The following is a 260,871-nucleotide window of genomic DNA, read 5'->3' on the forward strand; positions in this document are numbered from 1 at the left end:
ACCTCGCACGGTCATCGTGTTTCTGGGAATTGTCTTGGATTCTGAGGCCATGGAGTGCCGGTTGCCTGAAGACAAGTTGGTGGACTTGCGGCGGGCGATAACAGAGTTGTTGGGGGTTCGGAAGGTTCAGCTGAGGAGATTGCAATCGGTCCTGGGAAAACTCAATTTTGCCTGTCGGATTTTACCGATGGGGCGGGTTTTCAACCGCAGGTTGGCAGCCAGCACGGCTGGTGTCAGGTCCCCTACGCATTTTGTGCGATTAGTGAAATCGCATAAGGCAGATTTGAAGGTCTGGCAGACTTTTTTGGAGTCGTTCAATGGGCGGGCGATGTGGATGTCAGGGCCGGTCAGCAACTTTGACCTGGAATTGTTCACCGATACGGCTGGGGCTTTTGGATTTGGGGCGTTTTTTCAGGGTCAATGGAGCGCGTGTCCTTGGCCGCAATCGTGGGTGGCGGCAGGGTACACATCGAATCTGGTGCTGCTGGAGTTGTTTCCAGTGGTTCTGGCGGTGGAACTGTGGGGCGCCTCATTCAGGGACCTGAAGGTGCGTTTCCATGGGGATAACATGGGGGTTGTGCAGGGCATTAATCGTCATACGGCCTCTTCCCCCCCTGTCATTCGGTTGCTGCATCACCTGGTGTTGCGGTGCCTGCAGTTGAATGTGTTCATTCATGCGGTGCATCTTCTGGGCGTGGAGAACGTGGTGGCGGATGCGCTGTCCAGGTTCAAGTGGGAGAGGTTCTGGGAGTTGGTACCGGGGGCGGAAAGGTTTGGGACTCCCTGTCCTATGTGGTTGTGGGATTTGGCTTTTGATACGCCTGTGAAACAGGATGCTGTTTGAAGGGGAGGGGCTGTGTGGTACCCTGGCGGGACTCGTAGTGCTGTGGTCGGCTGGTTTGTATGGGTTCGGATGGATCTACTGGGGCTTGTATTCCACCTGGGGAGGAACAGGCAGATGGTTTGGGGCAAGTGGGGCGGTGGGCCACCTCATGGTGATCGGTGCTCAGTTTTGATTAGCTTTGGTCTATCAAAAAAAAAAAAAAAAAAAGTGAGAAGGGACGGTTATCCTGGGCTGGATAGCTGGATTAGGGGTTTGCGGTAGGTTGACAGGGGAAGGGGTTGGTTGGAATGTGTTGGTTTCATGTTATGCTGTTACTGTACGGTGGTGATCATGGCTGTTTTTCCTGTTTTCTTCTGTTTCAGGTACAGCAAAAGGATTGGTCTGGATAATGGGCCATTCCTATGTGTGCTGGGGGGCACGACGGGGTGATGCTAGGAGGGGAGGCAGACGTTTAGGTTTTGCTAAAAGTGAGGTCTGTATCAAGTGGTTTGGTTTCCCAGGAATGTTATGGGGCAGATTGGTGGGGGAGGTTCATCGTTTTGCGCAGAGAGACAGGCCCCCAGACGTCCTAGTGATCCATGCGGGAGGTAATGACTTGGGCAGTAGGACTATGATTGACCTTACGCGTGATATTCAGTTTGACGTGTGGCGTCTCAGCATGGATTTTCCAAACATGGTCATAGTTTGGTCGGACATGGTGGCCCGCACCACGTGGCGGATGGCCAGGTCAGTTGAGGGGGTGAATAGAGCCAGGAGGAAGGTGAATAGGGCGGTTAGTAACTTCACGGTCCGGAATGGGGGGTTGGCCATTAGACACTTAGAACTCGAGTTTGAGACTTGGAGATACCTGAGAAAGGATGGAGTTCACTTGAATGATGTGGGCATTGACCTTTGGACTCTTGGGATCCAGGATGGTATTGAGCGAGCGCTTCGGGTGTGGAGGGGCATGCGGCAGTAAGTGGGTTTACTTCCTCATGCGGTGGCGGGTTTTTGGTCTGTGCAGGCGAAGGAGATATGGCAAAATGGTTCAGGAACTATCGCTGGATGGGATCCTGATGGTGGTTTCCGGATAACTGAGGTTAGAAGGAAAGTGTTATGGGGGCACTGCGGACAGCGTTTGTCTTTGAGCCTGCTTGTCGGCTTGAGGCCCATTATTACGCTTGGAGAGGGACCGCAGTGTCAAGTTGGTTATGGGTTCAGATGTTTTTGGTGATAATTGCCTGCACAGACCAATGCCATGCAGTGGTTGCTATTCAGAAGTTATATTGGGATATTGTTTGTTATTGTTATAATTTTATATTCTTGAGAGTACATATTTTCATACAGAGTTGTTCCTATTGGAATTTATTTGTTTATTTTGTTTAAAATAATAAAGTAGGCTGCTACGGCCTTTTCTTACTCCAACCAGTGTGGTCTCAAGTTAATGGGGTATAAGGTAAGGTTGGGGTTCTGGAAGCATCCTATCTGGTATACCACAGTCAAGCTTTTGATCCATATGTGGCCACTGTGGTTGGTATTTTATTTTGCTTAATCAGAGCCAAAGGCAGTAGGCAATCTTTGTATTCTGCTGTCAGAATACAATGACAAAGCGGGGAGGATCCCCACATCCACCTTGAGCCTAGGTTCCATATTATCGCAATGTGGGATCCAGCGCAATTCCAGTGACGGTTCCCGTATCGCATCTCCCCCACAGACAGTTCACACTGCCCTCTGCAAACTGCTGTGGGTGTCAATACAAAGTTAATGGCACCCCCAGAACGGTTTGCATATCACAGTGCGAACTGTGAATTCAGACAGGCTTCAGATCGCATTGGGTGTTCACACCCATGCGATCCGATTCCAGTGCGGGGGGGGGGGGGGGGGAGTTCTTGCACCTTTTTCATACGAATCCAATGTGAGTCCAGCCATACAACTGTATGGCTCAATTCGCATTGCACAGACATTGCATGTAATCGGCACAGCAATGCGGTGCGGATCACATGCGACGTCTGTGTTCGCAATAGTGTGAACCCAGGCTGAATGTATGTTGGAACCTGGTCAGCTTTTTTTTGTTCAATCTGCTGGTTGCACAGACCCATGGATGGCCAGCTTTAGGGCCAGTTCATGCTAGAATTGCACAGAAACACGGTCCGCATTTCTGTGCGATTCCTGTGCATTTCTCTGCAGTGCGATTTGGCAGCACATTCATTTTAATGAGCCGCAAATGGCACTGGAACGCACAAAAAGTAGTGCGTGCAGTACATGCATGCGCCTAAGAACGCGTCTGCACCAAATTGCATGTTACTGCAGTACCATGTGATCTGGTGCCCGCAAACGCACTTTGAATACAGGTGTAATATGGTGCAAAAGATGGAGTTAGCCTTTTAATAATGTGAAGTGTTGTTGCTACATCCATTTGAATTAGCTGCAAATCGCACCGGAATGCACAAAAAGTAGTGCATGCAGCACTTTTAAAAAACGCGCCTTCACCAAATTGCATGGTACTGCAATCATTTTAATGAGCTGCAAATGGCACTGGAGCATACAAAAAGTAGTGCATGCAGTACATGCAAACACCTAAGAACGCGCCTGCACCAAATTGCATGTTACTGCAGTACCATGTGATCTGGTGCTCGAAAACGCACTGCGTTTACCATCTGCATTTGGGGTGCTGTTAAAATTACATTTGCACCCTCAACAGATCGCAAAGCCAGCGCGTTTGAACACAGTGTGGGAAAGCGTGCACAGAATACGCCTTGCATGCGTTCTGGTGTGAACCAACCTTTACACTTTAAATACAGGTGTAATGTGGTGCAAAAGGCGGAGTTAGCCTTTAAATAATGTGAAGTGTTGGTTACAGGCTGCTTTGCCATTAAAATAATCTGAAAATTGTTTGAATTATTGGCAGCATTTTTTTGATTTTGAGAGATATTTATTCTACCTTATGAGATGCAGGTGGGAAGTGTGGGGGGGATTGTGGGTACAAAGATGGGGCTCTCCCTCCCTAAAGAGGACAGCTGAGGGTTGCTTTCTACAACGTCACTGAAAGAATCTCTTCAAGTTGAATATTAGAGTGGGCATGGAGGTGTGCTGAGAGTGACCACTCTACCTCAGAGACGTCAATATGTGTGTCACAGCTCTGAGCTCTCCACACAGCACAGGAGGAGACAGGCTGTGATGTCAGAGTTGTGTGTGTGTGGAGGGACTTTCCAGTTTCAACAAACTGGGACTCCTCCCTGCACCGCTCTGACTCTATGTCACTACAAGAAGAAGGCTGAGCACTTGGACTTTCCTCTCCCTCTGTGGAGAAGTCACAGCGATAGCTCAGACAAGGACTCCTGTACCTCTAGGACTATTCCTGGTCGGTTCTGGATAGACCTTCCTTCTATATAGCGTGGACACATCCCTCTAAGGACTACAGTAGTCAGGATTCCCATTACAGGACCCCCTCAAATTCTTACCTGTTCACCGACTTACCTATCCCGTCATAGGGAGACCGTCTCATCACGCTGTACAAAAAGCATGGCAGGTAAGTGCCCAGTGTACTCCTATTCATGTAGACTTCAAGGATATCTATGGGCTCATTCAGCCCTGTCAAGAGCTCGTTCTTTCGTTTTTGTACTAGCGCTTGCGAGCAGCCTATACAAAGCTCACCGTACAAAATACAATCTGATCAATGTGCCATTCGATCAAAAACATCAACTATTATATAGCCATAACTTCCCTTGCCGAATCAATTTTAAATTGGAGTTGATCAGCCAGGGTGGAAAATGATCAATCATATTGTATCAATTGGCAGCACTGCTCTGATCACAAATCTGATCGTATTTTTTGAAAGGTCAGACTTAATGGTGAAAACAGAAACGCGATTGATCATTTATGATCGTATCTTCCAACAATCAATCCGCCTCCCTGTGTATGGCATATCGATAGATTGGGTTATCGACTATAGATTGATTCTTTCTATAGATCAATTACTCCTATCAGGAGAGTTTGATCAGAAAAGTTAATCAATCCGTTATCAAAGCATGTATGGCTACCATAACTGGATACAAATTGATTAGTTAGATTATGGCTGCTCAACCTGTGGCCCTTCAGCTGTTGCAGAACTACAAGTCCCATCATGCCTCTGCCTTTGGAAGCCATGCTTGTAACTGTCAGCCTTGCCTCACTTGTAGTTTTGCAACAGCCGGAGGGCCGCAGGTTAAGCACCCATGGATTAGATAGATATAAAGGATGGACCCATGGATTAGATAGATCCTCATTTTGGTAAATAATGGTCAGTTTGTAATGTGTATGGTGACCCTTAATGCGGAACTAAAGTTCTGCCATTGTTCAGCGAGCAGGCAGGTTTTTTTTTATTGCAGAAGTGGCATGCAATGTCTCTTCTGCAATAAAGTACACTTACCTGCCTGTTTGCAGAATCCCTGAGTGGCGCATGTGCAGCTCCGCTTACAGCGGCCAGCCTACAGGTGTGCTGGAATGACGGCCTCTTCCTACGCAGGCACAGGAGTGATGTCATCTCACGTGGGCCAATAAAGCTGGCAAAAAATCAGCACACAGAAGAAGGCGGCGCTGGCAAGGGACTGGCCCGTTGGGGAAAAGGCAAGTATAAATTGCTTTAAGGCTCCATTCACACTTGTATGACTCCAAAGTTGCACGGACTTTGGAGTGCAGCTTTGATGCAACTTTGAGTGGATACAACTTTGGCTTTGACCAGTGATAATAGACAGCTGTTGCATTGTATAACATTCAGGTACAACTTTCATGCAACTTTTGAAAGTTAACATTGAAGTCTATGGTCCTCAAGTTGAATGAAAGTTGGACCAAAGTAGTGCCCGAACTACTTGCAAGTTGCTGCAAATTTAAGTCGCGCATATATGAATGGTTATCATTGGAAAACATGGGGAACGACTTGTCATGTGACTTTGATGTCCAAAGTTGCATGACAAGTCAAAAAAGTGTGAATGGATGCAAAATGACGCATAGTTTGATGGGTGTGCGGACCCCGATGCACAACCTGTATATCTTGGTCTGTGCTTTCACTCCTGCGTACCGGTCAAACCTGCCTGTGCGGTTCTATACAGCTGGCGTATATCAGTTCACTTTGTATAGACCACCTGCATGCAGCTCAGCGCTAGTACAAAAAGAAAACAAAAGGCCGAGTGCCCAAGTGAATGAGCCCTAAAGTCAAACCCTAAAATGTATTTTCATTTTAGATAGGGTAGGGGCAGGTTCAAACAACTACAGTTTTTTTTTTTTTGCCATCTGTGTCTCATTAGGGAAATTTCTCTTCACTTCCCGTCCTGTAGACACAACATGAAGTGAGAGGATATCTTTCTAATGTGAGTGAAATCCCCATTTACACTTTCTTCGGCTTCAATACACATTTAGGGCTAGTTTACACTTGCTTCAAAACATGGCTTCCGACATGTTGTTAAAGCTCTCTGAACGCCAGTCAAAGCTCCTGTCACAAAAAAAAAATGGTTAGCTTACAGTCCTGCTTACACCTGCTTTTGCCTGGTGCTTCGATGAGGCTTTGGTGGAGCTTCGATGGGGCTTCGATGAGGCTTTGGTGATGCTTCGATGGGGCTTCGATGAGGCTTTGGTGAAGCTTCGATGGGGCTTCGATGAGGCTTTGGTGGAGCTTCGATGAGGCTTTGGTGGAGCTTCGGTGGGGCTTCGATGAGGCTTTGGTGGAGCTTCAATGGGGCTTCGGTGAGGCTTCATGGGGCTTCAGTGGGGCTTTAAGCGAGCTTTGCCATAGACTTCTATGGAGGCTTTGAAGACGCTTTGAAGCACCATTAAAACTACATGGGATATAATTTTCAAAGTGAAGCCGAAGCAAAGCTTAGACTGTAAGCTAACCATTGCATTTAGTGACAGGAGCTTTTTACTGGCATTCAGAGAGCTTTAACAAAGCATGTCCGAAGCCTTCTTTTGAAGCAAGTATAACCCTAAGCCCCTGTACACACGGTCGGAGAATCCGTCGGAATGTGTCCTATCGGACCGTGTCGTCAGATAATCCGACTGTGTGTGGTATGCATCGGACTGATTCCGTCGGACCCAATTTTCCAACATGTTGGAAATATTTCCCGACCAACTGGGCCGATCGGACGTAATCCGATCATGTGTAGAGAATTTTGATTGGACCAAGTGCCACGCATGCTCAGATCAAATTCCTACATCAAAGCTATTGGCTACTAGTCTGAATGTAGTCCCATCGTAACGAAATTACGTCATCACGTTCTGAAAGATCGGATTTTTCGCCAACTTTGTCCGACCGTGTGTATGCAACAGTTTCGGACAAGATCTGACGGACAAAATCCGACGGGCAAAATCCAACGGATTTGGTTGTGGAAATCTCCGACTGTATGTACAGGGGCTTAGAGAGGGTGAATCTTTCTAATCGGGACAGAGACAGCAATAAAAGCTAAACAGTGGGCTCTAACCTCTTGCTACTCTATCCAAACCTAAAATGGAGAAAAATTGCTTTTAGCTTTAGTTAAATCACCTACCTTTTTTTGCCCATTGGGGACATTTCCCTTCATTTCCTGTCCCAGGGACAAAACAGGAAGTGCAGAGTGATAGTTTGCATGAGGAAAGTCAGTGTGAATGCAATGTGACAGTCTGTGTGATGACAGTGTGAATGCAGTGGAAATTCAGTGTGAGAGTGGTATGAGAGTCTGTATGAATGCATTGTGACAGTATGAGTACATTGTAGCAGCCAATTTTGCAGTGTGTAATTATTTATTCATGAATTTTTGTATTTATTTTTGTGCATTTTATGTGCTTGTTGGCTCAAAGAAAAATATTTTACTATAACAGTCAAAGAAAGTCACATCATAGACTTTATTATGAATTACCTTTATACTGTATATACTGTATATGTCTTAATTAATTATTAACAGTAAAAATTATTTTAAAATAAAACAACGTTTTATACAAGCAGATTGCGGTGAGCACTAGTTTCACTGGGCCAGCATAGAAACAACCCACCGCCTTCTTTTTCATATTTCAAATCATTTCAAAAATATACTTTTGCAATGTAATTTTTTTTTTTGACGCACGGTATTTTCTACCAATTGGCCGAAACCAAAAAATAAAAAAATAAATAAGTAATGAAAACTAAAAAGGAGAAGTTGTCTTGGTGCACTGTTTGTCACGAGAAATGAGCGGATCACTTCCCCAACAGATACATAAAAAAAACCTTGTGAGTCACATAGCAGTCACATATAGTCTTGTAGTAATGTTGTTCTAAGATAGCAAAGTTTAAGAAGTCGCCTTACGTGAGTGATAGCTGCATATTACAGAGCTGGGCAGATTGAATTCTGGTCTCAGAGTCCGCTTACTAACTTGGAAATGCTTATATTCATTGCCCCCCCATTCACACCATTATCCTCAATGGGCCCATTCACCCTTGAGCATTGTGTGGTTTCTAGTGTGAAGCTCGAAAAAGTACATGGGCTTCTTTGGGGCAGAATGTTGTTATCCTATAGACTTTAATAGGAGCCATGGGACAAAAAGCAGGATTTTACTCTTGTTCTAGATCAGTGATCTCCAAACTGCCGCCCTGGGGCCAGATGCAGCCCTTTGTTTGTCTTTATTCGGCCCTTGAGGCATTTTACTTGCCACTGACACCAACAATGGGGTATAACTCCTGCCACTGACACCAACAATGGGGTATAACTCCTGCCACTGACACCAACAATGGGGCATAACTCCTGCCACTATGCAAACAATGAGGCACTATTCTTTCTACTGACACCAATGATGGGGCATAATTCCTTCCAACAACACCAACACCAACAACACAAACACCACCCAGGGCATTTTTAATACCACCTGAAGTATACAATAAAATTACTTTCAGTAATAATCATGAAATGTAATGAATAGTATTAACAGAAAAGCAATGCAGACAGTAAAAATTATTATTATTATTATACATGATTTATATAGTACCAACAGCGCTTTACAATGTATGGGGGGGGACAACACAATTACAGTACAGTTCAATACAAAAGGTACAGGAGGGCCCTGCTCGTAGAGCTTACATTCTAAAGGGAGGGGGTGGTGGTACAAAAGGTAATAGCCGCAGAGAATGATTTGATGTGGGGGTGGCTCGAGGAAAGTTGTTAGGTGGGTGTGGGATAGGCTTCCATGAATAAATTTAGTTTTCTGGGATCTCCTAAAGGTGGACAGGGTAGGGGCTGATCAGACAGACTGGGGCAAGGAGTTCCAGAGGATGGGAGAGGCTCTGGAGAAGTCTTGAAGGCGAGCATGGGAGGAGGTAACAAGGGAGCTAGAAAGCAGGAGGTCCTGGGAGGAGCGGAGGGGACGATTTGGGTGATATCTGCAGATGAGGTTGGTGATGTAGATGGGGGCGATGTTGTGGATTGCTTTGTATGTTATGGTTAGCATTTTGAATTTTACACGGTGGGGTAGGGGAAGCCAGTGAAGGGATTGGCAGAGAGGGGCGGCAGTCACGGATTGATTAGTGAGGTGTATTAGTCTAGCAGCAGAATTCATAATAGACTGAAGGGGGGATAACCTTCTTAAGGGTAGGCCATTAACGAGAGAGTTGCAGTCATCAAGGCGGGAAATAATCAAGGAGTGAACAAGTTGCTTTGTGGTGTCATTAGTTAGGAACGGTCGAATTCTGGAGATATTAGTGGTCAGTGTAGAAGTGACCCTTTACATCAGTGGAAAATTTACCCCATTACCCCTACATTGGTGGCTGGTGGAAAATTGCCTCCACTACCCCTTACATTGGTCGTCAGTGGTAAATTACTCCTTATATTAGCGGGCAGGTGAAAATTGCCCCTAATCCCCATTACAATAGTGGTCAGTGGAAAACTGCCTCTGGAGGTAGTGAGCAGTGCATACTCATCCCAGCTAACGCTTGAACATTCTGGTTTGGTGATTTTGGGATACGCCATTTTACAAATAGTATGACCGTGCGTCTCATAACTTCATTCTTATTTCTGCTGCCCCATTCAGTATGTAATGTTATTAATCTAAGCTTTGGACTCATGTTATTTATAAAGGGGAATTTTTCTAAGGAAGTTTGGTTATTTCCTGGTTGGTGTATGCATTTAGTTCAACTGCCATCACAGTGGAAGGAGGAAGTATGAAGCCTTGTTGCTGAATGAGAAGGTGAAACAAAGTCTAACCCACATATCATGTTATTCTGAGAGTATGACGTGAAATTGTTACAAAATTTTTTTCTTGATGCCTATTCCATCATCCCGATATTCTATCCAAGAGTAAGAGGTGCCAAATGAAAAAATCTGTAGGTGTCCAAAATCTTTACTGTTCACCTGCTTACAACATGCAGTTCAAAAGACAGCCAACCTATTTCGGGGGCCACACAGTCACCCTTCCTTCATCATGGCTGGCAACTACCAAATTAGATGTTTGAGAGTATCAGTGGGACTGTATAAACTTCAGCTGGCCACTTTTATTATTTATTGTTACTAATGTTTCCCCGTCTCTTGTGGAACTTCACTCTCTCAATCAACATTGACTATTTTTAATCCCTTTGCTGCTGGCATTCGTAAATTGATAGGAAGGTATATTATATTTACTTGTTTTAAACTTTTATCTATTTTTTTTTATTTCTTCATCTACTTCCTGGTTTCCAGGCCTAGGCAAATGAGGTCATACATACCAGGAGTCTTCAGGAGAGGAGGAGGGGTCTTCTCAGCTAAGTACACCCTCCTACCTGCATGCCTGAGCTAAAGGCAGATGGATTCCAAGAAGTAAATGCTACATGAATCCTCTGCGTTTACTCAAAAGCCACAACCAGAGGTGTTTTTCAGAGTGACATGAATAGATTTGCTTTGAATTGTAATAAATAGTGTTTTTAATTTGTGGTGCTCAGATGCCGTGTAGTTCCACATTAAATTTTAAGCTTATATGGACAAGGCCCCTTTCTGCTCCTATGTCTTGTATTTAGGGTTAAGAAGATTCAGAAGTGATTTTAACCAAGTTCACCGCGTAACCTCACTTTCATTTTTTCATCAATATTCAATACACAAACAGATTTTTGACGTAGGGCTTGGAATCATTCTTATTTCACCATAAAAAGTGTATTTAAAAAATTTGTATTCAGATTTTGCAACTTTTATAACATATAGAGGGAATTCTGTGTGTTTAATCTATCATATTAGCCAAGGTAACACTTTCTTGACCAGTATATATGAATAGAGGGTTTCCAGGCACTGGGGCAATGCATCGTTGGCAGGTAATATTTCTAACCAGGAGTAGACTACAGTACTGAAAAGTGAACCATCACCCCTCCCAGCCTCCATGTATGAAAACATCTGAAACAAAAAAAATGTTTAGTTGCTGAGTCACTGTGGACACATTCCATGATGTCAACACAGAACACTCAGCTATGGACTAATTTCAATGCTTGAAGGTTGTATGGTGTAACCAGTCTCAGATTCCAGTGCAGTGGTAATCACCTGGTAGTTTGAGGACCACATGCAACCTTTTTGTATTTTTTTTATGATCCTCCTCTCCATGATGTACACTACACCAGGGCTGGACTGGGACAAAAATTTGGCCCAGACCAGCCCACTTTAATTTTGCAAACAAGCACAAAAACAGTATATAAAACTATACGCAATTGTGCAAAAAAAAAAAATAGAAGTTGAGGGCGAGCCGCGCAGCCATTACTTTGTCACTGAAACTGGCCCACTGAGCCATCGGCCCACCGGGAAACTCCCTGTAGTCCCAATGGCCAGTACATGCCTGCACTACACTAGTAATTCAAAACATCTAATACAAGTGAAGACCCTTAATATTGCTAGTTTTATGGTTATTGTATTTGTTAAAAGACATCTCAGTTCGGCTTTAGTGGTGAGGTCTCCAGTGTAATTTCCACATCTGCCAACCTGTCATTGTAAAGGGGATTCTGATCTCCATATATTTTACTCTGATGAGAATGCAGCATCAAGATTGAGACTCCTTATTACCCAATACTGCTGTGCAGTCTGAACCAGGTGGGTCAATCTGGCCACAATCACTGAGAGATACATTATGTTAGTGGATGAGTCAGCTCACCAGAATCCAACCAGAGATAAAACACCCTTCATGGGTGGACAAACCATTTAAAGGGCCATTATAACAAACAATATATTTTATTCTGCTGTTAACTGTAGCTTCTGAATGCATGTCATAAATGTATTTCTCAGTCCGTTTTGAAATCGAAGCATATCCTCTATACCAGTGGTCACCAAACAGTGGTCCATGAGAATATTTTGGTGGTCCCCAGGGGTTCTGCCATAAATCAACATTGTGGTGGATGTATTCTGGCCAATATTGTTTCCAGTGCTGTTCTCAGTGCCCGCTGACAGTCAATACTGTCAGTGCGTATTGATACCCGATTCCTCTTCTGTAGTTCCGGCTCCTGTGAACTCAGACGGAGTAGTGCAGAGAGCGGGAGGTGAAGAAGGAAGGGACTTCCAATGGCAGCGCTGATCGCAGACTATGGGAGGGAGCACAGAGCTTGCGCACATGGCTGGATAAGGAGGTGAGATCCAATGATGAGTCTGTGTAAGGCAGCAGTGTGATGTAGAGTTGGGGGGGGGGGGGGGTGGGGGCAGAGAGCATTGTACGTACAAGGCAGCAGTGATGTGATCCAGGAGGAGGGGGCAGAGAGCCAGAGCATTGTGTGTATAAGGCATGTAAAGTTCAAGAAAATGGGGCAAGGATGATCAGGAGAAAAGTGAGGGAACAGCCCAGAACTACACGGGAGTAGTTGTGAATAATCTCAAGGCAGTTGGGACCACAGTCATCAAACAAACCATTAGTAACACAATATGCTGCCATGGATTGAAATGCCACAGCACCCACAAGATCGCCCTCCTCAAGAAGGCACATGTACAGGCCTGTCTGAAATTTGCCAATGAACATCTGAATGATTTAGAGAAGGAATGGGAAAAATTGCTGTAGTCAGGTAAGACCGAATTTAAGCTCTTTGGCATTAGCTTTACTCGCCGTGTTTGGAGGAAAAACAATTCTGACTATAACCCAAAGAACACCATCCCTACAGTCAAGCACGGGTGTGGAAACATTATGCTTTGGGGCTGTTTCGCTGCTAAAGGTACAGGCCAACTTTGTCACATTGAGGGGCTAATGGACGGGGCCATATATTGTATAATCTTGAATGAGAACCTTCTTCTCTCAACTAGAACACTGAAGATGGGTTTTGGTTGAGAGTCTTCCAGCATGACAATGACCAAAAACATACTGCCAAGGCAACAAAGGAGGGGCTCAAGAAGAGGCGCATTAAGATCATGGAGTGGCCTAGCCAGTGTCCAGACCTTAATCCTATAGAAAATTTATGAGGGAGCCGAAACTTCGAGTTGCCAAGTGACAGCCAAGAAACCTCAATGATTTAGAGAAGATTTGTAAAGAAGAGTGGACCAAAATCCCTCCTGAGATGTGTACAAACCTGCTAGCCATCTACAAGAAACGTCTTACCTCTATTGTCTCTATTATTTAAAATAATCCTACGATAAAAAATTATAGAGCCTTCATTTTTGTAAGGGGGCAAACTTACAAAATCTGCAGAGAATCAAATAATTATTTTCCCCACTGTATATACGCACGTATATAAGCCAAGGGTAGAGCAAAAAGGAAAGTGACAGGGGTTTGGACAACCCTGCCAGGGGCGCTTGAACAGTTGCAGGAGCATTTACATAAAGCATTAAGGGTATGACAGTTTCTAGATTTTCCTAAAATTCTGGACAGCTGGACAGTATGCCCCTTACACTAGTGGAAGGAATAGGACTTGTTACAGTGGTGATCAGACAGTAAAAAAGATCCCTGTTGTCATTAAATTGGCTCTGCCAAATAGTGTTGGCCCTGGAACTAGACAGGTGCCAATGGATGGGAGATCAATCAGCCACAGCTCAGAGAACCCCTAGCAACTGCTGGAGAATCCCACAAAACACCGGTTGAAAATCGCTGGTCTAAAGTGCCTTATTGGATCTTTTGCCACAACCAACAAATGAATGATCCATAAGACCGGCTAGTTTTAGAGATCAGAACATTTGTTTAGCCCTCTGGTCACTTGTCAGAATGGATACATTTAAACATTATCATAAAGCATTCATTCTGTAGTTCCCCAACTTGCATATCAGCTAATTCTGATGCTGTCATCATGATCAATAATTAGCTAGCACATTAAAAATATCTTCATACTAATGACTCAGAAAAAATCTAAGGTAATTTTATGTTAATGCCTTCAATTCCAACAGGGTTAATCCCAGGCAAGATGTAAGCAACCTTGTTTTTAAACTGCTGGTGTTACCTTTGTCTTATTACTGTAATCTTATGCCAGTGCTTATGTTTACATGATAAAAAATTTTATGACTTCACTTTTCAGAGGCAAATGGCAAGTAAATGTCAACGTTGTTTAATTAGTAACAGCGTTCAGACAACAGTATTCCATACTATATTTGACTTTTACTCATTGTGGTTCACAGTTCCCATTGACTGATGTTTGATCATAGAAGGGATGGTGTTTTTTTTTTTTTTTTTGTATGACCCTTTCATGTATATATTCTTTATATTTAAACGTATATTTCTTTATATTTGAAAAGGTAACAAATAAATCATAAATCAAGGCTGCATAAAAAGAAAAGACAGTCAGTGACATGTGAAAGCTTTACAATACAACAGCAGTACTGAAGTCCCAAAGTATGGTCAGGTGACCTTGGGCTGGACATTCTGGTGATCTAGGACATCTCTAATAAATTTGTGGTCATACCCTGTTTCCCCCAAAATAAGACCTAGCGTGATTGCTGGTGATGGCTGCAATATAAGCCCTACCCCCCAAATAAGCCCTATCCTGTTTTCCTGAAAAAAAAGCTCTAGCCTGAAAATAAGACCTACAAGGACTTTAACTAGGGCTTATTTGGGGGGGGTAGGGCTTTTATTGCAGCCATCCCCGACAATCACGCTAGGTCTTATTTTTGGGGAAACAGGGTAGGAGGTTGAGTGGGTCTGGGAGCCCTGTGGGGGAGAGCTCTGAGTAGTTGGGGTTAAAGAAAAGTTACCTTGTCAATAATCCAGATGTAAATTTAAAAAAATCCAAACTCTGATTCAAAATGTGTATATAAAATGCATGAAGTGTTATTGAGGTGCTACAGCTGATGCTTTCAATTAACTCTCCACACATTGCTGTATTATTAATAGGCACTATTAATTTTCCAGCAAACTTTTGTATTACGGGAATCTTGCTTTGGACACATTATGGTGCATTTACAACAGGCTAAATGAGGGGTAGGCAACCTCGGCCCTCCAGATTTTTTGAAACTACAAGTCCCATCAAACATTGCAAGACCCTGACAATCACAAGCATGACTCCTAGAGGCAGAGGCATGATGGGATTTGTAGTTTCACCGCAGCTGGTGTGCCAAGGTTGCCTACCCCTGATAAATGTATTTATTTATTTATCTTTAGTCTTGTTGTCTTTTTGTTATAATTGAGGTTTAAAGGTGTGGGTAGGTGCAGTGTGGTGCGACAATACAAATTACTCCAGTTTAAGAAAATGAAACTGTACTGAAAATTGAAGTTCAGCAATACAAAACAAGCCCGGCGGGAAGGCACCTGACCAGCAACACTCACAGAATGTAACAGCGGCGAGTAGAAGCAGAAGGTCTCAAGTGTGCTGACAGCATCCATCTCAAGGGGTGAACTGTGGCCTGGCTGATCCGTATTCAAGTGGGGAGGCTTCCAGGTAGGGTGGGATGTCCCTGCACTTTTCCTACTCGTCTGGAACCTCTCCCTGATGCCATGCACTGTCCCTGACAGACAGGCGACCTGTTCCTACTCTCACCACAAACTAAATGCGTGCCAATCCCGGGAGCCAGGGTCTTAAATAGACTCTGCCTGCCCCAAGATGGCCTCCAAAGTCACATGGGGTGCCAGCATCCAATCGGATACTATCTCTCTGTGACCAGGGAAAACAGAGTTCCTCTCGACTTCCTCCTCCACCTTCATTACCGTTACAGGTGAGCGCCATCTGCAGTGAAGAAAATAGACTGCACCTGCCTTCAAAGGGAAGGGGGTGGGTAATTATTCAGCGTACTCTTACTGATACTAATTTTGGTAGACTCTCTATTTTTATCACTTGGGGGTGACTAAGTGTTCTACTGAGCACTGACTGATGTGGTATAGCTTGTTAAAATCAAAACCTGAAACATATAGAACACAGAAACAAATGTATATTTATTAATAAATTATCATATTTCTTAATAATTAAAAAAACAGTCATATAACCATAAATATGAAAACAGCCATAGCTAATACAGGGATAACTAGGAGCTTCCAGGATCTGTGAGCTTTGATCTTCGAGAGCCACATACAGGCGTGAAAGGATAGATCTTGTGAGCTCCCGGTTGTCCTGTACTGACTGTGGGTGTTTTTCTTTTTACATTTACAGGTATGTGAGTGCAATATTCTACTGTTTTATTTAATAATAAAATTAAGTATACTAGACTATGCTGGGGCGCTTGATTCTCTGTTATATACCCTTTTAAAAATGATATTGGTAAATACATAGGTTACTAAGTCAAGTATGTAGGATTCCACTATGGTTATTTAAATTTAAACTTATGTAAGCCTCTGATATGTGTAGCATAATGGGAACACAGTACTTATAATTTTTTTTTCTTAGCATAAAGTCCATATTGAATTAAGCTTAGTAAAACATGAGTTGCATTTGGTGCACAGGTAAAGTGTATGCAGGCTTATCTCCAGCTGAATTACCTCCATTGTCAGGGCTGGTGCAAGGATTTTTGACACCCTAGGCCAGTGATGGCGAACCTTGGCACCCCAGATGTTTTGGAACTACATTTCCCATGATGCTCATGCACTCTGCAGTGTAGTTGAGCATCATGGGAAATGTAGTTCCAAAACATCTGGGGTGCCAAGGTTCGCCATCACTGCCCTAGGCGAAACCTAATTTTGCCACCCCCTGGCTCCACCCCTGACTCCACCCCCTCCATACATGGACAGATCAGTCTTCATACAACAAATACATTTACATGTGAATCTGCGATAATGCAATCTCAGACAGTGACAATATTTAACTCACCAGGTCTGGGGTTCTGCATACATCCGATGACGTGACCCTACCAGTGCGTGTGCGAGGAACAATTTTAAACTCTGCCTGCCTCGGTGCCTCCTCCAGGCAGGCTTCACCTGTCACCATACTTGGAGAGCCGCCTCCGGACACTATAGCACTTGAGTGACGCTGCCATCAGGAAAGGCCAGGAGGGAGAGCGGCCTCTACGACGGACGGACGGGGGGGGGGGGGGGACAGGGGACAAAGTATTAGGAATCATGTATGGGCAGGCTGAGCTCACGTCACGGTCAGCAGTCACAGGTCACTGATGACTGATCAGAGGCACACAGCGGCGCAGCAGGGGATGTTTGCTTGCTTCCATTCATTCGGGAGTAGGAACACAGACACAGTCCTGAGTTCTCCCCCCCACCGCTGTGCCTCTGACACTATGTGCGTATGGAGTGGCAGCTGCCTGCTAATGCTGAGACTCAGTTGCTTGCTGCAGAGAGAGGAGAGTAGAAACACAAGTGGATGGACGCCCTATCGGCTGCCTAGTTTCCCTAGTGGTAGCACCAGCCCTGTCCGTTGTACCTTGACTTGTTATTATGGTGAGGATGGTGTGAATGAGGACAGTGTTTGAAAGCAGCCATTCTCAATCAGAGTTCAGTGAAACCCTAGGGTTCCTCCAGAGGTTGCTAGGGGTTCCTTGAGATGTGGCTGAATGACCTACCTTTTCATGGTGCCTGCATAATTCCAGATCCAGTACTACTTGGCAGAGCCAACTGTGTGTCACCAGTTATCTTGGTAGCTGTCTGTAAGAGTTGCATTCTGACCACCACTGTAAGCAGGGCATCCTTCCCACTACCCAACAATGTGAAGGGCACCATCTCACTGACCCTAATTAATGAACTTTAGCAGGGGTTACCCAAGATCAGAAAATCATTTTAAGGGTTCCTCTGTGGTAAAAAGGCTGGTTTAAAGGATCTTTATAGCCTTAAACATTTTTCCTTCATTTTAAAAAGAGTGCCACTTGTGATCCATTGGGGAGATCTCCTTTCCTGTCAAGGAGATGCAACTTGTAAATAAGTTTAAATACTGTGTCTCCAAACTAAAGAGAAATACCCTCTTAGACACTAGGACAGGTGTCCCTAGAAGATTTCCCTTCCCTTTTTGTGTCTGTGACAACTCAAAAACTTTTTACCATCACTTTCCATACCAGAGACAGTGGTCACCAGGACAAATTGAGAGGGCAAATTTCCCCAGCGGGGACACAGATAGCAATAAAAACCTAGCAACAGTTCGAAACCTTCAACTTTCTAGCCATCTAACAACGTGGATGGAGGAATTCCCTCTGTCGGCTATTGTATTCAGACAGCCACAGAAGAGTAATTGCATGCAAAGGATGCAATCGCTGTGCCAATGTTCATTTTCTATCTGGCTCATTCAATTTAATGCTTACAGTGCCACCCATGGCTTGAATTTCTTTTGATTCGAGCTGTCAAACTTTGAATGACAATTGTGCGGTCATGCAAACATTGTACCCAAAGGACATTTTTATCATTTTTTTTTCACACAAATAGAACTTTTTTTTAGGGGTATTTAATCACTGTTGGGTTTTTTATTTTTTGTAAAAAAAATGAAAAAAGACCGAAAATTTAATTAAATTAAATTTAAAAAGAAAAACTGTTTCATAGTTTGTTATAAAATGTTGAAAACAGGTAATTTTTCTCCTTCATTGATATGCGCTGATGAGGCTGCACTAATAGGCACTGATAGGACTGATGAGGCGGCACTGATGGGACACCTTAAGGCCTGCGCTGTAGTCGTCTTTCAGCTATAGCACAGGCGGCAAGTAGGTAATTTAAATATGTCTGATAAATGAATAATACAACATGCTGCAAGTGTATGACAAATCATCACCCTGTTTACTATTCAAGCTGACTTGTAAGGGACCTCATCAGGGCAGCTGCTGAAAGAGTCATCTCCTAATGAGTGGAAAACCCCTTTAAGTTGGTACATACCAATGTTATTGACACAAAGAGCCTTTGTGTGATTTTTTTTTTATTACTGTGTGGTATACTTTTGTTTCAGAAACATATTTGAACAGACGTTGGGTATAGCTTTAGGTGTCATCTGAAATAACTGTTAGCTCTTTTTTATTCATGGGATTCCCCAGCCTCCCTCTTTGAAGTTACAGGTACTAATCCATAGAAGTTGTATAAGTCAACACAGCTGTTTTGGCATTACTGGTTGTTTCCTTATATGAGAAGACTGTAAGTCTTGACTGCCATGAGAATGGTTTTCTGATGTAGGATTCATATACACTGTATTACCAAAAATATTGGAACCCCCGCCTTTACACGTACATGAACTTTAATGGCGTGAGTCGGCCCACCCTCTGCAGCTATAACAGCTTCAATTCTTCTGGGAGGGCTGCCCACAAGTTGTGAGGTCAGGCGCTGATGTTGGACTAGAAGGCCTGGCTTGCAGTCTCCGTTGTAATTCATCTCAAAGGTGTTATGTCGGGTTGAGGTCATGACTCTGTGCAGGCCGGTCAAGTTCCTCCACCCCAAACTTGCTCATCCGTGTTTTTTTGGACCTTGCTTTGTGCACTGGTCCAAATCATTTGGTGGAGGGGGGATTATGGTGTGGGGTTGTTTTTCTGGGGTTAGGCTTTCAGTTCCAGTGAAGGGTATTCTTAAGGCGTCAACATACCAAGAGATTTTGGACAATTTCATGCTCTCAACTTTGTGGGAAGTTTGGGGATGGCCCCTTCCTGTTCCAACATGACGGCGCTACAGTGCACAAAACAAGGTCCATAAAGACATGGATGAGCAAGTTTAGAGTGGAGGAACTTGACTGGCCTGCACAGAGTCCTGACCTCAACTCAATAGAACACCTTTGGGATAAATTAGAGCAGAGACTGGGAGCCAGGCCTTTTTGTCCACATTAGTGCCTGACCTCACAAATGAGCTTCTGGAAGAATGGTCAATCATTCCCATAGACACACTCCTTAACAGCCTTCCGACAAGAGTTATATCTGCAAACGGTAGGTCAACTGAATATTGAACCCTACAGACTAAGACTGGGATGCCATTAACATTCAGGCATCTCAATACTTTTGGTAATATAGTGTATTTTCTATCTGTGATGTTGCAGTTGATTTCTATATGCCTTCAAGAAAGCATGCTATCGCAAAGACACCTGCTTGTAATTGTAACCCCAGGACAACAAAATGAATAACTTTCTCCATCACTTTTATACAGTGCTAAACCACGATAATCTGAAGCAGCTGACTGGTAAAAAACGAATGTTTCAGCTTTTAGTAGCTGTCGGTAAGCTGATTCATTATCTGGCTTTGTAGACCTGTGAAGTCTCCAGTAGTTGTACTTTTCTACTACAAACAAAACTAAGGTGTGTTTTTTTTCATTCCATTTTGGATATTTACCCTGTACGATGTTATGTTATGGTGATTATGGTGTTATGGCATTATGGTGATTGCAGCAAGTAATGTAAGCCCTTGTACACATGGTCAGACATTCCGACGGAAAATGTCCGATCGGACCGCATTGTCGGATAATCCGACTGTGTGTGGGCTCCATCGGACTGTTTCCGTCAGAATATCCGACGGGCAAAGTTTTAGAGCTGGGCTATAAAACTTTCCGACAACATGATCCGATCAGACATACTTCGATCATGAGTAGAGAATTCCGATCGGACAAAGTGCCACGCATGCTCAGATCAAATTCCTAGACCAAAGCTATTGGCTACTAGCCTGAACGTAGTCCCGTTGTAATGAAATAACATCGTCACATTACGTACGATCGGATTTTCCGACAACTTTGTCCAACCATTTGTATGCAACACCAGTTTAGAAGAAAATCCGTCCGACAAAATCCGACGGATTTTGTTGTCGGAATGTCCGACCGTGTGTACAAGGGCTAAGAGTAATCTTGCTAAAGCGTACATAGTGAGACTTCAAGGCAAGAGGAATAGTCTACCAGAGTTATCCTGCAACTAGAATTGCCAAGACATGAATTAATACACGAACAATGGAATCGGACCAAGGTTGTCCACCAGGAACAAAATAAAAGTTTTTGCCCGAAACATTCAAAATCCAAAACAAAATGGGGTTGATTTACTAAAACCGGAGAGTTCAAATTCTGGTGGAGCTTTGCATAGAAAGCTTCTACTTTTTTCCTCAAAGCTTAATTGAACAAGCTGAAGTTAGAAGCTGATTGGCTACCATGCACAGCTGCGCCAGATTTTGCACTTGCCAGCTGTAGAAATCAACCCCAATATCTACTTTTTTTTTTTTTTTTTTTTTTTTAGATCGAAACATCTGCCTTTAGAAAAAAAAAATGTATTTTTGTTTTCATCGGAATTCTTCTTTAGGCCGGGTTCACACCGCTGCGATGCGGGAAAGCCGCGAATCCACGGCGTTTTCCCGCATCGCATTACTCCCGCCGGCAGTTCACACTGCCCTATGCGGACGACTGGGAGTGTCAATGATATGTTAATGACACCCCCAGATCCGTCCGCATATCGCAGTGCGATCTGCAGACTCGCACAGGAATCGGATCGCATGGTGTGAACCCCCATGCGATCCGATTCTGTTGCGGACCAAAAAAAGGGTCCCGTGCGAGTTTGCTGCGGGAGCGATGCGAATTCAGCCATACTATCTGTATGGCTGAACTCGCATCGCTACGGAGATCGGATGTGATTTGCGGTGCGAATCACATCCGGATCTCCCCCCGCAGCAGTGTGAACCCAGCCTTAAAAATATTTAATTTATTTAATTTTTAATGGCACCTCAGTGAACCTTGCTAATGCACCTGTATCAAAGCACACCACAATGTGCACTTACACACTACTGTACATTGTGTGATGCATTAGGTAGATCAATTTAAATGAATAGGCTACCTCGACACAACACGTTAATGCATGGCATGCAGAAATGGTACCGCAAGAGTGTGAATCCAGCCTTAATCGTTTCCACTATGTTGGGGTTTTTAAGACAGCTTTAAAGGCTATTATTTGTAATAATGTATAAAAATATGATTTCAGTAGGACGAGGAGATCATTGGGGAAGAAATATTTTGCAACATAGACCTCTTTTTCTTTTAATGGTATCGACAACCACGCCTGCAAACCCCAAACCCTAGTGTTCCTACCACCCCAACTTTGCTTTCCCTGGGACGGCCACATTTTTGCTAGCAATTATAATGAATATAAACCTGGACAAAAATTTAAGTGCAGTCTTTAACGGATACATATCCTGTCTACTAAAAAATGTATGTTTCATGTTAAAAGAATAATATAATTAGAAAAAAACTTGTAGTCAGTCCAAGTCAACTGTATGTTCTCTGTATCTATACTGGTACATTACTACAATATTTTCTTTGTGTAAGTGCAAATTGCTTTGGCATGTAATTAATTTTTTGAAAAAAGAAATTATGCTATCAATGCTAATCTGGATTTTGTGACTTTCACTTTCCCCCTACACTCACATTTCCTCTTTTTGCCTTTGCTGCAAGTAGTAGTGTGTGGACTGCATGGTACATGTGTTATATGGCCGTTTCATGTTCTTAGAGTAGTTATAGGGTAAACTTAAAGGAACTAAAATTGTATTTCTTTATATTATTTTGCACCTACAATCTGCTCCGCACCTTCAGACGTCTCCTCTTTTTCTGAGAGTGCTGAGGGTTCAACTAAAATAATTTCTTCTGAGGTTGTTTTCATAGTTGTGTGCTCTTCTACAACCCATGCACTCTGTACTGTATGCTAAGCCTCCCCCTTCACAATCATAGAATAGCGGAAATTGACAGTGGAGGGGCCCAGGAAGGTCGGTTGGATTCTTATCTCATGTTGTCTATGATATGATTCTTATCTTGACTAGTTTTAGGTATGGCTCAGAATGGTCATCAATGATCATCTCTGGGAAGCTGAGAGCTACGTGAGCATTAAGAAATACACATTTCATGCAGTGAAACAGGTTATACATTGCCTGCTTGCCTGTGACATTGTGAAATGTGCCAGTGCTAGTTTGACTACATTCTTTGTACTTCGATTCCCGTAAGAATACAATGGAGTAGACTGGAACTGATCCAAGTTTGCTTAAAAACAAAACATTTTAACACATACTTACTGTACTTATCTATACATGTATATTACGGATGAAAAAATATGCTTCAAATAGGACTTGTCTTAACAGCTTTGTTGCAGGTAGGTAAACATTAACATCATATTGGGGTCATTAGGGGTATCTACTCCATATGATACGGCATTGCCTCATGTCAACAAAAGCACCAAATAATCATCAATGATCATTTCATGTCTATTGGAAACAAGAAGGCAAAGTCCTATGACCGCTGGCACCGTATTAGGTTTTATGTAAACCACATCATTTACAGCAGCCTTTTCAACACAGAGGAACCCTTGAAATAGTTCTCCGGTCTCTGGGGAACCCCTGCTAAAAAATAAACACCTGCAACTCGTGACACAATAGTGTGATGGTCAGTGGGAAGAATGGTCCATACACTTGTGGTCGTTGGGAAGAATTACCTCCTTACAGATAGCTAAAAAGATCAATGGTGTCAGTGGAACTTATTTGAGAACCAGAAATTGCCCAATGCTGAAGGAACCCCTAGCAGCCTTTGGAGGAACCCTGGTTGAGAATCACTGATTTACAGTTTTCAAGTTACGGGGGTAAGATGGGGGCCTGTGTGAGTTCAGGAATGATCAATAATTCCACCCAAATCCACCATTGTGGATGTATCCTCCAACTTGTGGTTCTTTCTGAAAGCAATTGTTTCTTTTACAAATACTGGTGCCATTTGGTGTGCTTGCCAATGCTGCTATGTATGCCCCCCAGTGCTTACCTGCCTTTTCCCATGAACAGCCTTTCACAACCCATTTACTGTATATACGTAAGAAGGGATTGCTGGAGCAAACTGTGGACATTTTTGGAGTGGACTGGTGCTTACTGCATGGAATCACATGAGAATGAGTAGAGTGAACGTGCAAAGTGGAGTGCTAGTGTGGTTTTAAAAGGAGTTATAAACCTAAGGCAAGTTTGTTCCTTGTCCTATGTTTGCTATGACAATGCTGTACATTACTCTAGCATCAGACGTGGCTTTGTTAACCTTTTTTTTACTTTGCTGTTACTGTTGAATGACAAATTCTAATAAGGTGTTTTTCTTAAAAGGTTTTCCAGTGATGTGAGCTGGCTATTCCATCCAAATTTTGTGTCCATTAAAGAGGAAGTAAACTCTCCCACTCTGATGTTTCTTTTCATTTAGTCCATTATAATAAGTAATTATAAAACTATAGCCACTGTAATCCAGCCCAAATCGCATATTACTTACTCTTTAAAGAAACTTTAAAAAACTTGTTTCCATGGGTTAGGCAGCGCCATCTTAAGTATTGTTTTCTGAGTCCACAGTGGAGTGTATTTCCGCCCTTACATTGAGTACTTCCTGTACTGTTAACCAAGTCTCCTTCTCAATCCAACGTTTCTATGGCAACCCTGCTTCCCTGTTTATAGCTGACTTGTTTTATTTCATAGTATTTACTTGTGCCCATTGTCTAATGTTTTCCTTTGTCAGTCTTATCAGCTTCAGCTGATAAGACTGCAGTAATGGCCAGGTTTACACTACATGTGATGTCACATGGTGTGTAGGAGGAAGCTCTGAATGATTCTGCAGCCTTCTGGGATATCAGTGGTGTGCCGTAGGAAGTCCTGATAACAGATAGATAAGCACATATAGAGTGTGTCGTAAATCAGGGGAGATCTAGGCATGCTCAGTGACGTCATTCTAAAGAACAAAAAGGATTACAACAATACTAAGCAAGTAAGGAGATATCTACAAGCAGTGTTCATTAGGGTTTTTTATGCTGATTTACATAGGACAAAGTTGTGGGGGAGAGTTTACAACCATTTACCATGTAACATGAGGTCAAGCCTAAACACTTTCAATTTGTATGCAATCAGGCAGGCCCTTGCACTAAATAGTGTATAATGTATGGCCAGCTTAACTTTATTATCTCAACCCATCAGCCAAACCATTCCCCACCTACATTGTTAATTTAAAAACTATTATGCCGCATACACACGATCAGATTTTCTGACAGAGAATATTGTGTGTTGGTGGTAAGTCTGACCGTGTGTATGCTCCATTGGACATTTGTTATCGGACTTTCCGCCAACAAATGTTGGCTACCATGCTCTCAAATTTCCCACCAACAAATGTTGGATTTTCCAATCGTGTGTACACAAGTCTGTCAGACAAAAGTCCAAAGTACAAACACGCATGCTCGGAAGCAGAAGCAGTCGGTCTTGTAAACTAGCGTTTTCTAATGGAGCATTAACATTCGTAACGTGGCAAATTATGAAATCTCCAAATGCAGCGCACAATTCTCTTCTTCTTTAATGGGATAATAATGAAGCTGCTTTGCTGGTGATACTGATAGAGTTATTGCAAATTAATTTTCAAAGGCTTTTTTTTTTCTAGTGCTATCAAGAATAATATTATTATGTTTTTTTTATTTTAATTTGTGCAAGTTATCACAACACCATTATCCCGTAGTTTTTAAGAACAAAGATACAACTATGTTGGTGTCCCTTGCCAATTTTATATTGTATTTTTAAAAATGTAACTGCCTACTCCAAAACCGTCATTTGAAGTAAAACACATAGCCAAGTATTATCTCCACAATTTTTTTATTGTGCATTAAAAAAAATAAAACAAGTTAAATTAGACATGCTATCTTCCAATATAACGTAACCAAAAGGTGCATTCTATGCATCCAAATATATACCAAATCAAATCATTATTCAACCAAAAAAATAACGTCAAAGCATTAACTACAAGGCCAATAATAAATAACACTTTATCTCCTCCGATTCCTCTGGTGTCTGGTTGACGAACGGCCATTCAGAAACAAACTGAAAAGCACGAATCAACACTCACCAAACTTCTACTAACACAAAATTAGCAGAAGGAGCCCAAAGTGTGACACTAAAGAGCTGAAAAACCATTTAGTACTTCTAGTACGTCACTAAGTTCGTAATTGTTGGTCAACATTTGTGTGACCCTGTGTATGCAAGACAAGTTTGAGCCAACACCCTTTGAACCAAATTCCACGGTTTTGTTGTCAAAGTCTGATCTTGTGTACGAGGCATAAGTAAAACTTCTGTTAGTGTGTGTGTACATTTTTCAAGTGTTTGAATGCAGTGACAAAAAACTGATTTCCTACAAGTGTTAGCCATACCAGCAATGACCTTAGGACAGCCATAGATGCAGCGCAAATCTCTCTATTCCCCAATCAACGCAGTCAGTGTTGATGGGGGAATCCCTCCTGCTGAGCCATTGTGTTCTCTGGGAGAACACAGTGATTACTGCTAGCGGCTATAATAGCTGCTAGATAAAATCGCATGTAAAATCTGACAGGCTGGTTGTACCCAAGTTGATCGATCAGTTGGGTACATTGAGCCTCCCCATACATGGTTTGAATCTTGGCAGGTCCCTGCTGAACCATCTGAGATTCGAGACAGCTTTGGTGCCATAATAAATTGGGTATAAAAATTCTTGGCAGGTCCCTGCTGAACCATCTGAGATTCGAGCCATCTTTGGCCAGCTTTGGTGCCATATTAAATTGGTATTTAATATGTACATGATGATTGGAGGCGGTGTGTCAAAAGCCAATCTTCAAGGGCCACGTACAGGCTGGATCTTGGTATAAACTTTAATTTAATTTATTTACTGCTGTTAGAGAGATACTAAAATGTGTGCAGACTCTGGCTCTCGAGGTTTGGACTTGGACACCCCAGGGTTAGAGGCATAGGGGACCAATAAACAGTATACGGTGTACACTAAAAGAGATTTCCCTTTAGTACGTTGCCCGTTCAGGCGCAAATAGTACTTCTTTTGATTCCTTTACATCTTTCTCAACCGTGCTTGTGCACTTCAGTTAAAAAAAGTTGTAATCTTAAAATTTAACAAAATCAGTGGGGTAGGTTTCTGTTGTGTTCTTGATTATGCTTTACCCCCCACCCCCACCTACCATGTTAATCCATGCTTGTTATGTCACAGGGCTAAAAATAGCTGGCAGGCACTTTTATCTGTATTTCATTGCACCTGTTTTTATACGGTCTTTCTCATATCCTCCTACAGTAGAACTTAGTCATGAAGTAAAAACTTGCTTAAGGAAGTTTTATGAATGAGCTGCTACAACTTAACCTTGAGTTCCCCTACTTCTCCTACTGACAGAAGAAGACATCTCTGTTACATTCTGCTAAAATTCTCGAAATAGTTCAAAAATGGAAATGTTCTTTACTGTTCTGTATTGGGATAGTCCACCCAAAAACACAGCTTCTTAAAGCTCCGTTCCATCCAGAATGAAATAGCCCCCTGTGAACTTGAGTTTGTAATTTATCCAACAAAATGTAGACTTCGTCAGGTTGAGTTAAAGTTCTTGAGAAAGAAGTAGAACTAGAAAGCTTAGTCGGGGCATCCTGTTGTTGGAAAAGCCAAAGATAAGAAGTTGTTGACTGGTTCAAGCCATTAAAATCCACCCATTGCGTGTTTTGCCTGTTCTGAGGACTTTGACTAAAAGGTAGGACTTTAATCAAGTATGATGAGGTCCCACAGCAAAACCAATAAGGGACCCACTGCCTCTCTAACTTCTTCTATTATTCGAGAACCTCTAATACTAACATCTTTAAAGCTATAAATACAGTACCTTCTTTATGTGCAAAACTATATTTACACCTGCATAGATCTCTGTGTAGCCGGACACGGCGTGCTGGGCACCCTGCATTGGGGCCCAAAGCAGTTCCATGGTTAGCTATGGATGTATTTATACCCTCGTATACCAGTGGTCACCATTCCCTACCTAATCAAATCTTTTTTCTTTCTCATAGGTCATCATATAATGATTCAGAATTCAGTTTTAGGTAAGTAGAATATGTTTTCCTTTTCCTTTTAAAGAAAAGCATTTCATTCTCCAATCAGGCAAATATAATATTACCTTCCTACAGTGCTGGCCTTCAGCTTTTCCACATAGCTCATTCTTTTTTGGGTAAAGCAACAATATCTATTTGTTATGTTGAAACCTTGACTTTCTAACAGAAAATGTGACTGTTTACTTCAGGGTCAGATCTGGGGGGGGGGCTGGGGTTGGTATTTTACCCCTCACAGATTTTAGTTTTGTCCCCAAGACATTGGAAGTAGAGGGGCTGGGGGGGGCAGCGCACAACCTCAGCGGTGCTTAGTTGGCATGGCTGCTCAGTACCCTGCCCCTGTTCATCGCACTGCATCATCTGTTTCCATTGTGTGCAGGGGCAGCTCCAGGAGGATGTGCAGTATTATTCATTGCTATTTGTGAAGGGGACTACTCTGTTGTGATACGGAAATGTAATGTGTGGGACTCTGTTGTGATGGGGAGACTCCAACAGGAAGGGGGAATCTGATGCAATGGGTGAGACTCTGATTTGAAGGCGGTAATGTAATAGGGGGAGAGTGATGTAAAGGGGCTAACTCTGAAGTTCTGGGTAGAATCTGATGTGAAGGGGGAATGCTGATGTAAATGGGGAATTTCCCCATGTGGTGCCAACAAGTGAGTGACATCATCATCCAATGCAGATATCCGTTCCATTCAGCCCAATAAATAAAATGCAGGAGTATATTGGGATTTGCATGCTTTTAAAGGGTGCCATGACTTTTTTACTGCACCCCTAGATCAGACAGGCTTAATCTGGGCCAGCGGCAGATACAGAATCTAGTCTTGGGAGGGGCACTGCCAGAAAATAAGGTGTTGACTACAGAACTGTATTTAACGTATCATACAGCACTAACCTTGTTTAGATTTCAAAATAATGAAAATATGCTAAATAAAGAATATGCTAATAATGCTTATATGTTTTAATTCATCCGCGATCCGCCTCACCCTCACCTCAGGCAGGTGCAGTGTTCAGGTCAACAGGCAGCTCTTCAGACATGATCTGCTCTAATCCTGGCTGCCATGCTGGAGAAGATTGAGGAAGGAGGTGGGTGGAGCCAACATTCACTAGACGTGGAGGAGGAAGAAGTTAAATCTTCCTTCGCTCTGAATGCTGGGGCCTCGCTCTCCTCCTCAGATGTGACGTCACTGGTTGCTAGATGGAGGTGATAGCAACCAGTGCGGCGAGCAGTAGAGGTCAGGTCAGTGGCGGTGCAACAATAGGAGGGTCTTGTGCCTCTGCTGCTGATTCTGAATGTGAGAATCGGAGTCAGTTATATATTCTTGGAGGGTTATCTGCCCCTGGATCCGGCCCCTGTTTGCTCACTGACCACGCCACTATCTGCTGACATAGCAGGTCTTTGCCTAGCAGTAAGAAGGGTCGCTGGTTCTGAATCCCAACCACTACACTACCTGCCTGGAGTTTGCATGCTCTCCCTGTGTCTGAGCGGGCTTCCTCCGGGTACTCCAGTTTCCTCCCACACTCCAAAGACATGCAGGTTGGCTAATTGGCTTCTGTCGAAATTGGCCCTAGTATATGAATGGGGACCTTGGATTATGGGGTCCTTGAGGGTAGGGAGCGATGTGAGTGTGCAATGTACAGGGATAGGGGCAATTGTAGACACTCACTCAGGTTGAACTGGATGGACTGGTGTCTTTATTCAACCTTACTAAATATGTAACTATTTCATATTTCTTATATGTGCCTGCTGTACTTGTATGAAAAAGTATCCTGCTCTCTTTGTTTTGCTTCCTTCGTGTGAAATCCCTGGTATTCCTGCCAGTCCCTCTGCTTTCTTATTAAAAACTGACCACATTAAGCAGGAGTGTACAGCGTGCTCAGTCCTCTAGCTATGCTGGGAGCTCAGCCTGCTCTCCTCCAATGATCAGACTTGTCCTGACACACACCCCCTGAACAGCCATTCACTGGGAAGCTTAGTGTTCCTCAGCTTCTCCTCCCCCAGCTCTAGTGCATCTGAGAACAGAGGGAATGTGATCACTTATAAAACAGGGAAAAAAGGTAATTTTGTTTATATCTATACACAGATGTTTTGCTTTTAATTTCTATTTTAAACTGAATCTGTTGTTTTACAAGGTGAGGGTTTACATATACTTTAAGCAGTCCAGACCAAGATCTTTGCAACCGTGCTAAAATCAGAACATTAACAGATACTGTATGTTGAGGGGTTAGTTACTGCTGCAGAGTTATACAGATCTCATCATGAGATAAGAAGGAGGTTAGAAAGAATGTACACTAATGATACAATGATCAACAAATGTATAGTGTCTGAAGTATTAGAATATAATCACCTACTTGTATGAGTTGCTTTCATATCTGTTTATATTGTGATGCATTTACTATTGCTTTTTTTTTTTTTTTCAGGGGGACATGAACCCTCCATAGAAATATTTGAACAACCCCGACAAAGGGGGATGAGATTCCGATATAAATGTGAAGGACGATCAGCTGGTAGCATCCTTGGTGAACGCAGCACAGAAAATAACCGCTCCTACCCATCCATCCAGGTAATAATATCAGTAATGCATTTTCTTAGGCAAACAGAATAGTTGGACGTGGATTGTATATCATTATGAAAAAAAAAAAAAAAAAAAAAAGTTCTTGTGATTGCCCTGGAAATGTTTGGTAATCCACAATGTGATCAGAGCGATTGTGGATCAGTCATCAAGGGCACACCAGATCTTTCAGTGGCCATGTCATTTTTGTTTTCATTATATACTGTAGTTAGGTTTTCAGGGAGAGTTCAGAAGTTAAGGGCTCATTTTATTGTCAGGTTGTTTAACCCTCAAGCATCTACCACAAACTAAACTATCTGTCAGGGCCTGGATCTGAACCTGAGACCTCTGCTGTATCTAGCAATGACTGCTTGCTGACCCACGCACAATGCTGGACAGTTCCCTGGACAATTCCTTGAATGATCTTGCCTTGAACCTTGTTTGTCTTGAACCTTGAACTCTTTGCTCCTCCCATGAACTTCCTGGTGTAAGACATGTCTCTGCACTTTCTGTTTGCTAGATTTTTGTGCTCTCTCCAGCCAATATCTCGCTTTTGTCTCTCCTGCTACCGTACGTATCTTCGCTACCATTTGTTAACGAACTTTGGCTTGTTCCTCGACTACGCTTCTGCTTGATCCCAACCTTCAAATATTAGGTACCGATCTTTGGCTTGTCCCTCGACTTTGCTTCTGCTTAATCATCGCCTGCTATATCTGCTACTGGATCCTGGCTTGCTCACCTCCTGGTGGGGGTGGTCCTGAGGACCATGACCTGGTACTATCCTTGTACGCAGCAAAGCCCCTCTCCACCATCAGGAGCTCTGATGAATACTGGTTAGTATTTAGACCCCGCACCTCAGGTGAACCCATGTCATTAGCCAGGGTGACCTGTGTGTATATTTGTCCCGCTTGTCGGTGGGTGCTGCTCCATTTCTATAGCTACTGGCCTCCGAACCTGACTCCAGGCCCTGACACTATCATTTCTCCGAGGAGACTGCTTGCCTTTATGTATCTTGGTTGTTTTATGGAGAAAGATTCATGATTTAGAAACATTTTTCTATTTTCCTGCAATATTGATTGAAATAGAATAAAAGGAGAAAGTTAAGGTTTTCTTGCACGGAAAAACCCTCACCTACTGAAACTCATCTTTGCTGTGCTCCCCTCCTACAACAGGAGGAGGAAGACAGTAATCCACCTTTCTTTATGTTTAACTTATAATGTAACGTAGGGTGTCTGTTATACTCCCAGGTGGGACAAGCAGCCCGCTAATTTTCTGTTTTCACAGATGAAGGAGGTGTTAGGGTTGAGATCCAACCACAGTGCACACACTTATAGTATTAACTGTAGGTTGGAAATAAATGCAGTCTAATACAGCCTATTAAGGTGAATAGCTCAAATGTCCCCCCCCCCCACTCTATTTCTCACAGGAAGCCATCTGTAGGAAGCCAACCATGTAGAGTGGGCTGTTCAGCTTCATTCTAGTTCCCCTTTATAGTCTATATGTCAACTTTTACTTTTTTTGTTTCAAATATTCAGCAGCCTGTATACCACACATCCCATATACTTTTGTAGTTTGAAGTCATTTTCTTATTTATTAAGGTCAAAAGGCCTCTTGCAAAGTACAGAGACTCAGCGACCAATCAGAAATCACTGATCTGACTTCTGTATGGTGCTATGGGCTACTGCACATCATTACTTTTGCCTCAAATAATATTATTATTGAAAGTCTATAAAAGGGTTAAAAAATAATAGACGAAACAATCTGGTAGGAGGCCGATATGGGTTTGATGTTAAATCGATATTAAACCTAAAAGCAAAAATGTATTAAATTGCAGCCTACCAATTCTTTAAAGGAGAAGTACATCCAAAGCTAGTTTGGCTGTACTTTTCCTATGGATCATCGGAGCACAGATCATTTTGCACTCCTGTGATCCGTTTTCAGCAGATAGCAAGCTGATGTCCGCCGTCGGTTGACATCTCAGAGACGTCCAGGCTGGGGACAGATTGCAACCATATGATTGAAATCTGCCCACATGCCTGGATTGGCACCCAGTTCAGGCTCTCAGCAAACCACTGAGAGCCTGAGCCGCACGCTCCCGCCACCTCCACAGCCCAGTGCTTCAGTGAGCGTGCAGGAGGGGGAGGCAGAGTAGAGAATCGGTGACTAACAGTCAGGAGCTCTCTGCTCGGGGAGCACTGAGAACTGAGTGATACAGCAGTGTTTGATTGCTCGGTTCTCAGCCTTATTGCTGGCAGGGGACAGATGCAGCATCGGATCAATCCTGCATTCACTTAGGTAAGTATAATATTAAAAAAATCCCCACACTTCTAAGGATTTGCTGAGCTGAAGCTAGGCATATTTATAAAGTGAATAAGGCATTTACCAAACAATTACTGCAGGTGACTCTTCCATGCATGTGTTTTAAATGGTAATGAGTGATTGGTCACCCTTGAATATTGACGAATGTCACATTCACTGCTTTATAAATATATCCCTGTTTTCTGCCTATATAAAAAAAATGATCAATCCATAGCCAGTCATTTCAGGTACCCACAAAAATGCTCTCCAAATGAAAGATCCAGTGCTGCTCTTCCCTAGAGAAAACAGCATGGGTTAGCAATATATCAGGCCAATATTATAGCTCATGTTCAGTTTTATAGAACAAACCGCAGGGAATGGCATTCAGCTCAACACACTTGGCTATTACTTTTTTGCATTTGCTTGTTTAAGACATGCTGCATTTTCTAATCATGTTTATTTATGCTTTTCTCTTTTTTATGTTTCTTTTTTCGCCTTGTCTCATACCAACTTTTAAATATTTCTGGTTTCAAAGATCCAAAGATGACATTGCCTATACACATAAAATGGATGTAGGAGTTTACAGCAGCCTCATGATAGAATCAGTATAGGCAGGAAGTCAGAGAAGGGAAGTATTGGGCTGGCACTGGAGCCTTTTAAAAAAAAAAAATAAGACCTCTAAAATTAACCTTTTATGCACCCTGACTTTGCTTTAGGTTAAAAATCTGAATCTATAAACTGTGCTCAAATAATAAAGGAATCTTTGGCACATTTTTTAAAGGAAGTTACTAAATAAAATATATTAACTCATTTTGAGCTAGGGATTTGCTTTAACATGGTTGTTACTATGTTCTTACTTGAGTATGCCGTTCAGTCTCACACCAATCAACAGAATGGATGTACTAAAACTAGAAATAGTCCAGCGAAAAGCAACAAAATTAATACGGTTGCCGGAGGACCTCAGATCTGAGGAATGATTAAATTAATTAAACGTATTTACATTAAAGCGGAATTATGCTCACCTTGTATCTGGTGATACAGCATCCCAGAGCTACCCACCGGCTGTTGACATCTTCAGCCGACCGATCGCCAGCCGCTTTCATTGGCTGGGTGGGGGTGACGTCAGTCAGCTTTGACATTGTTGAATTGTACAATGAGCTGAGCATGCACAGCTCACTGTACAGGGGTGGACAGGCAGGTAAGTAATCAGCATATCTCTTCTGCATTACAAATCTTGTCTGTTTGCCCCCTAAAGTTCCACTTTGAAGAGGTGGTGCTTAAGAGGGGACATGGTCTTTATCTACAAATGAATCAATGCTGACTGTTAAGCCAGTGTCACATACCTGGTTTGAGGCTGACTTGAAGAGAGGGCTTCCCTTGCACCTGAAGCTGAGAACAGGGAGTGCAAGGCCCAAAGAAGCACGGGTGACTTTTAGGTAACTGGTAGTTGCTGGCAGTAGGGTTCTCCAGATAGTTGCCAGCTGGTCTGTTAGGACTGATGGAAGGTTCTGTGTAGCTCGACGATGCAACAGGACAGAGTCAGCGTCCACAAGCAATATGGCATCTGAGGTGGTGGCGTAGTCAGACTGGCAGGACCGGATGGAGGAATTATGGTCAGGATGGAAGGTGAGGTTATACTGGTCAAGCCAAGCCAAGCTGAGACTGGGCAGGAGCATGGTCAGGAACAATATCCAAGGTCATACACAGGAATTCAAGGGAGCAGGCAGAAGAGTAGTCAGATGACAGGCCATTACCATTTGGCCAGGGTCAAACCAGGAATTGGGCAGCAGGAGGGTCCAGAAATAAGCCGGGTCAGTAAATAAGCCCGGTCCATAACAGGAGGTCTAAGGAATACACATGAACAAGGAGTACTGGTAACTGAAGATCAACCAGCAAACTCTAAGTGCAGCTGCTGCCCTTATATAGGGCATTTGGCACCAGTCCTGGCAGCAGGTGTGCATGAATGTGTCCAGTGCGCACACACGCATTTCTGTACAAATGAGCATAGCCATGTTTAGTATTGGCAACTATGCCAGGTCTTTTCCTCAGCATATGTTCATTTTTATTCTTCTCTCTTCTTCTCAGCACATGCTCACGTCTATTACAAATGGTGCCCTGACAGCCAGTAACAACTTTTTTAGTCCTAGTTCCATGATGAGAGCAAGCTGTCACAAACTGCAAGCAGGCAGCCTTTTTATTGCAAAAGTGACATGCAATGTCTTGTTGGCAATAAAATACACTTACCTGCCTGCTCACTGTCTTCTCCACAATGCTCAAACATTGCTAGCATGCTCCCTGTGTACTGTGATGACTGACTCCTGTGCATGTGCATGTGCAAGTGATGTCATCCTGCGCCGGTCAATGAAGACAGCCAAAGACCGGTACCCAGCAGAAAATAACCATTGAAGTAAGGTAAGTTTAGCTCCGCTTCAAGATTGGACAGGAGGTCTAAAGTAAAATTGTGGAGAGGATTCCTTACAGTCAGAGCAGCAAAATGTGGTATTACCTTCACCAAAATAGTGGCATCAGCTGGGAGCATTGACAGATTTAAAATATTTCTTGATGCCTTCCATGATGAGCACAACATACAGGGATATTAGAAAACAAACTCACACACACACACACTGACACTGGATGGTCTGGTGTCTCTTTCCAACTTTACCTTCTAAGTAACTATGTACAATGTAATAGGACTGGTGTTCTCAATTCCTAAACAGTATGGTAATGTTTTCCTCTGTCATCTTTTCAGTTGCAGAATTTAGGTTTTAATGTTAAAGGAAAAGTAAGAGTCACTTTGGTAACAAAAAACGAGCCGTACAGACCACATCCACATGATTTGGTGGGCAAGGACTGCAGGGATGGGTATTATGAAACAGAGTTTGGATCTGATCGGAGAGTGCTGTGGTGAGTGTGTCTGCTGCATTGCAATGACGTTTCCTGCCAGTAACACTGCCTGTCTTGCAAAAGATTGCACAATCCAATTTCATTTTACTTACAGCGTGTTGAAATCATCTCATCTGTTGGATACAAAGAGTAAAATATTCTTTTCACATTGAGTACTTTTATGCTCTTGACCAGGGGTCTCCAAACTATGGCCCTCCAGTTGTTCAGGAACTACAATTCCCATCATGCTTAATCATGTCTGCGAATGTCAGTTTTACAATGCCTCATGGGACGTGTAGTTCCACAACAGCTGGAGGGCCATAGTTTGGAGATCCCTGCTCTTGACAGATCATTCATTTGAAGGTTACATCTGCCTAAAGGTGGCCACACCGATTAATATTGTCATTTGATGCAACTAAATTGATTGAATTGAATAAAAATTGTAAACCACAGACCCTTCATTCGATTGATTCAGTGAGCTCCCAATCACATTTAACTCTTCTGATCAATCAAATTAATATATTCATGTATGTCAGGGAACGAATTGTTATACAGAGAAAAAGTTAAATGATCATTTGTAATAGATTGTTTTAGATAGATCAGTGATTCTCAACCAGGGTTCCGTGGATCGCTAGGGTTCCTCCAAAGGTTGCCAAGGGTTCCTTCAGCATTGGGCAATTTCTGCCTCTCAGATAAGTTCCCACTGACACCATTGATCTTTTTAAGTATCTGTAAGGGAATTCTTCCCAATGACCACAAGTGTAAGGACCATTCTTCCCACTGACCATCACAATATTGTATCATGAGTTGTAGATTTCTAATTTTTAGCAGGGGTTCCCCAAGACCGGAGAACTATTTCAAGGGTTCCTCTGTGTTCAAAAGGTTGAGAAAGGCTGAGATAGATCATACTTTCAGTTGATACCATATGGGTTGTATTGTTTGATAAATAATGATGAGTTTGCCGTTGCTCATACACAGATCGATCACAAAACAATATGTGTATGGCATTGGCCACCATAGCGGGGAGCTTCTCGGCATTGTTTGGCTTAAAGTGAGGGCATAGCCAAAACTTTTATATCTAGCTCCTAGGTTAGGAAATCTAAGGCCGCGTACACACGGGCGGACTGTATGGCCTACTTAGTCCGTCGAAACACATTTCAGCGGACAGTCCACTCGTGTGTGGGCTTCAGCAGACTTTTTCAGCGTGCAGTCTGGCGTACTAAGTATTTCGGATTTTTCGAAATACTGTCCGTCATACTTTGGTTTCAGCGGACAATCCGCTCGTCAGTAGGGTAGTTCGACGGACTAAGTATGGCGCATGCTCAGAAAGGATTTACACGGCGGAAGGTTGCATTGCTGTGTATTCGACTTCCTATTTCTAGTCCCGTCGTACGTCCTGTACACGTCATCGCGCAAGCTTTCGACGGACTGTTTGTGCATCCGTGTGTGGTCAAGTCCGTTAATTCGAAAGTAGGACGGACTGTCCGTCGGATTGTATGACGGACTAAGTAGGCCATACAATCCGCCCGTGTGTACGCGGCTTAAGTATTTACTAGGGTTGCAATAAATACCGGTATCAATGCCAATACTAAGCTCTGATACCTAAAATGGTACCTTTTTCGTACGGTACGATTTGAGCCCATACAAAATGAATAATAGGATTCTTAGAATTTCATAGGTTAGAAATCTAAGTATTTACTAGGGTTGCACTGATACCGGTATCCATGCCAATACTAAGCATTTGTACAAATACTTGTACTTGTGCAAGTGCTCAGATACCTAAAATGATACCTTTTTTGTGCGGAGCGATTGGAGCCCATAGAAAATGAATGGGCCCAAATTGCACTGAAAAGAATTGCATGGGATTTGAACAGGAATGCGGTGCAATTCCTGTCCAAATTACAAGTGGTTTCCCACACCGCACCTGTGTGAACCCAGGCTTGTCATAATGACTTCAGCTTGGGTTCACACAGAAGTGGTGCGGGAAACCAAATGTGATTTGTACAAGAATCACACCACATTCCTGGTTAAATTACATGCGATTATTTGCAGTGAGATTTGAGCCTGTTCATTTTGTATGGACTCAAATCGCATTGGCACCACATGAAAAAATAGGTATCGATAATTAGTATCATTGAGTACCTGATAAAAAGTATTGGTACTTGTACTTGTTGTTAAAAAAATTGTATCGGTGCATCCCTAATATTTACTGGTGCCTGTGTTAATGACTAGACTTTCACTGGCCATAGATGGATCAAAATTTAGCTGGTTCAGCAGGGACTGGACACATTTTTCATCTGTCTACGGCCCTTCCAGTTCCAGAGAAGTTGCTCTAATGATCAAATTTTCATGAAATGGCTTGTTGGAAAATTTTCCTTCGGTTAGCGCTGCAGCTAATTAACTTTAGCGCTGATAAGTATATTCTGACAGCAAAGAAGTCCTCACTGTCAGAATACAATAACACAGAGGGGTGGATTCCTACATCCACCATGCTTGTGTGAATGGGGAATCTGTTACGTTTTTTCGACAGTCCACCTGGCTGATGGGAAAAACCAAATGATCCATGTATGCCTTACCCTCTCTAGTTGCTCTAGTGACCATGTCAGAGGGTCAAAAAGTGATGAAAAGTCCAAGTTGTCACTGTAGCGGGAGGTGAGGGGCACCTATTTAGAAGACAATTTCTCAGGCACAGGAAGTGAAGGAAAAAAACTCCCTGCCATTAAAATAGTATATAGAAAAAATGTAGGTTTTGTATTGATTTGATTCTTTCTTTTTGTAGCCTGCAATAAAATGTATCAAATAAAACCTGAATGTTTGCTGTATCTGCACTGACACATTTATACATTACCAAATGAATAACGCCGGTCATAGACAGAGCTAAATTTTTTCCTGCAACCACATACAGTATTGACAGGGGAATGCCTCTTGCTGAGCCATTGTGTTCTCCTGGCGGGAAAGCAGTCCCTGCTAGGAAAACACAGTGATTATTGCTAGAGGCTATAACAACCGCTTGCAATAATAGCATGTAAAATCTGACAGGCTGGTTGTACCCAAGTATATGGGTTTGATCAGCCTGCCCATACATGGCTTGTCTTGGACGGTTCCTGCTGAACCAGCCGAGAATAGAACCATCTATGACCAGCTTTAGCACACCAAAAATCATTTCAGTATTGGTTGATGTTGGATGAGCTAGCTCACCCATTGGCTTTTATTACTCTTTGAGATTCCGATGACGGACCCAATTTTCACCCAGGGGATATGGCACTAGATATTCTCTTTAACATTGACTGCCCCAGTCCTCTTGCTGATGACTCCATCCTGTAAAACAAAAAAAAATTTGAATGAGTTCTACTGGAACCTCTTTATCACATTGATACAATAGCGAGTGATTCAGCCTACAAGTGTATATTCCAATTTTGAGTAGACTTTCCATTAAACAGAATCCAGTTCTTTCCAGTTAGTAATACGGTTTGTACCACTTGACTCTTGAACTTAATGTGCACTTTCAGAGATTAAGATAAGTATCCATCTCTGGAGAGGAGGTTGGGATCGATTAGGTCACCTTAAAGGGGCAAACAGGATAAGGTTACTAATTTTTGAATATGAACATATCCTTTAAATGCAAGGAGTTTAAAAAGCATTTCAATCTGACCTGCTCTATCTTTATCAGCTTTCAGAATTTGGGCATTCAGTGTGTGCGGAGAAGAGAAGTGAGAGAGGCCATCCATGCCCGAAAAAATCGTAATATAAACCCCTTTGGAGGTAGGTTTCATTATTAAGTTTATTTGTATGTAATAATAATAATAATAATAATAATAGGTTTGTATTTATTGATTTATTTTAAAACTATAGTTGATAGCTCCCCATGCCAATGTTAAGAAACTCTTATTCCCTGCACAGTAGCTGAAATTTCACATCAGCGGGAGGGCCTGTTTAGGGACCAGGAAATTCTTGTGCAGCCAAAGCTCTGACCGAAAAATTGAGAACCTGCTCTCAATCTTTTGCTGGCCGAAATTCCTCTAGCAAACATCAGATGGAGCATACACACGATCACATTTTCTGACCAAAAGCTCTCATCGCACTTTTGCTGGTGGAATTTCCGATCGTGTGTACGGGGCATTAGCCTAGATCCTGACTGCTGACTGCTTTTACTATGACCACTTGATCTGGCTCAGTGTTGTAATAAGAAAAGCTTCAGCCACAACTTTACTTCATGCTTGCAAGTCTTTGAAACTCACAAAGATATTCTTGTAATTGGACATCATGCTCTGTGCAGACTTCAGGAAAAGGCAGTGAGCCATATACAGTACATGAAAAGGAGAGTGCAATTCTGGCTAGCTCTGTCCACAGGCAACTGCCATCAGTTTAAAATAGGGAAGTCATTTTTAATAATACTAAATTATGGAATGGCTTGTGCGTCCATTATGCATGACAAAACATTTTCCACACGTTGAATTTTCCTTTAAAGCAGTCTAGATCAGAAGGCAAATTTTGATTATTTATGCCCAGTTTTTTGCTCACTAGGTGACTTAGAATTTCCTATTAGTTTGTGGCCCAAGCCAGTTGTAGTCCTGACCTGACCCAAAGCTAAGTGTATGGTTAGGCACCGCAGTTTTATTACACCATTGCAGAGGACCAATATTGTAGTCCCTTTCAGTTAGAGACAGTAGTATTTGTTATTATTGCGGTAGGGCCAGTAGTATTTGTTATTATTGTGGTAGAACCAGTAGTATTTTTTATTATTATGGTAGAACCAATAGTATCTGTTATTATTGTGGTAGGGCCAGTAGTATTTGTTATTATTATGGTAGAACCAGTAGTATCTGTTATTATTGTGGTAGGGCCAGTAGTATTTGTTATTATTATGGTAGGGCCAGTAGTATTTGTTATTATTGTGGTAGAGATAGTAGTATTTGTTATTATTATGGTAGGACCAGTAGTACTTGCTACTATTGTGATAGGGCCAGTAGTATTTGTTATTATTGTGGTAGGGCCAGTAGTAGGTGTTAATATTGTGGTAGGGCCAGTAGTATTTGTTATTATTGTGATAGGGCCAGTAGTAATTGTTATTATTGAGGTAGGGCAGTATTTGTTATTATTGTGGTAGGGCCAGTAGTATTTGTTATTATTGTGGTAGGGCCAGTAGTATTTGTTATTATTGTGATAGGGCCAGTAGTAATTGTTATTATTGTGGTAGGGCCAGTAGTATTTGTTATTATTGTGGTAGGGCCAGTAGTATTTGTTATTATGGTATACATGCTGTGGCTGCAGGAAAAATCAAACTGCATGTCACATTTGGTGGGCTTAATGCAACCCATTTAAGTGTATGGAACCACCCAGCAACCGCGTTCAATGGTTCAGCCTTAAAAAAAGCGGCGAGGAGGTGACATATTGCATGGAAAAGGGGCACAGAGGTGGTTGCATGGTGGGAATGGATTGATTCACTGACAGTGAGATTTTGCACAAGAGAAGTGTAAGCCCTTGTACACACGGTCGGAGAATCCGTCGGAATGTGTCTTATCGGACCGTGTCGTCAGATAATCCGACTGTGTGTGGTATGCATCGGACTGATTCCGTCCGAATATCCATCGGACCCAATTTTCCAACATGTTGGAAATATTTCCCGACCAACTGGTTTGATTGGACATACTCCGATCATGTGTAGCGAATTTTGATCGGACCAAGTGCCATGCATGCTCAGATCAAATTCCTACATCAAAGCTATTGGCTACTAGCCTGAATGTAGTCCCATGGTAACGAAAATTACGTCATCACGTTCTGAAAGATCGGATTTTTCGACAACTTAGTCCGACCGTGTGTATGCAACAGTTTCAGGACACAATCCGTCGGACTAAATCCGACGGACAAAATCCGACGGATTTGGTTGGCAGAATCTCCGACCGTGTGTACAGGGGCTAAAGCACAACAGATTATTTATTGAATATATTTGGGCACATTTCTCTTTAATTGTGTGTTCTGGCATAGTTGTTCAATTTGCGCTAGCACTTTGGTTTTTCAAGTATAATATACTGTATATTCTAAATATACTGGAGAGCTGAAGGATTTTAAAGGGATTGTACACTTTATTAATTGTATGGTTTATAGCACATTGCACTTTTGGAGTTGATTGCACTTTTTATCTATTTGAATTGTATGTAAAGGTGGGTGAGATCTTAATAAGTGTGGTTAGATATTTTAGGAGTGCTACACTATTTTTTGTTTGTATTTATTTATTTGTGTTTGTGGTGATATCACCGAAGTGTTTTGAGCTGCTCCTTAGAGAAACACTAATTTTATTTAAATGATTGATTTTGGTATAGCAATTGGTAAGGTAGTGTGGGAATATTCTTTCATTAGGGTGCAGCGCATGCTAACGCACTGCAACGCATTGCTAAAGCATGATCGATCGCTTACAATAATGTATTAAGCTCTCTCTGTTGGGTAAGGACAGGAAGCTTAAAACACTTAAAATGACAGTGTTATTGTGGCAACCAGACATAACAGTGTAGTTGGGGAGGAACAGATGTGACTGGGTGTGCCTGTGGATTGCAAATTTTGTAAACATTGTGCAATGCCAGCAGTGCTACTTTATACTTAACAAATCATGTGCAAAAGAAACTTTATAGCAATATGTGGCCAATCATATTAATGACTTACTTGGTACATAAAACCAAGAGAAAACAAACGACAAGACATCATTTTTCATGTATCTGCCCTCTCTATTGATAGTATAACAGCAGTGTGTGCAGCAACAAAGCCTTTACACCTTCAACTCCTCTTTAGCCCACGTTCACATTAGCGTCATTTGACAGGTGAAATCGGAGCCTATTGCCAACAATAGGAGTGTCCCAATCGGTGCAACGTTGACTTTGCGGCGCTGCACTGATTTCCGAAAGTAACGTATTTATCGGCGTATAACACGCGCTGGTGTATAACATGCACCCCAATTTAAGAGGGAAGTTTCAGGAAAAAATAAACCACTAAACCACAATAAAACAATAATGGTCAGTGACCATCAGTGCAGCCTGATCTGTGCCCATCTGCTGCCTAATCAGTGCCCATCTGCAGCCTAATCAGTGCCCACCTACAGCCTAATCAGTGCCCACCTTCAGTCTAATCAGTGCCCACCTTCAGTCTAATCAGTGCCCACCTTCAGTCTAATCAGTGCCCATCTGCAGCCTAATCGGTGCCCATCTGCAGCCTAATCAGTGCCCACCTTCAGTCTGATCAGTGGCTAAACCCTGGGCACAGAAACATTCATAAAAATATATTTCTCAACAGCAAGAAAGCTTGTAAATCAACTTGGTGTGCACCAAATTGCTTTGCAAGCCCAGATCTTACCATATAAAAGTAGCAATGACATCACTGTGCTGTGGGAGGGGCCCATCAGTCTCCACTAACTGCAGCTGTTTGCAGAAAGGGGGGCGGATACAAGGCAAGTCAATTTATACCAGAAGAGAGAGCAGCAATGACTGGTCTTTATTACAGGAAGCTCCTGCACAGAGGTAAAATCTCACACTGGTTTACTGCACAGATCTGGAAGAAATACAAAAAGCACACCAAGATCCAAATGTTTCTTGTACACTTCTTAGATATTTGCTTTTCTAAGATTTCAGCTAGATGGATTTTTGTCTTTTTTTTTCAACCAGACTAACTATGTAACTTTTAAGTCACAGACCTGTAACAGGCACATTGTAAATGATTGTTACAAAAGTGTCAGAACTCCTTATCTTTATATTTGTTTAAGGTCAGAAACTTGGAAATAAATGAAGCTTTAGGGCTCTTTCACACTGGGCGGATCTGTGATGATCTGCCTCGTGGATATCCGCTTGCTCAGCGGGGATCGCTCCATCGATCCCCGCTGAGCAGGAAGATGACAGGTCTGTCTCTGCACACTTTGCAGGGATGGACCTGTCAGAGGGCCGCTCTCCCCTATGGGAGATCAGATGACGACAGACCGCAGTGTCCATCGTCATCCGATCCAATGACAGATGGAAAAGTAGCTTTTTCCTCCATCACACTTTTTCGGATCGGAGCGGGTCGGATTTCAGCGGACATGTCACCTCTGACATCCGACGCTCCATAGAGGCAGTGGCGTAACTAGAACCTTCAGGGCCCCGATGCAAGAAACCATGAAGGGCCCCCCTGAACCCCAGCCAGGGCCCTTCCCTCCAAGTTCGGCGGTGGAACTCCAGGGTGTGGTCACAGCTATGACTACTGGCATCAGTAGTTTTTTTTTTATTTTTTTAACTTTTAGGTGCCCCATTGGGGGACTGTCCCTAGGCAGGATGGGGTCCCTGTCCCCAGAAGAGATGAGGTCCTTTTCTCCAGGGCAGATGAAGTTACTACCCCCAGGTGAGAAGGGGTCCCTGTCCCCAGGGGAGATGGAGGTCCCTGTCCCCAGGGGAGATGGAGGTCCCTGTCCCCAGGGGGAGATGGAGGGAGTATGTAATGGTGTGTGGGGGATGGGGTCCTCTCACTCACCATGACCAAGCTGCAGGCCGTGCACTCATCCATGTTGGCCTGGGCTGGATGGGTGATCAGCATATCTCCCAGAAAGACCTTTCATCATCTGTGTATGACGGGGGAGGAGGGGGGCTGGCAGACAAGCCTGCAGTGTGCTCTGGGGGGCTCTCATAGGGCTGCACTGCATCTGTGTGTTTAAAGTTTGTTTACTCGGGAGAAGTATGCAGTGCAGTGTGGGCCGGACTCGAAGGGGGGGGCGGACTCTGGCTGGGGAGAACAGACATCGGACTGAGCGGCAATGCATGGAGCAGGAGAGGGGTACTCTCAGGAGCCAGCCGAGGACACAGGTCATGCGGGTAATGCACAACTAAAGAGCAGCCAGTGCGATAGTCGAGCATGGAGCTCTGCTAGTCACCCTCCACTTCCAGCCACCCGTGTGCATGGTGCACTGGTACCCCTAGCTGCCTATGCTGCTGCCGGCCATATGTAGAGGGGGCTGCATGGGCCCCCTGCAGCACAGGGCCCAGTTGCGGTCGCGACTGCTGCACCCCCTATAGTTACGCCCCTGCATAGAGGTCTATGGAGCATCCGTTCAGGTCCACCTGAAAAACTGACAGACCTGAACGGATCGGCCGTGTGAAAGAGGCCTTAGTTGATGGCCAGAGTACTAACATTCACAAAGGAGAGGTCAGCAATGGAAATCACCATATATTTCTCATGACAGTGTCGCTTGAAGCTTGCAGAATCTGCTGATAAAATCCCCAATATTATTAAAGTGGTTGTTTAATACCCCCCTCCCAACACACAGAAGGTGACTGACAGCCTCAGCTGTGCATATTTCCCTATGAGACTGTGTAGAGGGGGGTGTGTCCATTCCTTTCACTCAGGTCTCAGATTACACAGCTCTGCGCTGTGTAGTGTGTGATGTCAGATCTCCACCCCCACCACCTGTAGCTGAGAAAAAGCCTTTGATCTCTGTGTTTTAGAAGGCTGTAGAGGAGAGACAATTGCAGCTAAGCAGGTACAACTTATGTAGGGTGTTTTTTTTCATCTCTGTGTATCATCTGAGGCTAGTCACTTCAGTCAGTATATGTAATGGTTTACAACCACTTAATGCTCAGTAGTGTCTCGTGTAGGGTACTGTTGCTACAAAATACAAATACATTTTAGATAACTGAGTGCTTCCAACCTTGTGACTACAATTTGGGGAAGTCCTTTTCTGTTCTCTGTATGACTGTGCTCCTGTGCACAAAGTCAGGTCCATAAAGCCATGGTTTGGTGACTGTGGAGGAACTTGAGTGGCTGGCACAGAGCCATGACCTCAGCCCATTTGAAAAAGCATCTTTAAGATGAATTGGATTGCCGATTGTGAACCAGATCTTTTCATTGAACATCACTACCTGAAATTACAAATTTTCACAGACACACTAAAATTCTTGTGGATAACTTTCACAGAAAAGTTGAATTATAGCTGCTAAGGGGGCCATCCCCATGGTAATGTCCATGGTTTCCGAACAAGATGTCCAGCAAGCTCTTATAGGTGTGATGGTGAGGTGTACATAAACTTTTGATCATATTTATAAAGCATTCAATGTGTCATTCAACAAACATACACTCCAGGTGAATCAATCACTGTTATTTTCAGACATATACATGAGGAAGATTCACCAGTGGTAAATGTTTGGTTATGTCACATTTGTTGCTTTAAAAATATACCCTAGTGTATATAGACATCACACTGGCTTACTGGTCAGTTCAGAACACAGCTACTTGTAATAATCGTCTTAGCCCTTGTACACACAGTCGGACATTGCGACAACAAAATCTGATGGATTTTGTCCAAAACTTGTGTTGCATACACACGGTCGGACAAAGTTGTCAGAAAATCCGATCGTCCGTAACGTGATGACGCTATTTTGCTATGACGGGACTACGTTGAGGCTAGTAGCCAATAGCTTTGGTCTAGGAATTTGATCTGAGCATGCGTGGCACTTTGTCCGATCGGAATTCTCTACAAACGATCGGACAAAGTCCGATCGGATCATGTTTTCGGAAAATTTTATAGCCCAGCTCTAAAACTTTTTCGGTCGGATATTCCGACTGTGTGTACAAGGGCTTAAACAGCATCCCTCTCATTGAATTTCAGAGTAGCTCTGGTAACACAGGCAGAGAGATCCAAGGTGCAAGGACACAGGGGAGCCACACCACTGGATCTGGAGTACTCTGGTAACAATCAAGCAGAGGGTTCCCACAATAGTTGGGTCTCCCAAAGAAGATGTGTACAATTAGGCTCTGATTCTGCTGCCTGCAAGCCAGTTCTGACAGTGGAGGGCCTCACAACTGGCTGCAGATCACTTGCCCAGCTACCTCTTCCTCATCAGGTATGGCCTCCTTGAGCTTCTAGGGGATGGAAGATGATGAATTTATACTCCCTAGGCATGTCCAGGAACCCAGGGAGTTGTAGAACATGGAGTTTATGGGGCCCGATGCTTGCATTGTAGCATGGTAAGCTAATGGGCACTCCGCTACACTTTTACTCTGTACTCTGTACAAGTCACGATGATATGTTGTATACAAATTCTAAAAATAAACCAGTTGTCTTACTTAGAAAATCTAAAGGGCCAATCACGAGTTACTGTCATCGTGGTGGAAGTGTTTCTGTCTGCGTAGGAACATCCTGCCTGTAACCCATATACAAGAATACTATTTTGAAAACGGAGCACAGAGACAGCTATCTAGCAAAATGTGTTTTAAATATGTCAGAACCTTATGTTGGTGGTGTAGGAGTACTAATAACCATTAACACGGTCATTGCCTTCCTCGTTACAATGGTAATCTTTTGAAAGCATTGTGTAGGCAAAGGTGTAAAAACACTATGCTGACATTAATAAAGGTTAAAGCTCTTTAGTCAATAATACATCCTTAAAGGGCTTGTTATTAACCTGCATCAATGTGCAGTTTAATGTGCATTGCCATGCTTTTGAGACCCCTTCAAATTATGTGTTGTTTTAACACACTTGATTTAACCCCATATATTCCATGCACTAAGGGGCGTTAAAGCAGCCCAATCATTCTGAATGGTTTGGCACGGCACTTTGCTGCACACAAAATCCTACCTAAACCTGTTTTTTATCGAATACGACGTTTCCCATGGTACATACACTATATTACCAAAAGTATTGGGATGCCTGCCTTTACACATGAACTTTAATGGCATCCCAGTCTTAGTCCGTAGGGTTCAATATTGAGTTGGCCCACCCTTTGCAGCTCTAGCAGCTTCAACTCTTCTGGGAAGGCCGTCCACAAGGTTTAGGAGTGTGTCTATGTGGATGTCTGACCATTCTTCCAGAAGCGCATTTGTGAGGTCACTGATGTTTGGCGTGAAGACCTGGCTCCCAGTCTTCACTCTAATTCATCTGAAAGTTATTCTGTTGGGTTGAGGTCAGGACTGCAGGCCAGTCAAGTTCCTCCACCCCAAACTCGTTAATCCATGTCCTTATGGGCCTTGTTTGTGCACTGTAGCGCAGTCATGTTGGAACAGGAAGGAGCCATTTCAAAACTGTTTTTACAAAGTTGGGAGCATGACATTGTCCAAAATGTCTTGGTATGCTGGCACCTTAAGAGTTCCCTTCAATGGAACTAAGGAGCCAAGCCCAACCCCTGAAAAACAACCCCAAACCATAATCCCCCACCACTAAATTATTTGGACCAGTGCGCAAAGCAAGGTTCTGACCTTAACATGATAGAACACCTTTGGGATGACTTAGAGCGGAGACTGTGAGCCAGGCCTTCTCATCCAACATCAGTACCTGACCTCACAAATGCGGTTCTGGAAGAATGGTCAAACATTCCCACAGACACACTCCTAAACCTTGAGGACAGCCTTCTCAGAAGAGTTAAAGCTGTTAAAGCTACAAAGGGTGGGCCAACTCAATATTGAACCCTACAGACTATTAGGGAGTATTAAACTGAATCTACCTCTAGAAGTTACTGTCACCCTTATATACTTGTACAACAAACAGGAAACTGAATGGGGCTTTAGATGTACATTCTAGGGTATATTAATCACCAACTCACAAAATATATAAAAAATTCTTAAGGTTTTATTCAATATCACAAAAGTTAAAATACTTATGTTAAAAACATATTCACGCATGCAACAGCCATATCACTCTCTCTTTAGGCCTTTGAATCCAGTGTATTGGTCAACACGTTTTGTGGGTTACCCCGCCTCATCAGGGCCTTAGATACTTTAACAGATACCGTGTGATAAATGTATGGGGTGCTAGTAACAACTAGTCTACCAGGTCCTCCAATGCCCACTGTTATTCTCGAAATATTGTCAAATGCATACATCAAAATAATGGCTGTTTATCATATCATTCAGGAGTGATATACAGAGATCAGATAGATACTTCTATATTCAATCCCTATGAACCCTTACCCCTAGGAAGATGTGCTTTCGACTGGGTGAAAATGGGATAAGTTGTTCGATAGAGACCTGTTGTATATTACAGCAGAGAATGCTTTGCTAACAAGCATAAGCTTTGTTTTCAATTTGAGTATGGTGCTTATGTGCGGATGCTCTTACCATTTAGGTGATAAAGTATTCATACCCCTAAAACTTTCCACATTTTATCATGTTACAACCAAAAACTTAATGTATTGTATTAGGATTTTATATGCTAGGCCAACACAAAGTGGCACATAATTGTGAAGTGGAAGGAAAATGATAAATGGTTTTCAAACTTTTTTACAAATACATTTCTGAAAAGTGTGTTGAGCATTTGTATTCAGCCCCTCTGAGTAAATATTTTGTAGAACCACCTTTCGCTGCAATTACAGCTGCAAGTCTGTTTGGGTATGTCTGTACCAGCTTTTCACATCTAGAGAGTGAAATTTTTGCCCATTCTTCTTTGCAAAAAAGCTTAAGCTCTGTCAGATTGGATGAAGAACATCTGTGAACAGCAATTTTCAAGTCTTGTCACAGATTCTCAATTAGATTTAGGTCTGGACTTTGACTGGGCCATTCTAACCCATGAATATACTTTGATATAAACCATTTCATTGTAGCTCTGAATGTATATTTAGGGTCGTTGTCCTGCTGAAAGGTGAACCTCTGCCCCAGTATCAAGTCTTTTGCAGACTCTTAACAGGTTTTCTTCTATGACTGCCCTGTATTTGGCTCCATCCATCTCCCCATCAACTCTGACGAGCTTCCCTGTCCTTGCTGAGGAAAAGCATCCCCACAACATGATGCAACCACCACCATGTTTCACGGTGGGGATGGTGTGTTTAGGGTGATGTGCACTGTTATTTTTTCACCACATATAGCGTTTTGCTTTTAGCCAAAAAAGCTCACTTTTGGTCTTATTTGACCAGAACACCCTTTTCCGCATGTTTGCTTTGTCCCCCACATGGCTTCTTACAAACTGCAAATGGAACTTCTTATGGCTTTCTTTCAACAATGGCTTTCTTCTTGCCACTCTTCCATAAAGGCCAGATTTGTGGAGTGCACTAAATAGTTGTTCTGTGGAAGATTCTCCCACCTGAGCTGTGGATCTCTGCAGCTCCTCCAGATTAACCATGTGCCTCTTGGCTGCTTCTCTAATTAATGCTCTCCTTGCCCGGCCTGTCAGTTTAGGTGGACAGCCATGTCTTGGTAGGTTTGCAGTTGTGCCATACTCTTTCCATTTTCAGATGATGTATTGAACAGTGCTCCATGAGATGTTCAATGCTTGGGATCTTTTTTTTATAACCTAACCCTGCTGTAAACCTCTCCATAACTTTATCCCTGACCTGTCTGGTGTGTTCCTTGGCCTTAATGACGCTGTTTGTTCACTAAGGTTCTATAACAAACCTCTGAGGGCTTCACAGAACAGCTGTATTTATATTGATATTAAATTACACACAGGTGGACTCTATTTACTAATTAAGTGACTTCTTAAGGCAATTGGCACCACTAGTTTTAGTTAGGGGTATCAGAGTAACGGGGGCTGAATACAAATGCACGCCACACTTTTCAGATATTTATTTGTAAAAAAAATTGAAAACCGTTTATCATTTTCCTTCCACTTCACAATTATGTGCCACTTTGTGTTGGTCTAGCACATAAAATACCAATAAAATACATTTATGTTTTTGGTTGTAACATGACAAAATGTGGAAAAGAAGTTATCATCTCTCTCTTCATTGGAGTGATTAGGAGCTCTGGATTTACCATCATTAAAGCTTTTTGTGACGGCTCTATAATTTGAGGGTCCACACTATCTGGTAAGATGCTTGGCTTGATCATGGTGGTGCAGAGAGCTTCTTTCTACAATGAATCTGGTATTGGGATCTCCGGTCATATATATCATCCAGGTAGACTTCACTGTTTAAAGCACCATTATACATGTATTGTGGAATATAATACAGACATTTTAGACTGAGCCCTGCTTGTACACTTTTATACTATTCTGCAATTCAAGATCAAATGATTTTTATCAAGTTATTTTATTAAAAAAATAAGTACAGAGGTAAAGGAATGAGCGAAGCAAATATTCTTATTCATCTGGCATATGTGTAAGAGGATGAGATAGTGAGTAACAGTATAGAGAGACATAATAGCAAGTTAGCTGTGAACCAGTGTTGACATGTTAACAGTAAACTTTGTGCTTGCGGAGCTTATGGTGCAACATGGATCACATGTGCAGTGTACTCAATAGGCTTTAACCAGTAAATTAAATGGTGAGAGAAAGTAGAGAGAGAAAAAATAAAAATAAAGAAGTAAAGGAAAATAGGGGGACAAAAAAAACCTACCAGGAAGGTTAGTGGCTGGTCGAGGTTCTCAGGCAATGTAGAGACTGTTGTTAAAATTCCAAAAGTCGCTGATTAAAACTGCATGGGAGATAAGCTGAGACTCATGGTTCCCATACTCTACGAAGTTTATACATGTTACCTTGAAGTCTTGCAGAGTTTCTCATTAACCAGAGTCCAGTGAATTTGAATTTTGACTTCCACGGCCAATACAAAATGTATTTTTTTATTTAGAGGAACCTTTTTAATAATTTCTGGGTATCAGGGAGACCCTGCCAATAAACACTATATCTATAGTTCACAGCTCAAGCAGTTGAGATATAGAAAAAGAAAGGAGATATAAAAATAAAACACAAGAATCTGGAATCTGGGGTATTTAACAAATATTTTTCTTACAATGCCAACCAATGGGAGAGACAGTCAGACAAGTGTCTCATTACTCTAGAGGTCATTGGGAGAGAAGGGCCTCCCATTACACTGGTGGCCATTGGGAGAGTCAGCGAGAGAAGGACCACATTAAACTGGTGGTCATTGGGAGAGTCAGCGAGAGAAGGACCACATTACACTGGTGGCCATTGGGAGAGTCAGCGAGAGAAGGACCACATTACACTGGTGGCCATTGGGAGAGTCAGCGAGAGAAGGACCACATTACGCTGGTGGCCATTGGGAGAGTCAGCGAGAGAAGGACCACATTACACTGGTGGCCATTGGGAGAGTCAGCGAGAGAAGGACCACATTACACTGGTGGCCATTGGGAGAGTCAGCGAGAGAAGGACCACATTACACTGGTGGCCATTGGGAGAGTCAGCGAGAGAAGGACCACATTACACTGGTGGCCATTGGGAGAGTCAGCGAGAGTAGGACCACATTACACTGGTGGCCATTGGGAGAGTCAGCGAGAGGACCACATTACACTGGTGGCCATTGGGAGAGTCAGCGAGAGAAGGACCACATTACACTGGTGGCCAATGGGATAGTCAGTGAGAGAAGGACCCAATTACACTGGTGGTCATTGGGATAGTCAGTGAGAGAAGGACCCCATTACACTGATAGTCTATCCTTCCTTACAGATAACTAAAAAGATAACAGGCGTGTAAATGGCTACTTATCTTGAAATCACAAATCTTTAATTGCTCAAGGAACCCCTAGCAGCTTCTGGAGGAACCCTTTAGGAACCCTGGTTGAGAAAGGATTATTTAGCATCAGCTAAAGCATTTGACACCTTTGCATCTAGACAGACTTCACCAGTAGTGTGCACATCCCCGTGGATAACACATCTTATCAACTTGCTTGTAGGATAGGAAGTGATGACATTGGCTTTTAGTGCAAATATACAATTTAGATTCTCAGTAAAATAAGTGTTTTTTTTGCAAGGAAACATATTTCCACTAAAAAAGACATTGTAATGGGTGTTTGTTAACCACTGTTTATGTCTAAAAGGAAGTGAAAGTGCAGATTTGTAAGTGTACTAAGAATGACTGATATATGATTAACCACTACACCAAGACATTAAGCAGAAACAAGTGAACACTTTCCATGATGTACTGGGCTTGTTTTAGCCTTTCTTTTTTGGGGTTGTGCATCCCAACACTGTTGATTTTCAGTGAGTATGATATAACTGTGTAGTGCTACTCCCGTGAGAGCTGCTGTAAATAAACTGGTCCCTAGATTAGTGGCGGGGGCAGCCAGACACACAGCAACCATCTACTCACTCTGCCTCAGTAATCAGTCTAGGGCAGTGATGGCGAACCTTGGCACCCCAGATGTTTTGGAACTACATTTCCCATGATGCTCATGCACTCTGGAGTGTAGTTAAGCATCATGGGAAATGTAGTTCCAAAAATCTGGGGTGCCAAGGTTCGCCATCACTGGTCTAGGGGATGTCTTTTTAATATTCTTTTGTGAAACAACTTGGATGGGGTGTAGGGTGATATGAGATACTCCAGATATAGTAAATATTTGCAGGAGGACCCCCCCACACTTTTCTAAACCTCCCTGCACAGTCTCTGTGCAAGAGCAAGTGCAGATGACAGACTTGGCAGAACTTTTTTAGAAGTTTCTTCAGCCCAAATGAAACAGGACACAGTCGCTAGTACTCTGAGCTCAGGTCAGTACTCACACTGTCACAGGATCACCGCATTCCTTTTTCTAGTATCCACTCATTCTTCATTCTTTATCGAGGGAGAGGTTAATGCTCACAATGTGACAGGACAGTCAGACCCCTTTCACACCAAGGGCGTTTTGCAGGCGTTATAGCGTTAGAAATAGTGCCTGCAATCTGCCCTCAAACTGCTGCACAATTGTCTCCAGTGTGAAAGCCCGAGGGCTTTCACACTGGAGCGATGCGCTGGCAGGAACTCAGGAATAAAATGAAGCGAACTCCAGCAGACTGCCCAGGGGTGTAAAGCCCTTCCAGCTGGCGACTTCACCGGCAGGAAAGAACGCTATTTATGTGATCTCCAGCCACCTACTGGGCCCACCTTCCCAGGAATTGGCTGAAGCACAATAAATATTCAGGTTGCCCATTTGCCTTGCCCAACCTCCTTTGTTCCAGAAGCCTCTAGAAAGCAGGGGTAAGCAATCAAACCTGCAGCCTCTGATATCCAGAACTGCCAAAAGCAATCTACAGCTGCTCCTTTAAAAGCAGAGGAGACAAAAACTAGATTTGCTTAACATCTTAACAACGTAACTAGAAGGGCGCTACAGCTGTTATATGCAGGATAACATGAGAAGTGTGACTGGGTTATTAACATGGCTGGGAGTTTTCTATACTAGTTGACCATGAGATTTTTAAAGCCCATCTTCTTTTCAACTTGGTGGCACAGCCCTATTAAAATGTCTTGGTCATCGCTTTGAGAATCTTCCTGCTGCCACAAAAGATATAAAGCTGGTCAGACACCAGCAGAAATTAGTTTGCATTGATTCCTCACAGCCTGTTATAACCCCCTAAATGTCAGACTACCACACTGCAAGCGTATGCGTGGTTGCAGGGCAGTTGCAGCATGGGCCTATTAACTTGAATGGGTCATGTTCGGCAGGAAGTAGTTCCAGCCAAGCACGACAGGTATAATTCCTATTGCACCTGCGAAGCAAGCACCAACGCTGCAGCATGTGTACGCCCCTGGCTGCTGCCTTTACAGCTAAGGAGGCACTAGTTGAGGGGCAGTAAAAATGCTGATTAATCACAGGGTATTACTGCCCTCCATCCGCTTGTGGAAACGTGCCCTTAATGTGAATGTGGTTTTCATTCTGGAAAAAACACTCATTGTAGTGCATCTTAAATTCAAAATCTTTGACAAATCCACAGTGCTATTAAATGCTCTGATAAACGATTTTTCTAATTATTGTAGTTGATTTACTAAAGGAAATAGTATACATTTAGAAAAATATTGGCTGTCTAATGTGCCATTTCACTTATAAACCATTTCCAGTATGGTTCTTCCACCACGTGATCTGGGCACGTGTTCTCCCATACAGTTTTAGGCTGAAGTTCTACCACCTGCACAGTTTATATTTGCTAGTATTAATGGAATGTTAATTTCTGTAGAAATGCAAAGTAATTTCAATTGATTGCAGGCTTGAAATACTCCCGTACCTTTCTATTTAAACTTGAAACTTCCTGTTTCACTACAAAATCTATTTTCAGATGTTCATGATCTTATTTATTTGATTTTCCTTTCAGTGGTTGACAGTGAGTTTTGTACAAAACACTTTTTTTTACGGGATATAAATGTACTTTCCTCTCCCATTCAGAAGTAAAGGGACTAGAAGGATAGATTTGCACATAGGTGGAGCCAGCCCCTGATTTCTTATATGTCTTGGATACTTCAACAAAGAGATCTGTCCACCATAGTTTTCTACCTCTGTTTATGTCCACTTGGGAGCGTTTGGGTTTACCCTCCTTATATGTTGTTTTGCTTTATTTCCATTGTTTTTTTTTTCTATAAGGTTGCTTCCCTGTGGTCTATCCAATTTTTTGTTTTGCCCAATGGTAGCAGAGTGGCGTCCCCTTACTTTGAGGGTCAGTGGAAGAAGCGCTCCACAAACAAAGGTGATCAGATGTGCTGTTACACTGGTGGTCTGTTGGAGGAAAAATATCTATTAGCCCTTGTACACACGGTCGGATATTCCGATGGACAATGTCCGTTAGGACCGTGTTGTCGGATAATCCGACCGTGTGTGGGCTCCATCGGACTGTTTCCGTCGGAGTATCCGACGGACCAAGTTTTCCAGCTGGGCTATAAAATTTTCCGACAACATGATCCGATCGGACTTGATTGTGTGTAGAGAATTTCCGATCGGACAAAGTGCCACGCATGCTCAGATCAAATTCCTAGACCAAAGCTATTGGCTACTAGCCTGAACGTAGTCCCATCGTAACGAAATTACGTCATCACATTCTGAACGATCGGATTTTCCGACAACTTTGTCCGACCATGTGTATGCAACAATTTCGGACAAAATCCGTTGGTCAAAATCCGTCGGTCAAAATCCGTCAGACAAAATCCAACAGATTTGGTTGTCAGAATGTCCGACCGTGTGTACAAGGGCTTACACTGATGTCCTGTAGAAGAAGGGCCCCATAAATTGATAGTAGAAAAGTGCCCCCTTACGTTAGTGGTCAGTTGGATAAAGAATGCCCCTTACCCTGGTAGTTACTAAAAAGAATGTCCCGTTCCATTGGTAGTCCATGCGAAAATATCCTTTCCATTAGTGATCAGTGCGACAGACCCCTGAAAGGATAATTGGTGTCAGTATTTACTGATGAGAGACAATAGGAGAATCTCCACTAGTCCTGCACTGTTAGTCCTTCCAAGTGACATTGGTGTTCAAACTATACAGGCACTGGCAGTAGGGAGATCAATCTGAACTGGTCTACTAAATATCATCATCTCTTGCACAACTCCTAGTGACCTCTCAAGGAACCCAAAGGTTTCAACAGACCCCTGGTTTAGAAGGGCTGCACTATATGAACCAGTCCTTACTGATTTCTGCAAGAGATCTTGAAACTGGGGATTCTACTTGCAAAGACTAGACTGTGTATGGACATCCAGTGTGGAGTGGCATGTGGTGTATCTTTTTGTGAAATCAGAGGCATAACTAGAACCTTTAGGGACACTTTCAGTTGGCCCTGGGGCCCTTTCCTCTGGTCCTGGCACCCTTTACGCAGGGCTCTTTATTACATTCCCGCAGCAGGACCCTTTCACATGTTGTTCAGTGGGCCACCTTCCTGCCATCTTGGGCGGAGCACGAGGGGCTGGTCACAAGTGAGACCTTTACGACCCTAGTTGTTCCACCACTGTGTGCCATATACAGTATATTCTGATTAGCTGCTTGAGGTTACTGCAGTTTGCACACTGTTCTAATATTATGTAATATTATTATTAACCACTATCTGACCAGCGCATGACAATGTACGTAGGCACAATGGCATGGCTGGGCAAATGGGCATACAGGTACGTCCCCTTTAAATCGCAGAATTGTGGGTGCATGTGTCCACCGCGTGCTCTTTGACCATGCCCGCGGTTCCCACAGACTCAATGTCTGCCGGGGACCCACAATCGTGTCACGGAATCTAGTGACATGACAGGGATCTACTGCTCCTTGTCATCGGACGCAATGATCACTGTCATGTGAGTGGAATCTCACCCCCCCCCCCCCCACAGTTAGAACACCTTTGTAGCACACCCCTTGATCGCCCCCTAATGTTTAACCCCTTCCCTGCCATTGTCATTTACACAGTAATCAGTGCATTTTTATAGCGCCGATCGCTGTACAAAATTACAATGGTCCCAAAATGGTGTCAAAAGTGTCCAATGCATCCACCATAATGTCGCATGATAAAAATCGCTGATTGCCGCCATTGCTAATAAAAAAAAAGAATATTAAAAATGCTATAAATCTATCCCATATTTTGTAGACGCTATAAATTTTGCACAAACCAATCAATATGCGCTTATTGCAATTTTTTTTACCAAAAATATGTAGAAGAATACATATCAGCCTAAACTGAGAAAAAAAAATGTTTTTTTTATAGATTTTTGGGGTAAATATTTATTATAGCAAAAAGTAAAAAAACTTTTTCAAAATTGTCGCTCTTTCTTTGTTTATAGCGCAAAAAATAAAAACCACAGAGGTGATTAAATGCCACCAAAAGAAAGCTCTTTTTGTTTGGGCGCACGACCGCACAATTGTCAGTTAAAGCGCTGCAGCGCCGTATCGCAAAAAGTGCTCTGGCCAGGAAAGGGGTAAATCCTTCCAGGGCTGAAGTGGTTAAAACAGTGCAGTAATGTTAACGCATAATTCATTATTTCAAGATGCAGAAGTGGAAATGTATTGCTTTTCTCCAACTCCAACACACTTACCACCATGCCACACACAATTATGAGCAATGCTTCTCAATGCATTTGTGGGTGCACAGGAAATTATTATAACATAAGCGCTTTAACCTTATTGGCTTACATATAGACTCAAATTTGAAATACTACATTAGTTGTTTGGGCCAGCAGTTCTGAAGGAGGAACATTTAGTGGGCCGCGCCAGCCTACAGCGTAATGCCTACACATAACACTGTGGTAAGATTACCTTTGTTGCAAACCACAGTATCTACTCTTGCTGCAATTGTACTGAATTACTCCGAGGTAAACAACTAACTGAAACTATTCTGTTCAAATACACCTACGGCTTTAAGTTATTAGGCTACAAAGGTTCAAGTGGCTTTTGTGTAAAAGTAGAGGAGTCGAATGTATATAAATAGAATCATGCTCTTTTTAAGCAAATTGGTCGGAAATATAAAAGCAAAGCTATGTATGATCAAGTTTCTCACAAAGTATAATGTCATATACGAGATTTATACGCTATGTCTGACACCTGGGAAGCTTTTTTAAAAGCAACTGTAAAGTTTATGTATAGCCAAAATGTCTTTTTTGGGCCTCATTCCCACGAGGCGGATCCACTCAGCTCTGTCCGCCCACTCAGCAGGAGATCTCTCTGTTGATCTCCGCTAAGCCGACGGATGACAGGTCCGTCTCTGCTCACTGAGTGGGGAGTAGCCTGTCAGAGCGCCACCGATTCCTATGGAGGTCCGTTTTCTTCAGATCTGCAAACGTATCGCCAAAGGTCTGATTTTAGCAGATCAGATGTCAGCAGACATGGTAACTGCTGACATCCGTTGCTTCATAGACCTGCATGTAGCGCCCATTCAGGTCCACCTAAAAATCGAACAGGCGGACCTAAACGGTCCGTTCGTGTGAAAGGGGGCCTTAGTTTTCAATAGCATAGGGAAGTGATGGCGAACCTCAGCACCCCAGATGTTTTAGAACTACATTTCCCATGATGCTCTTGCACTCTGCGGTATAGTTGAGCATCATGGGAAATGTAGTTCCAAAACATCTGGGGTGCCAAGGTTCGCTATCACCGGCACAGGGAATGGTCAGAACACTGCTCACATTTTTATTGCTCTGTATGTCCCTGCTATGTAAATGTATCCTCTGTAATTATCATGGTGGCTAGTGAGGAGCTTGGGGTCCAGTCCAAACCTAAGTTGGTCTGAATTGCTCAGTCAATGTGCTGTGGCCAGAAGATTCCCTACCCTGCAGCTGACGTATGCAAATGGCCAGGGTTGCTTGTAACATCATTGACTTAATATGGGTACATGGTCATATCAGGTCAATGTCATTAACCTAATATGGCCATATGGACATATTAAAGAGGAGCTCCAGTCTCCCCCCAAAACATGAAAAGTAAGCAACTACATATACTGGAGCTGCTGATTTTTGAACTAAGGACATTTACCTGTCCAGGGATCCAGTGATGTCCTCACCCCAAATGATTCTTCAATTGGCATCGGGTCCAGGCACCAACATCTCAACCTGTTGCCACCCGCGCTGTAGCCGAATGATGGCTACAACGCTAGCTTAATTTGCTTCATTTCCCATGATTACGCTTCCCGTGTGCCCCCTGCAGCATGCGAGCGGTGCGCTCTGTCATCACCTAGTCCGAAGGACCAATCAAAGCGGCACTTTACCACATGATCAGCTGTGTCTAATGAAAGCTGATCACGGATGTCAACACAAGCCAGTTATTGGCTTTCCTAGTGCCACTTATTAGTGCCCATCAGTGCCGACTCACCAGTGCCAATCAGTTCAGCCTATCAGTGCACATCAGCGAAGGAGAAAAATGACCTGTTTACACATATGTCATAACATACTATGTTTAGCAAAAAATAAAAAACCCAGTAATGATCAAATACCACCAAAAGAATGCTCTTTGTTAGCCGTTCCGCAGTCTTCTGGGGCTTGTGATGTGTCTGAGAAGGCTTCTGAACTTCTAGGTAACCACCCCCGCTCCCCCCAAAAAAAGTACCAAATGTGGCAGTGGAAGGGGGGAGATGCAAACAAGTGGAACTTACCCTTTTGGGTAAATGATTTCAATCTTTGCAAATTCAGGGTGGGGAATCTCTTGTATGAAGCTCATTGGCTCAGCACTGACCCTTTTTCTTCCAGGTTTTGATTGAACCCAAGCTCATCCCTACTGGTGGCCATTCTGTGGTGGGAAATCCAAAATTATGAGTTGTCACCAAAACAGGAACACATCTTTTCAATGGGGACAGTTGTTCTGGTGACAACTGTCTAATCCCTTGTACACACGGTCGGATATTCCGACGGAAAATGTCCGATCGGACCGCGTTGTCGGATAATCCGACAGTGTGTGGGCTCCATCGGACTGTTTCCGTCAGAATATCTGACTGACAAAGTTTGAGAGCTTGGCTATAAAATTTTCCAACAACATGATCCGAAACAGACCTTGTCCGATTGTTTGTAGAGAATTCCGATCGAACAAAGTGCCACGCATGCTCAGATCAAATTACGAGACCAAAGCTATTGGCTACTAGCCTGAACGTAGTCCCGTCCTAAAGAATGAACGTCATCACGTTCTGAACGATTGGATTTTCCGACAACTTTGTCCTACCGTGTGTATGCAACACCAGTTTCGGACAAAATCCGTCGGAAAAAATCCAACAGATTTTGTTGTCGGAATGTCCGACCATGTGTACAAGGACTAAGGGGGATATCTATTTACTTTGAAGAGATTTCCTCTCACTTTACATTGTGTCTGTAGGAAAGGAAGTGAAGGAAAATCTCCTCAAGACACCGACACACTTTTAATTATTCAGTGAACGCCCAATGCAAATTGGCAAACAATGCCACTGTGCTACACTTAAAAAGTTAACACAATTTGCAGTAAATCAATGTTTTCATAGTTTTCCCATTGCTATAATGAGCAGGTCTTGCATTGGATGGGGCTGTAGATTCTTACCAGTTAATTCCTACCAGATGAGCAATGACATATCCCTTTCTGAGATGTACCGTATTTATCGGCGTATAACACGCACTTTTTTCCCCCTAAAATCAGGGGGAAATCATGGTGTGCGTGTTATTTGCCGATTCCCCACTGTTGCTAACCCTTTCTGCCGTTCTCTGCGGCTTCCGGGTAATTTCGGCCGCACTCGGCCATTCTCAGAAAGCCAAAAGCCGCCGAGAATGGCCGAGTGTGGCCAAAGATAGCCGAGAACGGCCGAGAATACCCGAAAGCCGCCAAGAACGGCCGAGAACTACTGAGCGCCACTGAGATACACAGGACATCCACTCTGTATCTCGGCGGCGCCATTTTTAAACGGCAAATGACTGACAAGGCTGCAAACGACTGACAAGGCTGCAAACGACTGACAAGGCTGCAAACGACTTACAAGGCTGCAAACAACTGACAAGGCTGCAATGCAAGGCTGCAAACGACTGACAAGGCTGCAAACGACTGACAAGGCTGCAAACGACTTACAAGGCTGCAATGCAAGGCTGCAAACAACTGACAAGGCTGCAATGCAAGGCTGCAAACGACTGACAAGGCTGCAAATGACTGACAAGGCTGCACACGACTGACAAGGCTGCAAACGACTTACAAGGCTGCAAACGACTTACAAGGCTGCAAACAACTGACAAGGCTGCAAACAACTGACAAGGCTGCAATGCAAGGCTGCAAACGACTGACAATGCTGCAAATGACTTACAAGGCTGCAATGCAAGGCTGCAAATGACACTGACAAGGCTGCATTGATGGGTATTTAAATGTATGTTTTTTTTCCTTAAACTTCCCTCCTAAAAGTTTTTTTCTTTTAAACTCCCTCATAAACTTGGGGTGCGTGTTATACTCCGGCACGTTTTATACACCGATAAATATGGTACATCTTTCTGCAATGCTTTATATAGACTGAATTGGGGAAGGGGAAGAGGCATGACTAATTGCTGAATGACCAAGGGTATGCATAATTAGACAACATTAACAGTTTACACATTTAGACTAACGAGAAACTGATGGGTGGAGTTGAGAATTTCTGACTCATATATTTGTAGCTGTTAAAGTGTTACTAAACCCACAACAGTAGAATCAGTTTGTATATGCAGTAAAGCATGCTTGTTATACTCACTGTGGAACTTAAGGGGTTAATCCTCCGCATTGTGTTTGATCCATTTTTCTCTGATCTGTGCCTTCTTCCACTGTCCCCAATCCATCTCCTGATAAGACAGATTCTTTGGTGTCACTCTGCACATGCATAATTTGTTGTGTAATGCTAAAGAGGTTTTTTTTCTTGGGAGGGTGCATGTGATCAGCACAGGGCCAATCAGCACTGTCCAGGCAGAGAGTCAGGGGTCCTGCAGCCTCATAGGACAGAGTAGAATGAAAACTCCTCCTACAAGCTTTAACCAGACACTGATAGGAGTCATAAGACTGCAATATACTGCTGATGAGAAAAGGTATTTAGCAGCTTATATTTACTCAAATAATTACATTTCCATGTTCTGTTGTCTGTGGGAGACCAGATATAGTAAATGTGGGGGTCCTGGATTTAGTAACACTTTTATTGAGCTGTAATAATATAAACATTCCCTGAGAGCTTATCTTATATGCTTATCTGCGTACTTGTTTTAGATTATGAACTCAAAGTTTTGAGCAAAATGGGTCAGTATAATAGGCACCTAGCATTTGCCGAATGAGAAGTCAGCTTCGCCATTAAAGCACTGAGAAGGAAAAGTGAAAACTACACTATAGCTGACCATACACTGAGCAATTTTCAGCCCATTCATTATGAACTGTCTGAAATTCAGTTTGTGGTTGGGCCTGTTGGTACCCTCCCACACAGGATTGAAGGAACCAGGTAGAAAGTTGAGTGTTGGACAGGTGCCTAATCCAATAAAATGCAAGCAGCTGGCACCAGATGTCAGAATACAGGAGCCAGCACTTCAGATTCATCCATCCACAAAGCAGGCTGAGAATAAAAAAATCTGTCAGTGTCTGGCCAGCTTAACCTCCATAGCTTGATCCTCTAATCTGCAGTCAGAAACCCCATGGTCCTACAGATTTTGGGTTCTTCAAGTGATTTCATTTTGGGATTATGGGAACGATTTTCACATCCAGATGCATATGTTTTGTACATTTGATCCAAACTACCCAAGCACAGAGGGCAGTGTATTTAATTAAAACAATTTCTTAGGTTTTTATCTCAAATATTATGTATAAGTTTACCCGCCATGAGGCTGGCTGTTTCCTGGCATACTATTCTGCAGGACAAAATTCTGCGATAAAGAAGACTAAAAAGAAGAATACAAATGTATCTGTACATATGGTTGTCATTCAGTACAATAACCTGATAAGCAGCACTACTTTCTATGCATGCTGTCAACAAAGATGGGGTGTGGTATATGGAGTGCAGCTTATTAATACGTATGCCGATTCCGCTAAGTGACTTTTAAACAAACTTTTTTGGTTTGACCGCCAAGTACCGGGAGGTATATGGATTGCACCTTCTGACTTTAGCTCAGTTGTACTGTTTCTTGGAAAGTATTAGTAGATCAGACTAATTTTACTTGTTGCTTTGAGTTTCTATATAAGCGAATAAAAGTGTACTGCATCCAGCAGGGCCGTGGATAAGGGGTATCACTGGTCCAACTGTATGGGACCCGGGCCAGCATGGGGGTTCAAGTAGCAGGGTGAATTGGATGTGGGCAAGGTGGGTGATTGTTTCGGCAGGGGGACAATTACTGAATCCAAACTCATGTATGGCTCTCTGAAAGCTGGGCTCTTGTCTCCCTCCCATTGGCTTTCAACTGCTGTAGAGAGATTAATATATGGGATCGGTTCCAGTAATTGCCTCCCTGCCACAACAATCACCCTTCCTGTGCACCATACATTTCCCCCCTGCTGCCCAGGCTCCCTGTGTGCCCCCTCTACACCCGTAGTGCTGCCAGCTTCCCTCCTCTCCTTCCAGCCGGCAGCTTCAAGAACACAATAGGATCCTTCAAAATGGAGAGTGGGGGAAAGGTCACTGGTCCAAATCAATTGGTGGAGGGGGGAATATGGTGTAGGGTTTTTTTTCAGGGGTTGGGCTTGACCCCTTAGTTCCAGTGAAGGGAAGTCTTTACGCGTCAATATACCAAGAAATTTTGGATGATTTCATGCTCCCAACTTTCTGGGAACCGTTTGGGGATGGCCCCTTCCTGTTCCAACATTACTGCGCACGAGTGCACAAAGACATCCATATCCATAAAGACATGGATGAGCGAGTTTGGGGGGGGAGGAACTTGACTGGCCTGCATCTCAATGGGATAGAACACTTTTGGAATGAATTAGAGCGGAGACTGCAAGCCAGGCCTTCTCGTCCATATCAGTGCCTGACCTCACAAATGTGCTTCTGAAAGAATGGTCAAACATTCCTATATACACACTCCTAAACCTTGTGGACAGCCTTCCCAGAAGAGTTGAAGCTCTTATAGCTGTAAAGTGTGGGCCAACTCAATATTGAACCCTACGGACTAAGACTGGGGTGCCATTAAAGTTTATGTGCATGTAAAGGCGAGGGTCCCAATACTTTTGGTAATACAGCGCATGTACCACCATTTGTTCATGTACTTCATGCTATGGGTGAGCAAAATCTAAAAATTGGCTATGACGGCTTGGCTGCGATTCTACCTTTTTATATACTGTATGTATGCATCAATTTGCATTATCCAGTTATATCACTGTTCCAGCCTTAAATCAGGCAGTGGAATGTGGGAGCATGGAATGGAATATATTAGCTCATGGAAAACTGAAAAACGGCAGCACAGAAACCAACCTGAAACTGATATCGCAGCTCCTATGTGCATTATAATATTTTAAATCTTTAGTACCCATTTTCTATCAACCTTCAGTCCTAGCCAATATCGGTACAGCATAAATAACTCCAAACCTGATACCATGTGGGAGGTACAATCATAGATGATTATAAAACCTCAATGGAAAAGGTGCTTTTCTCAGTTCTACCTATGAGAACTGCCACCTAGTTCTATTCACAGAGACTTCAGTAAGTCCTGTTATTGTCATGAATGACTCAGTATTGTTTTCCCTTCTGTACATTTTCCACCTGCTTTGTTGTATACTTGTGGGTATATAAAGGACCAGTATGCCCAGTTGGCTTATGGGAAAGGCCATTGATAATATAGTATTTATATAAAGCGTATTTATGTTTGTGCCTGCCTAGAGCTGTGTATGGGTGCGTATGTAAAATGCCAGGTTATCAGATCTGAAGGTATCTGAGACCATGAAGGTAGAGCTATTTCATTATAAGTAGTGGACCCGTGGCAAGTATTCATTTTATTTGGACGATGGTTTATTACGAGGAGGGTAATTGTATAAATTATGTTATATTCGGAAAGCTAAACACATGAAAAACGAATTGAATGAATTAGAGAGGCTTGCCAATGTTATCACAGACCTAACCTAGATTTTGGATTCCACACTGTGATCCAGACACAGTTAAACTGTAAGCAAATAGAAAACCGGTGTTGTTGGCTTGCAAAGCTGGGGTACTGAGTTCAGTTGTTACCAGAAATGGTAACTGAATAGAGTTATTGGGTATAGAGTTATGACTAGATAGAAAGGAGATATAAGGCTGCCATACTCAATTGTCCAAAACTCGAGCCATGGTTTTCCCTGTAGGCAGGTGCCTAAAATGTTCATTGTATTTTGTACCAAAGAGTCAATGCTTGGTGACTTAAGCGTTAATAGTGTTCTGTGGTGTGCCTTCCCCCTGCTTGTGCCACTTCCCATTGAGAAGGGATGTATATACAGTGGTGTGAAAAAGTGTTTTCCCCCTTCCTCATTTCCTGTTCCTTTGCAACCTTTCCTTTCCTTTATAACCCTTTCCAGACTGATAGATCTCAATTACTTTCTTTCTCAATTGTTCCTGAATTTCTTTGGGTCTCGGCATGATGTGTAGCTTTTAAGGATCTTCTGGTGGACCTTACTGTGTCAAGCAGCTCCTATTTAACCACTTGCCGACCGCCGCACGACGATATACGTCGGCAGAATGGCACGGGCAGGCATATGGGCGTATATATAAGTCCCTGCCTGCCCGCGGGTGGGGGGCCCGATCGGGCCCCCCCCCGGTGCCTGCGGCGGTCGGCATTTCTTCGAGAGCGATCCGGGATGAGGGGGCGGCCATTCATTCATGGCCACCCCCTCGCGATCGCTCTCGACGAATGGAAATCCCCGGTGACATCACTTCCTCTCCTGTAATGTAAACACAGGAGAGGAAGTGATGTATTCTCTCCTCCGTGTCGGTATTTTCCGTTCCGACACGGAGGAGAGCGGATCGGTGAGTTGCACCAACACTCTACACACACAGTAGAACATGCCAGGCACACTCACACCCCCCCTTTACCCCCCGATCACCCCCCCAATTACCCCTGCCCCCCAGTCACAGTGACACCAATGTCATTTTTTTTTTTTTTTTTTTTTTTTTTGCATTGGTGTCATTTGTGACTGTAATAACTGTTAGGGCAGTTAGAGTTAGCCCCCTTTAGTTCTAATGTACCCCCCTAACCCCCCCAATAAAGGTTTAACCCCGTGATCACCCCCCGTCGCCAGTGTCACTAAGGCTGGGTTCACATTGCAGCGGTTTATGAGAACGAATGTGATTCGCACCGCACTGCAGTGCAAATCACATCCGATCTCTGTGCGATTCGAGTTCAGCCATTCGCCGCACCCGCCGCACCCGCCACACCCGCCGCACCCGCCGCAAATTCGCACGGGACCCTTTTTTTGGCCCGCAGCAGAATCGGATCGCATGGGTGTTCACACCATGCGATCCGAGTTTGCAGATCGCACTGCGATATGCGAACTGATCTGGGGGTGTCAGTAACATTTCACTGACACTCCCAGCAGTTCGCATAGGGCAGTGTGAACTGCCGCCGGGAGGCATGCGATGCGGGAACCCGCCGCGGATTCGCGGCGTTTCCGCATCGCTCCAGTGTGAACCCAGCCTAATAAGCGATCATTTTTCTGATCGCCGTATTAGTGTCACAGGTGACGCTAGTTAGGCAGGTAGGTATTTAGGTTCGCCGCAGCTTTTTATAGCGCCAGGGACCCCCATATACTACCGCATAAAGCCCCCTGATTGCCCCCTAGTTAACCCTTTCACCAGTGATCACCATATAACTGTTACAGGTGACGCTGGTTGGTTAGTTATTTTTTTATAGTTTCAGGGCACCCGCCATTTATTACCTAATAAAGGTTTAACCCCCTGATCACCCGGCGGGTGTCATTTGTGACTAATAACTGTTAGGGCAGTTAGGGTTAGCCCCCTTTAGTTCTAAGGTACCCCCCTAACCCCCCCAATAAAGGTTTAACCCCGTGATCACCCCCCGTCGCCAGTGTCACTAAGGCTGGGTTCAGATTGCAGCGGTTTGAGAACGGATGTGATTCGCACCGCACTGCAGTGCAAATCACATCCGATCTCTGTGCGATTCGAGTTCAGCCATTCGCCGCACCCGCCGCACCCGCCACACCCGCCGCACCCGCCGCAAATTCGCACGGGACCCTTTTTTTGGCCCGCAGCAGAATCGGATCGCATGGGTGTTCACACCATGCGATCCGAGTTTGCAGATCGCACTGCGATATGCGAACTGATCTGGGGGTGTCAGTAACATTTCACTGACACTCCCAGCAGTTCGCATAGGGCAGTGTGAACTGCCGCCTGGAGGCATGCGATGCGGGAACCCGCCGCGCATTTGTGGCGTTCCCGCATCGCTCCAGTGTGAACCCAGCCTAATAAGCGATCGTTTTTCTGATCGCTGTATTAGTGTCACAGGTGACGCTAGTTAGGCAGGTAGGTATTTAGGTTCGCCGCAGCTTTTTATAGCGCCAGGGACCCCCATATACTACCGCATAAAGCCCCCTGATTGCCCCCTAGTTAACCCTTTCACCAGTGATCACCATATAACTGTTACAGGTGACGCTGGTTGGTTAGTTATTTTTTTATAGTTTCAGGGCACCCGCCATTTATTACCTAGTCTCACTAGTGTACCCCTAAATTTAGGGGTGTCTACTTTCCAAAATGGGGTCATTTGGGGGGGGTTTGTGCCATCTTGGCATTTTATGGCCTTCAAAACTGTAACGCCCTTAGAAAGCCTGAAGGCGGTGCTTGGTTTTCGGGGCCCCGTACGCGGCTAGGCTCCCAAAAAGTCCCACATATGTGGTATCCCCGTACTCAGGAGAAGCAGCAGAATTTATTTTGGGGTGTCATTTCACATATGCCCATGGCATGCGTGAGCAATATATCATTTAGTGACAACTTTGTGAAAAAAAAAAAAAAAAAAAAAAGTTTGTAATTTTCCCGCAACTTGTGGCAAAATATAAAATATTCCATGGACTCAACATGCCTCTCAGCAAATAGCTTGGGGTGTCTACTTTCTAAAATGGGGTCATTTGTGGGGGTTTTGTGCCATCTTGGCATTTTATGGCCTTCAAAACTGTAATAGGTAGTGAGGAGTGAAGTCAAATATTTACGCCCTTAGAAAGCCTGAAGGCGGTGCTTGGTTTTCGGGGCCCCGTACGCGGCTAGGCTCCCAAAAAGTCCCACATATGTGGTATCCCCGTACTCAGGAGAAGCAGCAGAATTTATTTTGGGGTGTCATTTCACATATGCCCATGGCATGTGTGAGCAATATATCATTTAGTGACAACTTTGTGAAAAAAAAAAAAAAAAAAAAAGTTTGTAATTTTCCCGCAACTTGTGGCAAAATATAAAATATTCCATTAACTCAACATGCCTCTCAGCAAATAGCTTGGGGTGTCTACTTTCTAAAATGGGGTCATTTGTGGGGGTTTTGTGCCATCTTGGCATTTTATGGCCTTCAAAACTGTAATAGGTAGTGAGAAGTGAACTCAAAAATTTACGCCCTTAGAAAGCCTGAAGGCGGTGCTTGGTTTTCGGGGCCCCGTACGCGGCTAGGCTCCCAAAAAGTCCCACATATGTGGTATCCCCGTACTCAGGAGAAGCAGCAGAATTTATTTTGGGGTGTCATTTCACATACGCCCATAGCATGTGTGAGCAATATATCATTTAGTGACAACTTTGTGTAAAAAAAAAAAAAAAAATTTTTTTTTGTCATTATTCAATCGCTTGAGGCAAAAAAATAAAATATTCAATGGGCTCAACATTAGTGATGGCCGAACGGTTCGCCCGGCGGTCGTTTCGCGGCGAATTTCCGACATTCGCGGTCCGCACGTTCGAACGCCTTTTTCCGTCGTTCGCCGCGGCGGACTTACGTGTTTAATGTATACAAGAACTTTAACCTTTGGTGACACGTTTATCATGTGATACAGGACAGCCAATTGAGACATGACAGCACATGGACACTTGTACATTCCCCCTAACCTATAAATACACCCGATCCGGTGGCCATTTTACATTCTTTCTTCTGTTAAGATAGGGACAGGTTCCTGTGTGGAGTAGGGAGAGATAAACCACTAGCTATTTGGTACACAAAAGTTCTTTTCAGGACTGGTATAGGTGTTAGGTGTTGATAGGTTTGCTGTGCTGCTGATTCTTGCAGCAGCCTGAGTGTCTTTTGTTAGTTTAGAGAAAGGGAAAGGACGGTGTATGCTACAGGGACAGCCAGATTAGTCTTTCATCATCATCATCATCATCATCATCATTAGCTGTTACTATCAAGGTCCACAAAAGAGCTGTTCCAGTAACCACTAATCGTTCTCTTTTTTTGCCAATTTGTATAGGGACAGGAAGGAAGCAGTGTTGTCAGGCAGTGAGGGTAATTTTAAAGACTTGCTGTTATTATTAGTTCCACAAAGGTTCTTTTCAGGACTGGTATCAGTGGTACAGTAATAGGCTTGTACATGTATAATATTCTTTCTTCCAAATATAGAAAGGATATTATACTTGACTGCTGCCCTTCTGCTGCAGTCTGCTAAACATTCACAACTCACTTGTTCCACAAAAGTTCTTATAAGGACTGGTAACTTGGTATAGGGTGCTACGGTACATAGGCTTGAGTGCGGTACAGTCTGCTGTTCTGTAAGGACCGCTATCGGTCCACAATAGATAGGGTTGACGTGCACCACTGCTGACCGCTGCCCTATACTGCAGCAGTCCTTCAGCGGTATAGGGACTGACGTACAGTCTGCTAAACACTAACACACAACCTGCTTGGTCCACAAAAGTTCTTATAAGGACTGGTAACTTGGTATAGGGTGCTACGGTACATAGGCTTGAGTGCGGTACAGTCTGCTGTTCTGTAAGGACCGCTATCGGTCCACAATAGATAGGGTTGACGTGCACCACTGCTGACCGCTGCCCTATACTGCAGCAGTCCTTCAGCGGTATAGGGACTGACGTACAGTCTGCTAAACACTAATACACAACCTGCTTGGTCCACAAAAGTTCTTATAAGGACTGGTAACTTGGTATAGGGTGCTACGGTACATAGGCTTGAGTGCGGTACAGTCTGCTGTTCTGTAAGGACCGCTATCGGTCCACAATAGATAGGGTTGACGTGCACCACTGCTGACCGCTCACCTATACTGCAGCAGTCCTTCAGCGGTATAGGGACTGACGTACAGTCTGCTAATCACTAACACACAACCTGCTTGTTCCACAAAAGTTCTTATAAGGACTGGTAACTTGGTATAGGGTGCTACGGTACATAGGCTTGAGTGCGGTACAGTCTGCTGTTCTGTAAGGACCGCTATCGGTCCACAATAGATAGGGTTGACGTGCACCACTGCTGACCGCTGCCCTATACTGCAGCAGTCCTTCAGCGGTATAGGGACTGACGTACAGTCTGCTAAACACTAATACACAACCTGCTTGGTCCACAAAAGTTCTTATAAGGACTGGTAACTTGGTATAGGGTGCTACGGTACATAGGCTTGAGTGCGGTACAGTCTGCTGTTCTGTAAGGACCGCTATCGGTCCACAATAGATAGGGTTGACGTGCACCACTGCTGACCGCTGCCCTATACTGCAGCAGTCCTTCAGCGGTATAGGGACTGACGTACAGTCTGCTAAACACTAATACACAACCTGCTTGGTCCACAAAAGTTCTTATAAGGACTGGTAACTTGGTATAGGGTGCTACGGTACATAGGCTTGAGTGCGGTACAGTCTGCTGTTCTGTAAGGACCGCTATCGGTCCACAATAGATAGGGTTGACGTGCACCACTGCTGACCGCTGCCCTATACTGCAGCAGTCCTTCAGCGGTATAGGGACTGACGTACAGTCTGCTAAACACTAATACACAACCTGCTTGGTCCACAAAAGTTCTTATAAGGACTGGTAACTTGGTATAGGGTGCTACGGTACATAGGCTTGAGTGCGGTACAGTCTGCTGTTCTGTAAGGACCGCTATCGGTCCACAATAGATAGGGTTGACGTGCACCACTGCTGACCGCTCACCTATACTGCAGCAGTCCTTCAGCGGTATAGGGACTGACGTACAGTCTGCTAATCACTAACACACAACCTGCTTGTTCCACAAAAGTTCTTATAAGGACTGGTAACTTGGTATAGGGTGCTACGGTACATAGGCTTGAGTGCGGTACAGTCTGCTGTTCTGTAAGGACCGCTATCGGTCCACAATAGATAGGGTTGACGTGCACCACTGCTGACCGCTGCCCTATACTGCAGCAGTCCTTCAGCGGTATAGGGACTGACGTACAGTCTGCTAATCACTAACACACAACCTGCTTGTTCCACAAAAGTTCTTATAAGGACTGGTAACTTGGTATAGGGTGCTACGGTACATAGGCTTGAGTGCGGTACAGTCTGCTGTTCTGTAAGGACCGCTATCGGTCCACAATAGATAGGGTTGACGTGCACCACTGCTGACCGCTGCCCTATACTGCAGCAGTCCTTCAGCGGTATAGGGACTGACGTACAGTCTGCTAAACACTAATACACAACCTGCTTGGTCCACAAAAGTTCTTATAAGGACTGGTAACTTGGTATAGGGTGCTACGGTACATAGGCTTGAGTGCGGTACAGTCTGCTGTTCTGTAAGGACCGCTATCGGTCCACAATAGATAGGGTTGACGTGCACCACTGCTGACCGCTGCCCTATACTGCAGCAGTCCTTCAGCGGTATAGGGACTGACGTACAGTCTGCTAAACACTAATACACAACCTGCTTGGTCCACAAAAGTTCTTATAAGGACTGGTAACTTGGTATAGGGTGCTACGGTACATAGGCTTGAGTGCGGTACAGTCTGCTGTTCTGTAAGGACCGCTATCGGTCCACAATAGATAGGGTTGACGTGCACCACTGCTGACCGCTCACCTATACTGCAGCAGTCCTTCAGCGGTATAGGGACTGACGTACAGTCTGCTAATCACTAACACACAACCTGCTTGTTCCACAAAAGTTCTTATAAGGACTGGTAACTTGGTATAGGGTGCTACGGTACATAGGCTTGAGTGCGGTACAGTCTGCTGTTCTGTAAGGACCGCTATCGGTCCACAATAGATAGGGTTGACGTGCACCACTGCTGACCGCTGCCCTATACTGCAGCAGTCCTTCAGCGGTATAGGGACTGACGTACAGTCTGCTAAACACTAACACACAACCTGCTTGGTCCACAAAAGTTCTTATAAGGACTGGTAACTTGGTATAGGGTGCTACGGTACATAGGCTTGAGTGCGGTACAGTCTGCTGTTCTGTAAGGACCGCTATCGGTCCACAATAGATAGGGTTGACGTGCACCACTGCTGACCGCTGCCCTATACTGCAGCAGTCCTTCAGCGGTATAGGGACTGACGTACAGTCTGCTAAACACTAATACACAACCTGCTTGGTCCACAAAAGTTCTTATAAGGACTGGTAACTTGGTATAGGGTGCTACGGTACATAGGCTTGAGTGCGGTACAGTCTGCTGTTCTGTAAGGACCGCTATCGGTCCACAATAGATAGGGTTGACGTGCACCACTGCTGACCGCTCACCTATACTGCAGCAGTCCTTCAGCGGTATAGGGACTGACGTACAGTCTGCTAATCACTAACACACAACCTGCTTGTTCCACAAAAGTTCTTATAAGGACTGGTAACTTGGTATAGGGTGCTACGGTACATAGGCTTGAGTGCGGTACAGTCTGCTGTTCTGTAAGGACCGCTATCGGTCCACAATAGATAGGGTTGACGTGCACCACTGCTGACCGCTGCCCTATACTGCAGCAGTCCTTCAGCGGTATAGGGACTGACGTACAGTCTGCTAAACACTAATACACAACCTGCTTGGTCCACAAAAGTTCTTATAAGGACTGGTAACTTGGTATAGGGTGCTACGGTACATAGGCTTGAGTGCGGTACAGTCTGCTGTTCTGTAAGGACCGCTATCGGTCCACAATAGATAGGGTTGACGTGCACCACTGCTGACCGCTGCCCTATACTGCAGCAGTCCTTCAGCGGTATAGGGACTGACGTACAGTCTGCTAAACACTAATACACAACCTGCTTGGTCCACAAAAGTTCTTATAAGGACTGGTAACTTGGTATAGGGTGCTACGGTACATAGGCTTGAGTGCGGTACAGTCTGCTGTTCTGTAAGGACCGCTATAGGTCCACAATAGATAGGGTTGACGTGCACCACTGCTGACCGCTCACCTATACTGCAGCAGTCCTTCAGCGGTATAGGGACTAAGAGTTTTGTCACAGGGTCATTTAAAAAATGACATGCAGAGGAAGAGGCAGGCCCTTCCGCAGGGGTGGTAGGGGTAGGGCAGGAGCAACAGGCTTGAGCCAAAGTGGGAAGTTGCAGAAGGTGCGTTCAATTACTTTAAAGGATGCACCAGACTTGGTTGAGTGGCTCGCTCAGCCTTACTCTTCTGCACCCTCCTCATCCTCTCGATCTGCACCCTCTTCTTCACTCTCTGCTATGTGCACCCCCAAAGACACTACCACCAACAACACGACCACCACCACCACCACCACATACCTTCCGCTTGAGTCACTGGAATTATTTTCCGATCCATATCAAGAGGACATTTCTGATGCGCAGCCACTCTTGGTATTGGATCAGGAAGAGGAGGTAGCAACAAGCGCTACTCAGCAGTCTGACGCCAGTACCCAGATCAGCCCAAGGAGGAGGTTGGTCCCCGGTGTTGCTGCCTACTCTACTTATAGCGGTGGGGAAGGTGACGTTGATGATGACGTGTCTAGTGATGTCACGTGGGTGCCCACAAGAGAGGAAGAGGAGGGGAGTTCAGAGGGAGATATGGACCAGCAGATAGGGAGGAGAAGCAGCAATGACTTACATTGCACAGCAGGGACAAAGCAGACTGCAAATGTATCAGGAGCGAGTCATCGACCATGTACGGTCACATCTGGCGCTCCCAGGACACCGGCACATGGCTCCGCAGTGTGGGCTTTTTTTAACGTGTCCGCTGCTGACAATAGCGTTGCCATCTGCAATCTTTGCAGTCAACGCGTTAGTCGCGGTAAGCCCAATACTCACCTAGGGACGACCGCCTTAAGAAGGCACATGAGCAGCCATCACCGAGCCCAGTGGGAGCAACGGAACACACAAAGCCACACTGCAGGCTCTCACCGTCCAGCCTCGTCTTCTACTTCTCCTTCTCCTCTCTCCTCACAATTGTCCTCCACTCCACCTTCCATCACGCCAAGCTCACATTTTTCTGCAAAAAGGCAGGCTTCCGTGGGCCTAATGTTTGAGCGTAAAAAAATGATGACGCCGGATAACCCTCTTGCCCAACGGTTGGCGGCTGGCTTGTCAGAACTCATAGCCCGCCAACTACTGCCATATAAACTGGTGGACTCGGAGGCCTTTCGCAAATTTGTGGCCATTGGAACACCACAATGGAAGGTCCCAGGAAGGAAGTATTTCTCAGAGAAGGGCATCCCAGAGCTATATGGCCATGTTCAGCGGCAAGTGAATGTATCTCTGGCACACAGTGTCGGTGCCAAGATACATCTGACCACAGACACGTGGTCTAGCAAACACGGGCAGGGAAGGTATATCAGTTTTACTGCCCACTGGGTGAACCTTCTGACGGCCGTCAAGCATGTAACCCGTGGCACCCGTGTAGATTTGGTTTTACCGCCACGGATTGCATGCAGGCCTGACTCTTCTTCTCCTCCTCCTACTCCATCCTCCTCCCTCTCCTCCTCAGCTGCCTCCTCCTTTTCCGCTGCTAGCGTCTCTTCCACTGCACCGCCCAAGCTCCCCAGAACCTATTCCACATGCCAGGTGAGACGTTGCCATGCCGTGCTGCGTCTGTTGTGCCTGGAAGCAAAGAGCCACACTGGCCCGGCACTCCTTTCAGCTTTGCGTTCACAGGCAGATGAGTGGCTAACACCGCTCAATTTGACAGTTGGTAAAGTGGTGTGTGACAACGGTGCCAATCTGCTTAGCGCATTGAAACAGGGCAAAATCACGCACGTGCCGTGCATGGCACACGTCTTAAACTTGGTCGTGCAGCGATTCCTTGTCAAATACCCTGGGGTCCAGGACATCTTGCGGCAGGCAAGGAAAATCTCGGCCCATTTCAGAAGATCTTACACGGCCATGGCTCGCCTTGCTGACATTCAGCGGCGACACCATCTGCCGGTCAGACGTCTTATTTGCGATTGCCCGACGCGATGGAACTCAACCTTCTATATGCTTGATAGGCTGCTCCAGCAGAAACGTGCAGTTAACGTCTACCTGTATGAACTCTGCGAAAGAAACGGTTCTGGGGAGCTGGGTTTTTTTTCACCGCGCCAGTGGCTGCTCATGCGCGACACATGCAGACTTCTGCGGCCATTTGAGGAGATCACCAAACTGGTCAGTCGCAGCCATGGCGCCATCAGTGACATGGTACCTTATGCCTTCTTTCTGGAGCGTGCATTGCGTCGTGTCATTGATCAGGCTGTGGAGGAGCAGGAGCGGGAAGATGAGGAAGTCGCAATGCTGGATGAATTCCCAGGGGGGGCTACTCTATCTGAGACAAGTCAACAACAGGAGTCTGATGAGGAGTCAGAGGAGGATGGTGCCGGGGCGGATGAGCAGGAGCAAGAAGAGCATGCTTTAAACCTTTCTGGGATCCCTGTTGTGCGAGGATGGGGAGAGGAGAATGAAGAGGACGACATTATCCTGGATGATGAGCAGGAGCCAGGCCACCACACCGCTTCCACTTTAGTGCAAATGGGGGCCTTCATGCTCCAGTGTTTTAATAGGGACCCCCGTATAAAAAGCATGAGGGTCAAGGACCAGTACTGGGTGGCAACGTACTTAGACCCCCGGTACAAACACAAAATGGCGGAAATGTTACCGCCGTCGCAGAGGGCTGTCAGAATGCAGCACTTCCAGGCCTTGCTTCGAGAAATGCTGCATTCTGCTTTTGCGTGCGCTGGCAGAGGAGCAATTCCCACTCCCAGAGAAGGATTTGCGGGTACCAATCCAACAGCGCCTGCAAGAAGAGGCCGGTTTGAAGATGTGTTGGTGACTTCGGATATGAGGTCATTCTTTCAGCCGACCCATCGACAGGTGTCATCCGGATCCAGCATCAGGGAACGCCTAGACCGTCAGGTGTCCGACTACATTGGGTTAACGGCCGATGTGGACGCTCTGAGGAGTGATGAACCCCTAGACTACTGGGTGGGCAGGCTTGACCTCTGGCCAGAGCTTGCCCAATTTGCAATCGAACTGTTGGCTTGCCCCTCATCCAGTGTCCTGTCCGAAAGGACGTTCAGCGCAGCAGGGGGGATTGTGACCGATAAGCGTACTCGCCTAGCTCACCACAGTGTTAACTACCTCACATTTCTAAAAATGAATGAGGCATGGATCTCGGAGGAATTCAACACATGTGATCAGTAGACCATGTATATGTCTATAAACAATTTTTGGAATCAAGCACACAGACCTTCTTAATTCATTTGGCTCACTTCCCTGACCCAAAAAAGCACACCGTACTATATGCCCCTACCCTCCTCTTTGAAGAGGTTGAGCGGTGTCATATTTCTACTGGGGCTGCTTATTATGAGGGGTTCCCACCATCCCTGTGCTGTGCTGACTTCCTCCTGGGTGTTCTTATTATGAGGGGCTCCCACCATCCCTGTGCTGTGCTGACTTCCTCCTGGGGGTTCTTATTATGAGGGGATCACACCATCCCTGTGCTGTGCTGACTTCCTCCTGGGGCTGCTTACGGTGCTGCTGTCAGCGCTGTATGTCACGGAGCTGCTGTCAGCGCTGTATGTCACGGAGCTGCTGTCAGCGCTGTATGTCACGGAGCTGCTGTCAGCGCTGTATGTCACGGAGCTGCTGTCAGCGCTGTATGTCACGGAGCTGCTGTCAGCGCTGTATGTCACGGAGCTGCTGTCAGCGCTGTATGTCACGGAGCTGCTGTCAGCGCTGTATGTCACGGAGCTGCTGTCAGCGCTGTATGTCACGGAGCTGCTGTCAGCGCTGTATGTCACGGAGCTGCTGTCAGCGCTGTATGTCACGGTGCTGCTGTCAGCGCTGTATGTCACGGAGCTGCTGTCAGCGCTGTATGTCACGGAGCTGCTGTCAGTGCTGTATGTCACGGAGCTGCTGTCAGCGCTGTATGTCACGGAGCTGCTGTCAGCGCTGTATGTCACGGAGCTGCTGTCAGCGCTGTATGTCACGGTGCTGCTGTCAGCGCTGTATGTCACGGAGCTGCTGTCAGCGCTGTATGTCACGGAGCTGCTGTCAGCGCTGTATGTCACGGAGCTGCTGTCAGCGCTGTATGTCACGGAGCTGCTGTCAGCGCTGTATGTCACGGAGCTGCTGTCAGCGCTGTATGTCACGGTGCTGATGTCAGTGCTCTGTATTACGGTGCTGCTGTCAGTGCTCTGTATCTCCTGCACCCTCTTGTTTGCCTACCCTGGTCCCTGACCTTCCCTCTCCTCCATTGCCTTCATTAGCTCCATAGTCCTGAATTGTCAGAACAATTTCCCAAATAAAAAAAAAATGCTTGTAGTTATCGATCCCAAATTCACCTCATACATGTATTATGCTATTGTCCAGGTGGTGGGACTACGTGCTACCCCCTAATAATTACCCCGTGGCCGCAAATTCGACCTAAAGGTTTGCGAAATTCGCCTCCCATTGAAGTCAATGGAGCCCGCGGCGAACGGTCGTTTTCGCGAACGTTTGTGTCCGTTCGCGTTTCGCGTTCGCGAAACGTCCCGTCGGAAGTTCGTCCATCACTACTCAACATGCCTCTTATCAATTTCCTTAGGGGGTCTACTTTCCAAAATGGGGTCATTTGGGGGGGTTTTGTACTGCCCTGCCATTTTAGCACCTCAAGAAATGAGATAGGCAGTCGTAAACTAAAAGCTGCGTAAATTCCAGAAAACGTACCTTAGTTTGTAGATGTGACAACTTTTGCGCAAACCAATAAATATACAATTATTGACTTTTTTTTTACCAAAGACATGTGGCTGAATACATTTTGGCCTAAATGTATGACTAAAATTGAGTTTATTGGATTTTTCTAATAACAAAAAGTAGAAAATATCATTTTTTTTCAAAATTTGCGGTCTTTTTACGTTTATATCGCAAAAAATAAAAATCGCAGAGGCAATCAAATACCATCAAAAGAAAGCTCTATTTGTGGGAAGAAAAGGACGCAAATTTTGTTTGGGTACAACATTGCATGACCGCGCAATTACCAGTTAAAGCAGCGCAGTGCCAAAGTGTAAAAAGACCTCTGGTCATTTACCAGCAAAATGGTCCGGTCTGAAAGTGGTTAAGTGATGCCTTGATTGTGAACAGGTGTGGCAATAATCAGGCCTGGGTGTGGCTATAGAAATTGAACTCAGGTGTGGACAACCACAGTTATAGTATGTTTTAACAAGGGGGGGCAATCACTTTTTCACACAGGGCCATGATGGTTTGGATTTTTTTTCACCTTTAATAATAAACACCTTCATTTACAAATTGCATTTTGTGTTTACTTGTGTTGTCCTTGACTATTGTTTAAATTGGTTTGATGTTCCGAAACACTTAAGTGTGACAAACATGCAAAGGAACAGGAAATGAGGAAGGGGGCAAACACTTTTTCACACCACTGTAGGAGGAAACACGGCCTCATGGTCTGCTGGGAGTGGAAAGTGGATCATACATGTGGAGATATAGCCTTTTTGCCAAGCGTGAGGCAACCCCATAGCGGGACCTTGATATGGGACAAAGGATTAAATCTCTATTATACATTTGTTGGGGACAAGCACATCAAAAAGGTATGCACACCACAGTCACAGCATTTAGGAAAAGGAGGATGTTGTGAAAAATGTGTTTGCGAATGTTGCACCATGATATGTTATGGTATCTAAACAACTAAAGAACTGTATGTACAAGGACTTTACTTCAGTAAAATAAGTTCTAGTTACATAACAACGTCTGGTCTGATTCCTGAAAAGAGAGAAAGTGAATTATAAAGTGAATAATTTTTGTCGCCTGAAGTGTAAATCTTCATGTTAACCCTCTGGCTGGTGAAAAGCGTAAAGTATCAGGAAGGTGGAGCAGCCAGCTCTAGTGAGGGAATGGTAGTGGCCAATGGCAGATGTTGGCATGGATAGGGGAGGATAGAGGAGAGGGGATAGGGCATGGATAGTGGAGGTCTAGAACATGATGCACCCTACCAAGCAGCTAGGTTCATATCTTAGGACCCACTGCAAAACAGAACCAGTCCTTAGGAACTGGCCTGGAACCACAGTGTGTGAGTCCTTGCAAAGTATGTGCGGTGGCACCCCTCTTTGCCTTTCAGCTGAATTGAGAAAGAATTACATTATATTTTTGTAGTACATCTATGATACATGCTCTTAACCTCTGTTTCCCTGCAGTACGAGAAGAACAGCTGCTTACAATTGAAGACTATGACCTCAATGTTGTACGACTGTGCTTCCAAGTCTTTCTTGCTGATGAACAAGGGAAATATACCAGAGCTCTGACACCTGTTGTCTCCAACCCAATTTATGATAACCGTAAGTTTCATAAGTCCTTATAACCAGTTCCAGTTATGTCTAGCTTAGCTACGCTAATTGTGCCACCCTCTACACCTTTTAATTCCCCTATACAAGAATATAAATTAAAGTGTTCTATGATTGGATGTTAATTGCCTTATTTTACGAATAAAATGAATAACATATAGGTTAATGAGGTCTTAAAGGAGAGATAAAGTATTTAAATCCCCTATATGTTGCCTTTATTGCCTTTCCTTTTAGCCTGCTATTAACTGATTTTACTTTTAGTGGGAATGTTTAATTTAATTATTCTACCTGGAACCCACAGGGTTGAACGAAAAAAAAAACCTGACAGCACAGGTTGGAGCCCCTGCACTAACTATCTCTCCCGCAGAGCTATTGCGTTCTGACAGGGGGACAGCCCACCCACCAGAACTCCGGTCAGTGTTCTCAGCCATTGGCGGAGGACCTGTGCTTTCTATGTCAGCCACTGTGCTTAGGTTCAACACACCCACAGCTGAATAAAAATAGAGCTGGGCAACCAGCAAAACTCATGTTCCCTGCTAATTGTACAGCTCTAAAGCCTCATACACACGATCGGACTTTGTACAAATTTTCCCTTGGATTTTTGTACAAAGGGCGTTGGCCGTAAGTTTGTATTGCATACACAGGATCAGACTCCAGCGCCACCTTTGGTCAACTTCTGTATTGTTGTCTGATCTTTTGCATTGGTTCTGAGCATGCGTGTTTGTACTTTGTACAAAGGTCTGATGGTTTTGTGTACACATGATCGGACTTTGCTCCATCGGACTTATGTTGTCAAAAAGTTTGTCCATTCGCACAGCCAACAAGAGTCAGATGAAAGCCAAAAATGTTTGTCCGATGGAGCGTACACACGGTCGGATGTTGCTCCAAAACAGCTAATTTGCAAGTCCGTGTGTACGGGCCTTAACTGAGACTTTACGAGGGGTGCATTGGACCACTGGTTACACACAACTAGAAGTGGGCCTGGTGGGGGGGGGGGGGGCAGTAGGGTTGTAGGGTCCATACCAGACAATCCATCCTCAGTAAATGTTCAGTCCTGTGTATGTTCAGTCTCTTGACTGCACAGCATCATTGGCTGTTATGCTGCAAACCGCTGTGTGGATCAAAACAAGCATTGACACTGTGCGTCCAAGCCATCTGCCTTCTAGCCCAGCCATGAGTGTTCTGGCCACCAAAGATGCTGTTCATCCTCAGTGCCTCACACTATCCCTTGTTTCTAGAATGTAGGTGGACAACTGTGTGGGGCATCCCCAACACAACCCTGGTAATGCCAAACCGGTAGTGCAGTGGCTGGAGATTTAATGTATTTATTGATATATATTAGGTCCCTTAAATTTAATTAAAGCAGGACTACACTGCATTTGAGCACTAAAACCACTATTTAAATAATTTTTAATATTCAAAGCAAACTCACTCATCCTTCCATGTCTCCATGCTTTATTTTGCTGACTAATTGTTTTGAACCAACCCCCCCCCCCCCCCCCCTTCAGCATTTCTGGTTGTGGCCATCTTAAATAAGGGCAGATGATTCATGCAACATTTACTTCCTGGAGTCCATCTGCTCTTAGCTCGGGCATGTTGGCAGAACGGTTTGCTGAGAAAACCCCTCCCCTTCTCCTGAAGACTCGTGGGATATATGACATTCGCATAAGCCTGGAAAACAGGAAGTAACTGAAGAAATGTAAAAAAAAAAAAAAAAAAAAAAAAAAGTATACTTTCCTATCTATTTTAATACTAGCAGCATAAGGTTTAAAAATAGCCAATGTTGATTGAGAAAGTTAAGTTCTGCTTTAAGGACTTTGTGTATGTGTACATAGTATGTGTGTGTGTTTATATATATATATATATATATATATATATATATATATATTTCCCTTCCATTTTGTGTGGTACCAAAGATAAGTAGAATCTTAGTGTTTCTTCATAGTTTGACTATTTTATCATTTTAGGAGCTCCCAATACTGCCGAACTACGGATCTGTCGCGTGAATAAAAATTGTGGGAGTGCAGCTGGTGGTGATGAGATATTCCTGCTATGTGACAAAGTTCAGAAAGGTACAAATTTGTCGTCTATTCCAGAAAATAAAATGCATTGGGGTTGATGTACAAAAGGCAAATAGACTGTGCACTTTGCAAGTGCTCCAGAGATTAGTAAAAGAGGTAGTTTCACTTTGCAAAGAATACCCAATCACATGCACTAATTTACTAAGCTCTGGAGCAACTGCAAAGTGCACAGTCTTTTTGCCTTTAGTAAATTGTGTTAGGTGCTTATAAGAAACAAATGTTAAACCCCAGCTATGTCTAAAATAGACCCAAACCCCCTAATTTGGCTTTTTTCTTATTATTTAATTGACATTTAAAACCTTTTGATGATAACATTTAATTTTCTAATATAGGGGTTGTAGAGCTTTTGTCTATGGCCCTAGTAATGGCACAGTGTGGACGCAAAATGTTTAAGGGTGCAAAATTTGAAAAAAAAAAAAAAAAGAAGAAGAACGTACCTTTAGCAGTGTATTTATACTATATTGTCAAAAGTATTGGAACACCTGCCTTTACACGCACATGAACTTTAATGGCATCCCAGTCTTAGTCCATAGGGTTCAATATTGAATTGACCCACCCTTTGAGGCTATAACAGCTTCAACTCTTCTGGGAAGGCTGTCTGCAAGGCTTAGGAGTGGGTCTATGGGAATGTTTGACTATTCCTCCAGAAATGCATTTGCAAGGTCAGGCACTGATGTGGACGTGAAGGCCTGGCTCGCAGTCTCCACTCTAATTCATCCCAAAGGTCTTACTTTAGGTTGAGGTCAGGACTCTTTGCAGGCCAGTCAAGTTCCTTCACCCCAAACTCGTTCATCCATGTCTTTATGGACCTTGCTTTGTGCACTGGTGCACAATCATCTTGGAACAGGAAAGGGCCATCCCCAAACTGTTCCCAATGAAAATGTCTTGGTATGCTGACGTCTTAAGAGTTCCCTTCACAGGAACTAAGGGGCCAAGCCCAACACCTGAAAAACAACCCCACACCATAGCCCCCCCACCAAATGATTTGGACCAGAGCACAAAGCAAGGTTCAACTATCAAAACATGAAGCATTAGCTTTGCTTTAAAATTCAAGCCTCATGTCAAGTCAATAGGCATTTGAAGCCTTTCAACGCCTCCCATTCATGTCTATGGTAACGCCTCACAAACGCTCTGGCAGGCAGTTGCGGTGCAGTTGTGGGGCATTAAGATTGGTCAACAAATGCTTACAAACTGCCCATAGGGAGTTTGGGGAGCATTTTTAACTCGTCATTAATGCTTGTAAAATGCCAGTCTAATGCCCATGCTAAAGCTCATTAATGCAAGTCTAACGCCAATACTAAGGCTATGAGAGTGTTTGTTAAGCACTAGAAATGTAGTCATGTGTGAACAAGCCCTTAGTACCCACTTTACTGCATCTGTGTAGGAGCAGCATTGTCCCCCGAGGGCAAGAATTGTGCTAGGACCACAGAACAATGCCCCCTAACCCAGTGGCGGCAGGTGATATATTTTTTTGGGGGAGCGGCAAACAATACACCCACTGACCCCCCAGTCGGTCGGGTCACAGGCAACCCCCCCTGTCGGTTGGTCAACAACTCCGCACTTACCCCATTCTAGGTCGTGGGCAGCGCTTCCGCAGAGTGGCATCTCTTCCTTCTGATGCTTCATGGTGGCTTCCCCTGCGTCTCCTCCCTCCTCCCCTTTGGCTGCCAATAGGATCGCTTCTCCTCTTGGCCATCTGATGTGTCAGAGAACTTTTCAGAAGTTATCATGCTGATAACAGAGGAACGGAGCAGCAGAAAGACATGGCACTTTAAGCTTTGGAGAGAGATAAGTAAACGCTACAGATCTATGTGCCTAGGTCAGATTTCATGAATGGGGTTTATATCCACTTTAAGCTCATATTGTGCATGCATGATTTGTCACCATCAGAAAACCAGCTCCAAGAAATGCCATACAGCCATCTCTGGTTGCATGTAGACAGTGAGCGGCTACATGAAGGATGCAATAAATTACAAGTGCGTAAATGTAACTTAGGAAAAAGAAAAATTATTTTGCTAAAAATTAGGAAATGCCAGTTTTGTATGATATGCTTTAGTTAACCATTCAGCTAGGGTTTACATCTAGAGTACTTTATATGAAGTGTTTATGTCTGGCCTAAGTATTATTCCAATTTTCAGATCTTATTCTGTATAGCAAGCTTTCCTTATAACTTCTCCATTAAATTATTTTGCCATTATTATCAGGTAACAGCTAAATATCAGAAAGCAGCACCCCTCCATTTGAAGATAGGCACTGACCTTTGGCTTTCTGGGAACTGACAGTCTTTTTATAGAATTTTTCCATTAGTGAACGTAATTAATGTATTACAGATGGCATGGTTCTTCCATACAGAGTCCAGATGAAACCATGGAACATACGGCTATATTGTGAACTAAAACATGATAATAGGGCTATACAAAAAGATGTCCTACAACCATTTGACTTGACTAACTATGCTTCTTCTAGTCGTGGATCTCAATATATTTATTTTTTGTTTTATGTAGATGACATAGAGGTCCGTTTTTTTACTGACAACTGGGAAAACAAAGGGATCTTTGGACAAGCTGATGTGCACCGTCAAGTAGCCATTGTTTTCAGGACTCCTCCATTCCCCTTTCCTATCACTGAAGTTACAACAGTGAAAATGCAGCTTAAAAGACCATCTGACCAAGAAGTCAGTGAACCTATGGATTTCAGATACATACCTTGTGAAAAAGGTGAGAACTTGTCTCCTGATAAATATAAAGCAGAATTAATATACTTTATTACATTCTATGCTAAAGCCAGAAAGATAGGGCTTGTAGCATGGATTCCCATAAGATCTGGTCCCAGAATGCCTTTTCTAATATTTAACCACTTTGATCGTGGGATATTATTAATGTGCAAACAATGCTACCAAACGGGAGCCCATTAAATAAGTTGTAAACTCTTTAAAAAAAAAAAAGAACAAAAACCTACAAGACAAAGGCATAATGAGCTAATTTTAAAATACTTACCTTAGAACGGCGACCACACACACCGCTGAGATGGCTGACATTTTCCCCAGAGTTTCTCCCGGGTTCTCGGGCCCTGGCGCTGTGATTGGCTGGAGCTGTGATGACATCACTCCCACACAGGCGCACAGGAGCTGCCGTACACAGCACAGGGCTCGGAAAGAACAGCCCCCTTGGCCGTTCCTTCAGAGCGCATGCGCCAGTTGTGTCACTGGCTGCATGTAATGTAAATATCTCCAAAACGGTACATGGTACACAGGCTTACCTATAGGTACATGTCTGCAGAGGAAGTTTAATTCCTCTTTAATGAAGGCCAGTTACTGGCTTCCCTCTTAAATATTGTTCACAAAGGACTAAAGGCATGTCAGAAATACTAAAATGGCACAAGATGACAAAGATCCATGTCTGGTGCAAACGGAACGTGGCATAGACTGGTAACCATGAAGAACCATTGAAGAGCATGTAGGTCAAATTGCAAGCTTTGTATGGATATACTAAACATTAAAGTGAACCTTAACTCAAAAAGTGAACATTTGCTATGTTATATGGAACATCTACATGCCTATAGCTTTATTACTGTGTATCTGCCTGTGACTGCTGGTCTCACAAGATTTGGAGTGACATTTGGTGATGTCACTACTGTACTGCTTGCTCTGTACCTCCGGACCTGCCATGCAGGGATCTGCTTGAACCTGCTTCTGATTTATTCATTCTAAGGATCTACACTTTCTGCACTTCCCCTGATACTACTTGAATACTCTCCCATCAGTTAATAGAGTAAAGTCCAACTTCACCTTTTCAGGCAGAATTTCACTTTTCATATTAAATAGAAGCCTTTTCTAATGACCTTTCTGCCCCAGCCATCTCAATGTGCTTATCTCTCACTTACCTTATCCATGGCAGCTTTGAATTTTCACCTTTCTTTTTGAAATGTAAAAAAATGCATTCTGCTTCCATCACTTCCTGTATGTAGATCATGTGACCATCCAGGAAGCTTCATATACCATCATTCACATGCATCACAGAATAGGTCATGCTTACCTGTCTGGACCATACCTCCCTCATTAAAATACCACCTCAATAATATATATAGTATCTCACAAAAGTGAGTACACCCCTCGCATTTTTGTAAATATTTTATAATACCTTTTCATATGACAACACAACAATGGCACTTTTCTACAATGTAAAGTAGTGAGTGTACAGCTTGTATAACAGTGTAAACTTTCTGTACCCTCAAAATAACTCAACACACAGTCATTAACGTCTAAACCACTGGCAACAATAGTAGGTACACCCCCAAGTGAAAATGTCCAACTTGAGCCCAATTAGCCATTTTCCCTCCCCGGTGTCAAGTGATAAAGTCTCAGGTGTGAATGCATTTTTTTTGCAATCGATGGCTGTGTATTCAGAATGTATAGAATAGAATATTGAGAATGGTGTTCATTGACATTGAATGTATGTGAGTACAGAGGTGGATGGGAGCAATCTCCTGGAGGGGGAGGGCAGGTGTAGTGTTACTGAGGTCAGCTGCTGAACTCCTTCCTGTTTCTTAACAGTTTTGCCAACCTACGCAATGGATACCAGGAAGTAATGGAGGCATTTTTTAAACAACAAATTAGAGGCTGGGGTGTGCCTGTCCTAAGACATATAGGATATAGGAAGCTTTTTTATTTTCGGCAAAAGATGCACACTAATGGTATATTGGTACATAGAGAAGTTGGAATTTAAGTGGAAAAAAAGTGAACTCAGTCTTTAACACTCATCAAGGGGTTGGCTCTGATATAAAGAAGCAAAGCCCTGCCTCTACCAAGAGGACTTGGTAGCTGCAGGGAGGCCAAAGCCAATATCAGTGACTAGTCCTTTACCTTCTGCTTGTTATTTATGGGCATAGCTTTCAGATTTCAGGTTCTCTTTAATGTCACCATGTCAGAATGTTGTGAATTGTAAAAGGACATAGTAATGTGTTAGTAGCTGAAATTAAAAAAAAAAAGTATTACAAATTTGGTAAATCAGTTAGTATAGTTTGTATTATAGCATGTTGAATATATTAAATAATTGTAATTTTTTATTTTTTAACAACCTACGTAGACCAATATGCAAAGAAGTTTAAAAAAAGTGAAGAGATGATACGTATGTTCTGGGGTGAGTAACAATATAACTTTGTTTTTCTTTTCATAAACTGTATACTTTAATAGTGAATGGTTTGAGCTATTAGACATCATCTAAACAAAATGAGGATATTATTATCATTAGCTTTATTATGTATTTTTTTTATTGGCTTTCATCACAAATTGAAAAAAGACAATCAATTAAAATCCAAGGGTCTCCACACTTTTAAAACAAAAGGGGCAGTTTACTGTCCTTAAAATGTTACTAAATCCAGTAATATGAAAATAGTTAATCCCCCGCCCCCCAGTGCCCACAGCTTATAAATATTCTTTTCACATTAACATACTGCCACTATATACCCTTTTCGCTGATCTGTATACCACGGTCGAGGGATAAACTGGAGGGTCTGTCCACTGCTGAGAGCTCAGGTAGGAGGAGATTTCCACTATAGCCTGTGTCCACGTGCGGATCTTCCATGAATTAAGATGTAACATCCCACCCACTGTGTTCTTTTTTAGTTACTGGGCATGGAGGAGGAGGGAGGGACTGGGCTGTCATTTAGGATCTGTGTACATGCTCAATTGTGTGATGCCAATACCATGTGACGTGGCTAGTTCAGCTCAAGACAGGAAATGTTCTCATCAGCAATAGAGGTCAAACTGAGCATGTGCAGGGGGACCACTCTGACTCTGTCTTATCTGGCCTTGCCCGGAGAGACCCTGCAGGAGGGGGGGGGATCTGTACATATAGGGAATAAAAGAGAATTTTTACACAATAGAGAGGATTAACCACTTAAAGCATTTGTTAACCCCCCCCCCCAAAAAAAAAAAACAGATCCTGTTTCCTTAAGCATGTTATACAGCACAGTACTTGTGCTGTGTCATCCCCCCCCCCCCCCATGTCACATGAAATACCTGGCTGATCCTGCCTGGCTATGCCCTACCCCCTGTAAACTGACCACGTTACTCAGGATTGCTGAGCCCTGACAACGTGGTCAGAGTACATGCCTCCATCATCCGCAGCCCTGTTCTCCTGTGTCTGTGTCTCCTCTGTCCTCCTCCCCCTTCCCTCCCAGCCTGTCTGCTTGTACCAGTGCCCGCCCCCCCCTAAACTTCTACCAAATCCTGTAATCCCTCTGTACGATTATACGTGTTCCTGTAATGCAAAAAATCTGCCGATCTGTACCTATATAAGCATGTTTCCTGGCGCTCAGCTGACTGTCGGCTCTCTCTCTCCCCTCTCTCCCCCTCCACCCCGGCTGACACCAGGGGGAGTGCTCTGTCCTGCCCACTGGCTCTGTGAGGGAAGATAGCTGACAGTTAGCTGAGCGCCAGGAGCGAAGCTTATATAGGTACATATCAACAGATTTTTTACATTACACAGACACAGGGACACTTTTTATTATGGTACAGAGGGGATTACAGGATTTAGTAGAAGTGGGTTAACAACCACTTTAAGTTCCACAGTGCGTATAACAAGCATGCTATTCTGCATATACAGACAGATTTTACTGTTGTGGGTTTAGTAACACTTTAAGGCTGGGTTCACACTGCTGTATGGAATGGCTCACAGCAGGGGTCCGGTGTGTCCCTGTTCACTGTTTCAGGTCCAATTTTGGTCAGAATTTTCGGCTGAATTCAGACCTGAAATGGACCAGAAAAAAACACAGGACTCCTGTGCAATTCGCTTTGGAGCCACTCCGGAGATGTGTGAACCAGCTCTGTTGAGAGCAGGTCACAATCTCCTGACATGCAAATTAGATGCGGGGGAAACCCGCATCCAATTCACAATAGTGTGAACCCAGGCTGAGACTTTTAGGGGGCTGAACTATGGCCATTGTGAGTAGAAAAGGTCCCAATTTCAGTGGAAAAACAATGCCCTATTCTTGGTGTCAGTGGGAGGAATTGTGCCCTATCATTGGTGTCATTGGGAGGAATTTCACCCCATTATTGGTGTCATTGGGAGGAATTGTGCCCCCTTCATTGGGGTCAGTGGGGGGAAATTATGACCAGTTGTTAGTATCAGTGGATGAAATAGTGCCCCAAGGGCCAGGTAAAATGTAACAAAGGGCCGCATTTGGCCCCAGGGCCACAATTTGGAGACCACTGGTGTACAGTATGGTACTATACAGTGTACTAATGTGTCACTGCAGCTCTCACTTAACCTGTGCTGTGTGCTTCAGAGCAATGCTAGCGGACAGTGGGCAGACATAGGCATCCAACCAACCCTGAAGTGTTGGAATGAGAAAAATATAGTGGTGTTTTTCACTTCTCATATGTCCAGCTGTTCGCACCAGCAAAAGCAAGGTTCCTCACCACATTATGCACCAGACACAGCATAGATAATGGAGCAGATTGATCCTGATTAACAAAGGGGCTAGCTCCTACTTTGTTGATTAGCAGCAGGATCTGATCCGATTTATCAGTTTAAAAGAGTGACACAGACTTTATGACACAATTCTTTTTAAAAACCCCAATGTGTCTTGTCAACGTCATCCTTGATAATATTTCCTAGTAAGGAATGGTAATAGTAACATTACTAACTGGTGGTGTATTTCTTTGGTAGATTCTCAAAAACCTCAACAAATTGACAAAACAGAAAGCTTGTTGGCAACCATGTCAAGATCCATGGACAGACAGCGAACTATTAAAACCGGTAAAATAATTCCCATATCTTTGTGATTTTGATTTTACCCTGCTATCAGTCATGCTTCACTGAGTGATCTATGAATATTAGAAGAGACTCTCCCTTTTTGTCTTACAGAACCTCTCTTTAATGTTCAAAGTTGTGCACAACCTTCAGTAGAGCCCATGCCACAGAAAAATAACTCTATGTTTCCTTTCGGCATGCCTCCATCAACAGAAACCAGAACCCAGCCTATACAAATAGGAGCGCCAGCTAATTATCCTAGCTTTTGGTCAGTGACGGAAGGCCAACCATCAATCTCAAACAATTTTCAGGATTTCTCCTTCAACACCATGCCAACAAACACATTTATCCAAGCACCGAAGGGAGGCCATGTAGGAAAACTTCAGCCAGTTTCCAACAGCAATGTGGAGTATAAAACATATCAAGATTCTATGTGTATTCCGGATGTCTCCCAACCTAGTTATCCTTCTGCATCTTTTGGAAGTACCTCATATGCTCTTTCCTTCAAAGATATAATTAGAAGAGATGTCAGTCAAATGGCACCAAGTAGAACCAATGAATTGTCATTGCCAGGGATGACTGTGACCAGTTTACCTCAAACAAATTATTTTGATTCAACAAGTCAGAGCACGTCTCATGACAGTATGGTGAATCAGCAAGGTTCTGATCTTATGGAAACCATGTGTATAAGCGTTGATTCTGAACTTGAAAGCTTTTTTGAGAATCTACAACAAAGCATGTCAAATCCATAGCACCATTAAATTGAACGGTCATCCATCAATAATGCACTTGTTCCATGCAAAGTTGAACTGCCATTGTTCAGGAAACTGTGGATTCAGGGAAAAATTAGCTAGATTGGCTACTTCTCCCATATGGGCTTCCTAGTTTGCCCATCCACGCAAAGCTCCTCCTTTTTCTTAGATCGGAATTTTTATTTTTGTTCTTGAAAATTTAAAAATGATGACTTTTTTTATTGATTATTTGGCAGAGATAGTCTGTCTATGTCATATGTCTTCCTCCATATCCCTGTATATTTACTGTGTAGCAGTTCTGGTCTCTGTATTCAAATTACGTAAATATCCACGTTTCCTACACTAGGTTCTTTTTCTGAATTAAAACATGGATTTCACTGCAGGAAAGAATTGCAGGGCAGTACAAATGATGTTTGCTGTGGTCATATTGAGAGGAAAATCCTGTTTCTCCAGTAGGGATAGCACAATAAGGTCATGTGAGTAAATGCGGATCAGCGTGCCTTATTGTCAATGGTGGCATGTACCGGAGCCTTCAGCATCCTATATCCAGTTGTTAAAGAACTACAAGTTCTTCATAGCTCTATAATAAGACTTTTCTTGTCTCTACTGCATTGTAATGATATTATATCACACTTACTCTGAAGGAGGACACCTAACTTTGTTTTTATTGTAAAATCCATTGTAAATATAGGACGGAATGGCAAAGTAACCCAGATAGTTGCTGCAATATTCAGCAATTAATAGCTTTTTCTATTGTTTTGTGTGCTTAGATTTTATTTTCAAAATTACTATACTTAATGCTTGTGCCACGTTTATACACATTTTCTCAGAGCCTTTTATATTATTTGCCGGTGTGCAAATATAATGAATAAATGTAATGACTGTGTCATTGTATCTAGGTCTTGGCTAAATGAGCTGTATGAATTATCACTTGTAAACAAATTTTGTTGAAGATGGGCTTAGATTACTGAGGTTAGGGATATACCCATGCACTTGGAATGAAACTCAATCAATATCTGCACAAAGTGTTGGCGCAGCAGCAGATAACATCAGAACATCAGCATTGAAAGGATCTTTTATTGGATATTTTTCAAACTTCCCAGTTGTTCTCCACTGTGCATGCAGAGGTAGGACTATAAATTAATTTACAGACTTTGTCCCTGTCATGCAATAGACAATGAAGATTGTTTGGACCCTTTCATAAGGACCAACTGCTATCTTGTCTGTATGTGTAGTCGTACATAGTGTTGTTTTTTTCTCTTTTTGTCTCAGGTATGCCTGTCCATTTTTCGGCCAGACCAGATCAGACCACCTATTGTTCTCTATTGAGTGGTGAATATCAGCAGACATCAGATCCGATCCAGGCTGCTAAAAACAGACAGATGGGGATCCCCATCTACCAGGCGGATCAGATGACAGCCGATTGGAAACAGACAGTCCATCCCATCTGAAAGGGCCAAAGCCTTGTTCATCCCCTATACAGTGTGCTGTAAATGACAAACTTTATAGAGTGGACAGTTTTTGTAGTTCAGTTTGGACGGCCCCTCACACATTAAAAAAATAGATATTTAGGGTAAGGGATTGGAACAAAATGTTCCCATTTGTGTGTTGTATATTTACGTGATATTTAGCCAAAAGTGGATAGAATAGAAACAATCCATGGATTGGATTTCAAAGGCAGGTGGCTTCTGGTCTGAGCCTCATTGATGTGCCTTTCTCTGCTCAGTACACCCACATGCATTGTCTAACAGCTAGGTACAGGTCTAGAATAAACATTAGGGTTCCCTCCAGAACTCATTCTATTTGGACTGAAAGAGCACAGCCTACCAGTGGAGTGACTCCAATCTTCATCCTGAAATTTACCTTATTCACATGGCTTCCCCATTAACTAAATCAATGATCTCTTAACTGTCCTCAAACTCAAGAACAGGCTAGTATGATTAACATATTAACACCTTTTCTGTATTACTTTTCACCCTTATATGTTGAAAATACACTTACACCATAATGCATACAGAACTGTGCTCTTCATTGGCACCTGTAATCAGGCATTTATATACTTGAAGCAGCATATCCAAATAATGCAGCTTGTTGAATGTTGCAATGTACAGTATATCTGAATATATGCTCTATATGAAAGCAAAGCTTTGGTTGCAATACAGGGTAATATCAGTGTGAATAAAACTCTCAAGCAGGAGAGGTATATTGGAGAACACAGATTAGCCGCAAAAAAAAGATCAGGTGCCTGCTGGAAGGGACAACAATTACTGAAAAAACAAAAATAACAGTACTGTGGATCTTAACTGCTAGGACATACTCCTGGGTAGGGATGAGCTCGGTGTTCGACGTGAACGGCCCACAATGCACTAGGCCATCGCAGTGCATTGCTGGCTCATGATTGGCCAAGCATGCACTGTGACCCCGCATGCTTGGCCAATAACAGCGCCGGCAGCGAGGGGAGCCATAATTGGCCACAGGCAGGATGCCTGTGGCCAATTATAGCTCAGGGGGTTTAGTACATGCCCCACACTATATGAGGCCGCCAGCGTGGAGAGAAAGAGCAAGATAGGCAGGGACAGTGTTCTTTTCTCAGGCATCTGCAGGAGTTAAAGTGGGTGTTGTGTGCCTCCAGCACAGTATACACTTGTATCTACCCTTTTATGCTGGTGTTCTCTAATACAGGCATCTGCAGGAGTTAGTGGGGGCTGTGTGCCTCCAGCACAGCACAGTATACACCTGTATCTACCCTTTATTGCTGGTGTTCTCCAATACAGGCATCTGCAGGAGATAAAGTGGGTGTTGTGTGCCTCCACCACAGTATACAGCTGAAGATACCCCTTATTGCTGGTGTTGTCTGTTGCATATCTTGCATATTAGACTTTAAAATTAGCACTTTTGATTTTGAACATTCGAGTCCCATAGACTTTAATAGGGCTCTAAAGTTCGTACCAATTTTTTGTCCGTTCGAAGGTTCTGGTGCGAACCGAACCGGGGGGTGTTCGGCTCATCCCTACTCCTGGGGAGAACCACCATGAAAAAGATGCAAAAATGTCCATGAGAGCGCTTAGGTCCAGGTATAACTTTGGTGGCTATATATTGGCTTAGCATAAACTAGTGAATACCAGTATCCATAATCAAGAATTGTGATGTTCTATTGAAAAAAAGACATAACCATAAGTTAAAAGTCTTGCAAACAATAGTGTCAGGTATTAGTAACAATGTTCCTGGATTAGAACTGCTTACTTGTCAGCAGCATGAAGAGATCGGGATGTGTCCTGGGGCTGATGGAGAGCCAATCTGTGGAGATGTAATGCACGGTGCTGGGGAAGGAACAACTGTCAAGGCTGTGACAGGTCTCTCTGTGGAGACAGCATGTGGAGGTAAGCAGTTCTAAGCCATGAAGGTTATTACCAATACCTGACACTGTTGCTTGCAGGCCTTTTAACTTATGGTTATGACTTTTTTCAATAAAACATCACAATTCTTGATTATGGATACTGGTATTCACTAGTTCATGCTAAGCCAATACACAGCCACGAAAGTTATACCTGAACCTATGCTCTCATGGACCTTTTTGTGGCTTTTATATTGGAGTGCACAGAATCATGCGACAAGGGACAGCAGTCATATCTAAAGCACACCATCTGGGTATAACATTGGCACAGATGCCCGGATAGCACTTAGCAGTGACTGTGCGTAGTGCACTGGTATTGGTTTTTAAAGCCAACCTGCATTTTGCACTTTCAGCCAATGGGAGCAAAGAAAATGCCCAGTATTGTCAGGTATGGAGGAGCATGTTTCCTATGGCTGTTACAATGGGACAGGGAAAGTCCACACCACTGGCTGAAGCAAATCTGAGCTTATAAAAATCTGCCTTTCCCTACTTCTGGGGACTGAAAAGAGTGGCAGGGGAGAAAAGGAGAGCACAGTTCACTGTCAGTAGCACTTTGCATGTCTGTATGATTAGGAGCTGTTATACCTGTGATCAGAGACATTTCAACAAGAATTTAAACAAAAAGGTTGATTTACTAAAACTGGAGAGTTCAAAATCTGGTGCAGCTCTGCATAGAAACCAAATGGCTTCTAGGTTTTTTTCTGGCAAAGCTTAATTGAACAAGCTGAGGTTAGAAGCTGATTGGCTACCATGCACAGCTGTACAAGATTATGTATTCTCCAGTTTTAGTAAATGAACTGCATAGTCTGAACTTGGAAATATTAAGGCTAGTGTGGGACAAATTTGTCAGGCAGAGGTAAATCAGGAACATTATATCTGTATTAGGGAACAGGAAGCCAGCAGTAAGCTCTTGATGGTAGTTTACTTATACCTCTGCAATAGAAGTGCCTGGTGTGTGTAGAATGAGGTTTTAGGAAGTATTCTATAGTGTTTAGTCATTAAAAAAAAAAAAAAAGATCCTGAATTTGTTGTTCAACCTGTCTAACTGATTTAACTTACTTTTGAATGTTGAGTCCATGTTTATAAATTGGTTTCAACTTTGAAACACTAATATAGTTTTAGAGATTTAGTGAGATTAAACAAGCTTCTAAACTCTTGCTAATGTATTTATTGCTTTTAAGCCTAATACATATTGTATATGTCTCTTGGGATCTATAGTGGTGAGATTGCTGAAAATTAGTTTCCATCTCCACCAACCTACCAAGATCATTGCAATAGGGTACCATTCTCGTGTTTTCTATATACTGTACACCTTGGGAACTATAGTGGAGGGATTTCTGAAATCTCCATCAACCTACCAAGATCATTGCAGTAGAGTATCATGCTCGTGTTTTCTATATACACCTTGGGAAGTAAACTTTTCTGAAATCTCCATCAACCTACCAAGATCATTGCAGTAGGGTACTATGCTCATTTTTTTTTTTCAATATATATTTTGGGAACTATAGTGGAGAGATTTCTTGAAAAGAGTTCTCATCTCCACCCACCTACCAAGGTCATAGCAATATGGTACTACGTTCTCTTATTTTATAAGACAGAAAAAGCACCAGGACAAGTGATGTGGAGCTGGGGATCAGGAAGATCTGGCTGCTGGAGTAAGGAAGAGTTATTAAAACCCAGAGGGCAATTCCTTCACCAGCATCAATTCCTAACTGAAATAGCAATTTTGGTAAATTGTCCCATGGAGCTTGTTACCTTCTTTTATATCAAATAACCAAACAATGTCTGCCATTATTGGAATGTACTGTTGTGAACTGTTATTGCATCAGATTTTGTAATATGTTTTTTTACTTTAGCATGGAAAGTAACATTTGCTGTTTCAAGTGAATTCTCTTGTTGTACCACTGAGTGGATTACGTTATATTTGCTAAGCAATATTCATGTATTGCCAGTGTCCCTTATAAATGGGGTCTTACATGTAATGCTTTCCAAACTGGAAAAGTTTCTATAAAGTGACCTGTGTTCAAATTCCTTTTCTTTATATTAGATGGGGAAGACTTGTTGTAACATCCCAATTAAAATGGATCAGATATAGTTATATACCAATTTTTTTTAGCTATGCTATTGGGTTCTAACTTACTCATTTGTCATCTAAATTGTCTACTGTACAACAGTCATGTCAGCTCTAAGCGACAGAAAAAATAGTTGATGTCCGTTAATTGACTCTTGATTTTTGGTTTATGATTCTTCTTTAATGGTAATGAATGTAAATGTGTTAGATTTGGATATGTGCTCATTATTGTGTTTTTTTTGTTTTGTTTTTTGAGATAACTATATTTTCCTTTGTTTTTCATCTCTAAATTTTTACATTGTAGCTGTTTGGTTAAAATGGCAGCATTTGGTAGGCAGAAGAGAGCCTGGTTGTCCTCCTCACATCAGTATATGTGAAGGCATATGTGAACAGACAGGAGACTACAATGGTTGACATATAATTAGCAAAAGATTAAAAGAAAATAACAGCCTCTTCTACATACGGTAGGCTCCCTTGTAGTCCAACTGCTCAGCGTGGAATCTATCTGAGCAGGGGGATGGCTGGTTAGTGCCTGCTCAGAGTGGACACAGATACTACCCGCTCTCCTCTATGGGTGGTCAGATGTAAATGGACTGCCTTCTGATCCAATCTACCAAACGGATGGGGAATGGATCCCCAGCCATCTGTTTTTAGCAGATCGGATCGCATGTCTTTGAGTGTCAATGGATACATTTCTGTTGACACCCGCTGCTCCATAGAGGAGACTGGAGGGTCTGATCGCGTCTGAAAAACTGACAGGCGGACTCGATCGGTCCACTAGTGTAAAAGGGGTCTTACTGTTATAGGTTACAGTGCAGGCAGGTAGGGTTAGTGCATCTCGGTTGCTTAGATTGCTGGTGCTTTACCACTCCATCGAAAATTATTGTTCCAATAGTATCAGGGCTCGTGTCAATGGCATCAGTTTGACATAAGTTTGAATAGCTTTTGAGATAATTTAGAATTCATTGACCATTATCTTTGATCTGAAGTTTACCTATTCCTGACTTGCATTCGACCTGCTTCAAGTGGGTTTTGCATTCACATAGAATTGTATGGGAACCCATCTTGAAGTGAACAAAAGCCAGTTAACACAGATCAGAGTGGGTACACTGCAGTCATTAATGTTTTGGTTCTTGGGTTTAGATTTTGACTTTAAATCAGAGCTGTGGAGTTCCAATATTTTCATTGGGAAAGGTTACCTATAATTTCATGAAATGAACCCAGGATAACTTACATTGATCTGAGCTACATCAGGTCTTTGATAAAAAAAAAAAAAGTATCAATTCCATTCTAATACAAATAAACCCTGAGAAAGTCTCCACCCTAATCCAAGTTGACCTGCCGAACATATGCGGTCTTTTATAGACCACACACCCCATTGCCATATATTCTAAGGGCCACAACTAGGTCTTGGAATTAGCATTTATTCATTCAGACACTGTGCTTTCACAGAAGTCTTTAAAGGCCATGGAAGATAATTGTTAAGCATATTTCATGTAAAGAAAACCCAGACTTCTGCTCAAGTCTCTTGTGTTTTCATATAGATGCCATTGAAAATTATTTATGATTTTGTTCATTCTGATAAAGTTCTCAGCTCTGTTTCTGTGTCACATTCATATTGTATATTAATAACAATGTTCGGTTATATGTTTCTCATTTTTTGAGAACAAGATGCTTTCATATATTTTAGTTTGTGTTTGTTTTAATTTGGTTATTTTGTATTGATGGTGAATTGTCATACATGACTTTTTTTAGTACACCAATAAATTAATCTGGAGAATAAACTGCTCCCGTTTTTCATTATTGCAACATGCCGAGTAAATGAAGAGGATTCCAGAGCTTAACCTCTGAAAATACTAGTTAACTGGCGTAATCTGGCCTTAATACTTTATGAGACACTGTCACTAACCTAGAAAAAGCCTACCGAAAGCACATCGCCAAAACTATTAATCTGCATACTTGTTCTAGGTCACTCTCTCACAAAGTGTGGAAGCATTTGGATCAACACAATAGGTAAACAACTATCATTTTCAAGTCAGGAAAGCAAACTTAATTTTTTTTCCCCTTAGGTTTCCTTTAAAGATGAACTTCAGACAAGTTGTAAGCATCTAAATATGACTTGGTATCAGCCTCTTGTATTCCCTTATACAGTACACTATGGAGAGGGAGGGGGGTAACACTAGAAGCCAAGGAGGTGTGCCGCAGTGCTCAAGTCCTGACAAGGAACATGCTGACAGGAGTAACAGCCTGAGCATCTCCTTCACTGTCCAGTCTCATGCTGAAGGCAAGGAGGTGGCCTAACTGTATTGCCTAAAGTGTAGGTAAACTTTAAATCTAGATTTTAGTATGTATGGCATCGCGGCTCATTATATATACAGCACTTCCCATTGTAGGCAGACAACACTAAGCTACTGCCTCATAATTTTTACCAGTGTTGTCAGCCTGTCATGTCAACTCCTTTAGTTGGTCATTGGTTTGTCTGATAGACCTAATAGACAGCCCAATTGCCAAATAAAATAGGGCTCAGGACAGGAATGCTGCTGCTTATTTGCTAGGTAGTCGTTTAAGCATTGTCATCCTGTAACAAGAAGTTTTTGTTATACGTAGAAGCTCCAGGTCTTTACAATAGATTCTCCAAAAATGATGTTTGGGCAACATACTATAAGTCTACCTCCATGTCATGGAAGACTCTCAGGGCAGGACCTACATGGCACTATGCTAACCTACTTTAAATGATGCTAACCATCATACACCTAAGTTCACCTTTATATACCTATATAATGCTGCATCTATGAAACCGTGCAATGCACCTACTCAATCTAGTCAATTCATATTAATGTGCTTCAGTATGAATGTAGTGCTCAAGCCTGTGTTGCATTAAAGTTTATGCTTCAAACTGTACCCGAGATTCAGGTGCTGCTTGTGGTATGAACAAAAAATGGAAGTTGTTAAGCCTTTTTGGGAATACAGAGGCATAAAAACGGCTCACTCATACTGCCAGTAAGTGGGAGAGCAAACAGTCAGCCAACCAGACAGTGCTAAAGTTCAAGGGGATTGGCTGCAGAAAAAAAAATGGCAATATCCAATGCCATTGACTCATCCTAAAGCGTGAGCAGTGGTTTTAAAAAAACTGTGGGGTGGCAACCTGGTTAGAAAATACTAAAGATTTTTGGATTAGAATGAAAGGCTGGAAATGGGTCATTTTAGAGCATGTGTCAACAATGGTGGTCTCCATACTTTTCAATACAGGCTTATGACCTGTGAAGCTAGTCAAGCTGTGAAGGATGTCTTTAAGACTAGACTTTATTGACAAAAAAATGTCCAGTAGTGTCACCAGTAACAACTTCCTGTGTGTACACAATGCAAATGCATGGAAAATCATGATAGGTCTTCTTGAAGCCAAGATACATAGTACTGACTCACTAGTGAAACAAAGGGATTGTACTGCTCCAGGCAAATCATCAGGTCTCCACTGCTATAAAGCAAGCTAGGTGCCAGCCTTGGTCCAGAGCCAAAAGATGCAGAATGATGAAGAAAAGGGTGACAGCACTTCCAGCATAAAATGATTATTTTATTGAAATTCCGTTTAAAAAGGAGGACATGGCATGACATGCAGCCAGCTCAAAAAGTTCAGCAAACGCATTTCACACACCTGTGCTCAGTCATTGCCAAGATATATAGTACCGACTCGCTAGGGAGGCACACTAGCAGACAGTTTGATTGGATTCATTGTAAGAGCTTGAATTTTTTTTTTTTACATTCACAACTTTGGCAAAACCACTTAACACACTAAGCCAGAGCCATTTAACACACTAACACACTAGTTGGGGCCACTTTTTTTTTTCTCCTTCGTTCATCGACAGCCACAGTGCCTCCTTAATCTCGACCATTGTGACATCCAAAAGCAGTGCCAATGAAAAACGAGGGGTGGGGAAAATAACCCAAGGCTAAAACACAAGAGCCCTAACCATGACACAGAAGCCTTAACCGGGTCACAGGAGCCCCATCTGAAAAATACAAATTTTTAAGAAAAAACATCCCTCAAGAGGGAACTCCCCTCTTTAAACAGCAGCCTGCAAAACCTTGTTGCCAAATGATGCATCCGCAGATACCAAAATATGAATTTTATAGAATTTAGTGAAGTTATGAACTGACAACCATGTGGCCACCTTGCAAACCTTTGACACTGCCCTTTCCTTGGTCCTTGTTTAACCCCAAAAAGCAAGTCTGACCTCCAAAAAGGACTCCATGACTGCCAGATACACCCGAATCACACGAACCGCATCCAAGGCATGCAAAGCAAATTCTTCGGGATGAGACCGTTTGGGACACAAAGAAGGCAACACAATGTCCTCATTCAAATGGAAGTCCGAGACCACTTTAGGTAAGAATGATGAACAGAGACGAAGAACAACCTTGTCTCTGTGGGTCACCAAATGGGGAGTGCGACAGGATAATGCTGCCAACTCCGACACCCTACAGGCAGATGCAATAGCCACCAAGAATCCCATCTTCTGGGACAATGTAGGTAAGGGAATCTCCCGAATATTCTTGAATGGAGTTTTCTGGAGAAGCAATAGTACTAAGTTTAAATCCCATGGAGGCAAAAGAGACCGTACAAGCGGAGCCACAAGCCGGAATTCTTGAATGGAGTTACGAACCAAAGAGTGAGTGGCTAGGGGGTCACTGAAAGAAGATTCTTAAGGCAGGCACCTGGCCCTTGATGGTACTCAAGGCCAACCTCTGCTTAACGACACGTTGCAGAAGGCCAAGCTCAGACCTATAGAAAAAGAGTGAGGATGAGCGCTATTCGACTCACACCAAGAAATGTACGCTTTCCATGTACAATGGTATATCTTACTAGAAGTCAACTTCCTTGCCTTCAACATAGTAGGGATCACTGATCCTGACAAACCTCTACTGCCGCAACTTCCTGTTGAACTAAACCTGCTGAAGGAGCAGAAGTTTGAGTAGAAAAAAAGACGACCCTGGTCAGTATTAAATCCAGAGTCCGACCTAGGTAATTCAATTTCCTGTAGAAGAAAAGGAAGTCTTGATGGCCGCACTTCAAAAAAGTTTTTTTTATTGGTTTTCGATAAAAATCCAAAAATACAGTTATATCATCAGAACACGGCATACAGCATGGATAGCCAACGCATTTCCCGCCTCAAAGGCGCTTAATCATAGCTATAATTAAGCGCCTTTGAGGCATGAAACGCGTTAGCTGTCCATGCTGAATGCCGCTTTCCGATGATATAACTGTATTTTTGGATTTTATCGAAAACCAATGAAGAAGCCTTTTTTTAAGTGCGGCCATCCAGACTTCCTTTTCTTCTACTCTACTATGAGCAGAGCCAGCACCTGTGAAGTCCAATTAGGGTGGATACCTTTGCTGTGGGACTAGAGACTAGAGCGGCATCTTTGCACTTTAATTCAATTTCCTGGATGGGGATAGAGGAGATTTTGGTTAGACATCACCTGAACCTTTGCAGGAACTACAGTGGATATAAAAAGTCTACACACTCCTGTTCAAATGTCAGGTTTCTGTGATGTAAAAAACAAAGCTAAATCATTTCCAAGCTATTTCCATTTGCCCACTCTTCTTTGCAAAAACACTCAAAATCTGTCAGATTGTGAGGGCATCTCCTGTGCATAGAACTCAGATCACCCCACACATTTTCAATCAGATTCAGGTCTGAGCCATTCCAAAACGTAATCATCTTCTGGTGAAGCCATTCCTTTGTTGGATTTAGATGTATGCTTTGGGTCTTTGTCATGCTGAAAGATGAAGTTCCTCTTCATGTTTAGCTCTCTAGCAGAAGCCTGAAGGTTTTGTGCCAATAGTGACTGTATTTTGTTCATAATTCCCTCTGCATTGACTAAGGCCCCTGTTCCAGCTCAAGAAAAACAGCCCCAAAGAATGATGCTGCCACCACCATGCCTCACGGTGAGTATGGTGTTCTTTTGGTGATGTGCAGTGTTTTTTTTGTGCCAAACATAATTTGGAATTATGGCCAAAAAGTTTAACAATGGTTTCATCAGACCATAACACATTTTTCCTCATGCTTTTGGGATACTACAGATGTGTTTTTGAAAAATTTAGCCGGGCTTGGATGTTTTCCTTCATGAGAAAAGGCTTCCATCTTGCCACTCTACCACACAGCCCAGACTTATGAAGAATACGGGAGATTCTTGTCACATGTACCACAGAGCCAGTACTTGCCAGATATTCCTGCAGCTCCTTTAATGTTGCTGTAGGCCTCTTGGCAGCCTACCTGACCAGTTTTCTTTTCGTCTTTTCATCAATTTTGGAGGGACGTCCAGTTTGTGGTAATTTCACAGTTGTATATAAAGTGTGTTATTACTGCGCTATCCTACAAAGTTGAATGACACCAAAATAAGCAATTAAGTGCAAAAATAATGACTATGAACTGCTGCAACTTCTCTGTGTGAAACAAATACATAAAAAAATAATAAATGGTCACATATGGTGTATTATACAGTCCATAATTAAGGACTGTACAATACACAATATGTGAACATTTATTATCTTTTTAGAAAATTTCACTGTTGTGACATATTTTCTCCACTTGATGACGGTCACTGTGTTCCATTGTATATCTAAAGCCTTGGAAACTATTTTGTACCCTTCACCTGACTAATCCCTTTTAACAATGGGATCCCTCTGATGCTTTGGAAGCTCTGCGGACCATGGCTTTTGCTGTAGGATGCGACTAAGAAAATGTCAGGAAAGACCTACTAGAACAGATGAATTTTAGGTTTAATCAGAAGCACTTTAAATGATGGCAGGTGTGTATTGACTCCTATTTAACATGAGTTTAAATGTGATTGCTTAATTATGGAACACCGCTACATTCCTAGTTATAAAAGGGTGCGCACACTTATGCAACCACATTATTATTTTTTTTTTATTTTTACTTCCCCTTCCTAAAAGATTTCAGTTTGTTTTTCAATTAAGTAGTACAGTTTATAGATCACAATTAAAAGGTGGAAAAAGCTCTGAAAGGATTTATCTTTGTCTCATTTTTTTTACAGCAAAGAAACCTGATATTTCAACAGGGGTGTGTAGACTTTTTATATCCACTGTATATCCAAACAGGGGAACTCAGGGCCCCCTGAAGCAAACAAACTCAATTCTTGGATCTCCTGGATGTTCACAAAGGAGGTCCACAAAGCTGGAAACCAGTGAAGATGTCCCCCACCCCAATTATGGGTGAGGGCAAACCTTCATGATGAAGGGGTCTTGTCTGTGGGACTAGAAAAACTTTCTTAGAGGCTTGGTCTGCAGACCAGCTCTTAAGCCACAGCGTGCCTCTAATAACTACCGCTGAAACGGAAAGTTTGGACAGCAGGGGAGTCACATCCAAAGATGCATCGCATATAAACTGCAGCCCTCGGACAAACTGGTCCATAGTAAAGCCATATCCATAGTAAACACACTGCTTGCCATAGCCTCCGCTTTCCTGTCAGCTGGGTCCTTAAAAGGACGGAATTCCTCTACTGGGATCATGGTTGCGTTATTCAACCTGGAGACAGGAGGGTTCACCACTGGCGGGGTAGTCCACTTTTTTAAAAGTAATTCCTCAAAGGGGTAGCATACTGAGAAATGTTTGAGAATCACAAAAGGTGACTTAGGTTTACCTATTAGGTATGGGAACAACCAATCAAAATAAGGCAGATAAGCAAACACCTTTGGTGTGCAAGGTGTCTTATGCGTACCGAAGGACACAGCCACATCCGTGGCCCCATTAGCAGTATCCTCCATTTTTAAAGTCTCACACACTGCAGTAATAAGTGCGTCCTCCAGAGGTTTTTCACTCACTGCTGTGACTGTGGAGGATTCAGTCTCACTATCGGATGGGTCAGGGGGTGTGATATTAAGCCCCCCTGGGTGGGCTGTGTCCCTGGCCGCATCAGGCTCAGAATCAGATGAGACAGACTGAGCAGGGGAAGGCGGGGGACACTTCCTCCTAGGCCTTTGCCCACATGCTACTTCTACCCAGGATACCAATGACTCTAGGACTGCAGTCAGTGCAACCATGGGAAGCTGGGGCTCCGAGGGACCTGCCACCTCCATGAGGGGGTCAGTGGGGGAGAAGTGACCCTGAGGCTCCATAGGGAAAAAGAAGACCCTGCAGTACAAAAAGCTTTTTGGCACCACTAAAGGATCCCCCCAATGCTCAGGGTACTTATCAGCAGAGAGAGAGATATACAGGGACCCCTAAAAGACTCAATTCTACCAGCCAGAGGAGCACTGCAATTCGGACCCAGCAACACCATCTACTTCATACATCCCGGGACATGAAGAGGAAAAGAGAGAAGGAAGAGGAGGAGCCCCAGCATCTCCACGAGGTTCCAGCTGTCTCCAGTGTCTCACTAGACTAAGGAAAAATGGCTGCTGTGACATCATTGGCTACACAAACGTGGCCGCCCACCAGAGGCCAGCCAAACCAAGGGAAAATGGCAGCCGTGATATCGGACCTCCCAAACATAGCCGTCGGCCGTTTGACATGCTGAAGCATGCTGCCAGAATCCTCTCTGTGCCCTCAACATCGCTGAACCCTCTACAAGGGGACCCCCCCCCCCCCTTCCAAAGGTACTGTACTCTACCACACAGGGTGAACACTTAAGGAGACTCCGCTGCACTCTCTACACTGGGACCCCAAAACTGCACAATACCTCACACTGCACACACAGTAGGGCATGCACCTAGGAGTCTCCCTCTACCCTAGAACCCAACCATACCACCAGGGCAAAGCACACACCACTTCAAGACGCCTACAGAAGGGAAATGGTAGGGGAGACTTCCCAAGGTCTCTGCTGCCTGTCCTGGGACTCCCCCAATCTGTGGGGGAAGGTGAGAAGCCCAGCTCAGCTGAGGGACTTTAGGGTTGGAGAAGGGATCCTGCAGGCAGGTCTGACCATCCCTGGAGAGTACCCTTGTCCACCCCAAACCGCACAAAGGGGGAGGGGGGACTGTACATACGATCCATGGTGCGGGTGACACTACAGACAGAACTTCTCGCCACGGAAGTGGGGGGCTGTAGACCAAGGGACTGCTGTGACTCGGATCAGAGCCCAGTCATATGCGACCCTGCAAGATGTTTAACTCGCGGGCTAGCCTCCGTCCGTTGAAGATATGTTGCGACCAACCTAGCTCATAGCTGCGGTCTGCACACATTTGCTGGCTGGACTGGGGAGACCACTGGATCTCCATTATCCAGCCCATCACCCAGCCCAGCAGTTGATTGTAGATCTCCCAGGAGATGCACTTGCTAGGACCAAAAAGATCCCAGCAAGGAGCTAGGTCCTTACTCCTGACGACAGAAAAAAAAAAAACTGAATACCTAGAGCAAGGAGGGGGTTATATACTGACTAAGGACGGCCCATGGGGTGTAGCAAAGTTTTATGTTCTGCTTAGTCCTAATCCTGCAGATGTCAAGAATAAGGAGGTGCTGTCTCCTTCGATGAATGAAGGAGAGATGAAGATTTCTCTCAAATGTTTGTTTCTGAGCCCATTGGTTATGTTTTCCACCACTTTAAGCTCCGTGACACCCATAGAACCCATACACCATTTTTTTACCACTGTCTTGGCAACAGCATTGTCACTGTGTTAAGAAGAGCACAAGAGTCTCCATTGAGGACACCTATTGCCAAAAAAAACAAAAGGTTAATGAAGTTCTAGCCTCCCTCCAACCATCTGATAACATCCTTTATCTCTCATAGCTTAACTGCACTTACTGTATGTTCCTGGGTCTGCACACCTGCTGTAGCCATAAAGAAAATACAATGTCAGGAAAGTCATAGATGTAGGAATTTGGCTAATACTTATGCGCATGCACACACACATTGGTGCACATTGGCATGCTGCACGTGTACTTGTAACATAATGTTGGAATCAAATGGCCTATTTAAACTGTGTCAGTGCTCAGGATCAGTTTGTCTCCAGCCTCCCCTGAATCCTGTAACCCTGTGATCCTGAATCCAGTTGCTGGCCTGGCTTGTCTGACTACTCTCTGAGCTCCGCCTACACTAGCCCTGGCTTGTCCTTGACCATCGCTTCTGCCTGCTCCATTTGTTTCTGTTGCACCTTACACAGCTTGTACCCCGACTGCGCTCTTGCCTGCTCCTCTGTACCTGATCCATCCTGCCAGTATATGACCTGGCCTGCCTGACTCTGTTAATCTTCCTGTGGTCTCCAGTACTTGCCTTCCATCCTGCTGTTCTACAGTCCGCTACCGATGTATGCCTCAACCCACCCGCTGTCGCCACCCATCGGCTGTCTACCAGCCCGCCTGTTCCACTGAAAACTACTGACAACTTCTCCTACCTGGCATGGACTCCTGCTCTGCTACTAGCAAGAATCATACCACTTTGCACTCCTGGCTTCCAGTTCACACTACCTGGGGCCCCCAATTAGAGGTGTAAGAGAGGCCTTCCTCATTTCAGACTCTGTTGTCAGGTACATGATATACTCATTCCCCTTCTTGGATACAGCATTTTTAATTTATACATGGTATACTATTATGGAAAATACAAGTGTTGGAACAGGCCACAATAGAAGGAAACACCTAAACTCTTTGGTGGACTCCTACAGATCTTGGAACTCTTTCGATTATCGCAGATTAATTTCTATTTTTTGTAGAGAATTCAAAACATGAAAGAAGCCTGACCGCAAACAAGACAAAGTACCATTTTTAGGTTCACTAACCCTTGAAGTCCACAGCAATTCTTATAATTTCCCAGACCTCATCCATGAAATAACAGCCCACACACACCCTGACCACTTCTGAGAAAAATTCTAGTGTCCCTTTCAAAAAAGGACCATGTATAACTGGCATTTGTGTCAGCTCACAGTGGTGTAATGCACGTGAGCAGTTTCATATGACGAATGACACCCACATCTGATGCTCAGGCTCACAATGGAAAATGTGACAAGAGAGATGGATGTGACACTATATGGTTGGAGGATTTATACCTTTAAGTTTACCAAATTTGCTATGGCTTTGCAGATAATATCTAGCAACCCTTATGTCCTAATTATTTATATAAAGTGCAGAAAAATAAGGAAATCAGAATATATCATGATGCTTTGCATGTGAACAAGTTATATATAGCAGCCTCCTACTCAGAGATCACTGCAGAGATGATTTAATCTGTCTCTTCTTCAGAAATCAAAATGGAAGTTTCCATTTAAATTACAAGTGTATTTAAACCCAAAAAGAAAAATGTATATATTGCAATTGGGCAGCCTTTAGATGGGGTGACTGAATTCGCTTTCTTTTTCAAGCCAAGTACATTTTCTGTCACAAAATCGATTCTCTGGACTACATAACACATACCTCTTATGTTATACGGCTGAGAAGAGTGGGGGAGGTATTCTGTTGTTCAAATCAAGAAAGCAGGATAATTAGGTGGAAAAAATGTTTTAACATAAAAATAAACAGTAATAAATACATTTTTATTCTTGTGATCATGCTATATAAATACAGTATCTCATAAAAGTGAGTACACCCTTTACATTTTTGTAAATATTTTATTATATCTTTTCATGTGACAACACTGAAGAAATGACACTTTGTTACAATGTAAAGTAGTGAGTGTACAGCTTGTATAACAGTGTAAATTTGCCGTCCCCTCAAAATAATTCAACGCGGCCATTAATGTCTAAACTGCTGGCAACAAAAGTGAGTACACCCCTAAGTGAAAATGTCTGCATTGGGCCCAATTAGCCATTTTCCCTCCCCGGTGTCATGCGACTCAGTGTTAAAGGGTCTCGGGTGTGAATGGGGAGCCGGCGTGTTAAATTTGGTGTTAATCGCTCCCACTCTCTTATACTGGTCACTAGAATTTAAATATGGCACCTCATGGCACTACATAAAAATGGCTTAGGCCAGTGATGGTGAACCTTGGCATCCCAGATGTTTTGGAACTGCATTTCCCATGATGCTCAACTACTCTGCAGAGTGCATGAGCATAACGGGTAATGTAGTTCCAACACATCTGGGGTACCAAAGTTCGCCATCACTGGCCTAGCAAACAGTTTGCTGAAGACAAGCAGATGAAGGACATGGATTACTGGAACCATGTCCTGTGGTCTGATGAGACCAAGATAAACTTATTTGGTTCAGATGGTGTCAAGCATGTGTCGTGGCAACCAGGTGAGGAGTACAAAGTCAAGTGTGTCTTGTCTACAGTCAAGCATAGTGGTGGGAGTGTCATGGTCTGGGGCTTCATAAGTGCTGCCAGCACTGGGGAGCTACTGTCCATTGAGGGAACCATGAATGCCAACATGTACTGTAACATATTAAAGCAGAGCATGATCCCCTTCCTTGGGCCACAGGACCACAGGGCGTGATTGGGCCACAGGGCAGTATTCCAACATGATAACCACTGCCCTGCTAAAGAAGCTGAGGGTAAAGGAGATCGACTGGCCAAGCATGTCTACAGACCTAAACCCTATTGAGTATCTGTGGGGCATCCTCAAACAGAAGGTGGGGAAGCGCAAGGTCTCTAACATCCACTAGCTCTGTGATGTTGTCATGGAGGAGTGGAAGATGAGTCCAGTGGGAACCTGTGAAGCTTTGGTGAACTCCATGCCCAAAGGGTTAAGGCAGTGCTGGAAAATAATGGTGGCCACAACACTAAAAATTGACACTTTGGGCCCAATGTGGACATTTTCACTTGGGGGTGTACTTTTGTTCCAGGCGGTTTAGACATTAATGGCTGTGTGTTGAGTTATTTTGAGGGGACAGCATATTTACACTGTTATACACGCTGTACACTCACTACTTTACATTGTAGCAAAGTGTAATTTCTTCAGTGTTGTCACATAAAAAGATATAATAAAATATTTACAAAAATGTGAGGGGTGTACTCTTTTGTGAGATACTGTTTATGGTGTATATATACACACACATACACACAAAAATGCAGCTACTTTGCAAAATGTGCTGGATAAGTACGGGTTAAATCCATTGAGGTGCATGCTACCTTGTGGACTTATCTCTTTCATTTACAGTTTACAATTTTTCTGAGTGCCGAGCATATAACTATTATGCTTTTGGTGCTCTGACACTGAACCTTCTGGTTGCAGTTGTGTGCGGCTGTTGTGCACACCCAGTCACAGAGCACTTTATATTAAGTGAAGTCATTCACAAAATACAAAGGCTTCTGTGAATAAACAGTAGAGGGGAGGCAGAGCTGCAGCTGTGTGTGAGCAGTGGCGTCCCTATGGGGGTGCAAACCACACATGGGTGACAACTGTCGGCAGGGACACCGCCCCTGGGGTGGACCAGTGACACTGATCTACATCTCTCACCGGCAGTCTGGGTTACCATCTCTACCCCCATGGCTTTCTTCCGGTCTCAAACAGCAGAGCAGACCGAAGTCGCCTCCCCCTCCTCGGCTGTTTACATCTACACAGCTTGGACCCTTTCCATCTGCTTTAAGGTATTACATGGACAGTCTTGTGGACTCCATCCAGGCTAGGCCTTTTGTCTATTCAGATGTGTAGGGTCTTGTTGCTAAAGTACTGGTCTGCGGAGCTGGAGTAGAAGTCAACAGCTGCCACACAATGTGTCGTAACAATGAGAATAAACTCAGTGAATGAGGCAAATCTTCAATAGAGTCAATAAGATGACAAAAAAATGACAAAATGGAGCGCTAAGCAAAACAATCTCGTGGAACTGAAAACAAAAAAAAAATATTAATATTAAGTGTAGCAGCAATATGGGCAACAAATCTTCAGTCAAAAAATGAGGGGTGCTAGCAATATCAAGTGCTTAACAATATTAGAAAATATAAAGTGCAATCAATTTCAAAAGTGCAAAATATCATGTGCGATATTTAGCAATATAAAGTGCAATCAATTTTCAAAGGTGCAAATAAACAACACCGATCCGTGAACTCTATAAATGTATAAAAAAAATATATACATTTAAATATATTTTCAGTTCCAAGAGATTGTTTTGCTTTTCCATTTTGTCATTTTTTGTCATCTCATTGATTCTATTGAAGATTTGCCTCATTCTGTGAGTTTATTCTCATTATTGCTACACATTGTGTGGCAGCTGTTGGTAGTTTGTGTGTTGTTCATCCTTCTCGGCCTATTTTATGTCAGTTAACGCCACATACTATTTTATTTTTATTGTTGTACAAGTACCACTGATCCCAAAATAGTGTCAAACTAATAGTGGCAAACCAATCAATATATGATTACTGCAAATTGTTTTTACCAAAAATTTGTAGAATACATATTGGCCTAAACTGAGGAAATAAAATGACGGGCCTTTAATGAGTGAGCTGTCGGCTCAGCCCAGTCAATATCGGAATAATTGAAGTTCCCCATTATGATGACATTTCCCTGCCTTGCTGCCATTTCTAACTGTGATAGGCGGTCCAGCTCCTCTCCTCCTCCTTCAGGTTGGGGGGCCTGTAACATACCCCCACTATCAATTTCCCACTTCTTCTCTTTGGAGTTCTACCCACACGAGTTCTACCTCCCACTCATCCCATTCACAATGCAACTCCTCTCTACCACCCTTACATAATTTTTGATATAAAGACACACTCCTCCCCCTCTTCTAAATCCCCTGTCCCTGCTATACAAGGAATACCCCTGAATATTTGCCAGCCAGTCGTGTGAGCTGTCAAACCAACAAGTAGCAAAAAAAAAAAAAAAAACTGAGGCATACTGGAAGTCAGAGGGGTTGTACTAGACCAGGGGTAGGCAACCTCCGCCCTCCAGCTATGGTGAAACTACAAATCCCATCATGTCTCTGCCTCTAGGAGTCATGTCTGCAGTTTTCAGGGCCTTGCAATGTCTCATGGGACTTGTAGTTTCAAAACAGCTGGAGGGCAGCGGTTGCCTACCCCTGTACTAGTTTGCCAGTGTGCAATCTCTTGTAGGCAGCAGCATAATAACCCAATGTACCTGAATGCATCATACTGTGTCCCTTGATCTAAGATTAAAGGGGTGTTCCAGCCGTAAAAAAAATGTTTTTAAAAGTCAGCAGCTACAAACACTGTAGCTGCTGACTTTTATTAAGGACCCTTATCAGTCCAGGGTGCCCATGATTTTGGCCCCCCGAGGCCAATCCGTCCCTCGTATTGTCTTCCGGCACCGCCATCCTCACTAAGGGAAACGGCAGTGGAGCCTTCCTACTGCGCATACACAAGTCCCCCGGCGATTTGTGAATGGGCAGCTGTCTTCTGTGACACACACAGGTCCCAGAAGATACCGCGCCCAAATCTCCTAGAAAACAACGCAAGGAGGAGAAGACTGAAGATCACCACGGAAGTGGCAGATTAGGATGATATGCCTAGCAACAGGCATTTCTGGTAAGTAAATATTTTTTTTTTCAAATGTTTTTTAATGTATTTAACCAGTTGCCGACCGCCGCACGACGATGTACGTCGACAGAATGGCACGGGCAGGCATATGGGCGTACCTGTACGTCCCTGCCTTCCCGCGGGTGGGGGGCCCGATCGGGCCCCCCCACCGGTGCCAGCGGCGGTCAGAATCCGTTCAGGAGCGATCCGGGATGAGGGGGCGGCCATTCGTTCATGGCCACCCCCTCGCGATCGCTCCTGACGAATGGAAGTGCAGCGTGACATCACTTCCTCTCCTGTAATGTAAACACAGGCAGAGGAAGTGATGTAATCTCTCCTCCGTGTCGGTATTTTTCGTTTCGGCACCGAGGAGAGAGGATTGGTGAGTTGCACCAACACTACACAATACAGTAGAACATGCCAGGCACACTCTCACCCCCCGATCACCCCCCCAATCACCCCTGCACCCCCAGTCACAGTGACACCAATTGCATTTTTTTTTCTTTTTTTGCATTGGTGTCATTTGTGACTGTAATAACTGTTAGGGCAGTTAGGGTTAGCCCCCTTTAGTTCTAGGGTACCCCCCTAACCCCCCCAATAAAGGTTTAACCCGGTGATCACCCCCCGTCGCCAGTGTCACTAAGGCTGGGTTCACATTGCAGCGGTTTATGAGAATGGATGTGATTCGCACCGCACTGCAGTGCAAATCACATCCGATCTCTGTGCGATTCGAGTTCAGCCATACAGATAGTATGGCTGAATTCGCATCGCACCCGCCGCAAACTCGCACGGGACCCTTTTTTTGGTCCGCAGCAGAATCGGATCGCATGGGTGTTCACACCATGCGATCCGATTCCTGTCCGAGTTTGCAGATCGCACTGCGATATGCGAACTGATCTGGGGGTGTCATTAACATTTCACTGACACTCCCAGCAGTTCGCATAGGGCAGTGTGATGCGGGAACCCGCCGCGGATTCGTGGCGTTCCCGCATCGCTCCAGTGTGAACCCAGCCTAATAAGCGATCGTTTTTCTGATCGCTGTATTAGTGTCACAGGTGACGCTAGTTAGGCAGGTAGGTATTTAGGTTCGCCGCAGCTTTTTATAGCGCCAGGGACCCCCATATACTACCGCATAAAGCCCCCTGATTGCCCCCTAGTTAACCCTTTCACCAGTGATCACCATATAACTGTTACAGGTGACGCTGGTTGGTTAGTTATTTTTTTATAGTTTCAGGGCACCCGCCATTTATTACCTAATAAAGGTTTAACCCCCTGATCACCCGGCGGGTGATATAAGTTTGAGGGACAGATAAGGTCTGCGTCGCCCCAGGCAGCGTCAGGTTAGTGCCAGTACCGCTAACACCCACGCGCAAAGCATACACCTCCCTTAGTAATATAGTATCTGATCAGATCTATATTAGCGTCGCCAGCAGTTTAGGTTTCCCAAAACGCATTGTTAGCGGGATCAGCCCAGATACCTGCTAGCACCTGCGTTTAGCCCCTCCGCCAAGCCCAGCCCAGCCCACCCAAGTGCAGTATCAATCGATCAATGTCACTTACAAAACACAACACACATAACTGCAGCGTTCGCAGAGTCAGGCCTGATCCCTGTGATCGCTAACAGTTTTTTTTGTAGCGTTTTGATACAGTCGCTGACAGCCTAGGTGCTTTTTTACCTGTGAGCCTCACTAGTGTACCCCTAAATTTAGGGGTGTCTACTTTCCAAAATGGGGTCATTTGGGGGGGGTTTGTGCCATCTTGGCATTTTATGGCCTTCAAAACTGTAATAGGTAGTGAGGAGTGAAGTCAAAAATTTACGCCCTTAGAAAGCCTGAAGGCGGTGCTTGGTTTTCGGGGCCCCGTACGCGGCTAGGCTCCCAAAAAGTCCCACATATGTGGTATCCCCGTACTCAAGAGAAGCAGCAGAATTTATTTTGGGGTGTCATTTCACATATGCCCATAGCATGTGTGAGCAATATATCATTTAGTGACAACTTTGTGAAAAAAATAAATAAATAAAAGTGTGTAATTTTCCCGCAACTTGTGGCAAAATATAAAATATTCCATGGACTTAACATGCCTCTCAGCAAATAGCTTGGGGTGTCTACTTTCTAAAATGGGGTCATTTGTGGGTGTTTTGTGCCATCTTGGCATTTTATGGCCTTCAAAACTGTAATAGGTAGTGAGGAGTGAAGTCAAAAATTTACGGGGCCCTGTACGTGGGCTAGGCTTCCAAAAAGTCGACCACATGTGGTATCCCCGTACTCAGGAGAAGCAGCAGAATGTATTTTGGGGTACAATTCCACATATAACCATGGCATGTGTGAGCAATATATCATTTAGTGACAACTTTGTGTAAAAAAATAAAAAAATTTTTTTTTTTGTCATTATTCAATCGCTTGAGGCAAAAAAATAAAATATTCAATGGGCTCAACATGCCTCTTATCAATTTCCTTAGGGTGTCTACTTTCCAAAATGGGGTCATTTGGGGGGGTTTTGTACTGCCCTGCCATTTTAGCACCTCAAGAAATGAGATAGGCAGTCATAAACTAAAACCTGCGTAAATTCCAGAAAACGTACCTTAGTGTGTAGATGTGACAACTTTTGCGCAAACCAATAAATATACAATTATTGACTTTTTTTTTACCAAAGACATGTGGCTGAATACATTTTGGCCTAAATGTATGACTAAAATTGAGTTTATTGGATTTTTCTAATAACAAAAAGTAGAAAATATCATTTTTTTCAAAATTTGCGGTCTTTTTACGTTTATATTCAAATACCTTTAAAAGAAAGCTCTATTTGTGGGAAAAAAAGGACGCAAATTTTGTTTGGGTACAACATTGCATGACCGCGCAATTACCAGTTAAAGCAGCGCAGTGCCAAATTGTAAAAAGACCTCTGGTCATTGACCAGCAAAATGGTCCGGTCTGAAAGTGGTTAAAGGAGCGTTTTTATGTATTTATTCTTTTTTTTTTAGGGTGGACCTCCGCTTTAAGAGTAAGGCTCTACATGTATAAGCTCTGTATGGAGTAGGGAGAATTTTTTTTTCACCTCGTAACAAGTGAGGAAAATGCAATAAAAACCAGACAAGGTACCAAATCATTTTCATTATATGAAAACACTGCCTATTTTGCTAATGGTCTCCTAACTGTTGAGATCTACCATACCGTTGTCTGTTGATGATGAGAAACAGAGGATGTGGTCTCCCCTATAGCGATACAGACAGCAATAAAAATCTAACCCCTCCTTGCTCAATTGACAATAAAAACAATGGCTGAAATCTTTTCAGTTACAGAGTCCAGAGCTTTATCTAACTTATTAATCACAAAGCAGCATATTCAAATACTACTTCCCCTTGGCAGAATCTGCTTCTCCAAAGAGAGAGTTTATCTTTTTAAATCAGAGAGGTTTATATTTTTAAAGAACAAAAGTTCCTTCCAGTTTTATTGATTATAATATAGAAAGGAATAAGGGCAGAGTGACATATGCATACATAGAGGAGACCGCCCATAATGTGGTCTCAACCTGTCAAAGTACTTTAAAATTGTTTACACTTCGAAAGTAAAGGGAAATATGGTCGTAAAATAAATAAAGCATAAATAGAGAAATGACAGGACACAGATTTATACACTCATAAGCAGTAGAATGTTGGAAGTTGTGCCAAAAATTCTTATTTTTTTGATTTCCATTCCTTGACAGGGATTAAAAAACCACTAAGCAATTATTCAATAAACATATCTAGCATGACTGTCGTTATTGAGATTGAAAATGTAAATAAAAAGATACCTGAAAACAGGGATAAGAGTTTACTTTAAAGTCATTCTAAAAAGGTAGAAGTTTTTTTTTTTTTTTAATCTTAACACATTCTATGCAAGAAGATAAAAAAACCTTTTGTGTGCACCTCCCCCCTCAAACTTACCTGAGCCCCATCTCAATCCAGTGATGTTGCATGTCTCGCTCTTCATTGGCTGAGACAGCAGTGAACACCATTGGCTCCCGCTTCTGTCAAAGTCAGCGAGCCAATGAGGAGAGAGAGGATGTCAGAAACCACGAATCAAACCGAGACAGAAGTACAGTTAAATCACACTCGTTTAATAATAAAAGTAAATAGAACAAATGTAGTCAAAACATAGCCAAAGTTCGGTAACCGGAAAGGAAACTCAGACAAGCCAGAAAGTCAGGAATCCAGGGATCAGCGTGGTGGAACAGCAAGCAGGATCTGGAGCCAGAAAGAATGTTAGCCAAGCAAGTCTTTAACAGGAAAGCAGGAGATAATCTCTGTGATGTTGACCAAGGTGAAGGCAGAGATCATCTTAAGCAGGCTAGGAGCTGGCAATTAGCCGACAGCTGAGCGGCCAGCTCAGAGAAGGAAGGGCTGAGCCCAGCCCTGGTAGAGGGGGCAGCTCGGCTAGGGTGCCCCATAAAAAACTGCTTGTTGTGGGGACACTCAACAGAAGGGAGGGGCCAGGAGTGCTGGCGAGGGACCAGAGAAGAGGAGGATCCGGGCCTGCTCTGTGCAAAACCACCGCACAGAGCAGGTAAGTATAACATGTTTGTTATTTTTAAACAAAAAACAAGACTTTAAAGTGGCTGTAAATGATAAACATTCCTCGCATTAAAGCTAAAAAAAATTTTACGTGTCAGCATCCCCCTTACCCCCCCCCCCCTTTTACTAACCTGTCCCCTCATTCGATCCAGTGCCTTGCACGTCTGCAGCTCTTCTCTCCCTTCACTTCTGCGTCTGATTGGCTTGGCTGGGACACCAGGAGCCACTGGCTCCCAGTGCAGTCAATCAAAGCCAGTGACGAGGGCGCAGGGCCGAGTCCTGCTATCTGTGTCAATGGATGCAGGAGCGGGGCTCGGGTGTGAGCACGCATGAGTGCCCCCATGGGAGGCGGCTTCCCATGGAGGCTTTGGACAGAGGGGAGGGGCCAGGAGTACCGGCAGGGGACCTAAAAAGAGGAGGTTTGTGGCCGCTCTGTGCAATTCCACTGCATAGAGCAAGTAAGCATATACATGTTTGTTAAATTTAAATAAAAAAAAAAAAAAAAAAAACCTCTACAAAATCGCTTTAAGGCTCCATGCACACTGGGCTTAAAAAAAAATGCCAGTTCCTTTGGCAGAAAAACAACATGCATATAAAGCATTTTTGCACGCAGTTTAGGAGAGTTTTGTGTTTTTTCTGACAGAAAAAGCGCCAATCAGGAACGCAAACCAGGAGGGTTTTTTTTTTCCCTGTCTCTAAGCCCTTGTACACACGGTCGGAGATTCCGACAACCAAATCCGGAGTTATTCCGACGGATTAATTCCGGAAGAGGTCCGGAAGTGATGTTGCATACACACAGTTGGACAAAGTTGTTGGAAAATCCGATTGTACATAACGTGATGACGTTATTTCGTTATGGCGGGACTACGTTCAGGCTAGTAGCCAATAGCTTTGGTCTAGGAATTTGATCTGAGCATGCGTGGCACTTTGTCCGTCGGAGTAGGCTACACATGATCGGAGTATGTCCGATCGGAGCATTTTGTCGGAAAATTACCGGCAAGTTGGAAAAGTTGGTCCGTCGGATATTCCAACGGAAACAGTCCGATGGAGACCACACACAGTCGGAATATCCGACAAAACGGTACGATAGGACGCATTCCGACGGAATCTCCGACCACGTGTACAAGGGCTAAGGGCTCTTTCACACCATACGTGCATGACAAAAATGATGGGAAAACCATGCAGATTTCACTTGCAGAGACATCAGTTTATATCAGTTTTCATGCGTGTCAGTTATGTGCCCTATTCACACCAATGTTGATGCCATGTCAGTTTTTTCCCCATGCAGAAAACTGCATACACAATGCAGATTCCTGTGCAGAAAAAATCCACACAGTGTGGTGTGAACAGGGCACATAGAGACATTTTTTATAAACTTTTTGAGCTCTTGCAGAATGTGTGCAAAAAAACTGACGTCTCGGCACCATGGTGTGAGCGTTAAGCTTAAAACGTGCCTATAATCATCCTAATGTGCATGGACACATAGGATAACATTGAGCTGCTTCTACAGGCAGAACACAACACTCCTGTAGAAGCAGCGTTTAAGCCAGTGCGCATGGAGCCTAATTCCACACGACCGGACTTTGACGGACTAGGCCTGACGGAACAAATCCGTCGGACAATTCGATTGTGTGTGGGCTTCATCGGACCTTTGCAGTCTAAAAAATCTGACGGACTTTAGATTTAAAACATGTTTCAAATCTTTCCTACGGACTTGAGTCCGGTTGAAAAATTAGTTTGTCTGTATGCTAGTCCGGACGGAAAAAAATAGACGCTAGGGCAGCTATTGGCTACTGGCTTTGAACTTCCTTATTTTAGTCCGGTCGTACATCACGTTCAAATCCGTCAGACTTTGGTGTGATTTTGTGTGGCCAAGTCCGTTCGTTGAAAAGTCTGGTCGTGTGTACGCAGCATGAGGTTTCAGGAATCTTCAAGGAGCATTTCAGAAGAAGATACAGTAGGGGCTTTAAAACATAGAGCCATAGAGAATGTTATCTGAAATTATAGCAAAAATGCAACAGTGATACTGGATTTTCCACTGCAGTAAAATTATTTATTTCCTTGTTCATGATTATCACAGGATAAGAACATAAAATGATTAGAATGCTACTAAGCTGCCAAAGAATAAAAAGCAGATCAACATGATCCAAATAATACTGCAGTGTCCCGCCTGTGTCTGCAAGATTGGACTTCAGGGCAATCCTCCACCGAACAGTGTCGTCAGTCATCCAAAGCAGGAGGCCAGTCCACGTCCACAGACTGAAGGAAGAATCAAAGGGTAAATACAATTAGCACAGGCTACTACATGCCATTTAGTATAACATGCTACACTGATTGATAGCTACTTCCAACTGCTAGCAATTTTTGTAGAGTGACTAAGCAACTAAAAATCAAATGACTGACTAACAACCGGCTTTTGCCGATGGGACATTCTGGAAAATCAGCATCCGATCAGTGCTTACAGCCAATGGCTGCGAGTACTGATCAGTGTATTTTGGTGGGGAGGGGAAGGTCCTGTCAGAATACAATAGCACAGCAGGGGAGATCGCTGCAACAACATCACATGTGTTGGTATGGCGATCTGCCAATCTGGCAGCTTTTTTCGTTGGGTTGAATAAAAAAAATAAAAAAAAACCTTGCAGTATTTACCAGGCTTTAGGCTAATGCTAAACAACAGACCTTTAGTTAGCTTAAGCCTGGTACACACTATTCGTTTTTTGTTTTGTTCAACCCAGCGGTGTTACCACAGCAATCTCACAGCTAAACAAGTGGCAGACTTACCTTAAAATCATGCCCTCCAGCGGCATGCAGGCACCATTGTCAGCGCTTCCATCTTCACCTGGTCTTCCTTCTGGGTTCGCAGGCTCTAGCTATTTGAATGGCTGAGCCATGATGGCATCACTCCTGTGCATGTACACAGGAGTCACAGCCATGGCACAGCGCTCCCAACTGATGGCATACTCAGTGTGCTGTCAATTCAGAGTGCAGTGCACATGCGCCGGTGCCATCACTGCCTGCTTCCATTGTGATAACCTCCTAAACACTGCAAGTTTAGGAAATATTCATTATACCCATAGGTAAACATCGTTATAGGCTTACCTGTCGGTACAAGTTCAAAAGCAGAGTTTACTACTGCTTTAAGGCTAGGTTCACACTAGTGCGGCTGCATGTTCAGATAAGGGTCTGGTATGGATTTTGGGGGACCTCACGCCATTTTATTTTTGTAATGGGGGTCCCCCTACATTTGTGCCTCTATTACAAGCGCATTGTGGGCAGAAGTCATCCTTTGGTGAGATGTTAATGTTACAGTTTTACAGTCGCAATAGACACACATATTACGACTCACAATATTTAACCACCTGGCAGCCAAAGCCATGTGTCAACCAACACCTATTGGCAAATATTGATCACAACTTGCTAGTGTTATGACCATCCATGATTGACTTGTGTGTCCCGCCCTTATTCCTCCATCTACACCCTTCTCAACTTGCCTTACTTTCTTGCCCCCTCTCTCCTTCCTATGGTTGTTACAACTACTTGATTAAACAGGACCTGATCTGTGACAATGCATTAGGCAACACTCTCTCCGAGACTCCGTAGCTGTGCTTGGCTTCTTTGATTCAAATAAAACTTCTCATCTCGAGACCCTGTCAATTTTACGGTTGTGCAACCCATTTCTTTTATAAATGTATATCCCTTTTTCCCCACAAAGTTTCTTTAAGTGGTATTTGATCACCACTGCATCTTATTTTTTGTGGTATAAACAAAAAAAAAGATTGAAAATTATGAAAAAATATATATTTTTCACTTTTTGCTATAAAACATCAAATTTAAAAAATTGAAAATCAAATTTCTTCATAAATTTAAGCCAATATGTATTCTGCTACATATTTTTGGTAAAAAAAATCCTAATAAGCGCATATTGGTTTGCGCAAAAGTTATAGCGTCTACAAACTATGGGATATTTCTTTCTTTTTTTTTTACTAGTAATGGCGAAAATCAGCAATTTATAGCAGGACTGCGATATTGTGGCAGGCATTCTGATACTAACTGACACTTTTTGGGAACCATTGACACCAATTCAGTGATCAGTGCTAAAAATATACACTGGAAAGATCGGTGGACTAATGGGCAAGACCCCTTTCACACTGAGGCACTTTACAGGCATTTTTGCACTAAAAATAGCATCTGTAAATCGCCTCTCAAGTCACCCTAGTGTGAAAGTCCGAGTGCTTTCACACTGGAACGGTGTGCTAGCAGGGCATGAAAAAAATTCCTGCAAGCAGCATCTTTGGGGCGGTGCGGGAGTGGTGTATACTGCTCTCCTCCATCGCCCCTGCCCATTGTATTGAATGGACAGCGCAGCCAAAGCACCAGCAAAGCGCTTCGGCAGCATAGCAACACGGGCGCTTTTAACCCTTCATTCGGCCGCTGGCGGGGGTGAAAAGCACCCTGCTAACAGCCAAATAGCACCAGTATAACAGTGGTAAAGCCCAAAACTACAAGGCTAGTCTTTTCAGGGCCATAACCTACGTACTACTATCTACCTGTCTAGCAATGTCAGAACAAATGTTGCATATTCCAGTACTGGACATAGTTAAGAAGGTGTGTCCCTCCCACAGCTCTGCTAACTGCACAGGCTATGTACAGCACACAGTGGCAATGTCACTGCTATTTCTACAAGGTAACATCTGGGCTTGCAAAGACGTTTGGTGCACACAAAACGGATTTATATCCTTTGTGGCTATTTATGAATATATTTGCATTAAGATTTTTGTGGCTGGAGTAAAGTGTAAAATTCACCTATGTGCTATAACCAGATGAATGTACTATAGGATGTGGGCAAAGCAGTTCCTTTTCAATCCTTTATCTGCTTGAGAAATTTTGAAAAGCTGTTTATGATGACCTGCGTGTTTGTGACTTTTCAGGGGTGTTATGTGTGTAGAGAACAATTATATAGCACTAGCAGTTGTCAGAACCAGATTTTCCAGTCTAGTCCATAAAGCTTACTCACATAAGTACCCGCTCAAGTTGTTCTGTAGAAGTGACCAGGCAGTTAAAAAAAAAAAAAAAAAAAAAAAAAAAAAACACTAATTGATAAGTACTAAAAGCCATTAAAGTGTTACTAACCTCCCCCCCACAGTAAAATCAGTCTGTATATGCAGTAAAGCATGCTTGTTATACTCGCTGTGGAACCTAAGGGGTTAATCCTGTGCATTGTCTAAAAAGGTTTCTTGATCCAGTCTTCTCTGATCCTCCACTTCTTCCACTGTCCCCAATCTATCTCCTGATAGAACAGAGCCTTGGGGGCACTCTGCACATACTCATTTTGGTGTGTATTGCTAGAGAGTTTTTTTTTTTTTCTTGGGAGGGTGCATGTGATCAGCACAGGGCCAATCAGCACCGTCTACACAGACAGAGGATCAGGGGTCCTGCAGCCTCATAGGTCAATCAGGAGAGAATGAAAACGCCTCCCGCAAGCTTTAACCAGACACTGACAGAAGTCACCTGATTGCTATGTACTGCTGATGAGAAAAGGTATTTAGCAGTTTATTTTTACTAAAATAATTTCATTTCCTTGTTCTTTGTACTGTAGGAGACAAAGATATGATGAATGCAGGCTTATGGGTTTAGTAACACTTTAACCACTTGCCGACCGCCGCACGACGATATACGTCGACAGAATGGCACGGGCAGGCATATGGGCGTACCTCTACGTCCCTGCCTTCCCGCGGGTGGGGGACCCGATCGGGCCCCCCCCGGTGCCTGCGGCGGTCAGTATTCGTTCGGGAGCGATCCGGGAAGAGGGGGCGGCCATTCATTCATGGCCACCCCCTCGCGATCGCTCCCAACGAATGGAAATGCTCCGTGACATCACTTCCTCTCCTGTAATGTAAACACAGGCAGAGGAAGTGATGTAATCTCTCCTCCGTGTCGGTATTTTTCGTTCCGGCACCGAGGAGAGAGGATCGGTGAGTTGCACCAACACGACACTACACAGTAGAACATGCCAGGCACACTCACACCCCCCCTTCACCCCCCGATCACCCCCCCAATTACCCCTGCCCCCCCAGTCACAGTGACACCAATTGCATTTTTTTTTGCATTGGTGTCATTTGTGACTGTAATAACTGTTAGGGCAGTTAGGGTTAGCCCCCTTTAGTTCTAATGTACCCCCCTAACCCCCCCAATAAAGGTTTAACCCCGTGATCACCCCCCGTCGCCAGTGTCACTAAGGCTGGGTTCACATTGCAGCGGTTTATGAGAACGGATGTGATTCACACCGCACTGCAGTGCAAATCACATCCGATCTCTGTGCGATTCGAGTTCAGCCATACAGATAGCATGGCTGAATTCGCGCCGCACCCGCCGCAAATTCGCACGGGACCCTTTTTTTGGTCCGCAGCAGAATCGGATCGCATGGGTGTTCACACCATGTGATCCGAGTTTGCAGATCGCACTGCGATATGCGAACTGATCTGGGGGTGTCATTAACATTTCACTGACACTCCCAGCAGTTCGCATAGGGCAGTGTGAACTGCCGCCGGGAGGCATGCGATGCGGGAACCCGCCGCGGATTCGTGGCGTTCCTGCATCGCTCCAGTGTGAACCCAGCCTAATAAGCGATCGTTTTTCTGATCGCTGTATTAGTGTCACAGGTGACGCTAGTTAGGCAGGTAGGTATTTAGGTTCGCCGCAGCTTTTTATAGCGCCAGGGACCCCCATATACTACCGCATAAAGCCCCCTGATTGCCCCCTAGTTAACCCTTTCACCAGTGATCACCATATAACTGTTACAGGTAACGCTGGTTGGTTAGTTATTTTTTTATAGTTTCAGGGCACACGCCATTTATTACCTAATAAAGGTTTAACCCCCTGATCACCCGGCGGGTGTCATTTGTGACTGTAATAACTGTTAGGGCAGTTAGGGTTAGCCCCCTTTAGTTCTAAGGTACCCGCCTAACCCCCCCCAATAAAGGTTTAACCCCGTGATCACCCCCCGTCGCCAGTGTCACTAAGGCTGGGTTCACATTGCAGCGGTTTATGAGAACGGATGTGATTCGCACCGCACTGCAGTGCAAATCACATCCGATCTCTGTGCAATTCGAGTTCAGCCATACAGATAGTATGGCTGAATTCGCGTCGCACCTGCCGCAAACTCGCACGGGACCCTTTTTTTGGTCCGCAGCAGAATCGGATCGCATGGGTGTTCACACCATGCGATCCGAGTTTGCAGATCGCACTGCGATATGCAAACTGATCTGGGGGTGTCATTAACATTTCACTGACACTCCCAGCAGTTCGCATAGGGCAGTGTGAACTGCCGCCGGGAGGCATGCGATGCGGGAACCCGCCGCGGATTCGTGGCGTTCCTGCATCGCTCCAGTGTGAACCCAGCCTAATAAGCGATCGTTTTTCTGATCGCTGTATTAGTGTCACAGGTGACGCTAGTTAGGCAGGTAGGTATTTAGGTTCGCCGCAGCTTTCTATAGCGCCAGGGACCCCCATATACTACCGCATAAAGCCCCCTGATTGGCCCCTAGTTAACTCTTTCACCAGTGATCACCATATAACTGTTACAGGTGACGCTGGTTGGCTAGTTATTTTTTTATAGTTTCAGGGCACCCGCCATTTATTACCTAGTCTCACTAGTGTACCCCTAAATTTAGGGGTGTCTACTTTCCAAAATGGGGTCATTTGGGGGGGGGGGGGGTTTGTGCCATCTTGGCATTTTATGGCCTTCAAAACTGTAACGCCCTTATGCCCCGTACACACGAGCGGACTTTTCGACATCCAAACTCCGACGGACTAAGTCCGTCAGACTATCCGATCGTGTGTGGGCTGCAACGGACTTTAGCTTCGCAAAAGTCTGACGGACTTTAGAAATGAAGCATGCTTCAAATTTTCCCGACGGAACTCCGCCGGACCCGGTCCCCTTCGAAAAATTCGCTCGTGTGTGTGCTACTCCGACGGACTAAAACCGACGCTAGGGCAGCTATTGGCTACTGTCTATGAACTTCCTACGTCGAATCCAGTCGTACGTCATCACGTTCGACTCCGTCGGAGTTTGGTGTGATGGTGTGTGGTCAAGTCCGTTCGGTCGAAAAGTCCGCCAGAACTCCGTCGAAACTCCGGCGGAACTCCTTTGGAGGTCTGTCAGACTTAATCCCTCTCGTGTGTACGGGGCATTAGAAAGCCTGAAGGCGGTGCTTGGTTTTCGGGGCCCCGTACGCGGCTAGGCTCCCAAAAAGTCCCACATATGTGGTATCCCCGTACTCAGGAGAAGCAGCAGAACTTATTTTGGGGTGTCATTTCACATATGCCCATAGCATGTGTGAGCAATATATCATTTAGTGACAACTTTGTGAAAAAAAAAATAAATAAATAAAAGTTTGTAAATTTCGCGCAACTTGTGCCAAATATAAAATATTCCATGGACTCAACATGCCTCTCAGCAAATAGCTTGGGGTTTCTACTTTCTAAAATGGGGTCATTTGTGGGGGTTTTGTGCCATATTGGCATTTTATGGCCTTCAAAACTGTGATAGGTAGTGAGGAGTGAAATTACAAATGTATGCCCTTAGAAATCCTGAAGGCGGTGTTTGGTTTTCGGGGCCCCGTACGCGGTTAGGCTTCCAAAAAGTCGACCACGTGGTATCCCCGTACTCAGGAGAAGCAGCAGAATGTATTTTGGGGTACAATTCCACATATAACCATGGCATGTGTGAGCAATATATCATTTAGTGACAACTTTGTGTAAAAAAAAAAAAAAAAATTGTTTTTTTTGTCATTATTCAATCGCTTGAGGCAAAAAAATAAAATATTCAATGGGCTCAACATGCCTCTTATCAATTTCCTTAGGGTATCTACTTTCCAAAATGGGGTCATTTGGGGGGGGTTTGTACTGCCCTGCCATTTTAGCACCTCAAGAAATGAGATAGGCAGTCAAACTAAAAGCTGCGTAAATTCCAGAAAACGTACCTTAGTTTGTAGATGTGACAACTTTTGCGCAAACCAATAAATATACAGTTATTGACTTTTTTTTTTACCAAAGACATGTGGCTGAATACATTTTGGCCTAAATGTATGACTAAAATTGAGTTTATTGGATTTTTCTAATAACAAAAAGTAGCAAATATTTTTTTTCAAAATTTGCGGTCTTTTTACGTTTATATCGCAAAAAATAAAAATCGCAGAGTCAGTCAAATACCTTTAAAAGAAAGCTCTATTTGTGGGGAAAAAAAGGACGCAAATTTTGTTTGGGTACAACATTGCATGACCGCGCAATTACCAGTTAAAGCAGCGCAGTGCCAAATTGTAAAAAGACCTCTGGTCATTGACCAGCAAAATGGTCCGGTCTGAAAGTGGTTAATGTCCCGTACACACGATTGGACATTCCGACAACAAAATCCATGGATTTTTTCTGACAGATGTTGGCTTAGACTTGTCTTGCATACACATGGTCAAAGTTGGTCGGAAATTCCAAACGTCAAGAACGCCGTGATGTACAACGAGCCGGGAAAAATGAAGTTCAATAGCCAGTGTGGCTCTTCTGCTTGATTCAGAGCACGCGTGGAACTTGTGCGTCGGAATTGTGTACACAAGATCTCAAATTTTGTGTGACGGAAATTCCGATGGAAAATGTCCGATGGAGCCTACACATGGTCGGAATTTCCGACAAAAAGCTCCCATCGAACATTTTCCATCAGAAAATCCGACTGTGTGTAAGGGGCATAATAGTATTTCTGAGAGCAAAGGTTTTAGCCTCTTCTTCCCTGAACAGCACAGCTCAGACTGAGAGTCGTGGGGAGAGGTGGAGGTGGTCATCGATGTGTCCCATCGCCAGCACACACCCTGATCTGTGGCGACACCAGGAATGGCAGAATCTTTTCCACTTTATTGTAATGCCAATACCACAATCCACAGGAATGGTTACCTAGATCAGGACAGTGCTTAAAGCTGAACCTTCATTCTTAAACGTGTACAGTCTCCCTTCCTGTTTGGAAATTGCGCACTCAAATTTCACTGCATACTGTGACAGTTCACAGTGCGTTAGAAGCTGCAGCAAGTCATACAGAGTTTGCTTCATTTCCTGGCTGGTGGTCATCCAGCATCATTTAGCACTTTCCTCCCTAGCTTGACTGTCCCTGGTCCACCCCTTTTATCCCAGCATCACATGCGGGCATTGCCTGACAAATGCAGCCTGCTTAGGGACGCCTACTCTTGCAGGCTGACAACTACTGCCTAAAACAGCCCACTGCTTGCATCAAAGCTGAGGACTCTTCAGAAGAGTACTAAAGCACAGTGCTGCGATTCTTTTCAGAAAGCTATAGACGACACCCTAGTGGCCACTCCCACCAGACGTGATCTGTCTGCATTGCACAGAGAAGCAAAGTGTCACGGTCCCTATCATGTCTTTTAGATGGCCAGGCGTGGTCACACCCCAAGTGGCTCTAGGTGGTGTGGAACTTATGACTGTTTGTTCTTGCTCCTGCTTCTCTGCCTCTGAGCCACACCTCAGTTCTATTCTGCCTGCTTTCCAGCCATGCCTAGTTTTGCATTTAGTACTGTGGGCAATTCTGTTTATACCGGTCACTCTTGGATCAGCTGTGGCAGGTTAACTAATCAGCTAGGGCATAAAACACTGCCTCACTCTGAGGGCTTGGTCAGTTCATTGTCTCTTGTTGCCAAAGGTTCCTATGTTCCTGGTTACAGTGTTCCAAGACTGACACCGGCTACCGACCCTGGCTTGTATATCATTTATTCTGTCTTCTGGAATTCCTGACTACGGCTTTACCTGGACAATCCTTTGGCAAATTCCTGTCAAGCCTCCGTACACAGATTCACAGCCCAGGTAAGCTTATCTGTTACTGTGGGCTGTATCTATTTGCAAGGGTGAGCGTACATCTCTGCAACATGGACTCCAATCTAGGTAAGCCCTCACACAAAGAGATCCAGTGATATCACTGGGTCTAAAATAAGGTACATAATAAAAATGTAAAGGTTCTATTTAAAAACTTTATTAGCATGTTCAGGAGGGTGGAAAGAAAAGCCATGGAAGGCAAAATATAAGCAGATTAAAAGAGGAAGTAAACCCTGATGGGTGTTACTTCCTCTTTGTTTCCCTGCAAAGGTAAAGCATAATGGGCTACTATGTATCGCATAGTAGCCCATTATATGTCACTTACCTGACACAGGAGCCAGCGATGTCACCACTGTCACCTCTTCCATGGAGCGTCCATCATCTTTCCGGGCATCGTGGCTGCGGCACTGCGATTGGCCGGAGCCGCGATGACGTCACTCCGGCACATGCGCAAGGGAGCCGCCACTAACGGCATATCGCCCTTAGCAGCGGCATGCTCAGTGCACCGCTGTCTACGGTGCATGCGCCGTAAACATCGGTGCCTGTCTTTTTGCAAATATCTCCTAGGAGATATTTCTTGGACCTACAGGTAAGCCTTAAATCGAGGCTTACCTGTAGGTCAAAGTGGTCCGTATAGCCCTATACACACTATCAGTTTTTCTGCTGAGTTTGTTCTTCAGGTTTACCAAAACCATGTAGTACAAGGGCCTGCCCGATTGTATACACACTGAAACTCCTAAGGTTTGACCTCATATTATATGGTTTTGGTAAATCTGAAGGAAAAATTCAACAGAAAAACTGATAGTGTGTATGGAGCTTAAGGTTTTACAACCAGTTTAAAGTTTAATGGAATGAGATGTTTGCAGAACAAAGTTGTAAAATGTAAGCCACAATGATGTGTTGCATTGACTTCCACTTCAATGAGGTAATTTTCGATTGGCTTAGCAGCATCGCATTTGGTATTTTGTGATCTCGGGCAGAATCACTGCAATTCTCCCCACGATCCCAAACCACACTGCAATAATGACAAAAACGCACCATGCGTGTTCAGGTGCCATTCATTTTCAATGGCATCTAAACGCCAGGTGATAAATTGCATGGGAAGTGCATGAAAACCGCAACTCGCAAAGCTAGTCAGCTAAAAAGGGAGCAGGAGCTTCCTTTGGGGGAAAAGCTATGAGCATTTACCACAATTGCTGCGCAATTTATCGTGTGGCTGATTTGCACCACATTTTAGTGCCACTGGCAACTGAACATGTGTGGTGCTTTATGTCATTATTGCAGAAAGATTTGGGATTCTGGGCAGAATCAGTTATTCTCCCTGTGAACAGAGCCTTAAAGTGGTAATAAACTTAACAAAAAATAAATAAATTTCCCCTGCAAGGCAAAGGCATAATGTGCACGCATGCATTGCATACTAGCACATTATGAAAGACTTCCCTTGAAACTAAGCCCTCCAGCGGCGCGCTGTCACCACTGCAGAGGCTTTCATCTTCACCGGGTCTTCCTTCCTTCCTAGCATATGCGGCGGTGACGTCACTGGCTGATGTTCACTGGAATATCGCCTAAATAGTGCACGTTTATGAGATATTGATTTTTCCTATAGGCAAGCTTTAATATAAGCTTACCTGTAAATAAAAATCAAATGCAGGAGTTTACTATCACTTTAAGCTCTGCATTAACAACAGCTTGTATAGCACCAACCATAGTAACACCCAAACAGCATCAGGAAGAGGCTTACACAAAACAGGACAGGTGCTGCATAATCTCTGTGATTTCTACTTCCCCTTTTTTACACCTGTAGATTCTTCCTCACCTTACTGTGTATAATAACAGCAACAGCAGGAAATCTGCACGTCGGCAGCAACATATTAATCTAGCTTCATATACCTCTTTCTAACTTACAGTCTACTCATCTACATAGGGTCAATAGTGCTGCATGTGTTGCCATCTGGTGAGAATTAAAGCGCATGTCCAGGCAGTACCCAAATTTAAAGCAGTATTAAGCCCAAAAAAAAAAAAAAAAAGTAATACAATATATTGCAGCTCATCAGTCATTAGATTTGGTCGCCTTCTTTTTTTTTTTTTTTTTTATATATAGCTTTTTGTCTTTTATTTAACCTAGTGATCTAGCCAGTAACACATTTCCAGTCTTAAAGGAGTGTTCCGGCCCTTTTTGTTTTTTTAAAGTCAGCAGCTACAAACACTGTAGCTGCTGACTTTTAATAAGGACACTTACCTGTCCAGTGAGCACGTGATGTCAGCCTCCCCGAGGCCGATCTGTCCATTGGATCGGCTGCCGGCGCTGCCATCCTAACTAAGGGAATCAGGCAGTGGAGCCTTGTGGCTTCACTGCCTGGTTACTACTGCACATGCGTGAGCCGTGCGGTGCTTTGTGAATGGCCCCGTTGTTTCCTGGGACACACACGTGTCCCAGAAGACAACGGGGCCGCTCGCTGAGGAGGAGGAGGAATTGAAGAAACAGCGCGGCGGAATAGGAAGGTGCAGATTAGGAAGACTGCCTTGCAACAGGGATTTCTGGTGAGTAAAAACATATTTTTTTTTCCCCAAATTTTTTTATTTTTTAAATTTTTTTTTTTGTTAAGACTATTAACATTTTTTATTTTTTTAGGGTGGTCCTCCACTTTAAGCTGGCCATACATTAGTCATTCAACCCTTGAATGGGAAAAAAAAAAAACGGATGCAAATTTCCCCATCCACACATTTGAGCTGGATGAGAGAATCATCCCTGTTTCATTGTAATCTGACAGCGAGGACACTTTCCTGTCAGAATACATAGATCCGTTGGCTGCAAGCACTGATTGAGCGCTGAATTTCCAGCAGGACTGTTCAACAGAAACTGGTCATTATATGCACGTTCTAAAATGTAGCCATTTCCTGACGTATTAGCCAAATTTTGGTACGTGTATACCCAGCTTTAAACGAACAGATTTGGATGAACTTGACTAACAAATTGAAGCTGAACTCCAGGTACAGCTGGCCATAGATGGATCAAAACAAGGCTGGCTCAGTAGGGATGGACTGAATTTTGATCCATGTGTGAGCGCTCCACAGAAGTCAATCTAAGGCTGGCCATAGATTATTAATTTTTTTGTTTTACTAAACAGCCAGTGGGCTGATCAAAAAAACGATTCCCCCCATCCATACATTCAAGGTGGATGGAGGCATTCTCCTACTGCGCCATTGCATTCAGACAACAGGGATTCTTCAGCTGTAAGAATATAGTGATCAGCGCTGCAGTCAAATGGCTGCAGCCCACTGATCAAGAAAAAAATTTGCAATATCGTTGGATCGACTTCTGTTGAGCGGGAACAGCTGTAGATCAATCAAAATCGATTTGGTCCCTGCTGAACTGGCGAATCTATGGCCATGCTAAAATAGTATCGGGTTAAATGGCGCTACCTAAAAACAGGCCTCCATTCCAAAGTGGACTTATAGAGGATAAATAATAGAGATACAGACCAAGGTCTTTTTCCAAAGAACCCAATGAATCTATGGCCATGGAGGCATTCTCCTACTGCGCTATTACATTCAGATAACGGGGATTCTTCCGCTGTTAGAATATACTGATCAGCGCTGTAGTCAAATGGCTGCAGCCCACTGACCAAGGTCTTTTTCCAAAGAACCCAATGAATCTATGGCCATGGAGGCATTCTCCTACTGCGCTATTACATTCAGATAACGGGGATTCTTCCGCTGTTAGAATATACTGATCAGCGCTGTAGTCAAATGGCTGCAGCCCACTGATCAAGAAAAATTTTGCAATATCGTTGGATCGACTTCTGTTGAGCGGGAACAGCTGTAGATCAATCAAAATTCATCTTGTCCCTGCTGAACTGGCTCATCTATGGCCAACTTAACAATCAAATTCTTTTGAAGGGGAATGTAAGAAAAATGTTCTCAGTGGCTGCAGTGCTGATCAGTGTATTCTGACAGCGGAGGAGCCCCACTGGTACAGCAGAACACAGTAGTCCAGCGGGGAGAACTGCTCCATCCACCTTCAATGTGTGGAAGGGAAATCCGTTTTATTTATTTATTTTCAATTGGCTATAGAATAATCTATAGCCAGCCATAGATCAACTTATGTTAAGGTGCAGTGACCACATATGGATTGAAATTCAGCTGGAGAGTTCCTGCTGTCAGAAAACAATATCTCAATGGGTAGAGTTAATCTATTCCCCGCGCTTGTCTGGATGGAGAAATCCGTTTGTTTTCTGTTCAGCCAACGATCCATCTATGGCCAGCTTAAGCAGAAACAGCAATCGTGTTTTTTTCCTTTGGAATGAAGGTTTTCTATAATTGAATAAAGGCTGACCATTGTAAGCTCCCCTGCCAGTGGTAAATGGTTTGTCCCAACCCTCTAACGGCTACTAGAAAATAAAGCAAAAAAGCCTAAAAAGAGAAAACAAATACAGCCATCATATTAAAAGAGAAGTATAGGGTTTGGGTTTTATGCAGATTTATACTTACCTGGGGGAATCCTGCATCTGTCCCCTGCTGGCTCGAATACTGAGAAACAAGCGATCTAGCACCACAGATCGCTAAGTTGTCACTGCTCCACAAACAGAGAGCTGGTGACTGTCAGTCACAGCTCTCTGCACTGCCCCTTCTTCGCTCACTGGAGCGCTGGGCTGTGGAGGGGGTGGCTCGCTGAGAGGCTGAGTCATGGTGCCGGTCCAGGCATGTGGGCGGATCCCAACCCCAGTGTTGTGATCTTGCTCAAGCCTGGACCAGCTCGCTGTCTGCTGAAAATAGGTCACAGGCGCGCAAAATGAACTGCACTCCTGTGATCCACAGGAGAAGTACAGCCATATGGTTTATGGCTGTACCTCTTTAAAGTGGATATAAACCCTCATACATACCCAGTGATGTGAACGGTCTCAGATGATACACAGGGATGAAACAAATCTCCCTACATAAGTTTTACATGTATTTCTGCTGTCTTCAACTTTCTAGATTGTTTAGGAAGTGCACATTGTGTTAGAGATTTTTTTTCTTCCTGTTCAGCACTGGGTGTGGATTCTTGGCCTACACTGTGTGACAGCTGATTGGATGGCACGTACCCCCACTCCACATACCCAGAGCTGTGCTGTGAATAGACCAGCTGTCTGCTAATCTATTTCTATGCACCATCCCAACACAAATGTCAGGCTGGTTTTATCTCTGTTGTCGGAGAGCTTGTTAGAAGTTATCATGCTGTTAACAGAAGAACCGAGCAGCAGAAAGACACGGGACTTAGGGCTTTGGAGAGCGATAAGTAAACACTACAGATAGCTGTGCCCTGGTCAAATTCCATGAATGGGGTTTACATCCACTTTAAAGAATTGGTAGGCTGCAATTTAATACATTTTTTGTTTTTAGGTTTTTGGTTTAATACCTCCTTACCCCTTCTAGGGCACATTTTACCAATATTGTTTTCTTTTAACTTGTTTGTTTAGAAACAGCTATTATTAGTCCCTGTAACATCAATACATAGATAATAAAATTCTTGCAGGAGTAGCTGCTGGGAGCTCACTTCCTAATGACATCGGCCCACTCCCAGAACTACTTCTTCCAAGAGGTTTTTCGCTACACACAGGGGTTGATTTACTAAAACTGGAGTGTGGAAAATCTGATGCAGCTCTGCATGTTAGCCAATTTCTACGTTTCTAACTTCAGTTTGTTCATATAAGCTTTTCCAAAAAAAACATGGAAGTTGATTCATTTCTATGCAGCGCTGCACCGGATTCTGCACTCTCCAGTATTAGTAAGTCATCCCAGTGGGAGGACAGGCTCATGGAAATTAAGGAAGCAGCTTTGTTTTGCTGGGAATGAAATTAAGGTATGCATGTGGATTGGGACAGCTAGGTGAGGATAGGCAGAGTGCTGACAGTACCCTTTGCTGTCAGCCCAAACAGGAAGTTAGAAGCTAACTGGATTTTGTGCAGATCGTTTTGTACTAGCAGTAATTTATAGACAAAAAAAGGATATCTTCTGTGGGATTTTGTTGTAGCAATTGGATTAAAAAAACAACTGGATTTTTTTTTCCAATAAAAATAGAAAAAAGTTGAGCACAAAAACATAACTACATACAAATTTTTTAAATACTTTTTAAGGCCTAGTCTAGACAGTCGAAATCCTGGTCTATTTCACAATAGAATACAGAAAATGTAAAAACATGTGCTGAGTTTATATTTTTTTTATTTATTAGCCACCATAATATCCAATGCGTTTTGACTGATTCTAGTTTTCTTAAGGGGTCAGGAATATACGCAATAGACCAACTAGAGTCAGAGAGGCTGTGATGCGCTTCAGAGGTCACAAACAAGAGGCCGACTCAGGAGCTCCCAGGGGATCAAAGGTAGTCATATACCGGTGGCCACACCCAGAACCAAACCATCGTGCATAGCCAGTTGCTAGTAGATATGCCCATGCAGCAAATGCTGGAACTGATTTTAAATGAGTGTACGTATTACAAGTAGATGGCTTATGTTTAGAGAAAATTAAACTCCATATGGGCCTTCAAACTGTCCATCATGCTGAATGACCCAATAGTAGTCAGGGTCACTCACCATGATGGACAGTTTGAAGGCCCATATGGAGCTTAATGTTCTCTAAACATAAGCCATCTACTTGCATACGTACACTCATTTATAATCAGTTCCAGCATTTGCTGCATGATCATATCTACCAACAACTGGCTATGTATGAAAGTTTGGTTCTGGGTGTGGCCGCCCGTATATGACTACATTTGAGCTTCTGAGTCAGCCTCCTGTCTATGACCCCTGAAGCGCATCATAGCCTCTCTGAATCTAGTTAGTCTATTACGTAAATCCCCACCATGCTGTCCCCTGAGGAAGGCTAGACTTAGTCAAAACACGTTGTGTATTTTAGTGGCTACATATAGTAACTTAGCACATAATTTTCTGCATTCCGTTGTGAAATAGACAAGGAATTGGACTGTCTAGACTAGGCCTTATATATTTTTTTAAATTGTATGTACAGTAGTTGTTTTTGTGCTCAATAAAAACGTTTTTTTTCCTATTTTCATAAAAAAAATCCAATTGTTTTTTAATCCAATTGCTGCAACAAAATCCCATGGGAGGTACCCTTCTTTTGTCTATGTCAGTACAGGGATGGAGCAGCCATGTAACCCATGTCACACACACCATCTTTATTTTCTTCAGCAGTATTTTATAGGGATAAAACAATTATGCAGTAATTTCAGAGATGTACTGAATATGTATTTTTTTTTTTTTTACCCTGACATGCAGTTTGGTCCTAATGCTCTTACTACTTGCTTGAACATAGACATCTTCCTGCCTGTTATCTCTTATAACGATCTTTGCCTATCTTACAGCAGAAATCAGAACTTTTTTTTTTCTTTCTGCTAATAACTGCAGCAGTATACATTTTACAGGATGTTCTTCTTACTGCGAGAGTTTCTCATTTCATTAAAAATAAGACTGATAGTTGTGGAGGTATTTATGGATAGTCAGAGGCGTTTTATAGAACGTACAGTACGTTACCAAATAAAGGATGTTGTACTTTATCTAATGGACCCAATGTAACACTTTTTTTTATAAAAAAACACTAAATTATTTTTGCTTGTATGGTTTTGTAATTCTTTGACGCAAATAAGGGCCGGTTCACACTATTGCGATGCGAGAACCCTGCGAATCAACTGCGGGTTCCCGCATCGCACCCAGCATGAGGGCAGTTCACACTGCCATATGCAAACTGCTGGGGAGTGTCATTATATGTTAACGACACCCCCATTTCAGCTCGCATATCGCAGTGCGAACTGACAGATCGAACATGAATCGGATCGCATATGTGTGAACACACGTGCGTTACGATTCTGGTCCGAACTGAAAAAAGGGTCCTGTGCGTGTTTGCCCCGAATGCGGTGCGATATCACCCATACTATCTGTATGGCTGACATTGCACCGCACAGGTATCACATGTAACGTGAACAGCAGTGCGCCACGCATTACATGCGATGTCTGGCATCGCAATAGTGTGAACCGGGGCTAAAGGAATATGCCGATAAAACGTGTATTATTCAAATATACTCAAAGGATAATTGCATGTTTGAGATACTGAAAACCAAAACTGCTTGAACAAGGCATAACCTTATTACAGGTGATTCCAGAAAAACAATGGTGGAAAATAAAACTTTGTGATCTACAGCAATTCCATGAATGCAGTGCAACAGCAATTAAACAGGGAAGTAGATTTAGAATTGCATTTGCTGTCTGATAACATACTATATAAACATGAACTTCCAACACAAAATAGAAGATGAAAACCAAAAAAACAAAACTAACCTCCACATCCAGCTCCAAGATATCAGCAGAAGTCTTCATTAGTGACTCAATATTTGGAACTGTTCTCCCAAAGTCACTATGTACAAATTCCTTTATATAGCTATCGATTTGTTAAGTACATTAATATATATTGACAAGTAATGCTACAAAAGGACAAGCTGGCTAAACTGGTCCATATCACTATTTATTTTATTTATTACTGATACTTATATGTAGTGCAGTCAATTTATGCAGCACTTTTATATTTATATATTATACATTCACATAAGTCCTTACCTCCATGGGGATTATAAACTAAGGTCTCTAGCTCACATTCATACATACACATACTAGGGCCAATTTAGACAGGAGCCAATTAACCGATCAGCATGTTTTTGGAGTGCAGGAGGAATTACCCAGAGGAAACCCACATAGGCACAGGGAGAACATGAAAGCTCCAGGTAGGTGGTGCAGTGGTTGCGATTCAAACTGACGACTCTAGTGCTCCTGGGTGGAGGTGCTAACTACTTAGCCACTGTGCTGCCCTATACATATGTAGAGTATTTATGCTAAATAAAGGTTTTAGGGCTTTTTCACACCTGACTAGCACAGGGTTGCTTTCATTTCAATGGGCTGAAATTGCACTGGATCATGCAAAAAGCAACGCACTACTATTTACAAACACACTGCGGTACCATTTAATCCGGTGCAGGCAAATGCAATGTGTTTGCGATCTGTGTTCAGAAGAACGCACACACTTAGTGCACTTTGAACACATTGTGGAAAACACACATAAAATGCGAGTTTCCCGCACCGCATTTTGGTGTGAACGAGCCAGTATGCTGACCATACACTGCACAGTTCCTGGTGAAAAGGGTGAACTGGTGGTCCTACCAGTCCCAAAAAACGATCGTTTGACTTTTGTCGATGAAGCCTGCTGGAAAATTATGCTCCATACAGCAGGTGCATCCAATCAGATGCATTCGCTGTTCGAGTATTCTGACATCAGACTACAACAGCCCAGCAGGGAGGGTTAGAAAAATCTGTTAAAGGGGTTGTAAAGGGAATTTTTTTTTTTAAATAACAAACATGTTATACTTACCTCCACTGTGCAGCTCGTTGTTTTGGCCCTGAACCTGGTCTTCTGGGGTCCCTCGGCGGCTGTCTCGGCCTCCCTCCGCAAGTACTTCTCACGTTCATGCGTGCTCCCTCGCATAGTGAGAAGTACTTGCGGGCGCGCTTCCGTGATACAGCCGGGGGCTATAGGCGCTCACTGTATCCCTTGGCCCCTGCCCCCCGGCGCGCCGCTTCATAGGATGTGATGGACATGGCTACGCTGCTTTCAATCCAGCCACTCTAGCCAATCAACGGCCAGGCTGAGCGGCGAAGAGGATGTCGGAGGTAAGCGCGGGACTTTCGAGGGGTCAGGCAAGTAAAACGGGGGGACAGCATTGTCAGACGTTTTTTCACCTTAATGCATAGAATGCATTGAGGTGAAAATGTTTACCTTTACAACCCCTTTAAGACCTCTTTTGCTCACCCAGCAGGATGAATGAAAGAAATCTAAAGCCTCATACACACCATCAGATTTTCTGCCGATTTTTCAATCCTTCAGATTTACCAAAACCATATAATATGAGGTCAAGCCTTAGGAGTTTCAATGTGTATGCAATCAGGTAGGCCCTTGCACTACATGGTTTTGGTAAATCTGAAGACAAAAATCAGCAGAAAATCTGATAGTGTGTATGGGGCTTTACAGTGTATGGCCAGCTTTGGTAGTCTCCTGTAGACCTGCTGGTATAAAGCTGGTCATAAACATTAGACAACCATCACCAAATACTTCTCAGTCAGGTTGGTCCTGACCTCTCTTGACAGGAAAAAGTGATTGGACAGGTTAGAATACTAGTTCTGATCATATCAGTGGGTTCTGGAACTCAGGTCTTAGCACAGGACCAGCGGCATTCAGCGCAGGAATTTAAAGCCTGATAAGCGTAGTAAAAATGAAAGTGATCAGAGCAATTTTCCACAAACTTAAATTGATTCTTTGATTGACAGAATCTGCAAACAGCCTTGATTTTGTTGCGCTTGAAAGCTGTTTTTTTTTTTTAACCTGAAAACAGATCTGCATTAACATTAAAGCGGAGTTCTGCCTAAAAGAAAATAATTAAAAGTCAGCAGCTACAAATACTGCAGCTGCTGACTTTTAAAAGAAAGACACTTAACCTGTCCTGGACGCCCACGATGTCCTCACCCGAAGCCGATCCATCCCCTTGGCTCCGGGTAGAAGCACGGCATTGCTAGTAAGGGAATCAGGAAGGGAAGCCTTTGCGGCTTCACAGCCTTGTTCCCTACTGCGTATGCACAAGACTCTGAGTGGTCCCTGCTGTCTTCTGGGATCTGTGTGTCTCCCAGAAGACAGTGGGGGGGACGGAGGAGGAGCCGTACATGGCGTAGATCAGTGCAGATACTGAGGTGATCTTTCGCCAGAAGTGGGAGCAAATACCTGCATTAGCCAAGTATCTGCTCCTCCCTGAAAGGTGCCAAATGCAACACCGGAGGGGGGGTGGGATCCGGACAGCAGAAGTTCTATTTTTGGGTGGAACGCCGCTTTAATATAAAATTTGTTACCCTTTTTCTTTATTATGTTTGAATAGCGTGGGGAATGATAAAAAAAAAAAAATTCCATCATCTTTTTACAGATGAGGTGATACAAAAGGAATGCAATCGCTGTACTCTGTCAGGATAGGCAATGCCTGTGCTTAAGGAAATGTAATATACCACAGCATAAATAGTTATATAGTTGGACTTTTTCAAAAGAGTCAACACATTTTGGGGATCTGTGTCATCTATTGATAATTATTACAATATACATATATACTGTAGTCCTGTAAAAAATGCATATAAAAACAAAGACATTCTGTAGTCCTTTATGTATTTCTGCAAACTTTAAATAAATTATATATACAGTATCTCACAAAAGTGAGTACACCCCTCACATTTTTGTAAATATTTTATTATATCTTTTCATGTGACAACACTGAAGAAATGACACTTTGCTACAATGTAAAGTAGTAAGTGTACAGCTTGTATAACAGTGTAAATTTTCTGCCCCCTCAAAATAACTCAACACACAGCCATTAATTAAAACCGCTGGCAACAAGAGTACAACCCCTAAGTGAAAATTTCCTAATTGGGCCCAAATTTGCTATTTTCCATCCCCGGTGTCAGGTGACTCGTTAGTGTTACACGGTCTCAGGTGTGAATGTGGAGCAGGAGTGTTAAATTTGGTGTTATCCCTCTCACTCTCTCATATTGGTCACTGGAAGTTTAACATGGCAACTCATGGCAAAGAACTCTCTGAGAATCCGAATAAAAGAATTGTTGCTCTACATAAAGATGGCCTAGGCCAGTGATGGCGAACCTTGGCACCCCAGATGTTTTGGAACTACATTTCCCATGATGCTCAACTATGCTGCAGAGAGCAAGAGCATCATGGGCAATGTAGTTCCAGAACATCTGGGGTGCCAAGGTTCGCCATCACTGGCCTAGGCTATAGGAAGATTGCCAAGACCCTGAAACTGAGCTGCAGAATGGTGACCAAGACCATACAGCAGTTTAACTGGACAGGTTCCACTCAGAACAGGCCTAACCATGGTCGACCAAAGAAGTTGAGTGCACGTATTTAATATTTAATCATATTTAATTACCATTATTTACGGCAAACAGGAGGCAGTCCTCTCAACCTAACTGATCATCCTGCAACTCTGTAGTATCTTATGAGAGAGATTGTAGCAGGAGCTGATCTATGTCAAATATTTGTACACACAGCCAAAGCACAGGCACCACCATATTTTACATCACTGTGACATATTTTGGCCATCACTGCAGTCCCAGCTTGGAAAATTGCCTAAACAAAGATTGTGGTGTCCTGAAGAAAAGTAGATAAAGGTGTCAAGGTGAGAGAACACTGGAACAAATACTTGTATTTTATGTGAAGTCATAGATAAGGTCCCTATGCAGGTGTATCAGACATGGAAATTACCAGTGAATATACAATGTATGTTCAGGTATTTGTATGGTTTGATGGATGTTTGAAAGAAGGAAAAACTGGTTGGTTTTCATTACATGTGCTATGGATGGGTGGAATGCACACACATTCAAATAAATTTTTAAAATGGAATTTCTCTGGTAATTAACTGGGTAATTCCTTAAATCTGAAGTTTATTCTGCTTATATTTTGTTTTCTTTGCTTCCTCATTTATGCCCTAGTCAACATGTCAACAACATTTTTAATAAAAACCTTTCATTTTGGATTACATACCTTATTTTAGAACCAGTGATTTAAATCATTGGATCTCTGTATTTCTCTATGCAATACAGATCGATTATAGCCAGTGGGAGGAGCCAGCAGGCTGATGTACATAGTGTCCTGAAAACCTCAGCATTCCTTTAAAGAGCCCTCAGCCAGGGCCATCTTAATAACATCATGTGCCCCTGGGCAAAGTGATGCACTAGGGCCCCTACCAGGGAGATGGTGACTTGTGGCACGCTATGTGCGTGGTGGCAAGGAGAGGGTGTGGCTTTTGAGTTTGATTATAAACAACAAATACACATAACCAGGGAATTATCCCAAATTAAATTCAACCTTCTCTACACACTGCCCCCCCCCCCCACCCCATATACACAGACTATTTTTCCCTGTACACACTGCTCTCACTCCTTTTTGAAACTATCCCCTTTCCTGTAGACATTGCCTCTCCCAGCCTATTAAGGCCTGTATTTATGTATGACTGTACACAGTACGGGGGGGGGCACAGTACAGTGGATTTGGGAGACAGTAAAGGGGAGATCAGGAGGGTACAGTATCGGGTGTAGTAATGTATAACGTCAGGTTTGGGTAGTATAGGTGGTATAGTGGAACGTTTGGGTAGTATAGGGTGGTATAGTGGCAGGTTTGGATAGTATAGTGCAAGGTTGGGTTAGTATAGTGGGAGGGTTGGGTAGTATAGGGTGGTATAGTGGAAGATTTGGGTAGTATAGGTGGTATAGTTGCAGGAGGGCACAGTACAGCAGATTTGGGAGACAGTAAAGGGGATGTCAGGGGGGTACAGTATAGGGTGTAGTAATGTATAGCGTCAGGTTTGGGTAGTATAGGGTGGTATAGTTGCAGGTTTGGATAGTATAGTGGAAGGTTGGGGGTAGTATAGTGGAAGATTTGGGTAATATAGGTGGTATAGTGGAAGATTTGGGTAGTATAGGTGGTATAGTAGCATGTTTGGGTAGTATAGGGGGCATAGTGGCAGGTGTGGGTAGTATAGGTGCTATAGTGGCAGGTGTGGGTAGTATAGGTGTTATGCCCTGTACATATGATAGGATTTTCCGATGGAAAATGTGTGATAGGACCTTGTCGGAAATTCCGACCGTGTGTAGGCTCCATCACACATTTTCCAATCTGGTTCTCAAATTTTCCGAACAACAAAATCCGTTGTAGGAAATTCCGATCGCGTGTACATAATTGTGATGCACAAAGTGCCATGCATGCTCGGAATCAAGCAGAAGAGCAGCACTGGCTATTGAACTTAATTTTCTCGGCTCATCGTACGTGTTGTACGTCACTGTGTTCTTGACGCTCTGAATTTCCAACCAACTTTATGTGACCGTGTGTATGCAAGAAAAGTTTAAGCCAACAATCCCATGGATTTTGTTGTCAGTAAATCCTATCGTGTGTACAGGGCAGTATAGTGTCAGTAGGGCAGAAGGTGTTGGTAGTTTTTATAACTTTATTTTTGTATTGTTTTTATTTATTTCATTTTTTAGGAGCCCTGTTGGGGGGCTTTTGTGAAATATCAGGGGTCTAAACTTTTGAGACAAAGAAAGGGACTGAGGACAGATTCTCCAGTTTCTTTCTCTGCAGCCTCAGCTGCACTGGACAGTTAGCAAATGAGAAGTGATCTGTGCTGAGTGGATTCCGGTTCACAAACTGAAGCATAGGGAACACAGTTTACCATGCTTCAATCGTAAATGAACACAGTGAGTGATTACTACAGATCCCGAAAAGGAAGGGGTCAGTAAATTACATATTTACCAGCACCTTTCACCTTCTGTCCATCCCAAAATATTCCCTGCAGGAGAGGAAGTAGGTAGGGCTGCGGGGGAGGGTGTTCAGCAGGGGGAGTTTGCGGCAAAAACAAGGTGATTAGGGTGTGCTCAGGCACGCCTATAAAACACATATATATATCTGAAGTATAAAAAACACTTAAATCCTCTTCCAACTATTTGCCTTCAGAACTACTTCATAGAGAAGCAGGCATGAAATACGCAACCATTATGAGAGAGAAAAACATGGCCCAGGGGTCCCACAATTAAGGGGCACACATGTAGGGGATATAAAAGACACGACAGGAAAGGGGAAAATAAAACAGCATATAGGCTACCACCAAAAAAACAACAGACAGAACTTGCACTATTCGCGTCTACCTTGCACTCCAGCATGATCTACATGTCAGAGATGCAGGCGAGATGACATCATGCAGACTTGTCTGTGCTTTTAAGGAGAAATAGGCTCTCTCCAGGCATACTTGCCCTTAGTTTATACATTGCTATATAGTATATATGCTCCACCATGGAGACTCTCAGACTGGGGTTAGGACTGCACTATATATAGAGGAGCCTCGGTGAGGCAGGGTGGCTTTTTTCAATGCTGGCAATGTAGATTATGCACCTTTTTACACATTAGTCTGGGTTCCCACCTCCAACGTATGGGGCTCACAGCAGGGGTCTGGTGCGTCCCTGTTCTCCAGTTCAGGGACAAATCAGGGCCACATTTTTGCCTGAATTTGACCCTGAAACAGAGTCAAAGACACACAGTGTTCCTGTGCAAGCCACTCCGCAGCCGCAACGAAGATATGTGAACTGGCTCCGTAGAGAGCCAGTCACAATCTCCTGTCATGCGTATTGGATGCGGTGAAACCCACATCCAATTTGCAGAGGCGTGAACCCAGCCTCAATTTTGTGTGTTAAAGCGGGGTTCCACCCTAAAGTGGAACTTCCGCTGATCGGAACCTTCCCCCCCTCCGGTGTCACAATTGGCACCTTACAGGGGAGGGGGGGGGGGGGTGGAGATACCTTTCAAAAGACAGGTATTTACACCCACTTCCGGGCATAGACTCCCGTGGGAGTCTGTCATTTCCTGTCCTGCCGCGCTGTCTGCTGGGACACACACGGGTCCCAGTGACAGCGCGGACAATTCCTATTGCGCTGCGTGACTCGCGCATGCGCAGTAGGGAACCGGGAAGTGAAGCCGATTCGCTTCACTTCCTGATTCCCTCACCTAGAATGGTGACGGCAGCAGCCGAGAGCCGAGCGATCGATCGGCCTCGACTGCCGGCATCGCTGGAACCCGGGACAGGTGAGTGTCCATTTATTAAAAGTCAGCAGCTGTAGTATTTATAGCTGCTGGCTTTTAATATTTTTTTTTTTGATGGAATCCCTCTTTAAATGTGCAACTCAGGGTCTGCTTTCCTATTGACAATGAACGGCACCACAAGTGCGAAAAGACGCTACTATGTAAACATGGAACCTTATCTACCGTCCCCTGACAACTAAACAGCAAGTATATGAAAAGCATGGCTACCTGAAATGTGCACTCTGTTGACTTCTCAGGGTAAATACACATCTGATCATTTGACGATGTCCCTTCTCAGCTTTCACATAACACACTACTCATTTGCCTGGAAGGCTGCCAGGGCTGTGTACTGTACAAATCAGTCTGTGTTGACTCCTTTGTAATGCTGCTTAGACAACCTGCACACATTTTTTTTTTTCTGTTTAGTGTACGATTACTAGCACTATGAATTATGGGAAGGAACAAAGGAAAGGGAGAGGCATCCAAAGAAAGACTTGGGTGATCATTATACTCACGGCCACTTTATTAGGTACACCTGTTCAATTGCTTGATAACACAAATTGCTAATCAGCCAATCACATGGCAGCAACTCAATGCATTTAGGCATCTAGATGTGATGAAGACAACTTGCTGAAGTTCAAACCGAGCATCAGAATGGGCAAGAATAGGGATTTAAGTGACTTTGAACGTGGCATGGTTGTTGGTGCCAGACAGGCAGATCTGAGTATTTCAAAAAATGCTGCTCTACTGGGATTTTCACACACAACCATCTCTAGGGTTTACAGAGAATAGCCCGAAAAAGAGAAAATATCCAGTGAGCGGCAGTTGTGTGGACAAAAATACCTTGTTGATGTCAGAGGAAAATGGACAGACTGGTTCGAGATGATAGAAAGGCAACAGTAACTCAAATAAGCACTTGTTACAACCAAGGTATGCAGGATACCATCTCTAAAACACACAACACATCAAGCTTAAATCATCTCACCACTGGTTTCTTGAACAGGACAAGGAGTTCACTGTACTCCAATGGCCTCCACAGTCACCAGATCTCAATCTAACAGAGCACCTTTGGGATGTGGTGGAAGGGGAGATTCGCATCATGGATGTGCAGCCAACAAATCTGCAGCAACTACGTGATGCTACAGTGCATCCGAAAAGTATTCACAGTGCTTCACTTTTTCCACATTTTGTTATGTTACAACCTTTTTCCCAAATGTAATATTCTACAAACAATACCCCATAATGACAATGTGAAAGAAAGTTTGTTTGAAATCTTTGCAAATTTATTAAAAATAAAAAAATCAATTGAACAGAAGTATTCACAGCCTTTGCTTTGCCATGACACTCAAAAATTAGCTCAGGTGCTTCATGTTTCCACTGATCATTCTTGAGTCGTTTCTACAACTTGATTGGAGTCCATGTGTGGTAAATTCAGTTAATGGGGCATAATTTGGAAAGGTACACATCTGTCTATACAAGGTTCCACAGTTAACAGTGCATGTCAGAGCACAAACCAAGTCATAAAGTCCAAGGAAGTGTCATGCTGTTCTCCGAAACAGGATTGTATCGAGGCACAGATCCGGGGATGGGTACAGAGAAAATTCTGGAGCATTGAAGATCCCAATGAGCAAAGTGGCCTCCGTCATCCATTAATGGAAGAAGTTTGGATTCACCAGGACTCTTCCTAGAGCAGGCTGCCCAGCCAAACTGAGTGAGCAATCGAGGGGCATGGTCTTAGTCAGGGAGATGACCAAGAACCCAATGGTCACTCTGACAGAGCTCCAGCGTTTCTCTGTGGAGAGAGGAGAACCTTCCAGAAGAACAACCATCTCTGCAGCACTCCACCAATCATGCCTATATGGTAGAGTGGCCAGACAGAAGCCACTGCTCAGTAAAAGGCACATTACAGCACAACTGGAGTTTGCCAAAGGGCATCTGAAGGACTCTCAGACCATAAGAAACAAAAGTCTCTGGTCTGATGAAACAAAGATTGAACTATTTGACCTGAATGGCAAGAGTCATGTCTGAAGGAAACCAGGCACCTAGCCAATAACATCCCTACAGTGAAGCATGGTGGTGGCAACATCATGCTGAGGGGATGTTTTTTTTTAGCAGCAAGAACTGGGAGACTAGTTAGGATTGATGGAAAGATGAATGAAGCAATGTACAGACACATCCTTGATGAAAACCTGCTCCAGAGTGCTCTGGACCTCAGACTGGGGCAAAGGTTCATCTTCCAACAGGAGAAGGACCTTATGGCCCCTTTCACACTGAGGCGTTTTTCAGGCACTACAATGCTAAAAATAGCCAGAGGGCTTTCACACTGGAGCAGTGCACTGGCAGGATAGTAAAAAAAAGTCCTGCTAGAAGCATCTTTGGAGCGGTGAAGGAGCAGTGTGTATACCGCTCCTACCCATTGAAATCAATGAGGCAGCATGGCTATACCGCCGGCAAAGCACCGCTGCAGTGGCGCTTTGCGGACGGTTTTAACCCTTTTTCGGCCACTAGTGGGGGTTAAAACCACCCCGCTAGCGACCGAATACCGATGCTAAAACGTCGGTAAAGCGGCACTAAAAATAGTGCGGCTTAACCGTCGACGCCCGCACCGTCCCAGTGTGAAAGGGGTCTAAGCGCACGCCCAAAATAATAAAGGAGTGGCTACGGGACAACTCTGTGAATGTCCTTGAATGGTCCAGGCAGAGCCCAGACTTGAACCCGATTGAACATCTATGAAGAGATCTGGAAATGGCTGTGCACGAACGCACCCCATCCAACCTGATGGAGCTTGAGAGGTCTTGAAAAGAAGAACAGGAGAGACTGACCAAATATAGGTGTGCCAAGCTTGTAGCATCATACTCAAAAATACTTGAGGCTGTAATTGGTGCCAAAGGTGCTTCAACAAAGTATTGCGCAAAGGCTGTGAATACTTATGTACATGTGATCTTTTTTCATTTTTTTGCTAAGATTTCAAACAAACTTCTTACACATTTTCATTATGGGGAATTGTTTGTATAATTTCGAGGGAAATAATACATTTAATACATTTTGGAATAAGGCTGTAACATAACAACACGTGGAAAAAGTGAAGCAATGTGAATACTTTCCAGATGCACTGCACCCCCCTGTCATGGTGATTTCAACACCTTGTTAAATCTATGCCACGAGGAATGAAGGCAGTTCTGAAGGCAAAAGGGGGTTCAACCCGGTATCAGCAAGGTGTACCTAATAAAGTAGCCAGTTGTGTGTATATGCTTCTGGGGTCACAGACCCCTGGCCTACAGATTCAGTTGTAAAAGCAAGTTTGTGAAGTCAAAGCTCCTGCGTTGGGTGGACTAGGGGCTTTCTTTGTATTACTGAAAGTTTTCTGAAATGTTTGCAATTAAATTATTGAACCAGAAAAGCAAGTTTGTGAATCTTTAGTTAATTTGCTCTCAGCAACTAAAGGAAACCATACAAGAAAAAAAACAAAAAAACAATGAAAATATATGTATAATGCCTATACAATTTTGAATAGTAACCGAGGTGTATGGAAGTATCATCTGTGTTTCTACTGGTTTACAGTGCCTTGTTTCATCAATGCTTGGAGAAAGACAATCAACGCAGTTGATATTTTTATTTGATACATAATATCATATAGTACGTTGGTTATGTGATACATAATATCAGATAAAAGAGTGATATGTTGGGTATGTGATATGTAATATTATATAATAGAGTTCCTGATGTGATATGTAATATCAGCAATCTCTCACTTTCTTCCTAGGATCATATACTGTATGACAAAGAATGTCTCTTTAGCCACAAGCCTCTAAATGTCTCAGTCTTAGAGGACTACAAGGGCAGGAAGCTCCAGAATAACAAACTGCAGAGAGGATGCATATAATGTATGCATCAGCAACTCTGATATGTATTTATACTTTTTAATTAAGTACAGTTTTTTTTTTATCCTGTTAAAAAAAAAATTATTTCTATCAAAAATTACAGTAAAGCAAAGTCATTTTAAGGGAACTGAAAAAGGATACGTTCCTGCCTGTGTCTTTAAATATAATCGGAAATGGTGCTCATCTACATATTCCGTAGTCATGGTATGAATTAATCGTATTCTTGAAGCCAATGGCCGCCGGTGAAGAACGCGAAGAGGAGTCTTCTGCACAATCTTCAACTCCTGAAAGAAATGTTCTTTTATTCAGAGTAAATATGCTGCTTTTTGGACCTAAGGATTTACTCTATAGCGTAGATTTAAATCTGAATAACAGTTAAAGTGATACTAAACAGAGAAGTGTTAATTGTATGGTACTGTATGTTGTTTTTCTTAAATCCTCAAAGTAACTTGTTCCTGTAGCGCTGTTGAGTGGTCACATAATACTCCCCTGCTCTTTGGAATCCGCAGGGAGAGAACTTTGGGAGGGGCTTCTACTACTCTGCTGATGTATGCTCTGTGTAGTATGTCTGTCTGGCCAGCCCTGATTGGTGCTGTGCCAATCACATGACAAAAAATTGTTTCAGAAGAGCAATTAAAGTGTTACTAAATCCAGGACTCTGGATTCACTATATCTGGTCACAGTACACAGAACATGAAAATTAAATTATTTTAATAAATATAAATACCTCTTCGCATCAGCAGTATATTGCAGTCTTGTGACTTCTATCAGTGTCTATTTAAAGTGTGTAGGATGAGTTTTCATTTTCCTCTGACTGTCCTAAGAGGCTGCAGGACCCTTGACCCTCCTGTCTGGACAGTGCTGATTGGCCCTGCGCCGGTCACATGCACCCTCTCAAGGGGGAAAAAAAAACTAACACGCCAAACTGAGCATGTGCAGAGTGACTCCAAAGGCTCTGCCTTATCGGGAGATGGATTGAGGACAGTGGAAGGAGAGGATCAGAGAAGTCAGGATCAAACAGCCTTTTTACATAATGCAGATGATTGACCCCTTAGGTCCCACAGTGAGTATAACAAGCATGTTTTACTGCATATACAAACTGATTTTACGGTTTTGGGTTTAGTAACACTATAAAATTAGATTATAAAATATCAAATAACTGATTTACAGCTCCCAATAAATCTTTATTGAACATCAAATGTGTATTTTTTGTGCAATTATATGGTGTAGGCAGAGTCTGACGGCATCTACATCCAAGGCTCTTTTTCTTTTACTTATAGATATTAGCAATTACATTAGATACATTTAATACTGATTTATATGAGAGCGAAGTGTTTTTGTGAAAGGAGATGTATAGTTATATAGTTGGTAAGGTTGAATAAAGACACTTGTCCATCCAGTTCAACCTGTGTGGCTGTGTGTTTATGTCAAAAATCTTTTCATATATTCATGTATACAGTGTTCTCTAAGATTCCCATCCAAGAGTTTTTTTTTTTTTTTAAACTATCAATACCTCCCACTGACCGCACAGATTATGGAAGGGAGTTCCACATCTTTATCACCTCGACAGTGAAAAACCCCCTACGCAGTTTAAGATTAAACCGCTTCTCCTCGAATTTCATTGTGTGGCTCCGTGTCTACTTACACTCCCTGAGACTAAATAGTTTATTCCCTAAGCTAAAGATTTAGATATTTGTTTTTCACCATCATATTCCCTCTCAGGCATCTTTTCTACAGGGAGACTAAGTTTAGTGTTTGTAGTCTTTTCTCGCAACAGAGGTCCTCCAGTCCCCTCATTAACTTTGTTGCCCTTCTCTGGACTCTATCTAGTTCCATCACATCCATCCTGAGGATTGGTGACCAGAACTGGACAGGACAGCATACTCCAGATATGGTCGAACTAGAGTTTTACCTCGAGTAAATCCCCTTTTTTAATGCATGTTAATATTCTGATAGCTTTGCTTGCTGCAGCTTGGCATTGCATGCCATTAATGAGTCTGTCATCTACTAGGACCCCTCAGATCTTTTTACGTCCTGGACTCCCCCAGGAGGTTCTCCCCCTAGTGATTAACTATCGTTCATATTTTTAGCCCCAAAGTGCATTACTTTACATTTTACACTTTGCATCATTAACCTTCTTTGCCATGTGGTTACCCCCCCCCCCCTTTATTTTATTGAGGTCTTCTTGTAAAGTTTCCACATCCTGCTGTGAAGTTATTGCCCTACTTAGCTTTGTATTGTCAGCAAACACTGAGATTGAGCCATTTATGCAAACCTCTATATAATTTAATTCATTCATAAACAGAATTGGTTCCAGGACAGAGCCTTCGGGTATCCCACTTACCACTCTAGTCTGAGTACACACTATTTATTGTCACCCTTTGGACGCACCCCTGTAACCAGTCTTCTATCCAAGAACAAATTTTATGGTCCATGCCCATGAGAATAATGGACACCTCTTTTTGCAGCATATAAAAGGAAAGGAAATAAGGATTTTTGACTTACCTGTAAAATCCTTTTCTTGGAGTACAGTACAGGACACAAGTTCCTTTTAATCTTGACCATGGGTTATATAAACCCACCTTCGGGTGAGGAGACTGGGGCTGGGGTTTACAGTCAATATTCCCATCGCACACGTTCTTGGAATAAGCTCTTATAGTACTGGGTGCTGTAGCGACCGCCAGCTGGGGTTTCCCGCATTGTACTCCAAGAAAAGGATTTTACAGGAAAGCTGGAATTATTTTATAGTTAATTATAAATTTTATTAAAGCTCATTTGAAACATATTTCTCAAATCATACACTACAGGACGCAGGCTACTTTAAATCTTAACCATTAAGCATCCCCAAGCAATACAAATAAGGGGTGGGCAAACATCAAAACAGTAAACTATTCCAACAGGCCTAAAAACAAAGGAATCTGGTTACCAGCTCAAAGAGTGGCTTGAAGCACCTTACGGCCAAAGTCAGTGGAAGCAGAGGCCTAAACATTTGCCTGAAATTCACAAATGTGAGAACAGAGGACCAGGCGATGGCCTTGCAATTCCTAGACGCCTCATGCTGAAAAATCCAAGAGGCACTGACTGAACAAGTTGAGTGAGTCTTACCAGGGAAAGGAAGCACTGTATCCCTCAAGACATAAGCTTTTATAATAACTTTTATAATAACCTGCCTTAACCGCCTAGATATGCCTGCAGGCAGGAGAAACAGAGAATCTAAAGTTTGTATGAACATAGTAGCTGAGAGATAGACTCACACTGTGCGCAATGCATCTAAACAGTGCACTGAATTCTGTTCGAGGCGATTCAGAGCAGGACAAAGAAGGCAGAACAATGTCCTGGTGAAGGTGGAGGGAGAAACACACCTTACGAAGAAAAAAAAAAAAAAAAAAAAGGAAGAGGCCTGGGGCCTCAAAACTACCTTGTGTTTTTATGAAGAACAAGGAAAGGTTCTTAACAGAATAAGGCCACCAGTTCTGAGACCTGCCTAACTGATGTGATAGCCATGAGAAAACTACCTTAGGAGTGGTAAGATGCTAGACCAGTCCAAATGGCAGCAGGTCTGAATGGTCTGGTAGTGTACATGTAATGTCTTTCAGGAATCAGAGAATGTATTGAGTCCTTCTGGGCCACTTTGGTGCCACCAAAATCACTGGAATATGCCTTCCATCTTGTTCCTGCAATGCAGTTAAGGAAGAATCTATAGCAGAGGAAAGGCACATATAAATTGGAACTAATCCCACAGGGTCACAGGTGTGTCCACTGCAAAGGCCTTTGGACCCTGATCCTGGACACAGTCTATCCAATTTGTTGTTGAATTGTGATGCCAACAGATCTAAATATGTTGTCCCCCAGCAGTGAGATGTCTCTGAAAACCTCAGGGTGAAGAAACCATTCCAAGCACATCTAGTGGCTGATAGCTGACAAAGCCAATATGGCAAATGACTTTTACAGGAATGTGGACAAGACTCAAATGTGCCTAGGCTTAATTAGGGCCACTTCTCGAAGGGTTGTACGGCTTTTGGTGCTGCCCTGACACTTGATAGAAGCCATGTCTATGGTGTTGTCTTTTTGAATCCTCAATGATAGCCCCTGAAGCTAGTTGGAACAACTCAGCAGGGATAGGCAAATAGCCCTTAGTTTGAGAATATCAATTGGAAATCTGGACTTCCTTGATGACCATGTCCATTGAACCGTTTCCATTCCTAGGACACTTCCCTAGCTCAACAGGCAGGCATCTGTTGTGAGAACTGTACAGGTCAATAGGAGATATGACTTCCTCAATTCCCACTCAAGGCTGGTCAGCCACCAGGTCAGAGATATCCTGGTCATTGGATAGAGGCTTGTCTACTGCCAATCGGAAGAACGACGACTACAGGCAAAAAATAGACATGTAAATACACATACTTGATGCCAAAATTTCCCCTTGTTGCAGCAATACAATTACAGACCAGGCCAATTCTAATCAAGTACAATTGGACCCACTCAGAACATGTCTACAACCTTCAGCCTCAGAAGTGTATACACACCAAAGTTCAATATTAAAACCTTTACGCTTTACACCTATTTATGAATGATAGAGTTTGGGTTAAAAGTACCATTTCTGTGTTTGCAGATGACACCAAGCTGTGTAGTGGAAGAACATCCTTCCAGGATGTCTCCAACTTACAAGCAGACCTTAATAAACTGTTTAATCATGCAGCTAGGTAGCAAATGACGTTTAATGTTGATAAATATAAAGTTAATCACTTGAGGGTTAAAAACATGAATACATTGTCTATTTCTAGGAGTACAGCTGTGGGGACTCAATGGTCAAGAAAGAGCTGGGTGTTCTGGTAGATCATAGACTTAAAGCAAGCTAAGTAGGTGCTGCCAAGGGGTGACTAACCCAGAAGCTGCCAAGCAGTCTTCAATTTTCCATTACATTTGGAAATACAGGCCAGAAACCTGCTCTCAGGAGAGAGCGATCATCCACAACCTAAGGACACTGACAAAAATTTTGAAATAATCAAACAACTATAGATATCTCTCCCTCAGCGCTCATGGTAAAGATACAATATCAACCAAGCTGCTACTATAATAAAAAAACAGTATAACAAAATGTGTCCAAAATAAATATTTAAACACGAATAGCAGTTATATATTCTGAAAGTCTTTCAAACTTGATACACAGTCCACTTTTGACAAATAGACAGCCAAAATGTGAAAAAGATGAAGGAAAATCTGCTTCAAAAGAGAAGTATTCAGGGTAAATTGTAATTAATTACTCCAGACGATTAACCATCACCACAATGCTTGAATGACAATCCCCCAAAAGAAATTTACTTACCAGATATTACTGGATTTATTGCATATCTCTGGGTATGTTATCAGCAAGCCTCTGTGAATCTTCATCCAATATTAGTGAGAAGGTGTGTGGATGTCAGGTGGCTAAAATCAGCAATCACTGCATCTTTCCATCTATATATTGCTCGTCACAAGCAAGAAAATAAAGGTGCACATAGCGTAATTCAATCTTACAAAAGGTATCTTTATTAAATAAACCCTCATAGATGTACACTTACAATAAAAACATAAGTTAAAAGCATAAGTAAAATTATACTTGTGAAGTCACTGCCTCCTAATGTACGTCTTCACTGCTACAGCTATGATCCCGGGTAAGGTAAACTGGAGAGCCAACAGCTTGACTCAATGGCATGGGTTGCTGCGTAATCAGGCCCTGACCAGTTTCCTCATTGCTTTCGTCAGAGGGAGCGACTTCAAAAGTATAATTTTACTTATGCTTTTAATTAATGTTTTTATTGTAAGTGTACATCTATGAGGGTTTATTTAATAAACATACCTTTTGGAAAATCGGATTACGCTATGTGCACCCTTATTTTCTTGTCACAAGCAATATATAGATGGAAAGATGCAGCGATTGCTGATTTTAAGCCACCTGACATCCGAACATCTTCCCACTAATTTTGGATGAAGATTTGCAGAGGCTTGCTGATAACAACATACCCAGAGATATGCAATAAATCCAGTAAGATCTGGTAAGCAAATTTATTTTGGAGGATTGTCATTCAAGCATCGTGGTGATGGTTAATCGTCTGGAGTAATTAATTACAATTTACCCTGAATTCTTCTCTTTTGGAGCAGATTTTCCTTCATCTTTTTGACATTTTGGCTGCCTATTTTGTCAAAAGTAGACTGTGTATCAAGTTTGAAAGACTTTCAGAATATATAAACGCTACTCATGTTTAAATATTTATTTTGGACACAATTTTCTTAGACCTAAGGATTTTCTTAGACCTAAGAAACCCAGGACTGCTGGTGGTGGTTGGATGAGGGGCTATATCAGCTGTCCTAACAACTTTCTTTGCTATTGTTGTCAGCTGAAGGTGACAGCATATATCCCAAGGTTAGGATTTCATAAGCCTGTGCCCTGTACTGTAAAAATAAGAAAATACAATTTGCTGCTTTAGATGCCATACCATAAAACTCAGATTTTCTGGTATGCCATACCATATAACTCAGATTATCAATTTTCTGTGATACGTTCATAAATGAAGCCCACTCACTATATATGCAAAATACATTACAGCCTGTGAGACCATTTCATTTAATATGTTTGGTGGAGTCCCTTATACCCAGCAAGGAGGAGCCCATTGTCCATTGACATTTTATCCTCCACTGCAACACTTTATAGTTGTCAATGTAGGGAATTTCTGCTGAACATACAGTATATAAATTTGGCCTTTCATTACCACACCTATTTTTAAGACTTATATATCACACAGATGTATCTATAAAAAGGAAAATATTTCAATAAAATGTATATATTTTATCTCCTATATCCATTTCCTCTTCATGGGCTAAATTAAAGTGGATGTAAACCCAATTTTTTTTTCTTTTAATTAAGGCTTGCACCTTGTACAGTATAGGATTTCATGTAATCTGTGCCCAGTCTTGCCACAAAGCGTTAATCTACCTCTGAGCAATCCTCTTATCTTTTTTCAGTGAGATAAAATGGACAGACAGAGAAATAGGAGTCAGTTTTCCCCCCCTGCTGTGAGTGACAGGTGATGGTCTCTCTCAGGCGCATGTATGAGCTATGTAATTCTGTGTACTTCAGATCCCCTCCTCCTCTCTTCTCCAGCTCTCCCAGGATTGGCTGCTCCACAACTCAACATGATTGGACATGCTGAAGTCATGTGTTGACCTTTCTGGGTTTTGACTGGATGTTAGTGATCATAGCAGAAGTTCAGTGTAAGAAATACACAGAAGAAAATGCATATCTACAAGGGGAGTGTAGAGGTGGGCGGGGAGTCTACTGACATCACAACTCCACCCACCGAGCTCCGGACAACAGATCCATCCACAGAATATGCAGTTTTTTTAGGTCTTATAACAGACGGACATGTAAGGATACATGCAGGAGGCATGTATATCCTTATAGATAACCAATATGGCAGTAGTTTAGAAAGGATGAGAGTGGGTTTACATCCACTTTAAAAGGGGTTGTAAAACTATGTGTTTTTTCACCTTAATGTATCCTATGCATTAAGGTGAAAAAACACCTGGCAGTGACTGGCTCCCCCCGTTTTACTTACCTGAGCCCCGGAACTATATCCGGCGGGGACGCTCTGTCTCTCTGCCCCGGGTTCTTGGCTCTTGATTGGATAGATCGATAGCAGCGCAGCCATTGGAACCCGCTGCTGTCAATCCATGATGTGGGCACCGGGGGTCAATCAGCGGGTATGGACGCCGAATGCTGGACTCGGGAGCATGCCCGGAAGTTAACCCCCCTGGGAGAGCGCTTCTCCTAGGGGGTTATCTTATGTGGAGAGTAACCGTGAAAGCCGCCGGGGGACCCCAGAAAAAGATGTTCGGGGCCACGCTGTGCAAAACAAGCTGCACAGTGGAGCTAAGTATATGTTTGTTCTTAAAAAAAAAAAAAAAATACTGACCCTTACAATCACTTTAAGGTTTACCTTATACAGTAGTAACTTTATACATGAGGTCATTCTTTGCAGGTTTATTACTAAAAACAGAACGCCATAAGTTATAAAAGTACATCGTTTATGATAAAATTAAATCAATAACATCCATAAAGATTACCGCATGAATGACCACAATCTATAAATATATACAGTAAATATCAGTGAGCTGATGTCACAGCTATGAAAAGTCCCAGTCAATACAGGGTATGGTATTATTACCAACTGTAGGAAGTATAAATCGGAGGAATAAAAGCAACTTTAAAGTGTTACTAAACCTAAAAATGTTTTTTAGCTTAATGCATAGTTTGCATTAAGGTAAAAATTTTTTTCCTTTTCTCTGTGCCCCCCCCCCCCCATTCCTCTGTGTGAAGGGGAAGAGAGGGGAGAAGAGATCAGCACTGTGCAGGGCTGCATCTATTGTCCCCTCTTTTCCTCTTTACACAGCGCTCAAGCAGCAGCAAATGTAAGTCTATGGAGAGCAACTACATAGACATACAGGTCAGGAGTGAGCAAACTACGCTCTCCCCATAGCCAGCAGCTGGCTATGGTAGTCCCTAAGAAGAAGAGGAGGAGGAGGAGCCAAGATCGTCGCCGGGAACCCCAGAAGAGGAGGACTGGAGCCACTCTGTGCAATACCACTGCACAGAGCAGGTAAGCATAACATGCTTGTTATTTTAAAAAAATTTTACAAATTGACTTTAACTAGTTGATTAGTTGTTTATGACTAGAAAAATATGTATTGATATGATAATCTATAATATACAATTATTAACAATACGATGTACATTTTCTCCGGTCCCATTTGGTTATTTTTATAGAAGACTCCCAAAGAAATTATACAAGAACAGTTATCAGAAATGTTCAAACTAGAGAGGAATAAAAGTCTAATAAAAGTAAAATTTTTGAGCCCAGAAAATTATGAAGGCCCTTCAATGGATGCTTGGTCAATCCGTTGTCTTCCCAGTGACTTAAACAAGACATAGCTTCCTCCCCATTTAAGGGCAACAGCATGGATGGATTAATCGGCTGCTGCCAGATAATTTTTTCTGATAGCCGACACCCTTGTCTGTCAAAATAAATGAAGAATGACTGCACTGTTCGGGTTATTTTTTAACCGCCTGGCTTCATCAAATTCTCAATAGAACTTTGTTGACCCCGGTGGTGTTGGCAGGGCCGTCCTCAGCTAAGATTTTGCCTGAATACAGTAATCAGCTGCAATTCAGGCCAGTATGGAAGCTCAAGACACACTAGAGTAGCACATGTAGTGAAATGTAAAAGACTTGTTCCACAGGAATATTCTTTATTAATCCACAGAAACAAAAAGGCACAAACCTTAACATTATCTAGAAGGTCAAGATCTTCTTTTTTGATGTTTTTTTCTGTCCATATAAGAGCACTGTAGCATTTTGTCTTCTCTTCCTCTCCTTCCTTCATATGAGCAACTGCCTCCCTATAACAAAGCACTATTTCATTATTCCATTTTTTTCATGGAATGGCACACACTTCATTGGCCCTAAACTCATCACATACTGTATTTGTGTAGCTAATTTGTGGTTAAATTTTAAAAAAATAGCTAATTCTGTTCTTTTCATTTCCAATGGAATCAGTCTTTATAGCACTCTTTGATTTAAATAACCTTTAAATCACCCTTAAAAATCTTATGAATTATTCTAAAACCTCCTTTACTCATTTGCAGCTTTAAATTAATACCATGCACAATATCATAATGCTCCTCTCTAGGTCTCCATACAACTCAGTCTCTCCACCACCGGGTTACCTGCATTGTTAAAGGTCTGTCCTCACTGACCAAAGTACAGTTAGAAAAAGATACAAGTGCTGCATGCACCTCAATGTCTTCCACTTAGTAGCCTATTCAAAATAAGTCACAACACCCGCCTGAACACCTCCCTTTCTTCTAGTTTTATGCAGAGATGTTAGGGGGCTAAAATCTCAATTTTAAAGAAAGGAAGTCAAATCCAGATGCTTTGGTCAGGTTTGAAAAATACATGTGATTATTTATTAATGAGAACTGCATTACTGTGTATCTTTTATATCTGCCTGAAGTTCTGTTTTAACCACTTAAGGACCGCCGTATTGCCATTGTACGTCAGCACAATGGCACAGGCAGGCACAATCACGTACATCTACGTGATTGCCTTCCAGCGGGTGGGGGGTCCGATCGGACCCCCTCCCGCTGTTTACGGCGGTCCGATTCGGTCCAGGAGCGCTCCGTGATGAGGGGATGGCCGTTGGTTTTTGGCCACCCCCTCTGGATCGCTCCTGGCCAATGAGAAGCTTCCTCCCCTGTGTATTGTTTACACAGGAAGGAGGAAGTGATGTCATTCTCCTCGGGGCGGTCTTTTTGACCGGACTACGAGGAGAAGAGTAAAAGTAAGTGTGCACCAACACTACACTGACATGTAGGTACACACAGGCACACAAACCCCCCCCGATCCCCCCCCAGTCACAGTGTCACTGATTGCATTCATCATTTCTTTACTGATCAATGCATTCAGTGTCAGTTGTGACAGTAAAAACTGTCAGGACAGTTAGTGTTAGGTCCAGGGTAGCCCCCTATCACCCCCCAATAAAGATTTAACCCCCTGATTGCCCCTAGAGTTAACCCTTTCACCCCCTTTTGCCAGTGTCACTAAGCGATCATTTTTCTGATCGCTGCATGTGTCGCTAGGTAGCTAGTTATTTTTTTAGGTTCACCGCCAGGTTTTTATATCGCTAGGTACCCCGATATACTACCCAATAATGGTTTTAACCCCCTGATTGCCGCTAGTTAACCCTTTCACCCCCTTTTGCCAGTGTCACTAAGCGATCGTTTTTCTGATCGCTGCATTAGTGTCGCTACAGTCGCTAGGTAGCTAGTTATTTTTTTAGGTTCACCGCCAGGTTTTTATAGCGCTAGGTACCCCGATATACTACCCAATAATGGTTTTAACCCCCTGATTTCCGCTAGTTAACCCTTTCACCCCCTTTTGCCAGTGTCACTAAGCGATCATTTTTCTGAACGCTGCATCAGTGTCGCTAGTGTCGCTAGGTAGCTAGTTATTTTTTTAGGTTCACCGCCAGGTTTTTATAGCGCTAGGTACCCCGATATACTACCCAATAATGGTTTTAACCCCCTGATTGCTGCTAGTTAACCCTTTCACCCCCTTTCACCAGCGATCACAGTATAAGTGTCACTGGTGACGCTGGTTAGCCAGTTAGTTATTTAGGTTCCCCGTCAGGTTTTTATATAGCGCCAGGGACCCCCATATACTACCTAATAAAAATTTGAACCCCCTGATTGCCCCTAGTTAACCCTTTCACCACTGATCACCGTATAAGTGTTACGGGTGACTCTGGTTAGTTTGTTTTTTATAGCATTTTATATTCAAATCCGGAAGGCAGTGCTTGGTTTTCGGGGTCCCGTACGTGGCTAGGCTCCCAAAAAGTCCCCCACATGTGGTATCCCCGTACTCGGGAGAAGCAGCAGAATTTATTTTGGGGTGTAATTTGACTTCTGCCCATAGCATGTGTGAGCAATATATCATTTAGTGACAACTTTGTGCAAAAAAAAAAAAGTTTGTAATATTCCCGCAACTTTTGGCAAAATATAAAATATTCCATGGACTCAACATGCCTCTCAGTAAATAGCTTGGGGTGTCTACTTTCAAAAATGGGGTCATTTGGGGGGGTTTTGTGCTATTTTGGCATTTTATGGCCTTCGAAACTGTGATAGGTAGTGAGGAGTTAAATCAAAAATTTGCACCCTTAGAAATCCTGAAGGTGGTGATTGGTTTTCGGGGTGCCGTGCGCGACTAGACTCCCAAAAAGTCCCACACATGTGGTATCCCCGTACTCGGGAGAAGCAGCAGAATGTATTTTGGGGTGTCATTTCACATATGCCCATAGCATGTGTGAGCAATATATCATTTAGTGACAACTTGGTGCAAAAAAAAAAAAGTTTGTAATATTCCCGCAACTTGTGGCAAAATATAAAATATTCCATGGACTCAACATGCCTCTCAGTAAATAGCTTGGGGTGTCTACTTTCCAAAATGGGGTCATTTTGGGGGGTTTTGTGCTATTTTGGCATTTTATGGCCTTCGAAACTGTGATAGGTAGTGAGGAGTTAAATCAAAAATTTGCACCCTTAGAAATCCTGAAGGTGGTGATTGGTTTTCGGGGTGCCGTGCGCGACTAGACTCCCAAAAAGTCCCACACACGTGGTATCCCCATACTCGGGAGAAGTAGCGGAATATATTTTGGGGTGCAATTCCACATATAACCATGGCATGTGTGAGCAATATATCATTTAGTGACAACTTTTTGTAAAAAAAATTTTTTTTTTTTTTTTTGTCATTATTCAATCCCTTAGGACAAAAAAAATAAATATTCAATGGGCTCAACATACCCATCAGCAATTTCCTTGGGGTGTCTACTTTCCAAAATGGGGTCATTTGGGGGGGATTTGTACTGCCCTGCCATTTTAGCACCTCAAGAAATGAGATCGGCAGTCATAAATTAAAAGCTGTGTAAATTCCAGAAAATGTACTCTAGTTTGTAGACGCTATAACTTTTGCGCAAACCAAAAAATATACGCTTATTGACATTTTTTTACTAAAGACATGTGGCTGAATAAATTTTGTCTTAATGTATGACTAAAATTTAGTTTATTCGATTTTTCTTATAACAAAAAGAAGAAAATATCTTTTTTTTTCAAAATTTTCGCTCTTTTTCCATTTATATCGCAAAAAAAAAAAAAATCGCAGAGGCAATCAAATACCATCAAAAGAAAGCTCTATTTGTGGGAAGAAAAGGACGCAAATTTCGTTTGGGTGCAATATTGCATGACCGCGCAATTACCAGTTAAAGCAGCGCAGTGCGAAATTGCAAAAAGACCTCTGGTCCTTAAGGTGTTTATTGGTCCGGAGCTGAAGTGGTTAAGCTCCATACATACCAGGATCATGTGCTTCTTGGCTCAATACATTAAGTCATGCAAACTTACACGGAAATAATAGGATTTTTTTGTAATCACCGTAAAATCCCTTTCTCTGTAATTCACCAACCGACACAGCTCCTCTCATAACCATTGGTTTGTTATGCCCTATTACTAGGAGATAGTAAGCATTAGTTGTAATACAACACTCAGAACTCTTAGTTCCGCCCAGGGGGCGGTCCCTTGGGCAACAATCCTCCAGCCTGCCATTCAGTCATCAGTACGTCAACAAGCATTATAGCGTAAAGAGAAAAAGGAGGGGCGGGTGCTTTGTCGGTCGGTGAATTACAGAGAAAAGGATTTTACACAAAAGTACAAAAAATCCTATTTTCCCTTATATTCACTGACCGACACAGCTCCTCTCATAACCATTGGGACGTCCCCAAGCAGTGCCAAACAAGGGGTGGGAAAACAGCATAAAAATGTCGCCAACCAAGGCAAGTGGGAACTAGTGAAACTTTACCCACAAAAAAACAACAATGCGTGGAGAAATCCACCACAAAACCAGGGTAACCTCAACAGGAGTGACTACCCACAACCGCACAAAAAAATTGCGGAATGTGCAGCAACAGCGCATTAACTACTTCCCACGTGGCCTATATATATTTATATTATAGCTGGGAGGGAGCTCTCTCCTTCTGAATGGACGTTCAGGAACGTCCTTCAGCAGAAGGGGGCTCACGCGGGTGTGTGCCCGCGCAGCGGCGCAATCCCGATGCGCTTGTGTCGCCCGGACACGTCGCTTCTTGGAACGGCAGGAGGGCTCTATGATTGGCCCTCCTGATCACATGACGGCCGTGTCCAATCACATCACTCATGTGATATAAGCAAACATCCGGTTGCTAGGCAAACGGCTCGGCTCTCCTCTCCTCACACGGAAGTCGTCGCTGAGGAGAGGAGAGCAGATCGCTGCAGCCGGCTGGTGATCAGTGAGTATGAGCTTTTTTACAGCTTTTTACTCACTGATCACCAGTCTAGTGTAAAACACACATGTCCCCAAATAATAAAAACACATGTCCCCCACATATGTCCCACTAAAATCACATGTCCCAATGATTATCTGCACACATCTGTACATGATCATTTGCGTACATATGTCCGTGATCACACAAACCCATTATTATACACTTAACGGGATTATTTTTTTTTACCAAAAACATGTAGCAGAATACATTTTGGCTTATTTATAACAAAATTTTATTGGATTTGTTTTAAAATAGAAAGAAGAAAATATAGTTTTTTTCCAAATTTCTGATCTATTTTTTCGCTTATATCGCAAAAAAACAAAAAACGGAGACCTGAATAAATACCACCAAAAGAAAGCTCTATTTGTGTGAAAAAAATGATAAAAATTTAATTTGGGTACAGTGTAGCATGACCGTACAATTGTCATTGAGTGCGAGAGCGCTGAAAGCTAAAAATTAGGCTGGGAAGGAGGGGGGTGAAAGTTCCCTGTATTGTAGTGGTTAACTTAACGGTACTGCATTTTTATCGAAAAACCAGGAAAAAGGGAAATATATTGCATATTCAATTGCAACTATACGGCCGCCTGCAAAACTTTGCGGCCAAAACAGGCATGTAGAACTTGGTAAACATGTGGACAGACGACCAGGTCGCCGCTTTACACACCTGAGCAACAGACGATTGGTGTCGGAAGGCCCAAGACGTTCAGATTGCCCTTGTGGAGTCGGCTGTGACCAGAAAAGGGGGGCACCTGCCCCTTCAAGGCGTAGGCTTGTACTACAATCTCTCTGATCCACCTAAAAATGGTGGCCGACGAGACCGCCATGCCTTTCTTGGGACCAGCCACCGAAACAAACAGTGAGTCTGACTCTGAAAGGGAGCAGTGGCAGACAAATACACATTCAGAGCCCGAACCACGTCCAGAGCGTGAAGGGCCACCTCCTTAGGGTTCTTCGGCTTAGGACACAGAGATGGTAATACATTGCCCTAATTGATCTGGAAAGCCAAGGCCACTTTCTGTAGAAAAGGAGGTTGCGGACGCAATACCACCTTATCCTTGTGGATAACCAGATAGGACGACTTGCAAGACAAGGCTGCTAGTTCCGAAACATTCCTGGCTGATGTGATGGCCACTAGAAAGACCACTTTCTGGGAAAGAGTCAACAGGGGAATCTCTGATATTTTCAAACTACGTTTTTTGAAGCGCTGATAACACCAGGTTCAAATCCCATGGGGGCAACGGTGGATGCGCCAGAGGGACTACATTTCGTACCCGCTGAACAAAAGGTACTCACTAGTGAGTGAGACGCCAGCTGAAAAAAGACAGCCAAGGCTGAAATTTGCCCCTTAATGGTGCTTAACGCCAATTTCTGGTCTACTCCTTGCTGAAGAAACGGCAGGATCCTGGATATAGAAAAGGAGCGCAGATGCCATCCTTTCTCCTCACGCATGGAGATGTAGGCCTTCCAGGTACGATGGTATATCTTACGAGAAGAAGATTTCCATGCTCTCAACATAATTGGGATCACCGAGTCAGACAGACCCTGGTTCCTCAACACCTGGCTCTCAATAGCCATGCCGTTAAAGCCAGCCATGGTAAAGTAGGATGGAGAATCGGACCTTGAGACAGAAGGTCCTCTCGCAACGGCAGTTGGCAGGGAGCATCTGCCACCAGACGCACTAGGTCTGCGTACCAAGGACGCCAAGGCCAATCTGGGGCAACCAGGATTACTGGGATCCCCTCGGCTTCCACTCTGCGAAGCAGACATGGTAACAGTTTCAGTGGAGGAAAGGCGTAGATCAGCTGGTACTGATCCCACGGAGCCACCAGCGCGTCTGACACGTCTGCCCACGGATCTCTTGTCCTGGACACGAATCTTGGCACCTTCCGATTGAGACGGGAGGCCAGAAGATCCCTGTCTGGTGTGCCCCACCTCAGGCACAGTAACCTGAATATCTCCGGATGCAACGCCCATTCTCCTGGGTCCAGCATCTGGCGACTCAGATAGTCCGCCTGCCAGTTTTCCACTCCCGGGATGTAAATGGCCGACAGGGCAGGTACGTGTCGCTCTGCCCACCGAAGTATGTGAGCAACCTCCCGTGCGGCGGCTGAGCTTCTTGTTTCCCCTTGGTGATTGACGTATGCCACAGCTCTGCCGTTGTCTAGATCCTGAGTGGACACCCCTGAATTCTCATCGACCATGTGGAGAGGCACAGTCTGATCACTCTCAATTCGAGCAGATTGATCAGCAACTTGGATTCTTCCGTTGACCAGAGGCCCTGAGCCGAAATGAACCCCCATCACTCCACGCGTCCGTTGTGATCACTGTCCACTTCATAGGTAGGACAACTGAGATTTGTCCCATTTTGTCAAAATCTCCTTCTGCAGGACTCTGGTGTGGAATTGGGCATAAGGTACTGCCTGGAAGGAGGCTACCATGAGTCCCAGGACTCGCCTTCAAAAGCGGAGCCGCTCAGCAGCTACATGCATCATCCCCCCGGGGGGGGGGGGGGGTAGATAGGGACAGGGGAGAGAAGAGAGTGAGGTGAGGGATCGACCTCCCAGAGAATACCCAGCTGCTCAGCCCCGCAGAAGCAGGGAGAGCTGTACTTACCAGTCCTGAAGAGCTGGGAGATATTCCATCACAGACCCACTCACTGATCAGTATAGGGTGGCTGCTGGCCCAGCATACTGTGATGCAGACATCAGTAGCCCGGTCATATGTATGCCCCGGAGCATAAAAGCTCACTGACCACCTCTGGAGCTGAGGTTTCGTCATGGCCTGCCTAGCGTGTAGCTGCGGCCTGCACACGCTCGATGGCCGGACTGGGGAGACTACAAGGATAAGGGTATCGAGCCGGTCACCCAGCCGGCTGTTGATAGCAGATCACCGGATCTATCATCTTGCGCAAAAAAAAATCATGCTTCTACAGAAAAAAAAGCACGGGCCGATGGACCTGCAGGGTTCCTAGGTCCTTCCCCTTCACTAGGCAAAATAAAACTGATGACTGCATGGCAGGGTGGAGGGTTGTTGCCCAAGGGACCACCCCTGGGCAGAACTACGAATTCTGAGTGTTGTATTACAACTATTGCCTAGTATCTCCTAGTAATAGGGCATAACAACCCAATGGTTATGAGAGGAGCTGTGTCGGTCGGTGAATATAAGAGAAAACATATTTACTTCAAGTCTATTCTTTGCTACTACATAAAACACAGACCTACACTTGGCCATTAACGTAGTTGTAAAACCTCACATATACCCAGTGAAGTGCACAGCCTCAGATGATACACAGAGAATTGAAACAAATCCTCCTACATAAGTTTTACTAGTATATCTGTGATCTTTAGCTTTCTACACTCTTTGGAAAGTGTAGGTCATGTTAGAAATCTTTCTTCCTCTTTCAGCATCACATTGGGGTGGGTGGGGAGTCTGGACTTACACTGTGTGTGAGGTAATTGGACGAAAGGGACACCCCCCCCCACTGCACACAGGAACATGCAGAGGTTTAGTCTGAAAAGACAAGCTCCTTGCTAAACTTCCTCTAAACTGCCTCCTCGACACAAATTTTCAGCTACTGTTATCTCATGTCAGAGAACTTGTCAGAAATGACTCAAGCTGATAAGAGGAACAGAGCACCAGAGAGAAATGGCACTCAGAGCTTTGGGGAGAGATACAGATATATGCGCTTAGGTCAAAATTTCATGAATGGGAATTACAACCACTTTAATGTCCTGTAAACAGAAAGCTCCAAATTCTGAGCTTTTCTTGCACAAACCAAGATGGTTATCACTCCATTGTCAGCGATAATGAAAGTCTTCAATGGTACTTATTTATAAACAAACTTGTACAAACATCTCTGCATGTTGGCACATTCTTTCACTCTTCTGGGTCCATCTGACATTACACACTGACAGGCTAATTGCTCTAGGGTGGATAACTTCCCCCATCTAAAGCTGGCCATACCCATGACAAAGTTTTGTTTGTGGGTGGTCCTGTCCACCTCCCCCAGCCCAAAGTCCTTAATTAAAAAAATGAAAAGGTACCGGGCGGAACAATCAGCAACTGGACAGCAGCTGTATCAGCCACTGTATGGTTATTCTGACAGTTGTGCCTGGTAGCTGTCAGAGTACAATAGCTGCAGAAGGAGATTTGTCCATTTGTGCTGTATAGCATGGATGGAGGAATCCGCCTTCAGGCTAAAAAAAAATAATAATCTATCAGTAAACAGTATGGCCAGCGTAATGCAGGGTACATACTGTATGTTTTTTTTCTTTTAAAGCCAATGGGTACTTACACATCTGATGTTAGAGCAGCAATCTCCCAACTGAGCAATTGTATTCTGACAAGGGGACTGCCCCCCCTCCAGAACACAGTGATCAGCGCGCGCAGCCATTAGCTAATCAGATGCTGGTTTTCCAGCATGCTCGTTTGACAGGAGCTGGTTCGTTGGACGAAGAGCTGTATAAATGGACTGAACCGACCGTTTACTTGCAGAACCGACTGTTTATGGACGATCTTCGCCCCGTGTGTACCCCAACTTAAAGAGGCGTTCCCGCCCACCCACCAAAAAATGTTAAGTCAGCAACTACAAATATTGTAGCTGCTGACTTTTAATATTAAGACACTTGCCTGTCCATCGATCTTGGGTGCTGCCGCCGCCATTTGTGGTAAGGGAAACTGGCAGTGAAGCCAAAAGTTCCCTAACTGGCCCAGCAGTGGAGGAAAGAGGCCGAGGTTGTCGCGGCGCAGTCTCCCAAAAACCGCCTACCCCCCCGCCCCGAAAGGTGCCAAATGTGTGTGTGTGTGTGTGTGGGGGGGGGGGGGGGGGGGGGGAGAGTCAGATAAACAGAGCTTCCACTTTTGGGTGGAACTCCGTTTTAAGACTTCGTGAGCATGTTATGTAGTGGCAAACCACCACAAAAAATATGTTAATATTTTAGACAAAACCACACACTGCAGTAATTCTGCAGGGAATAATCAAGAAATGTAACCATTTCTGTCTACTGACACAAATATAAAATGCTGCTGAATGAAGAATGCCTTTGTAATCAATGGAATCAAAACAAATGCAGTAAAATAATCTCACCTGTTGACTATCTGCAAGTCTCGGACTTTGATTTTGTCAGAATTGTTTATTTTCTGCAGAGTAATAAAAATGGAAAATGTTTACCATTAAAACACAAAACACCCTTTACAATGAAATAGTAAATATTAACCACTTCAATACTGGGCACTTAAACACCTTCCTGCCCAGACCAATTTTGAGCTTTCAGCGCTGTCGCACTTTGAATGACAATTGCGCGGTCATACTACACTGTACCCAAATGAAATTTTTATCATTTTTTTCCCACAAATAGAGCTTTCTTTTGGTGGTATTTGATTACCTCTGCGGTTTTTATTTTTTGCTAAACAAATAAAAAAATACCGAAAATTTTGAAAAAAAAAATGTTTTTTTTTTGTTTCAGTTTCAAATCTTTGCAGATAAGTACGTTTTCTCCTTCACTGATGGGCACTGATGGGGTTACACTGATGGGCAATGATAAGGCGGCACTGATGGGCAGCGATGAGGTGGCACCAATGAAGTGGCACTGATAGGCGGCACTGATGGGTGGCAGATAGGTGGCACAAATTGGCACTGATAGCTGGCATGGATGGGCATGGATAGGTGGCACAGGTGGGCATGGGTAGGCGGCACAGGTGGGCATGGATGGGCACTGATAGGCGGCACAGATGGGAACTGATAGGCGGCATTGTATTATAATATATTGTACTAATGGATGCCAATCAGTGCCAATCAATAATGCATGCCAATCAGTGATGCCCATTGTGGGCACTGATTGGCATCCATTATGGGCACTGATTGGAATCCCTGATGGTCGAGGGTGGCATACCTTGTCCTGGGTATCCCTGGTGGTCTGGTGGCGTCCCTGGTGGTCCAGTATGGGCATCCTCGGGGGGGGGGGGCTGTGCTGATAATCGATCAGCACACACCCCCCCTGTCAGAGGAGCAGGCAGACGCGAGTGAGGAAAAGCCGATCACCGGCTTGTCCTATTTACACTGTGATCAGCCGTGATTGGACACGGCTGATCACGTGGTAAAGAGTCTCCGTTGGAGACTCTTTACCGAGATCGTAGTTGCCGGGTGTCAGACTGACACCCCGCAACAACGATCACCGTGATGCGCGCCCCCGGGGGCACGCAGCGGCTCATAATCCTGATCACGTCATATGACGTCCGGTCAGGATTATGCAACCACTTTGCCATTGCTATTTGTTATAGGGCGGGCGGCAAGTGGTTAAAGATTAGAAGCAACCTGCTGTGACAATGAAGATAACAATTTCAGACTATACAGGAAAGAATGAAAAAAACTGTACTTAAAAATATTTTTTTCAAACCAGACTTAAAAAAATAAATAAATTGCATACATAGAACAAGAAACAGAATAGAAATAAAATGTAGAGGAAATGTGTATAAAATGACATTGAATACACATGGTTACAAAGCATAGGTGACCTGCAGAATAAAACCATAATGGGGGATCGTGTAAATTTAACAATCCATTGGTTAGTTATTTTCAAGACATTCATAAATAAAACACCCTTCACAAATCAAACTGAAAAATGGAATTAACTGTTTTAGCAGGATTAGTTGGTTACAATACAAACAAAAACCAAGATAACATATAAATCGTTTATTAGTCAAGCACTGTAAAAATTGTTCTCTAAAATGGATCTCAATTGACCAATGTTTATTTTTTGTTTTGTTTTCTACATTTGTTTCCCCTTTTATTGGTTGAACTAGAAGGACTTGTGTTTTTTTTTCAGCCAGACTAACTATAAAACTATGTAACAGTACTGTATAACACAAAAATGCACAAACTTCTGGCTTCGCCTAGAGACCCACTAGATAAATGGACTTGTTCAAGATATTGTCATGTAACCCCCCCCCACAAAGCTGGGTTTTTAAAAAATAATACTTACTACTTCTCATAATTTTTAACCCCGAATTACATAACAAACCTTAATGACTGAACCCTGGTTTGAAACTTTGGCATGAGTATGCCCATATCATTGCAACTCGTTTGAACCGTGTGAATTATACCTTGTATATTTCAGGACAAACTGATCTTTCATTTGATGATCTATGTTAATGGATTGCTCCTGACGTCAGAGGAAAAAAAAATAAAAAATAGTAGAAAAAAAATATATATCATCAAAAGAAAATTTTAGGCTTCAGCTAGCTTTGCCTTTACAATGAATTCCATGGTGTGTGTCTTATAGACACAGAGGTGGCTCGGGAGCGAGAACACACTAGCTGCTTGCTCTGGTGGCACTCAGCAAGGAAGGAGGAGACAGGCGTGCCAACGGGGGGGGTCCCCCTGTGGGGGAACTGCTCTGTGCAAAACCATTACACAGGGCAGGCAAGTATAACATGTTTGTTATTATTGAAACAAAGCATTTAAAGCTTTAGTGTCACTTAAAGACCAGGTTCACACTATCCGCAGAGAAAAACAGTCTGTTTTTCTCTGCAGGTAATGATCATGCTGGGCAGACTTTGGGTGATGGTGCAAAGCATTTCCCCCAACTTAAAAGGAATGTCACAGCTGTGGTGTGTAAAACACAGGCTGATGCAGAGAGCTGCGGAGCGGTGTGGAAGAACTTCAGAGATGTTGAAGTGTTTAGCAACGCTGTCCCGCATCTGACAGCTAAGTAGAAGCACGAATAGAGCACACAGAAAAATCATTGTTTTCTGTGCGCTCCCTATGGAAGGCTGTGTTTTTATTCTGAATAAAATGCAGCTCTCTGACAAGTATGATGCTAATGATATCACTGACACTCATTAACCTAGATCAGGGGTAGGTAACCTTAAAGAGGTAGAGATCTACCTGAAAGACATGGGAGAAGTCAAGGATCATCGGGCACAGTGTCGCTTACTCACACCTGATTTAAATCTCTAGTTGCCGAACTAATTTGTCATAAATGCATGCTTTGCACCACAATCATGAGTTTAAATCAGGTAGTGTGGAGGCAACATATTGCCTCCTCACCACCTGTCAAACAAACTCGGATTGCTTTTTAGAGGAGTAGCAGTGCCTCCTGCACTTGTGAATGAGCCCTTAGTTGCATTTGGCAACTGCACCCTTAATGCTCATTCACACATAAAGTTCCCTACATCCAGTCTGGTATTTCTGAAGCGCCTGATTAGAGCCAGAGGCTCGAATAGGATTCAAAAAAGGGTGGACTCGGGATGCAGATCACTGCGAACCGAGCCCACCCAGGTGTGTTACAATAGAAAATGAACATTCTCTATTGTAACACTGATCCTCCTCCTGGTCAATCAGAAAGCGAGTCTTTAGACCCATCACCCGATTGGCTGAAAGGACAGGCAATCCTATTGGATGCCTATGAGGGAAGGAGACGCAAGACACAGGCCGCCGTGATGGAGGAGAGGACACAGGAGCCACTGCCCGCCACCTAGAACAACCGGCAGATAGCGAGTGAGCAGGTGGGGGAGGTGTCACTGCTTTAGCTACTGAGGCAGCAGCCAACAGTGAACACATGCTGCAGCAGGAATTAAGCATCTTGTTGCTTTTGGTGGTTGCTACTGCCTGTCAATCGCACCCCATTCAAGTAAATAGGGCTACTCTGCAAGAGCCCGCAACTGCATTCTTCTGGGGATCCACAGGGTTAAAACAGGCAGTGAGAAAGCAACACAACACTGCCTGCTTTAACCCCTTGTTTACTGTACTGCACAAGGTTGCAGGGCGCTTGCAGAGCGGCCTCACTCGCTTGTGCAACATTCACCCACCATGACAGGGTGTATAACTCCTGCTGTGGCTGCAACACATGTACACTCCTGGCTACTGTAGTTATATAGGGTGCGGTTGGGCAGGGGCGATAAAAAACACATCCTATTTATGGGGTTTTACCATTCCCCAAACAGCAAATGTTAAATGACCCCTTACTGTTCTGAGCCCCTTATAAGGCTGCTTTCACACTGATGTGCTGTGGTTTACGTGCACCGTGGATGCAGCGTAGTGCATCTGCAACGTTCCTGAGGTTAGCTTCACTTTGCCATAGACTTCTAATTATATCCATCTGGTGTGGTGCATTTCTGAAATCACACCAAAACTCTTGCATTCAGAAAGTGCACCAAACCCTCCAGAATATAATAGAAGTCTATGGCTATGCGTAGCAAACCCGGAGGAAAGCTGCAGGTACACTGCACACATCGGTGTGGAAGCAGCCTTATATTATTATACCCAGTGTATTGCTTCACACTGCCCTGAAGATCTCTTCTTTCCTGCTGCTGGCACCACTCTGGAGATCGCTAGCTGGAATAAGAGGTAGAGTGCAGTTGGTATCACTCCGGGACAGAAGCCAGCACTTCAGAGGAGGCATCGGCTTATGCAGCTCTTGCTCCCTACTAAAAGCTCCACCTTTACAAGTAGTCCTTCTGCGTTGCACTTAGTTTGATGCTCTAGGATGGCGGGTCAGCAAGCCGAGACCGCGATCTACCAAGATCTACCTGGTTGCTGACCCCCGACTTAGATCAAACCTTGATCTATTTTATCTCTTTTTTTTTTTTATTACGCAGATTTAATTTTAGTGAGGAGGAAATAAAAAAAAAAAGGTTGTGCAGAGAAACCAATCAGCTTTTAACTTCATCTTGTTCAGTAAAGCTTTGAAAATGTTCTAGCATTTGACAGTTGAATAATGGTGAAGCGGTTTTCTCAGACCTTTTAAGGGCCACACTGAGATACTGCACTTGAGAGAGGATGAAAGTTGCGATAAAACCAGCAAAACAGAGCTGGTTGTTCAATGTACATGAAAAAAAAAAGTCTTTTTTGCACGGACTGAAAAAACTTGCTGATAAAACAAACTACCGTATATACTCGAGTATAAGCCGAGATTTTCAACCTCTTTTTTGAGGCTGAAAGTGCCCCCCTCGGCTTATACTCGAGTCATCGCCGTCTGCCTGCCCGATCAGCGTGTCGAGCAGACAGACGGCGGACATTCTACTATTCAAAAGCCGCGCCTCCGTCTGTGATAGGCGGAACACTCAATTTCCCAGCAGTCAGTGGTCCGCCTATCACGGACATCCGCTCATCCTCATACTACGGACGAGGATGAGAGGATGTCCGTGATAGGCGGAACACAGACTGCTGGGAAATTGAGTGTTCCGCCTATCACAGACGGAGGCGTGGCTTTTGAACAGAGGAATGGCCGCCGAGGCGCCGACGAAGAGCGGCGATCCTGGCATGGCTGAAGGACGGAGTCTCGGGACGAGACGACAGAGGCACGGGATGGAGGCTCGGGACACAGGTAGGCAGGACACACAAGGCTGCACGGACACACACACAGGGATGGATGGATGGACACACACACAGGGATGGATGGATGGACACACACACAGGGATGGATGGATGGACACACACACACAGGGATGGATGGATGGACACACACACAGGGATGGATGGACGGACACACACACAGGGATGGATGGACGGACACACACACAGGGATGGATGGACGGACACACACACAGGGATGGATGGACGGACACACACACAGGGATGGATGGACGGACACACACACAGGGATGGATGGATGGACACACACACAGGGATGGATGGATGGACGGACACACACACAGGGATGGATGGACGGACACACACACAGGGATGGATGGACGGACACACACACAGGGATGGATGGACGGACACACACACAGGGATGGATGGACGGACACACACACAGGGATGGATGGACGGACACACACACAGGGATGGATGGACGGACACACACACAGGGATGGATGGACGGACACACACACAGGGATGGATGGACGGACACACACACAGGGATGGATGGACGGACACACACACAGGGATGGACGGACACACACACAGGGATGGACGGACACACAGGGATGGACAGGCATGTCTCACCCTCGGCTTATACACGAGTCAATAAGTTTCCCAGTTTTTTTGGGGTAAATTGGGGGCCTCGGCTTATATTCGGGTCGGCCTATACTCGAGTATATACGGTATTTACTGTTGTGTTGCTATAAATTTGACTTGGGATAACACCAGAAATGGAAAGGTATGAGTACACTGTAAAAGGATCTTCTTACCTCCTGGAGATCCTTCATGTCTTGTTTGTTAAACTGGACTTTATGAGGATTTACTATTTCAACTGCAAAGGGTCTTCCTAAAAAACAAAAAAACAAGCTAGTAAACATGTGGCTCAGCTGAGGTTCTGGATGATTTCTAAATAAAAAAAAAAGGTGGCATATAGTATCCATATCTAAATACAACACAAAATAAAATCTTCAATTATTTGCTTTCTGTGTTTAGAAACAATATAATAACAGGTTACCCAAGAAGCAGCACCACACCCTAATAAAAGCTTTATTTGGTACCAGGAAGCCCTCCAGACTTTCTGAAAGAGGTTGTAAACCGCTGCACTTTTTTTCTTACCAGCAAGGCAAAGGCATAATGTGCTCATATGCATCACATACTAGCACAATATGCAAAACTTAACTGAAAACGAACCCCATCATTGCTGGAGACAGCTTCCATCTTCACCTGTCTTGCTTCCGGGTCCACAGCCTCTGGCTCTGTGACTGGCCAAACCCGCAATGACGTCACTCCCACGCATGTGCATGGGAACCGCCGGTTACGGCACAGGGCTCTGAAGGAACAGTGCAGAGCGCACTGCAGCTTTCCCCCGATCTGGCTACCACTGGCTCCTGCTGCTGTTAAGACAACCAGAAAGTTTTAGGCTCCATGCACACTAGTGTTTTTTTAAAATCTGAGAAGCTGTTATGAGCATTTTTTCTGCTCCTATAAGCTAAATAGTGTTATCCTATGTGTCCATGCACACTACTTTAATCCATTAGCATTTTCTGAGCTTCAGCATCTAGGAGCAGAACAAAAAAAAAAAAAAAAAAGGAGTTTTTGGGAGCATTTACCCAGCAGAAAATACTCCTAAATGCTACTAACCGCTTTGTTCAAGCAGTTTTTTTTTTTTTATTTCTTCATGCACTGTAAAAATGCTAAAAAATGCTTCTAAAAGTTACTAAAAGGCTACTAGAAGCTGGCATACTATTATCAGCATTTTCATAGCATATAAAAAAACGCTATTGTGTATGGAGCCTAAATGTTTTTAGCTGCTGTAAGTTTGGAATAAGCTTAGTGATACTGTTTGATGGATTTTTAAACTGGTTTCACACAGAAGCAATTTGAAAACATTTGTATACATGGTCAAGGACATAGAGGCCACTGCACAGACATCAGGCGTTATGCAATTGTATCAATCCTGAGCCAGCATCTTAGTCTAGGAAGTAGATATAACACCTCTGGATAAGGCCTCAACACAGAAGGCATCCTAAGCAGAAAGAAACCAATGGAGAATTACAAGGGGAAGTACTTTGATATTCGAGAGGTAATAAATAGGCACACACATTATGCAGCATAAATGAAGCGAACATGAAAAACATAATATGAAAGGTCGGCTTTAGGTTAACAAAAGAAACCTGTAGCGAGGAAAAAAAAAGCAAGAAGGGGGAGGATGGTGTTACCATTTGCTGAACGTTCTCTAAGAATATTAACTTTTTTTTTCAGTATACCAAAACCCAATCAAAATCATCCTGGAAAGGGAACTCTAATTACCTTGGCTGCTTCTGGCTTAAAGTCACTGCCCAGGTACGAGCATGCAGGTTAAAAAGTCATAGTGCAGTCCAAATGCTTGATCTGCATACTTTTTACAGGAGTCTCTGAGAAAACTAGAGCCATTGGAAGAGCATAACAGAAAGGCAACTAGAATTTTTGGACAGCAAGGTTGTCTTCATTATTTACAGTACCTCTACCAAGGGTCCTGACGTCCACATCTTCCCTTCCAGAAGATGAAAAGTTGAAGCCTAAAAAATATTGAAACATAAAACATACCAACCATCATTATAAATGACTGCTTGCCTTTTGCATTGCTTACAAAAACAGCATTACTAGCCTTCATTCGGTTATACAAAAGTAATATGAAATTGTAGAAATGTAATGCCAATATATAGAATTGTGCCAAATAACAAATTTGGTTGCATTATTATTTTGTGTTTACATATTTTTAACTACAGTGCCTTGCAAAAGTATTCACCCCCTTGGCATTTTTTTGTGTTTTTTTGCCTCACAACCTGGAATTAACATGGATTGGAACACACCCACAACTTTGAAGATTTTTTTTTTATGAAGCAAACAACAAATAGGACAATATAACAGAAAAGGTCAATGTGCATAACTATTCACCCCCCTAAAGTCAATACTTTGTAGAGCCATCTTTTGCAGCCATCACAGCTCCAAGTCGCTTTGGATAAGTCTCTATGAGCTTGCCACATCTTACTACTGGGATTTTTGCCCATTTCGCCTTACAAAACTGCTCCAGCTCCTTCAAGTTGGATGGTTTGTGCTTGTGAACAGCAAGCTTTAAGTCTGACCACAGTTTTTCTATTGGATTGAGGTCTGGGCTTTAATTAGGCCATTTAAACACATTTACATGTTTCCCCTTAAACCACTCAAGTGTTGCTTTAGCAGTGTGTTTGGGGTCATCGTCCTGCTGGAAGGTGAACCTCCGTCCTAGCGTCAAATCACACACAGTGGTACAGGTTTTGCTCAAGAATTGAGCACCATCCATATTTCCCTCAACTCTGACCAGTTTCCCAGTCCCGACTGCTGAATACATCCCCACAGCTTGATGCTGCCATCACCATGTTTCCCTGTGAGGATGGTGTTCTTTAGGTGATGTGATGTCTTGGAGTTACGCCAGACAGAGTGTTACCTTTGTAATAAAAGGGGGTAAAGGTTGCGCTATGGAAAAAGTAATTGAAAGAGGGGGCTGCCGCTACCAAATATTACCAGCCTGGTAGGTTGGAAAAAATATGAACACTATGGTGGCAGCTATGGCGCTCTACCTGAAACAGCAAATGTATATGTCCATCTACTATAATTCAAAATTCACCATAAATAAGGATTAATTAGAATCATCACAATATTAATTAATTCAACATGCAGATTGCAAACTGAAAGAGCTAGTGCTTAAGTGCAAGTAAACATCTGTTAAATTTAAGAATAATGATGTCCACAATGAAGAAGTAAAAAAAAAGGTGGTATTCACAGCTATGTGCAGTATAAAGTGCTTGAAAAATAGTTTTAAGTATATATTTTTCTAATTTTACTTCACCAACTTAGACTATTGTGTTCTGATCCAATACTTTTTTTGCAAGGCACTGTATTGCCTATATAAATTAACCCTACATGCCTTCAGAGTGGGACCCATATGTTCTTTGCAAAGAGGATCCCAGGAGAAGATAAGCTGTCTGTGCAGCAAAACAAGTGTTACAATACCTTGGAGATGGGGGATAAGGGTCTTAGTCACACCACAACACCGTGGGGGAGATTTACTAAAACTGGATCACACAGAATCTGGTGCAGTTGTGCATCTTAACAAATTAGTTTCTAAGTTTTAGACTACATTCACACCTGAGTGTTTCAAAGTTGTGTTTTTACTGTGATTTTGCCAAGTTTTTGTTCAGGTCACCAATGTAAAAAGCAGAAAAACACCTGTAAACTGCCTCAAAGAAGCTCATGCTCTTTTTTGAGCTTAGGGCGTTTTTCAGGCATTTTGCTTCAGGTAACACACTCAGATGTGAACAGGTGCCATTAAAATCAATGGGATTTTGCTTGTTGAGCGTTTTAGGAGCTGAAAATGCTCAGGTGTGAATGCAGCCTTATGGTCAAAGTTAAATTGAGTAAGTTGAAGTTAGAAGCTGATTGGAAAACACAGCTGCATCAGATTGTGCACTCTCTAGTTTTAGTAAATCAACCCCTATGTGTTAAAAACACATGTGTTGCTATGCATTGCATTGTGTTAAACAGCCTATTCAAAACAGTTGAGCTGAAACACACCACAATGCATACAGAAACAGGACCAGATGCATTTTCCCACAGTACAATGAAACACATAGGGCACCGTGCATTGTTCAGCACTGCAGTGCGTGGCAGGGTACATGTTTTAAGGTGTGCTAGGATGCCCATTGCAATGACTGGCAATATTGCGCGTTAGTTCAGTGCAATGCTGAGAATGGGCTCTAAGTGTTTAGGATATACTTTAGTGGAGGTAAAAGAGGAAACTAAAGCTAAATCTTTTTTTTTTCCCCATTTTGGATAGAGTAAAGGAGGGGTTTTCTTTCACTTCCTGTTCTGTAGACCTCAACAGGAAAAAATAGTTTGCCTTTAGCTATACTTTAAGTGTGAAGAGCACCCTTTACAGATCAAAGAAACTGAGTGACTATGATTTATAAACAAAAAGAAGCACCACCATCTGTAAGAGAAGTGTCTATATACTTACCTGTCCCACTTCTCATTCCTTCGAAAACGTTAAGCCCCATACGCACTGCTACATCAGTGTATCAGTTTTTCTGCCGAGTTTTTCCTTCAGGTTTTCCAAAACCATGAAGTGCAAGGGCCTGCCTGATTGCATACAAATGGAAACTCCTAAGGTTTGATCTCATATTATAAGGTTTTGGTAAATTTGAAGGAAAAAACTCAGCAGAAAAACTGATAGTGTGTATGGGGCTTTACTCAACTCTCTTGCAGAGCTACAGCCTCTGACAGCCTTCAACAGAATCTTCACATCCGACCTTACCAGGAGTGGAAGTCGCTCTGCCCACCGCCACTTGCTGTGGTTCTATCCACCGGCCCCTATGTCAGTACTGTGTCCTCTAGTAGACAGAGGTTACTACAGCATGCATAGGAATCTGACCCGTAAATGTTAGCATATTCTGCCAGAGTCTGTAGCTCTGTAGGACACGTAATATCGGACAAAAAGGCAGCAGGTCAGGTGGACATTAACACTCTTGCAGGTGATGCTTTTTATTTATTTATTTTTTTAATCAGCTTCAGAGTCTCTTAAACAGGTACAGGAAGATTAGTGATAAGGCTTCTTTTAAGGCGTTACTTGAGTGCCAGTGTAAGAGTTGGGAGGGGGGTGCATTAGGTGGTTAGATTGGATGGTAAGTTTTTGGTAGGGAATGGTTAGTGTATAATATATACATACACACACACACACACACACACACACACACACACACACACACACACACACACATCACCAATGTCCTCGCAATGCCCTGAACTTTGATATACTTACTGTCAGCTTTAAAAACCGCCATAAGCCGTTCTGTAATCAGCTCCTCTACTGAAGACTCCATCTTCCTCTCTCCATCAATAACCCAAGGGGTCTGTGGTAAATTCCGGGAGTACTTATTGTATCTTCCTGCAATGTGATAATAGGTATAAATTTCCTATATCAATGCATTAAGCCAGGCTTCATGTAATGTGGCACATAACAAATCATTACATGCTCTCTTTCATGTTTGCAATGTACTATGTATGTGAGTATAATTAATATTATACATACATATATATTTTTTTTTCTTCTTCTCTCTCTCATGCTTTCAAAATGTATTTGTCAGATGCTTTTTACCTATTTGCTACCTATCAGCATAACTCACTTAAGAGACAGTGCTGCCCCCCCCCCCCCCTCCCCTGTGCTTTGGGCACTCTAGTAGTCACATGGTCTGCTAAGACTATAGTACTTGGTTGCATGAGAGTGATAATCTGATTTTCTTCTGTCTAGATAAGAGTTTAAAGCTGAAAACACTTAAATGGAAAATATGGTACCTGCCACAAAAACTGAAGCATGATTACACTGCATGTCCACAACTTCACAGGTAGTCTTTGGAGAAGATGGTGGCCATGGGAAATGCCTAAAAAAATTAAAACCAATTAAGATGCATTGACCTGGAATTTAATGCTAAAAGCAGACATTATTATTAATAGTTGCTATTGGAGAAGGCAAAGCCTTCTGTAAGTAAATCATTTAAAACTCAAAAGTACTCTTAAAGTGGGCCTGGCATACATTCTAAATGTTAGAAACCAGAATTTTGCAATTACATTCCCTGCCGATAAAAACCTCTTCAGTGCCCTATCTGAGATTGCTTGCAGCATTCCATTGAAGCCACGTCTTTCCTTGGTTTCAGGCCAACATCTTTGGCACTAAGCCCAGCCTGTAACTGTTACACCCCCACTTGTTGGAAGATGGCCTGGTGTCAAGAAGGGCACAAAAGGAGCCACTTCTCTCCAGGAAGAACGTTAGGGGCAGACTATATGCAATACGTACAGGTATTGGACTGCTGAGGACTGGGGTAAAGTCATTTTCTCTGTTGAATCCCCTTTCAGATTGGGGCATCTGGAAAAAAATATCCCGAGACCATTCATGTGTAGGGTTGCTTCTCAGCCAAGGGAGTGGGCTCACTCACAATTTTGCCTAAGAACACAGCCATGAATATAGAATGGTACAAAAAACATCCTCTGAGAGCAACTTCTCCCAACCATCCAAGAACAGTTTGGTGACAAACAATGCCTTTTCCAGCATAACCAAGTGTCTTGGGGAACAAATCGTCAAAACTTTGGGTCCATGGTCATGAAACTCCCCAGACCTTAATCCCATTGAGAACCCGTGGTCAATCCTCAAGAGGCGGGTGAACATAAAACCTCCAGAAATTCTGACAAACTCCAAGTATTGATTATAGAAGAATGGGCTGTCATCAGTCAGGATGTGGCCCATAAGTTGATTGACAGAATGCCAGGGCGAATTGCAGTGGTCTTGAAAAAGAAGGGTCAACACTGCAACTATTGACTCTTGCCATAAACTAAAAGCCTCTGACACTTATGAAATGCTTGTAATTATACTTCAGTATATCACAGAAATGTCTGACAAAAAGATCCAAAAACACTGAAGCAGCAGACTTTGTGAAAATGTATATTTGTGTCATTCTCAAGACATTTGACCACAGCTCTACATTGGCAAGAAGATGCTCACTGGCTGACTACTCAAAGTGATTGTGAGGATTTTTTTTTTTTTTTAAATAAAAAACATCATACTCATCTCTACTGTGCAGCTCGTTTTGCATAGAGTGGCCCCAAACCTGGCATTCTGGGATCCCCCATCGGCTCTCGCAGCTCCTCCCCACATTAGATAACCCCCTAGGAGAAGTGCTCTCCCAAGGGGGTTACCTTGCGGGCGCGCTCCCGGGTCCAGCATTCGGCGTCCATAGACGATGAATGTATGACTCGACCCCGCCCCCACTTCACTGGATTTGATTGACAGCAGCGGGAGCCAATGGCTGCGCTGCATTAAGGTGAAAAAACACAAAGGTTTACAACCCCTTTAAGCCCCATACACATGGGCTGAAAGTCGAGAGACATATCGGCCAGTTAAAAAAATTAAAAATAAAAGCGGCCGATATTCGAGTAGGTGGGCTGTTGGAAAACCAATGGCTGAGAGCACTGATCGAAGTGCTCTGGGGAGGCTACTTCCCCATCAGAAGAACTCAACAGCGCCGCAGGGGAGATCGTAGTACTAACTTTTCATAGTTAGGACAGTGGCTCCGACCAGAGCTGACACATAGGAGCTGAAACATAGTGTGTACCAGGCTTTCAGGGGAACACTGATCAAGTAATTGCCATTTTTATTTCCTGAAACAAGTAGAATAAGCATGGTTTGAGTGCATTTGTTATCTCCTTCCTCTTCTCTTCTGTAGTGATAAACTTACTCAGTCAGCAGAACCAAATATGTTTATGGAGCACCCTGGAGCCCTTTAATTTGCTGCTCTAAGGACAAATAGGAAACCCACTGACGGCCTGAATTTCAGTCAATTCCTGCAGAAACACCAAGTAGATCATTGCCCACCTTAGAACATGCTTAGCAAGTCTTTGCAAATTCAGCAAATCTATCATGCCGGTTAAAAGCACCTATTCATACCATACACAGAACTATATCAACAATGGGTAATGTGACATTTTGCTCATCAATCCCAACAGAAAACCAAAAAAAATTGAACTGCTGCTTTTTCAAGAAATCTTTGCTTTGTCAGTGCAGGTTTTCCACCTGTAACTAGAAGCATTATGTAATTAATGGCACAGCCCACATAACCATCTAAGTAGACAGATTCAGCTGGCCAGGAAAAGACTGGTTCTTTGAAGTCTGAACATCTTCCAAAAACTCAAGACAGAGAAGGCAAAATAAAGTGATTAATCTGCAGATCATTAACAAATAGTAGCTACTCCTCCACATTGTTCTGTTAATAAAGAAAGCTATACTGAGAAGACAAGTTTACAGAACTTACCTCCAGAAATCATTTTCTTTTATCTTCTCTAGAGCTTTCACAACTGCCATTCTGGTAAAGACAGACTGCAGATATAAGAAAAACGAATGTTAAGGCTGTTGTCTAATGGGGGGATAAAAGATTTAGATTGATGTATGACCAGATTAAACTAGAAGTCCAGTCAAATCCTAGTGGTTCTAATGCCTTAACATTTTACACCCTAATGCAGTCTATGCTTTAAGGTGAAAAACCTTCTGTGCTGCAGCTGCCCCCTAGACCCACCTTTTTCTTACCTGAGCCCGATCCAATCCAGAGTTGTGCACGAGCGCAGTGGCTCCCGTCGCTGTCTCTCTCCTCAATGGAGAGTAGTAACAGCAGTAGTGATTGGTTCCCACTGCTGTTGATCATATCCAGTGACACAGGAGCGGGAGTGGGCCCGAGTCCCGAGTCCTGCTGTCTGTGTCAATAGAAGCAGCAGTAGGACTCAGGAGCGAATACACTAAGGTGCCTCCAGGGAAATCGGCTTTCCCTGGGGGCTCCCGATGAAGAGGAGTGGCATGAAGCGCCGGCAAAGTACCCCAAAAGAAGAGGATCAGGGCTGCCTGATCCAAAAACATTGCATAGAGCAGGTAAGTACAGTGCCTTGAAAAAGTATTCATACCCCTTCCACATTTTGTCATGTTACAACCAAAAACATAAATGTTTTTATTGGGATTTTATGTGATAGACCACCACAAAGTAGCATATAATTGTGAAGTAGAAGGAAAATAATAAATAGCTTTGTTAGCAACGTTTTTTTACAAATAAACATGTGAAAAGTGTGGCATGCATTTGTATTTAGCCCCCAAAAAAACAAAAAAATTTTTTTAGAAACACCTTTTGCTGAAAATTACAGCTGCAAGTCTTTTTGGAGATATCTCTATCAGCTTTACACATCTAGAGAGAGACATTGTTGCCCATTCTTCTTTACAAAATAGCTCAAGCTCTGTCAAATTGGATGGAAAGCGTCTGAACAGCAATTTTCAAGTCTTGCCACAGATTATCAATTGGCTTTAGGTCTGGACTTTGACTGGGCCATTCTAACACATGACTATGTAGCTCTGGACATAGGTTTAGGGTTGTTGTCCTGCTGGAAGGTGAACCTCCACCTCGTCTCAAGTCTTTTGCAGACTCCAAACAGGTTTTCAACCAAGATTGCCATGTATTTGGCTCCAACCATCTTCCCATAAACTCTAACCAGCTTCCCTGTCCCTGCTGAAGAAAAGCTTCCCCAAAACATGATGCTGCCACCACCATGTTTCATGGTGGGGATTGCGTGTTCAGGGTGATGTGCAGTTAGTTTTTCGCCAATTATAGCGTTTTGCTTTTAGGCCAAAAGGTTCAACCTTCTTCCACGTGTTTGCTGTGTCCCCCACATGGCTTCTCGCAAACAGGACTTCTTATGGCTTGCTTTCAACAATGGCTTTCTTCTTTCCACTATTCCATAAAGTCCAGATTTGAGGAGTGCACAACTAATAGTTGTCCTGTGGACAGATTCTCCCACCTGAGTTGTGGATCTGTGCAGCTCCTCCAGAGTTACCATGGGACTCTTGGCTGCTTCTCTGATTAATGCTCTCCTTGCCCGGCCTGTCAGTTTAGGTGGACGGCCATGTCTTGGTAGGTTTGCAGTTGTGCCATACTCGGATGAAGGATTGAACTGTGCTCTGTGAGATGTTCAAAGCTCGGGATTTTGTTATTTTTTTATTTTTTATAACCTAACCCTGCTTTAACCACTTGACCACTGGGCACTTAAACACCCTTAATAACCAGACCAATTTTCAGCTTTCGGTGCTCTCGCATTTTGAATGACAATTACTCAGTCATGCAACACTGGACCTATATGAAATTTTTGTCCTTTTTTTCACACAAATAGAGCTTTCTTTTAGTGGTATTTAATCACCGCTGGGTTTTTTATTTTTTGTGCTATAAAAGAAAAAATACCGAAAATTCTGTAAAAAAAACGAATTTTTCTTTGTTTCTGTTAGAAAATTTAGCAGATTAGTAATTTTTTCTTCATAAATTTTGGCCAAAATTTATACTACTACATATCTTTGATAAAAATAAGTACAAATTGGTGGATATTATTTGGTCTTTGTGAAAGTTATAGAGTCCACAAGCTATGGTGCCAATATCTGAAAATTGATCACACCTGAAGGACTGACGGCCTATTTCAATTCTTGAGACCCTAACATGCGAGAAAAGTACAAATACCCCCCAAATGACCCCTTTTTGGAAAGAAGACATTCCAAGGTATTTAGTAAGAGGCATGATGAGTTTTTTGAAGTTGTCATTTTTTCCCACAATTCTTTGCAAAATCAAGATTCTTTTTACTTTTTTTTTTTTTCCCACAAAATTGTCATATTATCAGGTTATTTCTCACACACAGCATATGCATACCACAAATTACACCCCAAAACACATTCTGCTATTACTCCCGAGTATGGTGATACCACATGTGTGAGACTTTTACACAGCGTGGCCACATACAGAGGCCCAACATGCATGGAGCGCCATCAGGTGTTCTGGAGCACCCAGGACAATTCTGACATTTCTCTCCTACATGTAAAAATCATCATTTATTTGCTAGAAAATTACATAGAACTCCAAAACATTATATATGTTTTTTTAGCAAACACCCTGGAGAATACAATGGTGGTCTTTGCAACTTTTTATCTCGCACGGTATTTGCGCAGTAATTTTTCGAATGCTTTTTTTTGGAAAAAAAACAGTTTTGTGCTTAAAAAAAAAAAGAACACAGTAAAGTTAGCCCAATTTTTGCATAATGTGAAAGATGAAGTTACGCTGAGTAAATAGATACCTAATAGTCACTCTTCAAAATTGCACACGCTCGTGGAATGGCGGCAAACGTCACTACTTAAAAATCCCCATAGGCGACGATTTAAATTTTTTTTACTGGTTACATGTTTTGAGTTACAGAGGAGGTCTAGGGCTAGAATTATTTCTCTCGCTCTAACGTTCGCAGCGATACCTCACATGTGTGGTTTGAACACCGTTTTCATATGTGGGCGGGACTTACGTATGCGTTCGCTTCTGCATGCGAGCACATGGGGACAGGGGCGCTTTAAAAAAAACATTTTTTTTTATTGTTCATTTTACTTTATTTATTTTAGTTTGACATTTTTTTCCCCAAAAATAATTTTTTTGATCACTTTTATTCCTATTACAAGGAATGTAAACATCCCTTGTAATAGGAATATAGCATGACAGGTCCTCTTTACAGTGAGATGTGGGGTCAATAAGACCCCACATCTCACCTCTAAGCTGGGAAGCCTGAAAAAAAAAAAAGATTCTGGCTTTGATCGTATTAGCGATTCGGTAGAAGCACCGGAGGGCGGCGGGAGATGTCTATGGCTGGGTATTGCAGGGTATCACCGACTATGGCTGGGTATCTCAGAGCATGGCGTTGCAGAGTACTGCGTTGCAGAGCATTGCAGGGTATTGGCGGGTGTTGCAGAGCATTGCAGAGTGTTGCAGGGTATTGGCGGGTGTTGCAGAGCATTGCAGAGTGTTGCAGGGTATCGGCGGGGGTTACAGAGCATTGCAGAGTGTTGCAGGGTATCGGCGGGGGTTACAGAGCATTGCAGAGTGTTGCAGGGTATTGGCGGGTGTTGCAGAGTGTTGCAGGGTATTGCAGAGTGTTGCAGGGTATTGCAGAGTGTTGCAGGGTATTGCAGAGTGTTGCAGGGTATTGCAGAGTGTTGCAGGGTATTGCAGAGTGTTGCAGGGTATTGCAGAGTGTTGCAGGGTATTTCAGAGTGTTGCAGGGTATTGCAGAGTGTTGCAGGGTATTGCAGAGTGTTGCAGGGTATTGCAGAGTGTTGCAGGGTATTGCAGAGTGTTGCAGGGTATTGCAGGGTATTGCAGAGTGTTGCAGGGTATTGCAGAGTGTTGCAGGGTATTGCAGAGTGTTGCAGGGTATTGCAGAGTGTTGCAGGGTATTGCAGAGTGTTGCAGGGTATTGCAGAGTGTTGCAGGGTATTGCAGAGTGTTGCAGGGTATTGCAGAGTGTTGCAGAGTGTTGCAGAGTATTGCAGAGTGTTGCAGGGTATTTCAGAGTGTTGCAGGGCATTGCAGAGTGTTGCAGGGCATTGCAGAGTGTTGCAGGGCATTGCAGAGTGTTGCAGGGCATTGCAGAGTGTTGCAGGGCATTGCAGAGTTGCAGGGCATTGCAGAGTTGCAGGGCATTGCAGAGTGTTGCAGGGCATTGCAGAGTGTTGCAGGGCATTGCAGAGTGTTGCAGGGTATTGCAGAGTGTTGCAGGGTATTGCAGAGTGTTGCAGGGTATTGCAGAGTGTTGCAGGGTATTGCAGGGTGTTGCAGGGTATTGCAGGGTATTGCAGAGTGTTGCAGGGTATTGCAGAGTGTTGCAGGGTATTGCAGAGTGTTGCAGGGTATTGCAGAGTGTTGCAGGGTATTGCAGAGTGTTGCAGGGTATTGCAGAGTGTTGCAGGGTATTGCAGAGTGTTGCAGAGTGTTGCAGAGTATTGCAGTGTTGCAGGGCATTGCAGAGTGTTGCAGGGCATTGCAGAGTGTTGCAGGGCATTGCAGAGTGTTGCAGGGCATTGCAGAGAGTTGCAGGGCATTGCAGAGAGTTGCAGGGCATTGCAGAGTGTTGCAGGGCATTGCAGAGTTGCAGGGCATTGCAGAGTGTTGCAGGGCATTGCAGAGTGTTGCAGGGCATTGCAGAGTGTTGCAGGGCATTGCAGAGTGTTGTAGGGCATTGCAGTGTTGCAGTGTTGCAGGGCATTGCAGAGTAATGCAGAGTATTTGCAGGGAATTGAGGGGTTAATTTTCGGTGAGCAGCGATGTGGGCACTGCAGATGCAGCCCACATCACTGCTGACACCGATCTCTTCCCCCTCCGCTGTACCGATCGGTACAGAGAGGGGGAGGGAGGAACCGGCGTCATAACATGACGCCGGCTTGTTTACAAGTGATCACTCCGTCATTTGACGGAGCGATCACGTGGTAAACGGCCGCGATGAGCGGCCGTTTACCGTGATTCGTGATGCGCCGGGTCCACTGGACCCAGCGGTCATGGATGCTCTCGTGTGCGCGCCCCAGGGGGCGCGCGAGAGCAGAATTCTGGGAGGCCGTTAATTAACGGCCTCTCAGAGTTAAACAACCGCCCTGAAGCCGTTAATCGGCAATGGGCGGTTGTTAAGTGGTTAAACTTCTCCATAACTTTATCCCTGACCTGTCTGGTGTGTTTCTTGGCCTTCATGATGCCGTTTGTTCACTAAGGTTCTCTAACAAACCTCTGAGAGCTTCACAGAACAGCTGTATTTATACTGAGATTAAATTACACACAGGTGGACTCTATTTACTAATTAGGTGACTTCTAAAGGCAATTGATTCCACTAGATTTTAGTTAGGGTTAGCAGATTAAAGGGGGCTGAATACAAATGAACGCCACACTTTTTAATGTGGTTTTAAGGGCTTCCTGCCCTTTTTCATTGGTTAGAGTTGCAGCAAAATAAGACCCAATACAAGAACTTCCCTCACAAGTGTAATAGTCACAGATAAAACAAATTACAACACAAAAATGATTAAGCCTCCTGGTTAGTAGCGAGACCACACTGGGTCTGCTTCAGATCTGCAGACATGTTTCATCACAGCCTGCTTGCATCCTTTCCCCAACAACTGATTAACCCAGGGAAAATACATAATATACCCCAGGTGGGGAACAAGGTGTGGCCAGTGCTTCAACCCCTGCATCCTGTTATAGGCCTCTCACTGCCACCCATTTAGCTCATGAACTGCAAAATCCTATGTGGCAGATACACTCCATCCCCAACTGACAGGGGCTGTTTATCTATCCATCTATATCTCTATATATATATCTATCTATATCTCTATCTATCTATCTATATAAAATTCAGGTCCCTCTAGAGCTGTTCAATAGGGTTAAATTCAAGGCTCTGGCTGGGCCACTCCAATACATTCACAGAGTTGTCCCTAATGCCGCGTACACACGATCGAATTGTCCGGCAGACTTAGTCCGGCAAACAATCCGGCAAACAATCCGCCGGACTTTCTAACGAACGGACTTGGCCACACACGACACTCCGAAAGTCCGGCGATTTCTAACGCGATGACGTACAGCACGTACGACGGGACTAGAAAAAGGAAGTTCAATAGCCAGTAGCCAATAGCTTCCTTCTCGTACTTGCTTCTGAGCATGCGTCATTCTTAGCACACTGACGAACGGATTGTCCGCTAAAAGCCAAGTCCGGCGAACAAATTTGGAGTCAAAACTACTTTCTAAGTCCGCCGGACTTTATGATGAAAAAGTCTGCTGGAGCCCACACAAGATCGAATTGCCCGGCGTTATGCGGTCCGGCGGAATTCGGTTGTGTGTACGCGGCATAAGTCACTCCTGTTTTGTCTTGGCTGTGTGCTTAGGTGAACCTACGGCCTAGTCTGAGGTACTTTGCTCCATTCAGCTTTTTTACTAAGGCCCCTCTCCTCCAAGTGTAGAGTGTAGATTAATAATAATAAAAAAAAAAAATGATTGTATTGTTTTGTAATTTATTCTTTCGTTTCTGAGCATTGTTGGTCCCTTGATTATTTTCGGACAAATACTGTACTGATTAAACGAAAATCGTTTGTTCTGGAATCATGCGAGAAAAATTTTGCTTGTCCCTTTGGATAATTTTGCATGAACGGTCGCGACAAGCTATCGAAACCTGTGTACTAATGATCAGATTATCGTACGATCGCTTAGAAATCTGTATTTTCCGTCCGATTTTCTCACCGTGTGTACTAGGTAATCCTTCCACCCCTTTCAGCTTTGCCAATGTTAAAATCTATTTGGTCCTGCCAATAAAAGTTTATTCTTTACTTCAAAATGTGAAAGAAACAAAGAAAAGAATAAAGAAACTGAAAGGAAAGGAAAGAAAGATTGACACAATATCAAGCATTTTCCAGAAGGCACATGTGTAGAGTCACATCTGTACCCTGAGTGTGGTTTTCACATCAACTTCCACTTACGTGTTTATTCTTAGCAGGTTTGAAGCAGTCCTTGCACACGGTGGCTCTAGGAACAGATGGATAGTAAATGTATGATTGGGAATAAGGCAACGGTTACATTTTATTTAAAAATTACAATCTCCGTTTCAATTTTCTTTTTCAGTTTCAAATATTTTTTTTTTCAAAATCAAAAAGTATCAACTGACATCCTGATGAATCTGGCACTTCAGAAGGGGGAAACTAAGCATGCAAAATTTATTCTCAGTTGGTAAAACATAACCAGCAAAGAGATTCTAGTTTTTACATGTAAAATTATGAAAATGAACCCGATTGCAGGGACTGCACCACTAATTCTGATACAAGTAGTCCCAGTATCATGCTCTCTAACCATTCTGTTAAACGGTCAATGTGGATTAAAACAGCTCATTCCTAATTATATTTCCAAATACTAAATATAAATACATATTATTTGTTCACTTTCTTTTATTTCCTGCTTCCCTTTCAATTTGGTTCTCAAACCAGACAGCCCCTCCAAAACCACTGTGAAGATTGACAACTGTATAGTAATGATTTAAAGCAGGGCTGGTCAAATCCCAGGCTCCAGGTCGCCATGGCGACTAAAAACTGCGTCCTGGCACCTGGGTTCACACCTATGTGTACTGAAATTGCAATGTAATTCTGTGCGATTTCAATACAGGCATGATTTTGTTTCTCTCATTCTCTCTCCACAACTGCCCACCCCACGGACTTCAATGCAAAAATTGCACCCTATTGACTTCAGTGCCAAAACTCCTCCCATTGACTTCAGTGCAAAAACTCCTGTTAATAGGTACCCTATGTGAACCATTATCTCTGCATGCATGGTGCGTTCCAGACTATCACTTGAGAGTCTGGGACACACCACTACAAACTCGCACAGGACCCTTTTCTTAATGGCACTCGAAATGCAATGCGTGTGGATTGTGTGAACCACCTCAATAAGAACACATAATATCTAGCCTGTTATGCGAATCTGCGAGTTTGAAAACGCATCCAGAATTGCCTGTGTGATCCAGGGTGGATCCACTCACACCTGGGCATTTTGGGATTGCAGCAGAACCTCTGATTCTGCCTGTGATCACAAAACGCTAAAATGTGGTTCAGTTTTGCCGTGATTGTCATACATCAAATCGCAACTCGTGAAGCTCATCTCCCAAAAGAAGCCCCAGCTCCTTTTTGGGGGGCAAGTCTCACGATGCAAATTGCTGCACAGTATATTGCAGTGATGGCGAACCTTGGCACCCCAGATGTTTTGGAACTACATTTCCCATGATGCTCTTGTACTCTGCAGTGTAGTGGAGCATCATGGGAAATGTAGTTTCAAAACATCTGGAGTGCCAAGGTTTGCCATCACTGGTATATTGCATGACAATCACACTTATCGCCCAAAAGAAACTCTGCTCTTTTTTGGATGACAAGCTTCAATGTGATTTTCTTGCGACAATCGTGGCAAAACCACACCATGAAAACATAAAAAGGTGCCATTGAAAATAATGACAAATAGTGTGTACTGAGATAGCGGGCAGAATCGCAGTGATTCTGCCGCAATAGCAAAACACCCAGATGTGAACGGGGCCTAATGTAGTGGAGTTTCCCCCTATAACAAGTTTTTATTTTTATTACTGTAAGAAAGTTAGGGTTAGGGGTCGCAAATTACTTGCCTTGCCCAGGGTGCTGCCAATCTATGCTACGCTAAAAAAAAAAAAAAAAACCTGGCTCCTAATTTTTTTAGCTGACTCCTAGAGTCAAAGAATTTTTTTTCAAGCCCCGATTTAACCATTTAGTGATTGCCCCGCGTACATGTACTGCAGCAGGGCAGCTGCTCTGTGCCAGATCACGTACCTAGTATTATTTTGACCACTTGAACCACACATGGGGATTGTGAGTCAGCATGCAGTCCTATTGTTGGTACTCTTGGAATAACTGTTTGTAGTGAATCTGCAACACAACACCCAAAGGAACAGCTAAATGGTGCAAATGCTACAGCAAAAGTAAACGGGACACTTATCCATGTAAACAGGGTCAGAATTATAGGTGGGACTTGGACCTGGCAATGGTTAGGAGGCAGATGCACAGGTGGTAAAGGTTTGGACCACACCATCGTAGACTATTTAGTGACTCATTCAGTTGTTAATTTTAGTTTAAATATATATTTTCTAATGACTTATATTCTAAACGCCCTTTACAGTGCTTTCCCTAGTCTACTAATAAGATGCATTTGTTGAGGGTGCTGTAGTAAAACCAACAGTTTCAAAGCACTGGGGCAGTGTCACTTACAGGAAGTGACAGTCCTCGTCAGTTTCTTGGTGACAAAACACCACTCCGACTTCAAAAGCACTCTAAAAACAAAACAACAAAATATATACAGTATATAAATCAGTAATAAGAACGAGGTAAACAACATGTGGAATGATAATGCGTGCACAACAAAAGAGGAAACTGATCCCATGTCACATTATATCACATCACAAAATTAAAAGAAGTGTAAACAAGAGGAACATCAAGAAAACAGCTAACATGAAATAATAAATAAATGCATTCTGTGAAACAAATAAGTAAAGCTGAACGTCAGGTAAACAGCTAAACACAGAGATGAAATGTATATGGTCCCATTACTGCTCTGAGACTAAACCAGTTTAGTGTGCAGGCAGCAGCTGTTTTGGGCAGAGGAACAACGAATCCTCTCAATCCAATCGTAGCACCAAATAGCGTACCCCAAATAGAGATAAAAACCGCCAATATAGTGTAAAACCTTTTCCAACAGGATTTATTTAAGGTAATGCACTTGCATGGAAACAGATAAAAAACAGCATGTGCCGGACTATAGCTTCCATAGACTGATCCTCTGGTCACGATGGCAGGAAGTGACACCTTTGCCCAACTGGTTTCGTCACTACAAGGACTTGTAGGTATGACCTGTCAGCACCATTCTTCCTGTTCTCTAGCAGCACACAATTAGCATGACGACATCAGCCTCACAGCCCCACTCCTTAGATGCATATAGTCCAATCACCGGACTTCAGAAAGGCCTTTCCGTTTTCATGTGAGTGCATTACATTAAATAAATACTGTTGCAATAGGTTTTATACTATTGGCGTTTTTATCTCATTTGGGGTATGCCATTTGGTGCTACGATTGGATTGAGAGGATTTGTTGTTTTGGAGCTGTATCTCCTGCATACCCTATGTGGATCTCTTAACGGAGTTGGAATATCCTATACACAACAGCCCTTGTCGTCCTCCCGTAATAGGGGGTCAACGCTCTCTGGTAAGAGCACATCTTTATCATTGGTGGTGGTTCATGCACGAGGTGGAGGCAGTTGGTAAAACAACAAATTTGTTCACGTCTCATGTCAAGTTGGTGACTCTTGTACTCACTTTGATGTTTTGTTTTTTGTTTTTGTTTTTATTTAGTGCAACACATTTTATTTTGTATTTTGTTTTGTGATAATATCTCACTAGAGTGGTGCAGCTGTATTTTTGATCACAATTTGTCACAAACGCAGTTTATTTTTTGTTTAAGGACATGGATTACTGGAACCATGTCCTGTGGCCTGATGAGACCAAGATAAACGTATTTGGTTCAGATGGTGCCAAGCCTGTGTGACAGCAACCAGGTGAGGAGTACAAAGACAGGTGTGTCTTGCCTACAGTCAAGCATGGTGGTGGGAGTGTCACGGTCTGGAGTTTCATGAGTGCTGCCGGCACTGGGTAGCTACAGTTCATTGAGGAAACCATGAATTCCAACATGTACTGTGACATACTGAAGCACAGCATGATCCTCTCCCTTCAGAGACTGGGCCGCAGGGCAGTATTCCAACGTGATAACGACCCCAAACACCTCCAAGACGACCACTGCCTCGCTAAAGAAGCTGAGGGTAAAGGTGATGGACTGGCCAAGCATGTCTCCAGACCTAAATCCTATTGAACATCTGTGGGGCATCCTCAAATGGAAGGTGGAGGAACATCCACCGGCTCCATAATGTCATCATTGAGGAGTGGAAGAGGAATCCAGTGGAAACCTGTGAAGCTCCTTTACATGTAAAGGAGTATCTGTGTCCAAATGTACTGTATTACGTTTTGCTCCTTTTCAAACTGATCCTACTCATTTAAATTGTAAGCTCCTTGAGGGCAGGGGCTGTACAGGTTCATAAAGTGCTGTGTAAGTTGTAGTGCTTTAGAAATACTTATAATTGAAAATAAATAATACTTATGATTACAGCAAAGGTACTGAGAATCAAAACTTCCTCCGGAATTCACAAAGAGTGTCGAGGACGTTTATTAGAAACCAGTCTCTCCTTTGGTGCTCAATGTCACCTGACACAATTTACTCCAACCTAAAAGAAGTCTTATTTACCTCCACTTTTCTCTTTACCAATATGGCAGGAATTCTTAATGAATTTGTCACAGTCATAGTGCCAGTATGTAAAGGTGTCACGAAGTACCGGAATTTGTTACACACAATGGAAGGCAAGTCACAAGGTTTTCATGAATTTGACACAGTATATATGGCCATAAGCCCAGAAATGGTCACCAGATCTTTATTAAATTGGTCCCTTATCTTCCAGCTAGTGATGACCTGGCAAAATAGGGTTGAAAAAAAAGTCTGTGTGCTTGTGTAGTGAATTCACACAGACGATAGCAGGGGTGGACTGACAACTCATGGGGCCCCCGGGCAATAGGAGATTATGGGGCCCCCAGGCAATCCGAGATTATGGGGCCACACAGTATACACATACATGTACACACAGTATACACAGACATGTTTCTATTGGCTGAGAAGGTGCTGGAGAGGTGGGGCAGCTATAATCTTGGGATTTTTAGACCAAAAGGATGTTGGTAAGGATCATTTCAGAGAAAGATGTAAAACAAAAACAAAAAAACTGATTTTTACATACTGTCCCTGGTTTTAATGAGGCTGGCAACCCTGATGGGGCCCCCTAGTGGCTCGGGGCCCTCGGGCAGTGCCGAGCCGCCCAATGGTCAATCCGTCCCTGGGCGATAGCACACCTTACCATTTCCAACAACAAGAACCTGTGGATTGCTGCATCTAGATTAACAGGTGTGTGTGAATAAATGGGGCAATTCAGCCCATACAATGCAATCACAGGTGACGACAGTGACTGTTCTCACAATCAGCATTTATGTGCAATGATCGTGGCTGGGCGTATTATGTGTGCACCCAGCTGATTAAGGAGAAATATAGCTTCATTCAACACTAATTACTGGCATTTAAATAAATAAAAGATACTATGCAATTCATGTGTATTCAATTTTAAAAGGATGAGATGGCAGGACAGAATGAAAGAACCATGCATGGGTTTAGTAAACGCTGAAAGTTACCTTGCTCACAGCTTGAACCCCCAGTTCATCAGAAATCAAGGGGTGAATTATCCACTTATAAGCCTCCTTTAGCTGGATTATGTCCCCTTTGTCCAAGACACGGCCAGACTTCCTGTTTACAAATAAAATCAGGTATAGTTAGGATACCCATTACATATACATTACATAAAATATCTGCATATTGCTACTGCAGCGCTAGTAGTCTTTTCCTAAAATAGAACTATAGTCTCCATTTAAGAAAAAAAATAAAGTGCTGCAAAACGTGTGTGTGATTAATTATATATGTATATGTATATGTATATATATATATATATATATATGTATATGTATATATATATATATATATATATATATATATATATATATATATATATATATATATATAAAAAAACACAGAGAATAGAGCACACATACAAAAATGCAAAAGGAGTAACTTTTAAACCTTACATGCTCCAGTAGAATTCCATTTGAAACGTTTGTTCAGTTTTCTAAGAGCTAATAGGGACAAACCAACAATCGTTTTTGATCTTAGAAAGCCGAAAAATTCTCAATTATTATCAGAACACCAAAATTCTAACTGTGGTTCTCAGCCGGGCGAAACTGTGCTTGAAAAACTTTAATCTGGAAGTAAAACTTTCCTTATCACAAGTGTTCTATTGTTCATGTAAACTACTGTATGTGCTATTGGAATGTATGAAGGATCATTGCAAATAAAATTTTCAGTGTAGGGGATCGAGTGCAATTAAGTGAATTGAAGTATATTTTAATCAATTCAGAATATGAAGTATTTCCAAATTCGACACATTGGCAATCAAACTAGCATATGAAATTTGCAGAGTCTGCTTTAATAGCACAAAATTGGATCTCAGTTTATCCACCAACAGTGGAGGAATGGAGAATGCAAATAAAAGAAACCTTACTAAAAGGAAAATATATTTATCTGCATCAAGGCTGTCAAGGGAAATTTGAGACTATATGGAGAAGATGGATGTTCTAGTCCCCGATTCGGAAGGAGCCCTATAGTAAGAGAAGGGAAGTAGAGAAAGATTGGAGTATGGGGGGTTAAGGGATAAAAATATTGGTTGGAAGTTTGTTTTTGTTTAGGGGTGTGCATGGTCTCTTGAGGATATGTGTATTGGAACCGTATTTGGGTAGTTTGTATGTACTGTGTGTTTTATTTTATTTTTTATTTTTTTTACTGTATTAAATCTCAATAAAAAATTTAGATGATTTAAAAAAAAAAAAAAAAAAAAAAAAAAGTTCCGCTTTAATTCTGCATAAAACATTTAACAGTGCCTTTTCATGGGATAAATTATAAAGGCGTGTTTAGGGACAGAATTAGGGGTGGGGCAGGGTTGGATGGGGCAACTGGTGGCGAGTAACTCTTAAGGCCTGGCTAGTAGCTCAGGCTCTGGTTCCTGCATTGCACAAGTGTGAACCTAGGCTGAAAGAGTGGCAGCAGATTGAGGAGGTTATTTTTTTGCTCTCTTTCTGCTCACTCTGTCCTCTCCTCCTATCAACATGTTCCTTCTTACCATATTTACATGCAACTCCCCAGTTTGGCCTCAAGTCCTGCCTCTCACTTCCCAAGTCCAACGCTAGCCATACACCAGTAATATTTAGTTTGTAATTTTCCTAGAAAAATTCAGGAAAATCTTTTGTCACAGCATTTGATGACTGATGATTTGTTTTCTGTAGCATATTTGGCAAGTACAGAATCACAGTATATATAAAATAATATGCATAAAGTGGTTGCAGGGAAGCTTCAGAATGACAAAGATGTTTTTATTACAAATTATGTGAGCAGACTGCAGATCCCCTAAGTTACAAAAATAAATATTAACATCATCATCAGTGCCCATCAATGCAGCCTCATCGGTGCCCATCAATGCAGCCTCATTGGTGCCCATCAATGCAGCCTCATGGGAGCAGATTCTCTTCCCAGCGATCAGCCAAGAAACTGTGGGGGGGAGGAGAGCCGGCAGGATCACACAGAGAGGGGGGAACTCCACTGTCCACACTACTTCAATTTTCTGGCACTGGAGCAGTGTGCGATCTATCACAGGAGGCGAGACTTCGACAGAGGAGTTGGCTCCCATTCAACCACCCCCCCCCCCCCTTCAATTCTGCTCCATGCTCGCCCTCAGCTAATTTCCACTCGCTGAATGCGAGCAAGCGAGTGGAAATTTTGAGGGATGGATTAACAGATTCACATGATGCCAACAATATGAAGGTTCATCAATGATGAAACGCCATCATAGCGGATGGCGCTGGCCGGCTTCCAGCATCCATGACAGCGGCTTTCACCCGAAACCTCCAGCGTTCCTCTACCAAGAGAGTGACGATCGTCCCTGGAGGTTTATCATTGATGAACCTTCCTGTTTTTTAGCACCATGTGAGTTGCCTAACTTGTGAATCTACTGAACAGTCATACAGTCTGCACTTAGAGATACTTTTCCTTTTTCTTTCCATGTTGCTAGAGTCAGTTTCTGCTCTTAGGACAAGCTTGACCTGGAACTTTTTGTTTTTATACTACAGCTCACAAGAATTTAGGACTGTCCTCTGTTACTAATGTGGACAGAGCTTGTGGTCATGGGTTGTATAATCCAATGCGCCTATTTTTATTTTCTTTTTTATTATTTTAACTATTTTAATTCTGAACTGTAATTTGCGTTATCCAGCTAGGGGTGCAGTGTGATTGGGGATGTGTAAATATCAGGATTGGATAGCAATACAAATCCTTTGTCAGTTATCTCACTAACTAGTCACCAGCCTGATTTAAGAAATGGCCACTGTACTAAATGGGTGGACTAACCCATCTATTTAATTTAGAGAGTGATGTCTTGGGGCAGATAATGAAGGGGGGGGGGGGGGGGGTGTGGAGAATTACAGTTTGCCAGTTTCCCATTAGGAAAGGGGTTAAAAGGAGAAACTATTAAATACTAATCCTGCCAACTGGTGACCTAATCAAATGCTCAAAAATCATTAATCCAGTTCACTCTCAACCTGACAGATTTCATTATACATATATAAACAGAAATGTGTAATATCAGCAGGTCTAAAAGTTAAACTCACAGACAGCATTACTCACTTCATTTCCTGTTGTGCTTGTAGCCACGCACAATGCTATGTTCGAGTCACACCCCACCATGAAAAAAAAAAAAAAAAAGAAGATTATTTTCATTATTTCTACGTTTGTTCACATTTCTTTTTCATACTTAACAGTGTATTGTTACCTTTATAATATATCTGAATAATAAAACTTTCCGTACATTTTTGCATTTGTCTGATGTCCTTGTATACAATGCCTTCACACTCCAAAAATGTAAATTGAAGCCCCACACCAGTGCTAAAAGCTCCAGACACAACCATTTCCGATAAACATCAGGGGAACAATCCAAAGGGTAGCCAGTGCATTTTGAGGTTCCAAAAAAAGTTCCCTTCACCAGGGCTAGAAACTCCATATCAATACAATGGCGAAGATTTACTAAAACTGGTGCACACACAGTTTGGTGTAGCTGTGCCCAATCAGCCAAAGCTTAATTGAACAAGGTGAAGTTAGGCCCCTTTCCCAAGCCTGTCAGTTTTTTTAGGCAGACCTGAACGGACGATCCATGCAGGTCTAGGAAGTGACGGATGTCAGCACTGACAGGTCAGCTGACATCCGATCCGCTGAATGCAGACAGATGGAAACCCTATTTTCCCTCCGTTTGGCAGATCGATCAGATGAAAATGGGCAGACGGTCTGTTTTCATCCGATCCCCCATAGAGGAGAGCGGAGCTCTGACAGGTCCGTCTCTGCAAAGTGAGCGGAGACAGACCTGTCATCCACCGGCTCAGCGGGGATCAACGAAGCGATCCCCATTGAGCAGTGGAGTCCGTCAAAACGGACAGCCCCGTGTAAAAGGGGTCTTAGAAGCCATTTGTAACTATGCACAGCTGCACCAGATTTAGTAAATATCTCCCACTAGCCGCTTCTCAAGATTATAGTAAAAAGAGAAGTATGGACTTAAAAAAAAAACCCAAACATTTATACTCCTGGATGCATCATCGATCTGAGGCTGCCTCTGTCCACCACTGGCCCTGCAGTGAGAACTGAGCGGTCAAACACTCACTGTTCACATGTAGCTACACACCAAGCAGTTACCTGCAGTTGGGGAAGGCTACACGAGCCAGATATGGATATATGGAAATGTCCTTGTGCTTTTTCTAGTCCTGGTGAATTTTGGACCATCAAAATGAGCTGGCTACTCTTTATGTTGTCCCCATGACTTTTATCGGAAAAAAAAGCCATATCTGGAGATTTTAGTAGTGGTGTGGCACTTCAATGTACATTTTTTTAGCCAAGACTGAGGCACTGCAACTTCTGTTAAGGTCAGTTCTGGTAAATTCTACTAATTTTATCCTAATGGAAATGGAGAGAGGGAGACAGTGAGAGATACAAAAGCTGCCATTGCAGGCCTCCTTTAAAAATGTTAGTTGCCTGGCAGTCAAGCTTTTTGCAGAGTTATCCGAGGTGGATGCAGCATCTCTCCAATGCTGCATCTTTGCCCTGTGATCTCTAACACTGAGAATTGAGCAATCGAACACCACTCTCTGCTCTGGCCCCCTCCCCCCCCCCACGCTCACTGGAGCGCTGGGCTGTGAAGGAGACAGGAGAAGCCGGATCAGGCTCTCAGCGGCTCGCTGAGGCTGAGCCGAGTGTTGGTCCAGCCATGTGGGTGGATACCGACCTCAGTGTCGCGATCTTGCCTGAGCCTGGAGCGGCACTGTGACATCAGCAGACAGCAGGCTTCAGCACGCAGTCTGCTGAAAATGGGTCACAGGAGTGCAGAATGAACTGCACTTCTTTGATCCACAGAAGTACAGCCAAACAAGCTTTGGCTGTATTTCTCCTTTAACTACTCTAAAAATATGAGTTATGCTGACACATGACTTTTTTGATTAATGTACAATATGAATTTTAATGATAGGTCCATTTTTATATGTGCACCTTTCATGAGGCATACAGGGGCTGCCATCGTTGGCCTTTTGCTAAAAATTCTTATTAATTGCACATCTGGCTTTTGACCATTAGCCTGTGTCTTCAATATTCTAAATCACAGACCTGACAGAAGAATGCTTCAATCAGATGTTAGAAAAGAGTCTGTACTTGCTTTAGGTCCATGACCCCGGAAAAGCTAAAACTAAAGCATCAGCCTGACAGCTATAGAACAAGGAGAGTTATTTACGAAAGCAAAATCCACTTTGCTCTACAAGTGCAAAGTACACTTGAAAGAGTACTGAAAGTGCACTTGGAAGTGCAGTCGCGGTAAATCTGAGGGGTAGATCTGAAATGAGTGGAAGCTCTGCTGATTTTATTATCCAATCATGTGCAAGCTAAAATGCATTTTCTTTTTATTTTCCTTGCATGTCCCCCTCGGATCTACAGCAACTTTACTTTCAAGTGCACTTTGCACTTGTAGTGCAAAGTGGATTTTCCTTTAGTAAATAACCCCCAAGAACTCTTAAAAGGAGATGTCGGTAATGGCAGCCTCGATAATTCTCTTCATAGGGGTACTTAAAAGGGAGTCTTTTGGAAAAAGAATAAAAAAGGGACCTGCCAGAGTTTTGTACTGCACATGTGTCATCCTTATCCTTGCTCTAATCACACGTCATAATCCAGTGAAATCAGTGTGATCTGGTAAATACAATAAAGTTCCTTCACTATAGCCAAGAGATTGGGACAATTCAGGGGAATGGAACTTGCCAGGGTGAAACCTAACACCTACAGAAATTTGATTTACAAGCCTGAAGCACTGAAAACTGAGAGGGGCTTTTTCTCTTTGTTTTTTAGTCTCGCGTGTCATATTAGTCTCCCTGAAGCATTCAAAGTGATGCAATACACTGAGTACTGCATTCCTATGTGTGTTTTATTTGCTGTGGGAGGGAACAAGACTTAGGGACTATTAAGGGGAATCCCTCGAAAGTTGTCTAAACACGGTGTGTGTAAATCACCGAGAACAAGTGAGGGCAGGAAGTACATGCAAGCAAAAGATGACGTATACCACAGTAACATGAAGATTAAGATCTCTACATTTGAGTATACGAGTAGAAAACTGCGCACACAACAAGCAAAATATTCACACTTTCATATGTATTAACTGTAAAATAAGAGAGTATCTAGTCCTTTCATTTATAATAAAAACTGACAATCTTAATCCCATCTTAAAACTTTTTTTGATTTTATGCAAACAGCTATAACTACTGAAGAAGTACAGCAGACTATTAAATCACGAAGGGGTGAAAAAAGCTTGGACCAATTATTTTTTTGCCAATGTCTTACAAAATTGTATCTGACATTTTTTCTCAAGTTTGACAACCGTGTGGTCAATTTTCCCCAAGCCCAGACTACCAAACTATTGTCCAATAACCCTTTTATAAGCACTGACATCAAGCTCAAGCTCTTGGCCAAGATCCTTGCCTCAAGCCTCAAAAAAATTGATACATGGTGATTATGTGGGATTTGTCCCAATCACCAGGCTGGTGACTATGTACTTAGGGCATGGTTTACTGCTACTTGCTCCAAGATGGAATCAGGAATGCATTTTTCTACGATTGGATATGCAGAAGGCTTTCAATTCAAATCTTCTGGCCTGGTGAGTATTTCACCTTCCGTAAGTGAGAATTTAGAGAACATTTATAAGTCGCATCTGTGGGAGTCTTTTTGATTACTGTGCATTTTTTCAATAAAGTTAACCATATAATTGATCTCATTATATTGTAGCTTCTTCCTTTGATTGCATTCCTGGGACTGCTGTGGTCTAATTTTTTCTTCGTTTTTCTACCAACATTTATAAAGACTTTGTAATGTCAGTTTCATCCTTAGAAGAATGTTAAGCCCCGGGAACTGAAATATTATACATTTTATCAATAATTAGAAATAGAAAAGCTTCTCACAAATTTTAAGCACATCTTAAGTGGGAGGAGGAGAAAATTCCTGTCTATTAACAAAATTTGGACATGTACTTCCAAGAACGCCATTAATATTACTTCTCTGGAGAATTCAAATAAGGTTATTTGCCAGTATCTTATACCCTCACCTACACACATTGTGTTCTATCTTACAATCTGTCATGTTTTCTTGGATGCACAGACCAAGGCACGATTTGCATATTAAGGGCCTTTTTCTGAGGGTGCAGAGACTGCGGTCGCATATCAACCATTTAATTTAAACAATCCTGCATTAAAACTTATGGAAAGATTAATGGGAGGTGCTTTTGTATAAACCTACTGAAGTTCTGATAAAAACCTGAAAATAGTTTAGTTATGATCATGGCCACGTACACATTCAGATAACATATGGGTGGCAATGAGATTGTTTCTCAGTCCCTTGGAAAATGACCAACCACTTGTAAACACTAGAAAATGGATGCCACAATATCACATTAGACTAAATGAAAATGGCCGCTGTAATAGTTACATAGTTAGTAAGGTTGAATAAAGACACCAGTCCATCCAGTTCAACCTGAGTGAGTGTCCACAATTGTCCCTATCCCTGCACATTGCGTCTCATCAAAATGCTCCTCCATTATATATTATTTATTTAAAGGTACCCATATATCGCTGTCATTTTACACAGTGCACTCCACATACATTGATTGGTCCCCACACCCAAGGTCTCCAACGCACATTAATATGCTAGGGCAAATTTTGGACACAAGCCAATTAACCTACCAGCATGTCTTTGGAGTGTGGGAGGAAACCGGAGTATACAGAGGAAACCCACGTAGGCACAGAGAGAACATGCAAACTCCAGGCAGGTAGTGTCGTGGTTGGGATTTGAACCAGCAACCCTGTGCCACCCCAGTCGAAGGGCATCTATACCATCTAGTCACTATCTTGAATCCTTTTTCTTGAGTCTTGTTGGCTAAAGAGTTTGTGTCAGGATATAGCATTTTTGCCCCATTTGTTTTTTTATGGGTAACTTTTTTGTACACAATAAATAAGTACAAAATGAGGTAAAACCCAGAAAATTGAGCAAACAGTGTTCAAGTATCACCAAAATACACAATATGTCCATTCATTACACTTAGAACAAATATTGAAGAAACAATAATATAACCCAAACCTTAGTCATAAGCTTGAAGTAAAGATCAACGGTACGACAGTGTAAATCAATACAGTAATCAAGAAAAAAAAAAAAAAAAGATAAAAAAAAAAAAAAAAAAGATAAAAAAAAAAATTGTAAATGGTCCCCATCTTCGGTCAGTGTCTTGGACAGTAGGTATTATAGTGCGATCTGAACTCACCCATAGACCCCAGATTTTTGCAGGCTCATAGTTACAAAAATAATAAATGCACATCTTTTTACCTGCAAAAAGATGTGCATTTAAAAACGTGAACAAAACATGAATAAAATTCCTGGATAAAACAATCTGCAGATTGTGTAACAACTAGCGTGGTGTGAAAGAGCATAAACTCCACCCAACTCAACTTGGGTGGAGTTTATGCTCTCTCACAGCACTTGGGATATTTCACATAATATTCACTGTGGACCTTTTCATGGACTGATTACTGTGATTCATTCAATCATTTACCATTTCACATTAGCGCAACAATTTTTTTATTTTGTTGAGTTATAGGCAACACTGAAGGCGCACTGTGATGTGTAGGATGAGAACCAGGAGAGAGCAGAGTCTTGAAGGCCAAGAGAGTGGAGTTTTTTGGAAGAGGATGGGATGGTAAACAGTATCAAAGGTGCACAGAGGTATAGAAGTATGAGTATGGAGAAGTGGCCATTGGTTTTAGCAGTTAGTAAATCATTAGTGAGTTTTATTAGGGTAGTTTCAGTGGAGTATAGTAAGCAAAAAGCAGACTGTAAGGGGTCAAGAAGGTTGCTGTCAGTGAGGTAGGAGCTAAGACGGTTGTAGACCAAGTATTCTAAAAGTTTAGAGGTAAACAAGAGCAACGAGATGGGTGTTAAAGTTGTTCAGGCTGGTGGGGTCCAGTGAGGACCTTTTAGGTATGGGGCGATTAGCGCATGTTTTAGAATGGAGGGGGAAGGCACCAGTAGAGAGGGATAGATTAAAGATGTGAGTGAGGGAGCAGAGGATAGAACAAGGGCATAAACACAAAGCATTGTAAATGTTGCCCACATGGAATAAGTTCAAATGTTCATTTTTCTAGATCAGAAAATGGAGGTAAACCTATAAAATATAGGGACTTTAATTAAGAGGGTCTAATAGGTGCCTACAGACATCAGAGAATTTTAACCTAATCTTGCTATGAGAACATTCATATATGCCTGTAGGCCCTACATACCATGGTAGTGTCCTCCTGGCAGAAGAGTTGGTCAACCAGGTTACAAACAAGATAGGTACTGTAGATTTGTTCTTACGTTGAATCTGTAAGTTGGAACAGGTACATTTTTTATTTTAAAAAATCCTTTTTACGTTTTTTGGATAGCGTAGGGAAGGGTTATCACCCCTGTAACATTTGTTTTGCTGTCTGTGCCTCTGTTCAGAAGACACTTTTATGTCCCAGTGACAATTGGATTTTGAAAATTTTGGGTTGTTAGGGAAACGTGCACTGGTGATAAAGCATCAGTGGAGACACCTTTTTCCCATATTAACTCTTGCACCTTTTTCAAAACGCCTGCAGGGAAATTGCAACATGTCAAACCTTAAATTTGAATGCACCCATGAAATTGCGACATACTCCATTACCCTATATTCTTCATAGATGATACATTAAAAGCCCCCTATATGTCATTCGTTTAGTATTACGGAGGTCAGGAGGTAAAAATATTGCTCTGACTCAGACGCATGCATTTATGTTCTTACGTGCATATTTGTGGTGGATTTTATGTGCTTGGTGTAACTTTACATTTTACCAATTTAAAAACATTTTTAAATGACATAGGGGACATAGGAGATGATTTTTGTGGTGACAAGTTCTCATTAACCACCTCAATACAGTGCACTTACACCCCCTTCCTGTCCAGATTAATTTTCAGCGCTCACAGTTTGAATGACAATTACTGAGTCATGCAACACTGTACCCATATGAAACTTGCGTCCTTTTTTCCACACAAATAGAGCTTTCTTTTAGTGGTATTTAATCACTAGTAGTTTTTTTTTGTGCTATAAATTTACAAAAAACAAAAAACGTAAATTTTGTGAAAAAAATGCCTTTTTCTTTGTTTCTGTCATAAAATGTTGCGAATTAGTAATTTGTCTGCATAAATTTTGGCCAAAATTTATACTGCTACATATCTTTGGTAAAAATAACCCAAATTAGTGTATATTATTTGGTCTTTGCGAAAGTTATAGAGTCTACAAACTATGGCGCCAATCACTGAAAATTGATCACATCTGATCAGGCCTTCAGTACATCAGGTGAATCTCATTTCTTGAGACGCTAACAAGTCAGGAAAGTACAAATACCCCCCAAAGGCCCCCTTTTTACAAAGTAGACATTCCAAGGTATTAAGTAAGTAGCGGGGATGAGTTTTTTAAGTTGTAATTTTTTTCCCACAATTCTTTGCAAAATTAAGATTTTTTTTATTTTATTTTTTACATATTTCTCACACACAGCATATGCATACAACAAATTACATTCTGCTACTCTTCCCGAGTATGGCGATACCACATGTGTGAGATTTTTACACAGTCTGGCCACATACAGAAGACCAAAATTGAAGTAGCACCTTCAGGCGTTCTACGACCAAAAATGACAGATCTCAACCACCTATTTCACTTTTGAAGGCCCTGGAGCACCAGGACAATGGAATTGCCAACATATTTACCCCATTTTGGAAAGAGAAAACATTCCAAAGTATAATCTATGAGGTATAATGAGTCTTTTGAACGGTTCATTTTTTTAAAGAAGTTTTTGGAAAATGTGTAAAAAAAATAAAAAAAGAAGAAGCAAAACGCATTTTTTTTACACAAAGTTGTCAGACGCCCCAGAACCTGTTGCCCAGCCAGACGCCCCAGAACCTGTTGCCCAGCCAGACGACCCAAAGCCTGCTGCCCAGCCAGACGACCCAAAGCCTGCTGCCCAGCCAGACGACCCGAAGCCTGCTGCCCAGCCAGATGACCCGAAGCCTACTGCCCAGCCTGATATGCCTCAGTTTGCTGCCCAGCTTGAGGTGCTTACTGCCCAGCTCGATGTGCCCATTGTCCAGCTTGATGTGTCCTCTGCCCGGCTTGATGTGCCACTGCCTAGTTTGAGGTGCCTCTGCCCAGTGCCAGTTTAAAGCCATAGACCTTTTACATTCCCAGCTTGGTGTGACTCTGCCTGATGCCCAGCTTGATGCTTTGGACTTTTTTCTTGCCCAGTTTAAAAATGCCTCTGTCCACTTGCCCGGCTTGATGCCATGGACTTTTCCCAGCAGCGGCTAGTTGGAGCATCCGAAGGCCGCTCCTTTGAGGGGGGTACTGTCAGGAAAGGTTCCCCCCCGCTGGTAGCGCTGTAGGACATTTGGCTTTCAGTACTGATGTACTGGCACCATCTGATCCTTGGGCCTCAGTACTGGCACCCACCAGTGGGTGGTTCCCGGCAGTGTGGAGTCGACATCTTCTGCGATCAGGCGTCACCTGAGCCTGATTGCAGGAGATGTGTATAAATACCCGGCAACAAACACACACACTTGCCTTGGTATCTTCTCACGCCCTGACCTGAACCTGTGAGCTCCGATCCTGACTCTGTACCTAGTACCTGAACCCTGTGCTTGGGTCTCTGTTTGGTAATTGGTTTATTGTGCACTGTGTTATATTGGAGGTGGTTGTATTTATATTTTCACATATCTTATTAAATCACAATATTTTCACTTTACATGCGTTTGGTTTCCTGTTGCTGTCCATGCAGTTCTGGTCACACCTGATTCATGACAAAAGGTGTCTAGGGGTTTCTTGAGCAATGACCAGTTTTTATTTTTTTATTTTTTTTATTTCCTATAGAGATACGTTCCCATTGAAACCAAATATATTTGACCCTATCTGAAAGGGGGAAATTCTTCCTAATGACAAAGAAAACAATGAGTTCTTCCCAATGACGATCACAATAATGTATCGTGAGTTGTAGAAATTTTTATTTTTAGTAGGGGTTCCCTGAGACCTGTAAGTTATGTCAAGGGTTCCTCCATGTTGAAAAGGTTGAGAAATTTAGCTCCAGTAGGAACAAAACAAGTCTGAGACATTTATTCTGCAAATGCTCTGTAGAGTCAGCGTAAAACAGTTAATATCTTGGGAGTGAAGCGGAAGATATTTAGGTAGATGGCTTTAACAAACACTCAAAAGGACAACTTCATGAAAAGAGAACTCATCTGATCATCGAAAGCCTGCCCCTGAAATGCCAAATTTGAACATGTTGCTTGTGAATGAGCTCCCTCTGCTGGCGGCTGTAATGCCACTGATAGTAAAGGGAAACCTGAATTGAAAGGAATATTATTTAGGATTGTTACTTTTGATCTAATTCTCGAAATGCTAGTTGACTTTCTCACCAGGCAAAATAAAGTAGCAAGAAAAAGTAATCATGAAAATCAAGACAGCCAGGCAGTTAACATCAGCCTACAGCACTAAAAGGATGGAAATATGGGAGCCGCCATTGATTGGTCAATGGTAGGCAGTGGCGGCTGGTGCTCAAAAATTTTTTTGGGGGGGGGGGCGTGCAAAGAAGCTTAAATAAATAAAAAAAAATCATCAATTGCATCCTTACTGCGCCCATCAAACCCAGCCACTGTGCCCCCTGCCCGTCACTTACTTTGCCTTGGGTGGGCAGCGGGTGGTGGCGGCAAGCGGTGTCCTCCATTTCTTCCCCGACCCCGATGTCTTCTCCCGCCCACTCCTCCTCTCATCCCCCGCTATGACTGGATGCCCGATAGGCGTCCAATCACAGCGCCTGTGATTTCAGACAATCAGGTACCACAGACCCAGCAACCTGATTGGCTGAGAGGCGGTTCAATGTTAGCAAAGCAAATTCCTTCGCTTTGCTAACATACAGCTGAGTGAGAAGCAAACGCACATGGATCTAATCAGGTGACAGTATAGAAACATTTTATTTTTTGGATGGTGTTCTACTAGAAAGACCTGGGCCTATTTCTTTAGTTTGTTCATTTTCTTCCTGTGCATTTAAAAGACCAAAATATGATATTCAGGCTAAGTGTGGAATACATCTTTCCTCCTTCATCAATGCATGCCCAAATTTCTGGACTATTGTTGCAATCATGTCTCAAACACCAAGGCCTTTATTAAATGCCAACGCTATCAGCCCACATACTGGTATGTGCCCTCTCCTACAAACTTCATTACCCTTACACCAAAAGGTCTAGAATCACTTCAGCCACATTTGGCTCAATGTGGATTTAACCACTTGACCTCTGGAAAATGTTACCCCCTTTACGATCAGCCAATTTTTGCTATTCAGCATTGCGCTACTTTAACTGACAATTACTCGGTCATACAACACTGTACGCAAATGAAATTGATATCATATTTTTTCACACAAATAGAACTTTCTTTTTGTGGTATTCGATCACCGCTGTTTTTTTTTTTTTTTTTTTTTTAATATCTTTTAGTATAAACGAAAAAAAGACAACATTTTGAAGAAAAAAAAAAGACCCCAACTTAAAAAAAAATGTAAATGTCTTCATAAAATTTAGGCCAAATAGGTGTTTATAATTGGTTTGTGTGAAAGTTATAGTGTTTACAACCTATGGTATATCTACTGGAGTTTATGCAGCTTTGACGCTATACTGGTATTGGTGGTGATCAGCGACTTATAGTGGGACTGTGATAGCGTGGAGAGTGATCTGGCACTAACAGACCCTTGCTGGGAGATACAGTGACACTGAAAGAGTGACACTAATACAGTGATCAGATATAATACTGTTGGGAAGCACAACATGTCTTAACGCGAGACATTTCTGGACTGTTCCATGGAGGCCGCTCTGAAGAAGGGGGATCGTGTGCAATTCAGGTACAAAGTGGCATATGTTGGAAGGCGCAACATGAGTCTTACCATCAGATATTTCTGGATTGTTGAAACCTGGTTATACCCAAGCCATCTGGATAATACTGGAGGGTAGTCATGGGATGCCAGTCAAGCAAGATTGTATTCTGCATATCACCAGGTGTTCTGAAGCAAAGATCTCCTATTCCCATACCCCACCACCAGGTTATGGGAATCCTATTTCCAGATGCAGAATTCTGATATGCACTCTTCTGTTATACACACCCTGCTGGGTGATCCTGCTCGACTGGCATCCCAAGACTACCCCAAGCAGTATCCAGATATCTTATGTATAACCAGGTTTCAGCAGTCCAGAAATATCTGCTATTAAAAAACATGGTGCGCCTTCCAACAAATACTGTACACTGTATTAATGACACTGGCAGGGAAGGGGTTAACATCAAGGGGTTAACTGTGTGCCTAACTGTGCTGTGTGTAACATGTGCTGCTTTTACTAATAGATCTGGCTGTTTTTGAAACAGCCAGATTGCTGATCTGTGTACAGAGCTCTGTGTGTTATGATTGGCTACAGCTGATCAGCAGGTCTCAGCCCTAAGGGCTGGTTCCCACTGGTGCAATGTTCGACATTGCATGTGATTCGCACCGCACTGCAGTGCAAATCACATGAGATCTCTGTGCAATGTGAATTCAGTCATACAGACAGTATGGCTGAATTCGCATCCCATTTGGGCCAAACTCGCACAGGACTCTTTTTTTTAGTCACACTCATGCGATCCAATTCCTGTCCGAGTTTGCAATTTGCACTGTGATATGTGAACTGATTTGGGGGGGGGGTCATTAACTTTTCATTGACACTCCCAGCAGTTCGCACAGTGAAATGTGAACTGCCACTGGGAGGCATGCGATGCGGGAACATGCAGTGGATTCGCTGGGTTCCCACATTGCAGTAGTGTGAACAGGCCCTAAATCAGTGGCTGGGACCTGCTGACAAAATCCTGGTATAGCAAGTGAAAGCGCGGGTTTTACTTTTTCAACAATCTACCTCTGCTGCCCCAATCAACCACTACAGTTCCCAAAATCCCTGTGGAAATGTGGACTTTAACATGCCCAGGAGGCACAGGGGAAGTGTTAAGCCCCATACACACTATCAGATTTTCTGCTGATTTTTTTTCTTCAGCTTTACCAAAACCATGTAGTACAAGGGCCTGCCTGATTGCATACAAATTGATACTCCTCAGTTTGACCTCATATTATATGGTTTTGATAAATCTGAAGACAAAAATCAGCAGAAAATCTGATAGTGTGTATGGGGCTTTAGAGATGCTGGGTTTTATCAAGCACCAGCGACAGGAAAATGTATTTTAAAAATCTGTTTCGAACCACAAGAGATATGATAGGCTATACAGGCATACCCCACTTTTAAGTACACAATGGGGTTTATTTACTAAAGCTGGAAAGTGCAAAATCAGGCTCACTTCTGCATAGAAACCAATGAGCTTCTAACCCCAGCTTGTTCAATTAAGCTTTGGTAATAAAACCTGGAAGATCATTGGTTTCCATGCAGAAGTGAGCCTGATTTTGCACTTTCCAGCTTTAGTAAATAAACCCCATTGTGTACTTAAAAGTGGGGTATGCCTGTGAGATTATATATATATATATATATATATATATATATACACACACACATATACATATACACACACATACATACACACACACACACTATATCAACTTCATGTAGAAACCATTAAAGTGAAGCATTGTATGTGATTTACCCCTACATTTTCTTATCGACCCCTAGCAAGAAAAACATTTGAAGCCCATTGGTTGCCAAGGAAGAAATACAGAAAGTACTACAGTTAGAATTCTACTGGGTATTAGACATGCATCATATATAAAAATTTGTCCTGTCCTAAGAAACCACAATATGTTGTCTTTAGCAGGTTAGAACAATTTGATGTGTTACTATTTGTGACACCTTTACTTTCTCATCCTCCAGATCAAAGACAGGGTCATTATAGGCTAAAACTTGGTGACAGGAGCCTAAAGCAGCACCTAATGGAAGTCAGAATGGGAATGCAAAATATACTTTACCTCTCTCACCAAGAGCTGTGCTGGCAAAGACACTGAGAAAACAAAGTCTTTGAACTCATATCCCGCAGACTGGACTTTATGAAAGGTCTGCATTAAAAAAAAATATATAATAATTAATAATCACAAATTACTGTTATTATTTTGGAAAAGGCAACACAATCAGAAGAACATGCAAGACTGGACATTTACCATCTGTGCTACAGTTAGGGATCAATGTATAAAAGTTCTCTGAATGAATCTGACAAATATTCCCACAGCTCCAAAGAAATTGATCATATTCGGTTATAAAACTAGGTCATATGACCGTAAGCGGCATCTAGTCACCAAAACCCATTTGTTTCCTGAATGAGATATTTAAAAACAAATACTGCATTTTGGCCCCTAGATGGTGCCAACGATCACACAATACAGTTAAATAACACCAAATACAGGAAATTTTATTGGAGCTGTGCAAAATGTGTGTCATTTCTTCAGCAAACTTTTTATACATAGACAATTTAAAGTTGATATATATTTATTGGGGGAAATGGGAGCTATAAAACAGTGCTCCCATTCTGAACGTGGAGGTGTAAAATGCTTTAGTGCTGTGTAAATTAGCCATCAGCAGAGACCTTATATTTTTACTTGGTGAAAGGCCTGGACTGCAGATAGGCCAGTTAAGGTGTAACTCCACTTTTGTTCATAAAAAAAATTACCCTCTGGGGGTGATCTATGTACATTCCAAGGATTTTAACAAACTTTGTTGCAGATTCCTACCTTTTGTTATTCTGAAGAAATCACTCTGCGTCTGTGTCCATATGGGAAAGTGAGTCTAATGGGAGTGATTTCATGAATATCAATCAGCTGTGCACCTGCAGGACACTCATGAGGAAAGCTGCTGGGCCTGCATTCCTTTAGACATGATTTCTTATTGGGAGTATCTCACCAAAAACAAACATTTTTGTTGCAGGGGATGCCTGAAATCTGACTTGTATCTTAGCACAGACTTCTGGGAAAATTGGTGAGCCAATCACATAAGCAGAAAACTATGTTTCTGGGGGGTGTTCTGTACACATTCTGTGTATAGAACACCTCCGGGTAGCCATATTGCATTGCATTTTCAGAATGTTACAGAGCCGCAGATTGAAGAGGAAACTTAATTTTTAATAATATTCAATTACAACGTCTTATGTCGTAACTGCAAACGCTACATTATTTTTTCTTTATTTGCTATCCCCCCCCAAAAGTGGAGTTACACTTTAAGCACCAAGACTCTTCTACTACGAAGCCATGCTGTTGACATAGATGCAGTATGAATCTATAGCAATGTCCTGCTAAAATATGCAAGGCCTTGTCTGAACAATACGTCATCTGGATGGGAGCGTATGCTGCTCTAAAACCTTGATATATCCTTCAGCATTGATGGTGCCTTTTTTAGATGTGCAAGCTGTCCAGGGTGGGTATAAATCAATGACTTTTTTATTTTATTTATTCAGCATGAAATGGAGCTTAGTTTTGTAGCATTAGGCTGTATAGTCTGCAATATTTAAATTTTTGGTAAACTCATTCAATGAATCCAAGCTCTGCAAGCTGAGATAACATGCACTGCATTGATGCATTCACACAATTTCACAGTAACCAAGAGATAAAACAAAGTTCAGGAATATTCCTTTACCGCCATTGTATTGTCTATGTACAGTGCAAACTGTATTATTTAATTGGTTCTGATATCGCCGTTTTACTAACCCGATAGCTTATTATTCTAAATTGGAAACTTTCATTTTGTTTGAAAATATTAAAGATTCTAACTACCAGTAAGAAGGAGTCCTTACATTTAACGAGCACCTGTCATTTCACATCCATCATGGCAGCGCCTGTTAGCGGGCATCCACTCACCTGCTGCAGCCACTTCCCTCACCTTGTTGTGTCACTGCCACATCACCAGCTGTCCCATTAAAGTGAATGGGACTGTTGGCGAGTCAACAGCGGGTCAGAAGAGGAGCCGCTGTGAGACAGATATGACAGTTGCTCTTTAAAAATTATGATTTAAATCAAGCCTTTTTACTAGTGATTTAAATCAAATTCACCCTGACACTGTCTCGCCCCAACACACTAATGCACCCCCATACTATTAGAGATGCAAGCCGATCACTGGCGGCAGTGACAGGGACATCAGTCCCAATCATGGAGAGGCTCTGAAGAGGCTTCTGTGCCCACCTGTGCCACCCATCAGTGCCCACCAGCACCACCCATCAGTGCCCACAGTAGCACCCATCAGTGCCACCTATAAATGTCACCAGTGCCCCATCACCAGTGCTGCCTATCCATAACACCTACCAGTGACCATCAGTGCCACCTACCTGTGCCCATCAGTGCCACCCATCAGGGTTGCCTCATATGTGGCCAGTGCCATCAATGCCCAGAGAGACCTACCAGTGGCCATCAGTGCCACCTACCAGTGCTACCCATCAGTGTCACCTTATCTGTGCCCATCAGTGTTTCCTTATCTGTGCCCAAGAGTGCAGCTTCATCAGTGAATATCAATGAAGGAGAAAAATTACCTGTTTGCAAAATTTTATAACAAACTACGAAACATGTTTTTTTTGTTTTTTTGTTAATGTGTCTTTTTTGTTTGTTTAGCAAAGAATAAAAACCCAAATGGTGATTAAATAACACCAAAAGAAAGCTCCATTTGTATGAAAAAAAATAATAAAAATTTCATTTGGGTACAGTGTTGTATGACCGCGCAATTGTCATTCAAAATGCGACAGCGCTGAAAGCTAAAAATTGGTCTGGGCAGGAGGGGGGGGGGGGGTTTAAGTGCCCAGTAAGCAAGTGGTTAATAATAAAAGTGATTTTGGTTTCATAATCAATCAAATCAATCTTTATAACCTCCACCCTCAGAGTAAATTACCTTCTTGACAAACTCAACATCACTGAGGTGTTGCAGAATCCCCAAACACAAATTACAGGTTTTCGGAGCCCCAGAGGTCTCTGCGCTCTGCGCTTCTTCAGCAGGACACCCATCAGAGTCATCTAGTCTAGCTTTCTTATTTGGCGGAGCATTGTCACCGTCAGCTGCACCTCCATCTCCATCTCCGGGAGTCAAGAACTTCCGCAGCTCTTCCATCAGATCCTGAAAGACACAGCAAATTGACCTCTTTGTTTTATTAGATTGAATTAGTGTACTGACCTTACTTGCTTTATACAAGTGCCTGAATAGACCAAAATAACAATTAGATCACGCTTTCTAATTTGTGTCATAAGGGTTCGGCATCAGAAATACACAGTGCATATGTAAGGACAACATAAATAAAAAGTTACTCACCCAGAAACAGTGGCTGTGTCCCTCATGAGGCTAAATTCACTCAGTAGTAAAGATCTACACTCACTTTTTTTTCTTTTTTTGGGGGGGTTCACCCTGCTTGTACCAGGTTGGACCCCATTTTGCCTTCAGAACTGCCTTAATTCTTTTGTAGTATAGATTCAACAAGGTGTTGGAAACATTCCTCAGAGATTTTGATCCATAGTGACATGATAGGGTCACGTAGTTGCTGCAGATTTGTCGGCTGCACATCCACAATGTGATTCTCCCCTTTCACAAAGGTGCTCTATTGGATTGAGATCTGGTGACTGTGGAGGCCACTGGAATACAGAGACCTCATTGTCATGTACAAGAAACCAGAGGTGAGATGATTTGAGTTTTGTTACATGGTGCATTATCCTGCTGGAGGTGGCCATCAGAAGATGATACACTGTAGTCATAAAGGGATGGATATGGTCAGCAACACTCAGATAGGGTGTGGTGTTTAAACGATGCTCAATTGTTACTAACAGGCTCAAAGCGTGTCAAGAAAATATCCCCCACACCATTACACTATCACCAGCCTGAACCGTTGATACAAGGCAGGATGGATCCATGCTTTCATGTAGTTTACACCAAATTCTGACCTGAACATCTGAAGGTCGCAGCTAAAATTGAGACTCATCAGACCAAGTCAACGGTTTTTGAATCTTCTGTTGTCCAATTTTGGTGATCCTGTGCGAATTGTAGCCTCAGTTTCCTGTTTTTAGCATACAAGAGTGGCACCCGGTGTGTTCTTTTGCTGCTGTAGACCATCTGCTGCAAGGTTCAATGTGTTGTGCATTCAGAGATGGTAATTTGCATACCTTGGTTGTAAACGAATGGTTATTTGAGTTATTGTTGCCCATTATCTCAAACCAGTCTGCCCAATCACCTCTGACCTCTACCATCAACAAGGCATTTTCTTCCACACTGCCGCTCACTGGACATCTTTTTTGGACCATTCTCTTTAAACCCTAGAGATGGTTGTGTGTGAAAATCCTAGTAGATCAGCAGCTTTTGAAATAGTCCGACCAGCCCGTCTGGCAACGACAACCATGCCACATTCAAAGTCACTTAAATCCCCTTTCTTCCCATTCTGATGCTCATTTTCACTATGTCTAGATGCCTAAATGCATTGAGTTGCTGCCATGTGATTGGGTGATTAGAAATTTGTGTTACCAAGCAATTGAACAGGTGTACCTAAGAAAGTGGCCGGTGAGTGTATTTTTGTCATAATAACTGTTATTTATATTGACATCTATTGTTTATCACCATTCACTAATATTAAAGTAGTATAGGGAAAATGTTATTTGAGTTTTTGACAGCGCAGAGAGGTAACAGCTGTCAGGTTTTTATTGCTGTCTGTGCCCACTTTAGGGAGATTCATTTTATTCCTATAACAAGGGATGTAAATATCCCTTGTAATAGGAATAGGGCATGACAGGTCCTCTTATGAGGATATGTGGGGTCTATAAGACCACATCTCTCCTCTAGGAAGGAAAGGCTGAGTTTAAAAAAAAACAAGAAAAAAAAAAGAAAAAAAAAACAAATAACCTCTGCCTTTCCTGCCAGGTACACGGCAGTATTTACAACTGCCAGGATGGACACAATGTCATAACGTCACACCTGGGCCTCCAGGGACCATCTGGTTACCGGTATTCTCTATGGTGAACTTCCAGCGCCAATGGATTCCTTTTCTGGCTAGCCGTTTGTACGGGCTAGCTGGTAGAAATACTGGAGGACAGCGGGAGGGATCGTCCCCTTCCTCCCGACGCCTGTAAAATCGATTACCGTAAGCGGCTGAACTGCTGCTATGATTGTTCTTACGTTGCAGGGAATCGTCGGCTGAAAAAGATATCTGCTGTAGGCATCATTACTGTACCGTCTACCTTTATTTTGTAAAGCACTGTGCAAACTGTTGGTGCTATATAAATGCTGTATAATAATAATAATATTTATTTTTACATTTTATTTTTTAAAGGATCCACTATTCACTTTTATTTTATCATTTGGGATTGATAAAATGGAGATACCTTGTATGGAAGACGGTAAGGAGTTGGGAAGCCAACACAGCATAATCGAAGGACACATCTTGGACAGGTCCCTGAGGAGAACAAGATTTCAGCAACTGTCCTATACTTCTCTTCTATCAGAAGCATGCTGTAACACCTGAAAAACACAATAAACATTAAATGATCAGGTTCTTACATAGGTGATCACATCATCCCAGGACATTGCTAGCTTTTTTCATCAATCGTAGGACCTTGTCTTAAAAAACTCAAATGGTTTATCTGCACTGTCAACTTAAACTCTGTAACTTGCCTGCAAAATGATTTTGATTTACAAAAATCATATATAAACTAAATGTCTTATAGTGTTAGAAATTTTAAGAGACCCTGTCACTAACTTAATTCTGACATTTTAAAATGCCTATTTGCAGCGTTTTCCTTTCCATAAATTATTTTTCATTTGCTAGCTTCTATTCATGGTAGAAAATTTGACGGCAGCACCCAGCAACAGTCTCGGGGGTTTGAATGTCTACCCGAATGAAACGTTTACAGGTAGATAACACACATAAATGGCATTAAATGCACATACAAATCCAAATATTGACAAAATCAACTGTCTGGTGATGAATGTCAGATATATATAGGCTGCTCCTGATCACCGAGCAATCAGCTTGACTGCCAGAGAACTAGCATTTTCAAAAGGGAAAAAAAATTAAAATCACATTGATAGCTTTCAAGTTTCTTTTACGACATTGTTTTTTCAAAAAGAAAACAAACATTTTCATAGAATGTGAATTCCAAAATCCCACATCTTGGAGAGGAGGAAGGAGGAGGAGGAATGTATGGCCAGCCTTATGGTCAGTAGGGTGTGTGTCTTGTGCCCATCACTCTCCTATTAGTATAAATCCTACTCCATTCATGCCCCAAGCATTCCCACAACCTTAAGCTGCCAATGCACTGGGGATTGTGTAACTAAAGGCAATTATTTATTTTTTTTGGATAGAGTAAGGAAGGATTATATAACCCCTGTCAGTTTGTATTTTGCCAATTGTGTCCCATTGGGGAATTTGCCCTTCACTTTCTGTCCCACAGCCAAAACAGGAAGTGAGAGGAAATCCCACCAAAGTGAGGGCATCCCGGTGTGTCACCAGAACTAGTGTCCCCATTAGAAGATTTCCCCTCTATTACTGTTCTGATGTCTTCTTTTACTTTCACTTTTGGTAAAAATGGTAAACAGGACAAATAGAGAGGGTGACTCTCCATTACAGGAGCACAGCAATAAAAACTGTGAGGTATTCTAATCAATCTCCGCTCAACACAATAAGTTTTGTCTTTAGTAACACTTTAAAGTGGAAGTTCAATCAAAACCTAAGCTTACTACTCTCATCCTCTAAACCTACTCTATCGACACCTTTTAAAAGGAAAGATGACTATACTTACCTATTCTAAAGTCACTCTGGTTACATGACTGGGTCCCATCACTGGCTTCAGTGTAGAGGAGGGACAGCGGACAATCGATGCCCCATAGTAAGGCTATGGGTGACGTCACTGCCCAGGCTCTGCAGCCGTTGGAGGTCTCTCCTCTACACTGAAGCTGGTACTGAAGAGATCATTGGACCGGAGCAGCTTCAGAATAGGTAGTAATACAGATCTTTTGTTTCACATGGTAAAGTAAATAGTCTTAGAATGGGGGTGGAAGTAAATACTGTCACTGGCTCTCATTAAGAGAGTCCGATTATGCCCAACTGCTCCATTCATAGAAGCCATACTACTACTAGAAATGAAACCGGATCTATGAAAGGAGGACGATTGAAAGGTCTACCCCTCAATTTACAGATGTCATACCACATAGCAACTGGGCAAAAAGGGTGGGCATGGTCAAAGAATTCTCTGACTGGACAGGGTGGGGAAGTGTAATGTCACTGCTCCACCTCCTCCAATTAGATTATGCTTTGCATTCATTCAGAAAATGTAAAGCATTCTCTGAATGGTGCCTGTGCTGAGCAGCTGATCTCCTCTATTCACAATGCATCAGGCGAGCTGCTCGGCACAGGATCTGGAAGAAAGTGGAGAACACTGGACTAACAGTATCTACCTCAGTGATTTCCAGCTTCTACTTACATCGGACCAAGCAGGAACAAGGTACCTATATATAAAATATGCATACCTGAAATTTTTCTTTAACCACTTGCTTACTGGGCACTTAAACCCCCCTCAGTCCCAGACCAATTTTCAGCTTTCAGCGCTGATGCACTTTGAATGACAATTGCGCGGTCATACAACACTGTACCCAAATGAAATTTTTATCATTTTTTTCCCACAAATAGAGCTTTCTTTTGGTGGTATTTAGTTACAGCTCGGAGTTTTATTTTTTGCTAAACAAACAAAAAAAGATGCAAAAAAAAAATAAAAAATCATGTTTTAATAGTTTGTTATACAATTTTGCAAACGGGTCATTTTTCTCCTTCATTGAAGTGCGCTGATTAGGCGGCACTGATGGCTGCATTGGTGGGCACTGATGGGCTGCATTGGTGGGCACTGATAGGCTGCATTGGTGGGCACTGATAGGCTGCACTGGTGGGCACTGATAGGCATAGTTAAGGCGGCACTAATAGGCACAGATAAGGCGGCACCGATCGGCACAGATAAGGCGGCACTGATGGGCAAAGATGGGCACAGATAAGATGGCATGGATGGGTGGCACGGATAAGTGGCACGGATGGGTGGCACGGATAGGCACTGATAGGTACCACTGATAGATGGGACTGATGGGCACTGATAGGTGGCTCTGATAGGTGGCACTGCTGGGCACTGATGGGCGGCACTGCTGGGCACTGATGGGCGGCACTGCTGGGCACTGATGGGCGGCACTGGGGTGCAGCACCTTTAAGGAAGATTGTGGGCACTGTGGATGGCACTGTGGGTGGCATTGTGGGTGGCACTGTGGGTGGCACTGTGGGTGGCGCTGTGGGCACTATGGGCACTGCTGGGTGGCACTGATGGGGGGCACTTACTTTCATTCAGGATGGCACTGCGGTGGGCAGGTGGGCACTGGCAGGAGGCAGGTGGTCAGCTGTATTACTGGCCGTGATCGGGACTGATAACCCGATCACGGCCGCCGGTGATCGGCTTTTTTTTTCTCTCCTCGCGCTGTCAGCGCGAGGAGGAATAATAGCCGATTACCGGCTCTGTTCTGTCACATGATCAGCTGTCATTGGCTGACAGCTGATCACGTGATAAGGGGTCGGGATCGACCCCTTGCACGGATCGGTGATCAGGCGAGTCTCGTGGACTCGCCGATCACAGAGCGCGCCGCGCGCGCCCCTCAGGGGGTGCGCAGGCCACTCGTAACCGGGACGACGTCAATAGACGTAGTCCCGGAGAAGTAGATCCGCGCTAATGCCGTCATTTGGCAATAGCGCGGATCTCAAGTGGTTAACCACCTTCAGACCGGACCATTTTGCTGGTAAATGACCAGAGGTCTTTTTACAATTTGGCACTGCACTGCTTTAACTGGTAATTGCGCGGTCATGCAATGTTGTACCCAAACAAAATTTGCGTCCTTTTCTTCCCACAAATAGAGCTTTCTTTTGATGGTATTTGATTGCCTCTGCGATTTTTATTTTTTGCGATATAAACGTAAAAAGACCGCAAATTTTGAAAAAAAAATGATATTTTCTACTTTTTGTTATTAGAAAAATCCAATAAACTCAATTTTAGTCATACATTTAGGCCAAAATGTATTCAGCCACATGTCTTTGGTAAAAAAAAAAGTCAATAATTGTATATTTATTGGTTTGCGCAAAAGTTGTCACATCTACAAACTAAGGTACGTTTTCTGGAATTTACGCAGCTTTTAGTTTACGACTGCCTATCTCATTTCTTGAGGTGCTAAAATGGCAGGGCAGTACAAAACCCCCCCAAATGACCCCATTTTGGAAAGTAGACACCCTAAGGAAATTGATAAGTGGCATGTTGAGCCCATTGAATATTTTATTTTTTTGCCTCAAGCGATTGAATAATGACAAAAAATAATTTTTTTTTTTTTTTTTTTACACAAAGTTGTCACTTAGGCTGGGTTCACACTGCTGCGGGGGGAGATCCGGATGTGATTCGCACCGCACTGCAGTGCAAATCACATCCGATCTCCGTAGCGATGCGAGTTCAGCCATACAGATAGTATGGCTGAATTCGCATCGCTCCCGCAGCAAACTCGCACGGGACCCTTTTTTTGGTCCGCAACAGAATCGGATCGCATGGGGGTTCACACCATGCGATCCGATTCCTGTGCGAGTCGGCAGATCGCACTGCGATATGCGGACGGATCTGGGGGTGTCATTAACATATCATTGACACTCCCAGCCGTCCGCATAGGGCAGTGTGAACTGCCGGCGGGAGTAATGCGATGCGGGAAAACGCCGCGGATTCGCGGCGTTCCCGCATCGCAGCGGTGTGAACCCGGCCTAAATGATATATTGCTCACACATGCTATGGGCATATGTGAAATGACACCCCAAAATAAATTCTGCTGCTTCTCCTGAGTACGGGGATACCACATATGTGGGACTTTTTGGGAGCCTAGCCGCGTACGGGGCTCCGAAAACCAAGCACCGCCTTCAGGCTTTCTAAGGGCGTAAATTTTTGATTTCACTTCTCACTACCTATTACAGTTTTGAAGGCCATAAAATGCCAAGATGGCACAAAACCCCCACAAATGACCCCATTTTAGAAAGTAGACACCCCAAGCTATTTGCTGAGAGCCATTTTGAGTCCATGGAATATTTTATATTTTGCCACAAGTTACGGGAAAATTACAAACTTTAATTTTTTTTTATTTTTTTTTCACAAAGTTGTCACTAAATGATATATTGCTCACACATGCTATGGGCATATGTGAAATGACACCCCAAAAAAAATTCTGCTGCTTCTCCTGAGTACGGGGATACCACATATGTGGGACTTTTTGGGAGCCTAGCCACGTACGGGGCCCCGAAAACCAAGAACCGCCTTCAGGTTTTCTAAGGGCGTAAATATTTGACTTCACTCCTCACTACCTATTACAGTTTTGAAGGCCATAAAATGCCAAGATGGCACAAAACCCCCACAAATGACCCCATTTTAGAAAGTAGACACCCCAAGCTATTTGCTGAGAGGCATGTTGAGTCCATGGAATATTTTATATTTTGCCACAAGTTGCGGGAAAATTACAAACTTTTTTTTTTTTCACAAAGTTGTCACTAAATGATATATTGCTCACGCATGCCATGGGCATATGTGAAATGACACCCCAAAATAAATTCTGCTGCTTCTCCTGAGTACGGGGATACCACATATGTGGGACTTTTTGGGAGCCTAGCCGCGTACGGGGCCCCAAAAACCAAGCACCGCCTTCAGGCTTTCTAAGGGCGTTACAGTTTTGAAGGCCATAAAATGCCAAGATGGCACAAACCCCCCCAAATGACCCCATTTTGGAAAGTAGACACCCCTAAATTTAGGGGTACACTAGTGAGACTAGGTAATAAATGGCGGGTGCCCTGAAACTAAAAAAAAAATAACTAACCAACCAGCGTCACCTGTAACAGTTATATGGTGATCACTGGTGAAAGGGTTAACTAGGGGGCAATCAGGGGGCTTTATGCGGTAGTATATGGGGGTCCCTGGCGCTATAAAAAGCTGCGGCGAACCTAAATACCTACCTGCCTAACTAGCGTCACCTGTGACACTAATACAGTGATCAGAAAAACGATCGCTTATTAGGCTGGGTTCACACTGGAGCGATGTGGGAACGCCACGAATGCGCGGCGGGTTCCCGCATCACATGCCTCCCGGCGGCAGTTCACACTGCCCTATGCGAACTGCTGGGAGTGTCAGTGAAATGTTAATGACACCCCCAGATCAGTTCGCATATCGCAGTGCGATCTGCAAACTCGGATCGCATGGTGTGAACACCCATGCGATCCGATTCTGCTGCGGACCAAAAAAAGGGTCCCGTGCGAGTTTGCGGCGGGTGCGACACGAATTCAGCCATACTATCTGTATGGCTGAACTCGAATCGCACAGAGATCGGATGTGATTTGCACTGCAGTGCGGTGCGAATCACATCCGTTCTCATAAACCGCTGCAATGTGAACCCAGCCTTAGTGACACTGGCGACGGGGGTGATCACGGGGTTAAACCTTTATTGGGGGGGTTAGGGGGGTACCTTAGAACTAAAGGGGGCTAACCCTAACTGCCCTAACAGTTATTACAGTCACAAATGACACCCGCTGGGTGATCAGGGGGTTAAACCTTTATTAGGTAATAAATGGCGGGTGCCCTGAAACTATAAAAAAATAACTAACCAACCAGCGTCACTTGTAACAGTTATATGGTGATCACTGGTGAAAGGGTTAACTAGGGGGAAATCAGGGGGCTTTATGCGGTAGTATATGGGGGTCCCTGGCGCTATAAAAAGCTGCGGCGAACCTAAATACCTACCTGCCTAACTAGCGTCACCTGTGACACTAATACAGCGATCAGAAAAATGATCGCTTATTAGGCTGGGTTCACACTGGAGCGATGCGGGAACGCCATGAATCCGCGGCGGGTTCCCGCATCGCATGCCTCCCGGCGGCAGTTCACACTGCCCTATGCGAACTGCTGGGAGTGTCAGTGAAATGTTAATGACACCCCCAGATCAGTTCGTGTGAACACCCATGCGATCTGATTCTGCTGCGGGCCAAAAAAAGGGTCCCGTGCGAATTTGCGGCGGGTGCGGCGGGTGCGACACGAATTCAGCCATACTATCTGTATGGCTGAACTCGAATCGCACAGAGATCGGATGTGATTTGCACTGCAGTGCGGTGCGAATCACATTCGTTCTCATAAACCGCTGCAATGTGAACCCAGCCTTAGTGACACTGGCGAGGGGGGGTGATCACGGGGTTAAACCTTTATTGGGGGGGTTAGGGGGGCACATTAGAACTAAAGGGGGCTAACCCTAACTGCCCTAACAGTTATTACAGTCACAAATGACACCAATGCAAAAAAAAAAAAAAGCAATTGGTGTCACTGTGACTGGGGGGGCAGGGGTAATTGGGGGGTGATCGGGGGGTAAAGGGGGGGTGTGAGTGTGCCTGGCATGTTCTACTGTGTAGTGTAGTGCTTGTGCAACTCACCGATGCTCTCTCCTCGGTGCCGGAACGAAAAATACCGACACGGAGGAGAGAATACATCACTTCCTCTCCTGTGTTTACATTACAGGAGAGGAAGTGATGTCACCGGACATTTTCATTCGTCGGGAGCGATCGCGAGGGGGTGGCCATGAATGAATGGCCGTCCCCTCGTCCGGGATCGCTCCCGAACGAATACCGACCGCCGCAGGCATCGGGCCCCCGACCCGCTGGCAGGCAAGGACGTACATGTAAGCCCTTATGCCTGCCCGTGCCATTCTGTCGACGTACATCGTCGTGCGGCGGTCGGCAAGTGGTTAATCACATGATGCCTGCGCTATAGCCCAAAGACAGCTACAGCGCAAGCTTACATTGCCAGGAGGGCATACATGGACTTCTTCCCATTCTCATGCTGCACGCTCTGTGATTGCCAATTCCCTGGGACTTGGATGATCACAGATTGGCCCTTGCCCGATCACAGTGGGTCCTTTACCACGTGATCAGCTGCCAGCCAATGAAAGCTGGTCACGGAAGCTGGTTATCATTTTTTTCCCCTTCATGCTGTCAGCATAAAGAGTAGAAGAAAGCCGTTAACTGACTTCTGTTAGAGGGACATTGGTCCCACACAGTGCAGATCAGTGACACTATTCAAGTGCCCTCCAGTGCCGTCGATCAGTACCCTGCAGTACTGCTAATCAGTGCCCACCAGTGCCATCTATCAGTACTGCTAATTAGTGCCATCTATCATTGCCCATCAGTATTGCTATTCAGTGCCCACCAGTGCCATCCATCAGTAATGCTATTCAGTGCCATCTATCAGTGCCCATCAGTAATGCTATTCAGTGCCCATCAGTAATGCTAATATCAGTGTCCACCAGTGCCACCTATCAGTTTCACCTCATGAGTTCAGTCTATCAGTGCAGGAGAAAAATGCAAAATGTTATTATAAAATATGAAAAACCTTTTGTTTGTTTTTCTAAATTTTCAGTCTTTCTTTAGCAAAAAATGAAAACCCAGTGATGATTAATTTGTATGAAAACAAAAAAAATGGATAAATTGTCATACGTGTACAGAGTTGCGGGACCACACAATTGTCATTGAAAGTGCGACAGCACTGAAAGCTGGCCTGGGCAGGAAGGGGGTAAAAGTGCCCGGTAAGCAAGTGGTTTAGGGTTGGCAACCGTATGTGAAAAATCCTTACATCAGGGTGGTCCCCAGAGAGCACCTCCCCCTTACATCAGGGTGGTCCCCAGAGAGCACCTCCCCCCTTACATCAGGGTGGTCCCCAGAGAGCACCTCCCCCCTTACATCAGGGTGGTCCCCAGAGAGCACCTCCCCCCTTACATCAGGGTGGTCCCCAGAGAGCACCTCCCCCCTTACATCAGGGTGGTCCCCAGAGAGCACCTCCCCCCTTACATCAGGGTGGTCCCCAGAGAGCACCTCCCCCCTTACATCAGGGTGGTCCCCAGAGAGCACCCCCCCCCTTACATCAGGGTGGTCCCCAGAGAGCACCCCCCCCCTTACATCAGGGTGGTCCCCAGAGAGCACCCCCCCCCTTACATCAGGGTGGTCCCCAGAGAGCACCCCCCCTTACATCAGGGTGGTCCCCAGAGAGCACCCCCCCCTTACATCAGGGTGGTCCCCAGAGAGCACCCCCCCCTTACATCAGGGTGGTCCCCAGAGAGCACCCCCCCTTACATCAGGGTGGTCCCCAGAAAGCACCCCCCCCTTACATCAGGGTGGTCCCCACAGAGCACCCCCCCTTACATCAGGGGGGTCCCCAGAGAGCACCCCCCTTACATCAGGGTGGTCCCCAGAGAGCACCCCCCCTTACATCAGGGTGGTCCCCAGAGAGCACCCCCCCCTTACATCAGGGTGGTCCCCAGAGAGCACCCCCACTTACATCAGGGTGGTCCCCAGAGAGCACCCCCCCCCCTTACATCAGGGTGGTCCCCAGAGAGCACCCCCCCTTACATCAGGGGGGTCCCCAGAGAGCACCCCCCCCCCTTACATCAGGGTGGTCCCCAGAGAGCACCCCCCCCTTACATCAGGATGGTCCCCAGAGAGCACCCCCCCCTTACATCAGGGTGGTCCCCAGAGAGCACCCCCCCCTTACATCAGGGTGGTCCCCAGAGAGCACCCCCCCCCCTTACATCACCCAGAAAGCACCCCCCCTTACATCAGGGTGGTCCCCAGAGAGCACCCCCCCCTTACATCAGGGTGGTCCCCAGAGAGCACCCCCCCTTACATCAGGGTGGTCCCCAGAGAGCACCCCCCCCCCTTACATCAGGGTGGTCCCCAGAGAGCACCCCCCCCCCTTACATCAGGGTGGTCCCCAGAGAGCACCCCCCCCTTACATCAGGGTGGTCCCCAGAGAGCACCCCCCCCTTACATCAGGGTGGTCCCCAGAGAGCACCCCCCCCCTTACATCAGGGTGGTCCCCAGAGAGCACCCCCCCCCTTACATCAGGGTGGTCCCCAGAGAGCACCCCCCTTACATCAGGGTGGTCCCCAGAGAGCACCCCCCCTTACATCAGGGTGGTTCCCAGAGAGCACCCCCCCTTACATCAGGGTGGTCCCCAGAGAGCACCCCCCCCCTTACATCAGGGTGGTCCCCAGAGAGCACCCCCCCTTACATCAGGGTGGTCCCCAGAGAGCACCCCCCCCCCTTACATCAGGGTGGTCCCCAGAGAGCACCCCCCCTTACATCAGGGTGGTCCCCAGAGAGCACCCCCCCTTACATCAGGGTGGTCCCCAGAGAGCACCCCCCTTACATCAGGGTCTCGAGAGCCCCCCCTTACATCAGGGTCCTCAGAGAGCCTCCCCCTCCCCATGGGGACCCCTGCAGAGAGTCTGGGCTATGGGCTCCTGATTCAGGGCTAAAGCCCCAAAAGCCACACCAGTGCAGACAAGACACACCCCTCCTTCTATACAGGAAGGTACAAATACAGGTCTTCCCTACACACGATGCTCCTCTATTACCTGCTCAGTGGACACTCGGTGGTCCCCAGCTGATGTACAGAGTGAGAAGACTTTCTAACAGGCAGGGAAGAAGTGTGAGTCCAGTCACTGTATACAGACCACCATGTCACAGGAAAGTCCTAATATCTTCAATCCCTCCACACATTGACCACACATCACATGGACCCAAACACTCGTGCTTTCTTTTTCGGGGGAAGAATTAAGAGAGCGGACAAGTAACTCCTTTGCCGAGTATAAGACCATACCAGTTGAACACTGATATCATGAAGCAGGCCGGGCCCACCTATATTCAGCGGAGGCAAACAAACACCGCTTTCCGGGCTTGATTAAACATGCTGAAATCAGTAACACCGCGTGCACAGTTCTGTATTGTTTGTGGGCAAAGAGCAATTGTCGGTGGAGAGTGTATGTCAGGTGATTGGTCTGGTCTGACGCTAGCGAATGTCAGAGGTTGACTAGTAATGCCTGTGGATGGCAAAGCAGTGAGTGAAGTGATCGGGGAGCCTCGGAGTAGTTCTGAAGAGGTTGTCGATTGGCCGGGCCTGTGTATGGCTTTGCGGTAGAGCGGGATGGCGGCTCAGCCTGCTCCTCCTAAACCGTGGGAGACCCGGAGGGTCCTGGGGGGCCTCCCAGCCAGCTCCTTCCAGTGAGTGTGTGGGGTTCTGGGGGGTTGTGAGGAGAAGGAGGAAGAGGAGGCCATGCTGGGGGGTGAAGTCCAAAGAGCAAAGACGGGGTAGTGTGCACCTGTCACCATACACTGTGTATGGAGCCTGAGCACTGTACAGGCCCCAGGGAAGTCCATAGGCGTGTGTGTGTGTGTATATATATATATATATATATATATATATATATATATATATATGTGTGTATATATATCTATATGTGTGTATATATATATATATATATATATATATATATATATATATATATATATATATTATAGAGTGTATGTGTATCTTCCGATCTTCATAACAGCATGTCACGATTATTTTAACACTTACAGAGTTTTCACAGCTGGGGGGAAAAAAATGCCAAATTTTAATTACAACAGGCTCCTAAGTTGAAACAAAGTATCTTCATTCTTTTATCAAAGGAAAGGTGTGTAAGACCCCTTTCACACCACAGAGACTAGCGTCGGCGGTAAAACGCTGATATTTTTAGTGGCGTTTTACCGTCGGATGTGTAGCGCATTTCGGCCGCTAGCTGGGCGCTTTTACCCCCTGCTAGCTGAGAAAGGGATAAAACCACCCGCAATAGCAGCATTTTGCCGGTGGTAATACAGCGCTACCCCATTGATTTCAATGGGGAGCAGCGGTGGAGGACCGGTAAACGCACCGCTACTTCACCGCTCCAAAGAAGCTGCTGATGTCCTGCCAGCGCACCGCTCGTTTATCCAAGGAAAGATGTGTAAGACCCCTTTCACACCACAGAGCCTATAGCGTTGGCGGTAAAACACCAATATTTTTTGCGGCGTTTTACCATTGGATTTGTGCATTTCGGCTGCTAGCTGGGCGCTTTTACCCCCGCTAGCGGCTGAGAAAGGGTTAAAACCGCCCGCAATACGTTGCAATAGCGGCATTTTGCTGGCGTTAATACAGTGCTGCACCAGCGATTTCAACGGGGAGCAGCGGTAAACACACCTCTACTTCACCGCTCCAAAGAAGTCCTGCCAGCACACCGCTCCGGTGTGAAAGCCCTCGGGGCTTTCACACTGTAGACAAAGGAGCAGCAGTTTGAGGGCGGATTGCAGGTGCTATTTCTAACGCTATAGCGCCTGCAAAACGCCCTCGGCGTGAAAGGGGTCTAAAGGAAGGAAGTTTAACCATTTAAAGACCAAACCTGTTCTGACATTTGATTACAATTTAAAATCATTATTTTCTGCTAGAAAATTACTTGGAACACCCAAACATGATTTTTTTTTTTTTTTTTTTTTTTTTTAGCAGAGACCATATAGAATAAAATGGTGGTTGTTGCAATATTTTATGTCGCACCGTATTTCCGCAGCGGTCTTTCAAACGCAATTTAACAAAAAAAAAAAAATACACTTACAATGAATTAAAAAAAAAAAAAAGAAGAAATCGTAAAGTTAGCTCAATTTTTTTTTTTTGTATAATGTGAAAGATGTTACACTGCGAGAATCGTGAGCTTTATTCTGAACAAAAAAAATTGTGTTTTCAGTTTTTCTGAAACACACTACAGTTCATTTTAATATGGTTTCTTATAGGTCACGTTAACATCTGTGCATTTTCCACTGGTGCTTTTTTGGAAAGGATCAGGGACACATTTTGCCTGCCGCAGGTTGCGTGTTTGGTTCCATAGACTTCAATAGTGCTTGTGTTTTTTGATGTGTTTCTGTTGGTTTGTCCTGCAAGACAACAGAAACCTCCCAAAATGTATACTTTCCCTATGTATTGCACACGGCACTAATTTTTTCAGTACATGTTTGCATTCTTTCGAGTCCTGATTAGAATTACCTGCCTATGTAACGCCTCTTGTTGCCATAAAAGTACAATTGTAATATTAATGTGATCCCTACATAATCCTGTATAAAAAAAACTCAAATTACACCAAAGAAACAGAACAGTTAGTTATTTGAAAAGATATGGAGTGTATCTTTTGTGTCATCCCATCTATAAAATTTCCAGAACGGCATCAAAAACACAGTGAAAAATCATCAACCACAACCTGCATAGGTGTGAACCAGGCCTAAGGCATGCAACTAAATCGAATGTCATTCGAGTCGCCCTCCAGAGGCTACTGACAAGTGGTGAGGAAGTGATGCGAAACGTTTTTCACCCCATTTTTGCCAACAGTGTTCCTGCAGCGGCGATTACTCCCTCTTTATCCTGATGACCATTCTCTCTAAAACAGAAAGTAAGGGAAATCCTTAAAGAACTGTTTTGAGAGGAAATCTTCCACTAGAGACAAATGTTATGGTGACAACTGCCATAGATAGGAGTTATCCTCACCCTGGGTAGAATGTCTTCCACTTCCTGTTGTATCGCCAAGACAGGAAGTGAAGGAGAATCTCAGCAGGACACAGACGTTAAGAAATAACCTGATAGGAGTTAATCCCTTCCATACTCTAATCAAAACAAAGTTTTAGCTGCATGTACACTTTATTGCAGAGTGAAGTTTAAACATAATATCGGTTATACGGAGATGGAATGGCAATTGATGAGATTCTGCCATAGTTACTTATTAAATTCTGTTATCTTTTCAAGCACTGACTGTGAGGGCAGGCTGTCTTATCATTCTGATTTCAGATAAAAGCTCAGAACTCGCACAGCCATTAGCTGTCCCACTAAGGGACTTTCAGCATGTTTCTGAGCTTTTCCCTTTAACCACCTCACTCTTCCTGGATTAGTTTGCAAATTTTCACTTTCTCCATTGTGAAGGGGTTGGCTTTCTAATGTAAACACTGTGATCACTGTGATTAGCCATCCAGGTGACCACATGGGCTCTGATCATCTCTGTGCCTTTTGCCTATGATTTCCATTGCCTAATGTCAGTTCGTAGGGTTTATAGACGTTGTGCGTGAACAACTGTAAAAACTAGGATGTTTTTTAACGTTCGCTCAGAGCAACCACTCCCCGCTATTAGTAATTTTTCTACAATAACCAGTAGGGAGGTAAAGGAAATCTTTCTTGGAAATCCTTTATATGATGTAAAGCCTAACAGCAATGTTTTAGTTATCTTTATAATTGTTTGCCAATTATATGGTTATTTTTTAGGACTTGTTTAACCTGGCGTTGCCCTTTGAAGAGTGACCTGTGATGAATCGCTTTTCAGAGGGCATTTGACAGGAGGTTATGTTGCCTCCTTTGCATTTATTTTAACCCCCAAATACCCTCACCAGCATGCCACAACTGTGTGCATTGCACACAGTTGCGGAGTGCTTAAAGCGGAACTATACTCACCTCAGCTCCAGCAATGGGGCATCCAGGAGCTCCCCCCTTATGGCTGCTGACCTCTTCGGGTGGCTGGCTTTTCGTTCTCGATCGCCGCAGGCTTTCATTAGCCGGGCAGGGATGATGTCACTTCTACACATTTCATGTGTTTAGTCAGGTTCAGCATTGCCAAATTTAATTTGTACAGTGATCTGCGCACATGCAGCTCACTGTACAAATTTGGCAAGGGCTGGCAGCCAGGTAAGTAAATTTTAATGCAGAAGAGACAACGAATGTCTCTTCTGCGTTAAAATTCCTGCCTATTTGCCCATTTTTATTTTTGGCCTAAAGTTCTACTTTTAAAGTGGTTATTAACCCATCTATACAAGTCTATGCCAGCCCCTCTATTAGAGGCTGGCATAGCACACTATGTCATTCGTTTTCAAAAATGATTGTTGTAAATACCTAATTTGAGCTGTCTTCAGGCCAGTCACATCACTCACGGCCGCTTTCCAGCTCCGATGCATTGCTTCTGAGGGAGGGGCTGTGATCTCCCTCTGGCGTCAGCTGGGAAGATCACATGGCCGCTCACCTCCTCTGCAGAAGACATGTATTGTAGCTGTGAGTCACATAACCGGTCTGAAGACAGCTCAAATTAGGTATTTACAGCACTAATTTTTGAAAACAAATAACATGGTGTGCTAGGTCAGCCTCTAATAGAGAGGCTGGCAGTGAAAAGTTTGGAAATTTAGTTTACGAGAATAGCGGTGGTTGGGCGGGGCCAGGCCAGTGACAGACAGAGTGGGATGACAGACAGGAAGGGAAGGGGGAGAGAGGAGAGCGGAGCAGGCAGCCTATCATGGAGGGAGGCACTTTGACCACGGTGATCAGGGCGGAGCCCTGGGTATTGTGGTCTGTTTAGAGAGGACATACGGAAAGTGGTAGGTTTAGGTTTTTTTTTTTTTTTTTTTGTTTTCTTTTTACAGTTGGAGGGGGGGGGGGGGCAGATTACACAGCGCAAGCACCGTGCTGTGTAATCTGCTTTAAGGGACCAGAATCTATGATTACTTTTTGGGCTAACAAACACTTTAAAGTGGTTGTATACTCTTTTACTTTTACTTACAGGAAAGCCTATAATAAGGCTTACCTGTAGGTAAAAAAAATATCTCCTAAACCTGTACGGTTTAGGAGATATTCCCCTCGGTATGCGCCGCTGACTGCAGCGGCGCATGCGCACAAGGGGATTCTCGGCTGAAAATTCGGCAGTGGCCGACCGGCCGGGATGAAATCTCCCGCGCGCATGCGCGGGAGTGACGATATCGCGGCTCCGGCCACTCACAGTGCCGGAGCCGCGATACCCGGAAGAAACGCAGAGGGAGCATGTCGGCTCCCTCGGCGTGGATCGGGCCAGATGTCGGGGCCTCGTTCTAAGGTATTTCATAATGTGCTAGTATGCGGTGCATACTAGCTCATTATGCCTTTTGCTTTGCAGGTGGTAAAAAAAAAAAAAAAAATCATTAGCGGGTTTACTGCCGCTTTAAGGTGCGGTTGTATTAGGCAGGCAGTACTGTTTTGCTAAGTGCGACCCGTTAAAGGGGGGATAATTGTTGGCACGCATCATTTTTGCAAAGCATCGCAGCTTTGGCATGTGTACACTCCCATCCACGGATCTTGAAGCCTAAGGGGGTGGTAAAAATGCAGCCCCCCCCCATAACTGCAAATATAAACTAGGCCTAAATCTGCTTGTATTTTTCCAGAGAAACGCATAAACAGACAATATATTCGTGAGAACTTTGTCTATTTTGTTGTCAAGTTGTGTTTTTTGGTGTTGTTTTTTTAGGTCAGCTGACTTGAGGACCACTATTACCAGGCCAGGACAGCCAGCTCTTACCAGGGTTCCACCACCTGTACTACCCAGACCTTCTCAGCAAACCAGAACAAGTTCACTTAATGCCTACCGACCTGCATACAGTTCTTTCTCACCTAGTTTTGGCTCTTATGGCTCATATGGCAGTTCGTTGTACGGTGGCTACAGCCCATACAACTATGGCTACGGCAATGCGCTCGGTTATAACCGATTCCAGACAGATGATGCGACTCCCAGCAGATTTGTCCGTCAAGCTGAAGAAAGCAGCCGCGGAGCTTTCCAGTCCATCGAGAGTATTGTTCAAGCCTTTGCTTCAGTCAGCATGATGATGGATGCTACTTTCTCAGCTGTTTATAATAGCTTCAGAGCAGTTCTAGATGTGGCAAACCACTTTTCCCGGCTAAAGGTTCATTTTACTAAAGTGTTTTCTGCATTTGCACTGGTCAGAACAATCGGGTTCCTGTACCGACGTTTGCAGAGACTTCTAGGTCTGCGGAGAGGTTCGGAGAATGAGGATTTGTGGACTGAGAGTGCAGGTACTGTGGCTCGCCTTGGCTCAGAGAATGATGCCACCAACTCGACCAAATCGTGGCCAATTTTCTTATTCTTTGCTGTCATCCTCGGTGGCCCCTATCTCATTTGGAAGTTGCTGTCTTCGGGCACTGAAGAAAGTACTGAAGGTAAATGGGAAATGAGCCGTTGTAGAGTGCAATGTTTAATACTCTGTATAACGTTTTATCATTTTCATGAAGGGTAGTAAAAGTTGATCTTTCCAGAATACTGTATAGGGAAAATAACATGAAAATGTATCCTATGGCATTGTTAGAAAACCAAAACCCGGGAAGTGACTTGGGAGTGTTTGCTCTGCCCTTCCAGTGGAATATTGGGTATCAGGGTGGAAAGTACAAAATACTTACTGTTCCATAACCATTGTCTACACAAATGTGACAGCTGCTAATTGCACTTTTGATACTAAAGTCTTGTTTTTTTTTGTAAAACAAACGTTTATACTTGCCTGCTCTGTGCAGTGGTTTTGCACAGAGCAGCCCAGATCCTCTTCTTCTCAGGTCCCTCGCTGGCCCTCCTGGCCCCTGCCGAGTACCCCCAGGAGGGACGGCTGCTCTGTGTGTCCATTCAGACACAGAGCCGCGGCTCGGCCCCACCCCGTCTATCTCCTTTTTGGCTCACTGACTTTGACAGCAGCGGGCCAATGGCGCCCTCTGTGTGTTTCAGCCAATCAGGAGGGAGACTGCCAGACAGCTTAGTCTCTCGTGTAACATTACTGGATCAAGATGGGGCTGAGGGAGAGCTGCTGCACACTCAAATTTTTTTTATCTTAATGTATAGAATGCATTGAGATAAAAAAAAACCTTCTGTCTTTAGAACCACTTTTTCTTCATATACATGGCAGATGTGAGGGATATATGCAGTGAGAATTTTCCAGTCATTACGGTGTTATTTTTAAGCAGACTGCAACAGGTTGCTGCTCTCTACAGCGGCATATAATCACATGACATTGGAGCAACTGCAATCCCTCCTGAAATTTCCTGTTTATTCACAAACTATAGTATTATGCTTCAGTTATGAATGAACACAGTGAGTGATCGGTATCAATCACTCACTGTGTTCATTTAGAAAAAGAAGATGCTAATGTAGCACCAATATTTAAAAAGGTCCCAAAATACATCCCTGGGAATTACAGACCAGTTAGTATGCAAGCTCTTGGAGGGGATGATAAGGGAAGATTTTAGTAACGAGAACGGTATCATTAGCAGTAATCGGTATGGGTTCATGAAGAATCATTCTTGCCAAACCAATCTATTAACTTTCTATGAGGAGGTGAGTTGGCATCTAGATAAAGGAAGGATGTAGACGTGGTGTATCTGGATTTTTCAAAAGCATTTGACACAGTTCCCCATAAACGTTTACTGTACAAAGTAAGGTCCGTTGGCATGGACCACCATAGCGTGAGTACATGGATTGAAAACTGGCTACAAGGGCAAGTTCAGAGGGTGGTGATAAATGGGGAGTACTTGGAATGGTCAGGGGTAGAGCTGCACAATTAATCGTCAAGAATCGTTAACGTAATCTTGACTAAAGTGTTTCACAATTCTTTCTATGCAAATAATTCTCTCTGCTCTTCTGAAGCCACAGCCCTCAAAAGAAAGGAAGAGAAAAACTGGGCAGTCTGCCAAGAATCAAAACATTCTTTCAGTTGAACTTAAGTATAAACATTGTAACAATTTGTCAATGGAAAAGACTTTGTGTGTGTGTGGAAAAAAAAAATGTAACTACTTAAACATTTTTCTGACATTTGTTGGTTGCAAGTTAAAATAATTATTATTTTTTTTTTTTTGCTAGAAAATTACTTATAACCCCCGAACACACACACACATACACACACACACACACACACACACACACACACACACACACACACACATATATATTTATATTTTTTTTTTTAGTAGACACCCTAGAGATAAAATGGTGGTTGTTGCAATAGTTTATGTCACATTGTGACAAAAAAATTGTGATTCCCATTTTGGCCAGAATCGTGCAGCTCTAGTCAGGGGTGGGTAGTGGGGTCCCCCAGGGTTCTGTGCTGGGACCAATCCTATTTATTTTGTTCACAAACGACCTGGAGGATGGGGTAAACAGTTCAATCTCTGTATTTGCGGTTGATACTAAGCTATAACTTCCCCATGGGATGGGGAAAACTTGCAAAAAGATCTAAATAAATGAATGGGGTGGGCAACTACATGGCAAATGAGATTCAATGTAGAAAAATGTAAAATAATGCATTTGGGTGCCAAAAATATGAATGCAATCTATTCACTGGGGGGAGAACCTCGGGGGGAATCTAGGATGGAAAAGGACCTGGGAGTCCTAGTAGATTATGGGCTCAGCAATGGCGTGCAATGCCAAGCTGCTGCTAACAAAGCAAACAGAATATCGGTATGCATTAAAAAAGAGGATCAACTCCAGAGATAAAACCATAATTCTCCCGCTCTACAAGACTCTGGTCCGGCCGCACCTTGAGTTTGCTGTCCAGTTCTGGGCACCAGTTCTCAGGAAGGATGTACTGGAAATGGAGCGAATACAAAGAAGGGCAACTAAGCTAATAAAAGGTCTGGAGGATATTAGTTATGAGGAAATGTTACGAGCACTGAACTTATTCTCTCTGGAGAAGAGACGCTTGAGAGTACTGTACGGTGACCCCACAATAGGGATAAAACTTTTTTGCGGAAGGGATTTTAATAAGACACGTGGCCATTCATTAAAATTAGAAGAAAAGAGGTTTAACCTTAAACTATGTAGAGGATTCTTTACTATAAGAGTGGCAAGGATGTGGAATTCCCTTCCACAGGTGGTGGTCTCAGTGGGGGGCGTCGATAGTTTCACAAAATAAGCACCTGAACGTACGCAACACACACACAGAATGGACTTGTGTCTTTTTTCGACCTCACCTACTACTAGGTAAGAAGCCACTAAAGTACATGTTTACTGATCCCTTCCCTGCTTTCCACCCCCCCCCCCCCCCATACCTTCAGCAGCCAGCAGGAGAGGAGGGAAGCCAGTAGCGCCATGGGGGGCCCAGGGGAGCATGTGGAGGGCTGGGCAGCCAAAAGAGGAACAAGGACAGGAAGGGTGGTGGGGGTGGAATTTACTGGTATCGATCACAGTTTGTCCTGCAGCTGCTGAATGCCAGCGGAAGGGAGGGGAGGAGAGAGGCCGCTGCAGGACGAAAATACAAGATATCAATAAATGTCGCCCCTGCTGTCTAGGTTCCAGGGATCGCCAAGGAAGGATCATGGTCTACCCCTCACCTACCCACGATAGACAGGTTGTCAACTCCCACTTTACAGGGTAGACTATGCTTAGAATGGGGGTGGGAGTATAATTTGGGCTTGGTTATTATTTGATTATACTTTAACTTTAAAGAATTAGTAACTTTATTTTTTTGTTTCTAGGTGAAGTCCACACAAAACTTAATTATGTTGAGATTTGCTTGTTTTAGTGGTTCCGTCAACCATAACGCATGGGCTTTGATGTTGCCTAAGCCACTGCCAAAGTGCTCTTAGTTACTTTTATTTCTTGCCTTCACTAGAAAACTTGGACTGGGCAAGTGGGGAAGGTGACCATGTTGTGGGAAGAGCAGAATATGACTTTGCAGCTACTTCAGATGAGGAGCTTTCTTTCCATGCTGGTGACATGCTAAACCTCGCACCCAAAGGTAATTCTTTTTTTTCATCTTCTCTCTCTTATCTGTGTTGTAGCAGGGAGAAAGTGTAATGGATGCTGGTTGTAGTTTGCAATGTATGGAGATGTTTTCACATTCTGTGTGTCAAGGGGTTGCCATATTTGTATGGGCTGCTCAAATAGAAAAGAGGATCAGAGGGTGATTAATGATTATAATCATAAATCAAAATAATAAATACATTGACAAAACCGCATTCTAAAAATTGGTGTGGGGATGTGTGGTGGTTTCTATGATTATTCATCCTTCCCACCTCGAGTCACAGGGTTCCTATACCCAGGTCCCCTTGTCTACTGATTATTCTTCCATCTTGCATGACTGGAAGTGTCCTGTTGGTTCCTAACTTCTTGATGGCAGGCAGTGATCATCTGTCATACGATAGGAAGGAGAGGTGTCTGCTGATTTATGTTCCCTGCTAATGGGCTAAATGGTTCACTGTGTCAAAGTGGTTGTAAACCCTTGCATAGCCCCACCCAGTGAAGTGACTGGCCTCAGGTGATACCGAGGTGAAAAAAAAATCCCCCTACATAAGTTGTACCCATTTATCTGCAGTCTCATCTTCTCAAATGCCAGTCAAAGGCCAGAATTTAAAAGGTTGTCTGAACTGTCAAAATAAGGCAGAGAGCTGACGTTACTCTGCAGAGATCAGTAAGGAGGTCTCTAAGAGCTGATTGGAGGGAAGGGACACACCCCCTTCACACAACCCATAGGAATAGAGCCGAGGCTGTCGGTCAACTGGAGATCCCTCCACTCAGTCCACTGTCAACCTTTTTTCTCTTGGTGTCAGTAAAACTTGTCAGAAGTGATTCATGCAGATCGCAGAGGAACGAAGCAGTGGCAAAAGTGACACTTGGTGCTCTTAATTGAGACAAATGCACACTATAGAAGGATATGCTCTGTGGATATGCTCTGTAGATATTTCATGTCTTGAGGTTTAAAACCACTTTAAGTGATTCTTTTTCTATTCGTACACTAACCAGTAGAAGGATCTGCTTCAATGCCTAATGTAAGCATGTGACGTTTATAACCTGTGTTTGTTTTCAGAACAACAACCTAAAATAAGAGGCTGGCTGCTTGGAAGCTTGGATGGGCAAACTACAGGATTTGTTCCTGCCAACTACATCAAAATCCTTGGCAAAAGAAGAGGACGCAAAGCCGGGGAGGCTGAGAAAAGACAGGAACAGCAAGCGTTCCCCAACAACCTGCCCCTGAGCACAGTCTCATCCGTAGCCACGCTGGAAGATCAGGAAGCTGCCCTTGAGTCAGTTTTTGTAGAAACAAGAAGCACAGGGCCTGGTGTAGAAACAAGTACAAGCCATAGAGGCGCATTTGATTTATAAACAGACATTTGTGTCGAGAGATCTGCAATGTGATGCCGTGTCAACAGTTCTAAAGTTACTGTTGTTCCATACAATGCGTAAATGGTTGGCTGTACTGTAGTTGGTGAGCATAGCCATATACTGTGTACCCCATCTTAACCTGTAGTAATCTGTCAGGATATATGTTGGATGGATTCTCTCAACTACTGCAGCTGTAGAGCGCAGGATGCTTAACTCTTCACTTAACACTAGACTGGCCTCTAGATGTACTCAAAGGGAATTTTGATCTAAACTAATATATGTATGGAGATGTTGGTATATTTATTAGTGCAATGAAGCTCCTATTTAGTTTTAAGTGCTTGTTGCATGATATTTATCCTATTTGATGATGGTACATCACATTTAAATTATTCTCACTCCTGAGCGCTTGGTGCAGCCCTGCTTTGCAATTATTGGCAGTCTTCACTTTGGCACTTTGATTCCATTAGAGCAGAAACATTTACCCAAAAGTTAATTCTCTACTTGAGCATAAGAAAGTTAAAGAGAAAAAGTCCATAACAATCTTTTAATTATGCTAAAGATTATGAGCACAGACATCTTTATTGTTTGGAGAGGCTGTATTGTAGTGTAGAATCAGTGCTGGCTGTGGGAGCTGTGCTAAAAGGGGATCTTCACTGCATCTGAGCACCACAAACACTACCAGGGGTTTCAGATGCCGGGCGGGGTTTATGATCATGTGATTGACTGTCACGTGATTGGAACGCTCCCACTTGCGAGAAGCAATTGGGAGCTTTCCGTTAGCTTGCCGGTAACTGTGCTGTGAGCGTGCTCTCGGCCGTTTTGTAATATTGCACACAAGTTTGCGGCTCTTCTGTGCAGAGAGCCTGCATATTTGCCTGCTGTGGACACCAAGAGGTTACATTTTATTTTAAGTATTCAAAGCAAACCCCCACCCTTCATCCATCCATCTATGTCTCCGTGCTTTATTTTGTTGAGAAATGACTTTGAATGCCCCCCCCCCCCCCAGCATTTCTGGTCGTGGCCATTTTGAGTAAGGGCAAATGATTCATCTACCCTTAGCTCAAGCATGCAGGCAGGAGAGTATACTTAGCTGAGGAAAAGCCACCTCCTCTCCTGAAGACTCCTGGGATGTATGATATCCTTTGCCTAGGCAAGAAACCAGGAAATAACTGAAGAGATGTAACAAGAAAAAGTTTAAAGCAAGTAAATATATACTTTTCTGTCTATTTAATAATGCTAGCAGCATAAGGATTAAAAATAATCAATGTTGATTGTAAGAGTGAAGTTCCTCCCATGTTCAGGTTGGAGATATATGCACAGTAGTGGCGGTTACTTATTGTGAGGAAGCTCAGTGGCTGTAGTTTCTGCCTTGTCCTTTTTTATTATTATAAGGAACCTAAAAGATCTTTCCAATTTGGTTGAGTGGGTCTAAGTGCCACATCTATATTTCATCAATTTTTTATATATTATTGACATTTTTGGTCAACACTGACAGCAGCTATGATAACATAGAATGGTAAGTGCAGTGACGCTGTACATACTTCTTTATTCCGCTTTTTTTTTTTTTTTTTTTGCATTTCTTTTTCCTTACCCCAAATTTTTTCCAGGATGTTCTTTATTTGCAGCACAAAGGATTGAGGTTATGAACGACCATACGTTAGTTTTAAAGTGACAGTTCTGCGGAACTTATTTGCATATGAATGTAGAGTTTTTAATCATTGTGATGCAGTACTGCAGCCATCTAGCATTCTCCTTCTTAAACTGTCCATATACTGATTGAAATTCAGCTGGACCAATGGCTTGCCTGGATTTAGTCAGTGTATAAGTCAATCAACTTCTGTTGAAGAGATGTTAGAAAATTTTTGGATGGTCAGCAACTGCAGCCACTGATCAGTGAATTCTGACAGTAACGCTGTCCCTGCCGCTGGCTGATCAAAAAAAATAAATAAAATTAAATGTGTACGGCCAACCTTAATATGCACTTTGCAAGAGAGAGAATCATTGAGCTACGGCACCTTTCAGTGTTCACGGGGTGCCTAAAATTGGTTCTAATATTAGTCAACATGTCCCGTTTTTATGTTGAAAATGTGAGTGTATTGTTTGGGGGATACCCCTGCCAAAATGTTCTTTTTGCTATTATAGAGTACACCTGTCATCACCACTGATGATTTCATCTTTTGAGAATGCTAGTTGGCTGGCTCTCATGCTTGCCTATTTTGAGTCAGTTTAGTGAACAAGCCGATAGATGAGGACTTTTCACTTTCCTGTATGTCTGTTCTGTTTTTCAGTGACTCAATGTAGCAGCCAGCCAGCTAGTATTTTAGGGAGGAATGCAGCTACATTAGCCCCCATATTTCTGTCATTGCAGTTTTACTTTTCTTTGTTACTACTGATGACTCCTCCTTAACACAGTACAACAATGGGTATGCATTTTGTCTTCTTTTGAAATAATGGTAAGGAAAATGAAAAATATTAATTTGTAACTGGCACTTTTTGAGAAAAGTTTGAACTGTTGAAATTTTAAAATATCTGTAAAAATTGTATCTTAAATGTTAAAAGAACACAGATCTTCTGTATATAAATGTTCAGGCCAGCTAAACGCATTTGCTGATTGATGTATCCAGATATGGATCATATTCGCCTGCACTGGTGGATTCACACAATTTAAATTTTATTGCTTAAAGAGATTATTTACCCAAATTGTGAACATTCAAATGCATACACCATTAAAAATGTAACATGCCAATGTAAAAGATACTATTTACTGCTAAATGAAGGCTGTCGTTTTTGTGGATATTTTTAGCTGCCCTATTCCCTGGTCATATCCTGGTGGTCATTTGCAATAAGAGCAGAAAATTCTGTCCCTTTACTATCTGGTTTTCTTTGTCGACCCCTGTGATGATGCAATAGAAGATCCTACACAGGCTGGCTATATATACAATTTTTCTTTTAGCTTTACCAAAACCATATAATAGGAGTTCAAATCTAAACTCTTTGCATATAAATTCAATCAGGCAGGCCCTTGCACTACATAGTGGAAGGTAAATCTAAAGGAAATTGAACAAGAAAATTGTATACTGTATGACCACCCTTAAAGTGATATTAAAGGCTTTCTTTAAAAAAAAAAAAAAAATGTTATACTTATCTGCTCTATGCAGTGGTTTTGCACAGAGCAGCCCTAATCCTGCTCATGTCAGGTTCCTTGCTGGTGCTCTTGGGCCCCTCCCTACTGCCAAGTGCCTCCAGAGCAAGCAGCTTGCAATGGGGGCACTCGGCAGGAGGGAGGGGCCAAGAGCACCGATAAGAGCCGAATCGGGGCTGCTCTGTCCATTCACACACAGAGCCATGGCTCTGCCCTGCCCCCCATCGCTCCTCATTGGCTCGCTGGCTGCGATTGGAAGCGGCGGAAGGCAATGGCTCCCACTGCTGTCTAAACCAATGGGGAGGGGCAGTCCCCAATGAGCCAGATCTTCCTCCAGCCATGTGCACGAGAGAATCAGGCTCAGGTAAGGACTTCTTGGGGGCTGGTGGGCTGCTGCACAGAGGAGGTTTTATTTTTATTTTTATTTTTTTATTTTTAATAACCTTCAGGCGTAGAATGCCTGAAGGTAAAAAACCTTGAGCCTTTACAACCATGTTGATGCTGTAGCCAGGGAATCATATTGCCATGGTATCAGCAATATGTAAATGTCATGATTCCACAGGTAGAGGGTGCACACGTGCAAGCGCTACAGGAGTGCCAGTGTTGACATGCTTGCCTAATTGAAAAATACAGAAGTACAGGGAGGAAATCTTGAAAAAAAACAAATGGTGTTTAGCAAAAGGAAAATAAATGTGTGCAATTCTGTGAAAGGAGGGTGTGAAAAGTTTTCACAATTTTCTTTTTTTTTTTAAATTTTCAAAAATGAGGGTGAAGGTCAGCTTTAGGACAGAAAATGTGACTCTATATATTGTAATTATAATTTAAATATTATAAAATGTATGGGCAGAGTAATTTCTCATCCAAATGGGAAAATAGTGTTATTGCATGAGATACTACTTGTTGCCTGGTTGTTTCACTGTTTTAATGCTTGTACGACCGACCGCTTCCATTCTTCTATTTAGTGAATGCCAGTGACATCCTTTATTCACCTCTGTTGATCAGTAAGGATGAGCTCAGGCGTGTTTGCACAGCCCACGTGCAGAGCCCGCCAGGAAGTTGGCACTGCGCTAATCACAAGCGGTGAGACATTGTCCCGATGCGCAGCTGCAGAGACCGGGAAATGTCTCACTGCCTGTGATTAGCGCAGCGCCGTGCCGACTTCCTGGCGGGCTCTGTACGTGGGCTGCGTGAACACGCCGGCGCTCATCCTTATTGATCAGCTGTCATGCACATGTATTGAACTGAGCAAAACATTTTGAAGTGTAAAACTGCCCATAAACTTTCAAATTGTATCTTTTTTAGGTTAACAACAACTTTAAAATGTGAGGGCCTGCCTAAACACTGCATTTAGTTTGCATGCAGCCTTCCATTGTTGGTGTTGATCCAAAGAATATTGTTCAGATTGTAATGTGTAAGGTCAGCTTAAGCAATGCATTTCTGAGCCACTAGATTTGGCTGACAAAAGTATAGTTTCCTGGTGTCTGACACTCGAAGGCCCCTGAGGTACTCTTTAATTATTTTAATAGACCAAAAAATGCGTTGATCTCACCAACAGGATAATCCCTTGAGAGAAATTCAAAACATATGTATAGAGAAAGGAATGTGATTTTCAAGGTTCCAACACAAATCATTATAAAAATATCTAAATGCACGAAACTAATGCGCTCCACCTGACTATTATTAAATGTGTAAAAAAATATATATCTGAAAAAAATATATAAATATGTGAACCTAAAAATAATCCGAATACGTGTACATATGTAGGAAGCCGCCAGCAAGAAATAGTGATCTCAACACCAAAAGAATATATAAAATGCAAAGAAATGCGGCGCTACCTAAAAAACGAATAAAATACAATAATGAAACACATATAATGCAACAGTGAATCCACCTCACTAAAGTGATAAATGTGCAATGTTAAACCGTGAATGCTATAGTATCCAATAAAAATAATGGATGTGCATAAATCTTCAAAACATCATGCGTGAAATAATAGCAAAATATTAAATGTGAAAATAGCTGAATAAATACTCCTATATGAACAGTACAAAAAATGACAAATAGTAAATAAAAGGTGCTTCTCTAATAAAGTCCATGCAATTAAACAGTGAGCATGTATCACAGTCCATGCAAAATTAGTATAGTGTTCTCCAAATCCGTGACTGTCCACCGATCAACTTCAGTGCACCAACTGTTTCCCCCAGCCTCTCACCTCAGAAATCAAGTATACAGGCACTGCAACAAAACAGATGTTCACTCGTCCTTAGCAGTCCAGCTTCACCAGAATACCACTGTATATATATAGGAATAGTGTTTCCCCAGTATCTTCAAACAGGTGAGATTACCGTTGGTGGTACATAGGAAAGACAAGGGGAGGCTCTCATGGGTAGTAATCAACAGCAGCGTTTTAATAGATAAAATAAATCACTTACATTGAAGCAAATGACAGCAAACTTCGCAAATACGAACGAAGCAAATGACAGCAAACTTCACAAATCCGAACGGAACTTCCGGTCTCGGCCGCGACCGGAAGTGATGACTGCAACACCAAAAGCTCCCTCACTGACGCGTTGCGTCACGACCTCGTGACTTTTTCAAAGGGTAAAGGGGGAATGGTGTTGACGGAGCATATATACGATCAGCGCCGTTGTCATGGTAACCACGGCGGCGCCGTCATACATGTAAATACAAATCTAATCTTCAACAGCATATATTAAAGTACTAGCTGCCATTTTTACAATACAAAACATATTGATATCTCAAAACATAAGCACAATATTAAAAAATCTTTAAAAAATAAACAGACATAAATCCTAGTATATATAAAGAGCGACATCTAGTGGTTAAACTTCAGATCTGTTCTTCTAATGATCTAGACATATTATATATATAAAAAATGTGTATATATATATATATATATATATATATATGTAAAATTCTATAAAAAATTACCTTTTTAATCCATATCGCATAAAATAAAATAAAAACAAAAGAAGTAAAAATACAAAAAATATATATATATATATCTGTATAAAAATATATATATAAAAAATAGTAAAAAATATTAAAAATGTTGTCTCCCCAAATTGTTACTACCATTACTTATTAAATGAGTACCGTCCCAATCTATCAGTAGGTGTAGGGAATAATAGAGTGTAATATTATGCATCTTTAACCACTTCAATACAGGGCACTTAAACACCTTCCTGCCCAGACCAATTTTGAGCTTTCAGCGCTGTCGCACTTTGAATGACAATTGCGCGGTCATGCTACACTGTACCCAAATGAAATTTTTATCATTTTTTTCCCACAAATAGAGCTTTCTTTTGGTGGTATTTGATCACCTCTACGGTTTTTATTTTTTGCGCTACAAATAAAAAAAATACCGAAAATTTTGAAAAAAAAAATGTTTTTTTTTGTTTCAGTTTCAAAACTTTGTAAATAAGTATGTTTTCTCCTTCACTGATGGGCACTGATGGGGCTACACTGATGGGCACTGATAAGGTGGCACTGATGGGCACCAATGTGGCACCAATGAAGTGGCACTGATAGGCGGCACTGATGGGCGACTCGGATGGGCGACACGGATGGGCGACACGGATGGGCGACACGGACGGACACTGATAGGTGGCACAAATTGGCACTGATAGCTGGCACGGATGGGCGGCACGGATGGGCATGGATAGGCGGCACAGGTGGGCATGGATAGGCGGCACAGGTGGGCATAGATAGGCGGCACAGGTGGGCATGGATAGGTGGGCACTCATAGGCGGCACAGGTGGGCACTCAGGCGGCACAGATGGGCACTCAGGCGGCACAGGTGGGCACTCATAGGCGGCACAGGTGGGCACTCATAGGCGGCATCGGTGTTATAGTAATGGATGCCAATCAGTGCCAAACAATAATGCATGCCAATCAGTGATGCCCATTGTGGCCACTGATTGGCATCCATTATGGGCACTGATTGGCACCCATTGTGCTGACTGGCACCCTGGTGGTCTAGGGAGGATTATGTATTTTTATTACCTTTTCCCTGGTGGTCTAGTGGTGTCCCTGGTGGTCCAGTGTGGGCATCCTCGGGGGGGCTGTGCTGATAATCGATCAGCACAGACCCCCCCTGTCAGAGGAGCAGCCGATCGGCTCTCCTCTACTCGCGTCTGACAGACGCGAGTGAGGGAAAGCCGATCACCGGCTCTTCCCATTTACACTGTGATCAGCCGTGATTGGACACGGCTGATCACATGGTAAAGAGTCTCCGTCGGAGACTCTTTACCGAGATCGTAGTTGCCGGGTGTCAGACTGACACCCCGCAACAACGATCGCCGCGATGCGCGCCCCCGGGGGCGCGCAGCGGCTTATTATCCTAATCACGTCATATGACGTCCGGTTAGGATAATGAAACCACTTTGCCGCCGTCAATTTGTAATAGGGCGGGCGGCAAGTGGTTAAATATTGACAGTCCTAAGAGAATATAAAGTTTTATAAAAAAATATATATAAGGTGCAAGCTATATCTCATCAAGTGTTAAAAAAAGGGGGCTTACTAAAAATTGGAGATAAAACAATTGAGGTCAAATTCTACATTGTGACCTAAAGGTGTCAAAGTACGGAGTTCATGTATCCACCGAGATTCGGCCTGACTAATTTTGATCACCTTGTTGTCGCCCCTCCAGTGTGGTTTGTACTTCTGAATACCACAAATGATTAGCGATGAAGGATCTTTTTTATGGAATTTTGCGTAATGTTTAGACAAACTATGTTTGTCGAAACCTTTTTTAATATTCTGAACATGTTCTCTGAGTCTTTTCCATAACTGTCTTTTTGTCCTACCCACATACTGAATATGGCATGGGCATTCCAAGAGATAAACCACCCCTTCACTGTGGCAAGTAATGAGATCATCTATCATATATTCTTTCTGAGTTACTGTGGATATAAACGACTTCTTTTTGTTTTTTTCATTTACATGTCTGCACGCATAGCACCTTTTGCACGGGTAAAAACCTTTTCCTTCAAAAAAAGAAAAAGGCCTTTTGGGAGGATCCAAGACATTTTTGGCCAGATTATCTCTCAAAGTGGGAGCTCTCCTGTACACAAACTTTGGTATTTCTGGTAAAATATTTCCAAGATGTCGATCCATTTTGATAATTTCCCAATGTTTTTTTATGATTTTCTCTATCTGTTTGTGCTGAATATTATAATCCATAATAATGGATACCATATCTTGTTTTTCTGAATTCGTGATCTTATCCTGTATTAATTTCTCTCTATCTATTAGTGCCACACTTCTTATTTGATCCTCAATAAAATCCGTATGGTACCCCTTTTGGATAAATCTATCACCAATCAATTTAGCTTGCTCAAGAAACATAGATTCATTGGAACAGTTACGTCTTAATCTAATTAATTGCCCTCTAGGTATATTATCAAGCCATCTATGATGATGGCAACTATCCAGGGGTAGGTAACTGTTTCTGTCTACTGTTTTAAAATGGGTAAAAGTATTCAGTGAATTTTCTTTCTTCTCGATCACTAAATCTAAAAAGGTTATTTTATCTTCATTAATATCCCATACCAATTTAATATTTTTATCGTTCGTATTAAGATTGAAACAGAAGTCATTGAGACTTTTTGTCTCCTGACCAGATCAAAATAAGGTCATCAATATATCTTTTATACAATGTAACTTGTTTGGGCATATTTTTGTATAGTATTTCTTCCTCCCACTGTGCCATATACAAATTTGCTACGCTGGGAGCATATTTGGCTCCCATAGCAATACCGCATATTTGTTTATAATAGCAGTTATTGAACCAAAAGTAATTTGAGTCTAACCCAAAACGTAAGCAATCAATAATAAACCTTCTTTGTTTACACTTGAGACTACTTAAATTTCTTAAACCCCATTTAGTAGCTTCTACTGCCTCCTCATGGTTGATGATAGTATATAAAGAGTTCACATCAGCGGTAACTAGGTAGGTGGGGCCATTGTGTAGTCTAATATCATTTAATAATTGAATCAAGTGCTTAATATCCCTTAGAAATGATTTAGTCTCCTTTACTATAGGCTGTAGGAAGAAGTCAATATATTCTCATAGTCTTGAGCAAACAGAATTAATTCCATTCACTATAGGCCTACCAGGCGGTTTTGTCTCATTCTTGTGTATTTTGGGAATGGTGTAAATCACAGGTACCCTGCAAGTGTTGGGTACCAGATATTTGGCTTCTTTTTTATTTAACAAACCTTTATCTAATCCTTTATGTATAATTTTACTGAGTTCTTTTTTTATATCGTAGGGTGGGATTATTATGCAACTTCAAATATGTATTTTCATCTCCTAACTGCCTATTTAATTCCTCATTATAGTCATCTTTGGACTGTATAACAATGGCTCCCCCCTTATCGGCTTGCCTTATGACAATGTCCTTCCTGGACTCAAGTTGTTTCAGACCTTTTCTGATGTCAACCGGATCATATATCTTCTTGGTCTTCAATTCTTGGATATCATTTAAAACCATTCTTTTAAACACTTCAATGTGACCTTCATTTACCCCTGGTGGGTTGAAAAGAGATTTGTTACGTAGATTTGTATATTGTATACTGTTCTGTTCAGGAAGCTTTGTTCCTCTTCCTATTCCAGAATCTGTTAGCATGTATTTCTTTATGTTCATGCTTCTTATGAATTTATTGATATCTACGTAAGTGTTAAATTTATTCCAATTTCTTTTTGGAGCGAATTTTAACCCTTTGTCTAATACTTTAATCTCTTCTTTTGTCAAAATTGCTCCACTTAAATTAATAATGCCCTCTCCTATCTTTCTCTTTTTCTTTTGCTTTTTGACTCCGGCTCTGCACCCTCTTCTCTTTTTTCGTTTCTTCCATTTCGTCTGTCTTGTTTTTCTGGAGATCTTCTGGGTGTTTTGTTCCTTTGTGGGTCTTCTTTGTCCTTGTTTTTCTGATACTCTTGTTTTCTGGGGCTCCTGTTTTCCTTGGATATCGGAGAGCGCCTGTCTATTTTCCATGGGGTCGCATTTTGATCGCGATACCGAGGAGGATCCCACCGAGGAGGATCTCGCCGACGTTGATCTAAAAAATTATAGGGTGTCTTTTCATATCTTTGTCTTTCAGACTGATGATATTGTTGTATGGGGGTCCTATTGTCATCATAATGTCTTTGATCATCATAATTCCTAAGTTGTTCGAACCTATTATGAGTAGGTACTACATAATCATTGTGTGGTGATCTTTCTCTTTGTCTTGTTGGTTGATGGTAGTAATTTGGGGGAGACCTCTCTCTTTTATCATAATGGGGTATAAAACCTTGTTCTTCTTCTCTTCTTCTTTGATCAACATGTTGGTACCTAGTATAGTTCTCTTCCCGGTGCCTCCTTGGGGGAGAGGGAGATCTTCTCGCATGATATGGGGGTCTATGTGGTTTCCCTCTAAAATTATTATTATTATGGCCATTCCTTTTCCAGAAAGGTTTTTTCCAGTATTTGTAATTCCCATTCCACCCATTATAAAAATATCCAGATCGTTATTATAAATATATGTTTAAAAATATAAATTTCATATAAAACCATCACAGAGAATCCATGCGGATGCAATACAGCTCAACATGTTTCACCAATCACTGGCTTTCTCAGGAGATTTTAGAAATACCGCATGCAAAATCACTAAAAATAAAAAGCAATATGTAGGTCAGAGAAGCATATATGCCAAAAGTGAACGTATATCAATACATCAAAAATACATTATTGCTAAAATAAATTTTACAGATCACTTGGGAGGCTCTTTCACCTGAGGTACTAATTATTCTATAAATCATTATTTTAATAGACCAAAAAAGATTTAGATCTTGCTCCAACAGGATAATCCATGGGGATACCAGTAGACCATAGGGCACAATATGAACCAGCAAGATGACTGCATGGAGATAGGGAATGTTGGGGGAAAAAAAAAAAATCGAAACGGGGCACATAACTTAAAATAATATCATTAAAATAGGTCTATAAAGGGTCACGTAAGCTTATACCTACCAATTTTGTTTTGAGGATGAAGGAACACCCAAACAAGTAGATTTCTGAAACTCTATTGTCTCTATACCGAGTAAAGTCACACTCTCAGGTTAAGCAATTGTAATTTTCCCATATAGAGCAAAAAAAATAAAAAATATCAGCTTATAATTGTATCTAGGCTGAAATTACACAAACAGAAAGGGAAACTGGGCGATAACCATGAGAATTCCCAAACTATAGCCAAATGCTAAAGGCTTTGATGAAGACCGATATACAGTGCCTTGAAAAAGTATTCATAACCCTTGAAATTTTCCACATTTTGTTATGTTACAAACAGAAGCAAAAATTTATTTTATGTGCTAGACAAACACAAAGTGGTACATAATTGTGAAGTGGAAAGAAAATGATAAATGGTTTTCAAAATTTTTTACAAAAAAACCCTCAGATGGTTGTTAGAGGAACTTAGTGAGCAAACAGCACCATGAAGGCCAAGGAACACACCAGACAGGTCAGGGATAAAGTTGTGGAGACTTTTAAAGCAGGGTTAGGTTTTTTTTTTTATATATATATATATATATATATATATATATATATATATATATATATATATATAATAAAATATCCCCAAGCTTTGAACATTTCACAGAACACTGTTCAATCCATCATTTGAAAATGGAAAGAGTATAGCACAACTGCAAACCTACCAAGACATGGCCGTCCACCTAAACTGACAGGCCAGGCAAGGACAGCATTAATCGGAGAAGCAGCCAAGAGGCCCATGGGAATTCTGGAGGAGCTGCAGAGATCCACAGGACAACTATTAGTCCTGCATTCGACAAATCTGGCCTTTATGGAAGAGTGGCAAGAAGAAAGCCATAAAAAGTCCCATTTTCAGTTTGTGAGAAGCCATGTGGAGGGACACAACAAACATGTGGCTCCATTTTTGGCCTAAAAGCAAAACGCTATGTGTGGTGGAAAACTAACGCTGCACATCACCCTGAACACACCATCCTTTTTTCAGCAGGGAGAGGGAAGCTGGTCAGAGTTGATGGGAAGATGGATGGAGCCAAATACAGGGCGATCTTAGAAGAAAACCTGTTAGCGTCTGCAAAAAACTTGATACTAAGGAGGAGGTTTATCTGCAAGCAGGACAATGACCCTAAACATACAGCCAGATCTATAATGGAATGGTTTAGATCAAAGCAGATGTTAGAATGGCCCCCAGACCTAATTTCAATTGAGATTCTGGGGCAAGACTTGAAAATTGCTGTTCACAGACGCTTTTCATCCAATCTGACAGAGCTTGAGCTATTTTCCAAAGAAGAATGGGCAAAAATTTCACTCTGCAGATATGCAAAGCTAGTAGAGATACAGAGCCTTGCGAAAGTATTCGGCCCCCTTGAACTTTTCAACCTTTTGTTACATTTCAGGCTTCAAACATAAAGATATAAAATTTTTATTTTTTGTGAAGAATCACCAACAAGTGGGACACAATTGTGAAGTGGAATGAAATCTATTGGATTTTTGAAACTTTTTTAACTAATAAAAATGAAACGTGGGGCATGTGAAATTATTCGGCCCCCTTGCGTTAATACTTTGTAGAGCCACCTTTTGCTGCGATTACAGCTGCAAGTCGCTTGGGGTATGTCTCTATCAGTTTTGCACATCGAGAGACTGAAATTCTTGCCCATTCTTCCTTGCAAAACAGCTCAAGCTCAGTGAGGTTGGATGGAGAGCATTTGTGAACAGCAGTTTTCAGCTCTTTCCACAGATTCTCGATTGGATTCAGGTCTGGACTTTGACTTGGCCATTCTAACACCTGGATACGTTTATTTGTGAACCATTCCTTTGTAGATTTTGCTGTATGTTTGGGATCATTGTCTTGTTGGAAGATAAATCTCCATCCCAGTTTCAGGTCTTTTGCAGACTCCAACAGGTTTTCATCCAGAATGGTCCTGTATTTGGCTGCATCCATCTTCCCCTCAATTTTAACTAGGGATGCGCCGAAACATATCGGCCGAAAATGGTGTTTTCGGCAAAATGCCGAAAGGAAAATCTTGCCGATAATGGGGCCGAAAATGGGGACGGGGCCTGTGCGGGGCTCCGCCCCCTGGTGCCGCCCATTGCACGGGTGTTTTCCTTGTCCGTCCCCAGTCCTCTGTCCTCCTTTCGTCCCGCCCGACAGTGCGGTGATCTCTGTGTGTCACGGAGCTGTGCATTGAATTGCCCGGGCGGCTGCAGTAACAATGTCCCGCCTCCTGTGGCAGACGGTACACTGATCCAATGGCGGGACATTGAATCAGCGTGACGCGATTACAGGAGGCGGGACATTGTTACTGCAGCCGCCCTGGCAATTCAATGCACAGCTCCGTGACACACGGAGATCACCGCTCTGATCCGGGCATGGGTAAGGCTGAATTTAGACACTGGCAAGCTGCATGAGGGGGAAAGAGTGTGCCCAGGGCAAGCATTGCAGAGTTTTGTCCGCAGCTAAATCGCAAGTTTTTTGTGCCCACAGTGCTGCTGCATCCAAAAGTAATTTGTTTGCCTCTGAAACTATCTACCTCTGGCCACTTGTGTGAATGTAGCCATGCTATATAACACCAGGTCACAGGACAAAGGCTGTACTCACTTTATTGACCATATAAAAAAATAATAATAATTTGATTTTGACCCAGCTAGGTTTTTATCTCCATGTGATAGAATGGGGAAGGGTTAAGTTATTGCTAGTAGAGGTAACGATATGAGCATTCCCAATAGAAGTCTGTTGGAACGGAACCAGGTAGCTTGCTTGGGGCCAGTTCACACCAGATGCAGTTTTTTTTTTTTTTTTGCACAAAATGCATGCACAGTGTTTTCCATGTATTCCAATGGCTCTAGTTCACACCATGCAGTCAGTTTCTGCACCGGAAACTGGCTGCATGGTGTGAACTACAGCCATTGGAATACATGGAGAACACTGTGCATGTATTTTTATCAGGCAGGCTGCATCTGAGGGGAACCGGTGAGGCTGCTTTGATCTCCTGTACCATGCCTGCAGTCTCTGACCATCTTCTGTACCATGCTTGCAGTCTCTGACCATCTCCTATACCATGCCTGCAGTCTCTGACCATCTCCTGTACCATGCCTGCAGTCTCTGACCATCTCCTGTACCATGCCTGCAGTCTCTGACCATCTCCTGTACCATGCCTGCAGTCTCTGACCATCTCCTGTACCATGCCTGCAGTCTCTGACCATCCCCTGTATTATGTCTGCAGTCTCTGACCATCTCCTGCACCATGTCTGCAGTCTCTGACCATCTCCTGCACCATGCCTGAAGTCTCTGACCATCTCCTGCACCATGCCTGCAGTCTCTGACCATCTCCTGCACCATGCCTGCAGTCTCTGACCATCTCCTGTACCATGCCTGCAGTCTCTGACCACCTCCTGTACCATGCCTGCAGTCTCTGACCATCTCCTTTACTATGCCTGCAGTCTCTGACCATCTGCTGTATGAAAATATTTTTTAAAAACAGTCATTTTTGGTATCGGTGCTGTTTCGGTATCGTTTTCGGCCTAGTGTATTTTTCATTTTCGGTATCGGTTTCGGCACCAAAAAACCCATTCGGTGCACCCCTAATTTTAACCATCTTCCCTGTCCCTGCTGAAGAAAAGCAGGCCCAAACCATGATGCTGCCACCACCATGTTTGACAGTGGGGATGGTGTGTTGAGGGTGATGAGCTGTGTTGCTTTTACGCCAAACATATCGTTTTGCATTGTGGGCAAAAAGTTCGATTTTGGTTTCATCTGACCAGAGCACCTTCTTCCACATGTTTGGTGTGTCTCCCAGGTGGCTTGTGGCAAACTTTAGACGAGACTTTTTATGGATATCTTTGAGAAATGGCTTTCTTCTTGCCACTCTTCCATAAAGGCCAGATTTGTGCAGTGTACGACTGATTGTTGTCCTATGGACAGACTCTCCCACCTCAGCTGTAGTTCTCTGCAGTTCATCCAGAGTGAACATGGGCCTCTTGGCTGCATCTCTGATCAGTCTTCTCCTTGTCTGAGCTGAAAGTTTAGAGGGACAGCCAGGTCTTGATAGATTTGCAGTGGTCTGATACTCCCATTTCAAAATGATCGCTTGCACAGTGCTCCTTGGGATGTTTAAAGCTTGAGAAATCTTTTTGTATCCAAATGCGGCTTTAAACTTCTCCACAACAGTATTACGGACCTGCCTGTTGTGTTCCTTAGTCTTCATGGTGCTCTCTGCATCTTTCAACAGAACCCTGAGATTATCACAGAGCAGGTGCATTTATGCAGAGACTTGATTACACACAGGTGGATTCTATTTATCACCATCAGTCATTTAGGACAACATTGGATCATTCAGAGATCCTCGCTGAACTTCTGGAGTGAGTTTGCTGCACTGAAAGTAAAGGGGCCGAATAATTTTGCACACACCACTTTTCAATTTTTTATTTGCTAAAAAAGTTTAAATTATCCAATAGATTTCGTTCCACTTCACAATTGTGTCCCACTTGTTGGTGATTCTTCACAAAAAATTTACATTTTATATCTTTATGTTTTGAAGCCTGAAATGTGGCAAAAGGTTGAAAAGTTCAAGGGGGCCGAATACTTTCGCAAGGCACTGTATACCCATAAGGTCTTGCAGCTGTAGTTGCAGTGAAAGATGGTTCTACAAAGTATTGACTCAGGGGGGCTGAATACAAATGCACGCCATGCTTTTCAGATATTTATAACAAATTTGGAAAACCAATTTTCTCATACGTTCACTGACTGACAGCTCCTTTTTTCTTGAACATTGGGTTGTTATGCCACCTTCAGGAGAGGACTAGGCAGAACATGTACAAAAAACAGAACTTTCTAGTTCCACCCAAGGGGCAGTCCCTTCAGTAACAACCCCCCAGCCTGCTTCCTGCAGCCTCAATTTTTTTCTACCTAGTGAAGAAGGACCTAGGAACCCTGCGTGCCCATCGGTCCGTGGATTTTTTTCTGCAGAAGTTTGCCTTTTTTTGCGCAAGATTAAGGTCCTGTGATCTGCTATCAACAGCCGGCTGGGTGACAGGGTGGATACCCTTATCCTTGTAGTCTCCCCAGCCTGGTCAGCGAGCGTATTCAGACCCAGAGCTCCGTGCTGGGTTGGCCACGACATGCCCCTCAGGCTCCAGGGGCGGCCAGTGAGTGCAATGCTCCAGGGCACACATGACCGTGCTACTGATGTCTGCGTCACAGTGTGCCGGGCCAGCAGCCACCCAGTACTGATCGGAGAGTGGGTCTGTGATGGAATGTTCCCCAGCTCATCAGGACTGGTAAGTACAGCTCTCCCTGCCTCGATGGGGCTAAGCAGTTGCGCATTCCCTGGGAGGTTGATTCGGGGGTCCCTCTTTTCTCTCCCTGTACCTATTCCCCCCCCTGTGGGGGATGCTGCATGGGCTGCTGAGTGGTGTGTGTGCCACATAGACAGGGGCCCCCTGGGGGGGGCTCTCACCTTTCTGCGCTCGGTGGCTGTGCCCTGGGTGTCTGGAGGTCTGTGTCTGCTGATCGCTGTAGCGCTGTTTGTCGCCATTTTCTCTGCCTGTGTTTCACTGTCCCTCTCTGTATACAGTGCTCGGCGGCCATTTTTGGTGTGACCAGGGAGAAAATGGTCAGGAACCATTTTTTTGTAGTTCAGCGGCCATTTTCCCTGTGATTATGTCCTTTTATACTGGATGCTCGCTGGCCATTTTGTTGTAGCCTAGCACGTTTTTCATGCCCAGCGCTGATCCCTGAGGCTCCGAACAGCACGGTTTTCTCTCACAAACACCTGGGAGCTGACACAGGCACACCTAGCTGGGCGGCGCAGAACTCTGTCAGGGTGGTGAGTCCTGCGGTGGGGGCCCCTCAGCCTGCAGCAGTTAGGAGGGTGGGACCAGCACTGTCCTAAGTCCCCAACAGGTGGCAGACAGGGTAGGGTCAGCATGGCTTCAGAAACTGGTGTTTCTTCCCCCGAACTCACTGAAACTGCAACCAGCTCGTCTGCAAACAGTGCCGTGCCTTTAGACGCCTTGTCAGTGGTTCTAAAAACATTTGTTGCCAGGTTGGAGGAGGTGTGTGGGCACAAGGTGGTAGAAAGTGGCCCCTGCCCCCCCCCCCATCCTCCGTGGAGAGCTCTGACGCAGACTCAGGCCCCGCTGAGACTGGTGGCCCCTGCTCTGCCATTCAGATGATGCTGACCAGGACCGATCAGACAGTGAGGATGAGTCCCCATCCCCATCCGGTTCTGCGTGCGAAAGCGCTAGTTGGAGCATTTATCACAGCTGTGTGTGATACCCTGAAGATTCAGGATACAGCAGACCCTTCTGCTGAAGTAGCGGTCCCTTTTGGGTCCCGTATGCCAGCCTGTACACCTAAAGTGTTTCTGTATCTGTCTTATTCAATAAGTTCATATACAGGAATGGGGGTGACCGCAATGGACCTTTCTGGTCCCAGAAAGCATGGTGGTGCGTTACACCCTTGTGGAAAGCCTTCTGCGATAATGGTCGGCTCCTCCGGGCATGGACCCCCCAGCATCCATTTAGATAAGGTAACCACGATCCCAGTAGAGGGGGCTCCTGTGGTAAGGTCCCTACGGGCAAGAACCAAGGCAGTGGCCCGTTCCTCATTTACGGTTGGGTGGTCAGGAATACGACCATTACTGACCACAGCACTTGTGTCGCAGACACTTACTGAATGGGCAAACTTTTGCACTGCGAATGGAGAAGCAGCAGGCTACTCCCGTCTGCCTGGAACCAGGAGACCAGTTAGTGCACGGCCTTAAATACACTTGGGACGCGGCTCTGGATACACTTCCTCTGCTATTCAGGGTTTCAGTGTCAGCAGTGGTGCTGAGGCGCCTGATTTGGCTGAAATGATGATCTGCGGACCAGGCATCTAAAAAAGCCTTGCCAGATCTACCCTTCCTTGGTGAGCGGCTCTTTGGAGCCTTGTTGGATGACATTATTAAGAATGTCACAGGTGGGAAGAGTACCTTGCTCCCACAGGCCAGGAAGGCTAAGGGGCCACGCCGTAGGCAAGGGCCCTCATTTTCCACTCAAAAGACGTTTTTTCGTACGTCCGGGACTTCGGCTAAACGCTCCCAGTCCAACAGGACGACCTCTGAGGGATAAAAGCGTCCCCGGAACCGCAAGCCTGCAAGCAAAGTGCTACCGCATGAAGGTTTACCCCTGCCTGTCATACAGGTGGGGGGTCGCCTTCTGGAGTTTGCAGCCCAGTGGGCCTCTCGGCTATCTGGCCAATGGGCCTGCAAACTGATTTCCTCTGGCTACAAGATAGAGTTCCTCTCTTGGCCACAAAACAGATTCTTGCCCTCCAGCATACCCTTACTCCCACTGGGAGGCCCTATTGGGGGCAGTATGGGACCTGCTAAGCCGCAGGGTGGTAGTGCCTGTTCCGGAATTGGAAAGGTTCCAGGGGTTCTACTCCAATCTGTTTGTAGTCCCCAAAAAGGATATGTCCAATCTTGGACCTAATAGCCTCAATTGCTTATTAACCTCCCTTGCGGTATGATTATTTCTGATTTTAGGTGCTGAAAGCGGTACAATTATTTTGCATGGAAATTTGGCGTTTTATATTGTAGGCCTGTAATTCTTAGGAATAACTCTCTTAAATCTGTTCAAACCAGAGTCTAGTAGACATCCCGGGTATGATAAAGTTTATAATATAATAAATAACTATAAATAATTATAACAAATAATAATAAAAATGATTCAATAATGTAATCAAATCCAAAAACACAGAAATTTGCTCATTTGCAGAATTGTCGCTGTCATTAGATTTAGTGTTTGATGACGGATCTCCCCACAAATCGCTATCGCTCAATTCTGCAAGTGATTATAATTTATTATCGCTGTTTTCTAGCTGGTCTGAAATCACTTTTGACATAAAGGGACACTTTTTGGTTGCTATGGACAACCTCCAAATTCCAGGCAGAAAAAAACAGTATTTATATAAAAGTGCATGCAGGGCACTGGACAGACCACTAGGGACAAAGGGGGTGTGTATTTTTTTTGTATACAGTACTGTAATCTTACAGATTACAGTATACTGTATGTGTTTTGTGTTTTTACTTTTTTTAATTTGGCGCCAATCTCCGTTCCCGTGCGTCGTAACGTCGCAGGGAACGGAGCCCAGCGGCACTCGGGCACTGTGTGAATCGAGCAGAGGACGGCTCGCACACACAGCGGGGAGGACATCGCAGGATCCAGGGGACAAGGTAAGTAAGTCTCCCTGTATCCTGCAATGCGATCCCAAGTCTGTCTGGGGGTTACCGCTAGTGGTACGGAAATTCCACCCCGAGCCAGACTCGGGAATACCGCCAGGCACGTTTAAAGTACAGAGGTTCAGAATGTAATCAGTTCACTCAGTAGTTGCTGCACTCCATCAAGGGGACTCCCTGGCGTCTTTGGACCCCAGGATGCGTACCTGCACATACCCATATGCCTCAGGCATCAGAGGGGTCTGTGAATTGCTGTCGGGGTAGCCCACTACCAGTTTGTGGCTAACCCTTTTTTGGCTTGGCTTCAGCACCCCAAGTCTTTACCAAGGTATTGACTCCAATTTTGGTGTTGTTGAGACAGCGCGGGATCTCAATTGTCGGTTATCTGGGCGATCTCCTTCTGAGAGCAGCTTCCGCCTCTGAATTAAAGGAGGATGTGGCGATCATGCAAATCCTGCAGGAATTTGGGTGGCTGAACCTAAATAAGTCAATGCTCATACCGATTCAGCGCTTGGAGTACCTGGGCTTACCGCTGGACTCCGTAGACAAAACTGCAGACTCTCAGGGCTGTGTTAAAACTATTGCTGAACCGCAGGTGGTCGTCGCTGCGTTTCTGAATGCGAGTTCTGGGCCTCCTGGTGGCCTCCCTCAAGGCAGTACCGCATGCCCAGTTTCACACCAGAGTCTTGCAGAAGGAAATATTGACAAAATGGGACATATCTCCGTTATCCCTGGATCGGCAGATTCAGGTGAACCAGTCAGTCAGGGACTCCCTGTTTTGGTGGCTGAGGTCCCCGGCACTTCGGTCCGGGAAGTAGTTCCTACCTCTGCATTGGACTGTGATCACAACAGATGCCAGCCTGACCGGCTGGGGTGGAGTACTGGGAGTACAGTCAACCCAGGGTGTCTCTGGTCGGGATCGGAACCCAAGTTGCGATCAATTTGCTCGAGCTACGATCAGGCTTTGCCTCTCTGCATAGTCGATGAGACTATGAGGGCGTCCGATCAGGTCAGACAACGCCACGGCAGTGGCATTTGTCAACCATCAAGGAGGAACAAGTAGCTTGGCTGCAGCACAGGAGGTCGCTCACATCCTTCAGTGGACAGAGCGACAGGTATTGGCCTTGTCGGCTATTTACATCCCGGGAGCTGAAAACTGGCAGGCAGACTACCTAACCTATCGGCTGAGGCACAGAGGCCTATCGGACTCGGTGATCTCAACTATGTTGGGAGCATGGAAATCTTCTTCTCAGAAGATATACCATTGTACCTGGAAGGCATACATCTTTTTGTGAGGAGAAAGGATGGCATCCGTGCACCTATTCAGTTTCCAGGATCCTGCTGTTTACACAGCGAGGAGTAGACCAGAAGTTGGCTTTAAGCTCCATAAAAAGGCCAATATCAGCCTTGGCTGTCTTTTTTCAGCGACCCCTGGCGTCTTTCTAGTGAGCACTTTCATTCAGGGGGTCCGACTTGTAGCTCCTCCGCTGTGTCCACCGTTATCCCCGTGGGATCTGAACCTGGTGTTATCGGAGCTTCAGAAACCGCCGTTGGAGAACAGAGGAATTGACTTTTTGACTCTTTCCTAGAAAGTTATCTTTCTAGTGGCCATTACATCGGCCAGAAGGGTTTTGGAACTGGCGGCCTTGTCTTACAAGTCACCCTATATAGTTACCCATAAGGATGTGGTGGTGTTGTGTCCGCAACCTTCCTTTCTGCCGAAGGTGGTTTCGGCATTCCACATCAATGAAGATATTGTGTTCTCATCTCTGTATCCTAAACCAACACATCCTGAGAGGTGGCTCTTTATTCCATGGACGTGGTCAGGGCTGTAAGGTATATATTTGTCTGCCACGGCTCCCCTTTGGGAGTTAGATTATCTGTTTGTTTCTGTAGCTGGTCCGAAAAAGAGGTATGGCGGTCTCGTCGACCACCATTTCCATGTGGATCAGACAGATGTGGTACAGGCCTACGCCTTTAAGGGGCAGGTGCCCCCCTTTCCTGCCATGTCCCATTCCACCAGGACAATTGGGGTCTCTTGGGCTTCTGATACTGTGTGTCAGTCACTCTGGTGTGAGGCGGCGATTTATTCATCTGTTCACATTTTTACCAAATTCTACAGAGTGGATGTAAGCGCATTGTTTGATGCCTGCTTGGCCGCAAAAGTTTTTCTACAGAGTGGATGTAAGTGCATCGTCTGATGCCTGCTTTGACCGCAAAGTTTTTTCCGGGTGGCTGTGTAATGTTGCAAATCTGCACTTCTTTTTTCTGTTTAAAGAAATTACAGTTACCTTTGAGTATAATGCACTGTTGCATTGTTACCGCAAGTTCTGATGCGGTTAGATGAGGTGGAGTCTCCCCTGTTAGGGAGCACTTCTGATTGTGGGTGAAGTTCTTTTATGCTGTTTCCCACCCCTTGTTATAATACTGCTTGGGGACATCCCAATGGTCAAGAATAAAGGAGCTGTGTCAGTCAGTGAACGTAAGAGAAAATAGGATTTTTGTACTCACCGTAAAATCCTTTTCTCTGTAGTTCACTGACTGACACAGCACTCTCCCCTCTTAATGATTACGTTATACTGCTTGTTGACGTACTGAGGCTGCAGGCAGCAGGCTGGGGAATCGTTACTGGGCGGAACTAGAAAGTTCTGTTTTTTGTACATGTTATCATGTTCTGCCTATTCCTCTCCTGAAGGTGGCATAACAACCCAATGGTCAAGAATAAAGGAGCTGTGTCAGTCAGTGAACTACAGAGAAAAGGGTTTTACGGTGAGTACAAAAATCATATTTTACTGCCACTTCACAATGATGTGCCACTTTGTGTTGGTCTATCACCTAAAATCCTAATAAAATACATTTACATTTTTGGTTGTAACATGACAAACTGTGGAAAATTTCAAGGGGTATGAATGCTTTTTCCAGGCGCTGTAAATGTTACCATTCGATTATAGTTTGGGAATCCTCATGTACTGTCCAGACCGCACCTGCAGCATTTAGGACCCTGGGTAGACAACTCCTGTGTGTACTTGCCTACCTCCCATTAAACTCACAGCAGGGCAGAGGATGGGAGTCACAGCAACATTTCAAATAACAAACAGGTAATGGGTTGTTTGGACGCAAGGCAGTCCTAGCAACCAATCACTTGCTTGTTAAGAAGAATTGGGCAGCTCCCGCCCTCAGTGCAGACCTGCCGTATTTCCTGCCCTGCTGTGAGTTTAACAGCCTTAGCAGTGGCAGGCAGGTGAGTACATACAGAAGAGGAGTGAGGAGTCCACCCTGCATGCCTCCTGCCCTCTGCCTTTTGTGTTAAAGCGGAATTCCACCCTGAAAAATATTTTCACATTTTCTCAGTCCTTTATTAATAATAAAAACAGAGTGGAGTGAATTTCTTTTTAAACTTACCAGAAGTGCCCTGTTGCTAGGTGGTGGCAACTTATGGTTATGGCAACTTGCTAAACAATCAGCGCTACGGCCGCCAGAGCATCGCATATGCGTTACCCAGCATCCACATCTCGATCGGTTATCCAGGAAGAGGTTGCGATTGGGCTTCATATGCCCACATGGCAATGGCCAGAAGACAATTATCGAAATTGTAAGTTAAAAAAAATATATGATTACTATCCACTAGCAGATATAGATATAATTTGTGTTATTACTGCAGTGTGAGGGGATGCCTGGGAAAAAAAAAAATTTCTGTGGCCAGAACTCCATTTTAAAGGTAAGATTGTGAGGGGGGGGGGGGGGAGCTGTAGCTGCATTGAGGACTGTGTGTTTAAAGCGGAGCTCCACCCTAAAGTGGAGCTTCCGCTCATTGGAACCCTCCCCCTCTCCGGCGCCACAATTGGCACCTTTCAGGGGAGAGGGGGGTGCAGGTACATGTACAGTACAGGTATCTGCACCCACTTCCGGCATAGATATCCGCAGAATCTACGCCCCATTCCGCAGGTCCCCCGCTGTCTGCTGGGAAACACACGGATCCCAAAGACAGCGGGGACCATCCTTATTGCGCAGTGTGACTCGCGCATGCGCAGTAGGGAACCGGGAAATGAAGCCACTTCCTGATTCCCATACCCAAGATGGCGGCGGCAGCACCCGAGAGACGATCGAGAGATCGGCTTCGGGTGCCGACATCGCGGGCGCGCTGGGCGGGTAAGTGTCCTTATTTTAAAAGTCAGCAGCTGTAGTATTTGTAGCTGCTGGCTTTTTGAAAAAAAACGGAAGAACTCCCGCTTTAACGGGGGGCTGTGATGCGAGGGGGGGGGAGACTGAATGCAGAGAGGAGAACTGTGCAATTGCAAAGGGAGCCTCATGGGGAGGGGGGGGGGCTGTGATATGAGGGGCGCTGCGATTGCAAGGGGGAATGTAATGCCATGGAGGGGACAGAGAACACTGATGTAAAGGAGGGGGGAGGGCTGTGATGCGAAAGACCTAAATCATAGAACAAACATGGGATTTAGACATCTGCAGGAAGATGAAAGGAAATTTTATTGACCGAACCTCTGCGAATTCTGATTCAGTACTCCTGGTGTTTTTAGTAAGTGCATATTTTAAATTGCTATTCCATTTTCTTACCATAAAGTAATAAAGCTTGCACCTGCCCATTTCTCATTTACATACCGTAGTTGTAGATTAGCCTCTAGAAGCAGGGCAGATCAGCAATTGGAACTTTCTCCCAAGGTAACAACTGTGCTTGCATAAAGCCAGCCATCCATGGATCGAAAATCAGCCAGTTCAGCGGGGACCGGACAAATTTTCATATCCTGTATGGGCAGGGTGGTTGTACAGATGTTGATCTACCGATTGACTTCTGTACAACCGCCCTTTTGGACTTATGCTGCTAAATCAGAGCTGCTGGCTAGTGGGGTGGGGAAATCTTCCCACTATCGGAATACAATAGCGAAGATTCCCTATCCAAATTGAATGTCAGTTTTATCCTTTCAACCTGTTTGAATGAAAAATACTGATTCATGTATGAACGGCTTGATATTAGCCACATAGGGAGTACAGTGAGTTAGTCTACTCAAAGACCTGCATTGGGAGTAGGACCAGCAAAACATAAATGCTGTGTAAAATATAAATGCCCCTATGCACATAGGTAATTACAAACTAAGCACTGACACAAGGTTTTTAGAACTTTTAGGCCTCATGCACACTGGATGTTTTTGGACTTTTTTACAGCAGCTGTTTTTGGCTTAAGATATTTTATTGTACAGTCATTAAACAGGGAGTCCGCCGGGAGTCTGCATTTTTTTTTTTTTTTAAAAGCCAGCAGCTACAAATACTGCAGCTGCTGACTTTTAAAATAGTGACACTTACCTGTCCAGCGCGCCCGCGATGTCGGCACCCGAAGCCGATCTCTCTATCGTCTCTCGGGTGCCCCCGCCGCCATCTTGGGTATGGGAATAAGGAAGTGGAGCCTTTGGGCTTCATTTCCCGGTTCCCTACTGCGCATGCGTGAGTCGCGCTGCGCAATAAGGATGGACCCGCTGCCTCTGGGATCTGTGTGTTTCCCAGCAGGCAGCGGGGGACTTTCGGAAAGGGGCGTATTCTACGACCCTTTCCGCAGAGAGCTATCCCGGAAGTGGGTGCAGATACCTGTACTGTACAGGTACCTGCACCCCCCTCCCCCCTGAAAGGTGCCAATTGTGGCGCCGGAGGGGGGGAGGATTCCAATGAGCAGAAGGTCCACTTTAGGGTGGACCTCCGCTTTAAACTCCCCATCATGTTGTTATATGTGTCCATGCACACATAGGCTTTATCAGCAGTTTTTGGCTGGGGTGTTTTTTTGCTTTAAAAAAAACAAAAAACAAACTAGTGGATTCGGAGAGGAGTTTTTCAGCTGTAAAAATGCTCTAATGTCAAAAAACACTGATAAACGCTCAAAAACACAGCTCACCTGCGTTTTTGATCCATTGAAAAAAAAAAACGCTATTCTCGGCAGCCAAAAGCAGCCGGGAACGCCCGAGAGCGGGCGAAAGCTGCCGAGAACTACCGAGCGCAGCCGAGATACACAGGACATCCGGGTCTATCTCGGTGGCACCATTTTTAAAAGACAAAGCTGCAAATAAAACTGACAAGGGTGCAATGATGGACAAGGCTGCAGATGACACTGACAAGGCTGCAGATGGACACTGATAAGTTTGCATTGATGGGCATTTAAATGCAAGTTGTTTTTTTTCCTTAAGCTTCCCATCTAAAAGTTTTTTCCTTAAAATTCCCTCATAAACTTGGGGTGCGTGTTATACGCCGATAAATACGGTAGGTGTTTTTATATGATCTGAACTTGTAACACAAGAATTCTAATACACTTGTGGCTGCTAACTTACATCCTCATCCTGAATGCAGAGTTCATAGTCCTGTTACCAGTGATGTCTGGAAGCTGTTGTATATAACGATTATCTAAAATCTTTAGACACTTCTGCTGATTGATTATGTAAATAAAATGTTATATTTTATTAGGAGTAACAGTTGTGTATTTCCTTGCTTGAAATAGGTGAATGATTAATTTATCCACTTGCTGATCGCCCTAATGCAGCTTTAATCACAGTGGGGAAAATAATTATTTGATCCCCTGCTGATTTTTTAAGTTTGCCCACTTACAAATAAATGAAGGGTCTATAATTTTTATCATAGGTGTATTTTAAATGGTAGAGACAGAATATCAACCAAAAATCCAGAAAAAGCACATGATACAAATGTTATAAATTGAGTTTCAGTTCAGTGAGTAAAATAAGTATTTGATCCCCTGCCAACCAACAATAATTCTGGCTCCCAGACTGGCTACAGTATGTGCTCATGTGGTACACAGATTAGTCCTGTCAATTTAAGAAGGTGCTCCTAACGGCAACTCTTATATGTATAAAAGACACATGGCCATAGAACCTCTTCCATTCAAAACTCACCATCAGTGTCAAGACCAAAGAGCTGTCAAAGGACATCAGGGACAAGATTGTGGATTTGTACAGGGCTGCAATGGGCTACAAGACCATCAGCAAGAAGCTTGGTGAGGAGACAACTGTTGGAGCGATTGTTCGCAAATTGAAGAAATACTAAATAATCATCACTTGTCGTTGGTCTGGAGCTCTATGCAAGATTTTGCCTCATGGGGTAAGGATGATCATGAGAAAAGTGAGAGATCAGCCCAGAACTACACAGGAGGCGCTTGTGAATGATCTCAAGACAGTTGGGACCACAGTCACCAAACTAACCATTGGTACCACAATATGCTGCCATGGACTGCAATCCTGCAGCGCCCCCAAGGCCCCCATCCTCAAGAAGGCACATGTACAGGCCCGTCTGAAATTTGCCAATGAATATCTACAGTGCCTTGAAAAAGTATTCACACCCCTTAAAATTTTGCACACTTTGCCATGTTCTCACCAAAAATA

General features: G+C 43.4%; 3 protein-coding genes across 3 annotated transcripts; 2 read left to right on the forward strand and 1 right to left on the reverse strand.

Annotated features, from left to right (window-relative positions):
• The first annotated feature begins 4,069 nt into the window (after nt 1–4,069).
• On the forward strand, nt 4,070–97,041 carry REL (REL proto-oncogene, NF-kB subunit). Its single transcript, XM_077486060.1, has 11 exons — nt 4,070–4,352; nt 27,835–27,867; nt 30,295–30,437; nt 35,473–35,627; nt 39,277–39,368; nt 79,059–79,199; nt 81,173–81,277; nt 83,791–84,003; nt 86,371–86,424; nt 88,957–89,046; nt 89,155–97,041. Exons 1-11 carry the CDS (start codon nt 4,346–4,348, stop codon nt 89,790–89,792), a joined length of 1,671 nt encoding a protein of 556 aa, XP_077342186.1. The 5' UTR covers nt 4,070–4,345; the 3' UTR covers nt 89,793–97,041.
• A 20,150-nt stretch (nt 97,042–117,191) lies between these two features.
• On the reverse strand, nt 117,192–223,097 carry PUS10 (pseudouridine synthase 10). The gene is made up of 18 exons (XM_077486061.1): nt 222,711–223,097; nt 212,603–212,738; nt 210,138–210,359; nt 207,245–207,331; nt 194,286–194,320; nt 191,195–191,306; nt 188,130–188,191; nt 185,835–185,880; nt 178,804–178,868; nt 176,297–176,382; nt 175,764–175,889; nt 172,429–172,485; nt 170,698–170,774; nt 164,648–164,700; nt 154,936–155,053; nt 145,760–145,902; nt 134,354–134,453; nt 117,192–117,419 (listed from the first exon to the last, which is right to left on the reverse strand). Exons 2-18 carry the CDS (start codon nt 212,726–212,728, stop codon nt 117,381–117,383), a joined length of 1,554 nt encoding a protein of 517 aa, XP_077342187.1. The 5' UTR covers nt 212,729–212,738; nt 222,711–223,097; the 3' UTR covers nt 117,192–117,380.
• Nucleotides 223,098–223,182: 85 nt separating this feature from the next.
• Nucleotides 223,183–236,840, forward strand: PEX13 (peroxisomal biogenesis factor 13). Its single transcript, XM_077486062.1, has 4 exons — nt 223,183–223,356; nt 228,441–229,147; nt 232,579–232,704; nt 233,773–236,840. Exons 1-4 carry the CDS (start codon nt 223,280–223,282, stop codon nt 234,066–234,068), a joined length of 1,206 nt encoding a protein of 401 aa, XP_077342188.1. The 5' UTR covers nt 223,183–223,279; the 3' UTR covers nt 234,069–236,840.
• The last annotated feature ends 24,031 nt before the right edge of the window (nt 236,841–260,871 follow it).

The sequence above is a fragment of the Lithobates pipiens genome, unplaced genomic scaffold (assembly GCF_037356315.1).
Source record: "Lithobates pipiens isolate NorthernLeopardFrog02 unplaced genomic scaffold, aLitPip1_a1.2 Scaffold_18, whole genome shotgun sequence".
Taxonomy (NCBI): Eukaryota; Metazoa; Chordata; class Amphibia; order Anura; family Ranidae; genus Lithobates; species Lithobates pipiens.

Excerpts from the sequence above, each read along its gene's own strand:
- PUS10 (XM_077486061.1), bottom strand. The coding sequence starts at position 212,728 with ATGCTTCTGATAGAAGAGAAGTATAGGACAGTTGCTGAAATCTTGTTC. Across the intron at positions 207,332-210,137 it reads ATGTTGAGTTTGTCAAGAAG|ACCTTTCATAAAGTCCAGTC; the intron begins GTAATTTACTCT and ends TTTTTAATGCAG. Across the intron at positions 117,420-134,353 it reads TCTTGGAGCTGGATGTGGAG|TCTGTGGACGTGGACTGGCC; the intron begins GTTAGTTTTGTT and ends TTCTTCCTTCAG.
- PEX13 (XM_077486062.1), top strand. The coding sequence starts at position 223,280 with ATGGCGGCTCAGCCTGCTCCTCCTAAACCGTGGGAGACCCGGAGGGTC. Across the intron at positions 229,148-232,578 it reads CACTGAAGAAAGTACTGAAG|AAAACTTGGACTGGGCAAGT; the intron begins GTAAATGGGAAA and ends TGCCTTCACTAG. Across the intron at positions 232,705-233,772 it reads GCTAAACCTCGCACCCAAAG|AACAACAACCTAAAATAAGA; the intron begins GTAATTCTTTTT and ends GTTTGTTTTCAG.
- REL (XM_077486060.1), top strand. Across the intron at positions 39,369-79,058 it reads TAATATAAACCCCTTTGGAG|TACGAGAAGAACAGCTGCTT; the intron begins GTAGGTTTCATT and ends GTTTCCCTGCAG. Across the intron at positions 86,425-88,956 it reads GATGATACGTATGTTCTGGG|ATTCTCAAAAACCTCAACAA; the intron begins GTGAGTAACAAT and ends TTTCTTTGGTAG.